The sequence below is a fragment of the Megascapheus bottae genome, chromosome 4, assembly GCF_031878675.1.
Source record: "Megascapheus bottae isolate mThoBot1 chromosome 4, mThoBot2.hap1, whole genome shotgun sequence".
Lineage (NCBI taxonomy): Eukaryota > Metazoa > Chordata > Mammalia > Rodentia > Geomyidae > Megascapheus > Megascapheus bottae.
The window spans coordinates 64983987-65210617 of record NC_143512.1 but is presented as its reverse complement, the minus strand read 5'-3'; the positions used below and the strand labels follow the sequence as shown (position 1 = coordinate 65210617).

At 37.3% G+C, this 226631-nt stretch overlaps 4 protein-coding genes and 1 non-coding gene across 10 annotated transcripts; 2 read left to right on the top strand and 3 right to left on the bottom strand.

The window, feature by feature from the left end:
• Positions 1-2930: 2930 nt before the first annotated feature.
• Positions 2931-41438, bottom strand: Lmbrd2 (LMBR1 domain containing 2). Of its 2 annotated transcripts, XM_090332049.1 has the most exons (18): positions 41183-41438; positions 34934-35169; positions 33024-33121; positions 31395-31490; positions 27925-28092; positions 26025-26235; positions 22787-22861; positions 21470-21583; positions 20778-20961; positions 17797-17978; positions 16658-16791; positions 13874-13979; positions 13428-13525; positions 10284-10387; positions 8863-8909; positions 6988-7093; positions 6150-6276; positions 2931-5262 (listed from the first exon to the last, which is right to left on the bottom strand). In XM_090332049.1, exons 2-18 carry the CDS (start codon positions 35105-35107, stop codon positions 5202-5204), a joined length of 2085 nt encoding a protein of 694 aa, XP_090188175.1. In that variant the 5' UTR covers positions 35108-35169; positions 41183-41438; the 3' UTR covers positions 2931-5201. The 2 variants fall into 2 exon arrangements, with proteins under 2 accessions (XP_090188175.1, XP_090188176.1); XM_090332050.1 differs by lacking the exons at positions 2931-5262; positions 6150-6276; positions 6988-7093; positions 8863-8909; positions 10284-10387 and adding an exon at positions 12931-13076.
• Positions 41439-41596: 158 nt separating this feature from the next.
• Positions 41597-68413, top strand: Skp2 (S-phase kinase associated protein 2). 2 transcript variants are annotated; one of them, XM_090332047.1, is made up of 11 exons: positions 41597-41787; positions 42260-42531; positions 53574-53685; positions 56761-56904; positions 58427-58561; positions 59796-59894; positions 61023-61153; positions 62544-62595; positions 62745-62852; positions 66740-66968; positions 68280-68413. In XM_090332047.1, exons 1-10 carry the CDS (start codon positions 41744-41746, stop codon positions 66951-66953), a joined length of 1311 nt encoding a protein of 436 aa, XP_090188173.1. In that variant the 5' UTR covers positions 41597-41743; the 3' UTR covers positions 66954-66968; positions 68280-68413. The 2 variants fall into 2 exon arrangements, with proteins under 2 accessions (XP_090188173.1, XP_090188172.1); XM_090332046.1 differs by having other exon boundaries at positions 66740-68413.
• Positions 68414-70133: 1720 nt separating this feature from the next.
• Nadk2 (NAD kinase 2, mitochondrial) lies at positions 70134-117150 on the bottom strand. 4 transcript variants are annotated; one of them, XM_090332042.1, is made up of 13 exons: positions 116634-117147; positions 101280-101368; positions 100296-100384; positions 99222-99303; positions 95085-95168; positions 94122-94258; positions 89435-89513; positions 86738-86803; positions 85413-85508; positions 78741-78796; positions 78598-78651; positions 74809-74932; positions 70134-71565 (listed from the first exon to the last, which is right to left on the bottom strand). In XM_090332042.1, the coding sequence occupies exons 1-13, from the start codon at positions 116904-116906 to the stop codon at positions 71427-71429; spliced, it is 1368 nt and encodes a 455-aa protein (XP_090188168.1). In that variant the 5' UTR covers positions 116907-117147; the 3' UTR covers positions 70134-71426. The 4 variants fall into 4 exon arrangements, with proteins under 4 accessions (XP_090188168.1, XP_090188170.1, XP_090188169.1 ...); XM_090332044.1 differs by lacking the exon at positions 74809-74932 and having other exon boundaries at positions 116634-117150; XM_090332043.1 differs by lacking the exon at positions 86738-86803 and having other exon boundaries at positions 116634-117146.
• On the top strand, positions 80649-80755 carry LOC150064579 (U6 spliceosomal RNA). Its single transcript, XR_016535329.1, has one exon. It is a non-coding gene; the product is annotated as a U6 spliceosomal RNA (small nuclear RNA).
• A 3548-nt stretch (positions 117151-120698) lies between the features above and the next one.
• Ranbp3l (RAN binding protein 3 like) lies at positions 120699-163172 on the bottom strand. Its single transcript, XM_090332041.1, has 15 exons — positions 162610-163172; positions 145554-145612; positions 144751-144790; positions 144226-144303; positions 143348-143422; positions 140884-140952; positions 140395-140543; positions 137530-137633; positions 135367-135451; positions 133578-133680; positions 133129-133259; positions 130913-131033; positions 128549-128691; positions 125207-125396; positions 120699-123576 (listed from the first exon to the last, which is right to left on the bottom strand). The coding sequence occupies exons 1-15, from the start codon at positions 162698-162700 to the stop codon at positions 123533-123535; spliced, it is 1482 nt and encodes a 493-aa protein (XP_090188167.1). The 5' UTR covers positions 162701-163172; the 3' UTR covers positions 120699-123532.
• Between the last annotated feature and the right edge of the window lie 63459 nt (positions 163173-226631).

Here is a 226631-nt window from a genome sequence, read left to right as displayed (position 1 = left end):
CCCAAAATTTGGTACAATAAGTAGGGAAGATGCTAGCCAGCATTCATTTAACAAATATAGTTCTAAGTGGGTGGACAAATAATGCTTTTACCAGTATTACCAATTCTAAGCAGTATTGTACAGTTAGATAAATGATGGTTTCACCACTTACATGTCTGCTACAGTAAGCCACTCTTTGTACTCTTGCACCAAGTCCAGAAAACTTCACTGTTTAGAAAATGATGTGAGATAAAGAAAACCACCAAAGAAAGGGTGAACATGATTTCCCAAGGAGTATGTTAAAACTAGTATATATTTAGGACATTAATGAGAATGATAAGGAGTCTTGCCCTAGTTAAACAAAAAAATTAAATATAGCAAGACATAACTAAACTCAATGGATAAAACAAATTTTTTACAGAAAAAAAGCAGACATAAGGACATGTCCCCCCTGAGATGGGAAGAACAGATAGGACTAGAGCATGCCCTGATGGGAGGATGGCTCGTGGGGCTCACCAGCTATCAGGAAAGATGGTATTACTGCTTGGTTTCCCAAGTCTCGGGGCAGGAAAACGTCACCGAGTTGAAAGTAACTCTTCAAAGGAGACTTCATACGTCAAAAAGCTTTCTGTAGCTGCAGCCCTATTACATTGTTCCATCACTCTAAAGGAAAATTTTAATGATGTGTATTGTTTATGAATTCTTCAATGTTTTTAATGTTTGAATTAAAAACATTTCATGCAAAAATTATTACACTAGTATGATTCATTTCACTGAAGTGCCTACTTTTGTGACCTAAAGAGTATACATTGAGCAGCGTATTTCACATTTATATCCAGACGTTGCTTTACTTGTCTATTAAAAACTGCTTCACTATTTCAGTTACAATACTGCTACTTCAAGTAGTGGGATTTGTGGTCAGAAGTAGTTCCTTTTGAGTCCATTGCTCATCAAAAACAAATGTATACACAAAAGAAAAATTCATCAGCACACTGAAAATTAACCAGAGGCTTCAGAAAGAAGGGATGTATTAAAAGAAATGATTTTTTTTAAAGCAGAAAATAACCCTAAGTCTGTTTACTTCATAACATTTAGAATTTAATGTAATATGATCCCTTAAACGTGATATTCAATAATGCTAAGATTTCTTTGAGGCATGTATTATCCCAAATCTGCTTTCATCATTGCAATTTTCAGGAATAGTCCACTAAAATCACAAATACAAAACTTGCCTTACTGAACAGTGTGAATTATAATATAGTATTTTTCTTTTAATACAGTAGTTAACACACCATCAGTCCCTAATCTTTTAAAAAGTATTACACAATGAGTTTTGCTATTGAACATAAAAGAAATTCATCCTTCAACATACTAAAAACACACATGCTGACTTTCTTATCCACAATTAATTCACTTAGAACTTAGACAAACAGTAATGGCCCCAAACTGATTACTTGGCAGCATTTTTTTTTTAATGTTTGGATTTTTAAATTCTCTGAGCTACTGTTTATAAAGAGAAAGCTATTTAAAGCTTTACCACTTTTGGAAATAAGGTCATCATATATGATGAAATTCAGCTAAAGTCATTTTAATTCATTGAGACCCAAATCCAATTATTTGCCTTTTGCTTATTTTACTTTTTGGCTCTATTGATAGCAAATTACATATTTTAAAAGTTAATTAGCTACTTACAGGTGATTAATAAAAATTATAACTATTTTTTTCTGCAATGGTTATTTTTATCTACTGGCTTACCAGTATGCTAACCTAAAAATATTTAGAAAAATAATTTAGAAAATCTAATCAGATACTTATTGTCATGTAAGAAAGGCATAAAAAAGTAGTTGCCAGAAATAATTTTTTAAATGAACTTTGCCTGTAGGGTGTATGAATTAAGTAATTTAATAATAATATTTTGCAACAGATGTCATTACATGTTAATAACCTTCTCAAAATGGAATCATTTTTGTATATACTACAGATTTTTATTAAGCCACCTAAATTGGCTTACCAAATACTTTTTAAGGACAATCTCATTTTAAAATTTGAATATTCTGGATTATTTAAACAACCAAAAATTATTTTGGAACTCAAAAGTCATAAAAATATCTATACTATTTGTGATGTATATGTATAGACATATATGTATTTCCATAATTATACTCATAAATATTTAGTATTAAGGAAAGTAGCAAATTTTCTTCATGTATTCCTATCAATTTATATTAGAGCATTATAAAGTTATTTATATAAGTCATCAAATAATTTCTTCTCTTTTTCTATTTCTGTTTAGTCCATCTGAGTAACACAACAAAATCTGATGAGAAACCCATACACTTAAAAATATTCCAAAGACTGAGGATGTGACTCAAGCAGCAGAGTGACTGCCTAGCAAGCTTGAGCCTGAGTTCAAACCCCACTACAAAAACCAAAAGAACTCACACCTCAAAGTAAATCTAGATGTTAAACAATAAAACATTACTTTCACAGGACTTCTGGTGAATTAGTCCAATAAATGTTTCTGTGTTGGTGACTTGTAAGTATCTCTAGTACTAAGAAACCCAAATTCTGAAATAATCATTTTACCTATCCATCATCTTCAAGTACCATTAGGAAAGACAACATAGCTAATGAACTTGTTTTGTCTTTCAAAACTCCAGCATATAACCATCAACTCACTGCCTCACAATAGTTTTGTGAGATAGTAGGCAAATAGCATTATCATCACTCTGTAAATAAGTAATAGAGGGACTGAAACGATACAAGATATTCCCAAGGCATTCAAGGAGTCAATCACCAAACTATAATCAGTATTAAATTACTGTGACATTCTGATCAAATTATACATTAATGTGTGTGTGTTAAAACAAACAGGCAAAATGACCTTAAATTCAGAGTAAATTTATCAACTGATAATAATTTTAAAGGGACTCTAATTTTATTTTATCTTATTATTTATTTATTTACTTATTTATTTTGCCAGTCCTGGGCTTAGGCTCAGGGCCTAAGCACTCTCCTTGGACTTTCTCAAGGCTAGCACTCTACCACTTGAGCCTCAGCACCACTTCCGGCTTTTTGCTATGTATGTGGTACCGAGGAATCGAACCCGGGTCTTCGTGCATGCTAGGCAAGCACTCTACCACTAGGCCAAACTCCCGGCCTGGGACTCTAATTTTAAAGATTATAAACTCACAGCTCAAAACAATCCGATAATTACAACTATGTATTATTCCTTTCCCCACCTGAACAGAACTATGTCTTCACAATTTTTATATAATATTTATTCAAGAACAAATTAAACATGAAAATTTTATGACTGAGAAAAAGATTACTTTCAAGAAATATAAATCAAGCTGGGCACAGGTGGCTCATGCCTGTAATCCTAGCTACTCAAGAGGCTGATATCTGATGATAGAGGTTGAAGGCCAGCCCAGCAGAAAAGTTAATGAGACTTTTTATCTCCAAGAAAGTACTCAGTAAAAACCTGAAAGTAGCACTGTGGCTCTGATGGTAGAGCACTTGAGCACAAAGGATTAAGGAAACCTCGCAGGCTCTGAGTTGAAGTCCTATGACTGGTCCCCAAAAATAAAATAAATAAAAAGGAAGGAAGAAAAATAAAAAATAAAAAGAAACATAAATCATTTTGTTAGGATGACTATATAATTGAACTTTAATAAAGACATTTGAGTTTAAGTGATCACTAGTCAAAATTATAAGATAATAGATACTAAACTAAGACTATCCTGGGCAAGTTTAAATATGGTCACTCAATATAGAAAGAATTACAGGTATTTCAGGACCATTATAAAAAACTCCCTGCAAGCATATTGTGCTGTCATATTCACCAGTGAGTCAAAAGATAATATTTGTTTAGCTTAAACACAAAGGTTAAAGTACTCCATTTAAAATTACAAGCACGTTTAAAAAGCAAGTTATTATTAGATTTCCATTTTAATAATATTTTTCTTTTTTTATAAGCCTCAGTTCAAGTTATAGTAATAAAAGTAAATGCATTTATTTGGTTTAACCTTACATAGCCAGGTATTTTCTTTTCGAAAGTGTAAACAGGCACCTTTAAATATTAGAGAATATTGGTGGAATTCTTTGGCTGTTAAAACAAACAAACAAAAAACCCTCCTGTTTACCATTAGTGCTTTGACTTTCTCCTTGAATGGATGGAATGATCATATGATAATACCAAAGGTGAGTATTCTTTCAAAAATGAAAATCTTTTCCAAAGCTATAACAAAAACATTTTTAGAAACAAAAGCCATATAAGGAGTGATTGTTGTCCTTAATGTACTGTTATCTCTCATCTCTTTTGCTGTCCCTTGGTTATCTCATATTGTTACAATATTTCACCTTGTTATCTGATATATTGTATATATGCTTATTTGGTTATTTGAAATAGGATAGGGAAGGGGGGAAAACAAGATGAAGGGCAGGGTTGGGGGAGGGAAATGGGGACCAAGACATGAAAAAGGGTATCAATGTATGTGAAGTAATGCACCTTCTATCTGGTGAATATAATGTAACCCTTTTTAATTACAATAAAAAATATATGAAAAAAATCTTTTTTAGAAAAAAAACACTGAAATGAATAATTAGAGAACTCATGCTAAAGACATTATCAGTAGATGTATAATCCTAATTATACATGCAAAAAACCCATTCATTTGCATACAGATTTGAAAAAGCTTTTTACATTCAGGTATGTCCAATAAGACTCATTTTAAGACATTGGTTTTGTGACTACCAATATTATCTGAGGTTTTCTTTCACTTAAGTTTCCGTAGGAAGTACAAGTAGAACCTATATCTTAGGAACGGCAAAACATAAATCATAATTACAAAACTATATTACTTAATGTGACATATGGCTTCCTTGAACCTTTGCCTCCTGAAAAAAAATTAATCTGAAACAAACCTAATTATACACTATAAACATATATTGATCTTCATTATGAGTCAAACCCTTCCACTGCAACTTTACTTCTGAGGCAGACACTTAAGAGAATGGTATGTAACAAATCCTATTAGCAATGATGATACTCAATTCAGTGAACATAACATCCTACTATTACTACAATGTAATTAATTATCAGTGTCATTTTGTTTTCCTGACACTTTTTTACCAAGAGTACAGAGGAACTTTGGGAACACACAAATGTTCATAAAGGCTGAATTGATGTGTTGACTTAGTTCCATAATTCTTTTTCTGATTTAGATATCTTCAAATATTACACTGGAGGACATTGAAAGATATCGACCACCAGGCTGATACCTAAAAGATGAACATAAAGAAATTATCTGAATCATCAAATGTGATAAAGGAAAAAGAAAACAATATATTCTTGCTTTAGTAAAAAATAAATCAATTCAAAAGCTGAAAGTAAAACCTTATTATTTACTCAATTGTAAATCAACCAGCAATGGAGAGAGTCTATAATAGACATATGGCAATGAAGAATTAAAAGAAGAAAACCCTGAAAGATATAAGATATATCCAGGATATTGTTAGTTTAATAAACACTTAATTATCAAATATAAATACAATATTCTAAAGTTTTGGTACTTACAATAATGTATTAAGTATCTTTATGTGTGTAATACTTTGTTTTGTTTATTCATGGGACAGTTAGAAAAGAGACTGACATCCAAGTACTAGAATTTTCTTGAATTGTCATTTATAAACTGTCCTTAAGTAAGTTACTGAACCTCTGGATTTAAATACAATTGGATTTCAACCACAAATAAAATATTGTTAAAGTACTTAGATTGAGTCTGATGTCAATACATAATTATGCAGCTACTGCCATGAGATTGTCATAAATATATATTATTATAATTCTTTGCTCCATATTTATATTCAACTCTTTTTTCCTATTTATAACACTAGTGTTATATGAAGATATCAATTCCAACTCCCACTATTCAAGAACTACACTTTTTCAAATACAAAAGAACCAGAGGGCAAGAAAATATGTCCAAAGTCATTTAATGTATTTTTAATAGTAGTAAAACTGGGGATATAACTAGTCTCTCACATTGGTAAGTATGCTACCACTTGGTTATATCACCAGTTGAACATTTTCTGTATGTTTAATTATCATTTGTTTTCAACCGTGTCAGGTTAATATGTCAATAAATTTTCAGATATTTGGAACTTACCTTCCTGATTCAGATTCAAGAGGATCATCAGTGAAAGTTTCTGCATTAAAATCCAAAGGTTCTGCATCTTGAAGAAGTTCTATACGGTCCCTTTCAGTCCTATTATTAGCCCTGGTATACTTGGATGCTGTCCAAGAGAAGAAAACAAATTTCTATTATTTATCTTTTAATTTGAAGTTATGAATTCAAACAGAGAAAAATCAAGATTAAAAATGATCCAACTTTTTATTTATAACAACAGATAAGAAATGGTAACTAAACTACATGGTTCTTTAAAACCAGGTAGAGTGGCTGAAGCTTGTAATTTTAGCTACTTGCAAGCAGAGATCAGGGAATCTTGGTATCAGGTCAATTGAGTAAAAAGAAATTTGAGAGCCTCTATCTCAAACAGTGGCTGGATAAGGTGGCACATTATTTGGGATAACAGAGATGTTATCCCAGCTACGGGGAAAACACAATGAGTGAAAACAGTGGTGTGTGCCTGTCATTCCCATCACACAAGGAAGCACAAATGGGAGGATGGTGGCAAAGGCCATTCTGGGCATAAAACAAGACTCTAGCCTGAAAATCATCAACACAAAAAAGGACTATCTCGAGTGGGAGAGGGTCTGCCAAGCAAGTATGAAACCCTGAGTTCTCCCCTCAAAACATTAAGATGTAAAAACTAGTATGAATCGAAATCAATACTTAACTATGGCATTACAGTGAAGTTTTTCACAGTGAATTTCATATTTTGTTTGTGATTATAAAAGGCATTTTAAACAGATACCCTCTCAGTGTCTACATAGGTGAGCATAAGAAAATACTTTCTAAGCAAGCTAGAAAACAAAGTACTTACACCAATTGGTATTAATATCTGAGAAATTGGACTCTTTGGGATCAGGATGAACATTTCTATTTCTAGTAGAATCTTCTCTATTGTGTCCATATCGTTCTTTCCATTCCTAGAAGAAACAAATAAACATGTACCAAGAAAACAGAGAATAATTCATCACTGGCAAAACATTCTATATATACAATATAATGTAAAAATTATCAATTACAAAATTCATTAGTAAGCCAGGTGTCCATGGCTCATGCCTATAATCCTATCAACGCAAGAGCCTAAGATCTGAGGATTGTGGTTCAAAGTCAGCTTGGGTAAGAAAACCTGTGAAATTATCATTTGAAGAAAAATGGATATAAAGGGAGACCATCCTGTTAAGCAAGATAAGCCTGAGAAAGACAAATATTATATTTTCCCTTTTATATGTTATCTAAATCTAGAGATAAAAAAGGACAGCATATGGGTGAAATGGTTACGGTTTAGATGGGGAGGGTAAGATACTTAGGAGGAGGTGAATCTCTTCAAAATACTTTATATGCACATATGAAAATAAAATAAATGTTCTTGAAAGGAAGGGAAGATGAGAAAGAGTAACAAGAAGAATTTGGTCAAAGTACACTATGTCCATATATGGAAATCAAATAATGAAACTCCTTTGTACAATTAATTTATTGCTAAAAAAAGAAGAAAAAGGAAGCCAGGTATTGGTGACACACTCATTCCTATAATCCAGGCTACTGAGGAGGCTGAAATGAAGGTTGTAGTTCAAAGCTAGCCCAAGCAGAAAAGTCCATGAGATTCTTATGTCCAATTAACTACTGAAAAGCTAGAAATGGCGATGAAATTCCTGAGGTTAAGCCTCACAACTAGCACAAAATAAACCAATAAATAGAAGGGACAGAAAGAAAAAAATAATCAGAACAACAACAAAAGAATGGTGAAATCTATCTTTAGGAATATCTGCTCTTTGACTACAGTTATGCCTGAAATAAACAGCAAGACTTTAACATGATGATATACAAAGACAACTATCAAGTCTCATTTTAGTCTTTATTTCACCAGTGTAAATATCCCCCAGTGTTAAAAGTCTGTGGTAACTGTGGGTAGTTTTTTTTTGTTTCTTTCTATTTTAACCAACAACGGGGAGGCTAGTCTGCCTCAGGAAATGGAGTACTGGAGAGAAATTAAGGAGGTAAACAAAATGCCATACTATAAAAAAGATGGTTACTTAAAGCAATCAAAACACTTTAACAACAAGACTGTTTTGCCACTTGTTCAATATTTACATCCTTTAAGCTAGAAACTTTTATTTGAAACAAATAAAGTAATTTTTTTTTGTCATGGGACTTGAACTCTGGGCCTGGGTGTTATCCCTGAGCTCTTCAGGATTACAGGTGTAAGCCACCGAGCCCGGCTACAAAGTAATTTTTTACTAGAATCTTTTTAAGCAAATCTGAAAGAACATTTAGCATGTGGATGTGAAAGTATTAAAATTATCTCTTTTTAAAAATCAATTTTATAGCCAGTCGGTGGCTCACGCCTGTAATCCTAGCTACTCAGGAGGCTGAGATCTGAGGATCAAGGTTCAAAGCCAGCCCAGGCACAAAAGGACCTGAGACTCTTCTCTCCAATTAACCTCTAGAAAATGGGAAGTGGGGCTTGGCTCAAGCGGTAGGGAGGTAGCCTTGAGCTGAAGAGCTCAGGGACAGTGCCTGGGATGAGTACAAGCCCAATGACAAAAAAAACAAACAACGTATATATATGTATATATATATATGCCATATTTCTACTGTTTTTCTATCTTTAACCAATTATTCCAAATCATTACTATTCCCATATTTTATACTAATCTCTGGTTACATCAATTTAACAAAATACTGTACTTACTCTTCTTCGATTTTCACCTTCTTCTTGTCTTTGCCTTTTTCTCTTCTCTAAAGACAGAAAAAATGGCCTCAAATTTCAGCTAATAGGACGCAATTATAGGGTAATGAATGAAAAGTTATCAGGGTGGAACCAAAAAGTCTTTTAAGTTACTACAAAATTAAAAGTAATAGGCTCATGTTAGAAAGGTTCTAAGGAAATGTTTTCTCTGTTTTTGTTAGTGGTGGTATTTGTAGTCTTGGCTAAATAAATTTAATAAAGACCTTCCTCTTACTGACCTGAAAGTTGTTTCTGTGTACTCTCGATTTCCTTTGCTTCTAAACTGAGCTCAAGCCTTCTTTGTATGTAGTCTTTTCCCTTATTAGTCTGTATAAGTTAGATACTCAGTGTTTAGTGTATCTCCTCACATCTTAGGCGTGCTTCCAATTTATCATTCTTATTTGTGAGAATGTTGGGTCCTATTATTAGGTCAGGTGAAGTCTAACTAATACAATCATTATACCATTAGAACCATTATATCAACCTTCATTGGTAGACCAATAACTACACATAAGATTTTTTATCACAATCACACTATCACGAGTATAATTACACTCAGTGTATTCAACTTTGTAATTAGATTCTAGAAGAATGTTATATATTCTAATAGCAATCAAATTCTCATATCAATGATCATCTCATTATCATCTAAAGAAAATAGTTCTGGTTTAAATCATTTACCAGGCACTATCAAATTGATGATTCTTTAATTTAATGACTTTATATTTACAGTTGTATAGAAATTGGCAGCTGTTTTGATACAAACATGGAGATAATTCTTTTATACTTTGGATCTTAAATGTCCTCCAAAGAGCTATATGCTAAAGTTTTGGTCATCAGCACATAGCACTATTTGAAGCTGGGGTAGCATGTAGGGGATAGAGCTAGTTGAAGGAAAGAAGGTCACTTTGTCATGTTCCTGAAAGAAATACTTATATCTCCCCTCTTGTTATGTATTTCTTTGCTTCCTGATTTCCATGAGGAGAACTGGTGTCCTCTATCCCAGAGGTCAAAACCAAATTGTATGGACATCCTTTAAAACTGTTTGGCTAAACTGTGTTTCTTTCTTGTAAGTTGTTTATCTCAAATATTTATTAACAGAAACAGAAAGCTGATGAACACAAACTATAAATGGATATTAGTCACAGAACTAAAAATTATGTTACAAAGTTTCTTATAGATGTATTTTTGTTATTTGCATTTTCAAACTCTTTTTTTTCCTAAAAAACTTAAATGTATATTTTGGGCTAAAAGCACAAAGGTATTATAACTTTATAATACCTTAAGATAGATGAAAAGTCATTCATAAATTACTAAAACATTAATTTTGTACTTTGAGTCTTAGCACTTAATATTTTCTCATTACTTTAAAAGACAAATCTTACCTCGTCTGATTAATTCCTTTCCTTCATCAACTAAGTCTGATGTCATATCATTATCTCCCATGAACTGCTGGAAACCAAGCAGATTCAAGCAACGGGTTCCTAAACTAATAAAAGCAGATTTTGGAAATAAAAGCATTATTTCCTAATGTAAATATTTAGAGAAATTGAATATTGCCATCCTCAAAGAAACCTAGGTACATGATTAGTTATCATGGTGTTTATAACTTATCATTCTTCAAGAAGTACTATTTCCCTTTCTAAGAAGCTTTTTCCTAGTATTTTACACACTAGGGTATGGATTACATGAACTTTCCTTATACAAGTAAACAAGGTCAAGCCATCAGTATATCTTCAGAAACAATTATACCAGGATTATGCAATTACAAAATGGCTATATTACAAGAATAATCTGTTCTTTTTATGTTCAAACAATTTATATATTTTTTCAAACAGCAGTTTTAATATTGAAACACACTGTAAAACTAGTATTTCAAGTGCAGGATATTCTGATTTAGATGGTCTTTATTATATGAATTTATTTTCATGTTTTTCTGCTAAGGACTAGTCAGTTCTTAATAACTTTTGATTACATACTATAAAGTAATTGCTATATCTCAACTGGTTATTAATTGATTTGCTATTTACTTTAAATATGATTGTTTAGTTTAATAATTAAAGATCTGAGATTTTAGACCAAGATTTAGAAAAATAACACACAGCTCTTTTTATTGTATTTAGTTCTTAACTTTTCCACTGATGTGCTTATAATGGCAGAAACCTGCATATAAACATGTAGAGAGGAGTAAAGTTAGAATGAAGGAAAAACTGGGTAAAAAAGAGAAAACAGAAAGGCAGCTAAAGTGAAGGTCTCCAATTGCCATTAAAAAATGTGCAAATATTTGATTCAGAACATATGTATGCTTGTTTTATACAAAAAGAATGTTTTACATGAATTACTAGAGTGAATGTGAAGTTTCAGGTAGATAATCATGTTAATTCTATGACTTTAAATATGCCCTTATTATAGTTATATCCTTGTAGGAATACTATGTACCAGGATAAGAAGCTTATAACTTTATCATTGTGTTTGGGACCGTCTTATTTTTCTGCAAGTACCAAGGAACAACCTTACTTTACCTGGGCAGCTAAGACAAAGTATTAGCAGTGGACATTGCTGTGTTGTTTCTAAAGTAGGAATCAGACTAACATTGTAAACGAAATATGACATCATGGCCAATGAAAATGTATACATAAAGCTAACTACCACTGAAATGTTACTAAGATATTGCTTCACATATTTACATGAGGATATTCGATTTGAAAATTGAGGAACACGGCCTTTTTCCATAAAGACAAAATGGTATTCAAAATCTATACTAATTAACATTGAATATTTTTCTTTTCCTTTTTCTCTACTCTCCTTCCTTCTATCCTCTTTTCTCCTCCTTTCATTTCTTCTTTCTTTCTCCCCTTCTCTCCTTTCCTCTCTTCTCCTTTACTCCCTTCTCCTCTCCTCTCCTCTTTTTCTTTCCCCTTCCTTTCTCTCACATCTTAAACCTTCCCTCCTATTTTCTCCCATTTTTCTTTTTCCTTTCTTTACCTTTACCTCCCTTCCCTCCATCTGTCCTGTCCTTACAGTTTCCTTTCTCTTTCCTTTTTACCCCTCCTATCCACTTTTATGTCTTTCTCCTTCCCCTCCCTTCCTCCACCACCCCTTTTTTTTTTACAACTATCCTTTTAGATATAACATTTCTTTACATTTATGATTTTTCTGGATGGCAAAGTACTATTGTAAGCTATTTCATCATAAGTATTAAGATTTCATTCAAAATACTAATATTGTCAACATAACTACTAACATGAAAAGATATGTTATAGTTTATAAGCTGTTAGTGTTCCATAAAACTTTATTTTGATTTTTTTCTTTATTAACATTGATTTTTACATCGTATTTTAAATGACAGGTTTCCATAAAACTTTTATAAATTCTTAAAATGAGTAAGTATATAATCAAAACTTAGTTTTGTATGTACAATGTATGCTTACTCTCTTCTTTTATTACATCATTTTCACAGTACAAGTCTGTTATTATCTTTTCTACCTTAAAGGAAAAATTCAAAATATTAGTTTTGTTATCAGTTTATATTAACAATACTATTTTATTTTTTGGTGACACTAGGGCTCAAAGTCAGAGGGCCATGTACTTGCTTAACTTGCTAGCTTAGCTCATGCTCTATCAACTGAGCCATGACTTCAGTCATGCTGTTTTGCTAGTTATTTTGGAGATAGAATATCATAGATTTTTCTACCTAGGCAGCCTAGGGTCTCAGACTCCTCAGTGATTAGGATTACAGATGTGAACCACGAGTGCCTGTTTAGCAGTATTATTTTATATCATATTCTTCTAACTTTTTATTTATCTGATTGAAAACAAAAATATTTTAAAAGTTGACACAGAGGTTATCTTAAACAATTTGTTTTCTAATTACCCTAATATTAGTATATTTTGCTTGTAATAACATTTAGGTTTTAAATAGAAGTAGTTTGAAAAATTTATTTTCATTGGAAAAGCAGACTGGTTCTAACAGGGTGCTAAGAGCCAAACATACCTATTCTTTAACTAATTTCGAATCTTACCTCTGCCAAAATTCTACTATCTTCTCTAATCCCATAAAAAAGAGCAGTCCATGTACTTCCAACAGTAAGAGGAGGTTTCTTCTCCAGCCCTACATGTACGTCTTGATTATAATTGTTCCCCTTCTGCCCCTTTGTGCTGGCCATGGTCTGAAGCATCTAGAAACCCAGTGATAATTATGGAGAAACCCCAAAGACTGAATTGTTACTTAAGAGAATACAGGAATGAAGGAATTTTATAAGCTACACTACCAATCATTATCATAAAGAACACTTACGAGTTAATTTTGTAATCATATTACTTTGAGGCCTAAATAATGTAAAACAATAACTCTAAAATTTTATTAGAGGAAAAATATGGCCTAATCACTAAAGCACTTCCTTCAAACAGCTCCTTCCCCAAAGCCACAATAAAATAAAACCCAATCAGTAAATACTTAAAAGAGTTTTAAGCAAAAAGAATATCTAGATATAACTAAACCCAAGAAAAGGATAACATGTGTTTCTTACCTAAAGTAAGTAGCAATGCAGAGGATTACCACCAACATAGGATAATATATATAGAATCCATCTGCAATAAAGGATAAAACTTTCATGGAACCCATAATCTGAAGAGCAAGAAAAAAGTAAGTTAAATAAACATAGTTTTATATTTTTCATTCATCAATAGAAAATTTACTTATAACAGAACAATCTTGTTTTCTATCAAGGTTGTCTACTAAGTAAAACAAATGTTTGCTAAACATAATTCAAAAACACACAAAGACTATAGGTACAAACACTAATACTACTATAGATCAAGTATTTGGATATTATCCAGCAAGACAAACTATGTGAGCTAAAAAACTTCTTTATAAGATAAATAAAAACATTTTAATTCAGTCATTAGTAATTACATAATCATTTAAGCTGTAATTATTAAAAATTAAAGAACCTCCTTTTGTGACCATACTTACAGATGTATAAGCAGTTGGCTGAGTATTCTGGTGAGAAATGGATGAGTCCATATGGGTCAAACCCAAGAAATTAAGACATAATGGAGGAGTCAAACGGCAAAACAACCTTCAGTAGATATTAAAAAGACCAAAATATTAAAGATAATGCAGCAAAATATATCTTAAGTTATAGTGAAATGTACTACAATATTTCATATCATCATAGCTATAACTTATGTACACATATATATAATAATTTTAATCTGAATTGCCATTCTCTGGAAAACATTCTGAAAATCCTATTAAACACATTACCCTCAAAAATACTGATATTTACACAGCAAAACTGTAGCCTCAGGCTTCCTGCTTTGCTGGTATATACTACTGCTTTATCACTAAGACTCATGGACAGATCTTAAATATACCTCCTTTGACTTCAGTATCAGTGCGCTTTTGTCTCAGATTATGACAAGGATATAGCATCTTCAAGGGGAACTGTACTCAGGACAAGAAAATTTTGAAGTTACTGCGGCAAAGGGTGTCATTCGGACAGGTACAGCCACAAAAAAGGGTTTAACTTTGTCCAAGTAAAAGGAGTATTTTACAGAGTTGGAGAACTGAAAGTTGGAATAATGTAAGGATACAACCATTAAGAGACAATATGAGGCCGAATGCTAGAAGCTCATGCCTGTAATCCTAGCTACTCAGGAGGCTGAGATCTGAAGATCACAATTCAAAGCCAGCTGGGCATGCAATACTGTGAGACTCTTGCCTCCAATTAACTACCCAAAAACCGGAAGTGGTGCTGTGGCTCAAGTGATAGGGCATGATCCTTGAGCTGAAGAGCTAAGGGACAGTGCCCAGGCCCAGAGTTCAAGACCCATGACTGGGGGGGGGGGAAGTAATATAAGAACATTTTTTCATGCTGACGGAACATATCTATATCTTGATTGTAACACTGGCTGCTGGATTAAAAAATTGTGACAAAGGGCCGGGAGTTTGGCCTAGTGATAGAGTGCTTGCCTAGCATGCACGAAGACCCGGGTTTGATTCCTTGGTACCACATACATAGAAAAAAGCCAGAAATGGGGCTGAGGCTCAAGTGGTAGAGCTCTGGCCTCGAGAAAGTCCAAGGACAGTGCCCAGGCCCTGAGCTCAAGCTCAGGACTGGCAAAAAAAGAAAAAAAATTGTGATAAGGCCTGAATATTACAAATTTTGATAAAGCACACAGGTATAAAAAAATCATTAGCAGCTAAGTACAGTGGCTCACTCCTGTAATACTAGGAGGCAGACACTACAAGGATTGAGCCTTAAGGTCACACCAGGTAAAATGATCCCTAAGACCCAATTTTCACTAATGACAACTTGACATGGTGGCATGCACCTGCCATCCCAACTACCTTGGAAGCATAGATCGATTATGGTCCAGGCCTGCAGAACCTTATTCAAAATAAAAACAAAGCAATAAGAGGGTTACTCAAGGGTTAGAGTACCTGCCTAATGAATATGAGGTCTTGAGTTCAAACTCACAATAGAACAGAAGGAGAAATACGAGATGATATCACTACTAGAAGAGGTTGGCAGGGGCTGGGAATGTGGTTTAGTGGTAGAGTGCTTGCCTAGTATGCATGAAGCCCTGGGTTCAATTCCTCAGTACCACATACATAGAAAAACTGGAAGTACTGCTGTGACTCAAGTGGTAGAGTGCTCACTTTGAGCAAAAAAAGTTCAGGAAAAGTGCCCAGGCCCTGAGTTCAAGCCCCAGGACTGCAAAGGTTATATAGGACTCTAGTGATCTGCAACTTTCTATCAATTCATGTTGTGATTTAACTATGAAACATTCCTCACTAGGCACAGTCTCCATCTAGTCCTGCTATTTTAGGAGGTGGTAGAAATTTTAGTAGGGAGGGCTAAGCTACAAAAAGTAGGTCATAGGGAAGATGCTAGGGAAGATGTGTGTGTGTGTCTGTGTGTGTATTTCCTGACTGCCATGAGGGGATCATCTGTGCTCTGCCATGCCCAAAGCAATGGACAACTATGGACTGAAACTTCTGAAAGTTACAGCAACAAGAAACTATTACAGTCCATAATTATTTGTAAGAGAAAGAAGATGCTTCCAAGCTGGATGCTGGTGGCTTACACCTATAATTCTACACATGAAGGATCACAATTCAAAGGCAGCCTGGAAATGCACAGGAAATTAACGGGGCAGGGGGTGAAACTCAGCTTAGAGTTATGGCTCAAGTGGTAGACAACTGTGAACAAACAAGCTGAGTTCAAGCCTCAGAACTTGCAGACATGGACATGCATGTGTGCACTCGTACACACACACACATACAAACACACACATACATGTTTCTATATCAATATTTCTGTGAACTTATAAATATCTAATTTGACTGATCTAACCAGAAGTTATAATAGATGGGTTAAATTCGCCCAAACCAGAGCCATCTCACTCGACTTTCTCTAAATTCCACAATAAAAATTGCTCCTGTTGGTTTTTTATAGTCCAAACCAGACGAGACTAATGATTTTCAGCACACTCTCTAGGTCTGACTTAGTCTCTAAACTCAATTGCTTATATTCTTTACCTACCTATATTTTCAATTTCTAATTGGTAAGTCCACATTTTGCTTTTTTATTCTTTTCTCATAATTTAGCATACCTAACGTAACCTTAAGCCTAAAGCAAAATCTAGTTGGTAATCAACAAACATTAATATTTAAGCCAAATCAGTGCAACCTTCATGAAGAAGAAATAAAAGAGATATATCTCTTATTTTTAAAGTGAATGCTACTTACATGCCACTGAAAAGAAGACTGTAAGCATCAGTCTGATGATGAGAAGCCAAGTAATAATAGTTAAATACACGAATCCTGAATACAGTAGAATAAACACAGATACTCAGAAAGAAGATGGAAAGAAAGCAAGCAATCTGAAAAGGAACAACAAAAAAATGGACTTCATTATTTTACACAGTAATACAAGCCTTACCTTTCATTTTCAGTTGAATTGGAATGTTTAAGTGTTACCCAATAAAAGTTTGGGCTAACAGGGGTTAGAGATGATTAATGGAAAAATAGTGGGAGAGTTTAGTCATAATAATATGTGACAATGGAACCAGGAAATTTTAGATAGGGCTGGAAAAATGGAAGGAAAATGATGAAGAGGTAACACTGATCAAGATGCATTGCACATATAAATATTCATTTGAAACCTCTTCGTACAACTACTTGAAGAAAATAAATGATAAATAACCTAAGAAAATAAAATTTTGAAAAAATATTTTCAGAATTGAAAAATACATTTTATGCCAGTTCAATAGTCTAGATCCAAATGTGTCAAATCTACTTCTCCAAATAAGTTGCTTTCCACTTCCCTTGGCAACTCTTCATATGAAGACTATAAGTGATGACCTTATTGACATTAGAGGATCAAAGTATTCTCAAAATATATTTTTGCACTACCTTTTGTGTGTGTGTATGTGTGTGTGTGTGTGTGTGTGTGTGGTTCATGGGGCTTAAACTTGGCCTGAGGGCCCTTCCTGAGTTCTTCAGCTCAAGGCTACCTCTCTACTTCTGGGCCTGGGCATCGTCCCTGAGCTCTTCAGCTCAAGACTACCACCCTACCCTTGAGCCAAGCCCCACTTCCCTTTTGTGCCTACGCTGGCCTTGATCCTCAGATCTCAGCCTCCAGAGTAGCTAGGATTATAGGCATGAGCCACCGCCCGGCTTTTGCACTATCTTATACGTTTTCCCCACTGCTCATATATAGTTCTTAATATTTATAGTAAATTAATGAAACTTATTTCTGGAAGTCTGAATAACATTGTTAGAAATATCACTATTTATTCTTACCAGAAGAACTATATGACAAAAGATATAACAGTTAAGTATCATACTCTTAACTAACATATATTTAAGAAAGGAAATAAACTGACCTCAATATAAATATAGTTGTATGTTTTTTCTGCAAGTTGTATGAAGACTGCAAACAGGGATAAGACAGGAGTTGTGCTAAAGAATGTACACTCTGACCATACAACAATCACAGAGAAGATGGACAAAACCACAGCAAGTATCCTGTAAAACCATGGCCTCAAAAGACATTCCCAATACCACTCTGGAAGATTAAAAAAATATATGTACAATTAAGAAAACTAAATGAGTGACAGGGCATTTTCACTCTTTTAAAATAATCAACAGATAATTACAAAGAGAAATTACAATAGCAAAATCAGGCTGACATCATCTTACTAAAGAATCACTATAGTCCATGTGCTTCCTGCCATAATTCACTGAGAATATTATATCACTGCAGTGGTTATTTTTGTAAAAGATGTATAACCTGTATCTAATTATGAGAGTATATTGTACTCAAATCCTGAGGCATTCAACAAAAAACTGGCCTGTACTCTCCAAAAATGTGATATAAAATATATATAAGACTGGGAAACCATTTCAGATCAAGAAGATTGAGATGATCTAGGAATTTTTTCCAAAGATTATCCCTAGGGTAATTGGAAAAAACATAGATAAGGACTGTAAGTAATAGTATAACACCAATACAATTTTCCTAATTTTGATAATCATATATGAAAATATCTTCCATTTTTTAGACAGTATACACTGAAACACTTAAAGGCAAAGTGGCATCATATCTGGACACAGTCCTAAAACATTAAGGGAAAAACTATACATAGACAAAGATAAGTCCTGTGCATATAGGAATGTTTTGTGAGATTTGGATTTTGATAAGTCTGAATTTATATTTGAACATATGTATGATGCTGGTGCTTGAACCCAGGGCCGCAGCATCCTAGGCAAGTTGTTTTTCATTGAGATATAGCCCCAAACAAAGATACAGTTCTATATTTTGAACAATGATTTTAACTCTTCCTGCAGCATAATCCTGGGGGTTTAAATGTTTGTGTAGGTAAATCTTTCAACAAGTTGCTCTTATGCCTTCCCTGTCCATCCTGTCCTCGAATGATCTCATCCTCCACTCTACCGCTACTCATTCTAGATCTTCCCTAAACATTTTATTGCCACCAACTTCAGTCCTTCCATGTAAAGTAAATCCATCATCCTCATCTGACTATACATGTTCCATATATATTCTGACTTTATGTTACTTGGACCAACAAAACATTTATTCTATATCTTTTTAACATCATCAAACAACCTAATGTCTTTATTTCTTCCTTACCCTCCTCAGATTATAGGTTTTGAAGATATATATATATCCTCTCTCCGATATCCCAGGTCCTTTGCCCTTTCTTGCTTCACCATCTTTTCTTATCTAAACTATACTCCGGTTAAATCTAACTTTCTAGCTACTTTGCAGCTACATGCAAGCAGCTGCATACTGGAGAAGAAAAACACACAACTTTAGGGTTTGGGTTCCCTTTAGATTCTTCTTTTTTTCTTCTTGCCAGTACTGGAATTGGAACTCAGGATCTTGGCTCTTCCTGTACTTTCCTTGGTCTGTTTTACTCCTTCAGCTATGTTCTACCACATGAGACATGCCAGCAGCCTAGCTTTTTGCTGGTTATTCTTTTTGCTGTAACAACTATAGTTGCTGTGCAACTATTTTGCCTGGGGAAAACCTCCTTTTCTATACTTTTCCCATTTCCCTGAGGAGGTCAAAATGATCAGAAGAAACTTGGCTTACATTTCCACCACTGTGCCTTTTCAGAACCTAAGATACAGCTATGCCTACTTCTAATGTAATCACCTCTCTTGCCACTCAGACTTTTTCAGAATTCTCTGCTACTGTGTCAACTATCCTTTCTTTTGTAATTCCAGTCCAATATTACCTTCTATACATTTTTTTTTCATTCCTTACCCTCATTCTTTCACCAGTACTCCTTTTCTCTATTTCCTTTTGTAAGAAAAAAAATCCCACTGGCTTTGTTTTCTTTATTTCTTATATATACCAATAAGACTAACCCTTCACCATCTTATGTCTCTGAAATCTAATGGTCAAGTAGTATTCATAATAAAACCAATCTGCAGCATTTGGGCTGGTACTTTATAAACCTTTCTTCTCAGAATACTAGGTTTTCCTCCTATTTCACTGGAAATTTTTGGTCTTTTCTACTGTTCTTCCTAATTAACCTAATCTCTAAGTCAGAATGCCCTACACTTGGACTTTCTCTCTTCTCTACCCTTAACATTCCTTGACCCATGGCTCACTATACTAATGGCTTACTAATTTACATTTGCACCCTAAATTTCTAACACTATCTACTCAACATCCTTATTTATACTATCATACATTTATTGTCTGTTCTACTCTACAGAACAGGGATTTTTGTCCCTCTTAATTTATATGTACTGAGCCCTCAACTGTACTTAACATTTATATATGTTGAATCATTCCTAAATTTAACTAGAAAAATATTTCTTAAAGTTTTCCAACATATTTGTCCTGGCTATTCAGTTTCTACACTGAAAAACCAAGCACATAAAGGCATCGAGTTAATATTCAGCTTAAATAAGTAAGATTATGTGAACTATAGAGTACACGTTTTATAATTAAGACTCATAAGTATAATAACTAAATAGAACACCTTAAAGGAATATTTATTAGTATATGAAGCCTAAAGAAAACTCAGATCTATAATATAAAATTGCTTACATATACAATTATTTTAAGTACATATGCATATCCAAAATAAGATTCATGTACTACATCTATTTTATAGAGAATTTTAGATAAACTAGCAGTAGAAACTGATGAACATGCTCTATGATAAGTAAAACATTATGTGAGGCAAAACTTATCAAATATACAAATATATCATATTGCATAAATCAAATAATACAAGGAAACCTCAGTTTTGTATTGGTGAAAAGATAATACTTATTCCCTGAAAAACAAATGATTAAATGTTGAATTTTATATTAAATCACATACCAACAGTAGGATTATAAAAATACTGGATAAATCGATTTTCTGGCTCTGGGGCTTGAAACGTGTGAACAAACTGATGAGTGGCACTAGTTTCATTTTTTGCTACATCCTCCAGGTAAAATGCTTGTTCCAAAAGAATTTGCCATTGCACTTGAGTTCGACGGTGCCGCTGCACTGAATAAATCACCTACAAAAGAGAAAGGAGGTACATCAGTGTGATCCAACATTGGGTCCTCTTAATGCTAGGGAACATTTTTATATTATCTGTGTTTTTGTCTTCATGGAATGGTACTAGTAGTATTTACTAAGTAAATCAAGTATGTTAATTTATTTAAAAGATATAATCATTATAAAAGATATAATAACTATAATTCCTTGTTCCCAATTGCCGAGAGCAGCCTGATCCAGCAAGTTAAGGTTAATACATTTCAAAGAATTATAATAGGATCAAAAGGTGTTTTAGAAACTAAAGAAGTATAGCTCAAGCAACCAGGTGCTGAATGAAAAAGCTGAATGAAAAAGCTAAGTAAGAATACAAGGCCTTAAATTCAAGTCCCACTACTAACTACAAGGGGGGAAAAAAGCTTAAAACATAGTTTAGGATTCATACAAAATTCCTTTTCATGAGCAATAATAATAAAGCTAAATGAAATCATTTAGGTGTAAGTAAAATAGCTATAATTAACAATGGTTACCTGTTTATGTAGTTTTACTAAACTTTTTTCACTTGGATAGGTATTACGCTTTTCATCAAAATCTTCATAATCATCCATGTTCCTACCCATTTTTTCTTGATATTCTGTAGGACACTAAAAGAAACAACCAGATTTTATGAAAACTTTAAAATATATGATAAAACGATTTTTATTAAAAATCTGTCACTCTAGCATTTCCAATCTTCTCAAAAATATCTTCATCTTGGTGCTCTAAATAGTTTTATTTGTTAATATTTTTATGAAAATGTTTCATAAGATGAATTGAATTTTTCCTCTATTAATATTAGTTTTTATGCTCAGATATTCTATCGTGACATTAGTAAAGGCAGGGAACTTATCTCTAGGAAGCAATTCGTATTTGAGAGGATGATTATTATTAGAAACTTGATGAAACTGTCAATTACTTTCCTAGCTAAATAATAAAGATACAATATTCACAATTTCTGAAAAGCACAATTCAGACAAACACATATACAGTTTGGATTATCTGGCATACTAGTAGTCATTAATTACATGAACTTGAACTTAGTTAATCTCCTGTAACAGGTCTCAAAGAGTAGCACATAAGAAAGAAATGATTAGAAAACTATATTTTAGCCAAAAATCACAGCTAATAATTTAGCTAATGGTCAGTACAACAGATTTAAAACAGTATATATATATATATATATATATATATATATATATATAAGTGGTTCTATAGGTACATCAAAGACAAATGAGAACTCTGCAAGTGTTTTTGGAAGGGTAAGAATATCCTTAATTCAATACCATTATATCAAAATCACAATTGCATGACTATTTATTGAATCATATTACACATCTCATAATGCTATTGATTTTGTGATACATGAAATATATCATTAAATCATTAGGAAGTTGATCACAAGGAATCAGTTTATTTTCTTATAAAGATATGACTAATGATGATGAACAGTGGCATCTAAAAATGTTGATCCTCATCACTGTTATAGCAGTTATTACACATTACTCTATATCACCTCTGCACATATCAGTGGAAAAGACTATCAATAATTACCATCAAACTTGCAGTAACAAAAGAAAAAAATCCAAGTATACTACTGACTTACAGTTAAAATACATTAGGAAACCTACTTGTAAGAGGCTTTTTAAATTACTTTTCTGATTTTCTTTTTCTTTTTTTTTTTTTTGGCCAGTCCTGAGCTTGAGCTTAGGCCAAACTCCCAGACCAATACTTTTCTGATTTTTATGAAATGCTAATTTATGTAATAGATAAGTATAAATTTCAAAAGAATATAAATGTAATTTAGTTACCTTTTTAAGTATGGTGTCAACACATTTTCTCAATGGGTGGTTATATTTGATGCTTTCATTTACTTTACGAACCTCCTATTAAAAACAGTTTGAGGAATAAAAATATTTCTATTTGTGTAGATGAACAATTCAAATGAAAATGCATAAATACTATTTATAGCCACACAAGTTTAGTTTCAATTAAATTATTTAGCATTAAATTAAACTCTTTTCACTGATACAAGTTCTTAGGAAGTAAAAACAAAGTACTTAAATTGCTATACCTATATACTAACACTTTTTTTTTGCCAGTCCTGGGCTTGGGCTCAAGGCCTGAGCTTTGCCCTTGGGTTTTCTCAAGGCTAGAGCTCTACCACTTCAGCCATAGCACCACTTCAGGCATTTTTTTCTATGTATGTGGTACCCAGGAATCGAACCAAGGTCTTCATGCATGCTAGGAAAGCACTCTACCACTAGGCCAAACTCCCGGCCCACTAATAATTTTTTATTACATGCTAAATTTTCTACCTTATCATTTGCTATGTTTATATAAAAAAATAGTTGGGCAATAGAAAAAATTTCAAAACAAATTTAATAAGTTTTGTCTGCTTAAAATAATAAAATTAAGTTGGGCAGGGTGGCTCATGCCTATAATCCTAGCTACTCAGGAGGCTGAGATCTGAGATCCAAGGTCCTAAGACAGCCCAGGCACAAAAGGACCTGTGATTCTTATCTCTAATTAACCTCTAGAAAACAGGGAAGTGGGGCTTGGTTCAAGGCTAGGGCAGTAGCCTTGAGTTGAAGAACTCAAGGACAGCGCCCAGGCTAAGTTCAAGCTCCATGACCCACAAAAAAGAAAAAAAACAAGAATTATAGTAGTCTACTTGCATTTCATTATCAGTGAAAAAACACAAGGAGTCAGACAAACAACATACTTTATAAGGAAGGTAGTCTCTTCTTTCCAAAGAATAGTTGTCACAATTGATTGTTTCATTCACATTTGTTTATGAGACCATAGTACACATGACACTGTGCTCATTACAAAGCAAACATAACCCAACACTGGACAATCGGTTGGAAGATGGTGCTATAAGTCATTAAATGAAACTATTGTCTCATAGGAGGTAATTAATAAGTAATTTAATGAGTATTACGAGTATTACATGGTTAGAGTTAGTATTAAAACTATTATTTCCTAAGGAATTAACTGTTCTATAATATTTTGGAATCAAAATAAAAGGTAACACTACTCTAGACAGAAGAAGCAGCATGTCATGTTCTAATACTCAAGAGAGAAATGACTGAGATATTAAGAACAACATTTTAACTGCAGAAGAGAAAAGCTTCCAGAGAAACAGATCTGTAAGAAAAAAAATCTAACAAAATTTTGAATGGATATTTAATTTACATGACCAAGAACTCAGTTAAAAATGATCTCCCGGGCAGGGAGTTTGGCATAGTGATAGAGTGCTTGTCTAGCAATCATAAAAGACCCAAGTTTGATTCCCCCCACATACACAGGAAAAAAGTTGGAAGTGGTGCTGTGGTTCAAGTGGTAGAGCTCTAGCCTTAAGAAAGCGCAAGGACAGTGTTCAGGTCCTGAATTCAAGCCCAGGACTGGCAAAAAAAATGATTTCCCATATTTCTAGTATATTTTCATTACACACAATATCTATAACATACAAAATACATATTAAGCAACTGTTTATCAGAAGGCCTTTTTAATCTCCAGAATTAGTAATTAAGTTGTTAGGTAGCCAAAAGTTAAATGGGTTTTCCAGATGCAGAAAGTGTTGATACCTCTAAACTCTCCATCATTCAAGTGTCAACTGTATATTGATACATACGACATGCTTAGAAAATATTAGGCAAAGATGTCTATGTATTTATTATTATTATCACCATTAACAAATCTAAAAACCAATGTGGTGTATTGGGTAAATATTAAGTCTATGGACTGAATTACTATCAGCTCTAGCAACTATAGGAATAAACAAAGGGACTAGAGTCAGGTAGATGGAGGCTTGGGATAGGACAGGAGACTTACATATGGGTCAAATTACTACATAAGCCACATCGAAACTCTTTATTTTAACATGAATGAAAGGCTTTTTCATCATGAGGTTTTATGTTAAAAAGTAACATACTCAAAGAAAGAGCAAAAATACAATAAGCTCTTCAAATCTATAACTAAATTATTACTTTATCATGGCAAAATGTTTGTATTTGTGAACAATATTGAAAGTATCAACTTTTGGGTTACACTCTGAACTTGGTGAAGCTGGTTCATATAAACTGCATGTTACAAATGTATAAAAGGAAATGCCTTGTTAAAATTACCAAGACTATTTTTTGATACCAACTCTAATGCAAATAGTTTTCTCAAGAGGCTTCCCAACTTGATGGAATTGCTTTGGGCTAACCTGTCTTAGGAAGAAGTATCTTCTGCTTATCGGTTTTACTTCCATTACTTTTGAGTACCTATATAACTTGCTGTCTAATCTGGGAGGCTTTTGAGAGTGAAAGAAAGCGTTATTAAAAGTTATCAGCTGGTCAGGATGTGGTGGCTCACCCTGTAATCCTAGCTACTCAGAAGGCTGAGATCTGAAGACTGCGGTTCAAAGCCAGCGGGCACTAAAGACCGGAGACTCTTATCTACAATTAACCACTAGGAAAAAACTGGAAGTGGCCCTGTGGCTCCAGGGGTAGGTCAATAGCCTTGAGCTGAAGAGCTCAGAGACAACATCCAGGCCCACAGTTCAAGCCCCACACTGACTACCAGACAGACACCAGTGGCTCACATCTATAATTCTAGCCACTCAGGAGGTTGAGATTTGAGGACTGTGGTTCAAAAAGTCAGCCGAGACGCGAGTCTGTGAGACTCTTATCTCCAATTAACACCAGAAAACTGGAAGTGGTGATGTGGCTCAAGTGGTAGAGCATTAGCCTTGAGCTGAAGAGCTCAGACATTGCACCGAGGCCCAGAGTTCAAGCCCCACAACAGACCAAACAGAAAAACAGTTAACCCCAAATAATAGATATATTCTTGTACTTCTGAATATAGCTTCCTTTTATATTTGCTAGTTAAAAGCTGGAGATAATCCCTCAACAGCTTGAAATTTCAGAAGTCAGCCTGGAGGAGATGATGCCACATTTGTGACTGAAGTCCATCAATGTCTAACAGCAACAAGAAAACAATGATGAAAATAAAACCACTTGGAAACTGGTGCTCTTATAAGATTTATATTTGCTTGATTACCTCCATAACATCTTCTAAATTCTCCTCAGCATCTGCTTTCTCTGTCATCAGTTTGGCTGCCTTAAAGTAAGTCTTCATAAGTAAATAACCCCTTTTAGCTCCATTCCAGTATGACCGAGGAATTTCCACCAACCCATATCCCAATAACAACACGAGAAGAAAAAGACCCCATGTGTTGGCAGCAGCTATCCCAATCGTCTGGAGTTGGTTCCTAAGAAAGAAAAGACATAAGCAGATTGCAATGGTAAATACACTTTCCTATAGAATCTAAAACAACAAAACAAAAACAAAAACAAAAACAAAAAAAATAAAATCTAAAACAACAAAATCTGACAAGTATAAAATGTTTGGGTTTTTTTTCCAGGGAACTGCCTTAAAGGATGGTCAGAATTTTATATGAAAAAAAATGTAGACTTTTATAATCCCAAGTACTTTTTTTTAGTCACAGCAGATAATCTGTGTACAAAATGGGAAGCTTGACTATAATTCCAAAAAAATGAACTTTCACATAAGAAATATTGCTTTTACTTAGATTCTATAACTAGAATCTAAGATAATTCATGATCAAACATGCATATATTCTCCAAAATACTTATGTTCACTTGATTATTCAACATTAGCCTGCATTTAAAAAAATTATTTTCTGTTAATATAGATCTACACAAATCTCAGAATGCAACATGAGGCATATCCCTACTATTCCATTCCTAAATTTTCAAATCTAGCTCTCCTCAAGTACAAAATATCTACTGAAATATCTAAATCTAAATAATACTAAGGACAAACAAAACAAAAGGAAAAATATACACAAATTCCAATCAAATAAAAAAACAGATATTTGTTTTCTTTAGATCTGAAATTTTACCTAAAAGTGTTATTTACTTTAACACCTAGTCACTAGTCAAAGCATTAACCAGTTACCTAACAGTTATATTTAAGGATGTTATTGTCTCATATATTCTTTTTAATAATATGGATTCTGCAAACATTTTCTTCATGCAATCCAGCAAACATACAATTCGGTTATGTTTATCAATGAAATGCCTGTTGACATACATGTGTGTGTAATAAAAATTAATATTAAAAAGTACAAAGCACCTTAAGCCTCTCTAGCCTGTATCGAGCAAGGATATAAGCATTCTAAAACTTTTCTGAGATAACCCACTTATACTTCTAAAAGTACTTTTCTATTTGAATAAACTATTACTCTAAAAAACTGAACTACTGCAGGGCAAGGTGGCTTACACCTATAATCCTAGCTACTCAGGAGGCTGAGATCTGAGGATCAAGCTTCAAAGCCAGCCAGGGCACAAAAGGACCCGAGACTCTTATCTCCAATTAACCTCCAGAAAATGGGAAGTTGGGGCTTGGCTGAAGGGTAGGGCAGCAGCCTTGAGCTGAAGAGCTCAAGGATGATGCCCAGGCCCAGGGGTAGGGTGGCAGCCCTGAGCTGAAGAGCACAGGGACAGCACCCAGGCCCAGGGGTAGGGTAGTATAGCTTTGAGCTAAGGAGCTCAGGGACAGTGGCCAGGCTGAGTGCAGGCCCATATACCAAAAACAAAAAACAAAAAAAAACCCCAAAACTGAACTACTGTATTCATTAAAAATAATAAACTAAGTAAATTAAAATAAAGGTGCAGCTTGGAACTGGTGCCTCATGCCTGCAATCCTAGCTACTCAGGATGCTGAATCTGAGGCTCATAGTTCGAAGTCAGCCTGGGTAGGAAAATCTTATCTCCAAATAACCACCAGAAAATTGGAAGTAACTGTATGAATAGAACATTCACTAATCTTGAGCAAAAGACCTCAGGGACAGTGCCCAGGCCTCATGCTCAAGCCTCAAAACAAACAAACATGTAAACATATTTTTTAAATGTTTTAACGAGAGTACTTTTCTTACCATTCTAAATGCAAACGTGGATTTACAGCTACATATATTAAGAACGCTCCAAAAATCAGCAAATAGGTGCCATAATAGATTGCATTCTCAATCAGTGCAGTTTTTATCTTTCCTGCAATTGAAAATCCTCCAGATCTTGCATATGACTGCATAAAAGGTAACAAAATCCTAGTTGAACAGAAAATACATGATTAAAAAAAGTGCATACCTACATAACTCAAAGCATCAGAAGTACATGAATCTTAATTTTAAGGTGTTTTTCTTACTAATATATATTGCTATGAGTAATTGTATCTTAATAATAAAGACTAATAGATGACTAAATTTTTTTAAATGTTGAATTTTGAGAAACAGATGCCCTAATGCAGGAGACAGCAAGGAACATTTCTGGAACAAAAGAGGCTGCAATACAACCAATACAGAATACAACACTGGGAGTGCCTTCAGATGAGTTTTTAAAATAAGCTAATAGCCAGGTGCCAGTTGATCACCACACTCCTGTAATCCTAGCTCCTCACTTAGAAGGTGAAGATTTGAGGATCCCAGTTCGAAGCCAGCCCTGGCAGGAAAGTCTGTAAGACTCTTATCTCCAATTTACTACTAAAAGAAAGCTACAAGTGGAGCTGTGGCTCAAGTGGTAGAGTACTTGCCTTGAGCAAAAGAGCTCAGGGACAACATTCAGGCCCTGATTTCAGCGCCAGGACTTGTTGGCACGCGCATGCACACTCGCATGCACACACACACACACGCATGCACACACACACACACACACACACGCAAACATACAAAATAGGCCTATAAACTTGTCTGAAGAACTTGGACTACATGATGAGAAATATAATGAGAAAGCTTTTTTTTCCCCTTTTCTTTGAGATAGTATCTTGGTATGTAGCCCAGATTAGCCTCAAACTATCAATCATCTTGCCTCATTCATCTTGTCTCTTAATAACATTTTGATTTTTCTAAGATTTCAGAAAACAAAACAGGAACTAATCAGAATAAAGGTGATAGTGTTAAGAAGCAGGAGGAAAGATGTGTTTTCCATCTGATTTTGAAGTGGTTAGGTAAAAGTGGTTAGGGAAAAATGTATTATAGAAAAATACATGACACAAAGCATGGATGGATCTTGCAAAAATGTGAGCAAGAGAGATGCAAACAAAAGAGATTCAAGAGATTCATATCATACAACTTCATGTTTATAAAGTCTACAAATAGTAAAAAACTAATATATGGTCATTGAAATCAGTTACTAACATGGGTGGGAAAGATTAGCAGGGAGTATGAAGAAGGAGCCTGGGGTTTGTCAATATCCTGTATTATCTGAGTACTGGGATGGTACATTCACTCTGAAAAACATTCAGACTAACACAATTTGCATGATTTTCTAGAGGAATTCATACTTCAATTGAAAAAAGTAGTTTGAGATCAAATGAGGTGGAGGCTAAAAAGGGATTCGAACAGGGAGATTTTTTTGAGAGTTGTCTCTTGTTGTTTCTGTGTTTCAAAAGATGTGAGAAATTCTTGGTCAAAACTGGAAGCTGGAAGTACTACAAGTAGGAGCCATGAGCTAAGGAGATGAATCCATATTTTAGGAAGAGGACAAGAATGATTCTTCCATCTGTGCAGATCGGATGAGCTCATAGGTAGGTTTGTTGGTGAGAAGCTAAAAGAACTGCCATCTGATGACTTCTATTTTCACTGTGAGGAGAAAGTAGTCATAGTCTAACAGTAAAAGTGGATTTGGGGAGGTAGTAGGAAAGCTACAAAAAAGGAACAGAAATTTGGAATGACCAGAAATAATTCATGTAAAGAATGAAGAGCAAATGAAACAAAGAGAAAAAATCTGGCAATGTTGAGGAAATAATAAAGAAAAATAAATGTGAATTTATAGAGGTACTACTCTAGCCTACTATGCTTTTGCCAGTTTGATAGCTTAGTTGTTTGCAGAATCTCTAAGAGATATTCAAAGGGCAGTGAGAAACTGAGTTGGAGCACATCAGAAAGATAAAACTATAAAGGGTAGAATTATAGATTTGGAATATGTTACTGGTGAATGAAAGCATAGCTATGTATAGCTAAAAGCTATACATCATTAATTAAGGCTATGCAAAGAGAGTCAGATAACAAGATGATCAAACATGAGGCTCTAAGGAAGAGCAATACTTGAAAAACTGGGGGGAAAACGAGATGATTGGGAGGGGGTGAGGAGAGGGAAACAGAGACAAAAACCATGAGAAGGTGTATCAATGTATGAGAAGTAATATACCTACTACCTGGAAAATGTAACTGTAACCCCTTTATACATTACCCCGACAATAAAAATAAAGAAAGAAAATGAAATTTTCTATGAAGGAAATTCAGAAGGTTGTGATAAGAAAATATAAAGAAAATCGGGTGAGGAGGTGTTAATGTCCTAAGAAAAAAGTTTTATATAATAAAATTGAGGCTAGAAAAAGACCAGGATGACCTTGGTTATCTCATATTGTTACAATATCTCACTTTGTTACCTGATATATCGGATATAATTGTATTTGGTTATCTGAAATTGGATAGGGAAAGGGGGAAAACAAGATGAGGGGTGGGGGAGGGGGGAAGGGAAATGGGGGCCATGACATGTGAAAGGGTATCAATGTGTGGGAATTAAGGCACCATTTATCTGGCAAATACCATGTAACCCTTCTATTAATTACAATAAAAAATATAAAAAAAAGAAGACCAGGATGAAAGTCAAAAGGGAAAGTAGTGACAAGTAAAATTTTTTGTTTTATGACATACAAACCCTCAACTTAATTTTAATTATGTTCTAAAATCTATGTGCCAATGATTATATATAGATTTCCTTCTTGAATACTTGTTTGTTAAATATTACATTTGAAATATGATGTAAAAATATTAATAAAATCTCTAAAAAATTAAATGTGACAACGACATGGAAATTTTTTTTTGTTTTCTGATTTTTACTGTTTACCTAGTTTTCCTATATGTAGGTACTAGGTTTTGAACTCAGGGTCTCCTGCTTGATAGGCAGCCCTTTTTACTCTAATTATTTTAAGAAGATCTCACTTTCTGCTCAAATCTGGACCACAAAATTCCTATTTTCACATTTCCCATAAGTAGATCAGCCAAGTACACATCAGTACATATAGGTTTTTTGTTGTGATGGGATCTTGCAAACCTTTTTGCCCAGGCTTGCCTAATCTTCCCAATCTCAGCCTTCATGTAGCTCAGCCTTCATGTAGCTGGGATAACAGGTGTACACCACTATGCCAGCTACTGATTGAGCAACAATCTTAGCCACCTGAGGCTAAGATCACTGGTATAAGCCACTAAGCTTGACTTCTTTTTTTGTTGTTGTTAAGGTAGATTTGAGCTCGCAGAAAGGTAAAAATCAAGAGATACGAAATTTCAAAATATGAAGGTCTTCTATTGAATTACATCATTCGAAACTTTTATCCTTCACTGGTACTTACCAAGTTAAAAACTGTGATGTCCAATATACTACTCTCCAGAAAATTGGCATGATTCCATCAGGAATATAACTCCATGGTTTGAAACACGGATGTTGTCTGTTTAATAAGAATTTAAAGTCAATTATCAATTTCTTTATTAAATAAATTATAACTTATTTGTATGTGGTAAAGTTCATTTACATCAGATTAAAAATTACTAACAAAATTTTACAGAAAACTTAACATACAAAGCCAACCTATCAGCTTAAAAAAAAGAGTACAAATGAAACAAAATATTTTATAAAAAAAAAAAAGAAGGATGAGGCAGGCAGGTGCTGGGTGGTTCATGCCTGTAACCTTAACTACTATACATAATTCTCTTTAAATTGTCTGTGAGTTTCTAACTGTCCCATTTAATAACTACCTAGACTATGAGGATAGACCCTTCAATCCCGAACTTCTAAACACTGTAACTGCTGATATATATCCATTTTACTGGCATTTTTAAAAGGAATAACACATACATTTAAAACTTACCTTTACTCAAGTTAAAGATATTTTAAAACTATTACCTAAAACATTGGCAAAAGCTTTATGTCAACACAGATTCATCTTTCATTAGAAATATGATATAAATTCAATAAAACTTTTTAGCAACTAGAATTTTATTAATTCCTGATATAAACTATAATGCTTTTAAAGGATATAAAGTATGAAAGAATAAATTCTTTGCACTTCATAACAACCTTGAAAATTAGGCATGCTTATTTATTTGTTTATGGTACAGAAACTGAGGAATGTTCTCACTCCATTTTTAGACATGAGACAGAGGCTGAGAGGAAAAACAGGTCTGGAGCCTAATATGGGAAAGAGCCAGATCAGAAAATTAGCTTCTTTGAAATATAAATATATGCAGGGTCATATGCATTTATACTCAAACCTATCAACTAAAGTATGGTATATTCAGGGGAAGATCTCAATGGCTTAACTCCTCTGAACAAATAACTTACAGTTTAACAAAATGAATACCAGGAAGTTGGAACGTGCAGCATTGTCAGGGATAGAAGACTGAGGTCAAGGGAAGATGGGACAGAGGAATGTAGAGAAGGGTAGGTGAACACAGTCATAATATTCAATACACATATGTGAAAATGGAACCAAGTAAATTGAAGGAATAGGTTGGGTTGGGAATGATAGGAGGGAATAATTACAGGGGGTCACATTGTTCAGAGTACATTGTACTCACAAACTGACATGTTGAATTAAAACCCCTTTGTACAACTACTTAAAGAAAATAAAATAAATGAGGGGTGGGGGGGAAGGAAATGGGGACCAAGACAGGACAAAGGGTATCAATGTTTGTGAAGTAATGCACCTTCTATCTGGTGAATATAATGTAACCCTTCTATTAATTACAATAAAAAATATATGAAAAAATAAAAATAAAACAATAACAAGTAAATAAATAAGTCAATACATTTCCCACTACCATAACTGGAAAGCCTTTGTGTAACATAATAAAAAGATTACTACTAGCAACAGATGAAAGTGGGAGGATCAAGAATGAAGATAACTTTTATAAATAGTAAAAACCTGACCATTGTTCCTTGTACAATATTTACACTGAAAAGGAAAGGAAAAAGAAAATACCTTGTAGCTGGAATGACAGTTGCATAGGACCCTGTCACATTATTACTCTCAGGAGGGCTTGAGTTTGCAGCAGCATGCCTGCACCGGTTGTATATTGTCTGCAGCAATGAATAAATGGTTAAAAAATGAGAATCAAAAAGTTACTGACTCCCAGTGTGGTGGCTCACTCCTGTAATCCTAGCTACTGAGGAGGCTAGATCTGATGATCAAAGTTCAAAGCCAGCCCAGGCAATACAAAGCTGAGAGACTCTTAATTAATCACTAGAAAATGGGAATGAGGCTTGGCTCAAGGGTAGGACTGTAGCCTAGAGCTGAAGAGCTCAAGGACAGCACCCAGGCCCAGGGGTAGGGAGGTATAGCCTTGAGCTGAAGAGCTCAGAGACAGTGCTCAGGCCAGATTTCAAGCCCTATGACACTCCACTCCCCTTGCAACACACACACACACACACACACACACACACACACACACACACACACACGTTACAGACACCATTTGGGCCACACTTCCACATCTGGCTTTTTTGCTGATCAACTGAAGATGAGAGTCTCTGGGATTTGTCTGCCTAGGCTGGTTCAAGATCTAATCCTAAAATCATCATAAGCTACCAGTGCCCAGCTCAAACTTTGTCATGTGAGTGAGTGTGCAAGCACATGTGTGCACTTGTGTGTGTGTGAGTGCGCGCATGCGCGCGTGTGTGTTGGTACTAGGGCTTGAATTCAGTCTTGTACTTTCACTTCTCTTTTTATTTCCCTCAAGGCTGGCTGGCCCTTTCCATTTGAACTGTATTTCTGCTTCTGACACTCTTCACTGTACACCCTTTGTACTCATTGAAATCTTTTCAAAATTTTTCTAATTAAAAACATGACAAGCAAACTAATAAGTCCCAGAACAATTTGTTCTACCTAAAGCTGACAGAGGCAGGTAGTGGCTGGCCTGGTTAAATGGGAACTGTTTACAAACGTGGAGTATAGAAGAAGCTCAGAATTGTGGAACAGCCTGAGCTCACAACAACATTAATATTACTTACTGGAGTCTATGAGAGAAGCTGTGACCTTCCTCCCAGCTTCATAGCCAGCCGGGGTGACCTCTCTGAAAAGGCATCAGGGGTATGAATGTAGCCTTCCTCTCCTTCATTTGATCTGGATGGCCTGCCCATTGACTAATACTAAAAGGCAGTTAGGGCTCAAGAGTACTTGTCCAGGAAGCCAGAAACTAGATTGCCTGGGTGTGCAGCCAGCTCTACTGCCAAGTGTCTTTCTTAAGCATGGTGATCTATCACAGGATAATAATCACACATATCTGAGAAGGGTAGTCTGAGAATAAAACTCTAATCCATTCAGAGTGCTTAGAAGAGCACTGATGATAAACACAATCCATTTTGTCCTATAAGAGACAGCCTGAGGAAGTCAGGAGTGGGGGTCAGGTCAGGCTGGCCATGGGAATAGATAGGTAGACAGATAGATAGATAGATAGATAGATAGATAGATAGATAGATAGATAGATAGATAGACAGACAGACAGACAGATCGATCCAATCAGCAGGCTGGACTGTGGTGACTCGTGCTGTAATCCTAGCTACACAGGAGGCTAAGATCTGAGCATCATAATTCAAAGCCAGCCTGAGCAAGAAATTCTTATCTCCAACTAATTAATCAACAAAAGGCTGGAAGTAAGCTGTGGCTTAAGTAAGTAGTAGAACACTAGCATTGAGCTAAAACAGTTGAGACAGTGCCCAGGCTTTCATTCCAGCCTCAGCACTGACACAAATAATAAATAATGTGTGCGTGTATGTGTGTGCGTGTATGGGTGTGTGTGTGCGCACGCACGCGTGAGCATACGCCTGTGTGAATCCAACGAACTGTCTAATTACAACTCTCTTTAAGTTGTGAAAATCAGTTTCATCTCTTACCGTACTAACATCCAGAGGCAAGATGAAGACAATGAGGAAGCAGAGATACCAAGCAAGCAGTGTTCCAACGATTACAAGTCTATGCTGTTTCTTAAAGTCTCCATATCGATGCAGTAGGAATAACGCCAGAAAAAAGACAAAAACAATCTCCAGTCCCAATGCCGCACCACTCATTATTGAATGTTTACTCAGTCTGACCCAGGTTATTCAGGTAGAGTCTGGACCATATCTGTTCACTGGAAAAAAAAGGAAAAAGAAAGTGTGTATTGTCAATACAGGAAATGAGCATTTGGGAATGTTCCAAATATTTGTTATTAATAAATTCTTGAAAAACTGACATAACTTTATACTGGACTCTGAATTAGATGAAAAGAATAATCACTTTACATCCAATTTAAAAAATTTTTTCACCACTATATTTTCAGAACATAAAAGCTATTTTTACAAAAGTCATAGTAATTCATAAAATACTAAAATTTAAGAAAGTCATAATGTTGAACAGTTTTAAGACATTTAGTGTTAAGTTTCCTGATGCTATAATCCTAATGGAATATTTCACACAAATAATGCTATCCTAGGAGTTTACATATTTAGGGTAATTTAGGAAATTATGATACTAGAAAATTAAATAATCAGCATAAAGGTTTTATAGCTCATATATACCACATTATTTAAAAAATTCCTGGGAGGAAGAGTTAGAAAAATGGAGTTATTTTAAAGTAACCTTTTCTTTATGTGAAACATTATGCACATGTTATGCTAGTTGAATAATTCAACTTCCATGATTTAAAATTACTTTTCTTTTAATAGTATATACTTACCACTTTCCACTAATCTTATTTGCTTTAAATCACGTTACTTTATATGTAAAAAATTATATCAGTGGCTTTTCTTGCTGTTTTTTTTTTTTTTTTTTTGCCAGTCCTGGGCTTGAGCTCAGGGCCTGAGCACTGTCCTTGGACTTTCTCAAGGCTAGAGCTCTACCACTGGAGTCTCAGCACCACTTCCGGCTTTTTTCTATGTATGTGGTACCGAGGAATCGAACCCGGGTCTTCATACATGCTAGGCAAGCACTTTAACCACTAGGCAAAACTCCCGGTCCCTTGCTGTTGTTTTTGAGACAAGGCATTATTACATAGCCCAAGCTACCTTTGCCTACTAGGCACTCAGAACACAGGGATATGCCACAATGCCCAGCTTGAAAATATTTTTAATATATTTTATTATAATTAATAGAAAGGTTACATTATATTCCCCAGATAGAAGATGCATTACTTAACAAACATTGCTACCCCTTCTCATGTTTTTGTCCCCATTTACCTCTCCCTACCACGCTCCTCATCTTGTTTTCCCCCTTCCCTATTCTATTTCAAATATATAAACATATATATTAATATATCAGATAACAAGGTAAGATACCATAACAATACAAGATAACCAAGGGACAACAAAGAGATGAGAAATAACATAGTACATTAAGAACAACAGTCATACATTATATGGCTCTTGTATCTATATCTTGGAGGTCCTGTCATTTACCTTCATCCTATATGGACTTATGCATCTAGGTTTTGCCCTATTGTAAACCTCTGCTACGACAGTCCAAGGTTTATACTAATTATGACAAATGAGGGAAACCATTGAGCCTGTGTTCCTTTGAGTCTGGCTCACTTCACTTAATATGATTTTTTCTAAGTCTTTCCACTTCCTTACAAATGGGGGTGATGTAATTCTGTCTGACAGCAGCATAGAATTCCATTGTGTATAAATACCACATCTTGTTGATCCAATCAACTGAGGGGCATCTGGGTTGGTTCCATATGTTCACTATGGTAAATAGGGCTGCAATGAACATGGTTGTGCTAGTGGATTTAGTATGTCCTTGTTTCTGGACAATTGGGTAAATGCCAAGTAATGGAATTACTGGGTCATAGGGAAGCTCTTAGTCTTTTGAGGAACTGCCATACTGCTTCCCATAATGGTTGAATGAGTTTGCACTCCCACCAACAGTGTAGTAGTGATCACTCCTGGCCACATCCCCACCAGCATCCATGGTTAATAGATTTCTTGATTATAGCCATTCTAACTGGAGTGAGGTGGAATGTCAGAGTTGTTTTGTTTTGCATTTCTTTTATGGCCAGAGATGTGGAGCATTTCTTCATGTGACAACAGGCCATTCTTATTTCTTCTTCAGAGAAGACTCTCTGTAAGTCTTTGGCCCATCTTTTAATGGGATGGTTCTTTGGAGATTAGTTTTGAAATGATTCAATTTTTTGAGCTGTTGATATATTTTAGATATGAGGCCTTTGTCTGTGGTATGGTTAGTGAAGATCTTCTCCCACTTTGTGGGCTTTCTATTTAGCTTGCTAGCTATGCCCTTTGCCATACAGAAGCTCTGCAGTTTAATGCAGTCCCACTTATCCAAATTGTCTTTGATTTCTTGTATTTCTGGGTCTTTATTAAGAAAGTTTCAGTCTGTGCCAAGGAGACCTAGTGTATCTCCTATTCCTTCTTGGAAAGTTTTCAGTGTATCTGCTTTACCACCAGGTCTTTGATCCATTTGGAGTTAATCCTGGTGCAGAGTAACATAGAAGGATCCAACTTTACTTTTCTGCAGGTGCTTAACCAGTTCTGCCAGCATCACTTGTTGAAGAGGCTATCTTTCTTCCATTCTATTTTTTTTTTCTTTTGGCTCCCTTATGAAAGCTTAGGTGGCCATAGGTCTGTGGGTTGCTTTCTGGATCTTCAGTTCTATTCCATTGGTCCTCAGGCTTGTTCTTGTGCCAGTACCAAGCTGTTTTGGTTCCTATAGCTCTGTAATAGAGTCTAAAGTTTGGTATTGAAATTCCTCCTGCGCTGTTCTTTCTGCTAAGAAGTGTTTTGCTATACGGGGTCTTTCATTATTCCATATAAAATTTTGGATTGCTTCTTCTATTTCTTTAAAGAATGACATTAGGATATTGATGGGTATTGCGCTGAATAGAGAGCCCTTGGCAAGATTGCCATTTTCACGATGTTAATTCTTCCAATCCAGGAGCATGGGAGGTTTTTCTATTTCCTCAGTTCTGCTTTAATTTCCTTTTTCAGAATTCTAAAGTTTTTATCATAAAGGTCCTTTACAGTCTTAGTTAATTCCTAGGTACTTTATTTTCTTTGCTAATGCAAAAGGAGTTGCTTTCCTGATTGCTGCCTCGATCCTCGATCCTCTGATTGTTGGCCCTAAGTTCAAGCCCTACAACTGGCCAAAAAAAAAAAAGAAAGAAAGAAAGGAAAAAAAAAAAAGAGAAAAGCATAGTCTAAGATGTTAGTTGAGAATTAAATGAGGAATGAACTGAAGAAAATTGTTTCCACTTTTAAGGTCCAACTTAAAAAAAATCATTCATTGTGAGTCTAACAAAATTTTTCTTAGAAGACCCTCTTATAGTTTTTTTGTTTGTTGTGGGGCTTGAACTCTGGGCCTGAGCATTGTCCCTCAGCTCAAGGCTAGCATTCTACCCCTCGTAAGTTATTTATCTAAAATTTTCCAGTGCAATGGATAAGAAAATAATAGAAAATAATAAATGTTAGTGATTACCAAAGAAATACTAAATTACAGCAGAGAAAAATGATGACATATTTAAATTAAAGTATTCAAAACGTTAAAACTACATATGATATTAGAAATTCTCCTATTACTGTATTAATCAAAAAGACTCAATTAATATATTTATACCATACGAATAAAAAAGGTAAAATAAGTGAAATATGTGAAAACATTAAATAATAGGTTATAAGATAATGGAAATATATGATAAAATCACATTTTTGTTTTACTGTTTCTCAACTTCTCAGCCAGAATCACAGTACTTTACAATGTTGTAGATGAATAAGTAGAATTATGGATCCTTATAATAATAAAGAAATCATTTTGTTACAGCAATTATCCATTGTAATAGTCACTCATCACTGCTGTAACAAATTACTAACAATTTAGTGATTTATAACCACACCTATTTATTATTTCTGTTTCTGTGGGCTAGCAGTCCCCAGTACAACACGGGTCAACAGTTTTCTGTTGAGGGTCTCAAGGTGTCTACTGTGTTTCCATTACTATATGGATAAGAATCGAAGTTCATTCGTCTGTTGACAAATTTTCATCCTTTGCTGTTATAAGACCAGGATTCCTATTTCCTTCTGACCTGTTTATTGTCAAGGTAATGTATAGAGGGGTTACAGTTACATTCACCAGATTGTCCTAAATTTAAGAGGCCTCCAGTCTTTGCATGTGGCTACATATTTTATTTTTATCTTTCTTTTCTTTTCTTTTTTTTGATTAGTTTTAGGGCTTGAACTCTGGACCTGGCACCTGTCCCTGAACAATTCAGCTTGAGGCTAGCACTCTACTATTAGAGCCACAGCACCACTTCTGGTTTCCTGGTGGTTAATTGGAGATGAGTCTCACAGATGGGGCCGGGAGTTTGGCCTAGTGGTTAAAGTGCTTGCCTAGCATGCACAAAGACCTGGGTTCAATTCCTTGGTACTCCACATACATAGCAAAAACCTGGAAGTGGTGCTGAGGCTCAAGAGGTAGAGTTCTAGCCTTGAGAAAGTCCAAGGACAGTGCTCAAGCCCTGAGCCCAAGCCCAGGACTGGCAAAAAAAAAAAAAAAAAAAGAGTCTCACAGACTTTTGTGCTCTGGCTGGTTTTAAACCATGATCCCCAGATCTCAGCCTCCTGAGTAGCTAGGATTAAGGTGTAAGTCACCGGCACCTGGCTCTGTATATCTTTTTTTCAAAAGTGTACAATGAGTACCGTTGGGACAGATGGGGGAAGAACAACAGAAGGAATGGCCTTGACCAAGATCATAAATTAACAAGTTGAAACCCTTTTGTACAAGAACTTAAGATAATACAAAAATAAAAATGTGTACATTATTTTAAATGTAAATACAACTACACAGAAATGATTATTTTGATCAAGTAAATTACCACGCATTATCTCACAGTTACTTCTGTTTCTGTTTTTCTCTTTCTCTCTCTTTCCCTCGTTTTTTTTTTTTTTTAGAGTGGGAGTTGAGATGGTACTATATATCATTGACGGAGCAATGGCTGGCAAGTTGTTTTTCTGATACAGTATTATCTGTATCATGGTTTCCTATGCTTTCAGCTTGGAGAAAGCTTTGCCATTGGACACAATGGGTCCACCTGGATAATATAAATATTACTGCTTTAAACAATTAAGATAGACATCTGTGTCTACTAGTCTCTTTGAATATATGTTTTCTGGGAATTCCTAGCTAAACACAAGACAAACATATCTTTAAATTTAGATCATCCCAACCTATAACATCTATATCTGAAGTAGTGTATTTCACTTCCTTTGCTTGCAAAACATACCCATTCAAAGGCAGCCGCTTTCTCCAAATAACACAGAGGTAACTTTACATTAAAAAAAATCTTGAAGCTACATTTTAAAAGATTTTTTACATAGTAACATGAGTTTAATTAGGAACAGTGAATCTAGTATTCTGCATTATTGTGATTAAAATCAATTTGCAAAACATCATTTCTTTCATCATCTATCTCACTTTCAAGAATGAACTAAATGTTTATGAATTCCTTCCTGCCAAAAGTAATTCCTTTTCAAGCCAAGGGCCAAAGAAACTCAAGAATCTATCAGAACAAACCGGATATTCTAGTATGTTTGTGATTAAACTGGCCTATTGATTGGTGAACTGTGTAAATCCTCTTCATGTTTCTCAAAATTAGGCTTGGAATTCATCCTCCTCTCCTTTCCCCTGGTTGTCCTGGGGCAAGCAGTGGATTTCGCCGGGTCATCCACCTATTCTAATTGCCCTAACCTCGCCTCGTTCCCTCGCTTGTGGGTGTCGACGCTGAAGTGTGCAGTGGGTTGAGACCGAGTACCTGAACAAGCTTTCCTGGTCGCCGCTGGCTTCGCAAGCACACCGTCATCTTATTTATTCCCTTCCCAGCATCCGTGAGACCTGTCAAGGCTGCCAGGGGATGCGCAGCGTTTTCGCCAATCGTGGGAAGCACCGTGGTCTCTGGGTCCCCTAAAATTAACCATCGCCTCGCTTCCAATTCGCTCTAGGCAGAGCTCCAACCTCCCTCCAGGACAGGGATGCGGGCCCCGCGGTGACGGCCGCGGGCCGCCCGGGGTCTCTGAGGTACCCTCGCTCTCCGCCGGCTCTTGGCCCAGACCCCGGACCCCAGACCCCAACCCGCCTCACGCGCTCCCCCTCAGGCTCACCGTCCGACCTCGCCAGACAGCGTCTGGAAGGGACCGGGAAACCGCTTCCGCTGCAGCTGGCCAGGGTTAGAGACCCAGGATCTAAGGAGACGGCGGTGACAGTCACCCCAAGGCCTACAGGTTCCAGTGAGAAGAGAACCCCTACACAGTCAAGAGGCTGACATTTCCCAGTCAGCCGGAGCTCCGCCCACTTCCGCTTCCCCGCCTTTCTCCCGGCGCAGTCCGGCCCTGCACCTCGAAGCTCCGCCTACTTCCGCTTTCCCGCCCACCCCTAAATACTGTCAAGCCCCGGGGTTTTGTGGGTATCTGGTAGGCGGGCAAAACGGAAGTCGGAGTGAGCCAGTCGGCCTGGGAGGCGGGCCAGGAACTACAATTCCCAGCAGGCTGCGCGCCGGCAGAAGGCGGTCACCGGGCGTGTGAGCGGGCAGAAGTGGTCTGCGCGCGCTGAGAGGATGGAACGTTACTAGAATTCTTGGTTCAGGCAGCCACGGCCGGGGCCGCTTGCTGGGGGCCGCCACGCGAGTTTTGTGGGAATTGGAAAGACGGGCTGCTGTCCCACTAATGAACGAGTTTAAAGCTCTCGAACCAGAGGACGCCATGCACAGGTACGCCGTTTGTAAAAAGGAGCCGAGTATGAATGGACCGTTGTGATCCTTTTAGGCCGCTCGTATTATTATTGCTGAGATTACTGATGTTTACTGGGCCCCTTCCTGGGGAAAGGATGGGTGGATGGTTGGATGCTTTCGTGGGAAGGTCGGCCTGCTGTTTTACTTGCCTTCCTTGGTTGGGCTTTTCCTGCAACCGTTTTCCACCACTATGATTTCCCTCCCCTTTTCCTCCTTCCCTCCAGGGGAAGAAATTCTCCAGGCCTGCGTGACTGTAAATCTAAAAGCCTTTGGGTTCATTTTTCTCTTTGCATTTTTCAAAAACTTGCTGCAGCATTTTTTTAACTGCTACTTTAGTAGCTGTTGTGGATCTTTTCGACAATACATAATTTAATGCTTCTTTCATGCCTACCTTGGAATTATTTAGGGATGTGTTTTGAAAAGAAAATGGGGGTCTTGTGCCCTTCTACAGGAAGCATCTCCAAGAGATTCCAGATCAGAGTACCAATGTTACCACCAGCTTCACGTGGGGATGGGATTCTAGCAAAACTTCGGAATTGCTGTCAGGCATGGGAGTCTCCACACTGGAGAAGGAAGATGTGGACAGTGAGAACATCCCCCAGGAACTACTCCCAATCCTGGGCCAATCCCAAAGCCCTCAAAGGAAAAGGCATAAGAGCAGAGGGAATGACAAAGACTTTGTGATCATCCGTCGGCCTAAACTCAATCGAGAGACCTGTCCAGGTAAGATAGAAGGGTAGCACTGTCAGTTGAGTAGCGAGTAGATTGACCCAACAAGCATTTGATTGGCAACTCCTCTTTGGGAGCTCTTAACAAAATTGCCTAGTTCTAGTTATTTTGCAGAAATGGACCAGTCATTATTGAAGCTTACCAGAATCTTCATGGGAATTTATCTTCTGGCACACAGTTGACTTGAAAGTTTTAACCTATGAGACAACATTCCGGTCTTTTTCCTTAGAAGGGAATCTGCCTGCTCAAAGTCCAACTCAGAGCCACTGATAAATGGAAACATAAACTAGGAATCTATCTGTATGTAATTCCAGTGAGCATTCCTGCTTTAGTCACTTTATTTGCAAATGGACTGCTAAAGCAAATATTAATGTTTATCCCCACGTCCACTCCCAAACAGGCATTTCCTGAGAAGTTCTGTCTCCATTACCATGGTGTTACCCTTTCAGTCACCTAACAGACAAACTTTAAGTAAGCTTTTTCCCACCTCCCATATACAAATCAGCCATTACATCTTTCTTTTTTTCTAGTAAGTATTTCTTAAGTGCTAAAATATAGGAATCATATTATTCCTCTTTTAAAAGGTCCACATTCCTAATGGGTCCCTTCTGGATGGATCAAAATTCTGGAGTAACTGGATGCTGGTGGTGGCTCACGTCCATAATCCTAGCTATTCAAGAGATTTGAAATCTGAGGATTGAGGTTCAAAGCCAGCCTTGGCATTAAAGTCTGTGAGACTCCTATCTCCACTGAATCACCCGAAAGTCACAAGTTGTGACTCAAGTGATAGATTGCTAGCCTTGAGGAGAAAAAAAGGCTTAAAAACAGTGCCTAATCCTTGGGTTCAGGCTCTTTCCTCCTTGCCCTTGGAGTGCTCAAAACTGTAAGGCCAACATTTGACCATTTTTTGTGGGGGGAGGGCAATTCAGCAAATATTTTCTGAGCACATACCACATTCTAGACATGTTTCTAGTTACTGTGGATATGATGGTTAACAGAACAACCATTTCTTCATGTAGCTTCCAGTCTAGTTAGGGAACACAATGAATAATACATACAATGTTTAGTGTGCTGGAAGATGGAAAGTGCTATGACTAAAAACAAAGTAGAGTCCACCAAGAGGAAGAAGAAGCTGTGGACTAAGAAGGTAGATTGTGATTTTAAATAGTATTGAAGGAATGCCTCAATATTCAATTGAACAGTCTCCTTTAAGCAGAGACCTGAAGTAGGCCCAGTATGCCTTGCAAAAGTCTTAGAGAAAAGAGCCTCAGGCAAAAGGTGAGCTATTGCGAGATCATAGAATAAAGGATGAACAACAAGGAAGCTGTATGACAGCTGAATAGGAAAGGGGAAAAGAGAGGCAAGTTAGTCAAGAAGTGGTGTTGAGCAGAGTTGTGGACCAAACCTAATGGAACCATTCAAGAGGACACAAGATATGCTGAGACTGAAATGAAGTGGGTGGTAGGCAGAAGCTTAGAGATTTCTTAAGTGATAGTGGGAGAAGGGAGGAGCAGAAATAAGCAGTAGTGCTTGTCCTGAATATATTCTAATGATAGAGACAACAGAATTACAGGATTTTTTGGTTGGGGGGGGCAGTCCTGGGCTTAGACTCAGGGCTTGAGCACTGCCCTTGGGTTTTTCTCAAGGCTAGCGCTCTACCACTTGAGCCACAGCACCACTTCTGGCTTTTTTCTATGTATGTAATACTGAGGAATCCAACCTGGATCTTCATGCATGCTAGGCAAGCACTCTTACCACTGGGCCAAACTCCCAGCCCCAAATTAGAGGATTTTTGAAGTTATTCATAGAGGGAAATGATCAGCGTCTAAACTGAAATTAATTGTGTGATAGAAAAGACTCATATGAAAATCCTGCAGAGCCAAGATAAATAATTATAGTCCTCAGTTTTCATATTTGACTTGGCAAAATAGTAGATGAGTTTGGATTTCTTGCTTGTTGAAAATAGTTATTTTGTTTCTCAGTCCTTTATTTGGGAAAGGGAGCCTTGTCCAAATTACAGCACCAGAGTCCATATCAAGAATTAGATTAATTCTAGACATGGTAATACAAATCTATAATCTCAGCATTCAGCAAGCAGAGGAATAGGATGTCATGTCATAGGCCAGCCTGTACATAGCAAGGCCTTTTCTTAAAACTGAAAACAAACAAAACAAAACAAAAAATATAGCCTGACAGTCATATCCATTTTAGAAAGTTTTCTATGAGCCTTAGTTTTTTACCTTTGAAATGGAATAATAATTGCCATTTTGTAGGTTTCTGTGAAACTTAAAATGAGACTACATGAAGCCCTTAGTATGCTGTTGGTATATAGGATAATGTAACCCAGTTAACACTGGTCAACAAAATTTTTGACACCCACTAGGCAAGTCAGTTGACTTGTCAATAATGCTGACTTTAGTGCAAAATATTGTTAGTCCAACTCTAGTCTTGTAGAACTTTTTTCTTTAAGAAGTCATTGCTATTTTTAGCATGTGGAATGTGGTGAAAAGTATTTCCGGCTGAAGGTATTTTGACAAAATGGCTCAGTGCTAATAGTTTTTGTGCATGCTATATCTTCTTTACATTCACACATACACATGTGTAAGGACAGTGAGTGTCAGAAAAACAGACACAAGTATTATGGATGGTTCCTGTCTCTGAGGAATTTGCAAGTCAAGTTGAAAAGAAAGGACCCCCCAAAAAACATAACACATAGCAAATGAGTAGCTTATATAGCAAGTACTCCAGGAGGCCAGAGGGAGAGAGGCCCTTGAGCAAAAGTTACTTCATTCCCACTGGGGTAGATGTGAATAATCTTGCCATTCAGCCAAAGTGGAAGTTCCAAAACAGAGGAACTGGAAATGGTGAAGTCATTTTAACTGGGTTATAATATTGGCCCTAAAATTCTATGTTTTAAGTAAGAGGCACAGAAGACAAAGAGGAAACCATAGCATATGTGTGTATGTGCCTGGGCTTAGACAGATGGTGATTGGCTCTTTGCTGTGGATGAAAACTCGGCTCAATGACACAGGATAGACAGCTGTGGAGAACAGTTCTGATGGGCTCCCGGAAGCAAGCCTAGTCTTCCAGTATTGATGAGTCCTTAGTCAAAGACCTTTTGTCTACAGTTGGCAGGACAGTGGCTGGTAGCTTTGGTAGGATTAAGATTTGACAGGCCACACCTGCTGTGCATGGAAATCTGATGACTGGCTCTGGATTTTAAGTTTTGTCAGTTCTGTGCTAAGTAGACTTTCTCTGCAGGCCCCAATATAGCCTCACATCTGGCATGTGAATTCCACTTCACTTCTGCTTGTTTTGGAAATTTAAAGCTGTATGACTAGCCTATCCCAGAACAGGTCTCATTGGCCCTTGGGGTGAGCTTATGGAAGAAGTTGATGGGAAACAACCAGTGAGGAGCAGAAAGAGTACCATCACATTTATGGTCAATCAGTGCTTGTTCTCAGCCCTTTAAAGGTGATGGCGATGAAACTATGGTTGAACTAATTTGTTGATCAGTTCTTGTATGGCTCTTAACCTGCTTAAAATTCCAGTCCAGACAAAGGTTCTCAGATTGGAAACTCTGAGGGTCGTAGTACATCATAAGCCCCAAGTGAACTTGCTCAAAGTGCAAAATTCCCGAGATTCTGATCCTAGAACACTTGAGCCGGGGTAACTTGTCTTAATATCCTCAGAGAAAACATTTTACTTTCAACTTTTTAGTAAGTAAGAAATACGTTTTATGCTGTAATGCTGATATATATCCTATATTTCATAGGATATTTTCTTTTCCAGTTCTGGGGCTTGAACTCAGGGTCTGATCACTGTCTTTGGGCTTTCTCAAGGCTATAGCTCTACCACTTAAGGCACAGCACTACTTTCGGCTTTTTCTGTGTATGTGGCACCAAGGAATCCAACCCGGTCTTTGTGCATGCTAGGCAAGCACTCTACAACTAGGCCAAACTCCCAGCTATTCTTTTATGTAAAATATTAGTGCTGGGCTTGGTGGCTCATGCCTATAAGCCTACATACTTAGGAGGCTGAAATTTGAATGTCACTGTTCAAAGCCAGCCCAGGCCCAGAAGTCTATAGGACTCTTATCACCAGAAAACTGGAAGTGGCTCAAAGTGGTAGAGCACTGGCCTTGAGCTGAAGAGCTGAGGGACAGAGCTCATGCCCAGAGTTCAAGCACCATGACAAACAAAAGAAAAAGAAAAAAATATTAATAAGCTTATTAAATTGATTTCTAACTCATCAGTAAATCTCAGCTAGTAGTTCTATAGGAGCCTTTATGAGACCTTCCCAGTTACTGAACAGTATTGTAGGATTGAGAATAGAGTAATAAGGGTTTAAAAAAAAAGACCATGCTCATGTAGAGCTTATTCCTATACTTTATTTCAATTTCTTTCTTTCTTTGCATTTCTTTACATCCTCCAGAATGGACAAAGTCTTTCATAGAAATAAAAGATGGTGCTGGGGGCAGTGGTTCAAACTTGTAATTATAGCTGTTTGAGTGATAAAGTTCAGAACATTGATTTAGGCTAACCTTGGATATTAATATAAGAGGGAAGGTAGCCTTCTGTTGTCATCTCAGGCTACTGGAGAAGGCAGTGACTAGGTACAGTGGCCTATGCTTTTCATCCCAGGAACAACAGAAGCACAAAGATGAGGATATTGGCAGGTTGAGGACAGGAGACTCTTTATCTCCATCTAACCAGTAAAAAGCCAGAGAGTGAGCTGTGTGGCTCAAGTGGCAGAGCACTAGCCTTGAGTAAAAAAAGCCAAGTAAGAATGTGAGGCCTTGAGTTTAAACCTCATTCTGCCCTACCCCCACCCCTAAGAAAAGTAACCAGTCAGGGGCTAGAGGTTTGCCTCAAGTGGTAGAGCACCTGCGTGGCAAGCACTAAACCCTGATTTCAAATTCAATGTCCCCTCCCCGCCCCAAAGAAAGAAATGAAGGAGAAATAAAAGGCTTATGGGTTGTAGGGCTGAGGATATACTAGGGATCCCTATTTAGTTTTGTTTTGTCTTTTCTGTTTTGACTACCTACCAAAAATGCAAAATAAAGAAATAAAAGTCTGTACAGTCTCTTGTTTTCTCTTTCTTTGTGTGAATAGGAAAGTGAACTCATCTAGGATAGTAATCTGCGTGTTTCACCAGATAGGAAGCATGATGTGTTACAACCTAAAAACAAGCCTGCAAAAGCAATAGTGAGGTGACCCTTCCCCCCTTTAAAAAGTAATGATAAAATAAGACAGTGAGTATGAGTAGCAAGACCTCAGAGCCTGTTTCTCCCGCAAGTGTGATATGATATTTGATACCTAAAAGAATAATTGATTCTATTATTTTTTGAGATAGGCTCTTACTATGTAGTTCACGAAGCCTGCAACTCAGATTTCTCCTGCTTTCATCTCCTAGGTGCTGAGACTACATGCACAGGAGCAATTGTAAAAGTCAAAATTGGGTTATGGTTAGGATTTCTTTAGACTAGCAGTTTGAATCTGAGTGACATAGATGATGTTCTGAGAACATTACCTGAGTAACTCTACTGGGAAGATCAAATAGAAGAACACGTTCCTTTCTATAAGAGGGCGGAAGGCATGGGAGGTGGTGGGTTACCGAGGTAAGCTAGGTTCATATCTCAGGAGGAATTAGAAGCAGTGGTAATTGAGTGTGACTCCCAGCAGGCTCTATATAGCCAGTTTTCCCTTTCCTGCCTCTGAAATGTGTGCAGTTTCAAGTCCTTGCTGTTCCACTCTTGGGCTTAATCATTATTTCTCTTTATGTGTGCTGGTGTGCAGTTTTGTGATTTTCACAGAAGCAAATGGTGGAAAGACCTCTGGATTTTACCTTCTTCTCTACAAACAAACTAGGCATCAGTGTAGTCAAGAATCCAGAAAGTTGCTGGCTGGTGTTTTGAAAATTAAATATGGCAAGTAAAAATTAAGTTTATCCCAGCCTGTATAGCTGTCCCTATCACAGATATTAAAGACAACCTTTTGCCCCTCTGCTGGGACAACAATCAATTCCAAACTGATATAATTTCATTCAGGACCCCTACATTAGGAGTTCTGTGTGGTTGACTAAGTGGAGCTCTGCATAGTTTGCTTGTAACTGAGGCCGTGCATGTCCTGGACCATTGTTCTTCCTATTTGATGCTGAGCCCACCGATAGTTCCTAGTAGCTTTCTTTTACTTACTTTTCCCTCCATCACTCACTTGCCTTCTGCTGATTCCAGAATGTCTGGTTTACTTCTTGGCTTTTTAAAACTTGCACAATACGCATGTACTAACATTTCAGTGGGATAGAAAAGGGATACATATTGAAGTCACACCTGGATTTGAGTTTCTACTCTGCCTCATATTGACAAGACTTGTCCCTTTTGCCATATACTATCTTCTCTTAAGAGTTCCCTTCTCCTTCTCCCAAAGTCTACTGCACCCCTCTCTATGCTGAGTGATCTTCTTGGCCATGTATTCTATTAAGGCAAGTCATTAAACTCACTTCTTGTGTATCTGCAACCTCACCTTGAGGCATGGGAGTTTAGAAACCCAGGTTTGCCTTTGCTACCCAGTTTTAGTTGATGTCACATTGAGAAAGTTGATTAACTCGACTAAGTAAATGTCCTTAGGTATAAAATAGGAATAATAATACTTAGTACTCAGGTTGTAGCAAAGATTAGCATCATTGTGCTTGAATAAATGCCTGATCATTTTTAGGGCACCTAATAGATGGTGTTTTCTATTGTTTGGTTACCAATGAGATGATTGGGCAAGACCTAAGGCTTACACCCAGCTTTTGGTTCTAGCACATTCATCAGGCACCCATGAAGTGTCGCAAGTGGAATAAGTGGCCAGCTTGATAATTTTACAAGTAACAATACTGGTCCTGAGAGGCCAGTAATCTTGCTTCTACTTCAAATAAAGCCAGCATTCTTCTCCAGGGTGTTTATCACTCCTTTTTAAATTGTTCATTGGGCAATTTCTCACATTCAGTGCTAGCTTTTGTTCTAGACACAGATTTGTAGTAGTTAAGTGGTCGGTTATGGTTAGCCATTTACACTAAGGCAAAGTTGCCACATGCAACGTTTGTGAGAAAGTATTTGAAAGGCACAATGCATGTAACAAGTATTTTCTGAAAACTAGTTATGTGTCTGTCAGGAATTACGCATCCCTGATTGTGTAAACCTGGGCATTGGGCTTTATTGGTGACCTAGAAATGCTTCTCAGAGCAAGTGCTCTTAGCTGCAATATGGAGGGCAAGTTGGAGGTGGCCAAATAAAGATATGCTGCTGGGAAGGCTTCTAAACTGGACTCTCCTACATGCCTCTCTTACCTGAGTTTGTTGGCTTCTGCGTTCATCACTGTGGCATTTTTACCTTGTTCTTACCGCTCTTCTATTCTTTGTTTGTTCTCAATAAAATAAAAAGTACTAAGTTCATTAATTTATGTTCATTAATTTATGTCCTGCCCTGCCATTTCTCAGCAAGCTTCTCTGATTTCCTTTTCAAACTATCTTTAAAGGATAGTGTTGGGTCTTTCATCCATGGCCTTTGAAGTGCACCTTTCCCTTAATGCTAGAGGTTGTATTTTGTTTTTGGTTTTTTTGGTTTTTTTTTTTTTTTTTTTTGGTTTTTGGTTTTGATTTTTTTTTTCTGTACACAGATAGGACTGCCTGGGGGCTTTCTCCAGACAGGAATGCTGGAGAGTTAACTTTGTTTGAATTCCCAGTCAGTGACTGACAGCAGCTGATAGATTGAGGCATCAGCAGCCATACCCTTAGGTGGAATGGCTCTGAGGCAGGCTCCAGATGGGTCTCTTGAAGACTTTGGGAGATTTGAGCCCCAGTTACCCAATACAACAATCTGCTAATTAAAAATGACCCAACCTGACTTGTTCCCTTCATGACTCTCTTCACTTTTTTTTTGTTCTTTCTGACTTTCCAGATAAACTAGTTGGAAGTCAGAGCTTCGGGACCTGTTCCTGGGGATGTCAAGCTTAGATGGGGGTAGATGTAGGGCCTGGGTAAATCACACTGCAACCTCTGTCCAGACCCTCTGGAATTTTCCTGTTGGTGAAAATCGAAAGCAGCATTGCAAAGTACAAGTCCTCAGAAAAAGAAAAACATGTAGATTAGAGAAAAGAATAGAGAGTAATAAATGTGAGAAAGTCTGACTCCGCTGCATTGTTTAGTCTTCCCTATATGTATTGTCATTTCTGTAGAGACGCACAAATATTAAGTAACTTATCTAAGTACACGGACTTGGGGGCACCACAGCTGGGATTCTGTTGGGAGTGAGGTTCTTCCTTAGTTCAGTAATTTGCAAGCTTTTGGGGGAAGGCCACATGTCTGGTATTACGATGGTTTTTGTAGATCCTAGTAAAATCTCTACGTTCTAGATTCAAAATTACTTTTTCCAGAATACTAGAATGTGACCTACATAAGAGGTAGCAGAGATGAGAAACTTAAGGGAGAAGAGCTTGAGAAAAGCCTATCTTCTGACTTTTTTTATTTGGGGGACAGACAGGAACCCAGTTTAAAAACCACTGTAATCTATCCACTTTGATTCTATAGACATGAGTGATGGGGCCAGAAAGTGCCATACTGAAAAGCCTTGGCTGTTTCCCCTGGCTGAAGCATGCAAGATCTGTCTCCATCACTGTGCATATAGCTCTCAGAGCCTCAGTTGGTACTTTAATCTTGTCCCCAGTTAGTGGCTGCTTTGGCTCATTTTTAAATAGAGGCTGCTAGCTGCAGATAGGCTTCTACTTTTCCCATGTGTTCTCATAACCCATTGTGGCACTTCATTGAAAGGTCTTGTTGATCTGTCTTTCAGACTCTGAGTAGAGTGAAGATTAGCATGGCCCTGTTTTTCCTTGCATCCTTAGAGTAGACATCAGCATGTTATACACATTGAATAAATAAATGAATGCACTAGATTTTAGTTCCTGAAAACACAACGAATGTTTGTTTTCAATCAAAGTCTTACAAACTTATGGACAAGTAGGGGCCTAGTCGGCAAATAATGGAATCATGGCGCTTAAATGATCTGTCCTAAGAGGGCTATGTAGGAGTAAGGCTTTTAAATAATTTGATTTTAAAAGAATAGCAGCCAGAGGAAGGCATAGTATGCGGAGTATTGAGATGTGAGGCACAATGATTCATTCTAAAAATTACAGCAAGCTCCAGACTACTGGAACACCTTTGTAGAAAAGGAACCCAGAAAAACAAGTTGGGCTGTAGCATGAAAGCTTTAAATGCCATGCTAAACAGTGTGGACTTAGGCTAAATCTTTGGAGGTTTCATTGAAGGGTTTTAATTGAGGGAAGGATACAGTTATCTTAGAAAGATTGCTCAGGGATGCTGCCCAGGAGCATTTCCATGTTCACTTTCTTCCATGTTCTTTACAGTGGCTTCGTTTCCCTTTACACAATTCCTGGCGCAGTGCACCTGCTCTGTAAATGCTAGTACCTTTTAATGGACATGAGTAAGAGGTTATCTACAGATTTCTTTTATAGGACAAAGAAAACTGATTTTCCTTTGTCTACCTTTCTCCTATAAAATTACCTAAACATAGTCGCCAGAGGGAGCCTTTTAAAACATAAATGAAATCTTGTCATCCTTATCAGAATTCTGTAGTAGTTCCTTGTTATGATCAGAACCAAGTCCAAAAGCCTCATTGTAATGTAGAATGCCCCTGTGACACCAACCCCAAATACCATACTGATTTTGTTTTTACCACCACCCTGACTGCCATTCAGTTCCTCAGCTGAGACGTGTCCCCATCTCATGGAATGCATCCAGATGCTCACAGGTCTCCTTCTGCCAGTTGGTTCACTGAGCATGGTCTCATTTAGGGCCCAGCTGCTCACTGTGTGCAAATATAATACCTGTCTCTGACCTAAGTCTCACCCTTACCGAGATGAACAGTTTTTGCATAGCAGTTACACATATCAACATACCATATAATGTATTTATACTTTGTGTCATCATCTATTCCCACTCAGTAGAATCTGTGCTTTATGAATGTGCAGTTTTTGAGTTTTTTGTTTTTTATTTTTTGGTCGATTATGAGGCTTGTACTTAGGGCCTGGGCACTGTCCCTGAGCTTTTTCACTCAAGGCTAGTGCTCTACCACTTTGAGGCACAAAGATAAATGTCTGAAATTTTCCTGCCCCTGCTGGCTTCAAATCACGATCCTCAGGGGCCCATGCATGGCTGAGTGTTAGAGTGTTTGGTTGGCACACTGGGTTCGATTCCACAGTACCACATACACAGAAAACGCTGGAAGTGGTGAAGTGATTCAAGTGGTAGAGCACTAGCTTTGAGAAAACTCAAACTTTGAGTTCAAGCCCTAGGACTGGCATAAGAAAGAAAGAAAAAGCAGGAAGTGAGTCACATCCCCCGATCTCAGCCTCCTGAGTAGTTAGGATTACAGGTGAGAACTACCAGTACCTGGCTTCTATTCATTTTTTATTTTATTTTTATTTTTTTGCCAGTCCTGGGCTTGAGCTCAGGGCCTGCGCACTGTACTTGGACTTTCTCAAGGCTAGCACTCTACCACTTGAGCCTCAGCACCATTTCCGGCTTTTGTCTATGTATGTGGTACCGAGGAATCGAACCCAGGTCTTTGTGCATGCTAGGCAAGCACTTTAACCACTAGGCCAAACTCCCGGCCCTCTATTCATTTTTTTAAAAGTAGATTTTACTGTGTAGCCCAGGCTGGTCTCTAACTTCTGATCTTACTACCTTTTTGTCCTTGCCCACACTTGGCAGTTTGAGCTGAAAGAAAGAATGACAGAAAAAGCTTTCTAAGTTTTTATTTCTCACTGCTGACAAAAATGATGTTCACTTGAGAGTGCAGAGAAAGTGAGTCATGCAAAAAAATAAATGTGAGGATGAGGAATCCAGTTTGTGTTAAGCCCCCTTTAAATGAACTATTAGATGTTCTTCCTATACTTGGAGAGACTCAGTACACCTGACAGGAAAGAGTGATGGTGGGAAACTTTGTGTTCATCTCTTTGTATGTCTCTTCACAGGTGTTTCCTGGGACTGCCTTCCTGATGAACTGCTCCTGGGAATCTTTAATTGTCTGTGCCTTCCTGAGCTGCTCAGAGTCTCTGGGGTTTGTAAGAGATGGTATTGCCTCGCGTGAGTATTTTTACCTGATTTGGAGGTAGAGAAAGGACAGTTGAATATTTATTTTAGTCTGGTGGAACTAAATACCAAGAAAAGTACAATATCTCCAAAGAAACTAGATATCTAACTATTTTTATTAAAGTCCTCATTTCACAGTGGGAGAGAGGGTCCTCTATTAATATAAATTTAGTCTATTCCAGTGACCTGTTTGCCTAGATATTGGCTGTTTTTTTGGCAGCATGTCAAGTGGGTGGTGACCTGAGAAAGCAATAACAAGGCTGAAGCAAGAAGAAATCAATTTTCAGTTTTTCCTCTGTCGTACAGAGGTTCAAACCTACTACCTGCTGCATTCTAGGCACACTCTAGACTGAGTTACATCACCAGTCCCATTTTTCAAATGGAACTTTCTCCCAGTTCTACCCTCCACCCCCACCCAGTCTCTTGTCCTCATCTTTACTTCATGTTTGGAGGCAGTCTGTCATCTCTTCTTTCTCCACACATGTGGAGCTCCCCTGTGAGACAGCAGAAGCTGCCTGCCTTAGAAATAACAGCACAGATATTTACTGTCATAGGTTGTCTAGAATGCAGGGTTATTTGCATGGTGGCTGAGTGTCACTTGGCCACATCTAATAAACCCATTTTGGTTTCTTTTTTCCACTAACTATGCAACGGTCTTAAGTTGGTTAAAAAAGAAATCTTTCGGTTGTATGTATTTACACAGATATAAGTAGTAAAAATGACTACCATATTCAAACACATTACCATGCCCTTCATCTCTTGTGTCTGTGTGTCTGTGTCTGTGTCTCTGTGTGTCTCTGTGTGTCTGTGTATCTGTGTGTCTGTGTCTAAAGTACATAGAAAACACTCATTTACCAAAATTCAGAGCATTGTATTCACTGCTAGTTCTCACATAGTACCTTAGCAGTGCATCCTTTATGGCTGCTGCTTCACATCATTTGACCTTCTGAATCCCTCTATCTTCACCTCAGTTCTCATTAAAGTAGTAGCTTTCACTTAAAAAGCACTTTGTGTCAGTGTTACCAATTTATTCCTTCACGGAGTCCTAAATGCTCATATGTTGTCAGTTTAAGAGATGAAGAAACACCAGGGTCAAGAGAACAACATTGGAAAATGAATGATAAAGCAAGAAATCAAATGTCTGGATAACTCCCCATCTTCAACCATATCTTATTACATTTGGCTTAGATAGTTCCTGAATTTACCTTCTTCCTGTGTATCTTAAAGATATGTTTTTTTAAGAACAAGGTAAATGTTCCAAAACTTGTCCCAGAGAGATGAGATCTGAGATAACTAGAGCATGATATTCTATATTTTCTTCAAAGTAGATCTTAGTCTGGGCAAGAAAAAAATGCAAAGCATGCCAATTCCACTTAAAGTATCTTATCTCCAATCTACCTTTTTAATAATGGGGATAAAATCACATGTTGGCAATTTCTATATAACACAAATTATTTTAAAACACAGCTGCCAATAAAGAGCACTTAGATCGAGCATTGTTAGAACATTTTAGAATACTGTTTTAACATTTAGAATGCTGCATTTAAACCATTTGTCCATGTGCTTATGCTTCTCCTTAATTTTTTTTTTTTTTTTTTTTTTTTTTTTTGCCAGTCCTGGAGATTGAACTCAGGGCCTGAGCACTTGGGCTTTCTCAAGGCTAGAACTCTGCCACTTGAGTCACAGCACCATTTCTGACTTTTTCTATGTGTGTGGTACCGAGGAATCAAACCTGGGTTTTTGTGCATGCTAGGCAAGCACTCTACCACTAGGCACCCCCCCTTCACTTTTTTTAAAATTAAATTAATTTGTGGGTGTTAAAATTCTTTTATGTTGCTTAGTCAATTTTTGGAAACTCCCATTTATTTATTTATTTATTTAAAAAGCACTTGTCCAAAATATACTATTTTTTCTTTTTCCATATATTTTTTATTGTAATTAATAAAAGGGTTACATTATATTCACCAGATAGAGGATGCATTACTTCACATACATTGATACCCTTTCTCATGTCTTAGTCCCCATTTCCCTCTTCCCACCCCCACCCCTCATCTTGTTTTTTCCCCCTTCCCTATTCGATTTCAAATAACCAAATACACATATATCCAGTATATCAGATAACAAGGTGAAATACTATAACAATGTGAGATAACCAAGGGACAGCAAAAGAGATAAGAGATAACATAGTACATTAAAGACAACAATCACTCCTTATATGGCTTTTGTTTCTATATCCTGGAGGTCCTTTCATTTAGTGTCAATATATATGGCTTTATGTATCTAGGTTTTGCTCTGTTGTAAATCTCTGCTAGGAGAGTCCAAGGTATCTACTGATTATGACAGATGAGGGAAACCATTGAGCCTATGTTCCTTTGAGTCTGGCTTACTTCACTTAATATGATTTTTTCTAAGTCTTTCCATTTCCTTACAAATGACAGCAGCATAGAATTCCATTGTGTATAAATACCACATCTTGTTGATCCATTCATCAGCTGAGGGGCATCTACAGAATCTACTATTTTTCTCTCTTCCTTTCACATTATCACAAACACAAAATCATGTAACTGAAACATATCTGGCAGTGGTATTTTTTCCTAGAAAGTACATATGACAGCAGTAGGTCAAATAAAATGCTGCTGTCTTTTCTTTTGTATTTACATTGTGTCACTTTGAGTATTTGAGAATTCTATGTCTAATAGAAATGGCAAGTAGGATCATTGAAGAAGTTTGGCATCTATAATAATAATCAGTTAAGCTATTTGAATGGACATTGTTTAATTTGTGAGTTGAACTGATTACTGTAATTTTATTCTCTGATCATTGGCAGTACTAATTTTAACTTTAGGCTGTCTAACTTAGAAATAGGTAAAGAAAGATGAAAGGTTGTCCATGTAATAATTAAAAAACACAGTAATTCCTTTAAAGTATAGCTAATTGCACAGTCTACTTTGAAACAAAATTCCTGCAAAATTTGCTTCCAGGTGATTTAGTGGCTATACCATTGTTTGATCCAACTTTTGAGAGCCCCAGTACTCACCCTAACCCACCTACTGTCTTCACCTTTCCTAGGTTTGATGAGTCTCTCTGGCAGTCCTTAGACCTCACAGGTAGAAATCTGCACCCAGATGTCACTGCTCGACTGTTGTCTCGAGGGGTGATTGCTTTTCGTTGCCAACGATCATTTATGGAACGACCATTGGTTGAACATTTCAGGTAAAGAAGAAAAATTCCTTAGTAATGATTCTAAATCTTGAGGGAGAATTGAACTTTTTTCTTCTTCAGCCTGCCCCAGGCCATCTTTGCATTATGGGTGTTAGCATTATATAATGCTATATGGCCATTAGATTGAAACATGGCACGGGTTTCAGTGACACTGTTGTGTTCTTCCTGGTGTATTTAAGGATTGGGGATGGAGCTCAGTAGTAGAATGTTTACCTAACATCCTCAAGGCCTTGGGTTGTTGAATCCCCAGTCCCACGGTCGGGTGCTCAGCATTTGAGGCCAGCGACTCTCACAAACAGGAGCCAGCTGACAAATTCTTTTGTTTCTGATAAATCGGTAGGAAAAATGTCTCCAGGTTTGTAGTGTGGATTTTCTGTTCCAGTGTGGACTGATTTACAACCTTGAAATATGCCTTCATTTTGTTTTTATTATTATCTTTAAGGAGTTGTACAAAGGAATTTCAATTCATTATGTCAGTTTATGAATCACTCCTTTCATCATTCTTCCCCCCCAAAAAATATTTCTTTGATGGTGGAAATTACCAAATACTGAGGCACAGTGCTATCTAATCCTTGAGTAGAGTACTAGATAAGGAAGAAAAACACAGGCAGAGAATAACAGAGCTTATGGATAAGCTCTATCTCTTCATTCTAATACTTTTCCCCTTTCCATAGTCAGAACCACAAGTCCCAAGCAAAGAAGAGGTGACATTTTCCCAACAGAAATGTACTCACTACCTGACTTATAAAATGGTAACTCCTGTGTAATCACCTTTATAATAACAATTTAAAAAAAAAAAAACTGGTCCCATCATGCCTTCTGAGTCTTTTTTTTGTATGTGATTTCTTTTGTTCACACCAGGATTTGTTTCTGGCTTTTCCTCTTAATACATATGCTGATCTCAAACACACTATGTCCTATACACACACCTGTGTTCAACCATCTCGAATCTTCATGTGTACATCAGCCCTGTCTTCGATTTCTTTTTTTAAAAAAATGTATTTCATTATCAGGATAATGTATAGAGGAGTTACATTTACATTGGTCAGGTAGTTGAGCACATTACTTTTCAAACATTGATATCCCTTCTCATGTTTTTGTATCCCCTCCCCTTTCCCCCTATCTTTGATTTCTGATTACCTAAAGTCTTCCACATGTGAATTTTTCTATGCACTTCACTGTTAGCATATCTAAAATTAAACTTGGCCTCCCTCATTTCCATTGTCTTCAGTTTTTGGAAAATACCACTACCGCTACCCACTCATCCTGTCAGAAACCAGGAGTTACAGACTTAATCTCCTTGACTCATAATCACTTAGTAATTTTCTAAAGGGGTCTATACTGGAAACAACATCCTCACTTGAATTTTTAAAATGAGTGAGAATGGGAATTCACTTGCAGCAGCTCTGTGTACTTAAGAGTCTTATTAGTGATAAGCTGCTCATTGGGGAGAGGAAGGGATCAGATTGATCTACTTGTTCTTATATGAGCCTTTTTTTCCCTCTCTGTTCAGCTCTTTTCGTGTACAGCACATGGACCTGTCGAACTCAGTTATAAATGTATCAGCCCTTCATGGTATTCTGTCTGAGTGCTTCAAGTTGCAAAATTTAAGCCTGGAAGGCCTGCAGCTTTCGGATCCCATTGTCAAGTGAGTCTTAGCCAGAGTACATCACACAGACAATTGTTGCATATGTTATTTTGCTCCCTACATGTGACTAAGGTATCCTTCCAGATAGACATGGACAATACATGTTGTAGGCCTCCAGCTTTTGCAACTTTCCAGACTCATTCAGGCAATATAGGCCCTGTGCTAGGCTGTGTAGAAGAAAGGCTGAACTGTATGGCCCATACCTCATTCAGGAGCGAGGCAGATAATTAGAATAGAGTATGTTTATAAAATGCATTAGTGATTGTGTGGCAACACACGGGAGGCTTAATTAAATTTAGGGAGGGCAGCTTTCTCAGAGGAAGTGACTAGGAAGCTTGGTATCAAAGATACTCATTTACGAGATCACGCAGTGGAGTATGGGACTTGGCGTGAAGAGAGGTAGGCCACATTGTACTGAGCCTACATGGCAGGCTGGAGAAGTACAGGCTAGGTTGATTCTGAAGAGACCATCCCAAAATAATCCCTCTTAATATCTAATCTTCCATAAAGAGAACTAAGAATATCACAGATAAGAAAGCATCTTTAAGGGACATACAAGTGAAAAAACCTTGTGACTTTAAAGTTATGGGCACAATGGGCTTTGGGATTTTTGTTTGTTTTTTTGGTTTGGGGGGTTTATTTTGTTTTGTTTTTTCAGAAAACTTCCTCTTTTATTTAGGCAAGCAGGGATTTAGGCTGCAAACCATCCCATCCCATCTCAAAGATGTCATAAGTGCACTCATTCTCAGTATTCCCAGGGACTTCCTTCAGAAACTCCTTCCCTAGGATACCAAGACCCATAGATAAAAATCTTGAGTCTCTTACAACACAGTACTCTGCATAGAACCCATTCATTTCCTCCCATGGACTTTAAAGGAAAAAAAATGGGCATTTTTATTACCAATGTCTTTTTTTAATAAAAATTACATAAATCAATCTTTCTTATGCACTTAATTCTGTGCCAAGTACTATACCAAGTCTTCCATTGCACTGGACCATTTAATCTTTTTAACATCCCTCAGTAGGTATGTTGGCATTTCAAAGATGAGTAAACTGAGGTAAGGCACCCTCCTTGGTGTCAGAGATAATGAAATGTAAATTTTAAACTCACTTTTCCTATAAACAACTTGTTAATGCAACTTAATTTTTCATTAGCCTGTTGTTCTCTGAGTAAATCAGTATTGATCAACTAAGAATGCTTTTTCAGTATTCCTCTGGCATTTTTTTTTTCTAGTCAGCTTGCACAGAACTCAAACTTAGTGCGACTAAACCTATGTGGGTGTTGGGGATTTTCTGAATCTGCCCTGAAGACTTTGCTAAGCAGCTGTTCCAGGTAGGAAAAATCTGATACTTGGTTGTAGAGTTCTTGTAGCAAATACTGTAGTGCCTCACATCTGAGTCTTTGGTGAACTTTTTGAGCTGTTCTTAATTCTCCATGTTCTTGAGAGATAATACACTTTCTTTTCTTGTAAATTTCTGATTAAATTCAAGAGCTGAATCCTATTTGGAAGGAAAAGTGATTTGTTCAGTAGTTCCCTTTCTCTGCTTGTTACTATGAAAATAAGGAGTAAGCCAATTATTTAACCCAGTGTGGTTGAAAGAAGTATTGATTTTACCTGTCTATACCAGCAAGTCTTTACTTATAATATCTGTAGAACTCACAGTTTGGATCAAACATGTTCCATTGTAGGTACAAACCATAATAAGTGTGGTAACATTAGCAATCTTTAATAACAGCAAAACCATACTACTGAGAGGATACTTGATTTCCAGAACAGATAATATGATGTATATGTTTGTTTTAACTATTTTTTAGTCTCTGTAGTACAGCTTTTGTACCCAAGAGATCTGTTGAAGCAAATTTCCTTTGGGTTAGAGTGTTATAGGAAAGACAAAATCCAGAGCGCCACATTTAGTCAGCAATGCCGGCAAATTTGGGTTTGTATATTGTCTCTGGAACCCACCCTCTCCCTCCCCACACTAGCTTCAGAAGAGGCAGAATTAGATGGGAAGGGCTTCCTGCAAAGTCTGCATCTCTTTAATCAAGAATCCCGGTTCATTCTGCTGGTTTTATGAGACATCTTGGATGATTGCTCAGTCTCTATGACTGGCAGTTATCTGGTTGGTTTGAGGAAGAAAACAAAGCTAGAATTTCTGTTCCTGACCCTCCAGTGGGGTGCATCTTCCAGAGGAGGAGGAAATAGGACTCCCCTTCATTTCTGGAGAGGACAGGATTTTCTGGGGCTTTTATTCAGATATCCCAGCAATTTTCAGGACAGTTGGGACAGGAGGGTGTTAGGAAGAGAGAATGCAGTTTCAGATAAGCAACAGTAGCTGCTTAGAACAGTGATGCTTTGTATGATCTTTGTAGTCTTTGGGGGGTTTTTGTTTTGTTTTTTTCACCATGAGCCAAACTCCTTGTATGATGGGCTCATGTTTTCCTTCCTATTCCTTTGTGCAGACTGGATGAGCTGAACCTCTCCTGGTGCTTTGAGTTTACTGAAAAGCATGTGCAAATGGCTGTTGCACACTTGTCAAAGACAATCACCCAGCTGAATCTTAGTGGCTACCGCAAGAATCTCCAGAAATCAGGTTAGAACTCCTTGGCCTAAATGGTGTAACTTCAGGTGTAATCACACATTTGATTGAACATAGAAGTTCTCCTCTATAAATGCTGTCTCATTTAGTTCGGTGCATGTGTTAACTTACATTTTAGAGTTGAGGTATTGTTGATCGGCAGAGTAAATGTAAACAGCTTGTGAGCTGGCGTCAAGAGAATAAAATCAAATCAAGCAGATGGGTCATACTTGTATGACTCAGAAAGCGGAGGTTGGGAAGATCATGATTTCAGTCCTGCACAGGCACCATATTAAGGAGACCCTTCCCATCTTGATATGTGTGATGGTGCACATCTATATTACTAACTAACTGAGGCACCACTGGGAGGACTTTTCTCCTGACAAGGAAAGGGAAAGAAAAAGCAGGAGACCCTATCTAAAAAGATAACTACAGTTTGTTGTCATTGTTAGAGAACATAGAGTACCAGCTAGGAAGCACAGGCCATGAGTTCAAACCCTAGTATTACAAAAGAAAAATAATACTAATAAAGGAGAGAGGGAGGGAAAGAAGAAAGGAAGGAAGGAGAGAGAAAATATACTTTAAAATACCTAAAATTTGTAGGTAAAGAATTTATTCATTTTTTGTGTTTATATGGTACCAAGGAATTGAACTCAGGGCCTCCGGTAGGCTAGGCAAGTATTCTACCACTAAGCCACATTCCTTAAGAATTAACTTTAAATCAACAAAATTACTAGGCAAAACTCCAATATAAAAATAGGTTGCAGGGCCGTGAATGTAGCCTAGTGGTAGAGTGTTTGCCTAGCAAGCATGAGTCCTTGGGTTTGATTTTTAGACATATATTGGAATGCATGTTGCATATCCAAGTAGGAATGTCGAGGAGGCACTTGGAAAAGCAAATCTAAGTTAGAGAATATGGCCCAAGGGAGACTGGGGGGTGGATAGACAGACAGACAGACACTCAGACAGACATAGATATCTATGTAGATAGAGATACATGTCAACAATATCAATAAAGCTTGCCTGTTATTTCAAATAAATAACTTATTGATTCATTTTTCTGATTGCAAAGTAGTAGCTTGGGTAGACTTATTTACCTTTTGCTGTTAGGAATGATCTATCCCACTTTCTTTAATCTTTCAGTCACTTACTGATACATAAATCAACTGTAGTTAACCATTTCACACAATTTTTTTTAGCATTTCCAATAGGTTTTCATGTGATCTCTAGAATTTTCTATGTAGATTTTGCATGTCCTAATGACCACTTGGCTTTTTCTGATAATTTGATCTGTCACTGCTCTTGTCCAGACTTCAAGAGCTGTGTTAAAAGATGTTAACGACAGCAGATATTCTTGTCTTCTTCTTCATTTGATAGTGACCGTCACATTTGTTTGCCCTCTTAGATCTCTGTACTTTAATTAGAAGATGCCCCAACCTTGTCCACCTAGACTTAAGGTATGGTTTCTTTATTTAGTTTAAATCAAAAGTTGAAAATTTATCAGTTCATTAAATGGGGAAATGATCTTAATGTTGAACTGGAGGAACTAAAGCACTAGTATTCTCCCATCTAGGGAGGATAAGTGAATCCTTCTGTTCTTTTACAGTGATAGCATCATGCTAAAGACTGACTGCTTCCCAGAATTCTTCCATCTCCACTACCTCCAACACCTCTCACTCAGTCGGTGCTATGATATCATACCTGAAACTCTACTGTGAGTATGTTACATTATCCTACTAATAAGAGCAAAGACCAACAAAGCTACTGCTTAGTCTTGAAAGCCATTGTTATTAATAACAGACATTTGCAATGCAAATGTTAATACTAGTGTATCACAGACTGGATAAGAAAGTAGCAAAATCGAAAACCCATGGCAATGTTTTGCTTGAAATGTTGGGTAAATTGAGCCTGGAACTGTGATGTCACTAAGCATTAATTATTTTTGTCAGCATTAGAGTGTTGTAATATTCTCTGTAAAAGTCGTAAAGAAGTACAAGAGATCTCCTAAGTGTCATTGGGAAAGCAGACCCCATATGAGTGAGTTTGGTTTGGTTTGGTTTTCCAAATTTTTCAACTAATTCTAGGTGATTCCAAAAGCTTTCATCTGGGTTTAGAGGAAAAGTTCTGTAATGGAGTGAGGAATTTCCTGATTGTCAAGGAGTATGGAGAATCAGTGTATGGTTCTGATTCTCTGTGAAGAGATATTTTATATAGGTCCTAAAAAGTAAGGTGATTGATTCATCCGGGATTGATGATGAGGTAATTATCATTTCTTTAGAATAATAAAAGGTTTTCCTTACTTCATCCCAAAGGACCAAAGCATTTTTTCCTAATGTGAAAAGCAGAGAGATTCCATTGAAAACCACAAGAGGTCAGTGTCTTTCAGTAGTCACTGCCCTTTCTATTATGGGCAGGCTGCTCATGGAATCTGCAGTGCTCAGTATTATTAGATGACAGTCATTTAGCTTCAGCTTCTTACCCAAGAAACACGATGGATTCAAACAATGAATGTGTATAATCCTCAAATTCATAACTTGAATCTTATAGTTTTAGCCAATTAGTAAATAAATCAGATACTTTATGTGCACAGAACTAACTAGTGGAATTAGGAATTCTGGTATAATTAATCATAATTAATTTCAGTTAATCTCATGAGACCTAAATTTTAGTGTCTCCTTTGGGAATATATTTTCTATAAAGAATACTACAATTTACTTGTATAGCTCTAAAGTGCAAGGATCTAAGTTCAGATGCATGGAACTCTTAAATTTCCTGCCTCTATTTTCTGGCATGCAGAGCTTCTAGCCTTTACTCAAAAAGGTTTCTCTGTCATCCTTTCTTTCCCCTGCCTAGAATGTAGGCTGTCCCCTAGGAAGTGTGGAAATAATTCTTTTTTGTTTTCTCTTCTCGAGAGCTCTGTCCATATGTCTTGCTTTGTTGCTTGGCTTCAGCAAGAAGCTAAACAGGTGACAGCCCAAATGCTTTTCCTAGCAGAGGCAAAGGGAAGGTTCTGAGCTCTTACATTTTATTTTAGAATCTAGTGCACAACAGAATGCCTACTTAGTAATCCCACTGTCAGTGTAAACTGATGGTGAAGGATGATGAAGACATAGTCCTGGGTGTACTATCTAAATTATCTCTCATTTTCTAAATCTACTTTTAATAAAAACCACTATTAAGGGCTTAAGCATGTCACACCCTCAGAATAGAGAGCAAGAATGCACTCTTTGAGCTTTAAAGAGTGTTTCTTTAGGCACCCTATAAATACTTTCATGATTTATATTTAAACTTCTTACATAAGTTTGTTGGTACCCTGTATCTCAAAACATTTTTTGCATTGTTCTGGAAGTTGATGTATTTGAAATTCATAGTAAAAGTTCCAAAAGATCTTAAAATCTTCTGGCAAGCCAGCTATCTTATGCAAGAAGGCTATTTCTTAATCTCAGAAGTGATAGTAACATGTGAATCTTTTTTTTTCTTTAGTAATGTTGTTTTGAACCCATCATTGTATTTATTGTCTTCTTCCTCAATCTTGTTTCATGTGTCTAAACTTTCTTTAATTATGCCCATTTCTTACTAAAGTGAAAAACCCAAGCTGGAGAGTAAACCGATAGATGTAGGAGACTTAAAAGTTCTTGTTAAGAGAATCTGTAGTTAAGTCCTTTTGTTTGGATTGTGTGTGGGAAAGTAGGTTTATATAGATGAAGTGTGTTTACAAATGTCTCTTGGGCACACAGAGTGTGTTTCATTTGTTTCTTTGAGGCCCAACTGGCCTTAAATTTGGGATTCTCCCATTTCATCCTCTGATATAAATGTGCTTTGTATACTGAACTGGAACAAAGATTCTTAAGGCATTTGTTAGTGTCATAATGTCATAGTTCTTAAGCTAGAAAGGAGTTTGTAAACCCTCCATTCCTTTTTTTTTTTTTTTTTTTGCCAGTCCTGGGCTTGAGCTCAGGGCCTGAGCACTGTCCTTGGACTTTCTCAAGGTTAGAGCTCTACCACTTGAGCCTCAGCACCATTTCTGGCTTTTTTTTTCTATGTATGTGGTACCGAGGAATTGAACCCAGGTCTTCATGCGTGCTAAGCAAGCATTCTACCACTAGGCCAAACTCTCAGCCTCCTCCATTCCTATTTTCTATCCCTTCATCTGATTTTCAGTATCTTCCGTTGTACCTTCAGAGATGTCTGTAAGTTCCTCTGTCATAGTACATACTAAAAGGCAGGGGTTTGGGTTTTGTTTTGTTTTTAATCTTGAAGTCTGAAAACCTTCTCTCTACAGTTCCCTTGTCAGCATGTAACTCATTAGAGCGCCATGTGGTGTCTTTCCTCACCAAATCTTTCCCAAAACTGTTTCAAGAACATTTCCTCCTCTGCCATCTGCCACCCTCCCTCCTTTCCTTCCTCCCACTTAAAGCTTCTTCTTTTCAATATGATCCACTGAAGCATGACTTAACAACTTGGCTGCTTTGGATATCCCAGAACCATGATCTTCCTAGGTATTATACAATTCTCATAACCTCAGATTTCACATAAGAAGACTTGAGATTGGAGCGGGCGTCCTCTCATCTTTTATACTGCTTCTACAGTCCTGAAAGGAACAATTGCAACCTGTTTGGATTAGATTTCTTCCATTTATTTTGCCCTCCCACTCTTATTAACCCCTTCTGAACAAGCACATTTCTTTAAAGGGTGCTTTTCTAAACTGCTCTTCATCATGTAGTCCACTAACATATATTAAACATCTCTGGTGCTAAAGGTTCTGTGGAATGTGGCGTAACATGCTTGAAGGCGTAGTGGGAAAATGGGAGATCAGGCTTCAACATGGAAGGTTCTAGGCCCCCTGAACAGTCTGGGTTCCTTAAATACAGAAAGCATGTGAGGTTTTGGAGGAGAATGATCTTGAGTGAGGCTTTCTTTAGGAAGATACCTTTGGTGTTCATATATAGGACAGACTGGAAGGAAGGCCTGTTGGAGGCTCAGTTTCCTTGAAAAATGATTCACAGTGAAAATAGAAAGGTTGCTTCTGACTCACTGATGTGTTCATTGATCCGCAGCTAGATTTTGTTGAAATTTCAAAATAAATGTTTCCCTTCCTAAGGCTTTGTACTCTATGTTCCCACCTGGAGCAAATAGAGAAGAAACAGAAGAGAAGTTTGTGGACCTACCATTAGCAAAAATCAATTAAGTATTGATTTCAGAGAAACAGGCTACAAGTTTTTAGGGAGGGGGTTATCTGACTGTTTTTTGTTTTCATGAGCCAGAATACAGCTGTTGGCACAGTTGCATTTCACCTAGTATGAAATACCGAAGACGACAGCCAGTTTGTGACAAGGGAAACGGATGGTAGTATGTACAGATGAATGGCGCTCTTGCCTACTCTAAGGCACAGGTGTTTCTAGTTGCATTGGTCTAGCTTCAAGGCTTCTGCCACCATGTTTGATTTTTGCTTTTTCATCAAGTCATATTTATCAGAAGTTATTTTCTCAGGTTACATTTTATAGGTTTGGGAACCAATTATAAGCTTATAAACACTAGACTGAATATCTCTAGTCAGTTTCCTTAGATACTACTGAAAGTCCCTTTTTTATCCTTTTTCAGTGAACTTGGAGAAATTCCCACATTAAAAACACTACAAGTTTTTGGAATTGTGCCAGATGACACCCTTCAATTGTTACGGGAAGCCCTTCCTCACCTGCAGATTAATTGTGCCTATTTCACCACCATCGCCAGGCCAACTGTTGCCAACCAAAAGAACCAGGAGATATGGGGCATCAAGTGCCGACTGGCCCTGACAAAGCCCAGTTGCCTGTGAAGTGCTCATTGCAGGGTAGTACCTCATACTCCTTTGGAATGGGGAACCTATGCAGGAAACCAATTGCTGGACCATTTGGCTAGTTTGGTTACTGGTTTTAAAAGGAGCAACTATAAAGTGTTAACTTTTATGCTTCGCTTCAGTGATATGCCCTTGAAGAGCCTTAAGTTATAGGGCTTTGGAAGTTTTAGGAGAGTGAGCCTTTGATTTCAAAATAACCTTGTAAAAGTGAAATTTGACCTGACTTGTCAAGTATATGGTTAGATTAAGCCTATTTAGGATGAAGCTTAAAATTTCCACCAGCTAATAGTTTTCATAATCTTCACCATATAACTGTTTTTCAGGTTTGTTTAGTAAAACATGGAAAGGAAAAATAATAGCTGAAGAATATAAAAAAAAAAAGAACCATAGGATAGTATAGTATTTGAGGCAAATCCTTTCCAGGAATTTCATTTGAAATTAGTTTCACAGAAAGAGACCCCTATAATTCACTTTAAATTCTAAATGAAAAACAAATAAATAAATAGCTGGAAGTTACACTTGGTAGAGAAATTGAAGGCTCAAGAAGTAATTTAAGCCAGGTCAGTCTAGTACTATCTCTTTATTTTTAAGGTGCTATGTTTCTAGAATTCCAGTTAGGTAAGAAAATATCGTTATGGTTTTCTAATTTTATTATCAAATTACTTTAACATGGGTTAATTTTTAAGATGACTTGCTTTATTTTAGAAAGGTGTTATTATCCTAACTAGTCTTCAAGTTGGACAAAAGATTCTGAATTGATATTGTCTGCTATTTTCTTTTAATGCTGAAGTTCTTTTGTATTATTCTAGAATCAAGTATTTTACATGCATTTTTAATGGTCTTTCACAATAATTGTTTGAAACTGTTCATCGGGTTACTGGACCTAAATTCCTAAGAACATCTTGTTCTTTACGTCAGGAGTGCACACTAGCGGTAGGTACATGTTTTGCCCAGTTTCTGAGCATGCAGCACTACCTGCACCACCCACTAAGATTTTAAGACTCAGGAGTTAAAACCATTTGGTAGCATGATTTTTTTTTTTTAAAGAATCCTGGTATACAGTAACAAAAAGATCAAATTATGTTTTCTGAAAATCATTATAAAGCTTGTTTTCAAGTCATTGATCTCATATGTCCTAATGCCAAAACACATTTCTATAAACTTCTTATAAATTTTTATGTTTCAAACAATAGTATGAAGTGCCTTTATCTGCTCAGATTTAAAGAACATTTAAAAAGTTTTACAAGCAAATACTCATCTTTTAGTAATTAAAAAGTGCTAAATACTTGAAGTTATTGTTTACAGATTAATGACAAGTCCAGGTGGACTCCTAACTTCTGGGTGTTCTGGAACACAGTACCTGTACTACTCTCAAATCCAGCCATAAGCTGTTTGCCAACACATTGGAGTAATCTGTATTTTTATATGGTTATTTCTACTTTTATAGATGTTTTAATAAAATAAAACATGTTTTTATAAAAATAAGTCCATAAGTTTTTTCCTTTTTCCCTTCTCATTGTTTCTTACATAGTGAAAATTAGAAAGCATTTAAGTGGGGGTTGCCATTTGGCCTAAAGGCCTCCAAATAAGACCTTTCAAAATAGAATTCTAAGCACCATTCTGTGTTCTTCATATGCTTGTTGTCAAGTGAAAATGATAGTTTATAATAATACATTTTGAGAAGGCACTAAATGTAATTATCGTTTTTAAAATGCTTCCAAAAATTATATACTAGTTAAGTCCAAGTGATTAATGTGGCAGCCATATTTTAATGTCAGCTAGTAACACTTTAAAATAATACAAACCATGCCGGGAGTTTGCCCTAGTGGTAGAGTACTTGCCTAGCATGCACAGAGACCCAGGTTCAATTCCTCAGTAGCATGTACATAGAAAAAGCTGGACATGGTACTGTGGCTCAAGTGGTAGAGCACTAGCCTCAAGAAAGCCCAAGGACAGTACTCAGGCCCTGAGTTCAAGCTCCAAGACTGGCAAAAACAAAACAAAAAAATAGACGATCAGCTTGTACCATATGTTTGACTGTCACTGGGAAATGAATCCAACAGCTTTTCATGCCTTGGACCTTCAAGGAATTCAATTCCTTTGCACCTTTTGTTTCCTTGATTCATGCATCCTATTAAGTTCCAGAGATGAGATAGACAATAACCAACTGTAATTTATTTTTGATTTCTGGATAAATTCATGGGATTAAGTCTCTTCTATTCCTGTGAGCTGAACTGCAACTCAGTATTTATTGTCAAAGTACTATAGTAGGGAAGATATTAATTAAATAATAATACAGGTCAAGATGCAGATGAGGAAAGCCAGGCAGTCTAGGGACTGGGAAAACAGAAAAGCTGTGGTTACTAGGCACCCTAACCACAGAGAAAGTAGAAAATCAACCTCCTCTTACCTTCTGTACATGCACACACACAATGCTACTGACAGGGAACATCACATACACAACCATGAGGAAAAGGATTTCTGAGACACGTTTTTCTAAAATAAACCTGGACTTTCAAACAAGGACCCCACAAGAGTGAAGGAACTTTTTTTAAATGTAACAAAAAGCAATCGTTTAATTTTATTCACAGTTGTCACTGAAAGGTTAACCCATTCATAAGAGACGTTCTTGCAATTCTAACATCCTTTTTGTCTCATCTCTTACAAAGAAATCCACACCAGGGCACAGAAGTTATGTCACAAGTAAGGATCTGTAAAACCCTTTAAAATATGGCTTATAACGAATTTCACCCAGCAGTCTACATATTAATATGTTATAAATTAACAGATCTATGGTAATAAGTGGTCAGATATCCTTGAGATACTGGACACAGTGTGGAATTCAACTTTTTCACAAAATGATATCATACATCATTTGGGGGAAAAAGCTACAAATTAGATCCAATTCTGGGAAAAAAACTAATTTTTTCCTAATGTATAAAAAGTCTTTGTTCGGTCTACTGTGAATACTCAAAATTCTGAGTATACTTTATATGTATCATTTTACAAAAACTAGAGCAGAAATTAGAGCTAGAAAGTACTAACTTTTATTTCCACCTTATGCATCATGTAAATTATTTCTTTTAAGGGTCTATGCAAATTCTTTTAAGAAAAGCATTCTTGTAGGTATCCATGAAAATCTAGAATACCTTTTCAAAACATGTTAATGACGGAAAAACTAAGAACACTCATTTGACTATCCTGACTTCTGAGTCATTAAGCTCAGATTTTCTTAGGATAGAGTGTCATTCATTGGTGTGTACCCAGCACCTGACACAGTGATGTATGGGACAGGGCAAGTGTTCAATAAATACTTGTCATGAAAACAAAAACATTCACCAGCAAATGAATAAACAACTGAATAAATGGCATAAGAATACCATTTCATTACTCAGAAATAGACACTTTTCCTGAAAACTGGTTACTTATTGTAAGTCAAGAATTAAATAATTTCCTCCAAAATTAAAGGAGTTCTCACAATGGAAAAAAAGAGAAAAAAGCCATGACATTTTATCCTACAAAGCTTTTGTGCAAATTTTGAAATATGACGACCACCACATTACTGAGTAAGTCAATTCCAAAATTAATGTTTCACACGTTTCCAAAGGAATCTATTATTTCTAATAGAAATCTTAAAGATTTTACCAAATTCCTAATAGAAATCATTTCATCAATTCATCCTTTTAGTACCTAAATCCATGTTAACAATTGAAAAGATGGACGAGGCCTATTTAACTCAAATAATTTCTCAAAAACTCGTTCTAAAATAGCTAAAGCATAATACATTTATAAAAGTATCATGATTTGATTCAATAGATATTTCACACAGCATTGTTGAAATTAGCCAAAATTGATGTCTTCATCTATTAATTTCAAAAATGATTAAAAATTTTTAATCAACAGTCATTACTGTGTCATAGAATTAGAAAATTTTAGCACATACAAAAAACTCATTTGCCTACGTTAATTAGGTCAATGTCAGAATTTTATCAAAATTTATGCTAATCAAAAATGTTACAAAAAGCTTTACTTTTAGATATTATAAAAAAAATAATGCACAAATCAAATGATAGTGTGTCCAATTGCATTGTCTAGGAAGACAAAAATGTTTTTATAGTAAAATCTCAAATCCTAAACATTTAATCCTTTATTTAAAACACGCCTCCCTAAATTTAAAGGTATCGATATTCTTGGTTATCAATTACAAATAATACAGAAATTTCTGACATCAATTCTAATCCATTTAGTCCTTCCATGTTCTAAAACAGTGAACACCTTTCACCTATCAGAATCCAACAGAAGAATAATGAAAATCCCACTTTCTTCATCACTGTGAGCCCAGAGGGCAACCAGTCTCCATAATAAACAAAGCAAGGTAGGCCTGAGGACTACTCGTTTGTTTCTGCACAAAAATGTTTCCAATAATCCAAGTTTGTCATTTAGGGAAATCTGTCACTGTTCTAGAAGCACAGTTCGAAGCTCATCTTCTTTGTCGATCATCATGGAAGCTATTGCTCCATCATTGAACTCAAAAGAAGTTCCTCCATCCACAACCATGCAGGCATCCCAACAGCGAGAACGAACACAGACTCTAAAGCACAGGGAAAGACCTCATTAAATATTTGCAGTTTTCACCCCAAATGTCTATCTGAACTAGAAATTGGATGACTTTAAAAGCCAAGTTGCTTTTGTTATGAGACTCACTAACTACATAATATGAGTTAAACTATCAAAAACTCAAAATTTAAGTGTCCAGGTTAACCATTCAGACCTTTGTCAGTGAACAAGTAGACACATGATAGATAGAATTTGATAGATTTCATAGGCTATTTTCATGTGACTAATGATCTTTTAACCACTGTGTCAAGCACTGATCAAAGAGTTGTTTTTAAGTTTTTGCTTAAGAATCACCTGTGTATAGAGTAAGCACAAAGGATCGATATAACCATTCAACAAACACACCTGTATAATTATCCCAAATCAGGTGTCCAGTGTTTTGAGTGAATATTCCTGCTCGCTCTTCCTGAAGCACACCTGCTATCCTAATTTCTATCATCTTAGAAGAGCTGTATCTACTCTTACACTTCACGTAAGTGTTTAGCTTTTCCAGAAGGTTTATATAGTAATATAGTACAGTTTTTATTTTCATTCCCAGATGAAAAATAAGATCAAGCACTTTTGTCCACATGTCTACTGTATATCCCCTTTTGTAAAATGCCTAAGACTTTTAGCTTTTATTATAAGAATTGTCTCTTTTATTATATCAATTGACTTGAAGGTATTTTTTAAATAGTATAGTTCTTTGTAGTCCAGGCTGACCTTGATCTTTCAAGGTCACCTCTTGAGTGCCTCAATTATAGGTATGCACGGCTACAATTGGCTTGCAGGAATTTTTATATACAAGTTAAGAATCCCTCCAAAATGCTTGGTAGCAGTAATGTTTTACACTTGAGATTTCAGAATATTTACATATAAGTAATGAGATAATTTGGGGGACAGAACACAGCCTAAACCCAAAATTAACTTGTTCACATATTGATTATATACATAGCCTGAAAGCAACCTCATACACTCTTTTCCTCTGTACCTTGATATTGATTGTGACCCATCATTTGCAGTCACATGTGGAATTTTAAACTTCTAACATGATCAAATACTTAGGATACTGTAGCATTGCAGATTTCAGCCAACTTCTCACTTATCTTTCACAATATCTCTCTTGCTTTACATCATTTTTGTTGTCTTAATGGAATTTTTTGATTACTGGAAGTTCTCAATTCTATCAATCTTCTGTTCCTGTTTTGGATTTCCCTCCCCCCTTCCCGCCCAGTACTGGGGATTGAACTCAGGGTCTGAGCATTGTTTTTGGGCTTTCTCAAAGCTAGAGCTCTACCACTTGAGCCACAGAACCACTTCCGGCGTTTTCTATGTATGTAGGACTAAGGAATCAAACCTGGGTCTTCATGCATGCTAGGCTAGCATTCTACAACCAGGCCAAATTGCAGGCCCATGTCTTTTCACTTTTTTTTAAAGCCTTTTCAACCACTCAACCATAAAGATATTCTGTTTAAATTAGCAAAAGTTTAAACATAAGATATATGTATCTTGCAAGGAGTCTTTGTAGTCTTACCCAATACATTTGTTAATCAAAATTAACTCTCAAATAAGTAAATTTTAAACATGTCTCTTTAAGTGTCTTACCTGAGAAAATCAAAATGTATATTTTACCAGGCATGGTGGCTCACACCTGTAATCCTAGATACTCAGGAGGCTGAGATCTGAGGACTACAGTTCAAAGCCAGCCCAGGCACTAAAGACCTTGAGACTCTTATCTCCAATTAATTGCTAGAAAACTGAAACTGGCGCTGTAACTCCAGGGGTAGGGCAGTAGTCTTGAGCTGAAGAGCTCAGGGACATCGCCCAAGCCCCATGATCAACCGGAAAAAAAAAGAAAGAAAGAAAAAAAAATCATCCTATAGATATCATTTTGTAAGTGAAGTATTCTTTGCCACAAGATACATGAAATTTTTTCATTATTTTGTAAATTTTCTTCACAGTTTGGAAAGTTGGCCAGCCTTTAAATAAGAAATCTTCTGGGGCTGGGAGTTTAGCCTAGTGCTTTTGCCTAGCATGCGTGAAGACAGGTTCATACCCGGAACCACATACATAGAAAAAGCCTTAAGTGGTGAAGTGATGCTGTGGCTCAAGTGGTAGAGCTCTAGCCTTGAGAAAGTCCAGGGATAGTGCTCAGGCCCCAGGATGGGGGGAAAAAAAGAAGAGGAAAGAAGGAAGGAAGGGAGGGAGGGAGGGAAGAAGGAAGGAGGAAAGAGAGAGAAGTCATCTTTCAAGCAAAAGCTGAAGCAAATTCACTTAAGGAGAGCAGACCAGGCTATTTTCAGAGAAAAGCTGAGAAGTAAATCCTATTCTAACTTAGGTTTCATGTGAACATTTTGTTTCATTCTACATTTATGACAAAGAAATTGCTTTCTAATCAATGATTTGATTTAGCAGTAATTAATCTGCTCTTATTATTCCTTGAATATGTTAAAAATACAATAAATCAATGTCACTCAAATAATTATACACCTTTTCAATGAAATTTTAGTGTCTGTGAAATAAAACAAGATTAAAAGATATTTTGGCCAGCTTGATACTTCATTAGGGTCATAGGTTCTACTGTTGCAACCAGAATCAGTTTAAATGATTGCATTGAAGATGGGTGCTGGTGGCTCATTACTATAATCCTACCTACTCAGGAGGCTGAGATCCAAGATCACAGTTTGAGCACAACCTGGGCAAGGATAGCCATGAGACTCTTACCTCCAATAAACCACTCAAAAAAAGCCAGAAGCTCAAGCAGTAAAGTACTAGCTTTGAGCACAAAGAGGCTCAGGGACAGGGCCTATGCCCTAGGATCAGGAAAAAAAAAAGAAAAAAGCAAAAAAGAATGCATCTAATGAAATAGAGTATAAACCAAATATGTCCCAGCGCTCAGGAGGCTGAGAGAGGAGGGTTATAAGTTTCACATGCCAACCTGGGCTACATAGAGAATTCAACTCAACAAAAAGCAGAGCTACATAGCAAAATTGGGGGGGGTTATATTGATAATTATTTAAAAAATGCTTAAGTAGTAGGCCATACCTGTAATCCCAGCATTCAGGAAGCTGAGGCAGGAGAACCCCAAATTCAAGGCCAGCTTGGGCTACATAGAAAAGTTGAAATGAGCCCAGACTAGAATGAAACCCAGCCACAAAAACCAAGAATGAACGAGATAACAAGTATGTTTTATACTGGGTGAAGGAGATTTAAAACAGCGACCGATCCAAATGCTTACTTGGAAGAGAAACAACGCTGACGACTACTTGAGAAAACTCTGTTTGCTATTGGTTCTCGAATACTGAAAAGTATTTTTGGTTCTTCTGGACTGTAGAGCAGTGATTCATTATATTCATTTGTTACTGTAAAGAAAAATAATAATGGTACATTCAATAAAGGACGATCCTCTCTCAGAAGTACAAATGGAAGCCTAGATTCTACATCCATCATAGAAGCAATTTGTTCCGAAGATCTGCTGGAACTCTCCATACAAATCCCACTAAAAAAGTTTCAAACTATGGCAGGTAAGAATGCTTTATCTCATGAATCCATCATTACTCAAGATATTAGAAATCTTAGGGAACTGCCTTCTCTCAACCAAAGGACATGAAGTTTGGCATACAAATTGTCTTTAACAAAAATTGGTTAAAGACAGCTGTGGAAGCTGGACAGGACATATGCCCTTAAGGCAGAAAATTTGAGCCTAGCCTGGGAAACAAAACACATATGTCTTTTTATAAACAAAACAAGAGCCAGAGCGGTGGCTCACACCTGTAATCCTAGCTACTCAGGAGGCTGAGATCTAAGGATCAAGGTTCAAAGCCAACCCTGGCACAAAAGGACCTGAAACTCTTATCTCTAACCTCTAGAAAAAGGAAGTGGGGCTTCACTCAAGGCTAGGGTGGTAGCCTTGAGCTGAAGAGCTCAGGGACAACACCCCAGCCCAGGGGAAAGGTAGAAGCCTTGAGCTGAAGAGCACTGGGAGAGCACCTAGGCCAAAGTTCAAGCCCCAAGACCCACAAAAAAAAAAAAAAAGAGAGAGACTGTCATGGTGGCACTTACCTGTAATTCCAGATAGTAGATGGCAGCCTGGAAGAATTACATTTTTAAAGCCAATACCACCTCAATCAACAAGCTGAATTGGTGGTAAGTTAACTGATAGTACCTACATAGAAAGCTAAGGAATAGATTGCAGGCCAAGGATGGCCTGGGAAAATTAGCTCAAGTGATAGAGTACTGATCTAGCAAGCACAATGGGCCATGAGTTCAAACCATACTAATAAATGAATGAATAGATGGATAAATGATGAAAAATATTAAAAATTAAATTTAAAAAACAATTACTATTATACAAAGAAATGCAAAAGAAAGTTTGAGTGCCACGTTTTTGAAGAATTACAGATGCTTCATTTTATGAACTCATTACAAACAAAATATTCTAAGCTGAAAATGCTTTTAATTTACCTAAGCTACTGAACATCACAGTGTGTTTACCCTTCTAACCTTGGCTGGCTGAAACTGGCTAGCTTACTGGCCCAGTCATGACAGAACACTGTTATAGCAGGTATTATCCCAGAAAAACATAAGACATTCAAAATCTTACTAGAAGCATATCACTTTTATACCATCATAAAGCTGTCTTTAAAAAAATCTAACTTACTTGCAAATATAAAATGTTGCCTCCTTGGGAATATCTTATTTAAAAAAAATGCCAGCTCTCAAAGACTCCAACAGTTTTTCTAGAAATGTCAATAGTAGTAATTGCGCCATTGGCATGCACTACTGCTTCTGCAAATAGTCAAAGCATCAAGGTAGTATATTCATTCTTGTATGTTTCTTAAAATATAAGCCTATTTGTGTATTATTAAGAGTTTATTATAAATATTATACTGGTTTTTTTTTTGTCAGTCATGGGGCTTGAACTCTGGACCTGCGTACTGCCCCTGAGCTTTTCAGCTCAAGGCTAATGTTCTACCCCTTAAACCACAGTGCCACTTCCAGTACTCTGGTGGTTAATTAGAGATAAGAGTCTCAATGACTTTAGTGCCAAGGCTGGCTTTGAACCATGATCTCAGATATTAGCATCCTGAGTAGCTAGGATTACAGTACACACCTAATTTTATACATTTGTAAAAGTCAATCAGTATTCCTTTTTATTATTATTATTATTGTTTAATGTTTCTTTTTAGTGCCAGTACGGCCCTGAACTCAGAAACTCAGGGCCTTGCACTAACCCTTAGCTTTTTCATTTAAGGTTGGTCTTGGTCTCTACACTTAGGCATACCTCCAGTTCCCAAACAGTATTTTTTTTCTATACCCTTTTCATATATCTCACATTAATTTCAGCTATGTATATCATTTGTTTGCCTTTTTAATTTATATATATATATTCATGAGGCACAATGTAATATTTTTATCATATATATCTTTGACAGTGCTCATGTTGGCATAATAGCATATCTATCACCGTAAACCTTTTCTTTTCCTTTTTTATTGACAGTGGTGTTTGAACCCAAGGCCTCTTGTTTCCTAGGAAGGCCTTCTACCACTTTAGCTATACTGTTGGCCTTTGTTGCTGTGGTTACTTTTTTTGATACCAGCCTGGACTGTAATCCTCCTTCCTACATGATAAGCTTACATGTGGACAGCTTTTTTCTGTTGAGATGAAGGGGAGTCTCATGAATTTTTATCTGTGCTGGCTGGTTTTTGTTTTTTTGTAATGTATAAAGGGATTACATTTACATTTGCCAGATAGTAGGTGCATTACTTTTCACACATTGATACCCCTTCTCGTGTTTTTGTCCCCTTTTCCCCCCTCCCAATCATCTTGTTTTCCCTCCTTCCCTTTCCTATTTCAAATAATCAAATATATATATACAATATATCAGGTAACAAAGTCAGATACAGTACCCATATGAGATTAACCAAAGGGCAACAAAAGAGAAGAGAAATAACATAGTACATTAAGAACAACAATCACACAAGATAAAGCTCCTGTTTCCATATCCTGGAGATCCTTTCATTTAGCCTCATCCTGTATGACCTTATATATCCAGCAAAACACGATCCTTTCAATCTCAGCCTCCTAAGTAACTGTGCCTGACAACTTACCATTTCCTTATGGTTATACTTTAAGTTAAAATTTATATAATAAAGAACTGATTGTTGCTTAGGCCTAATTTCCCCTTTTTTTGATACAATGCAATACTAATACTAATAGCCCAAGACTAACATAACCTTCATCTTAAATTGAAAGAATATTTAGAAAACTCAAATGATAAAAAGTGAAACTCCAGATAAAGGGAGACATACTACAATAGCATGCCTTTAGATAAACATTTCCTCTTCTGCAAGTAGAAATTTCCCACATACTCCTATTCCTACAGTCATGTTTAAAGTTATGGGTAGATTAGAATGTATATTTATTAAAATTTACAAAATTTAGCCAGGTGCCTGGTGGCTCATGCCTGTAATCCCAGCTACTCAGAAAGCTGAGATCTGAGGATTGTGGTTGAAAGCCAACTCGGGCACTAAAGTCCGAGATACTCTTATCTCCAATTAACTATTAGAAAACTGGGAGTGTTTTTGTGTCTCAAGTAGTAGAGCACTAGCCTTGAGCTGAATTGCTCAGGGGACAGCACCCTAGGCCCAGAATTCTCACTCCACGACTGACCAAAAAAAAAAAAAAGGCCAGGAGCAGGGCCTAGTGGTAGAGTGCTTGCAAGCACACGAAACCTGGGTTTGATTCTTTGATAGTACATACACAGAAAAAGCTAGAAGTGGTGCTGTGGCTCAAGTGGTAGGGCACTGCCCAAGGACAGTGCTCAGGCCCTGAGTTCTAGCCCCAGGACTGGCAAGAAAAAAAATTCACAAAATTCAGCTTTGATCTTTATATTGTTTACATTTTAAGCATACTATAGTAAGTCCAAGTAAATATTTTGCTAATTAAACAACTATATTTCATATATTGTCAAATTAATATAGAAATAAATTACGCTGTTAGTGATTAATATCATTAGCCACTAACCTTTCTCTACCAATTCTTTGTTCAATGGAAGATTCAGATTTCCTTGTCGCTTTGCTACCAAAGAGAAAAGGGAGAAATATTTCCATTCAATATTTTTCTCTGTATAAGGGCAAATATATAATAAATTATTTTATATTACTCACCAATATTTAAAACATCTTCCACAGCCTGAGTTGCAACCCTATTGATATTGAAAGACCTAAAAAAGACACATGATTCATTGTTTTAATTCTAAAAAACATGCTAAAAATGAAAAATGAATAATCTACTAAGTAGATAACAATACAAATGAAGAAATTAAGACAGGTACAAATAAATAGTTAAGATCTGATTAATACCACAGTGATATGAGTAAGTGAAAAGCAGTACTTTCTATACTGTTAGGAATACAGAAGCTGTAGTTGGAAAGCAATCATATACTAGCAAACTTTGACATGAACATATTCCTCATCCTAGCAATTTATCCTAAAACACCACTTCCACATATAATGTACAGAGATATGAACAATAACCTTTATGAAAGCATTGCTGAGAATTGCAGAACAATTCAAATATAGCCACAGGTGGCTGGTAAACAAAATATATATATATATATATATATATTATAGCTGGGTGTAGGTGGCTCATGCCTGTAATCCTAGCTATTCAGAAGGCTAAAATCTGAAGATTCAGGTTCAAAGACAGCTCAGGCAGGAAGATCCATGAAACAGTTACCTCCAATAAACTATTCAGAATAAGCCAGAAGTAGCACTGTGACTCAAGAGGTAGCCCTGAACAAAAGAAGCTCAGGGGTAGCAGTTAACCAGGCCTTGAGGTCTAGCCCCCGGAGTGGTAATTAACAAAAACAAACAAACAAATATATGAAATATAACTATGATATATATACTGCAAATATAGCTTACATATGCTATGTATTTGTTATATATAAGTAAATATATATCTGTAACTATTATATATAGCTATTATACATTATATGATATATAACTATATATCATAATATATGTAATTATATAACAGTCATATATAACTAAAATGTTAAGCTAAAAACAAAAAACATAATAATGTTACACATAGAAAATGAAAAGAACAATCCTTTTCACTATATATATCTTTTTAATATATATGGTTCTTTAAATTTAAAAAAAGTTTCCTTCTTGAAGGATGTACATTCAACTACTTACAAACACTATCGAACCCTGGAAAGCTTTTTCAGGAATTTCAGTTCTCACGTCCATGATAATCATTAATAAAATGTGTAAAAAAAAACAAAAACACAGAATGTTTGTTTTCCTCAGAGTTCAGAGTAGGCTAACAAGGAGGTAGCTCTCCTCCATGTCGCATGTTCAGGGAGTTAGGCCCCCTGCCACCTCAAAGGTCTTCTGTCTTCTAAACACCGCTTGTCGGGCTGTTGCACCCATGTGCATCAAGCAGCAGGACAAAGACCCCGGAGAGTGACTAAGGGAGGCTGGTGAGCCAGCCTTGGGAGTAGTGACCGTCATGTCCATGCTGAGCCCTTTGGCCAGAATCAGTCACCCGATTCTAATGTAAGATATACCAGAAAATGAAACCCAACCTGCGACCAGGGAAAAAAATGTGCTTGCCAAGTCCCATCTTTGCCTTTCTAAAAATTGTTCCACGGTAATAGAGTATGGAGTTTTACCACATAGCAAGTGTCTCTGAACTGTCCCATTATTTCAGTCTTCGGCCACTGTAAAAAAGGTTTTGCTCCATAAACTGGGAGATGATAGTACAGAGTACAGTCACCATGTTCCCCTACATTTCTTCTCAAGGCTGCCCCCAGTCCTTCTCCTTCATATACCCTGCCTGGCCAGACTTAATAAGATTCTTTTAATGAGGTGGAATTTTAGTGGCTGATGAAAATAAGATACTCAACTTATTTTCCAATTTAATGGTCTTTAGAGAGGTTTTATCTGATTTCAAATGGAAACTCTGAGTGCTAAAAGTTATACAACTAAGAAACAAGACGTCATGTCTTAGCTCACAACCACATGGACTTCTAGTTTGTCCTGGATTTAAAAATGTAACCTTCTGTGCTTGCCCTGGCAGCACATATACTAAAATTGGAGCAATACAGAAAAGATTAGCATGGCCCCTGCACAAGGATGACACGCAAATTCGTGAAGCGTACCATATTTTTACAAAAAAAATTAAAAGTTGAGCAAATAAAATGTAACCTTCTTTCTTGAAGGTTAAGGGAACTGTCTGAGATCCAGATTACAACTATAAGAATTAAATATTAATTGAACTCCAATTAGAAGTACATTTAGTGTCTGTCATAATAAGTCATAGTTCTAGGACTATATAAGCAAGTTCTTAAAACTCAGCTGATTAGTGAAGACTTGTAAGTTGTAACTATCAAACGTATACACGAACTCCAGAAGTCAAAGCCCACACAGTTTTTAACAAAAGCCCTATTTCACTAAGAACATAAGGTATCTTAATTCCTCAATAAAACTGCTGCTGTTCATTGTTAGAAACCAAATCCCCAGGGGCCAGGAGTGTGACCTACTAATAGAGTGCTTGCCTAACATGCTGGAAGCCACAGTTCAATTCCTCAGTACCACACATACAGAATTGCCAGAAGTGGTGCTGTGGCATAAATGGTAGAGCACTAGCCTTAAGAAACCCCAAGGACAGTGCTCAGGCACTGAGTTCAAGACCCAGGACTGGGGGAGAGGGAAAGAAAAAAAGAAAAGAAACCTATTCCTAATCCTACAGTGTTAAATGGAAACTTTAAGAGGTGACTAGGTTATAATAGTTGTTCTGTCATAAATCTGTTCATAGAATTGGGAACTGGCTTCTGATTTTAAAAAAATGTTTTCAGTACTCTTTTACCCTTTGCCAGTACTAGGGCTTGAACTCAAAGCCTTATACCCTTGCTTGACATTTTTTCCTCATGGCTCCCACTCTACTTCTACCCTAGGCTGGCACAACAGGAAAGGCCCTCACTAGATGCTGGCCCCTTGACACTTGACTTTCCAGTGAAAGTTTGTTATTTAAGTTATGGTATTATGTTAAAGCCATTCAAAAAGAATTAAGACAACAATCTAATGACTTATCTTTCTGCTGTTAAACCTCTAGGCTAGGAACCCTTACTCTCCACTTAAAAGCTGATTTTCCATTATCGCAAAGCACAAAGCAAGAGTGACATGATGAAAAAGACAAGCACATATATGCTGCATACAAGTTCTAATTCTTTCTAGTTGAATGCCTTTGGTCTCAATATATATCCTTGCCTCAAGCCTCAAAGGCCTTTAAAGGAGATCTATTACAGCCTTTCAGGACTTTTATTAGATCAATGGATTAAAGGTATCCAGCATTTTACCAAGTAGCAGGGACTATACAACCAATAACTCCTATTATAATTAAAAGAATAACAAAAGTAGCCAGGCATCAGTGGCTCATGTCTGCAATCCTAGCTACTCAGGTGCATTATTTACCCTTAAGGACTATATGTATGGATTGCAGTTTGAAACCAGCATGAGCAGGAATGCCCCTGAGACTCTTAACACCAATTAATCACCATAAAAAGCAAGAAGTGGAGGTTAGGCTCAAGAAAAAAAGGTAAGGAATAGCACCCCGGCCTTGAGTTCCAGCCCCAGTACCAATATGCATTATGCACACACACAGGCACACAAGGCACATACACATACAAATCACAAAAGTGCAGAGACAAAATAAGATTATATCCACATAGGTGCATGGTATAGCCAACTCAGGAGGGAGAGGTCAAGTATATCACAGTTTTTGAGGCCACGCTGGGCAAAAACTTAGTGAGCCCCCACCTTGACAATGGTGTGTACGGCCCAGGGCTGTCACTCCATGCCTCAGGGGATGAGGATCCAGCAAAAGCAAGACTCTACCTGAAAAGTAACTTAAAATCCACAAAGAGCTGAGGATAGGACCCAAGTGGTAGAGTGTAGCAAGTGTAAGAAAGCCTTTCAAACCTCAATATTTGTATGACAAGTAATGTACCTACAATCTGGCGAATATAACTGTAACCCCTCTATACATAACAATAAAAAAGAGAGGGGATACAGACAAGTGGTAGAGTGCTTGCCTAGAATGTAGATATTCAATCCAGCATTTTTCTAAATAATAATAAATATTATAATTTCTTTTAAAAAACCTCAATATTGCCAAAATATATATAAATAAATTCAATTATGCAAAGATGCCTACTCTTATGGATGAGAATCCTAGGAGAAAAGAGAGAAAGAACCTAAGAAACCATTCCTAATTCAGCATACAATATATGATGCTCAGTAGAAAATATGCTGCCGGGATAGAATAAATGAACATTGCTCAGGGTAATGCTTTTGGTTTTTACCTGTGAGAGTTACAAAGTAATTTAATGCATACACATGTAAATTCACATAATGACTGCAAAAGTCATTTTGGACACCTTCCCCTCACTCTCCATCCAAAACAAATGAGATCTTTTTCCAAAATATTTTATGGAACTAATATTTTTTAAAAGATGTAAAGTAACTTTCTAATTCGAATGAGATGATGTCTGGAAGTCACTTCAAAATAACCTGGGACAAAGGAAGGAGGTAAGGTTCGTACAAAGAGGAAACAAGAAGGGCCTGAGTCCACAGCCACTGCCACACCTGATGAGTGCAGAGAGTTATTACATTACTTCACCTGCTCCTGGAAGTTAAATTTTTTATACTGTAAAAAGTTAAAGAATGTTTTTCTCTCTTCTCTTGTGTTGCCCTTTGGTTAATCTTATATGTTACAGTATCTCACTTTGTTACCTAATATATTATATAGATGTCTACCTGTTTATTTGAAATAGGAGGAGAAAAATGAGGGGGGAGAGGGAGGGAAATAGGGACAAAAACCTAAGAAGGGATATCACTGTGTGTTAAGTAATATACTCTCTATCTGGTGAATATAACTGTAACCCCTCTATACATTGAAATAAAAAAATTATATTAAAATTTTTTTTAAAATTTAAAAAGCAGAAAATTAAACTAACACAGTTAAAAGCAATTTGGGATTTTTTTTAAATTCAGGGTTTCATTACATAGTACAGTCTGGTCTTGAACTTGTCATTTTCCTGCCTCAACCTCTAAAATACTGAAATTACAGGTGTGGCCCACCCTATGCAAATAAAAATACTTTTGTAGGAAAGTTTTTGCTATTTTTTGTAAGCATGCAGTCCTTTTTTAAAAATGTTAGTGGATAGACATTAGGTATTATCCTCTGCACACAAAAAAAAATAAGCTGGAAAAATAAACACTTCTCATAATCTCATGTTGCTCAAATCTAGTAGGTACCAGCATTATTGATAACGAATAACAGGAAATATGTTATAATAATATAATAAAAAGGTTCTGAGGAAAGACAAAAAGAAGATTTGTTTATTGTGTTTATGAAAAACTGAATGCTCATGACTTTCTAAAGAAAAGAACATTTGAGAACTGACTTTTTAGTTTAATGGGTAGAAAGTGTAAAGTGTTCAGACATTCAGTACAGAAAGAAGTTACATTGAAATTTTAAAAAAGCTAGACAAGACCAGGAATGTGCTTAGAATTTCAAGTAGCCTGTGGTGTCGCCCAAGTAATGATGGGTAGGGGAAGGGTAGGGTAGGCATAATGCCAGAAAGATACCCACAGTCATAGTTTACAAGACTGAATGGTAGACAAAGTAAAATGATCACAGTCAGAACCCAATGGAAGTTTTAAAGCAGACAATAGATATCGTCAGACTTATATATACTTTTTAAGTATTACTCTTGGCACAGTTCAGATGACAACGAAAATAAAAGGTGGGGCACAAAAAAATTTCTACTAAATAATTGGGGCCTAGCCCAAAGCAGCAGCAGTAGTAATTCAGAAAGATGGACAAGGAACCGATAACAATACACAGAGTTTAGGGACTAAATTATATGGAGGGAAAATGAAGCATGTGATTGAAAGGTAAGAACAAAGTTTTGAAAAGTTGTGTTTTCCCTTTAAAACTTGGAGTAAACAGTGATGATGTTAAACAGTTTAGGGAACACAGAAAATAAACAACACTGAAAGGAATAAATGGAGTTTTGAATGTTTGAATATGATATGCTGTTAACATCCCACTTTGCAAGTAAGTTTGGAATATGGAGAGCACTCAGGAGAGAAAATGACTACAGATACATCTGGCAGGCCTCTGTATGAGATGTCTGTCCTATGACTCAGAAGAGATTACTGTCAGGAAGGTTAGAATATTTTACACAAGATGCCTGCTTTTTTCCATGTGGATATTTAACATACAAACTTCTAGTCTCTTTTTTTTTTGTAGGATACTCTGTACTTTTCATTTCTTTACTATTTAAAGTTTGCTTTTAGTGTGTGTGTGCGCGCGTGTGTGCGCACGCACACGCATTGTGTGCAGGTACTGGGACTTGCTTGCTCCAAATTGAAGGTCTACAACTTAAATCACAGCTCTACTTCTGCTTTCTACCACTAAATTAGAAATGAGTCTTTTGGCTTTGTCTGCCCAGGCTGGCTTTGAATCCTGAACCTCAGATCTCATTCTCTTGAGTAGCTAGGATTACAAGCATGTGCCACCAACGCCCAATTTAAAGTATTCTTAAATTTTACAAAGTATTATATATAGTCCTCTGAGCCACTTTCCTTTTATTTCTTCACAAATATAATACAGTAGGTTCAATGGTGATGAAATAATGTTGACTGGGGCAGAAGCTAAGCCACCTATGTAACATCAGAGTGGATTCATATTAGTTATCAAATAGACTGTTATCTAAACTACTTCACAAACTTTAATAAGCACCATTCCAAGTTACTCACCAGGCCTTCGATCCTGTTCCAGTACACAAATTGAGCCCAGAACTCTTCTGTTTTTCCCATGGGCCATCATCAACTGAAATTTCATAGTAGGATGCCCTATGAATTGAGATTATAGAACTCTTGTTTGCTAAGAATTTATGGTTCATAGTAAATAAGAACAAAAAGAATACAACACAAAAAGAACAAGTGTTCTTTTTGCAACAGATTAAATCTAAGTAAGTCAACTTCACCAAGAAATATCTGACTTAGTAGGCACATATATTATGGTCATATTATAATACTAATTAAGCAAAAAGATGAGAAAAATATGTTCATGTTTCTGCATGTTTTTTAAAAATCTATATGCTCCTTTCCATTAGTACTGGAGTATTTCAAGTGCTAACTTATATATCCTTTGATAGCACTAATGCTTATTCTAAAGCAATCTAGCACAACTTCAGTTTCATTTCAGATTCAAAAAGAGAAATAACATACTTAGATTAGTTTCATGGTGAATAGTCCTTAATATATCTAAATTTGTATCCTATTCTTTGTTACTAATAGTTTCTTCTAAACTCTTCTGATTTTTTAAAGTGATAAGCCAATATAACTTGTGAACTGATATTGAGATAAAGTTGTAAAGAATACTTCACTAATGAAATTAAATGGGTTTTCTGACACTAGTGAAAAATATACTATTCTTTAACTCGATGCATGTAATAAACTACTCAAAGAAGTCTGAAATATGTAATAATCTCCTTTCTTAAGTGTTACTTTACTTTCTTTGTAAAATGATGTCCTTGATCAAAACTGGATTATTTTTCTCCAGCATATAATAGGTAAGAATAAATTCTTATTGAAATACCAGTTTTCAAAACAATGAAAATTACTTAACATGCTCGTAAACCCTAAGGGTTTATAGATAATTAATCCCTTATTCTGCCCCCTTTATCTCTTGAAAGCTCTTAATTTATAAAAGTTTTTTACATGAAAAACTCCTTTTCACGTTCTTACAAAAGTTAAAGAGAGCAGGCCTGATATTCACATTTAATCTATTTCATAGCTTCCTGAGAAATGCATGTGGAGAACCTAGCATACATACACAAAGAAATGGCTACTCCTCTGCCAAAATCAAGCAAAAAGAAAAAATAGATTAGAGGTTGTGAGGGCGGAGAGAAAACAAGCAGAGTAGAAAAAGAAGAAAAGTATAATCAAGTGAAAGATATTGAGCCCAGAACTATGAGAAAATTTAGTGTTAATCTCACATGCAGGTTTATTGAGATTAGTCAATTCACAGAATTTTTTATTTGGGGGAAATTATTTTTTAAGGCAGCAATAAAACTCACAGTCCCTTTAGAGTGGGTATACTTCTTCTTAAATTGTCCACTGCTACAGCCCAAGAATAAGACATTCTAGGTTAGAATAAGAGAAAACAAAAAAAATGGGCTTTTAAAAATGTTCTTTAATCTAAGAACACTGTAAGTGAGGTAGGAATAATATTGCTGCGCTTCGTGTTTTCTTGAGGAAAGCATTCAAGTTTTTGGAGCAGTGAAGCCTCACTACAAGATTTAGAAGCAGAGATAATAAGCTTATATACAGTTCTGGTGCTACCTAATCATAAGACCTTAGGGAAGTTATTTGAACCTTCCAAATATCATCATTTCACTAATAAATACAACTACTTTTCTCACAGGTTTATTATGAGCATTAAATAATTTGCAATAACCTGATACACAGCAGGAAAGCAACAAATCTTCCCTTTCCTTTCTGCCTAGGATTTTATATCACAAAGTCTTTAAAAAAAATACTTCCTACATCATTAAGTCATGTTCAATAGCACCAGAAGCTAACCTATTACTTGCTGAAGGGTAGTAAAGATACACTGTGACGTCATCGAACAAAAAAAGAAACAGTATCAGCTATCACTCTCCAGGACTTCAATGGCTCCCCCAAAGCTATCACCAAGCCCTATTTTCTCTTTTTTTATAAGTTGCTTAATTTTTTAGTATATACAAAGTATAAAGCAATGATAGTAGAAGCTCTCAGTCACCACACAGCCCTTGTGATATGCAGAGTCAAAGAAACTATAAAATAGCTTGCCTAGAAGAATGTGAACTCACAGGAACATTTTACCTTTGTTATCTCTTAATGAGCCCTCTCCAAACTCATTTAAAGTTACTGCATTCTTATCTGTCTTATGTCATTGGCAATAATGATTAGACTCTATCTCTAATCAATTACATTTTCTCCTCTTCTATTACTCAATAGAACCAATTATTGTTTCAAATGATATGCGGCAAAAAAGTCTTACTATGTTAAATCTATGTTTAAACAGTAGTGTACTTTTGAATTGCCTTTAAATATTTTATTTCTTTAAAACAGTTTTAACACATTTATTTATTTATTTATTACTCTCCAGAATATTAAGATACTACTACACATCTCAAATCTTATTCATCTTTGCGTCTCCAATGACCCATATACTGTGCATAGGTACCCAATATATTTTATTGAATGAATTTAGTATTACTTACAAAAAATAATTATATAAAAGATAGCTTAAATCATTCTTTTTAATACTACCCAAGTTGATAATAAAGCAATTTATTTACTATTAGCCAGAATGAGAATTATCACTGTTATGACAATTTTTTCTCATATAAAGTCCTTATAAAAAGATTTAAGTTGGGGCCAGGAACATGGCCTAGAGGTAGAGTGCTTGCCTAGCATGCACAAAGCCCTGGGTTCGATTCCTCCGTATCATATACACAGAAAAAACTGGAAGTAGTGCTGTGGTAGAATATTAGCCTTGAGTGAAGTGTCCAAAGACAGTGACCAGGCCCTGAATACAAGTCACAGGACTGACCAAAAAAAAATGTAAGTTGCAGTCAGGCACTGGTGGCTCACACCTATAATCCTAGCTACTCAAGAGGATGATCTGAGGATCGTGGTTAAAAGCTAGACTGGTCAGGAAAGTCCAAAAGACTCTTATCTCCAATTAACCACCAGAAAACAGAAAGTGGTGTTTTCTGTCTGTAGCTCTAAATGTTAAAGCATTAGCCATGAACAAAAGAGCTCGGGAACAGCACCCAGGTCACAATTTCAAGAAAAAGAAAAAGAAAAAGATGAAACAAACAGAATTATAAAAGTTCCCACAAATTCAAAAAGCCTGGGGAATCAACTACATGGCTTACAAAGGGCTACAGAGTTCTAGTAGTAGCATGAAAATGGGACATAAAACGTATCTCCAATCTTCTGTCTCTAATTATGATCTATATAAAAGTAGAGGTTCTAAAGTACTACAAAGATTTAAATTAACTTTACCTTATTGTAGTCATTTCATAGCTAGTAACTACATCACAAAAAGTTTGGGGCCTGGAGTTTGGCCTAGTGGTAAAGTGCTTGCCTAGCATGCACAAAGCCCTGGGCTCAATTCCTCAGTACCGTACACAGAAAAAGCTATAAGTAATGCTGTGGCAAAATGTTAGCCTTGAGTGATTCCTTGGTACCACATACATAGAAAAAAAAAACAAAAGACAAAAAAATACAAAAATTTTAAAAAGAAGTGGTGCTGAGGCTCAAGTGGTAGAGCTCTACCCTTGAGACAGCCCAAGGCCCTGAGCTCAAGCCCAGGCAAACAAAAAAAAAGTTTTATAAGACAGGCAGCACTAACTCATGCTTGTAAGAGGCTAAGATCTAAAGGACTGTGGTGCGAGGCCAGCCAGGGCAGAAAAGTTCACTAGACTCCATCCCCAACATAACCAGCATAAGGATTGTTGTGTGGCTCAAGTGGTAGAATGCCATCCAAGCAGGCACATGCCCCTAATATCAAATTCCCTTAAAAAACATCATAGGCTTTCAAAGTGTTTTTGTTACAGAACATTCTTTTCCCTTAATAAGTATTAGCAGATATGATGGCTTGGAAAATACTTCATTAAATAATATCTAAGTATATATTATTGGGCATTTAGCAGATGTGTAGAAATTAAATAACTTAAAATTACTAAATCCCGTACCCTAGACTGCAGACTTAAAAAAATTACCTGGATGATAAACTCTCGCCAATGAAGACTTCATTTAGTGCTCTCACTGGTAAAAGTTGGGGTCCTGAAGCCTCAGACCCTGCAGTAATATGGAGAGGGGAAAATTCAAGACAGCTCCTTGAATTTTGGAAACATTACAATAAAAACCTATGTGATATTAAAGCTTTCGTTTAATCCTATCCCCCAATATACAAATATGGCCTAACATATCAACAATATACCCTTAAAGTCATCTAGCCTTACCCCAACATGACACTTCAGTCTCTACCAAATAAAATTTAATTCTTCAATTTTTCAATAGTGATATAACAAATGTAACCAATTCATATATCCTTATGGACTTAGTTTCTCTATAAAAGACTCAGAGGTAGATCAGATTATCTCACTATACTGTTTTCTTTTTTCTTTTTCTCTTTCTTCTTTTGCAGAGGTGGCGGCGGTGCCAGCGTTATAGCTTGACCCAACGCCTCATACCCTTATTCAGAGCTCTTGTCCATCGTTAGTGATCTACATTTGAACCACATCTCCAGTCTGGCATTTTATTGGTTAACTAGTGAATGAAGAAAAACAAAAGGCTATGTAGCTCAAGCTATCCTGGAACTTGAAATACTCCTGCTGCAGCCTCCAGAGGGCTAGGAACACACCACCACCACGATGCCTAATCTGACTTTCTCCCCTTCCTCACTCCTGTCTTTCCTTTCCTCTCCTTTCCTGCTCTTCCTCTCCCTTCCCTCCTTTTCTGTTTTCTTCATTTGTTTGCTGTTGTATATCTTTCAAATTCAAAGAACAGACATTTGGAGGGGCTGTATATACAGAACACTAACATCAACTAGGAAAATTGACCATAATTCTAATAAAAATACTTATATTAGCATTAATTACAAACTGTGTACATGAGGAAGGGAAGGGAGGAGGAAATTACCAACTAAACTTCTTCTAGATTTCCATTCCCACATATTTTAAACAAATGTTCCACTAACAGTGGGCATGCACTAATTATTACTAATAAATTAAACTCTTACCATCACATTCTTTTTTTAATTTTATATTTTATTGTTGATGTAATGTATAGAGGGGTTATGGTTACATTCTCCAGATAGTAGGTGCATTACTTCTCACACATTGATACCCCTTCTCATGTTTTTGTCCCCATTTCCTTCCCCCATCTCCTCCCAATCATCTTGTTTTCCCCCCATTTCCCTTTCCTGTTTCAAATAAACAAATAAATGTATATATACAATATACCAGGTAACAAAGTCAGATACTGTAACAATGAGATTAACCAAAGAGCAAAAAAAGAGAAGAGAAATAACATAGTACATTAAGAACAACAATCACACAAGACAAAGCTCTTACTTCCATATCCTAGAGATCATTTCATTTGGCCTCATCTTTTGTATCCTTATCTATCTAGGTTTTGCACCATTGTAATTCTCTGCTAGAAGAGGCATAGAAGTGTACTAATTATTACAAATGAGGGAAACCATTGAGCCTATGTTCCTTTGGGTCTGGCTTACTTCACTTAATATTATTTTTTCCAAGTTTTTCCATTTCCTTATGAATGGGGTCATGTCATTCTTTCTGATGGCAGCATAGAATTCTGTTGTGTGTAAGTACCACATCTTCTTGATCCAATCATCTACTAAGCGGCATATGGGTTGGTCCCATATCTTTGCTATTTACCATCACATTCTAACCACGTATTTTTATAAGATTTTGATTTTCTGTCTCTACATCTTATTTTACCTAATTTTCCTCTCCATATTATATTTTCTATATATTTGCTAAATTTCACCTCAAAACTTCAGTCATACAAGGGAGAGATCTGCTTTAAATTTCATTAATAATCGCAATCCTATCTTTTCTTTCATATTATCAAGCCTTACCTAGTCACTTTTGTTCATTTATAATTTGTTTCATTGAATAGGCTATGAAATGACAGACTCAATATCAGTTAACAGTTTTCTATTTAAGAGAGTGGGTTATACAATTGTTTATAGCTTTAGATACAGAATTCATAAGAGTAGTAGCACACTGCTACATTATAAAATTCTCTCACATCTTCACATTGCTAGGCACTTTCAGGTCAACTTGCACTGGAAGAACCATGTGACTGGGAATGGCCAATGTGAAGCAGGCAAAAGTAATGAAAAGGCCTGGCTGCCAGAACATCATTATGAACCTCCACGTTCTCTGTATTCTCTCCCAGCAAGGTGCAGGGATCAAGACTCAGAGGCATTAAAATACAGCAGGAGCCACTAATCAGAAGAAATCCAGCTGGTTGACTATCCCTTGAACAGTAAGATAATTTTAAAAATAAAGATTTTTAATGTTTAAAAGAAAACAAAATAAACCTACCATGCCCTTTTGAGAGACACTGTGACACATCTATGTAACTTTTTTGTACACAAATACAACCTAGGTTAAGTATAGGTTAAACTACATAAGAAATATAATTTCACTTGTTTCAAGTTATATGATTTCTTTTTTAAGTGGGAAAGTTTTTAATTTTTTTTCTCTTTCTTCTTTATTCTAAATTGAAAGTTAGGCCAGGAAACAAATTCAGTAGTTTATTTATGATATGTACTTATATTTTTAACTTTTGAAACTATTTTTGGAAGCTTCCTAGGAAATGTTTCCTGCCAATTTGAAGAGAATTTAAATAGAAAATTTGAGTTGTATCTTATGCAGCTGTAGTCACAACAGCTTCACTGGGAATCAGTCACAGCATAGCCAACAACTGAAGAATGATGGATAGAGAAGATCTGGTACTATATTTACAGGTTTACTACCTTCCCTGTGTTTAAACTCTGCATCCTAAGCATTCAGTGTCCTCAGTGGTGGACTCCCTAAAATCACAAACTAATGGATACCATAGGTATATTGTACCCTGCAATGTCTACAATTTTTTTTCTACAATTTTTTTCTAAGAAAATAAAACTATCAAACCTAGTTAGGGAAAGTGAACTGGTTTGATAACTTTCTAATTTAAAAAATCCCTTCTAGAAACGGTAAATTCGAGAAATAGTAAACACTATACAATTAATTTAGCATCAATTATAATATAATAATTATAACAATTGCAATGATTAGTGTTGCTATTATGATCTAAAACAACTCTAATTCCAGATCCTGTTACCTATACTCCCTTCTTTCTTAACATTTCATTTGAATATACCTGACATACTTTGTTTTGGAACCTTTTACCACTAATTATACTAAACATGTTCATTCAGATTGTTGCCTAAATTTTGAGAAAATTCTTACATTATTTTTGCTTTAATTTGAACATTTTTTCCTAGAACTACCATTAATCAGACTGAACATCCTGCATGTAGTGCCAAGATTTAGTAAGTACATGTTTTGTTCATTTATGGCTCTCTATATATCAAACTCTTCTTCCAAAAATTATATGACAGTTGATAAAAACAACGACTTGGGTTTTTCTGACACAAGGTCTTGCTACATAATTCTTGATCCTCCAGGTCAGCCTCCCAAATGCTGGGATTATAGGTACCTCTCTACCTAGCAAGTCACCATTTTTTGAAGGTAGCATTGGTCCTTCCAAGTTAGGGAGAAAATAAAATTTCTAACTATGATGTTTAATCTAACATAATATTTACTTCCCAAAACAATAATATAAATTAATATGTATATGTAATTTCTTTGGTTGTATAAGTTAAATTACCCTTAAGTGGAAGAAAATCTTTAAAACATGATATAAAGACATATTTTAGCTATATTCTATCTAAAACTATATATTATCATTTAAAAAGTCCTGGAAAATGCACCTTCTATCTGACAAATATCATGTAACCCTTTTATTAATTACAATAAAAAATTTAAAAAAAAAAGTCCTGGAAAATGAATATAAACATCAGGTACCATAGCAAAGCAGTGACAAGGCAGATACATAAAACAAGCTATTCCTAATAAGTTTACTCAGAAAAATGAAGTATTAGGGGAAAATAAATCTTTTCAAATAGTCCACAAATACATGGAAAGTTCTTGCACCATGAGAGTCTTACACTTACTGAAAAAAGTGAGAAAATATAACTAAATAATAACCTCATAAATCATCTTAGTGCTCACGTTTAATAGTAACTGCAAATTGCCATTTGCTAATATGGGGGGTGGGAGGAAGGGGGCAATGTCAGTGTTATGGCTTCATGCTCTTCAAGGCCTCATGCTCTTTTCAGATCTCTTGTCCATGGTTAGTGATCTACCACTTGAACCACATCTCCAGTCTGGCATTTTATTCGTTAATTAGTGGATGAAGATGGAGAACTACAGACTTTCCTACCCATGTTGGCTTCAAATCATGATCTTTAGGACTTCGGCTCATTAGCTAAGATTACAGCTGTGAGCTACTAGTACCCAGTGTTTTGGGTTTTTTTTTTTTTTGACATTTCTAACGTTAGACCCAAGAATCTTAACCATCAAATATCCTTTATAGTCCCTTGCTAATCAACTATTTTTAAAATTCATCCTAGAAAACAGTTCTTCTAGAAATATGCACTAATTTCTTACTTTGAATTCTAATTATAACAAATTTTACCGAAAAATAAAAGTGGTATACTACACTTTCTTAATTGTTGCTAGTGGTATTACAAATAAATTAACTATTAATTACTGTCTCGAAAATTCAGAGGTCAAAGAAACTAGTTCTAATTCCCAGTCCACCTACTTTCATCATGAACTCTTTCAATGTTGAAGGCTCTACTCTGCTGATTCAAACTTAGCTGCTGTTCATGAAGGTCCACAGGTACAGGGTTTATGCCAGTCCCTTCAAGATATAGCCTGATACGCTGCCTCCATAACCACCTTAGAAAAGTGAAGGGAAAGGTTATGTTAAAACAATACACTAAAGATGAGACATTACAATAACTCTAGCAAGTAAAAGGCACATTTATAAAATGCTAGTTGCTCCACAAAGAATTATAACCGAAAAACTGAAAATCCCCAAGTTCTTGTTATAATGGATATATTTGGTGTTTGTATAAAATTTCCAAAAAAAAAAAAAACCTGAACCTAAGTTAAATTTTTCATCAAGAACCCCTCAAAATCCAAGCTATTGATCTAAGCTTATATTTTGCTCACCAAAAAAGTATTACACAAAAAGGAGCCGGGCACGGTGGGTGATGTCTGTAATCCTAGCTATTCAGGAGACTAAGATCTGAGAATCATAGTTCAAAGCCATCCAAGGCAAGAAACTCTATGAGATTCTTATCTCCAATAAACTACTCACAAAAAGCCAGAAGTGGTGCAGTGCTCACGTGGTAGAACACTAGCCTTGAGCAGAGAGAGGCTCAGGAACAGGACCCAAGCCCTGAGTTCAAGCCCCAGAAATGGACACACACACACACACACACACACACACACACACACACACACACATACACACAGATAAAATCTCTTCAACTTTCCAATAGTAGCATAGCCTCTAACTTGCTGAGGAAAAAACTATTTGAAACTGTAACTCAAATCATATGTGTCCAGATTTCACCTAATTCCAACTCTATCAGGAAAAGGTGAGACAGATGAGTCTGGGTCTCAACTAATATACCAAGTTTTATTGCTTCTGGGTGACCTAATGTCCAATTCATTCTGGTTTTAGCAGCAGTAGTGATAAATTGTAAGAAATTCCTACCTGAACTCACCACGATAGAACTTCTGTAAGGCTTCTGGGAAGGAATGTGTATATCGAACAGGCAGACACAAATGACCTTCAGACCTTTATTGTAAAAGAAATTTTTTGGATGAAGAAAGAAGGAAAAAAGGGAGGGGGAAAAACAGAATTAAAAACTTATCTCTAAATTATAAAACTCAAATGGATTTCAAAATTTCTATTCTCTATTTCATTTCTTTGCCATAAACTTTTCTGTTTTTTTCAATAAGAACAGAACACAACCAAACAGAAATAGTTTTCATCCAGCTATAATAATCAATACAAAATAATACTTAGGTTTCCACATTATGGTAAAACTAAAAAATAGCAATAAGCTGATTCTTAATTATTCTGTATATTTTTAATAATGAGATAAATTATCTAGTTATAAATTAATTAGCTATTACCTTTGGACAAGTTACTTCAGTATCAATTTTCTTATTTCCAATTAAATCACTAACAATGAAAGGTTATTCTAAGGAATTAAAACTATGTGAAAGTATGAGCACTTTTTAAAAGCTCTTTAAGATATCCTTAAGGGCCAGAATGTAGCCTAGGGGATAGAGTGCTTGCCTAGCATTCAAGAAGCCCTAGGTTCGATTCCTTGGTACCATACATATAGGAAAAGCTAGAAGTGGTACTGTGGCTCAAATGGTAGAGCGCTAGTCTTGAGAAAGGCAAGGACAATGCCAAGGCCCTGAGTTCAAGCCCCAGGACCGGCAAAAAAAAAAAATGCACGAATGCATGCGCGTACACACAGACACATGATTAATCCAATATAATTCTTCATTTATTTATATCACAGATCACAGTTTCATGTAGAGGATAAATTAGAACAAATCATTGCAAATTATACGATGATAAGGTTCCCTCCTTCTATGGGAAGATAAAAAACACTACTTAATGACATCAAGACAAGTTAATTTATATAACAGTCTGCTAGTAAAGGAAACGATGAGCATAGATTAAAGGAATGGCTGACAGTAGGCTTGGCAGAATCACACTTTAAAAGCATGCAACAAACATGGGCCTTCTAGCAAACACTCTCTCCTTCAAATCATGCACTATCTTAGATGTCAAGAAAAGTTCTCATCAGACAAAAAACATCCCTCCAGAGAGTCTCCAACCAATGTATTAGTAGCCACCAGCTACTCATTCAGTGCAATTCTGCACAAGCCATTAGGAAGGATTCTAGGCAGTTCCTAAAAGAGTGTGTGTGTGTGTGTGTTCGTGTATGAGTGCACCGATGATCTTTAGGATACATATATGTATGTATGTGTTTGTATACTAGTGCAAGAGTTATTTTGCCTGAAGAATGTACAAGGTCTGTAAGTACATGAGAAGGGATAAAAACTAGAAGACTATATAAGCAATAGACAGTGAAAGATCACATATATTAACTAAGGATTTATAATGTATCCTAAGGATCATAGATGAACTATAAAAGATTGTGTAGTACAAATACTTTCTAGAGTATAGATCTATACTATAGAAAGATACCAAAGCAGTGGGCCATGTTGGCTCACACCTGTAATCCTAGCTACTCAAAAGGCTGAGATCTGAGGATCGAGGATCAAGGATCAAAGCCAGCCCTGGCACAAAAGGACCTGAGACTCTTATCTCCAGTTAACCTCTAGAAAATGGGAAGTAGGGTTTGGCTCAAGGGTAGGGTAGTAGCCTTGAGCTGAAGAGCTCAGGGACAGCACCCAGGCTGAGTTCAAGTCCCATGACCCACAAAAAAAAAAAAAAAAAAAAAAAAAAGATACCAAAGTAAGATGAGATATTGGGAGATACAGAAGTACTTCAACCCACAAACATTTGTAAAAGCCTTAGATACATTTAGTGACAACAAAGGTGGCAAGCAGAGTACTCCAAGGTAGAATTCCTGGAACACAGAACTAGTTGGGTAACAGGGTGAGGAAAAGAAAGTCACAGCAGCAGAATGATATGAAAGAAAAAAGATCATTTACAGGTATGTTGTACTTTCAAAACATCTAAATAAAGGTCACTGTGTTAGGAAAATATGGAATGAAAAACTAGAGATAAGAGAAAATAGCCAGGGGCCAGATAGCCTAAAGCCTTGTAAATAAGAATGAAGATGACCTACTGTCCCCCAATTTTTTCATGTAGAAGATTTTTTGCACTAAAACCAGAAAAGCCCCAGGAAAAGCAGTTTGTCACCCTAGTCATATGAAAGATTTGTTTCATTATGAGCCTAAGATCCAAGGACAAGTGAAACATTACTATTCCAGGCTATACTGAGAAGATATTAAGAATAAAAGCATGAAGATGGCACAGAAAATGAGGGGGAAAAAAGATGGCCTAGAATACAATATATCAAACTACCAACATTAAAGCAGTTATTAAAAAGTAAGATTCTTAAGCTGCAAGCAATGGCTCAGACCTATAATCCTAGTTACTCAGGAGGCTGAGATCTGAATATCGAGGTTCAAAGCCAGCCCAGACACAAAAGGACCAGAGACTCTTACGGGAGATGACGCTTGGCTCAAGGGTAGGGTGGTAGCCTTGAGCTGAAGAGTTCACAGACAGAGCCCAGGTCCAGGGGTAGAGCAGTAGCCTTGAGCTGAAGAACTCAGAGACAGCACTCAGGTCAAGTTCAAGGTCCATGACCCACAAAAAAAAGAGTAAGATTCTTTAAAAGAGATGAAGTAGCAGTCATGAAGAGAGGAGGGAAAAGATGTCATAAATAGGGGCCGGGAGTTTGGCCTAGTGGTTAAAGTGCTTGCCTAGCATGCATGAAGACCCAGGTTCGATTCCTTGGTACCACATATAGAAAAAAGCCGGAAGTGGTGCTGAGGCTCAAGTGGTAGAGCTCTAGCCTTGAGAAAGTGCAAGGACAGTGCTCAGGCCCTGAGCTCAAGCCCAGGACTGGCAAAAAAAAAAAAAAAAAAAGATGTCATAAATACCAATGCAGTACAGATGTAATAAGGGAAAAATTATCATAAGTTGGTAGTAAATGTAAAAAGAGAAAACAGAAACACCAAGTTTGGAGTCAAAGGAAAGGAAAAGAGACAGTAACAGACAAATTAACAGATAAATTAAAAAAATATTCTTGAAAAACTGTAGTCTTGAAAAGTTTAGTCTAAAAGGAACCACATTAAAGAAGAGGGGAAGAGGTAACAAAAGATGGAAGAAGAGTTTGCTAAAGTAGGAAGAGTTAAAGCAAGATCTAATCATTTGACTTTCATTTCCTCTGAGAGAAGCAAGAAGGCCTTATTGAAGGAAGAAGGATAAGGAGCTAGCAGTATTCAAAAGTTGAACAGACATACTTGAAGCAGCAACCACAGGGAATGGAAGAGAGAGATAATCAGGGCTACAAAGTATATGAACAACTCAAACTGTTCCAACTGCTGGAGACTATAAATTCAAGCCAGAGTTCCTGCTATATTATTTTCTCAGATGACCTTTTTCAATGCTAATAACAGAAATCATGATAGACTGATCTAGGATTGACCACAGGATATAATTTTGAATATTTAAGAGTCAAAGAAGGATTAAGTGAATGCACTCACTCAACAGGCAGACCCAGTGGAATGAAAGAAGTAAGACTGATATTAAAGTAGGAGGATGTCAGTAAAATTAAGATTGTAGAGATAAAAAAAAAAACAAAAAAAACAATCCCAGGTGACTATTCAGTCCAGACAGAATGATGGCTGTGAATGACTGGGAATAAAAGAGAAATTATCAACAAGCCAAGAAAAAAAAATAGTATTTCAGTAAGTCTACTCATTAAGCCAATGATATGCTGAAAAAACAATACACATAGGACCAGGCTGTCATTCTTATGAGAGAAGTAAAAATGATCATTATCTCTTCATCTTCAACAACACCAACACGTGTGGATAAGCACACCTGTAATCCTAGCTACTCAGGAGGCTGAGATCTAAGGATTGCAGTTTGAAGCCAACCAGGATAGGAAAATCCATGAGACTCATCTCTAATTAACCACAAAAAATGTGGAAGTACAGCTATCCTGAAGTGGTAGAGCATTAGCCTTGCACAAAAAAGCTCACCGATAGTCCGTGAGTTCAAGCCCCAAGATGTGCTTCATTTTAGCACACAGACTCCACAAATAAAGGACAAGAGCACACTTCTTACCGATCTGGATCTGTATTTACTCCGATAACTGGTTTAAGTCTGTCCAAGACTTTACTTGCTGCCAGAAGCATTGTGCCATCACCTACAGGATATAAGACAAAGAACAACACATAATCAGACTTTCATTATAAAACCAGATAAAACTTGTTTTCATTTTGAAAACTAGTCCTTTTATTTCAACAATCACATTACTTCCTGCTGGCTGCCATAGATCCTGCCCATCATCTTTTCTATTAATGTCATTATTTCTGATCATCTAATCAAATAATGTTAAGGTTGACAAGTATCTTTGTTATAGGGGCTGTTCTAATCATCTCTAGTCTCTACCAGTGAGATGTTAGTAATGCCAACTAATTTAAATCTGATTTTGTAAGGGTGGGAGCTAATGTGTTAATCCCAAAACCTGTCTTCCCTTTTTCTCTAACATCAGTCCAAATTCATAAGTAAGAACATATCCAACCACGTGCAGCTTCAGACTGTTCTCTCCAAAAATTGTTGTCAATTTAATGTTTTAGAAAGAAGAGTAGGTGGTGCTGGTGGCTCATGCCTGTAATCCTAGCTACTCAGGAGGCTGAGATATGAGGATCAAAGTTCAAAGTCTACAAGACTCTCATCTCTAATTATTCACTACAAAATCAAGTGGTACAGCGCTAGCCTTGAGCTAAATAGCTTAGGGAATGCACCTAAACTCAAAGTTCAAGCCCCAGAACCAACAGAAAAAAAAAAAAAAAGGAGAGAGAAAGAAATAAGAGCAACAAAAAGTCAAAAAAGAAAAAGATATTGGGGACAGATTATGGATTCACCTAATCTTACTAAACTATCTAAACTACCATCCTCAGTTTTTTAAATTCTTATGTAATTACAACTAATCTTTTGAAATATTTGAATTTAAAAGCACAGCTTAAATAAATACACATGGAACCTTACCATCTCATTCATTATCAACAAAATAGATCTGTTTGAAAACTAATCCTACTTGAGAGCTTCAAAATAGACACCAGCATATTTGGAAATACCATGTACAGAAAATCAAACTTCAATATTCCAACATCTTTATCTCTATAAAACAATTACCTCCTGCAGCTATGACAGCATCTGCCCATTGAACAGTCTCTTCATCATAGTCGCCCCTTTTTACTAGACGAACCTCAATTCCTTCATTCCTAAAATAAGAGTTTATATGAAATTTCCACTGAAGGCATATATACTAAGGTTATGTTTACTGAAAGACAGATTATTACAACAAAGATATAAAACAGATTTATGTCATATAAACAAATTTAAGTCTAGTTTTGTAAAGTTAGTTTCATTTTCATTTAATTGCAACAACCAATTAACTGTGACAGATCAGGAAGCATAGGAACAAAACTAAAAGTAAATATGCAAATTTCCATGTGACTTTAAGCAATTTTATAACCACTAATAAATAGCAATATTGCTTGGCTAGAATTTAATTTTTTTCTACATCTTCCAATCATAAAATGCATTAATATAAAATAGTTCAGAAGATTAGCATTATATAATTTGTTATAAAATCAAATAGTTATTTCTAACTCAACAAATATTGAGTAGCAAACAATAAAACAGTGAGCACAATACTTTGCAATTTACATGTTCTTTTATTATCTTGAATACACAGGTATTTATCTGATGACTACACTTAGTCACAATTGAACCAAAGTTTCTATAATGACAATTTGTATACACACAAAGAATATTATAATGGAAATATAATTTTTATCCTGTTTTTAAAAATAAGCAAAACAAAAAATTAAAAGTTAAAAAAATAAGCCTAACACATACAGCTGGAGCTGTGTACTGAATTAACTTTTTGTAGAAAGGCACTTCTGTAGCAGACAAAAAACTGAAAAATATCATAAAGTTTTCCAAATACAGTAAAAATTTCTTTAGAAAGTTATAAAACTAGTCGATCCTGATATTCTGAAAATGATGTAGTAATAACAATCTTTAAATATTAGCTACTAAATTTAAATAAAATGAAAAGTCTTGAATATAAAAGCCCACTCAAAACACTAACCCCCTAGCCCATAGACTTACCGCAAGCTATCTATAATATGTTCCACATTTTTGGTGTGAATATGATGTCGTTCCAGTAGTCCACTGTAGCTAGAGCCTTTTAATGCAAGCTAAGTAAAAAAAAAAAAAGAAAGAAAAAAAAAAAGAAAAGGAACATTGTTTTACCATGTGAAATAACCTGTTATACTATGTTATTTTAAAAGCTTTATGTATAATAGAATTTTTTCAGTAAATTTTAGTGACTACCAGTGAAGCCCCAAAGTTCATTTTGAACTATAAAGTCTTACTTTAGAAAATCATAACTTAGTTACAACATCAAATAGGGTATTAAGTCTCAGTCATGTAGTCAGTAGGTTATGACTGAATGGTTTAAAGCTTAATGTTTTAAAACTTTTTCTATTTTTAATGAGTTTCTTACATGTGGCTACTTCAAAGCCAAAGATAAACTCATATGGGGCCGGGAGTTTGGCCTAGTGGTTAAAGTGCCTGCCTAGCATGCATAAAGACCCAGGTGCGATTCCTCGGTACCACATACATAGAAAAAAACCGGAAATGGTGCTGAGGCTCAAGTGGTAGAGCTCTAGCCTTGAGAAAGTCCAAGGACAGTGCTCAGGACCTGAGCTAAAGCCCAGAACTGGCAAAAAAAAAAAAAAAAAAAACCGATAAACTCATATGTAATATCATCAGAGGCAGTTAAATAACCTTTGTTCCACTTGGATTTGCTATTATCTTGTGTTTAGATTTATGGACTCTGCTTGGAATTTACCTATGCAATCTAAACAAAGTACTGATGAGCTCTCTGGGAAAGAATAATTTTAAATATATATTTCTTTTAAAAATGAGTTTACCCTATTTTTAGAGTTTGTAACTATCTTACCAGGAATACTCTCCTTTTATAAACTATATGTCCTCTAAATTACCCATAAAGTAAAATGTTGAGAGTGAAAATCTGTTGCAGTATCAGTGAACATCACCAAGTAGGAAATTCATACACTAGAAGGTATGCTAGTAGAATTCAAAATGTTATTTCTTTTCTTTTCCAAAATCTTTTATGATGCTAATCAATTTTTCAAAGTACTTGTCCAATATAAAATATTAAATGCATTTTTATTTTTAATCATTATTTCTTGAAGTAAAATTAACTTCTAATTCAAACTTTAATATGAATTTTGCTCCTTACAGATTAGAAAGATAACAAGATAAAAATGTAAAGAAAATTAAAATCAAATATAACCAATGTGAGATAGTATCAATATTTAAAACCTGCCTTTCTAGCCTTTTTTCCCTATGAATAACAGTATAGAAAATAGATTTAGCCTCATCCCAGTCTATAAGTGTATATTCATCAGAAGAGCTGAGAAAATATTGAACTACTATAAAAACTAGTAGAGATGTAAAAGTAGTTTAGATGATCCATATAATTTCTTCCTTAAGCCTCACTATATTTACAGTAGGTGTCAAGAATTTTTTAAAAGGAAAGCAGTGACTGCTGGATAATCCTTCATTTACTTTAATCAACTAAACACTAATTTGAAAAACTATTCTTATAGCAGTTTTTTGTTTGTTTTTGCCAGTCCTGGGCTTGAGCTCAGGGCCTGAGCACTGTCCTTAGACTTTTTCAAGGCCAGAGCTCTACCTCTTGAGCCTCAGCACCACTTCTGGCTTTTATCTATGTATGTGGTACTGAGGAATTGAACCCAGGTCTTCATGCATGCTAGGCAAGCACTCTACCACTAGGCCACACTCCCGGCCCCTTGTAGTGGAATTTCTGACTATGGATGAAAACACCATTAACATTCAAGTTATTACTATCACTGCTCAGGGTGATAGTAACTGAGGTGGCACTAACGACCACTCAAAGAAGGTGGCCCATAGGACTTCTCTGCTCCTCCCCTCTATGTCTGGCTTCCAAGATTTAAGCAAAGGCTGATAACTGCCCTACTGCACCCCAGCCTCATCAGGGCTCAGACTGAACTTACCCAACTACCTATTGGACATCTTCCTTTGGATGTCGAGTAAGCATCTCCAATTAATATCTGAAATATCAAGGTCTTCATCTGCTATTCCAGGACTTCCCATCATCTATTGCTTAAGCCACCAATCTGGACTTAATGCCACTTAAATGCTTACTTTTCCCTCATTCCCACATCCAGTCACGGAATCCTGGATGGGGTCCTACATTGTTTTTCCACTTCGGACCACACACACTATCTTGTGTTGGACCATTGCACAAGGTTCTAGTCAGGGATCCCTATTTCTGATCTTGCTCCCTACAGCAGAACCCCACATGGAGACCAAGAGTATGTTTCTCTCTCACTTTAACACAGTAGCCATGAAGTAAGACTTCCCCACCAGCTCTACAGAGGTCTGACCAGCTCCTTTGTGCTACAATTCGTTTTTTGCCTCAGTCCTTATATTCTGCTCTCAAAAGTCCTATTCTCACCTAGCTTCTTCCTGTGCCCTTGGCTGGCATGCATCCTCTCTCTCCGCACAACCCTGCCTCTTCTCAGATTTGGGGCATAATTACCTGATCATGGTAACGGTGCCAGTGACGGACTGAGGCTGTTAAAGATCATCAGGACCAACTCCCCTACCCCAAAAGCTGTTCACTTTCTTCACTGCATTTACCATGCCTGAAACTACTCATTTCACTTTTTTTTTTTTTTTTTTGCCAGTCCTGGGCTTGAGCTCAGGGCCTGAGCACTGTCCTTGGACTTTCTCAAGGCTAGAGCTCTACCACTTGAGCCTCAGTACCACTTCCGGCTTTTTTCTATATGTGGTACTGAGGAATTGAACCTGGGTCTTCATGCATGCTAGGCAGGCACTCTACCACTGGGCCAAACTCCCAGCCCCTCATTTCACTTTTTTTTAGTGCCTTTTTTTCATATATTTTTATTGTAATTAATAAAAGGGTTACATTATATTTGCCAGATAGAAGGCGCATTACTTCACATACATTGATACCCTTTCTCATGTCTTGGTCCCCATTTCCCTCCCCCCCACTCCCACCCCTCATCTTGTTTTCCCCCCCTTCCCTATCCAATTTCAAATAACCAAATACGAATATATCCAATATATCTGATAACAAAGTGAAATACTGTAACAATATGAGATAACCAAGGGACAGCAAAAGATATGAGAGATAACATAGTACATAAAGGGCAATGATCCCTCTTGATTCACCTAGTAGCCTCAAGGCCTAGATACTAGATAACTATTTATTCAATGAATTCATTCACACACACAGTTGCTGTGTTTCAAAAAAAAAATAACTGTATAAGCAGATATCAGAGAAGATAACCCAGCTAAGTGACAACAGCATGTAAAGTAAGCCATTTCTGCCTCATCAAAACTGATTACTTAGTATATAATTTTGTTACAGTAACTACTTTTCATGATTTCACTTTCAGAATGCAAACATTACAAAGAGATTACGACTTGAAAAATTAAAATATCAACTTTTGAGAACTTTAAATATTTAAAATATGAGAATACCTGACAATTGTATTTATATAAATATTGAACTGTGCTCAAGCAAATGAGTTAGAAAGGCACTAAAAATTGCCAATGATTATAAGAACTAATTCAAAGGTACAGTTTTCTCAAATGTACTGGTTCTAAATTACTATTTAAAAAAAAATAGAGTACCTGGCCCTCAGGCCTCAATATCATGTTCAAAATTCTGGTCTTACATTCCTATTTTTTATTTGGACTATCTATTCATAAAGCTTAGTAGATAAGTCTTATAGCTTATATTTGGTGATTAAAAGAGCAATCAATACTTGATTCTGAACAAGCTCTAGAAACTTATGACACTCAACAGTTAATATTAGAAAATTTTAGTTCTATAATATGGTAACAGGGTTTGAATTTCTGGGGGAATAAATTTTTAAAATGTCATTTCCTATGATGGTTAGCAACACTGAAGTTCCTAAAATTCCCAATCTAAACATAAAGTTCACATAGTATCTGAAAATACTTATCAAAGAAGAAGAAAGGAAACTTCATAAATTCTTATTCCCACTCCAATTTTTTCTAATAACTTATGGCTAACATTCATTTAGAGAATATAGATTTTGTGTTACTTTCTCTGAAGCTCTAGCTTACTGGATGATTGGACTTCATTAACAACGACTCACTAAACTGGGCAGATAAGAGATTAAGTATGTAGGAAAACCACTTAAATGGCATCAGTTTAGGAAGTCTTATATCATTATTTAACTTGTCCTCATGTTTGTCTCATGTATAGTCCATAAAAACCAGTAAAAATCTGTAGTCATGTCACTGAAAATAACATGACATTAAAAAATCCAAAAGCATACCTTAATAAAAAAACTTACACACATTATATATGTGCATATATCACGTATATATTCATGTACGTATGTATATGTATGTATACACACATACTTTTTTGGTTTGAATTACAGAATCTACCATTTGAGCTACTCCTACAGCAGACACACATGAATATTTTACATATAAAATATTTTACATTTAGAAAGTTAGAGAAATTAAAAGAATTTTAGAAGGCATTTCCAATGTACAGTGTTCTACATTAGATAATCTATTTTTCAAAAACTTGTTCTCTCTATGACAGAATAAAAAGATTATTCAATAGAACACTGAGAGAAAACAGGTAAATCTAAAAACAAAATCACCCACAGTATAAGCAAAGATTTCACTTATAAATACTGCCAAAAGCTAACATCTCTTCTTACTGAAGTGGAAACACAATGCAGTATGAAAGGAAGAATATAAGGTAACAGACTCACATTTTTAAGACCAGGTAATAATAGTCAATTCTCTAAAATGGTCTACTATGTTTATTACATTATCCCAGAGACTTTTACTTGGCCTACATTGCATTTATCATTACAAATTTTTAAAACTTGTTTTACCAGTTAGTTAACTGTTCCTAGTTCGTACTTGATGTAATTTTCATGAAAGCTTATTAATAAGGGATGAACCTGTCTTCTGAAAACTCAACACACAAGAAATGCACAAACATCTGAGATTATGACAATCTGGTATGGAAACTTACTAAGCACAGTTTAAGCACACTTAACTAAATGGAATAAATAACGTAGTTAGCAATCTTTGCTTTAAAAAGGGTTAGTGGTACTGAAATGACAGCTAGAGAGCCAACTATTCACTAGTCATCTATTCACATCTCACGATCAGAACAGAGCACCGGCTCATACAGATTCCTTCAGATATATGACTTAGAGCTTTACCCTTTCTCCATCCTTCCATTTCTTTCTGTATTCATTGTTGTTGTTGTTGTTGGCATTGCTCCAAGTTCCATCAAGGCCAATCTTACCTACCAAGTGTGAGTAAGTGACTCTGAACCCTGTGCTGGCCCTCAAGATGCTCTGTGCTTCCGCTCAAACATTCAAGTGCCTTCCTTTCAATTATCCACAGGTCAGCATGGTGCCTCTCACCAAAAGATCTAAACTTGACTATACTTTCCTCTTTCAAATATGCTCATCTGATGTTTGTATTTATGCATATAACATACGCATAAGTATTCATTTTTGCCTGTTAATACTAGCACTAGGGTCTTGTTCAACAGAATACAGGTGTCATCTTTAATGTTTGTTTCATTTCCTGGGGCGTGAACTCAGGGCCTGAGAGCTGTCCCTGAGCTTGTGTGCTCAAAGATAACAAGCTACCACTTTGAGCCCCAGCACCACTTCTAGTTTTTTGTGGTTAGTTGGAAATAAGAGTCTCAGGACTTTCCTGCCCTGGCTAGCCTCAAACTGTGAATGTCAGACCTCAGCCTAAGGATTACGGGTGTGAGCCACCAGCACCGGCTTTCATCTTTAATTCTTCCCTAACAATGTAGCTTCACAGAAAACTGAACTGTTCCCATGTACAATTATGTTGTCCCAGCCCAAGTTCTTGACCATGGCAACTCTTACCTGGTCTAATAAAATACTTGTGTCCAGATTTTCTAAGCTAATTTCTTTAAGACTGACTAATTCCCATTTCTCAAAATCTATCACTAGAAGCTTTCTTCATGCTCTTCCCAAAATACTGAAGTTTCAGAAAAATTGGCCGGTATCACCGTACTCCTGTGGGGAAAGATATGACAGCTGATACTTTATACCACCTGTCTGGCCTCACAGTATTTACTCATGAGTAATGTTTTTCAAAGTGGCCTTACAATGCCTTGTAAGTTGGTCACAAGTACAGCCAGCACTTCTATTAACCATTATACATATTAAAGCTAAAATGGTTCCAGTTATCTTTTATTTCGAATGTTAAGTACTGAGTCTCGATGTAAAGTATTTCTGATTGTAGATCACAGAGAAAAGTCTGACCTGTTGTTGACTGTAAGATAATCTTCACTGTCTCCCAAGTATTGTTTCAGATCTCAGGCTTCTGAGTAGCTAGGATAACAGGCATGTGATATCAACACCAGGCAAAATTCTTACGTATACTTAAACACTCCAAATATCCTAAAATTAAAGATCTAACTTCACTTCTATTTTTTGTTGGCAAAAATGGTAAAATTTACCAACTGCTGACAAAAATATGGAGTTCAAGCATTCTCACCTGATGCTTATAGAAAATACTTTTTTTCCCTCATGGGGTTTAAACTCTGGACCTGGGCGCTGTTCCTGAGCTCTTCAGCTCCATGCTACTACTATACCACTTGAGCCACAGCACTACTTCCTGTTTTCTGGTGGTTAACTGGAGATACAGCTTTCACAAACTCTAATGCCTGGGCTTGCTTTGAACCACGATCCACAGATCTCAGCCTCCTGAATAATGAGCATGGGCCAGCGGATCTCAGTTGAAAATACTTTGTTTTATAATTGCTTTTTCCTTAAAACTAGGAAAACTACAATCTAGTTATCCAAACAGCGGAATACTACATACCAGTAAAATGTACTAATACATATGAATAGAAAATTTCAAAACCAAAAACAGTAAAGCAAAACTTTCCATGAAAAGCCATATTCTAAAGGATATATCAGCACTATAATGCCCTTGAAGCAAATATTTTTTTAAGATTACAGAGTTAAACACAATAAATACTAATTGCCCTCAAAGCAATTAATTTTAAAAACTGGACAAGTTAAATATGCTAAATATTTACTGTTCCTAATTTTAGTAAAACAACCTTCTTTTGCCTGACCAAATGAATGCTGTTTCAAGTATATAATGAAATGGAAATATTTTACAAAGGTTTATTGAATTCCTGGCATGATACACATCTAGTGGTTTATTTTTGTTCTAGTGTTTTGTTATAAAGAAAAAGCATACATGTAATGGTTTTCCTTAAGGTATGAAATAACTGACACATTTGAAAGTTTTTTGAAACCACACATTTCTATTACACATTACAAAGTTCATTGGCAATAAAGTGACATACACCTTACTAGCTTACAACTCGTTTACATCAACAAACTCTTGCACTTATGTACTTAAAAATACAAAAAGTAATTACTATGAAAAATATTCTATTTATAATTTCATAATTGGACACATATTTAGTTTTCTAAACCCTCCTTCAGGTAAACTATACACAGAAGAGGGTGCAAAAAAACAGAACTCTCCCCTAATAGTCAATGATTCTCCAATGGTGGCATTTTAGCTGCTATGATAATCTCTTCTTTGTAAATCCACTTGTGTAAGCCTTTGTGGAAGAGAATCCACCATAAGCCTCTATCCAAGTTGTATTCTACAGAATTTTGAATGTTTTCTCTCCCCCTTCTGACCCACTAAAAGTAAAAGGCATGGTCAAACAATAATCATCTTTTGCTTGCATTCATGTTCCTCAAACATTTAAACTGAAACTCCTATAATGAAACCAGGTTAGTGGCAAGATTAATCAAAAATAGGAGAGAGGAGACTCCAACAAGATTAGAGATGCCACATAACAATCACAACCGATATATAAAAAATCCAGACCATCATGAATAAGTATTTCCAGAGCTTATACTCAATGGAATAGGAAAGTTTAGTAGAAATGGATGATTTTTTAAAACAAAAATAAGCTGCCCACATTGAACCAAGAAGAGATAAATAAACTGAACAAACCAATTTCATACAGTGAGATAGAGGAAGCAATCAGAAACATGCCAACTAAGAAGTGCCCAGGCCCAGATGGTTTCACTGTGGAATTCTCTAAGACTTTTAAAAATGAGTTAATACCTACACTCTTGAAGCTCTTTCAAGAAACAGAAGCAGAGGGAGCCATCCCAAACTCATTCTATGAAGCCACTATCACACTCATCTCCAAACCAGGGAACGACCCAACAAAAAAATTGAACTACAGACTAATCTGATGAACACAGATGCAAAGCTCCTCAATAAAATATTTGCCAACAGAATCTAGAGACAAATTTTTTTAAATTATACACTATGATCAAGTAGGCTTCATCCCACAGATGCAAGACTGGTTTAACATTTGCAAATCAATTAATATCATGTAGATCATTAACAGAGCGAAGGTTAAGAATCATATGATAATTTCTCTGGACACTGAGAAGCCATTTGACAAAATACAGCACCCATTCATGTTGAAAGCACTAGAGAAAATAGGAATAGGAGGTACATTCTTTAAAATATTTAAAACCATATATGACAGACCTACAGCTAGTATCATATGAAATGGAGAAAAACTAGAATCATTTATCTTAAAATCAGGAATACTCACTACACTTCTCTTCAATATAATGCTGGAACACTTAGCCAGAGAAATAAGGCAAGAGAAGGACATCAAAGGGATCCACATGGGGAAAGAAGAAATTAAGCTATCCCTATTCACAGATGACATAATCTTACACCTGAACAACCCAATAAATTCCACTCCCAAACTCCTAGAACTAATAAAGCACTTTAGCAAAGTGGCAGGATAAAAAATTAACTTTCAAAAGTCAGCCTTACTGTACGCCAACAATATACAAACAGAAGGAGAAATCAAGAAAATGATCTCTTTTGCAATAGCCCCCAAAAGAATAAAATATTTAGGAATTAATCTAATCAAGGATATAAGGAAATTATTTAATGAAAACTACAAAAGCCTAAAGAAAGAAACCAAAGAGGATACCAGAAAATGGAAAGACATCCTATGTTCATGGATAGGGAGAATCAACATGGTGAAAATGGCCATACTGCCAAAATAGATATACAATTCCAATGCAATCCCCATCAAAATCCCAAGGACATACTTCACCGAAAAAGAGGGTGTAATCCAAAGGTTCATATGGACTAACAAAAGACCTAGAACAGCCAAAGTAATTCTAGACAAAAAGAGCAATGCAGGTGGTGTTATAATACCAGACTTCAAACTCTACTATAGAGCCATAATAACAAAAACAGCATGGTATTGGCACAAAAACAGACCAGAAGATCAATGGAACAGAAGATTCAGAAATGAAACTACATATTTATAATCAACTTACATTTGACAAAGGAGCCAGAGATATACAGTGGAATAAACACCACGTCTTCCATTACTGGTGCTGGAAAAACGGGCAGCCATGTGCAAAAAACTAAAAATTCATCCCACCCTGTCACCATCCATGAATATTAACTCAAAATGGATCAAAGACCTCAATATCAGACCTGAAACTCTGAAACTGCTACATGACAGAGTAGGAGAGACACTGGAACTCATGGGCACAGCCAAAAACTTCTTGAACAGAGTCCCAGGGTCACTACAGATTAGAGAGAGATTTGACAAATGAGACTACCTAAAAAGTTTCTGCACAAAGACAGCCAACCAACTGGGAAAAGATATTTACCAATAATACATCAGACAAATGCTTAATATCCAATATCTACCGGGAACTTAAGAAACTAATTCCCCCCAAATGCAACAAAACAATCACTAAAAGGACAAGGGAACTAAAGAGAGACTTATCAGAGGGAGAGGTAATAATGTAAAGAAACATAGAAGAAAATGCTCATCATGCATGGTCAAAAAGAAAACTCAAATAAAAACAACCCTAAAATACCACCATACCCCAATTAGAATGGCCAATATTCTGAACTCAGACAACAAATGCTGGCGGGGTTGTGGATGGAGAAAGAGGAACCCTGCTGCACTGCTGGTGGGAATGTAAACTAGTATAACCACTCTGGAAGGCAGTTTGGACATTCCTTAAAAAACTTAAAAGAGACCCAGCCATACCATTCCTAGGCATCTACCCTGAGCATCATAACCCAGGATATGATAAAGACACCTGCTCAGTCATGTTCGTCTCTGCACATTCACAATAGCCAAGTGATGGAAACAACCCAGATGCCCTACCGCAGATGAATACAAAAATGTGGTATACAATGGAATATATAGAATGGAATTCTACATAGACAACAGACAAGATAAAATAATGGCATTCACTGGGAAGTGCATGGAACTCGAACAAACCATGTTGAGTGAATAAACCAAGACCAAAGGAATAAAAGGCGCATGGTCTCCTTTATATGTGGATATTACATCCAAATAGTACAAGAGTGATGACTCAACACTCAGGTACTTAAGGTCATTGACATGAACTTGGAGATATAACTATACAGACATATAAATCTATGATGGGATATATAGTCTATGGACATATTAATAGGTAAGTCGATATATATCTATTGCAAACTTTCAGCTTAATTTTAATTTTGTTCTTAAATTTATGTGCCAATGATTGCATATGGAGATTCCATTCTTGAATACTTGTTTTGTTAAACTTGACATTTGAAATATGATGTAAAAAAAAATCAGTGTTAATGAAATCTTTCAAAAAAAAAAAAGCAGGATGGTAACTTGATTAATCAAATCCTTCAGCTTTGCACAGCTAGATTTTCTAGATCTTCACCTGGAAAAAAACTAGTCCTTAGGCTAGGTGAGAAAAAGAACTAAATATCATCTTAAACAACATGGAAACATCTCACCACCTTGTTAAGTAAAGTGTTGAATGTATAAGTATGGGGAGAATGACAAGGTAGGTAAAATATTTGCTTCCAAATCTCTAGTTTACAGTCCACGGAAGACATAATTGTAAGTATTATGGAATATATGGAGACTGTAACACAACCTTGACCAGCACAGGAAGTCAGGGCCACAAGGTTACCAGGCAGTCTTAACAGACAGCTGAGCATGACCTCTAAGGAGGAACACAAACAAGACTGCACTCAAAGCAAGAGGACTGCAACTATCAAGACCCTAAGAGATGTGAATTAAATTGCTTTGAAATATTATTTCAAATTGTCAAGTTGTCCAACACTTAAAATTTTGAAGTATTTTGTAAAACTAGGAAGTCTCATGCAAAATGGTAAAAGCAAACAATCTCTAAAAGACAATTTGACAATTATCTATTCAAATATGTGGGTCTTTTAGGTCATTTGTCTTGTAGATTAATTCACACACATGAATAAAATTAGTGAACAACTTAAGTGTCACAACACACATAATAATAGAAATATATACTCTTTAAAAAGAATGACAATCTGCACCAGCACTGTAAGTGGAAAGAAAAATGCACAAAACAGTAATGTTATCAATGCACAACAACAAAAAAAGGATGTGATGAAAGACAAAGAATATTTCACTGTAATAAAAAGACTATTTCACTGTTTTGATTTATACATATAGACAGCTATTTGTAAGGACAAAAAAATAACCAGTGAGAAGAAAAATAGATGTTTTTGTTGTACAGATTTTTATTAACTGAATTTCTGTATTTACATTTTTAAACTATTTTAATGTACCATGGAAGATTATGAGGATTATCTAGAAAGTTCTAAGCAGAGGAATCAAAAGGCTTTTAGATAGATCTGGTGGCTACATCTGGAAGATCTGAGAGGAGCAAAGTTCAGTTAGAAGGGCCCCATAGGCTCTATATCACAGTCTTTAATTTGATAAATATCCACACTGCATACAATAAACTTACTGCTCAAACCAGGAGGCAAAAAAGTATTACTTACAGTCTATGCCATATCATCTTCATTAGGAAACTGAAGAAAAACAAAAGCAAGAGATAACACCTCCCAAATCACTTATGATGGCACTAAATAAGGGATAATGTAAGCCAGTAATAGAGGTGTTGTTAAATAAAATTTTTTATCTCATTTTGTTTTTTTTAACCCTAAGACATAAAAAGAGGACCATTACAAAGGGTAGCTAATGAGGTTAGCAGACTTAGATGGAGTAGAAGAGGGTGGAAACTGCCTGTTTTGTATCTGATACATACCAAAAGACTCTAAAAGACTATAAAACTCTTCTGAGACAAATGCATTTCTCTTGTGTCAAAATCCATTTCAAATCCAGTTTGGTTTTACATAAAGCTCTGATTTGTGACTGTTATGGATAATGATTAAAATTCTACCTCTGCCAACAGCTATATCTCCTTTGATAAAGTAAGCTGTAATAATAGCTTTATTAATCTTGCAAGGTCATGAAAGATGCAGGTAAACTCCTTAGCTAAAAATTTACTAAAGAAGAATCACTGAACAAAGGGGAAAAAAAGGTAAGGCTTAAAAAATAAAGCAATGTAATTAGTTGAAAGAATAACTGACAGTCAAAACTTTGACCTAGACTGAAGGATGTAATTCTATTCTGCACATGCTTTGTCCATTAAAAGGATATTTTCTCTACTCCATTACACTTCTACGAAGTTAGAAAACCAAATGTTTCAGAATATAAAATTATACTGGAACTCTGATGAAGATGAAGCTATGTTATTGGTACCTTAAGTAGTATCTTAAAAGAGATGTACTTGGGCTGTGTGGCCTAGTGGTAGAGGGCTTGCCTAGCTTGCACAAAGCCCTGGGTTTGATTCCTTCATAGCACATACACAGAAAAAGTCAGAAGTGGTGCTGTGGCTCAAGTGGTAGAACTCTAGCTATGAGAAAGCTAAAGGAGAGTGTCAGAGCAACACTTGGCCATTAAGTGTGTGGGGGCAAGGGGAAGGAACACAGAGACAGAGAGAGAGTACCCTGGGACTTGAACTTAGAGTCTTTATGCTCAAAACTAATGCTCCAGCACTTCAACCACAGCTCCACTTTGGGTTGATGGTTTACTGGAGATAAGGATCTCATGAATTTCCCTGACTTCAAACAGAGATCCTCAGATCTCAGCCTGCTCAGTAGCCAGGATTCCTGGCAAGAGCCACTGGCTTCTGGATTTAGTTATTTACTTTCATTTCAACACACATGGTTCACATACTTCAGTGCAATATAACAAACAACATTAATGTTCATACCATTTCTATGCATTACAAGGCCCAGTATTCTTTGGGGTGTACCTGATCACTGGTCTAGGCTGTATCTAGTACTCCATATTTCATTGCAAGTACTGGCTTAACATAATCATAAAACAAAGGCTGGATTTGGTGGTTCACACTGTAATCACAGCTACTCAGAAAAGGCAAAGATCAGAAGACTTAATAATTCTTTTGCAGCACAACTAGTGAGACTGGATCCCAAAAATAGCCTGAGGCAAATAGCCAAAGGTCCTATCTGTAAAACAACTAAAGCAAGAGTGCTAGGATGCAACTCAAATGAATTTTTTTTTATCTGCCTAAAAATTTCAAGGCCCTGAGTTCAAATCCCAATACTGTCTGATAACAAGACTAACAATGATAACAATATAATTCTTCTCAATAGACAACTTATTTAATAAAACTGCAATGTTATCCCCAACAAAGCCTATTCCACCATCTACTATCATGCAATTGCAAAACTGCCTTCACAGTCTTATAATGAAACTTCAAAGTTTTCTTATTCTAACAACATCAGGGACAAATATTTACCTGTTAAGAGATTTCTCCACTCTGGGTACACTAGGTAGTTTGACTTTTAAAGAATTATTGACTTTCCCTACATTTTAAGTTTGTATTGGTGGCGGTGTAGTTCAGAGGTCCAAGAGTTAATCCCCATACTAATACCACCCATTTTCCTGAGGCCTTCAAAAAATTTCAAAATGCCAGCACTGAAAAGGACTTTGGGGACAATCTAATCCAATCCTAACATCCACAAACTGAACTAACTGAAAAGCTGAAGGTACTGTACAAAAAGTATTGCCTTGACACTAAGAAAAGTTGAAAAATCACACAGGAAATTAACAACACAGAGCCACAGCCTAGAGTTCTCCTGACCTCTGCTCCCCACACTGTGCCAAATTGAATATACTGTTCTCTTCTCTCTCTCCCTCTCTCTCTTTCTTCTGTCCCTGATGTACTACTTGAAATGGGGAGGCATCGGTGAAACTGTATACAGAACATTGTTTTTAAATGGCAGCTGACAATTTCTAAAAGGTGGATCTTTGAAAAAATTAGAGGAATATAAACCAAAGGACACACCCCTTTCCCAAAATAGAAACAAGTACTTTCATCTGACCTTAACATTCCCTCACTACCAATTTCACAGTCTAACACAACTGCAACTTCCCCTGCTCTGTCCAAACTGTTGATTTTCTCTAAATTCGATAAATGTTTTACAAACACTCAGGAAAAGAAAAGGAAAAAGCAAATGGGCGCCTATGCTTCTAGTTGGGCTCCCTTCAAGAAAAGACATATAATTTCAGTTTGACATGTCTACAAAACTGTGGTGAAGATTGCACAGAATTCGAAAGTAGTGGTTACATGCAACTAATTCCAAACCCTGTTGAGTACAGGGACAACAATGAAGTGTCCAGTGCTGGTTTTCCTAGATAATACTGTCCCTGGTAGCATGGATTACTCTCCATTTCTTAATGACGATTAGGGATATGACATCAGGAAATTTCAATAAAGGGGGAGAGGGATGATCAGATCTGGCCTCCGATTTATGTGCTTCTCCAAACAAGGAATGAATACATCTAGTCCAGGGTGGAGCCGCTAGAACATGTCCATGAGGGGACCTTTCTACCTAACCAGATGCAAATCGCATTTCCTCCCTTGCTCTTCCTGGCACCAAATCCACGTGTACTTTTGACACAAATTGCAAGACCCTCATCTGCCTCCCACAAGGCAACAAGGCAACGAGGGGTTCCGAAGGGCTTCCCAGGGTGGCCCAGGCCACAGAGTGAAAGGAGGGGGGGGGGGTCCGTGGCACCGACGCCCCGCTTTCAGCAGCCGGGGCCCCCCGCGGGGCGCAGTTCCCGGGCCTGCAGACCCCCCAACTCCCCCCCCCCCCCCCCCCCCCGCCAACCACCACTGGCGGGGCTGGAGATGCCCTACCCGAGCAAGGGGCGAGGCTCGGGGGATCCTGTGAGGTCGGCAAGTGGGGCCCAGGGGTGCCCTGAGGACTGGGGTCGCCCCCAGAGGTCTGGCTTGAGGGGGGAAGTACAGGAACCAGCGCCTTCCCTCCGTCACCCCTAAACCCCAGTCGGGTGGGGGAGCGAACGCGGGCCGAGCCCGGCCCCGGGGCGCCCCCGCCGGGACCCACCAGCTGCTTGAGGTCCTCCTCCGAGAGCTCCGCGTAGCGGTAGCGCTGCTGCTCGAACTCGTAGCGGGTGGTCTTGGCCACCACCACCACGCGCGAGGGGCGGAAGCCGCCGTCCGCGCGGCTGCCACAGCCCGCCAGCTCGCGCGGCTGCCCGTGCGCCAGGCGCCGCCGGCTGCCGTCACCACCCAGCCGCGGCCCCGCGCCCCGCAGCACCGCCCGGCCGCCTGCCACTCGCCGACAGCTGCCCAGGAGCAAGCCCCGGTAGCAAGTCATGCTCGGCCGGGCAGCGGCCGCAGGCTGCAGCGCTGGCCTGGGCTCCGCGCCGCCGGGAGTGGGCGCCGCCCGGGCCGCCCGGGCCGCCCCGGCCTTTAACTTCGCGCCGGGCGCTGGGAGGTGAGGTGCGGGGAAGTGCGTGGTCCGCGCCGAGAAGGGGACGTGCCCAGACGTGGACGCGGCCGGGGATAGCGGGGCGCTGGGGAGGCGGGGAGCCCCACGCGAGGGGCAGGTGGGCGGGGAAGAGCGGGAGGCCTCGGGGTGTTGGGGTTGGTTTGTTTGTTTATGCGTTTCCATTGGCGCTTGCGCAGTAGCCGCTTCACCGGGGCCCAATCACTCCTTCCACCCGCGACACCGTGGACGCTCTTCGCCCGCCCCCGGGCTAACTCAGTCAGCCAATCAGAGGCCGTTGCGGTTTCGGAGCCCCAGCAGCTGCGGGGATTGGCTGTCGCCGGGGCGAGAGCTGGAATGCTATTTGGCATTCGAGCTGCCTCCAGAAAACCAGCTGGAACCGGTCTGAGTTGGCCCAGGGACTGTGGGCGGGGCTTTGAGCGCCTGGCGGGAAAGCTGGTGTCCGTAGCTTCTTGCTCAGTGGGCTTCTTCCACTATTTCCCCGGGAACAATCGCTTGCACCTTGTTCGTGCATTTTAACCAGGGCTTGGAGAGCGACTCGGGACCAACTTGTGTAGTTTGCTGGGCCACGTCTACGTTACAGAAGGCATTAGGAATATCCAGACAACTGGTTAAACGCGGCTCAGCTTGGGACCTCCCACCTGCCTCTGAGTACCAAAGAGCCATCGTCCCAGAGGGAGAGACAGTCGCTGCCTTTAAGACCTGGAAAGATAATGGGTGTCCGAACGGGGAAATAAGTTTGCCAAACTAGATGGGGCAGGACAGGGTTAAGAATGTCAGCGTTTTGGACTTTATCCTATAGACAGGCCAGAAAGCAGAGTATTGAAGGCAGTGTTTGGCAACTATTGATCGGGCCTTGGAGTGTTGGTAGACCAGGAGGGAAGAGGAGATTGTCTGGGGCTGTTGAATAACTGCAGAAATAAGGACCCAGGCCAGGAAAAGAGTAATGTGACTAGAAAGATAAGTAGGCAGGAGGAGAAAATCAAATGGCAGTTCACATCCTAGGGGTTAATTCCATCTATTCCTAGATCCTACCTACTCTTGGCACCTCTTTTTATCCTTTCCACTCCTGGCATTACTAGCAAGCAGCTTTTGGACTTGGCGTAGAGTATTTCATCATGCTCAGGTGCCTCCTCTGCAAAGCAAAGTTGAACTAGAGGGGTAGCAAGGTTCTACTAAGCTCAGTTTATTCAGTTAACCTGAATATGATATATGATGGTGCACACACAATTTTATGTGATAATGTTTTGCTTTTGATTAGGACTTACCCACTCCCTCCTGTGGGAGGTAATGTGGACATTCCACAGCACCACTTCCAGCTTTTTCTATGTATGTGGTACCAAGGAATCGAACCTGGGTCTTTGTGTATGCTAGACAAGCACTCTACCACTAGGCCAAACTTCCAGCCCAACATGTCATCTTTAAGTAACTTGTTTGTTTATTGCCAGTCCTAGGGTTTGACGTCAGGGCCTGAGTACTGTCCTTGGTCTTTCACAAGGCTAGCACTTTACCACTTGAGCCACAGCATGACTTCCAGATTTTTTTTCTATGTATATGGCACCAAGGAATCCAACAATAGCAGGTCTTCGTGCATGCTAGGCAAGCACTCTACCACAAGGCCAAACTCGTTGGTCTCATTCATATTCTTTTATTCTTCACATTTCATGATTCATTACATATTAAGAAGGGAGACATCACAAATGACACAGATTTGAAGCTAAATGGGAGAATGTTGGCCCATTTGATAGAAAAATAAATGGAGAAAACTTAATTGGAACCTAAACTCTTATCTTGATATATATATATATGTATATATATGAAACTTTATGCCTCTTTTCTTCCTACTTCACAGATAATAACTCACATTTTTGGCTCCTTATGGTTTCTAGATAGAAATGAAAGACACAACATATATAATAATATGTATCTCCCTGTCTGGAAGGGTTATACCTTTTCCCACCCTTATAATTGATCCTTTCTCCACCCATTTACAAATATTGCTTCATAAAGTATTCTCTCATGTGTTCCTTGAATTCTATTTCCAAGTTTATCAAATGATCTGATTGAAACTTTGAAGACATTGCTCAGTCCTTCAATGCTTTAAGCTGTCTTTAGCACTTGAAATTGCTGTCATTCCTTTCTGAAATTTTTACTGTTTCCCAGCACTCCAATTCTCAGTACTGTTATTTATAGCTCTTCATCCTCATTTTGACTTCTTTCTAGGCTTATCTGCAGGATCTAACTCCTGTCTTTTCTGTCTCTCTATCTCTCACTTGCTATAACCTTCCCTTCATTCTTCTGCATGATCTCATCCACGTTACGTAATGAAAAGAATTTGGGCCTTGAAATGAGAAAAACCTTGATTCAAATCCCAGCTTTAGAACTGATTAGCTTTGTGAACCTTGAACAGTTGCTTAATATTTCTGCACCTACTTCATCTATGAAACACAATTGCTACCTAAAATATTAGCCCTTTCTCTTTTCATGACTTCAGCAATCAAGAGCTCTACCCCTATCTTTCTCCTAAACTTAAAATTACTTTTTCTAGCTTTCTATTATATAATGGCTCTTGATTTTTGTACATACAACACATCAGTGAATATCAAGTTGTATTTGGGCCAGGCAACCTGCCAGGTGCTAGAGGTTAAGTGATAGCCTTTTCATTAGTTCTCTGGTCCTTGAAGAACCTAATTTCTGTATGTTTTTATACAGCTTTGAAGAGCAGGTCTTAATTTAGCCTCAGAAGAGTTAAGGAGCTTTCAACAAATGTCCTAAGACAAGAATTGGCTTCATAATTAGTATCACCAAAACTGAGAAAAATTATGCAGAAGAAAATATCAAAAGGAAGATCACAATGGCAATAAAATAACAATTCAGATTTCCTAGATAATGTAGAGAGAAGTGGGCAATGGAAAGTAAGACAAGAAAGATAGATGAGAAAATCCCAAGGAAACTGTTTTGTCCATATATAAGAATTTGCCATTTATCCTTTATATGCTAGGAGTTAATAAAAGGAAAAAATGGTATAGTTGTCTTTGCAAGAATCATAAAGAAGAATTTCTTAAAAGAAAACAGTAAATAAGTATCTGAAAACAATCTTCTTGAACTTCAGAAAAAACACAAATTAAGGTAATAATAAAGATCATAATATTTTATGTCTACTAAATTGATAGAAATTAAGAAATTTTAGTAATGCTGTACTTACTAGAAAATTATATCAAATCTATTAGCTTAAATATTCAACAGTCAGTTCACAAATTCCTCCAGTCACAATTTGCACATATCATTTTAGAAATTTAAACATGTTGATGTATTTCATTGCTCCAGGTCTGATGTCAAAAAGTTTACTTGTGTGGTAGTGTGGTCAGTATAACTTGACTCGTGCAAAAAAGAAGAAGGAGGAGGAGGAGCAGGAAAAGGAAATAACAAGCAAGCAGAAGGAAGGGAGGGAGGGAGGAAAGAGGGAGGGAGGAAAGAGGGAAGGAAAGCAAGCAAGCAAGCAAAATAGACGGACTTTCATTCCTGGCCTTCATGTACTTAAACTCTCAACTGAAAACAAAAAGCAATGGTTTTGAATTTCAAACTTTAACCCATCTATGGTTTAAAAAAAAACTAGTCATTATGATCACTGCACATAAACAAACTTAATTTTATCAACATTTTATTGGAAATAGTACATAATACTATAATAGTCACAATTTGTAGATTTACAAAGGCCTTAAGATGCATTCTTCAAATTTGTAAACCCATGCCTTCCACCCTTTTTATGACATTCATATATTCTAAGATTTGTATATATTTTCCCATGGGAACAAAGGCTTTACTAGTAGTGAATGTAAGTAAACATTTTAATGGATATAAGAAAACATTTTTTTGCCAGTCCTGGGCCTTGAGCTCAGGGCTGGAGCACTGTCCTTGGGCTTTCTCAAGGCTAGAACTCTACCACTTGAGCATCTAATGTATTTGGAGATTATTAAGTAAACATTGATTTTAAAAACTACTATGAAAAGCTAAAATACAGGGTTTGACGTCACATAATTCAGTAACTTAGGAAAATGAACGTACTTGTACAATTGATCTCATGAAAGAGAACATATGAAATATGAATGTGGAATATGTTCACATGAAAGAGAAGGGAATAAGGCAAAGGACATTTAAAAAAATCCAAAAGGAAGACTAGATGAAAACATACAAGGAAAACTATACATTTCAAATATCAGAATGATTGAAAGAATAATGAGCTACATATCATGTATATTCTTCAAAATCCAGACATTTTTACTACATTCCTGATATTCCAACCCTATTTCAAATTTGTTATCATAGGCAGATCGCAACTTAGATAATATATTTTATCCTTTGATTTATAAAAGTGAGGTCAAAGAAAGTCTTAGAATTAATTCAACTTTGATTTTTTTTAATTGCTTATTTCCTAGTGGACAAAGAATGAAAAGAAGAATGACATGTCAGGAAGATAAAGATCCCTGTTCTTTGACAGTACTTTCACAACCTTCCCACACTGCTAAGGTCTCATAGGAAAATCAGTACTATCATATCTTCTTTAAATGTCTCCCTGTCTGTATTATCTTTCTAGTGAAAATTTTCCACTGAGAAATATCAGTCTTGTGGATCAGTTGCATGGGCGAAGAAGGGAGAGAAAGAGAAGGAAAACTTTAAATTTAGGACAAAATTGCTTGCATCCTTCCCCTTCATGCTAAAGTTTCCCCTTGCCCCCCCTTTTCTCTCTGCTGTTTCTTCCTTCCTTTCTCACATTAAGTTTCCTTCTACCATTATTGTCCGACCTAGTGTTTAATGTGTATGTAAAGGATTTTTATGCACTATGTGGTTTTTGTGAAGACTGATTAGACCTTTACAGGTAGCTAACTTACAGTAAATTTTAACTATTCAGTTATGTGGAAGAGCAAAACTTTGAATAGACATACTCAATAAATCAGTTTCAAAGAATTCATTTAAGATTAATAAGATTTTCAGGTAGCAGGTGATGGTTAACTTAAAAACTGCATGCATATATACTTGCTTTTATTACTAGTAAACTTTACAAAAGAAGGTATCTTTTAAAATATATACTTACATATAAGCTCCCAAATTAACATTTTCTGCAAAGTAGCACTTTGTGAGGTGATAGCCTTAGTCTAGCTAAGTTGTCATTGTTCAAAACATTTTCAGAAATCATTTTGGAATTGTGAATCTCTATCCTAATTGGGGAATTCTTTATGGATGCAACAAAAGGCATTTTGGCTAGGCATTAGTGGCTCATGCCTGTAATACTAGCTACTTAGCAGGCTGAGATCTGAGGAATGAGGTTCAAAACCTGCCCAGGAAGGGAAGTCTATGAGACTCTTACCTCCAGTTAACTACCAAAAGGCAGGAAATAGCACTGTTGCTCAAAATAAGAGCATTAGCCTTGAGCACAAAAGCTCAGGGATAGCATCAAGGCCCTGAGTTCAATTCTCAGGACACACACACACGCACACACACACACACACACACACACACACAAACGCACGCACGCATCATTTGGAAGTGATGAAGTGATTGATCAGATTGAAAGAAAAATTTGTTCATAAGTACAGAGGATGAATTTTCACATAACTCATAAAGTATCTCTGAAGCAGATCTCAAAAGAACATCAAAATCTGTTCCAAAATTCTGTTGTAAAACTTATTGTATATATTACAATGTAGAATTTAAGAAAAAGACTCTTTTGGTAACATATTATAAACTTGTTTTCAAACGGTTCTTAGATAATCACACCTATTAGAATATTAATGACAAATTAAATACATAAAGCAAAGGACAAGTTAACATATTTGGCCTTTATATACTTAATTTTTGATACATAGATAATGTCATATTTTGTTTATTTATTCAACAATTACTATGTATTAATCAACCATCATGAGTATATACAATGCAATGGATACAAGTCCAAGAACAGATAATTTTGTAAAGGCATTCACAACTTGAATATGTAAGTACATTTTATAGTATTTGGAAATCAAAAAGCTAAGTGAATATGTATAAATTTCTAGATGATAAACATGATTTAATGAAATTATGCAATTAAAGTTTAAACAAATGACTGAATATTAACTAAATTACTTGTTTTGACCCATGTATGACTGAAAAAATATTTAGGTATTTATCAGAAATTTATAATTTTAAGTATTACATCCATCAATGTGCAAGTCCAAATTAGTTATCAAATTCTAGTCTAAGGGTATTTTTTTTCAAGAAAATGATGAATTTTTTAACTTCTGAGGTCCATTTCTTAAATTCTGTCATTTTCCCACCATAATTAAGATGTAGCACATAAGAGAAAAAATTTTATTGCAGCAAATTATATTCCTTAAGTTTTACTCTAAAAATTCTCCAAGAAATGAATAGGATCATTTCAATTAGTTAGGAGGGGTTGGTGCTTCTGTAGAGTAGCCAGTCTGTGTGTATATTGTCACATGTACAGTAGGTTGTGTTCATGAACAGGCAACTGACTGTCTATGGCTCCACCCGGAAGGATCTGTGACATAAATTCAAAATATTTCATTACACAATAGTATATTTAGAGTAGATTTAATATCAAATACAATTGAACATGATTGGCTTACTGGCTAGGAAATGATATAAGATGTGCATGCAAATACTGCTAATTATTTTAAATCTGGTATTTTCAGATAATTAAAATATTCCTTAGTTCATGGACAACAAAGTCCAGTCAATAGACTTTTATAGCTCCCATATCATCATGACATTTGTTTGCAAATGGAAAAAGATACTATCTTGAAAGGGGGGAAAGGGTAGGGAAAGAACTCATACAATTGGACTTTGCTTATGTCACCTCCATTGCTTTAAGTTAAGATTGTTTCATATCAACCCTCATCTACTTCCAACAACAGAACAGAACAGAATATAAATCTTGAAAGCACGTCTCATTAAGAGTATTTTATCTAGGCGTGGTGACTCACACCTGTAATCCTAGCTACTCAGGAGGCTGAGACCTGAGGATCAAAGTTCAAAGCCAGCCAGGGCTCAAAAGGACCTGAGACTCTTATCTCCAGTTAACCTCTAGAAAACGGGAAGTGGACCTTGGCTCAGGGCAGGCCTTGAGCTGAAGAGCTCAGAGACAGCATCCAGGCAGAGTTCAAGCACCATGACCCACAAAAAATGTATATATATTTTTTTACATGTAATTGCTATACTAAACTGATAACTTTTAATAAGTACCAACTCATTTTCTATCAGACTCTATTTTATTATCAGCAATATAAACATAATAATATAAAAGATAATTTTTTATTTTCAGTTCATGTTTCAGGGAACAATAAACTATTTGCTGAATAGATTTGTTAAAGGTAGCAAAACAATCATACTTCCTTAGTTCTCTAGCTCTCTGAATCGACCATGGTAATGATTGCAATTTGCAGATACTGCAGAATATATTTGCATATATTACAAAGCAGGAAATATTTCATGCAGTTTTTTTTTCCTGTGGGTATTGAGATTTGAACTTACCTGATCAGATTCTCTACCGTTTGAGCCACAACACCAGCCATTTAATACAATTTTATACATGTTCTTTGATAAATTCTTAAATTATATATAATTAAAAATTTAAAATAATAGCTGGGCAGCTGAATAGTATACATCTATAATCATATTTACTCAGGAGGCTGAGACTCAGAGGATTACAGTTCAAAGTGAGCCTGAGTAGAAATATAAAGACTCCATCTCAAATTAAACAGTAAAAAGCTAGATTAGGGAGGTGGCTCAAAAGGCAAGATATCAGCCATGAGAAAAAAATTCAACTAAGAGCTCAAGGCCCTGGAGGTCCCATTATATCTATTTCCAATTCTTCTTGTTTTAGCCAATAAAAGAACAAGAACAAGTGAAGAGAAATGTGAACAAGTGGTTATTTTCAGAATAGCAACATCATACTTTGACTTGTCCTCAGTGTAATGTATAGGCAAATGTCATGTAGGCAACACCACAGTGAGGTTGAGCTAGTAAAATCCTAATGAAGACCAGTGATTCCAACCCACTCTTCAGAGCCACATTTCCAGGGCTCTAACCACAACACACTTTGAAGAGATCAGTTTCAGGCTTTTTTAAAAATCATTTTAACATATATATATATATATATATATATTTACCTGACTTGTTTTCAGTAACTTGAATGAAATCATCCTCTTCCTCATCATAACTCTCGCAGTTGAGCTGTTGGAGAGCTGTTTCTGATGAGCTGTCAGCTTGATTGACATCCTTGTGCTTATGGAAGCTTCGAAGGGTTACCAGACGATGATGTATTGCTGCATACAGACGTCCTGTATCTTTGGCACTGGCCTTCATGAGGCAAGTTAAATTATTAAGAATATAAATCACTTATAGGCATTAGCCACATTTTACAGATTTGGGGGGAGGGTAATGGGGCTTGAACCCAGAGCCTACACTTGCTAGACAACCACATTTTACAGATTTTAATCTACCACTATTAATAAGGAAAGAGTTATATGGTATAGTATATAATTGTACATAATTACAATACAATGTAATTATAAGTGTTAAGAGTCTTATCAATTCGTTCATTTTTGGAATAAATTCCATCCAACAGTGAATAAATTGTAAGAAGCCTCAATGTGTATGTACATTTAAGTTTTGCAATTTAATATATTCATTTGACTTAAAATAACTTTAGCATTAAGGCATTTCTTCTTCCACTATTTTACCCCATAGACAATTGGAAGAGTAGAGAATATGTCTTCAATTTCCTTTCCATCATTCTGCTCAAACATTTCTCCAAGTCACATAACAAACTTCATTAAAGCAATCTATGAGATTGACCATGAAAACACATAAGATGCTTGTGCTTTACAGTATTTTCTGTGGTATTTTTCTGATTATTATTAATATAAAAATGATGGTAGCAATAATCAAAATTGGTATGACATTTAACTGTTATATTTTTATTCTATCCTTACAACACTGCTGCAATATAATTATTTCATTTATATTAGCAAAAGCGGATAACACAGGTATTTAATATAGACTCATCCTTCCCTTTCCTTTGTAAATGAGAAAATTATGGCCAAAAAGAGAAAAGGAAACCCAATTCTTTGACACATGTGTCTGATGCCAGCCTAAGCAAAAATATTAGCAAGACTTTATCTCAATAAACGAGATATGATGACTCTTGCCTGTAATCTCAACTATTCAAATGGCATAAATATGGGATCTCGGTCCAAAGCTGAACCTGGGCAAAAAAATAAAGCAACAAAGCAACAAAGAGCCATGTATATTGCTCAAGTGGTAGAGCACTTGCCTACCAAGAGTGAGCTCTTGAGTTTAAACTCTAATACAGAAAGAAGGAAAGAAAGAAAGGAAGGAAGGAAGGAAGGAAGGAAGGAAGGAAGGAAGGAAGGAAAGGAAAGGAAAGGAAAGGAAAGGAAAGGAAAGGAAAGGAAAGGAAAGGAAAGGAAAGGAAAGGAAAGGAAAGGAAAGGAAAGGAAAGGAAAGGAAAGGAGGGGAGTGAAAAATAGAAAGGAAGGGAGGGAGGGAGGGAGAGGAGAAGGGAGGGAAGGAAGAAAGGAAAGAAGGAAGGAAGGAAGGAAGGAAGGAAGGAAGGAAGGAAGGAAGGAAGGAAGGAAGGAAGGAAGGAAGAGAAAAGTAGAGAAAGAAAGGTAAAAATAACTTGTCTATGAGTTACAGCTACTCAGCAAATTGCTGGTACTTGAGTCCAGAATTTTGCCCTTCAACTCAGTAGGATTCATTCATTAAATTATAATGCATAATAAAATAGAACTCTTATCTATTAAAAGAACTTTTGAGGAATACACAATTTTGATGACTTGAAAGCACTCATTCACATTAAGTGTTTCACAATCATTGTAGTCACTTAATTTTAAATTAAAGCTGGAGGCCTGTGTTATCATCACTTTCCTTTTTGCCCATGTGTAAATTAAAGAATAGCCAGGTAATTTGCCTGAAGCTTATACATGCGATATGCCACAAATGTACAAAAACGCATTTACATTTTTCCAATTTTGGAATATTTGAGTATACATAATGAAGTGTCTTTGGGGGATGGAATCTGTGTCTAAACATAAAATTCACTTCTGTTTTACATATGCCTTTCATATGTACCCTGAAAATAATGTTCTATGTTTGCCTTTATTTATGCCACCTTTAGATTTATGCTTGTAGTTTGTGATTCATCACATAAGGTCAGGTGTAAATTTTCCACTTATGGTTACCTGTTGAGACTCACAAAGTTTTGAAGTTTGGAGCATTTTGTTGTTGTTGTTGTTTTTAATCAGGGATGTTCAATTTATATAGTAGTATAATATAATATGTCGAAAGTAAGCATATCTGAGGGGTGGACTTTGGAATCAAATACAGTATCACACTTGGTAATACACTTACATTTATATAATAAAACATTTGTTTTGTCTTGTTTTATCACTGGCCACACACCAACAGCTTTCTCCATTACTCTGTAGAAGCCTATTTACTTGTGTGGTCACCTTCTGTCTGAATCACTTGGGTACTCTGTTTCCTCCATTCTTCTGGATCTCAGCCCATGGGGAAAATCCAGCTTTCATGGGGAGGGGAGCTTTGTTGTTGGAAGCTCTCTTGTGTTGTTAGGATCCTGTATTTGAGGTCAAGCATTCCTATTTCTGGGAACAGCTACACTGCTCCCATCCTGTTACCTTGGAGATTTACTCATGTTCAGAATTGGAATTTGCTATTGGACCGGTTGTTAGAACTTGCTAGCTCTGGGTTTTTCCATTCCTTGCTGATTCCTTTCCAGTGATCCGAAAGCCTTTTCTGTCTCAGTCAGATTCTGCTGACTTCCTCTTAGGAGTTCTTCCTGACAATATATAGTCACTTGGGTAACTTAGTAAGGTTGTTAACAGAATTTCAACAGTAAAGAAAAGGGTAGACGGCATATAGCATATGCATGTACTGGAATGGGTAAGAATTGCCTAGTCTGACTTTGGTATTGATTTAGGAATTCCATATGTATTTAGGTCTTTGAGGATAAGCAACCACACTGAGTGTCTAATTCCTTTTCCAATGATACAGATTAGGATCAGAAAATAAAAACAGGCACCAGGTGGCTCATACCTATAATCCTAGCTACTTAGGAGGATGAGATCTCAGGATTGTGGTTCAAAGCCACCCCCAGCACAGAAGTCCATGAGACTCTTATTTCCAATTAACCACAAGAAAACCAGAAGTGGAGCTGTGACTCAAGTAGTAGAGCGCTAGCCTTGAGCTGAAGAGCTCAGGGACAGTGCCCAGGCCCCAGAGTTCAATCACCATAACCCACCAAAAAAAAGAAAGGAAAAAAAAGAAAGAAAGAAAGAAAGAAAGAAAGAAAGAAAGAAAGAAAGAAAGAAAGAAAGAAAGAATAAAAACAAAAATCAAACCAGGAATCATGAGTTCTATTAGTGCATTTGTAAGATAATCTTGCATCACTGCAATTTTTCACTTACTTGAATTAAAAATACTTTGATGTTATAGTCTTCTAAATCTGTAGCAGTTATTTGCAAATTTCTGTGGTTTGCTCTTTGAATCTTCATTTCAGCCCAGAGTTTGCTATTAAGGATCAGCCGTAGACTGCCTTGATTGCGCATAACTGTAATAGGAAAGTAAATTTGTTAGATTAGAGCTCCTGATTCCTTGGCCTGCCAAAAATAAAGATGTACTATTTTTAAAAGTAAATTTGGTAGCTTTCGAGACTGGATTTCCATTACTAAGTATATTTTGACTAAATTATAACTTGCTTTTCAAATTGTATTTGGGCTTTATAAAGGAGAGATTTTTTTATTCAGCTTAAATACTAGAACTAAATTTTTATAACATTTCTCAATAATTTCAAATTCCTTTTAAGTTCTAGTGGCTTGAAAAATATATATCCAAGAATTGCTTACAGTAGAAAAAATGGAAGACCTCAAATGCCTAAAAAATTGAATTAAATAAAGCACAGCTTTCAAAAAATTATTATGAACCCATTAAGAATATTGAAGAAGGCCAGGCGTGGTAGTTTACACATGTAATCCTAGCTACTTAGGAGCTAAAGATGAAGAAGATCACAGTTTGAAGCCAGCCTGAGCAAAAATATCATTTATGAGACCCCATCTGAACAGAAAAAAAGAAAGAAAGAAAGAAGCTAAGCATGGTATTACATGATACTCATCTCAGCTACAGTGGAAAGCATGAAAGAGGAGGATCACAGTCCAGATCTGCAAAAACTAAAAAAGACCATATTTCATAAATACCACAGCAAATAGAGCTAGAGGAGTAACTGAAGCAGTAGAATAGCTTCTTAAAAAATACAAACCCTAAGCCGGGTGCAGTGGCTCATACCTGTAATCCTAGCTACTCAGGACACTGAAATCTGAGGATCATGGTTCAAAGCCAGCCCAGGCACTAATCTTATCTCCAGTTACTCACTAGAAAATGGAAAGTGGGGCTGTGGCTCAAGAGGTAGGGCAGTAGCCTTGAACTGAAGAGCTCAGCTACAGTGTCCAGGCCCAGAGTTCAAGCCCCATGACCCACAAAAAATAAGAAGAAAATACAAACCCTAATAAACACAGAAGAAGAAGAAGAAGAAGAAGAAGAAGAAGAAGAAGAAGAAGAAGAAGAAGAAGAAGAAGAAGAAGAAGAAGAGGAGGAGGAGGAGGAGGAGGAGGAAGAAGAAGAAGAAGAAGATAAAGTAAAGAAACATATATTGGTGTGGATACAGGATCATTATGATATCCAGTAAAAATAAACATGTCAGATTCTAATGCAGTATAACACTATGAATCACAAACTTGTGGTTCATGTATACACATGTGCAGAGAGCAAGGTCCACCTGAATAATTGTGTTAACAGACAATATCTTAGGCCTTGAAATGCTTTTATTTTTCCTTTCCAATGACCTATATTTTCTGATTTCAACAGTGAACATAATAAGACCTGTTCTGAAGTTTTATTTTGCATTTTTTGTTTTAAATTTTAGCAGGCAATGGAGTTAAACTCAGAGTACAGAATGACTCTTACTTTGTTGATAATACTTAGAAACCTGATTGTCAGTTATACCACTAAAAATACTGTTCCTGTTCTTTTGGTCTACATATATTCCATTCCCATTTCTTGAGCTTACTCTCAACAGATACTCATGCAATTGAATTCCTCTTCTGCTTGTACTGTCCTCGAAAGAAAATCAAAACTGACTGGCAAAACCAGTTCTGCACCCACCTCTCTACCCAGCCTCAGTCTCAGTTTGGACCCCTGGACAAAGTACAGCAACTTTTTGGATGCCAAACTATAGAATCTGCTACCTCCAGCTTCTGATTGTCCTGCTTGCAGGATTCAATAATCCCACACTTATTTCCTTAGAAACTGGCCTTCCATCTCAACCCCAATACCATGTTTGAAAAACTAAGGATAAATTATGGGAAAGCTATTTTGTTTTCCAAGGACTTTACATTTTACAGTGATTTGCTTCAGTAATGATGGGATTCCTCTACAGGTATGTGCTGTGCTCTAGAATCTTACTGGGTTCTCATAACCATTCAGAAAGCTATAAACAGAAACTTTCCCCCCTTAAAACTGCGGCCATTATTGCTGAGAGAGGGCAAGTTCCCATCCCAGGTTACCAAACAGTGATGGAATCAGAACTGGACTGTAGTCTGACAAGTAGGCTACCTTGAAGTGGGAGGAGTCCTACAGCATGTTAGGAACAACAGTTTTCACTAATCAGATTTATTGGTGAATCTCTTACCCCAACTTCAAGAAGTGGGTAAGTGTATATCCTGCTTCAGGTTTTACCCTGACAAATGATGGCTTGCTTTTACAAAAGGATTTCTTACTCAGTCTTGAGTGAAAAGTTCCACAATCACTGCTTGCTGTGTCATTCAGTCTCAGAGTTCCTCTTCCCCTTTCCGTCCATGAGTGTGTTGTTTTGTTGAAGATAAAAATCTTGCAGTTGATCTAAATGATAAGTTTTTAAATGTCAAACATACATAATCTTTGTTCAGAATAAACTTTCTTGTGTTCTAATATCTGATCTAGTATATGATCATTTATCAGAATGATCTAGAAACCAGTTTTTGAAATTTCACTTTTCAAAATAGGCCATGTTTGAGTAGATCAAACATATATAATGTGGACAGGTTTCCCATCTGTCAGTTTCTACCTGTAATAACCGTATTGTAATATTTTGTTTCTTCTTCCACAGACATTAGAAGGCATGTGCATACTGATACCAGTATGTGCTCCTTTTCTTTGTTTCTAAATTGGTGTGATACCATGCATACATGCTAGGTGGTTGGTTGGTTCGTTTGTTTGTTTCAAATTCTATATCTCTACATTCACCAACTTTCACATTAAACTTCATACTATTTGAGAGGTATGATGGTATTTAAAAGTAGAGGAATCAGGAAATATTTGCTTACTTTAAAATTTGCAATGACATGCAGCACTATTCACCATAGCAAAGATATGGAACCAACCTAGATGTCCCTCAGTTGATGAGTGGATCAACAAGTTGTGGTATTTGTACACAATGGAATTCTATGCTGCTGTCAGAAAGAATGACATCGCCCCATTTGTTAGGAAATGGAAAGACTTAGAAAAAATCATATTAAGTGAAATAAGCCAGACTCAAAGGAACTTAGGCTCAATGGTTTCCCTCATTTGTCATAATCAGTAGAAACCTTGGGCTCTACTAGCAGAGATTTGCAATAGAGCAAAATCTTGATACATAAGGACATATAATGCGAAGCTAATTGAAAGGACCTCCAGGATAGTGAAACAAAAGCCATATAATGAATGATTGTTGTCCTTAATGTACTATGTTGTCTCTCATCTCCTTTGCTGTCCCTTGGTTATCTCATATTGGTATAGTATCTCACTTTGTTATCTGATATATTGAATTTATTTGTATTTGGATATTTGAAATTTGATAGGGAAGGGGGAAAACCAAGACGGGTGGGAGGCGTGGGGGGGAGGGAAACGGGTACCAAGACATGTGAAAGGGTATCAATGTATGTGAATTAATGCACCTTCTATCTGGCAAATATCATGTAACCCTTTTACTAATTACAACAACAACAAAAAAATTTGCAATGACAACATGAAAACTTGGAGAACTGGGAAGTGAGGTCTTAGGAGTTCAACCTGCATCTAGCAATGAATGACCAGTGGTTCTTAAATACTCCTGCACGTAAGAATCACTAGTATTCTTTCCTTACTCAGAATAAAAGTATCCTTCTTAGAGAAAATGAGGGGACATGGACAGGGTCTGGGAGAAATGCAGCTGGAGAAAAGAGCAGGTACAATTCCCACCTTACTGAAGCATGACAAACATAAAAGACCTGATCCCACTCAGCCCTCAGATATGGTGCTGTGGAATAGATCCATGAAGTTCTTGAGTTAGACACTTACATTTTGAAAGTATTTTTAAAAGGAAATGAATCTGAAACTTTAAATTCTTGTCTTAAACTCAACTTAAGACATGAACATTTAAACTCTTTCAGTACAAAAAGAATTAGTCACCCTATATCAATAACACTGATTCTAAAAGCAGGCATGAGTAATATAGAGTGCAGGTCTGCAGATGGGATCCTAGTTATCTCAATACTGGGGGGACTGAGACAGAGGATTAAGAGTTCAATGGCAGGCTAGGCCACGTAGTTGAGAACCTGCTTTGTAAAAGAGGAGAAAACAGAAAAAAAGGGAAAGAAGAGAAGAAAGGAAGAAAGAAAGGAGGGAGGAGAAGGGAAAAAATAAAAGAAAAGCTATGAAAACAAAACAAAATAGAAAACAAAGAAGAAGAAAAATAGAAAAAAATTTAAAAATCTAATGTTAATGACTATACCCAGCAGCCTGGGTACACACACACACACACACACACACACACACACACACACACACACAAAATAAAATGTTTGAGCTTTGGGAGTTAACAACATTTTTTATTAAAACAATATAATCTTCATGAAAACAATAATATTTTATGATATCCCTGCTAATGATAATTATTCTTTGTGTGTATTACCTGAAAAGCTACTGGTGATATACAAACCTTTAACACATTATGTTCTGCTTCTTCTCCTGTTATGACATTAACTTTCTCCAGCAAGTATTTTCGTGATAGTTGGGAAGAGAAAGCAGCAGCAGACTCGATTAGGGATGTATTTTTCATAGAATCTGTTCCTAAAAGGAAATGGAGGTAACTAAAAGGCCCCATTTTCTCTAATGTGAAAGTTCTTTTTTGCCCCTATAAACACACATATCCTTATCTATTAACAATAAAACTACCTGAGTGTAGGTTGAATTTCCTGATCACTTCCCACAGCATTAAGAAGGCAAAGGTCTAGAGAATATCAAGTTTTATCATATAATAAAAGTCTTATAATATCAAGTATGTTTAAATCTTTACAAAAAAGAACAGCCCACAGCACTTTATAATTTTTTTTATTTTATAGGAGTAACAAGTAACTAAATCAAATGTACAAATGAAACAATTCTTACTTGAACTGGGGGAGTTAATAGGAAATTTCAGAATGGATTTGAATGTTTTTCCCTTGGTATATGAATCACTTTCAACTTCAGGCTGGGTGAGTTTTTGAGAAGCCTGGGTGAGGAAAAGCATATATTACTTAATATCATCCCTACATATTTATAGTGAATCACAAGATACTTTTTGTTCTTTTATAACTCAGAACACAAACCTAGATGCTATGTTCTTGTTTGGGCTCCCATTATACTAAACACATTTGCTAAAGGGCTTTGATTCTCATCTCACTCAAAAACATAATCTTCTTACTGCCAGCTTATTTCAGAAAGGGTCTAGTCCCAGAAACAATGTGAAAAGTTCTAGTGGCACAGAAAATATAGAGATTTCATGTTCCCAGGAGACTAGCTTATTATCTACAAAGTGAAATTATCATCTCAGCTTCAAGGTGTTTCAGTAAGCCCAGGAATTCACTCTTGCTATATTTTCATGGTGGGAGGAGATTATCCAGAAGCCTCCCTCCCACCCCGCCTTCCTCCCCCCTCCCCTCAGGAATGTCAGGTCTTCAAGAACATATTTATACAAGGCCCGGAGTTTGGCCTAGTGGTAGAGTGCTTGCCTAGCATGCAGGAAGTCCCAAGTTCTATTTTTCAGTACCACGTACACAGCAAAAGCTGGAAATAGTGATATGGCTTAAGTGGTAGAGCACTAACCTTGAGGAAGCCTGAGGACAGTGCTCAGGCCCTGAGTTCTAGCCCCAGGACTGGAAACAAAATTAAAGTATACACAATAACATCCCCCCCAGAACATATTTATGGAAAAAAAATCCTAGTTTTTTCCCCAAGGAAAAATTTGCCAGTGATTCTGTTAAGACTGCCATATATATATCTGATATCAAAGCCTCTATGAAGAAAGCAAGCTACCATGCTATTTAACCTCCAGTAGACAGGAGGGATTAGAGTACTGATACTTAATTTTTTTTCACATTATTTAGACATCAGTGTATTTCCTGAAAACTTGTAGGGATTTATGTAATTATTTTCACATTAAAAAAAAAAATTCTCCGGCTCAGAAAGTTTAATGACTCACTCTAAAAGTTCATGGTTGGCCACCCAGCCAGGAATGCACACTGGCTCTCAGATTTCAAGGCCACATGATTACAAGATCAGAGGAAAAATACAAATTATCTCGGTTATTTCTGCCATCCATAGAGATTCCTAAGTGAAAGAGACAGCAAGCTCATGTTTTCTTGTACGCCAGATTTTAAGTGCCCTCTGGAAATATGCACAAGCGGTTGCTATCTCAGATGAAACCTCTCTGACCTAGACTGAAGTTAATTTGAACACGTATCTCAGTCTCTACTTATAAAGTAGAAGACCTTCTAGGGTACTGTCTTTAAGTGAGCATAAGTACTTGGGTAGCTTTCAAACCTAGCTTTCAAACCATTTAACATTTGGCCTGACTCATAGAGATCCTGACATTAGCAGTTGAGCTTATGTAAAATATAATGTTTATTTTCCTTTAATACTTTTGGTTTAGCACAAATCAAAAGACTATTTAATACTTTCTATCAGTAATAATGTTATAATCAGGCAGTTTCCTCCCTCAGTGGGTCCCATCTATTAGTGTAACAACTAGAATTGTCTTCCCACAAGATTCTTTCCAGTTAAAGAAAGAAAATGTGACTTTGAAACCAGGAGATTAAAAGTATGCTCCAACTTAGCAAAGCTTTCTGATTAATTTACTTTTAGAAATAGAAAGTGCTTGTCCTCTCTAGGATCATACAAACTATTACCAAAATCTTACCAAAACTCTTTCTACCATATTTTCTCCAAAAACAAAGTCAGAATTGCAGCTCTTAAAAGAGGGTTTATCTTCATTCAGTTGACATCTAAGAAAAAGAATTATGCATTTGCTATTTTAAATGTATAAAGTCATTTTAAATCATAGGAGGTAAACACATGTTCCAAGAGTTTATGTAACCTGTAAACATCTGATAGCAATTGTTTATCTGAAGTCAATGAGAGATGAAGGAAGCCAAAGATGACCTTTAAAGTACTTTCCAAGTGTTACGATACTGGCATTAGCTCCTCCCAAAAATCTTGTGCCTATTCCTGTGCTGGCACTGTGTAATCAGTCACAAGATCTACCCAGGGCTTTCCCTTTCTGCCACAGCCTCATCCATCTCTACTCATCACTCTTCTCTGCTAATGATGCTATTTTTTTAAGCAATCAGAGACCTCGAGAGCAAAAGCAAAATCTATTTTTCTTGTCAGTTATACTTCAGCAAGAATTCTTGAAATTTTTTTTCCTTCTAGGATATTAAAGGTGTTTTGCATGAATTAAAATTCAAGAGCCTCTTTGTAGGCCAAGGTACTCAGAGGTCTCTGTTGATTCCCCACAGTGTTGAATAAGCAAATGCTGCTATATCTCAACAGGCATACTCAGGTAAGTAAATGTTTGTCCACAGATAGGTTTGGTTTGTTGCTACTAGTGCTAAAAAATATCCATTTTTAATTTTGCAGATTTATTCTGCTTTCCCTTTTCTCTATACCAATTATGCCAACAAGTAACAGACAATACCAACATTAATTAAAAAGAAGAGGAAATGTCAAAAAAGAGAAAAAAGGAATAATGAACCAGATGATCATTCTTAGCAAAATAAAAACTTAATCAGCCAGGAACCAAGGCTGAAATCAGGAAGGCTGTGGTTCCAGGTAAGCCCAGGACAACAGATCATAAGATTCCATCTCAAGAGATGTGAGAGTTACTGTGTACGGATTCTTTGGGCTACTGTAGAAGCATCATTAAGGGTATAGTCCAGGCCCAACTAAGTCAAAATCAAGACCAGGATCTCAAAAATAACCATAAGAAAAGGACTGGAGAAATAAACTATGGAGCACGGCTTAGCAAGCACAAAGCTCTGAATTCACCCCAATACAGACACACACACACACACACACACACACACACACACACACACAGGGAGCAGGCGACAGTGGCTCATGCCTGTAATCCTAGCTACTCAAGAGTCTGAGATGTGAAGATCATGGTTTGAAGCTAGCCTAGGCAGGAAAATCTATGAGACTCTTATCTCCAGTTAATCACAGAAAAGCCAGAAATGGCACTGTGGCTTAAGTGGTAGAATGCTAGCCTTGAGCAAAAAAAGCTCAGGGACAGTGTCTAGGCCCTGAGTTCAAGAACCAAGAGTAGAAAAAAAAATGTTTAAAATCTTTTTTTAGGGCCAGGAGTTTAGTCTAGTGGTAGAGTGCTTGCCTAGCATGCATGAAGACAGGAGTTCAATTACTGGATACCACATATATGGGGAAAAAAAGCCAGAAGGGGTGTTGTGGTAAAATGCTAGCCTTGAGAAAGCCCAAGGACAGTCCTCAGGCCCTGAGCTCAAGCCCAGGTCTGGCAAAATAAATAAACAAATAAATTAAATAACAATAACAAAAATTTCTTTTTAAATAACAGGGATATTTTGAAAAGCACTTTAAGCTTTTGTTCTTATAAAATTTCCTCTGAAATGGGAGTCTTGGCAATTGATTCACACAAAGTGATTATTCTTTATCAGTGATTATAATGATAAGAGAAGGAAAAATGAAAAGAAAATACTTCTGTTATCTCATAATATCGAGTATCTCTAATCCCCAAAATCTGAAATTTTAAATTCTCTAAAATCTGAAGATTCTGAGCACTGAAGTAATATTGCAAGTAAAAGACTTCTGACTTCATGTAATGGGTCACAGTTAAAAAGAACACAATTATTTAAAATATTATATTAAATTGCTTTTGGACGATGTGTTTGATATGTATATAAAATATGGATGAATTTTGTGCTTAGGCTGGGGAATCAAGACATGTCATGTATATGAAAAATATTCCAAAATCTGAAAAAAAACACATAACAAGCTGTTCTAGCCTCAAAGTTTCCCAATAAGAGATATTCAGTCTATATTAACTTACCTTATTGAGGTTGTACCTAAAAAATGCTGGCCAGTAGACAACTGGACTGAAAGTCTGGCATTTGGTAAATGTTCACTCAATAAATTGGAATTCCCCTCAGAGTTCTGAAAAAAAAAATGTCATGCATTACAAGGTTCATTAGAGTTGTCTTACTATAGGAGACAAGGAGACAGTTGTAGATAAATACATTGAAAACCTACTATGTTAAAGTATTGCCATGAGCCATTTAAGTACATCCATAATGGAAATGAAAATCAAAACAGCCTGGAGATTCCAATTCCATCTCATTCCAGTCAGAATAGCCACCATCAATGGTATGTTGTTTAAAATAATTTAGGCATATATTACGTAATTGATACATAGTAATGAACAGCAAATTTTTCCTGATTTTCACATCCAAGCTAATAAGAAATATAAATTTGTTCTACAAAGTTTTCCTACAGATAATTTTAATCAAATTTCTACATTTTATTCATTTGGTCAAAACTTTTACATGATATTTTATAGTTTGTCTTTAAACATCCTAAAATAGAAAATTCAATAATGGCCAGGCATATCTAATTAGGCTTTTTAGTAACTGGGGGAAATATCTACTGTTATAAATTACTTAAGAAGAAAAGTTATAAAGCACATAAGAAACAAATGGTTTCTGACTAGAGCTTGACGTTTTCTTCTTTGCTTTATAATTTATGTAGGAAATTTGAGGATAGGTTTGCCACAGAAAAGGGCCCCTTTTCTCTGTGCCAGTCTGCAGATGGTCTTCCTCCCCTCCAATCCCGCCCTATGTATCCTACTTTATAGAAGTCTCCACCCAGTGTTGCTCAGGTGACTGGCACACCTGGGGGGCAGTTAGTCACCTCCCCTTTCTCTGAGGTCACATCCTGGTCACACCTCCTTGGGGGCCGTGGGAGGTTCCCAGACTCAAGTCACATCTGCATCTGCTGTGGCCACATATTCTCTTCCCTCCCCCAGCCCCACCGCACTTAACCCCGATCCCCTCCAGGTCTATCCTTTGATCTATCCTTTGATCTATCTTTCGAATACATACCGTTCCCAAACCAAATATCACATAATATTTAGAAACCAGCTTATTCAGCACTATTCACCAAAGCCATAAATCAGCCCAGATGCCCCTCAATGGACAAATGGATCGAGAAAATGTGGTATATATACACAATGGAATTCCACTCGTCCAATAGAAAGACTGATATTTCATCATTTGCAAAGAAATGGAAAGACCTGGGGAAAAAATGTATGGTAAGTGAGATAAGTCAGGCCCAGAGAAACAAAAGTTGCATATTTGCCTCATATGTGGAAACTAGAATTGGTCTATAAATATGTAAGTAAATACTTCCAATGGTATGCAAGTGTACATAAATGTATTAATTGAAATATAGTAGAGTCAGAGGAGAATGCAAAGAAGATGAAGTCATAGTTCAACAAAAACAAAAAAGAAGAGGCATGTAGACAAATGAAGAGAAGAAAGGGGGTGAGCCAGTACTAAATTCAATGTGGAACCTACAAAATGAAGAAAGGTGAGGGCCGTGTAGTTTGGGAGGGACAGGTGAGTATGATGAACGGGGTAACGTTCAATTAACATACTGATGATTACTAGACTGCAATTTAATGGCAACCTTGATCTGTTTTAGTTCAAACCATATTTTCTCAGAGGCCATGCATAATTGATAGAATTATTTTCAGAATTCATAACAGCTCCTACAAAATTACCTTACATTTCAAGAAAAGGGCCTGCAAAAAATGAAAACCTTGGCAAATGGTGACCAAATTTAACTCTCATTTCACTGCGGAAGAAAATGTTCGGTCCTTTTTTGATAAACAAAATGGATTTGTTTTCCTTTAAATTATGATTTGTTTTCCTTTAAATCAAACTGGCTGCTATATTTTTCTCTTCCTATGTTGCTGGCCTTCTATTAATGGGCATACAAAACAGAGCAAACCCAAGTTACCAACCCTTATTAGTTTAGTTGGGAACAAATGGCTAATAGAGTGTCAAATTCCACCTACTTACCTATGCCCCATTCTCCTATGCCTACATCTGCTCGTTCTATGGCTATAGATGTAGCCATATCTGTGTAACCTGAGCAAAATGGGCGACTCTCCAACAAAGGTTACAGTGACTGACTCAGACACTGCAGTAGTTGGAAGAAGATTCTTACCTGTCTCTGGAGGCTGCTTAACCTCTCCAATTACACTGACTGGAGAATTTCTTCCTTCTGATACCCAGGAAGATAGGTCTGGAATGGACCCCTGGTGTGACCTAAGCTGGCAAAGCCACATTATGATGTTCGTCATTTAGGGACATGGAAATCCCCAGCCTAATCCTGGCCTGCACCTATTTCATGGCCTCCTTCATTCAGTATGGGGTCAGGGTGCCGGAATATGACCTTAAGAGTTGCTCTGGGATACAGAGCTTTCCCATCGGGAGCAACCAGAAGATATATTCTAGGGCACAGCTTCCCAATTTAAGAGGAGAAGTTTAATAAAATTACCAAGCACTTTCTGCTGTCTACCTTAGAGGTCCCTCAAGCCTAGCTGCGTCTTCAGCAAAATTACATAAGATCACCCTTATTACTAACCTCAAATAACCTCCAAAAGTCCTACAATAGGGGGTTTTCTTTCTTTTTTTTTTTTTTTGCCAGTCCTGGGCTTGAGCTCAGAGCCTGAGCACTGTCCTTGGACTTTCTCAAGGCTAGCACTCTACCACTTGAGCCTCAGCACCACTTCCAGCTTTTTTTTTTTTCTGTGTATGTGGTACCGAGGAATCGAACCCAGGTCTTCATGCATGCTAGGCAAGCAATTTAACCACTAGGCCAACTCCCGGCCCGGAATAGGGGGTTTTCTTACCTTTGTGTTTTGTTTTGTTTTTCCTTTAATTTTGCCAGATTCTGACACATTATTATGCTCAAAGGTTTGTTTTATTTTCTCACAGCTTTGAGCTTGAGGTGGCTGCAGAATAGCAGGCCTTAGAATGTGTTCAGAATGTTTCACAGGACCTTTAAAAATAGAATTAAAAGATAAAAGTACTTTAATGAAATATTTCTTTTATCCCACTTCTCAATTGATTTATTTTCTAGGTTCTCCAATCATAATTAAATGAAGGACTAATGTAAACCAAAATAGCCAGCGAACATGTTTTACTACTCACATCCTGCCTATCTTTTGCCTAGTAAGCATTCATTTTGTCAGTGAGATATGACTTGCCAAATATTTTTATTCTTTATGTTTTGTCATCCTGTTCTACCTCTACATGCACCCCAACCCCTAATAGGCATATTAAAGATCTACCTGGTTAAATGTAAATTTCCTGCAATTCTTGAAATACAAGATACCTACCTTGTGCACTCCTCATGCCAACATTTCTTTGCACAAGAGTTGATGTCATGAAGACATTGTTTTTTCTCACTGCAAGAGAAAATATATTTTTAAAAATATAAATCTTATGTAAAGTTCTTCATGGGTTTTTTAAAAGTCCTGTTCTGGATAAACCAGTAAGTCCTGTTTTGGATAAACCAGTAGATGTCACTATTGTCACTAACAGTAATACTCTGTGCTCATTAGAAGATAGGAAATGTGATTGCTAAGTGGATTTTGCTACATTATTTTGTTTACCCTCAGAAATGAAAACTAGGGTACTGACAGAAAAGGTAGTCTTCTTTGCAATCATGAAATAGTTTGCTATAAGATCATAAAATCTGGACTGATAATAAAGCCTGTGTGTGCTTTACAAGTATAACTTACAGGATGGTCTAAAACTGTTAGTAAAGTCTGCCCTCAATCCCTAATCTTTCCTTAATATATCGGACAGGAGAACTAAATGTGCCCACTGTGCGAGGATACTTTCTATAAGTGCACTGAAGGTTTAAGACCTCAGTCGCCACAAATGAAGAATTTCTATCTATTTCAAAGATTGGGAATCTCTTCATTGACTAATAGGGATGATATGAGAATAAGAATTGCTTTTTTAAAATATTCTGCAAAGCAGTATAATTTAAAAAGCGGCTTCTTAACTCAAACTTAGTGATTTTTATGATCTTTATTCTTGAAAATTAGCAATGAATCAGGTACATTTTACTATTTTTTTCATTTCCTATACCCTTAACGTTTCGTACAACATAAAATGGAATAGAGCATATTGATACCAGTATTCTTTCTTAGCATGTGTTTGGTTTTTTAAATGAATTGAAATAATGTTTTATTTATACCTATATGCCAGTAAAGGTATCACTTTGCTTTATGTACAATATAATAAGTCAGAGCCCTTTGCCTTTGGCATTAGGCCATCTATTTTTCTTTTTTTCTTTACCTTGATATATGTTTTTGTTTTTTAATTTTTTATTGTTGGGGTAATGTATAAAGGGGTTACAGTTACATTTTCCAGTTAGTAGGTGCGTTAGTTCTCACACATTGATACCCCTTTCTCATGATTTTGTCCCCTTTCCCTTTGCCCATTCCTTCCCAATCACCTTGTTTTCCTCCCTTCCCTTTTCTATTTCAAATAATCAAATAGATATATATATATATATATATGATATACCAGGTAACAAAGTCATTTACAGTAACAATATGAGATTAACCAAAGGGCAAAAAAAAGAGAAGAGAAATAACAATGCATTAAGAACAACAATCACACAAGATAAAGCTCTTTTTTCCATATCCTAGAGATCCTTTCATTTAGTCTCATCCTAATGACCTTCTGTACCAAGGTTTTAAGCGATTGTAATCCTCTACTAGGAGTCCTAGATGTGTACTATTACAAATGAGGGAAACCATTCAGCCTAAGTTCCTTTGGGTCTGGCTTACTTCACTTAATATGCTTTTTTCCAAGTCTTTCCATTTCCTTATGAATGGGGTCATGTCATTCTTTCTGATGGCAGCATAGAATTCCATTGTGTATAAATACCACATCTTCCTGATCCAGTCATCTACTGAGGGGCATCTGGGTTGGTTCCATATCTTTACTATGGTAAATAGTGCTGCAATGAACATTGTTGTGCTAGTGGCTTTAGTATGTCCTTGTTTCTGGACATTTGGATAAATGCCAAGACATAGAAGTGCTGGGTCATAGGGAAGCTCTATGTTTAGTCTTTTGAGGAAAATAAGCCATCTATTTTTCTTAATATCTACAACTTGTCAGTTGGGTTTACAAGGGCTCTGTTGACCTAGGAACTATCTCTTCTGTGTCTTAAGGATGCTCAGTTATGTCAAGATTATTATAAGAACACTGGTTCATTCATTTGAAAACTTTAATTCTTGCATACAAGGAGACTAGTTAAAAAGAAGAAAATGCTTTTTAATTTTTATTAGTTTAGCAGCAAACTAGACACTAGAACTAAAAATTGCACAAGAATAGAAATCATCATTTTGATGTAGAAAAAAGCACAAATCTTTTCAAATTATCTTATGATGCAGTAGTTTTACTTAACAAAGCATTTCAAATTTTAAGTAAAGAGAAGTAATGTTTTCATTATTGAAAATCTCTCATGGAATGATGTTCACAATGTTAGAATATGAGTCTAACTGTTTGAGTACTCTAGGGATGTGAATAATATTGAAGAAAACAGAGGAAGTTGCTTTTATTTTATAAATTATATTTTATATAATGCTGTCATAAACATGAAGCCCTAAAGAATAAACCATCAAAGTCAAATTCTCTACCAAAACTAAATATGCATAATGCGGTCTGAATTCATGAAGTTAGTGTTCATACAGTTCACACAATGTAATTCTTGCATAATTTGCTAAGGCCTGTATTTGATTTGTTGCTGAAATACTGTCATTAGTAAGTGTTCTTCCTTACCTGGCCCAGAAGGGGGAAAGATGGGGAGGTCAGTGAAGGACGAAGATCTCAGGCGCTTCTGAGTCAAGGCTGACACTAAAAGCATATTGCAAACTTGGGTCATTAAGGTTTTGTTTTAGTTGGGATTTTTGCTGTTTTGGAAAAAACCTCAAGATCACCAATTTAGAAAAACTTTTCTATTTTTATCAAATCAAATATACATTTTTTTAAAAAAAGAGAATAACTCCAGTGAAGGATTAGAAATTAATTTCCTTTCCATTCAATTAAGTAAATATTTTTTGAGGTCAGACCATGTGTAAGACTCTTTCAGTCTGGAAGAAGACCTTAGCGAGCTCCTAGCGGTCAGCTCAGGATGTGGGGTATGACACAGTCCCTCTAAAATAGCTGCTTAATTTTTTTTGTCAATCCTGAAGCTTGAACTCAGTGCCTGGGTACTGTCTTTGAGCTTTCTTATGGCTAGTGCTCAACCACTAGAGCCACAGCACTACTTCTGACTCTTTCTGTGTATGTGGTACTAAGGAATCGAACTCAGAGCTTCATGTCATGCTAGGCAAGCACTCTACCACTAGGCCACACTCCCGGCTCCAGAGATGGTTAATTATTATTTTTTTTTTGCCAGTCCTGGGCTTGAGCTCAGGGCCTGAGCACTGTCCTTGGACTTTCTCAAGGCTAGAGCTCTACCACTTGAGCCTCAGCACCATTTCTGGCTTTTATCTATGTATGTGGTACCAAGGAATGGAACCCGGGTCTTCATGCATGCTAGGCAAGCACTTTAACCACTAGGCCAAACTCCCGGCCTGAGATGGTTAATTTTTAAATGACCACTTTGACCATATCTCAGAACTTTTATGTTCAGAATAATCATAGGCCAAACTTACCTCCTTGGGATTGAGAATCTGCAGTATACAGAGTAAAAGATGAAGACCTTACACGCTTTCTTGAGTAACCACTCTGTTCTACAAGAAATGTAATAGGACGGGTTTTTTTGTTATTGTTTGCAATAGCAAATTGTCCTCAAGCCATGATATGGAATGATAAACATAGGACCTCATTTGATACCATGTTAATTCATGAAGCCCAGTTTTAAACCTATTCATAATTATCAACCTATAGGCATATCATGTTATATGAAATAAGTACAAGTGAGAGACCTCAGCAGAAACTGTACATGCATCCTGAGGTTCTACAGAGCACTTCTGAGGAGACTAATGAGAGTCAGTGGTGAATCACTCACATCAGTGTGACAGGATCTACATGTCGTCTTTCAAAACAAATGCCCATTTACATGTTTTGTTTTAAGGAAAACATCATGTTTTACAGTCTATGCACATGTTCAAATGCTTACACCTGCTTGTTTTCTTTGTGTAAAGACTGCTTTTGCAGTACAGATTGCGAATCATTACCATGTTCTGTCGTTTCATGGAGGGTGTCTTCAGCAGGTCTCTGAAAGGACACAAAGCTGCCAATGAGAGCTGAGTATTTACCTTGCTTCAGAGTTCCACTCTGCCACTATTTAAAGGAATTCTGAGAAGTCAAGACGGTTTGCCCCCCGCACCTAGACAAAGCAATTCACCAGGGTCCACAGAAAGTCAAATCTAGCTCAGCCATTTCATATTTCAAAGACTACAGAATCACTTATAGGAAAACAGTTTTGAGGCACCCACTCTAAAGACTGTCAAGTAGTTGATCTGTTGTAAGAATCTACTTTTCAAAAAAAAGTGCTTGGAGGTTGAATTTTTCTTTAATTTTATTTGTAGAAGATCTCTATAATGAGGATAAACATCAAAGAAGTGTAATAATTTAAAGCAGCAATGCCAGTCATCTTGTCTTTCAAAGTAAATGGTCTCAGGGTGAGGCTCAAAAAATGGAATGTCTATCAGTCCCACTTAAAGGAACATTATTTTAGATTCACTTCTTGGTCAACCAGTGATAGGGAGCTCAGGAGAAATCAGCCTGCTTAATCTTTTCCCTTTTCAGATCACTCCATACAAGCACATTCTTTTAGTAAAACCAGTGCATTATCATTCTATTTCAGCCAAACTGCTGTCTACATATCTTATCTACATGAGTTTCTAGCAGTACCACTCTTAATTAACATTAAAGGAAAAATCTCTGCAGATGAAATGTTTTGGAATCGCTAGCTAGCTTCTTGAAATACCATTTTCTTTGTCAGAATAAAACCAAAGACACAGGGATTTGTTCTTACCTTAAAAGTTTGTTCTCCCTTTTCAAAAACAAATGTTGGTTGAGCAATCACAGATTTTTCTGTAAAGGAAATGAGCAGGCAAGAAATCAGAGCATATGTTGGCATTTCTGACATCACCTTAAAATATTTGAGGTAATTGGAGGAAAGCAAAGGAAGGGGTGACACTGTCTAAAAAAAGAAATATATCCATGACCTGACTTATGAAATGGTAACTCCCCTCTGTTTTTTATATTGAAAAAGAAAAACAAATGTCTCTACTATACAAAGGAGTAGAAGTAAAGTTATAAGTGATTACATTAGTTACTTAAATTCATTTGGAATAAGAGTTACAAACAAGAGATAGCAGATTCTTAGCAAGAGATCATTGAGATGATACTTGCCTGGTTCCTGGGAGAGGCGATTTTTAAGACTTGTAAGGTTAGTACAGTTAGGCAAATGGGCAGAGATATTTCAGAGAGTGAAGCAAAGTCAGAGTCTATAACTTGGACAATTCCAATAATGGTAGGAACCAGTGTGGCAGAACCCTGAGAGGAGGGAGGATGAATGGAACAAAAAATAGGATTGGAGATGAGACTGGAGTCTTCCAAGGACTTGGTTTCTTCCAAGGAGTTTGTTTTTACCCACAAGAAATGGGAAGCCATTTGTTGTTTTAATATGGTGAGTGTGTGTGTGTGTGTGTGCGTGTGTTTAGACACCACTCTGCCTGCTGCATGGAAAATGGTTCTGAGTGGGAGAAAGTAATTTAATTAAAAAGGCTTATCCTAAGTTCTAGATGAGAACTGGTGAGGTCAAATTTTTTTCTTTTTCTTTTTCTTCTTTTTCTATTTGTAAGCCTAGCTACTCAGGAGGCTGAGATCTGAGGATCACAGATCACAGTGTGAAACCAGCCTGAGCAGAAAAGTCTATGAGACTCTTATTTCTAATCAACTACTCAGAAAAAGCCAGAAGTGGCACTTTGGCTCAAGTGATAGAGAGCTAAGCTTGAGTAAGAGAAACTTAGGGATAGTGCCCAGGCTCTGAGTTCTACCCACAGGACTAGCAAAAAGAAAAAGAGAAAGAAAAGAAAAAGTCTTCTGTTGCTGTAATGAAATAAAAGCATGAGAAGGAAATATGTGAAAACACAATTTTGATGTTTCTCCTGCTTTAATTTTTTTTCTTTTTTTTTTTTTTCTTTTGCCTGTCCTGGTGCTTGAAATCGGGACCTGGGCACTGTCCTTGGGCTTTTTCAAGGCTTGAGCCACAGCACCACTTCCAGCTTTCTCTGTGTATGTATTACCAAGGAATGGAGCCCAGAGCTTCATGCATGCTAGGCGAGCACTCTTCCACTAGGCCATGCTCCCAGCCCCTGTTTTAATTTTCATGAAATATTGATTAAATGCTTATATGTCTTACTGTTTTCTGAGTATTTTATTAAATAAAGATATTCATTCACTCAACAAATATTTTATTGAGTACGAAGTATAAGAAAGGGTGCAAATCACTACCAATGTAACTCAGTTTAGGTTCATGCATAATTCTGCTTCTTAATAGGGGTGCATTGTATGTCAAGTGATTTTTATTCATCAACTTGTATAACTTAATTATTTTGCATATTAAATATGTTATTTGCCACTGACAGACACAAAAACAGAGGTGCAATTGAATTTCTTGCTCAAGATTATAGCTCTAGTAAGCAGAAAAGCCTTTAATTAAATCCAATTCTCCCTCCTCCAAAAGCACTGAGCTCTCACATGTCACCCTTTTGTCAATCAGATTTCTGTTACTATTAAAAACAAAACAAAAAAAAGACCCTCAAAACTCAGATAATTAACTTCTGAGGAGAAAGAAGTTCCAGGGCCTTGAGCTCGGGGCCTGGGCACTGTCTTTGGGCTTTCTCAAGGCTAGAGCTCTACCACTTGAGCCACAGCACCATTTCTGGCTCTTTTCTATGTATGTGGTACCAAGGAATCAAACCCAGGTCTTCATGCATGCTAGGCAAGCCTCTACCACTAGGCTAAACTCTTTTGTCTTGTGTGTTAACCTGTTTTTGAGAGGGTAAGCGGGAGACACAGAAATGTATGGACACAGAACAAATGCAGCAATGATACTCAATAGACACTATGTTGAAAATGAACTATGTAACTTGTGGGTGGGGATGGGAGGGAAAAGTGGGAGAGAGTGAGGGAAGGGTTTATATTGTCCAAAAAGAAATGGACCCTTTACCTGATTTATGTAACTATAACCCCTCTGTACATCACCTTTCTAACAAGAATGAAAACAATTTTACTGTATATTTAGAAGATTGGTGAAAAGTTTAGGGATTAGCTAATAATATGCAATTATTTAAAAAACTAAGAAGAACAGTTTTACAAATATGACTCAGAGAAAATACAATTTTGCACAAGAAGCAAACTAATGTATTGAATGAGTTAGTTGCAATACCATTCACTTAGTCATGATAATATCAACAAGAAGTACCCATCTTGCACACACTGGTGGCTCACACCTGTGATCCTAGCTGAATTTACTCAGGAGGCTAATATCTGAGAATTACAGTTCAATGCCAGTTAGGGCAGGAAAATATCTCCAACAAACAACCAAATTCTGGAAGTAGAGCTTTGGCTGGAGTAGTAGAGTTTCAGCTTTGAGAAAAAAAAAAAAAAGAAGTGAGGGACAGTGTTGAAACCTGAGTTCAAGCCCCAGGACCAGCCTTACACACACACACACACACACACACACACACACACACACACACACACACAAGTATTGATCTTATTAAACTTTAAAAACAATTTGGAGAAGATAGAACAGGATGTATTTGCTTAGAGATCCTGTCCATTGGGATCAGGGAAATCTGTGAAAGTGAACTACATTCTTTAATAGCTTGTAGTATATCATGATATATAGAGATGTGAAGTAAACATCAAAAGATGTACTTGTGAGGGTTGGATAGTATTGTCTTTAGGGATCAAGAAAACTAAGGACAAAGAAAGAGACCAAGAGCATAATTGCTGATTTTCCAGAAAAAATCTTCATTTCATTTCTTAAACCACATGCATGTCATGGGTGTGAAACAATAAAATAAAATAGGAAAAGAATTTCTTTTCTACAGTTATGTCGGGTACCATAATTAAAGAAAAAAAATCTCATAGACTTTGCCAAAGATAGACCTCTTATTGAGTTATGTTACTTGGCAAGGACACAAAATTTCATTTCTTGGGTTTAACTGTTCTTTACACTAAAATTTATGGAACCATGTGGTAGGGGCCTAAGTAGAAGGATCAAGGCCTGTGGTTGGCACTAGGCCCGAACATGAGACTCTGTCTGGTAATATCTAAAGCATGAAGGGGCCAGGGATGTGGCACAAATGGCCATGCTCCTTCCTAGCAATTGCAAGGCCTTGAGTTCAAATCCTTGGTACCTTTGTATGTACAAATATAAGTATACATTTACTAATATAAAATGTGACCAGATAGAATCACTGAGTTCAGAGCCTAATTGCTGAACCGGCATAATTGCACATCTGTTCTTTATAATGAAATCTAAACTCTTGCGAGGCATTTGATATTCTTAGGCTTCATCTTTATTTGCTCAACACAGGCATCCAAGTCACCAAACTGAAATTCCACTCAGTATTATGCACATAAGTAATAGCTCTGTTCTTGGAGATTTCCAAAGTGCCATCACAGTCAGTGTATACACCAAATCTGAATGTCCTTTTCTCCTTTTTAACATGTAGCATATCCCTACTCCCTCTGTCAACTCTGGGTGAGTTGTAAGGGGGTCATCTCTAACCTTTAATTTCCATGTACTTAACTGACACCTAACCTCTGAAAAACTTACTTGAGCTAGACTATTAACTGAGGAATTTTGCTGATGAATCATCTGACAGGAGGGTTTTTGAAAAGATCTACTTAGCTAACAGAGCACCCTGGAAGCAGAGGAAGAGACTGAAAGTGGAATGCCTGGGCTGGGAATTGCAGTGTGCACTGCGAACAGGCAACTTCTCTAGTCCTCCATGCTTTTGCTAGTTAGTCTCTCTCACCTGGAGCATGACAAATTCTTCTTGCTGTTTTGTAGTTCCAGGAAGGTGAAATCATTCCCTGAACTTGAGAGAATCAGGCTGTCTTAGTAATGGCCAGAAAAGGTGGTAGAAAACAAGCCATGCAGAGAAGAGTGTGGCAACAAAATCCTCTTCTGAGGGGTAGAAGGACTGCCAAATAGGTCACTTCTAATTGTTACCAGGCCTGGGATTATCTACTTGGACTGTAGCCCTGGCAGGCTCTGCAAGTTCCTTTCCCTTTCTTCCTAGCCTTTCCACATGTCTCTGCCACATCTTCTCTAATTTCTTCTCCCTGGATACAATTCTCTAATACTTTTTTCGTTTCCTTGTCCTCTTTAACTTCTGTCACTTCCGTCGGATTAACTCGGTGATCAAAGCATGGATTTTGGAGCTTTGAGGTCAGATAGTCCTAGAGCTTTACTGGTTAAAAAAAAATTACTACACATGTAGATTTCTTATTTTTTCTTTCTGTGTACATCTATTTTAAGGGATTATTGTGAGGACTGAAGCAATGGAAGCATGTGGAAGAACATCACCTTCAAACCTTTGGGGAAGATACAGAATATTTCTCTGTCCGTCCATTCTACCTACATACCTAATGTAAACAAGAAACATTCCTGCCAAACACAGACATTGCTACCCTTTTAGAAGAAGAACCGAAGCCTTGAACACTCTGCATTAATTGCATGTGCTCACATCTGCTGGCTTGTTTATAATCCAGTCATGCATGGGAGTAGGCTGTAGCCAGAGATTAAATTTCATTTGCATTTTAGGATCTAGAGACTTGAAGCAACAATAATTCAACCGAAGACAAATTGTTTTCATTTCTTAACATTTAGTTCACCAATGTCTCTAGAGAAGTTTGTAAATCCTTGAAATCAGGGAATTTGAATTAAATCATTTCACACAGCACATCTGGCAACATGTCTCTATCATCAAACACAGTGATGACTAAAGAAATTGGATTTCTGTTTTTCAAGAAGGTTCTGTAATTGAACCCTCAATATATGATCATCATTTACACATGTTAAGGACTGGGAATGGTCAGGGACTAGAACTGATTCATGAAGAGCTTTTTATTTATTTATTTTGCTTTCAATAGGTAATTTTCAATATATATATACATATATATATACATCTTATAACATGCTTCATTAAATTTCACGGTTGTTGTAGTATCAAAACTGTTTCTCCTGGGATAGTTCTGTCTCCTCCTCTTCCTCCTCCTTCTTTTCCTCCTCCTCCTCCTCCTCTTCCTCCTCCTTCTCCTCTGCCTCCTCCTCTTCCTTTTTTTCCTTCAAAGCAGCAGCAGTTACCACATGCAAGTTATGCAAATCATAAGCCTTTATCCTTTTGCCTTTTGGAATATCTACTTTCACATGAACTTAATAAGTCCTTTGAAAAGTCAGGCCAAATTGGGAGTTCAGGTATGAAGAAAAATTAGGCAGAAAAGTTATGACATATTCAGTATAACTTTAGTGATATCATAGTCGTGTCAGATAATTATCTTTTTTTATTCTTTTTTGTTCAATCTCCTGGGTAGGATTTAACTAGGAAGTTTTCTTAGAAATAGGAGTCAGAGTACATGTAATTGGAAAGTTGACTAGAGTTCACTGTGTTACCTGCAAAGAAAATTGTGATGATCTTTCACCAACCAAACAACAGACAAAGGCCTCATATCTAAAATATATCAACAACTCAAAAAATTGAATCACTCCAAAACTAACCTCCAAAGTAACAACCATCCCATTAAAATATGGGCCAAAGACTTAAAGAGAGTCTTCTCTGAAGAAGAAACAAAAATGGCCTATAGACACATGAAGAAATGCTCAACATCTCTGGTCATAAAAGAAATGCAAATCAAAACAACTCTAAGATTCCACCTCACTCCAGTTAGAATGGCCAGGATCAGGAAAACGAATAACAACAGATGCTGGAGGGGATGTGGCCAGGAGGGATCACTACTACATTGTTGGTGGGAGTGCAAACTCATTCAACCACTATGGAAAGCAGTGTTGCAGTGCCTCAAAAGGCTAAACATAGAGCTCCCCTTTGACCCAGCAATTCCACTACTTGGCATTTACCCAACCATCCAGAAACAAGGACATACTAAACCCACTAGCACAACAATGTTCATTGCAGCACTATTCACCATAGCAAAGATATGGAACCAACCTAGATGTCCCTCAGTTGATGAGTGGATCAACAAGTTGTGGTATTTGTACACAATGGAATTCTATGCTGCTGTCAGAAAGAATGACATCACCCCATTTGTTAGGAAATGGAAAGACTTAGAAAAAGTCATATTAAGTGAAGTAAGCCAGACTCAAAGGAACTTAGGCTCAATGGTTTCCCTCATTCGTCATAATCAGTAGAAACCTTGGGCTCTACTAGCAGAGATCTGCAATAGAGCAAAATCTTGATACATAAGGCCATATAATGTGAAGCTAATTGAAAGGACCTCCAGGATATTGAAACAAAAGCCATATAATGAATATTTGTTGTCCTTAATGTACTATGTTGTCTCTCATCTCCTTTGCTATCCCTTGGTTATCTCATATTGGTATAGTATGTCACTTTGTTGTCTGATATATTGAATTTATTTGTATTTGGATATTTGAAATTTGATAGGGAAGGGGGGAAAACTAAGACGGGAGGGGGGTGTGGGGGGGGGAGGGAAATGGGTACCAAGACATGTGAAAGGGTATCAATGTACGTGAATTAATGCACCTTCTATCTGGCAAATATCATGTAACCCTTTTACTAATTACAATAAAAAAAATTTAAAAAAAAGAAAATTGTGAAGATCTATGCTAATGATCAGATTTGTAGTCCAGAAAAGGAATGGCAGCAATGAGTGGTTACAGTTCCATTTGAAACTCAATCACTCATTGAAACCAGCATCATGTGCACAAAAATCTTTTCAAGAGACATTGTATAAACAAGGCTGCAGATTATACAAAGACAATATAAAATCGTTTTTAAAAAAAGTCAGACCTAGCTCATCTCCCAGAATGTTTCTTATATACACTCACTGCAAATATAAAACTTAAATTTTGTCATACTTTTACCTATTATAAAATATGCAGATATAGTAATATTTGGTGTATAGATGAGTGACTAGTAGAAGCCACGAATATGTGAATTTTAAAAACCCATGCTTTGTAAAAAAAAACAAAAACAAAAAAACAGACCTGGGTTCAAGTTCTCCTTCCTTAATTTGCTGTGTAGTTCAGAGCTTAGGTTTCCACATCTGTGAAATGGGATTCATAGGACCTACCTCAAATTCTTGTAATGATAAACCAAGTCACATATATTAAACAGTGCACAGGACATGGCTTGTAAGAAATACAGAGTCAACTGTTCTTTATTACATGACTTAGGATTTGCAGAAGATAAATTATTTAACACTTTTACTCATAAGAGAACTGAAGGTCTATGAAGGTCTAAAATTATTAGTTTCACACGGGAATCTGGGACTAAAGTACATGAGAGCTGTAAGCCCGTCTCCATCTGGACTTCCGCTCACAGCCTCTTTACTGAAGGCTGTCAGGGTGTCTCCTGCTTCCCTGGTTGTCTGCAGACATGATACAGATGTGATCCTGTATCAAGTCTTGCTTTAATTCTTGCCAGTATTTGTTCGCCTTCTGATTCGAAAGACTTTTATTCAAGAATGTCCACAGGTAAATGACATATAGGTAATAGCAATTTTAAGTCATTTTCTAATATTTCTGTTTAGCTCCTGGCAAAAATAACAGAAAAAATATATTTAGCTATGATAGAGTACATCCATTTCTCTATAATTTTCAGGTGTTATCTTTGTCTAGGAATAAGTCAATTGTATGCTTTTCTAGGAGGATGCTTGCAATCTTTACTTGCAGTGTTTATCGGAACAAATGGGGAGAGCGTGAAGAGGTGCCTCTGGATTGGGAATGCCAGAAGGAGCTGCCAGCTCTTTGTCTACATCATTTCCTCATTGGGCTCAAAGGCTAATAAAAATGCAGAATGTGTCCTAGGACATGCTTGGTCAACTGGCTCCATGTGGAAATACATATTTCATATGATAGGACTTGTAAACTACATATTTTCCCCTCAGAATAACTCATGGTGTGAAAATGCTTCCATTTGTCAGAAATGGGTCTCTCCACTTTGGGGAAGGGGGAGGATATTATGAATGCAGTCTAGATTTCAAGAGATGTTGAAGATATATATTCTGTAGGCACATATACAGGTATTTCAACATATAATCATTACAGTCCATTTTAAACAACTCTCCAGTAACAATTATATATTCATAAGAATATATTCATAAAAATTAAATGATTATTCAAAAGAACTACAGATGATTTACTATATCTTCATATGTTAAATTGAAAAACTCCTTACTGAGGAAAAATTAAAGTTAAAAAATAGGGGCTGGGAGTTTGGCCTAGTGGTAAAGTGCTTGCCTGCTATGCACGAAGACCGGGTTCGATCCCTTGGTACCATATCCATAAAAAAAAAGATGGAAGTGGTACTGAGGCTCAAGTGGTAGAGATCTAGCCTTGAGAAAGTCCAGGGACAGTGTTCAGGCCCTAAGCCCAAGCACACACACACACACACACACACACACACACACACACACACACACACACACAACCTCCATTGTGAATTCTCAAAGCTCAGGCAAGACAGTGACTTCTTCCAGTTTTAAAACTCTTTTCCTTAAAGTTATTTATGTTTATCTTGAGCCTTTTAGCAAATAAGGGATATGCAGAGGAAAATCCTATGACTTCATTCTGTAGGAATAAATGAATGTTTTCCCAGTGAGAACAAAGTCTTTGTAAACTTACACAGCAAGACAAGTCAAGCTGCCAGCCTAGGCCTCAGACCCACAAAGCCTGTGTGGTGTGAAGGCTCTTCTGCTCTGCTCGTCCTTAGGGACAAGAACAGAACAGGAATAACTTGATGCCTACCACAAATAGTTTGGCACAGACATCTTCCTGTGCTTACCAGAATTGTACCCCTTACCAGAAAATAGTGTGCTTATGACACTAAATAAAAATTACCACTAAAATTTTTCACTCAGGAAATGTATGTGACTTGAAAAATCCTCAGGAAAACTGAAAGCAATTCTTTCAAGGTATCAGTTCTAGTTTTCATGATCATTGTAAATATATAGTACAATTTTAATTCATTTGTTCATTGATGGATTTTTAAATTAACATTTTCCCATTTTCCTTCAATTGCTTCCCTTTGGCTCCATGTACCCAACTCCCCATATTCACTTACTCTTTGCCTCATTTCATTTCATCATTTTCTCTTCATATTTAGTGCTAGAATTATAAATCATGGAAGAGTTGTCTTTTTTTAGTTTAGGGGATTGGATCCATGGCCTAACTCATGCCAGGAAAACCTTCCACCAGAGTCACACCCCAGCCCCTAAATTCTTTTATAAGTTATTTTAAATGACATAAAACTCAAGATATCTCTTCTTAATTTTCCATCTATTTTAGCCACATTTTGTTATATGTAATTCTGTCATGTAAATAGAAGTATGGACTCAACTCTTGCGTTAGCTAGTTAAGTTTGAGCACTACTTCTTCCTTCTAATTTCTTATCTGTGATCAGGAAGGCAACTGGATTTACATGATCTTTGAAGCCCTAACTTTCAATAATTGATGACTATCAGCCATTTGGATGAACTATTTGTGAATAAACAATAATTGCTTGTTTTTGAGCAATTAAAAGAAGATTATAAACTTAAGTCTGAAATACCAACATTGTAGATTCAACAGTACAAATGAGAGTTCAGATCACTCAAATAGCAAAAAGTTGGACAAATTTATTATAATGCTTGTTTTAAGATTCTTCTCATCTTTGTGTCTGAAATTATTTTCTAAAAATACACCCCTCCCAAAACTTATTTTGCTTCATCCCACTATCAAAGCAATCCATTTCATTAATGAATTTGAGTCTATCCTGTTTTTAAAAAGAAAGATGGTAAAAAATTAAAACCACCTAAACTTTAATCCATGAAACTCTTTATAGTTGGTCTTGTTAAATAAACAGAACCTCATAATCTCTAGCACTACTACATGTGCCCAGCCTTTGTTTATAAAAGTAGGCATATTCACATATACAAATCTTTATCTGCCACTTCAATGCTCTGCAGATGACAAAAATTTAACACAACTAGTCCAAGACCAAAACATTTTGATTTTAATATTCTCAGAGTTTTATCTTATTATCCTTTCTTACAATTGTATCAAAAACAAGCAAAAAGATTGTACAGATACCGTTAGACTATCATCCTTTAAAATTTAGATCACATTCCTTTGATCTTTTGCTTATTTATTACCATCCATGGTGGGTGGAATATCTTAGAAGGAATGAATTTCTAACTGCAATCAGGTATTGGCTGCATTTTACATCCTAACTTTTGAATATTTTGCAAGATTTGCCAGCAGACTTCATTAAAAAGCAACTCAGATGTAAAACTTACTTTGTTAAAATGTTTATTAAAATTTCAAGTCAGGTTAATGATTTCATATAATAGTTGAGCTAATGTTTGAGATGGAGTCCCCAGTATAAGTTTTTCAAGTATATCAGAGACTGGAAATCTTGCTCAGGGATAAAACCCTTGCCAAGCATGCATGAGGACCTTGGTCTCAAACCCCAGAACTGTACCCCCAAAATAACTTATCATATTGATTATTATTTAGCCATCTTTAAAGTTTTGAATATTGCTCAAAAGTTTTAAAGTTTTGGATATCAAAAACTCAGTCCATCTCTCCAAGGTCATATCAGCCCAAATGTTAAAATTGTACACTGCTATCTTTTGTGCTTCATGCAGAATGAGCAAAACACATCTTCTCAGTATCAGGCAAACTCTTATTAGCCTACTCAGCAAGCCACTTTCTCTTGACTGATAGGTTATGTAAGTGCACTTGTTTCTTTATAAGCCAAACTACTTCTGAGAGTCATCTGGATGCAATTTATAATTCATACCGACTGTAACTGGTGATTTACTAATAATCTATTTCAAACAGCCAAACTAAACCACAAACTGAGTTCTAGGGTCAGCTACCACTCTCTTCACAGGTGCTTAGTTGAATATTTATTTTGTGATAACCTAAGAAATAATGAGCAGGGGCTAAAGTACTGGCTCCTGAATAAATGCTTTCCAATTTGGAGCCTGTCAAAGATCCCAGCCCTAAGGTACTGATATGACCTACCTCCTAAGGGCTTTCATCAAGAAAGAAATTTGCTAAGTAAAAAATAATGCTTTAAATAGCATTTGGCATATAACAAACACTCCTAAGCATGTGTGTGTGTGTGTGTGTGTGTGTGTGTGTGTGTGTGTGTGTGTGTTTAAATGACATGTCAGCTCAGATACAGCTTTAGTCTAAATCCCATTTTTCTCTGTGAAAATATTTGTACAACAAAACATTTCATTCATGTTTTCTTAGTTCTGAAAGGTAATTTATATGTCTCCTACTGGAAATTATCCTCTCAGGTGCCAGGGCAATGCAGTAGACTGTCATCCATCACAGAATAACAATAAGGGTTAAAATTCTGCTGTTGCCAGCACTTACTGGCAACACAGTGGTGTAAAGGCTGTCTGTTTGCCAAGATCTTGACCTTCCATTACATTAGGTCAGCCTCCTGACTTCATTTCAGAGGGCTATGCACATTTTCATCATTTTTACATGTACCTTATTGGAGAAAATGTACTGCTTCTTGTTGTTACCATTATAATTCACTTTAGATGATATCAGCAAGGATGAGTTTTATATGGACACCATACCATCTTTGGTTATATTTGTTTCTCTACCATTCCAAAGTTGGTTGTCAACTCAAAAAAAAAAAAAAGAAACTGCTTTCAAGAGATTCATTACTAACTTGCCATTTTCAGCCTCACTTAGACCTAGAGGCTGTGAGAATTAGTACAGTAAGTATCAGAGAGAAATTTTCTTTGGTGAAGTGGTTGGGATGCAAGGCCCTTGATTGTCTAAAATCCTTTAGAAATGCTTCCTAGTCTTGGAGGAACTAGGCTGTAGAATTTGACATGGTTAAGTATGACACCCAAAAGTTTATATTGAAAAGACCAGTATCCATTAATAAGCAAGAGAATTCCTGGGTACTGACTGACTACACAGACTATTGCCTATTTTATTTTACTTTGAGCAAATCTTGAAAGCAAGATGTAATCAGATTACCTAAAGAACATGAAATAAGTTAACATCAAATTGTTTCCTAGTTTGTTTACAAATGTTTGCTTTAAAAGTATCTATCTCTCCCAAAAAGGTAACTTCAGATTTGCTTTAAGAAGATTATGAAGTTGTGGAGGAAGAGCTTAGTTGTAACCCATCTTCCCTAAAGAATTAGGAGTCTGAAAAAACCAAATTACCTCAGAATAGTGTACAATAATAACAATTTCTCTCTCTTTCATAATCCAAGCCAAAGAGTTTACCATAGCTGCTAAGACATTCTGTAAGTGTCCCATTTCTCCCTCCTCCCTGTTACATCTCAACTGTATTCCTCACACTCGTTTAAGATAACTCAGCCATCTATGGAAAGCAGTGTGGTTCCTCAAAAGACTAAACATAGAGCTCCCCTATGACTCAACAATTTCACTCCAAATGTCCATAAACAAGGACATACTAAAGCTACTAGCACAACTATGTTCATTGCAGTATTATTTAGCATAGCTAAGATATGGAATCAACCCAGATGTCCTTCATTAGATGAATGGACCAAGAAGATGTGCTATTTATACACAATGGAATTCTATGCTGCCATCAGAAAGAATGACATCACCCTATTCATAAGGAAATGAAAAGACTTGGAAAAAATCATATTAAGTGAAATAAGTAGACCCAAAGAAACATAGGCTCCATGGCTTCTCTCATTTGTAATATTTAGTATATGTCCAGGATTCTCCTACAAGAGAACAATAGTTCAAAAGCTATGTACATACAGTTATATAAGAGGCTTGGAATTTGGCCTACTGGTAGAGTGCTTTTCTAGCATGCTTGAAGACCCAGGTTCGATTCCTCAGTACCACATATATAGAAAAAAGCTGGAAATGGTGATGTGGCTCAAATGGTAGAGCTCTAGCCTTGAGAAAGCCCAAGGACAGTGCTTAAGCCCTGAGTTCAAGCCCCAAAACTGGCAAAAAAAATGGAGACATCTTAAAAAAATGATGAGATTAAGCAAAATGAACACCAGGATATGGAAACAAGAGGCTTATCTTGTGATTGTTGTTCTTAATGTGCTAGATGAAGTTATTTCTTTTCTCTTTTTCCCCCCTTACAGTTTATCTCATGCGGTTGCTGTATCTGACTTTGGTGCCTGGTATACTGTTTGTTTGTTTATTTGAAATAGGGAAGGAGGAAAACGAGATAATTTGGAGGGGGTGAGGGGGAAGGAAAATGGGAGAAAAACATGGGAAGGGGTGCCAATGTTCAAGAACTAATGTACCTACTACCTGATGAATGTAATTATAATCCCTTTATACATCACCCTGACAATAAAATACAATTAAAAAAGAAAGATCACTCAACTATACTAGCTCTTTTTGCCCCCCCAAACAACAATTCCTATATGATTTCTACTGAGGCAGCAGCATTAGCAACCAAGAACCTCTCAGAACTTCTTTCTGTGGGTCTTGAGACCCATAGAGAGAGTTTTAGACAGTTGTCTGTTTACTATATGTAATATGTCATGAGCCTTGCTTATAAGCATATACACGATCATTTACAAATAGTGTCATAGGTGAATATTATAGATGAATGAACCAAATATATCATGGAAAAAGCTACAAGGGGGTCCAGGAGCATGGCCTGGTGGTAGAGTGCTTGCCTAACATGCACAGAGACCTGGGTTCGATTCCTTGTCACCACATACACAGAAACAGCCAGAGTGAAGCTGTGGCCCAAGTATAAAGTGCCAGCCTTGAGAAAAAGAAGCTTAGGCACAGTGCCCAGGGCCTGAGTTCATGTCCCAGGACTGGAAAAAAATTAATTAAATAAAAACCTTGCTTTAGAAAAAAAAGAGGGCCGGGAGTTTGGCCTAGTGGTAGAGTGCTTGCCTAGCATACACGAAGACCCAGGTTCGATTCCTCGGTACCCCACATACATAGCAAAAAGCTGGAAGTGGTGCTGAGCTCAAGTGGTAGAGTGCTAGCCTTGAGAAAGTCCAAGGACAGTGCTCAAGCCCTGAGCCCAAGTCCAGGACTGGCAAAAAAAAAAAAAGCTACAAGGCAGCAGCAAGTAGGACAAAGATTATAGTGGACTTTTTGTATATATATATATATATATATATTATTGTAATTAATAGAAAGGTTATATTATATTCACCAGATAGAAGGTGCATTACTTCACAAACATTGCTACCCTTTCTCATATTTTTGTCCCCATTCCCCTCCCCCCATGTCCTCCACTCATCTTGTTTTCACCCCTTTGGACTTTGTTTTGGAGAAATAATAGCATCTGTGGTCAAAGAATAAAAACTCCATATAGACAGGAAACCACAACTAAATTGGCTCAGTTCAAGTGATATTCCCACAATACTTTGTACATAGCTGTTGCCCAAATAATTGCCAAATGATAAATGCTTCATCCTTGTGATCAACTCAAGCTACATTTTTGAGTACCTACGTAGAAAGAGTCCAATAGTTCAGAGGTAAAGCACCTTAGCATTTAGAATTAAGAATTAGAAAACAGGGGGGTCGGGGCTTGGCTCAGCGGAAGCACCCTTGCCTGGCAAGCACAAGGCCCTGGGTTCGGGCCCCGGCTCTGGGAAAAAAAAAATAAAAGAGTTAGAAAACAGGCCTGTATGCCAAAGCTAGTCATATTCTCAGAAGAGGTTAATGCAAATTTATTAGTCCGTGGTAAATAAGAGAGTTCAAAGACTTGTCTGGCTGGGGTGAGGCCAAAACCATGAACTCAGCCTACTTTGGTGAACAGACAGACTAATGGCTTTGCCTCTTCTTTGCTGAACTTTACATACTAGCAAGGAACAAATATAGCTTTGAGAAAAATCAAAACCACTATATTGAATGAATTCTTTTAAATTCCAGGACTGGAGCAAGTGTAAACTTTTAGATTACAGTAACTGGGATGCAATTAACTAGCCTAGTAAACACTACCCAGTATCATTTGTCAACTGAAACCTCTAGATGACATTTCTTGCGGTAATCAATGACCAATTTGGACTGCATTCCCAGGCTTCACAGCTCTGAGGCCTGTGGTTTATGTGGGCAAATGTTTTGAGATTCAGCCATGAAAAAATCTGGTTGCTTTCAAAATATAGTAGGCAAAAGGCTAAAGTCTGAGTAAAAGACCAGACTTCTAGTCTTGTTGGTATTTTCAGAAGTATGCCATCATAATGATATTCCCAGACCTCTCTGAAGAGACCATTAAGACAGCCTGCCTTAAATTAAAACAACAGTGGCACATTAGTTTTCACTTACAGAATTAGAAAAGAATTTTTAAAAAATGCTCCAGTATTGCTGAGAGTATGTCGTTTGGTTGTTTGAGAGCCAATAGACAAGAGAAAGAAGGTTTTTTGTTTTTTTTTTAAGCAAAAATAAACCCCACTCATTTAAACATAAAAATCTACCTCTAAGAATTTTTCTAAGGAAATAGTCCTATATCTGTGCTTCAATCTATCCATTCATTTAAATTTAACACAGCATGAATGAAAAAGATAAGAAATTCGAAAGATAAAAAATATCTAACATAGGGCAGGACCTGAGGGAATTTTGCTATAGCCACATTGAAAGAAAAACATACAACCACTAAAAATAATGTCATTGAAGAAAACATATAATGACATGGGAATTTGGTCATCATGTGTCATATGTTATTAAATTCAAGAGCAGTTCACAAAACGCTATGTACATAATTAGAATTTTGATTATCAAAATCAAGAAGAAAAGCTATATATGAACATAGAAGGAAAGGCTAGACTATATATTAAGAAGTTAATTGCAATGATGTTTGGGTAGTGAAATACTGAGGACATTTTTAACCCATATTGTTTCCCTCACTATGTTTTCTATAAGGAATATTACCTTAGCAATTGTACACTAAGTATTTTCTACCCACATATTGCACACTTAGTATGTTCTAAGTATTTTCTTGCAGAACTCAACCCAGGACTCATTCACAGTGATATGGCTTTATACATACAGGAAAACATTAACATGCCTTTGTTGCCTTCGAAATGGGAAGCGTTAGCCCATTTGCTCCAACTCTCTTACCACTGGGTCTACAGAAAATTAAGGAAGGTCTCATAGTCTCAGACCTATATTGAAAGTTATCCATGGCAGGTTCCACAAGAGAAATTAGAAATATCTGGCAGATTCTTAACTTCTGAGAGGTGATGATGTCATTCATAGGGATACCCAGGCCTTCCCACAGTGTCTTTCGCTGTTCCTGACAACTACTTGCCCCTACTTAACACAGCTGACTGGGAAAAGGCTGTAATATGAAAAACCATCATCAAGTGAAATGCTCATCTAGCAAAATACAACACTTCTCAAGTATCAAGAATACATACATACATACACACACACACATACATATATCCTATAAATAAATGTGCCAGATATCTAGACAAAACAAAGCCCCAAAGTGTCCTGCCTATGGTAGGACATGAGAACAAGTCCCAGACAAACTGAACCTACTCCCAGCTAAATTCCTCCAGTAGCTGAGTCAGCTAGCCTGAATGTGTTTTGAATTACTTATGATCTAGCATACTCTAAGCAGCTGATAGTAGCTAGAACTTTAAACACAAATGTTTCCCAGGAATCTGCATTCTTGATAGACTTTTAATGCTTGCTAATCCTTGAAAGATAAACTGCTGTGACAAATGAATCCACCCTTAGTACCTATTCTTTGATTTTAAAAACTAGGAGATTTCAAAGGATTTCACTCCGTGTAATTTACCAGCCCACAGTGCTTCTGGAAATCCCAACAGACAGAAAATCACAGAGCATGGGAGTCCTTCACCCATCCGACTCACCTTGCTGTTGCTGGTCTTGTTGCAGCTTTGGCTGACACATGTTCAAACAGGTGAACAGGTAGCTGTTGTCTTTCTCTGATGTGGCAGACATGATACTACAAGTCTAGCAATGACCGGAAAATCACTAAGGCATTTTATTCCCTTGGTCAGTCACCCAAAAGGCACCCAGAAAGAACCAGGAAAGTATACCCTGGTCCTGCCATGCATGTAAAACACTCTACTAATACTACCAAATATCCCTTGGTTATGATTCCTGAAAAAAAATATTCCCCAGTATGACTTCTCCTGCACATCAAGATGCCAATTTATTTGGCTAAAATCAAGATAATTCTCATAACCACCCTGAAACTTTCTCCTCTTTTCCTATAAAAACCTAAAAACGTAACTATTTCTAACAAATTTAGATTTTTAGTATTTTGGGGGAGGGAAAAGGGGGGGGTGTTCCTTTTGCTGATGAAATCCAGTTGCTCCAGTATTTAGCAAGGACTGCTAGAGTAAAACACACACAACGGAAAAAAGAAAATGCTGCTGCCTGGGCAGTAAGTGGAAAGATTTCTTCTGCCTGGACTGAATAAACCACAGTGACAGCTGATTGTGCACAGTTTTTAAGGGAAGCTGGAAGAAGGAGGAGCCAGTGAGCTGTCTGATTAGCATGAAGGGGCAGGCTAGAAAATGACACTGGGGTTGCTTTAAACAACAAAGCAGTGATTCTAGGGAGACGCTGTTACAGTAATCAACTATCTGACTTCTTTACCATTGTTTGTAATTAAAATACAAGCTGAAAGCCTAAAGGTTGTTCTGCCTGCCTCTGATAAATGTTAGAGCTAAAAGGTATGAAGGGAGCTGGTAATGAGCTCATGGAAATGTACTGTTCGAACTTCTTGATTTTCGTAAACACTGTCAAGGCTTCAGGAGAAAGCAGCTACAGGGCAGCTTTCTTGCCAAAGCAACTATTTGGAGTTTTGGAAGAAAAATAATGCATAAGCCACTATCATTTCCAGAAACTTAACTCTGTTCCTCCACAGATTGTCTACTGCTGCTTCCACATTCAAAGACAAGGTTATTTTTCAAGTGTTTTCTTGGGCTTGTTGATTCATTACTGTTAAAAAATAGAGACCCTTCCTTCAATAAAATACCTTTAATTTAACTGAAGTCATAGTATGGGCTGGTGGAAACTGCTATTGCAGCTTCACAGTTCTCTGTAGTCCAAGCGAGACAGAAATAGGAAGAGCTGTTTAACCTCAGAGTCTGGACTTTGGAAACTGACTTGACAACCTAATGGCAGTTCTCTCCTAATCCTACCTGAGTGGATGAGTTCATTTTTGTTTTTAATTTAATTTTACTTTTTATTGTTGAGGTAATGTATAGAGGGGTTACAGTTACATTCGCCAGGTAGTAGGTGCATTACTTCTCATACATTGATACCCATTCTCATGTTTTGTCCCCATTTCCCTCCTCCCACCCCCTCCCAATCATGGTGTTTTCCCCCCTTCCATTTCCTGTTTCAAATAAACAAATCAATATATATACAATACACAAGGTAACAAAGTCAGATACAGTAACAATATGAAATTGACCAAAGGGCAACAAAAAACAACATAGTACATTAAAAACAACAATCACATATGTTTTCATATCCAGAGATCCTTTCAAAATGCCTTCATTTTATTTTGAGACATTACCAATTCTTCAGGCATGCTCCAATTTCTGGGTATTGATGAAATATGTGATTGCTCTTCACTAATGTCCTCTTAAAAACCTATTGTTGTTTTCATAGTCAATCTATTTCTGCTTTGCATCATTGCAGTATGCTAGAATTGTTTTTCTACATTGAAAGAGTCCAGTTGTTCAAGAAGCATACTTTTGTTTTACCTGACTGATATTCATCTCATTTTATACAAAAGCTATTGCTGGAATAATACAAAGCTGTGAATATGCCATATAGTTGTGGAATTCAGCATTAAGCATATATTACAGATTATATATTGTAGACATAATATATAGATACTATCGATATTATATATATCTATATAAATTCAATAACTCAAGCCTCTAAACCAGCCTTGAAATAAATGGATCTTTAAAGCAATGTGTTTGATAAAATCAAAGTCAAACATACAAAGAAGTAGAGACACTAGTACAAAAAGCCCAGTGCAACCATTAAGCTGATTTGATAATTACCAGCTCCCAGTCCCCTCAAACCTGTTCTTCAGCCCAGTTACTCTCCCTGGACCATGGATTGGAAGTATCCCCAACATCGATAAGTATTTCTAAAGTGCAAACACTTTAAAATGTAATTATAATAATAGCCCTATATTCATAACAGTTAAATGTAATTCCTTCATGTAAATAAATATTCAAGCAATGTGTTTTACTTCCTGATTTATGATTGTCTCATAAACTTTATTTCTACATTTGGGGCTGAAATACCCAGACAATACATCTAATTGATATTGTTCTTGGATTCGTTCTTTCTTTCTTTCTTTCTTTCTTTCTTTCTTTCTTTCTTTCTTTCTTTCTTCATTCTTTCTTCTTACTAAAGCAGGGAAAGAAAGTTTATTTGAAAGCGAAAGAAAAAGGACCAAGTTAAGAAAGGGCCCCTAAGAGGAGTCCTAACTCTTTTTAAATTTAAGATCTGCTTTAAAGACAATGTTCTAAGGAAGTGCTGGTGGCTTATGCCTATAATCCTGAGTACAGGAGGCTTAGGATTCAGCACAGGAGAATCCCAGTTCATAGCCAGCCAAGGCAGGTGATTCTGTGAGTCTCTTACCTCCAATTAACCACCAGAAAATCAGAAGCCGTGAACAAAAGAGCTCAGGAACTGCCCAGGCTCTGAGTTCAAGCCCCATGACCAACAGGGAAAAAAAAAAAAAGGAAGGAAGGAATGAAAAAGTGAAAAAGATGGAAGGGAGGAAAGAAGGAAGGAAGGAAGGAAGGAAGGGAAGGAAGGAAGAAAGGAAGGAAGAAAGAAAGAAGGAAAGAAGGAAAGAAAGAAACTGTTCTTGGAGACTAATCCACATGTGATTTAGATCTGTCATTTCAAGGAAGCTCCTAGATGCCTGCAGTTTTCTCAGTGGTAAGTGAATGGGAATCTGAAGAGGAAAACTAGAAAGAGGAAAAAGAATGGTCAGTTCCCTTGCCTGGCTCTCCATTAACTGTGCAAACTTGAGTCAGGCACTTAACATCTCTGAGTTCTGCATTCCTTTGTGAAAAGGATTGAAAAAAAATTAGTCAACCCTCATTCTATAAATAGAAAGGCCCAAGAAAGGAAAGACAGGAAAGACCTGTTCTGTCTTTGTCTAGGGCCTGAGAATTAAAAACAGAATGAAACATAAGATCTCAGTAGAATATGGGCTTGTGCTTTAACGATGAACTCCCTCAATCCTCAAGGTGAATTACCCCAGAATTCTTGTGCAGATATGAATTACTGAGTCCCAACCATTAGAGTGTGAGGTCTGGGGTAGAATCTAGAATCTACATGTATTTCAAATCCTGAGCTCCAGGTAAAGAAATATAATCTACTTGTATAGAGCTGCTTTGCTCTATTCAATTGCAGTTTGCCTGCAGGCTGATGAAACCAAGCATGTACTCCTCAAATATAATGGCAAGAGGATAGTGTAAGAGGATAGTTCTTCTTGGTCTGTACATCATTGGGCAGGTGTGGACAATGGCTTGATCACCTGGGTCCAGGTGACTCCTAGATTCTAGAGATACATTCTAGAAGAACAGGGGTTAATTGCAGACTCCATTGGAATTGATCCAGTATAATGGAATTCAGTGTTACAGTAGTAAAGCAACATCAAACATGTCTGCTATAGGGGATGGCTGGTCACTCTGCATCTCCTTTTCCATTATTCGCTATATGAAAGACTACTAAGTTTATTTCCAATGAGCAGACCATGCTGGACTTCTTGCTTGTGAAAAAAAGTAAGAAGTTGCCAGGCACTGGTGGCTTACACCTGTAATCCTAGCTACTCAGGAGGCTCGGATCTTAGGATCACGGTTCACAGCCAGCTGGGGCATGACAGTTTGTGTAACTCTTTTCTCCACTTAACCACCAGAAAATCAGAAGTGGGCTGTGGCTCAAGTGGTAGAGTGCTAGCCTTGAGCTGAAGAGCTCAGGGACAGCATCCAGGCCCAGAGTTCAAGCCCCATAACAACAACAACAACAAAGAAAAGTAAGGAGTTGGAGCCAGGCATAGTGATTTGTGCTGAGAACAGGAAGATTGCAATTCTAGGCCATCCCAGACAGAAAAGTGCATGACAGCCCTTCACAATGGAGAGTTGCATGCAGTGGTATACACCTGTAATCCTAGCTACAACCAAAAGTCTCACATAGCACTTAGGCAGCTCACACCCAGGGGTGTATCTGGGCAGATAGCAAGACTTCATTTTTAAAATGGCAATCAATAATAGCACTCAGTGGTAAGAGCACTTGCTTAGCAAGTGTAAGATCCAGAACTCAAGATCTCAAAACTGCCAAAAGAGAGAAAGATAGAGATAGAGAGGAGAGGGGGAGGGAGGGAGGGACGGATGGGAGAACAAGAAAGGAAAGAAAGAGAAAAGAAAAAGAACTCTAATTAGGCCAAGAAACAGGTGAAGGCCAGGCAGAGTGCCCATGCCTCTAATCCTAGAAGTAAGCCTTAGAAAAGTGTGAGACCCTACCTGAAACATAAACTAAAAACAAATAGGTCTGGGAGCATAGCTTGCAAGTGACAAGGCCCTGTTCAAAAATCAGTAGTACAAGGAGAAGAGAGGGGTGGGGATTTACTTGGGATATAATTTAAAAATTATGCAGAATTCTTTCAAGGCAAGCTGCTCTCTGATCAGCTCTGTGACACACACACCACTTCCCCATGGGTACCACTAGTTTCCTTTGTCTGGGGTCTTCCCTCTTTATCATATCATAATGACCGGCATGGTCAGGACTCAACTTATTCACTATTTACTACTCAATTACTGACATTGGCTGTTGGAATCAGCAGCAAAGTGATTGAAACCAGCTTCTTTTCTTCCTTCTAACCACTGGCCCACCACAGTCTCCTTCTTTCTGATTTTCCCCTCCCTGACTTTTACAAAAGTCAAGTAAAAAAAATTCCATTTTCTACACATTCAAAGTTGAAAGAGACAGAGCTTTGAACTGGATAGTGATTGAAATGATACTTGAATTTGACTACAGATAACATTAAATTACATCAGTGCCTACCAATTTTATTTTTGCATTTGTTAATTAGAGAACAGGAATAGGACTTGGAAAAGGGAAATGGCACTGATACAAAATAAAGATATATAACAATATATAATTTTTAAAGTACACACTTTATTCATAGTACTGTCGCAGAGCAAGAAAACAGAGAAGCCACATTTTGAAAGATCAAATCAGGAATCTTTATTAAAAGGCGACTACAGGTGGACTCTTTTCACAAAGACCTGAAGCCTCAAGAATACACTTAGCACTGTCTGAAAACTAAGCCACGAGAGCAGAAGAGTAACAATGCCAACAAACCAAATCAGCTCCAATGGAGACCTGAAATGGAAGACCATGTTGACCAGAGTCAGGAGACAGGAGGACAAGAGACACAATGTATTGAGCACTTGAGCTGGTCTGGGCCTAAATAGGATCAGGTCAGGGGCAAGGTCACAGGGAACCTAAGAGTTCATGATCCAAGACTGGCAGGTCCAGCAACCTATTGTCCAAATCCCTAGCCCTGCCTCTAGGAATTCAGGCACGCCCATTACATGGGAGGTGTAAATTCCCTGCTTCCACGACGAAGACAAATGGCACCCATTAGACTCAACTGTCTACCATCCACGTGGCCAAGATGGTGCCAGTCAGATCCAAGTGTCCTTACTTCAGTACCTTACTGGAAAACAGGGCACCTTTTGAATCAGAAAGATCAGGAAAAGAGAAAGACAGATTATTATTTTGTTGGGTTAGTATGGTGGTGTGTAATTTCTGTACAACAGAATTACAATAGAAATAGTAGTTTCCTTGAACTAATTCATCTGAAGTAATTGAGCCTGAAACTCTCTAGGTATGATTTAGCATCCATATGTTTTAAAAGCAACTCAGGTGAGTCTAATGAGCAGCTAAGAAGTAACACAGAACACATGTCCACACTGAAATACAGATTCAATATAATCTCAATTAAACTGTCAGCAGGCAGATTAATAGTAGTAGGTAAATAGACTCTAAAACCATGTGGAAATGGATAGCCAGGATAGCCACAATAGTTTTGAGAAAGAACAAAATTAGGGACAAACATTCTTTGTATCAGTATTCATTAAGGAAGAAGAGGATGAAAAGATGTCTCTTGCTCACACACACAGACACACATAAACGCATGCATACACACAGCATAATAAAATCCATCAAATAATGTTTGAAAAAGTACTTCTTCAACAACAACAACAAAAACTTAGATAGATTGCTCTTTGGATTCTTTAACATTTGGGAATATGGTGTCTGGTCTGTCCAAATTTTGTACCTGCTCAGTCAACTGCAGGCACCTAGAGGGTTTAGTTATTACATGCTGATGCCATGGAAAGTACATTCAGAAATTATTGTTAGGTGCAAATTTATAATACTTTGTCCCAAACCTCTAAAGCCAATGAATATATTCTTAAAATATCTTCCTAATAGTTCAAAAGTGTCTTCCTAAACTCAGAAATAAAAAGAAATAAAATATAAAGCCGCACTGGTTGTTCTCTGTATGTGTGTGTATGTCTCTCTCTCTTACACACACACACACACACACACACACACACACACACAATATCAATCACAAGATGGAAAGGAGGAAGATGTGTTCACTATTCCTAATAAATCCCCAAGATACTAAAACATGAGCAATAGATCCAAAGAGAATATTTTCTGGCAATATGTCTTAGTCACTCATACCCTGGCAGTTGCATATTACGTTGCCATAATCAAAAACAGTAAGAAGAAAAACTCTAAAGCAATGGAAACCTATGGTGAACTAAGGAGGCTAGATCTTTTCCTACTCCAGTCACATAAAGTATTTTCAATGAGTAGTAATCTTCAATGGATAAATGAGGTCATCTTGGTCCTGTTCCTCCTATAAATCTCATGATGCAACACTTAATTTTTTTATACCTAACATTTAATAGACAAAGCTTCTGGGGATTTATATACATTATACTTAAGGATCTTATCAGGAATCACATGAGTCTTATTTTCTCTTGGATGTATATTTAAAGAATTATTGACTAATCCCAGCCAATAAATTCTTCTATAAATGGAAATTTTCAGTGGTTCAGTAGCAACATCTATGACAACTTTTAATAGCTATCTTGCATGAAAAAATGTTAGTAAACTCATGAAAGTAGGGTACCATATTGTTGATTCTACTGTAAAGAATATTTTGAAAAAAACAGTTACAGCCTTTAACTTTCAGAAAAATAAAACCCACCAATAGTATGTGTCCACCTTGTAATGTTACCTGTGAAATTCTGCTAACCAAATGTTTTTATTTAATGTTTTATTACTCTCTGGTTTCTCCTTAGATTGTATAAATCTTTCACCTTTTAATATTTTTTTACACCTTTTAGCTCATTGAATATACTTTCACTAGAGACTTTCTTTTCCTGGAAAAACAAGTACATCGTTGTCCTTGGTCTCATTTTAAGTGCTATAACCCTAACTAAAATGCTAGAGATGCTGTTCAGTAGGAAAAAATGCAATGAAATATGCTCTAAATAAAAAATTAAGACTACAAGGTAGAGTATGAATTTTTCAGCTTCAAATACTCATTGTTCTCTGACTGGGCTGAGAACAGGATATTTCTCCATCATTTTTTATCTACTCATCAGAACCAGGAAATACAAAGAGACACAAAAATCATTTGATAATAATGGTTAAGGGAAAGTCTACACCAAAAGACATCATAGGACCTTAAAAATATTTTAACAAAAGAAACTCTCAGTTCATGTGAAAAGAGCTCTCACACATCTTCTCAAAGAAGCCTCAAAGACAGATTCTAAAGAGGTGAAGAGAGTATTACTCAATTATAAATAATTTCTAAGGATGAAGTTTTTGGGTGAATCCTTGTTTCTGATGTGTGTTTTATGAAGTTCACTTTTTTTGTTTTGTTTTGTTTTTGTGGGTCATGGGGCTTGAACTCGGCCTGGGTGCTGTCCCTGAGCTCTTCAGCTCAAGGCTACCTCTCTATCCCTGGGCCTGGGTGTTGTCCCTGAGCTCTTCAGCTCAAGGCTGCCGCCCTACCCTGGAGCCAAGCCCCACTTCTCATTTTCTAGAGGTTAATTGGAGATAAGAGTCTCAGGTCCTTTTTGCCCAACCTGGCTTTGAACCTTGATCTTCAGATCTCAGCCTGCTGAGTAGCTAGGATTATAGGCGTGAGCCACTGCACCCAGCTTGAAGTTCACTTTTTCAAAGCCATAATTACTTTCATGTTCACCTTATCCAAAGTCAAGGTTATCATGACTTTCTAATTAAGCTATTTGTTAGTTTCCTTTGTACTTGCCATATGTTCCAATAACTTTTCTGTTAAAACACAAATGTATTCATGTTAACTATCATTATGAGAATTTTTTATCAAATGTAGTGATGCATATTCTAGAAATGAGAAAATAAGGCCTACCAGAAGAACATGATCTTCTAAATATTTTTCCAGCTGTCTCTCAGAACTTGCCTCCTATTGCTTAGAACAACATCTGTTTTATTTTTTTCCTGGCAAGGAGATGCTAAGTTGTTTGAATTGGTGTTTGTTATATAATCTTCTATTCCAAAGACTGTGAAATACATTTTTGAGCAATTGGGAAAACAGAACCTATCAAGTGAGTAGAACAAAGGACAGCTTTGCTCTTTGGAGGCTATCAAGGATAATGAGTGTGAGGTGACAAAACAAATAATGAATTAGTAGTTTGTATGGATTCCATCTATCTTATGGAACGTATTAGTCGGGGTTAGTTTCTATAACAAACATACCATGGAGAAGATGCATGAAACCACTTATTTCTTACTCTTCTGGAGGCTGGAAAGCTGATATCAATGTGCTAGCAGATCTGATATAAGGCTATTCCTTTGATTTGCACATAGCTGTTTTCTTACTGAATCTTCACAAAATATGCAGAGACAGAGACACAGACAGAGAGACAGCCACACATATGGGGGGGAGAGAGAGGGGGGGGAGAGAGAGAGAGAAGAGAGAGAGAGAGAGAGAGAGAGAGAGAGAGAGAGAGAGAGAGAGAGAGAGAGAGAGAGAGAGAGAGAAAGAACAATCTCTGTAAAGTCTCTTCTTGTAAGAGCACTAGTGTTATTTAATCAAGGATCCACTTTCATGTCCAAGGTCTTTATTTTCAAATGTCATCCAATGGAGATTAGATTTCAGCATATGAATTCTGCAGGGATGTATCCTTTCAATCCATAGCTAGAAGACTTTAAAGTGACAGCATCTGTATTTCTTAGGAATTTCACAGATACACTCTCAGTGAACTGGACTTTGGTTGGTGTCAAAGTCAACCACATTTCTACAATGTGTGGTGGAAATTAGCACGTGCACAGTCTGGGATTGTGCTCTCACAAAATATCATAGGTAGACTCTCTTTAGAACGGTTCCACTTTTCTTTGTTTGTATCAGTCTTTGCCTTGGGGAAAAAACAACCAGAGAAGAGGCAGCTTCCATAAACATAGCGGCAAACCTGAACTGAGAAATGTCCAGTAATAACCAAGTTGCTGGTTTAAAACAAATCATAGGAATGTCTAATAACGTGGTAAATTTCAAACTTTTTCCTATTTTGTGCTGAAGTGAAATTTCTTTTTAAATTTTTTAGTCCATGAAAATTTCATTGCATAACAAAAATGGAATTGGATTCTCTCCAGCCTTGTATTCTCTCCTTCTGGTGAAACTATTTAGTGGCCATAATGAAATGAACAAAGGTCCAATGCCCTGTGCATTGTGGGCAGGACCTCGAGATCACCAGAGGAGCCTATTTTACTTACGTGGGTTAGTTAAATGAGGATTCAAGGCATGCTCTCCTTTCCCCAAACTCCATCCGAAAGCAATCATTGTGGGAGAGGAGGTAGGTAAACCAACGGAACAACCAATGGCATTAAATTGTGTCTCACTGGAGTCAAAGAAGGACCACCAGCACTCATTAGTTCAGATGCCCCGGGGCAGTCCCTTTGCTTTCTGACTCCAAACCGCCCCCAATGATCCAAGTAAGAGTACCCAGGAATTAAGGGTCAGACAAGAAGCATGAACAGAAGCCCGGAAAGAGTACTGAACTGGATTAAAACTGATATGTAGTAATAACTACACTTAACATCTGCTGGGAAATTACTGTTTCAGTTAAAAGGGTCTAAAATATTAGTGTGGATGTGTGCTTTCTAAATTACCCTGAATTCAGTTTTCTTATTCTGGGTAGATATAGGGGCTATATTAAAATAGAATGAGATTCATAGAGTAACTTCCTTCTTCATATAGTCTACATGCTTTCTGCAAGGTGTCCTCTGAAATCACTGAGCTGAGCACCCACTCAGCTGAGAGATTGAACTGTTCACACTTTTGCCTTTCTCATTTCTGAAGCATGGATGCAGAAAGCATGAAGGGGGACTTGTTCTCTGAATGTGCCAGGAGCATCTCAGAAACTGCTCTGGACTTATTCTCACCTTAGGTCCTTCACACTGATGTCTTTGCCCCCACTACCAATGCACTCTCCAGTCCTGCACTGAACTTCTCCAACCAACTTCATTTCTTTTCAAAGAGAATACCTGATCACCTTATTTAAAATTCAGCCTTTGTCACCCCTGCCAGAGTCCCAATTCCTCTACTTTAACCTCCCATTTTCACTTTTAACACCACTTCCACTACTGTGCAAAGTAATTTTAATGTATTCATTGTTTATTGAATCTCTTCTTCTCTGAGCTCCATGGGGTCAATGGTTCTGTGGGGGTATTTTTTCTTATGCATCTTAGCTTCTAGAATACATTCTGACATACTGTAAGGATCAAAAAATACTTACTGCCAGACTGATGGAACAGAGTTGGACAGTCTGAGCTCAGAGCCTACAGATACCCAGGTAAGCAACTTGAGCAAACTACTTCAGTGTTCTCATGTTCGTCTCTGGGTCTCTAATGTCTAAAAAGAAAAACAGTTGTATGATTTAAAAATTGTTTTTATGGCTTTTTATTTTTTGCCAGTCCTGGGGCTTGAACTCAGGTCCTGAGCGCTGTTCTTGGACTTTCTCAAGGCTAGTGCTCTACCACTTGAGCCACAGCACCACTTCTGGCTTTTTCTATGTATGTGGTACTGAGGAATCGGACCTGGGTCTTCATGTGTGGTAGGCAAACACTCTACCACTAGGCCAAACTCCCAGCCTAACATTGTTTTTAAATCAATGACAAACCATTTGTCATTTGTCTCTTTAAAGCATGCCAAGTCATTCACACAGAGAACAAAGGAGGATATTCTTAGGAGAGGATCACAAAGGCACAAAAGCTATGTGCATCTCATATAGTATTTATCAAAATGAACCCCAGGAAATGGAAATTAGAGGGGGTTTTTCCTTTGTTGCTCTTTTTATTTTCTTTTCCTTTTGTCTTGTCTGTTCATTTACCTGTTTGGGGGAGTGTAAGGAGAGGCCAGAAATGGAGAGACAGAGGGTGAACAAATGCAGCAGTGGTACTTACTAAACACTATGTTGAAAATGAACTGTACAACTTGTAGGTGGAGATGGGAGGGAAAAATTGAGAGTGAGGGAAAGGGTAGCATTGCTCAAAAAGAAATGTACTCTTTATCTGATTTATATAATTAACTCTTCTGTACATCACCACCTTTACAACAATTAAAAATGCAAAAAATATACAAAGTAATTTCACATAAACATTAATATAAGAAAAAAACACCAATTATTTCTTTTGAAGCATACTTCATTCTTTATATAGCTAGTTTGCTAACTTGGATCTTTTCACAGTTAGTTTCTTCACAGTCCTGGGAGACATTTATTACTATAAAGACATCATGAAAGATAAATCTGGTGATCAGCACATGTTTACCACACTTCATGCTAGGAATTTTCCACTGCTTTGTTACTGCTTAGGGGAAAATTTTAGAGCAGCAGGAAAAAAATGATTGATGATTTTCTTGTGTAAATCAGGCTGATTGGGATCTCAGTACACTAGGCAAATGTCAGCTAGGATGATAGCATGATATTTTTAATGGACACACATTTTATAAGTTTTATTATCATTATCAAATGTACTCAAATGGTTTCTCATGACCATGGTGGAAACTGTATTATATATGCTATGTGAAAGTACATAGTTATTAGATAATCAGTTATTAATAAGATTTCAGTTAATATCTAATATATGCAACATACTGAAACACAAACTTAATCAACAAATAGAATTTTCTTTGAAGAAAACACTTCAAGAAACTGTAAAGATATTTCTAAAACAAGCAGAATGAAAAAATAAGCTAAGAATAGAATCAATAAGATTGAAAGCAGATAAACAATAGAGAAAACATATCAGAATCAAAAATCTGAGGTTAAAAAAAAGAGTAATGAACCACTACTTGACAAATGTAACTGTAACCCTCTCTATATACATCACCCCGACAATAAATTTAAAACAAAATTTAAAAGCCGGGCACAGTGGCTACTCATGAGGCTGAGAACTGAGGATCAAGGTTCAAAGCCAGCCTAGGCACAAAAGGATTTGAGACTCTTGTCTCTAATTAAACTCTAAGAAACAGGAAGTGGGGCTTGGCTCAAGGGTAGGGTAGTAGCCTTGAGTTGAAGAGCTCAGGGACAGCCCCCAGGCCAAGTTGAAGCCCCAGGACCCACAAAAAAATAAAATAAAATTTAAAGGTCAAGTTTCTGAAATGAGTAATGAAATTAACAAACAATGGCAGTACTTAAAAAAAATACTAGACACCATTTAAGAAATTGGGAGGGGGGGAGGGAAAGCCATTGCTACAGACCTGGTAGATGTTAAAAGTAAAATATGGTACTACTGTAAACAACTCCAATCACAAAATCTGTGATTAGATGACATGAGCCAATTCTTTGAATAGCAAAAGTGACAGTAACTATTTAACATGAATGAAATAATCAGAACTATTAGGGAAGTTGACTTCATAATTTCAAAATTCATGAGAAAGAAATTTCCATGGCCAGATGGCTTCAGTGGAGAATTCTACCAGATGTTTTTAAATTGCATAGCATTCCTATGCAATCTCTTCCAGTAAATAGAAGAGAAGGAATATTTCCCTGATGTTTAGAGCTAAATATTCTCTGAAGCTGGTTATTATGAAATTATAAAGGGGATTAAAGTCCAATCATTTTTTCAGAAACTGGTAAAAGATCCTGCCACCCTTATGTCACCCTGACACCACCACAGGCACTTTATAAATACTGATGAGTACATTTCTCCAGTCTATTTCTAATCTGGCCATAATTACAAAATAAGTGGAACCACGGTCTAGTCTCTAGACTCCACTACTCTCCAATTTTGGGGATATTTCAATACCAGGAATTGAACCTAAAGCCTCATGCTTACTAGCAAGCACACTATCACTTGAGCTACTCTCTCAGCCTTTTTGTTCTTGCTCACTTTGCCTGGATGGTTTTGCAATTCTCCTGCCTCCACCTCACAAGTGAGAGGGATTGTAAGTGTGGATCGCTACATGTACGGCTTCTCTCATTTGTATACACTCAAAAATTCTGGGATTCTTTTTGTTAATGTTGTCTTAAGATGTAGAGAGGAAAAACAAAACGCAAGAATCTAAGAAAGCTAGATAAAATGGCCCCTGAGCTAAGATTCTGGTTGGGAATCTTCTGTAAATCTGAAATACCTGTTACCCATTGCTATAAAACCAAACTTCCTTAAGCCTTAATGATTTAAAACAACAATAATTATTTCCCGTAACTTTATGACAATTTTTTTTTCTGGGACCAGCCCCATAATTGCATTCACTTGGCAGCCAGTCTGAAACCCTAACCTACAATGGACTGCTGGCTCTCAGTGTGACCAGTTCGAGTCTCCTTCTAGCAGGAAGATCCAAGTGCAATGCTCCAAGATGATATAATCATATCCTGCACTTCAGGAAGCTGGCTGAGCCGGGCACCATGGCTCGCGCCTGTAATCCTAGTTCCTCGAGAGGCTGAGGTCTGAGGATCAAGGTTCAAAGCAGGTCTGGGCACTAAAAGTTTTATCTCCAATTAACTCTTATCTCCAATTAACCACTAGAAAACCGGAAATGGAGCTGTGGCTCAAGTAGTCAAGTGCTAGCCTTGAGCTGAAGACCTCAGAGACAGCACCCAGGCCCAGAGTTCAAGCACCATGACTGACAAAAGAGAGAGAGAGAGAGAGAGAGAGAGAGAGAGAGAGAGAGAGAGAGAGAGAGAGAGAGAGAGAGAGAGAGAGAGAGAGAGAGAGAGAGAGAGAGAGCAAGCAAGCTGGGCTGCACCCTCCCTCCAGCAAAATAGATGAATTTCCGTAGACTCCGGTTAAGCAAAGGCTACCTGTTTAGCCTAAACTACCTCGTCTAGCATCTGGATTCATCTGGCAGCTCGTGTCAGTCCTTCCATCAAGATTAATGAAACCAGAATCTCTAAATATAGTAGAATTTTTCCTTAGATGATTCTAATGCATACATCAGGTCTTGACTCACTTTTCTATTCCACATGACCACTTTAAATTATCTTTTCTATCACAACTTTTTATTTGACCCTCCTTTGTCTAGCTTTAAACACAGCAACCCACTTTCGTTTTATAAATTTGAACTATCAATCTTATTGTCTATGATAGCTGTAGACAACGTAGTTGGCAAAAAGATTTACTGCTAAGAAACTGTTTTAAAGCAGTAGGATATTCTATCATCTAAGACTCTTGGTTAAAATACTTTTCTTGGCATTTTTATAGCTGACATGCACAAACAACTTTAAGTTTGAGATTGTTTAACCCTGCCTTTCAGGGTGTTTTCTGTTCGTGTAAAGCCTTCTGACCACCTTGCAGATTTGAAACTTGTTGATTATCTTCTCTATTTATACAACGTCCAATAGTGTTGGTGTTTGGCAGATCCAAAGGCCCCCTGCCTTTATGATAGATAACTGCAAGGCTCAATATCTAGCCTCCAAAGCTAGATTCCAAAGGAAGAGATGCCAGGTAATATTTTTTGAACTATATGGAGCTAATTAAAAAACAGACGGTAGTTCAGGGAGGCCTTCGCATCACGTAAGGACTTCTGTGTGAATTCTGAAGGAAATGGAAAGCTGTGGAAAGGGTGTATTCCAGAAGTAAAGATTCATCTTTAGCACTGATTATCGTTAAAGCACTATTCTAGTTGCTGAGAATACAGCATTGGATAACACCTACAAACACCCTTGATTTTAAGGAGATGAGAATGACCATATAAAGCAAGTTTTCAGGGAGTTCATTGAGGATTAAATGGTGTCCCTGAGATGGCTGAAGACACTCCTCAGGCAGAAGGAGTCAGATAGAATATTGCTCTATCTGCAAGCCTGATGTCTATCCATCCGCCCAGAATGAGCCTCCACTCTACTTTGTCCAAATGGTTCTGTGCACATTGTTTACTTGTATCCTGGAGCATGGTGTTCCTTCCAGGTAAATCAGTTACCTTGTTTTTAGGCACTGTCACTCATTTACAGCCCAGTTCAGATTAGCACAGGCTGAGAATTTCAAGCCAGCAAGCCTCAAATGTCTAGAGTTAGGTTAAGTCATGGGTACATCCAGAAGGAATGTCACCTGCTTAAGTTGCCAGAGAAACACCGCCAAAATTCAACAAGTCTGAAATTTGCTTCCATTGAATTTCTTGTAGACAAGCTTCAGCAATTCACTGCATCTGTTCCCAGCCCAGACATAGACAAGCAACTCATTCTCCTTCTCATGCCAGCTATTACCACGGCAGAAAACACAGGCCTTAACATGATCTTCCAAGAAGTTACTTTATTTTCCTTGTTAGATGAAATTCCTAGATGGGCAAATGGATTGAATGTCCTTATTTTTAACTTCCCTTATCATTTGGCAGTGATCTAGAGGATAAAATATAAGTGTGCAAAAGACATCCTCAGGAAACAACATAAATACTACCTTATATAATAAATACTACCTTATACAATACAGGCTCATGCCTGTAATCCTAGCTACTCGGGAGAGTAAAAACTGACAATCATAGTTCAAAGCCAGTCCAGGCCGCAAAGTCTGTGAGACTCTTATCTCCAATTAACCACCAGAAAATTGGAGGAGGAGCTGTGGGTTGAAGTGGTAGAGAACTAGCCTTGAGTGAAAGCACCCAGGCCCTGAGTTCAAGCCTCAAGATGTTGTTGAGAAATAGAGAAGCACATATGCTGGACATGGATAGTTTTAAAACTTTTGTTAAGCAATTCTCATGTGTGACTTGGTTAGAAAGAAATAATGCTAGAAAAGAAGGATCTGTGTCCTAGATAAAGTGTAATGGCTAGATTCAGTGGCATTTAGAATAAAATATAGTGGCTGCGAGTGTCTCAGCATGTTCTCAACATGAGGAAAGAATTACTGTTTTGATTAAGGACAATACAATACTAGAACAGAGTTATAGGAAAGGATGAAAGTGTGTTTATTGAACTCCTTTTTCCACACTGTGATCACACTAGCGGTGTTTCATTGGATTGATTCCCATCTTCTTCAGAGGAGGTCAATATCAATAGATCTATTAAAGAGAGGAAGATGCTATTAGAGAGGCCTCTGACCAAATGAAGCATTGACCTGCCCTCTATCTTCTCTATACTTAGCATGTTTTGAGTTTTAACTCTATGGCAAGCACTGAATGTCCTTTGTATATTACATTATATTATTTTTAATATTCCTGCTCCTATGCGGTAACTATTTATTGCACTCACTTTATTGATGAACCCACATCTCAATGGTGCCAGGTCATTACTGACTTCTTACAAGCTGCAAATTAGAAGAGCTGTGATTCAAATTCAGTTATTCTGACACCAATGCTTGTACTCGAAAGCATCATCTACACTGTTCATCTTAAAACCATTCCAACCGGAGCAACTATTGGAAAAAATGGTGGACAAAACAACCTTCGTAGTCACAAAGTGAGACCAGGAATGACAGCTTCTGGTTGTTAAACAACATAAAATTTCCACCATCTGAGTACTTTTCCACTTAAGGAGACCACAGATTTTACCTAGGTCAAATGGTAGTTTGCTCATAGCCTAGGGAAATGCTAGAAATGAATTCTGTACAGGCTATCTGACCTTAGCCCATAATTATGGAAGCTTATTTCTAAGCACATCAGTAACTTTCCACTATGGTCTGGATTGGAAATATCCCGCTCCCCACCTCCCCAAATTAAGTACATATTATTTTTGCAGCATCCATCAGAGGATGCAAAACGATAACAATGCAGCACTTAGAGTTTTGCCTCACTCCTCATATTAACCCCAAATATATCCTTTATTTTGACCTTCATTTTCCAAATAATTTGGGACTCAGAGAAGATGCTTGAGCCTACGAAATGCCTTAATCCATCTTTGTTTCCCCAGCACCCTAATACAGTGACTGACAACTAGAGGCACCCAGAAAATATTTAGTAGCTGAATGAATTAACGAATAGGCGAATGAATGAAGTGTGGATTGGGGGATGCAGAAAAGATTCTGCAGCATCACCACTAACAAGACATACACAGAGTAATGTTTTCCAGAAGTGCAGACAGTCCAAACCAAAAGGCTCATCATCAAGGTCATGGCTTTCCTGACTCTCTTATACATTTTAAGTATATTCCTTAGGAATTATTTGAAAGGAAATAAAGAAGTAAAGAGTGACAGTATTTCTGATGTGTGGAAGAAGAAACTTAAGGTGGTAGCAGAATAAAGTAGAAACATGGAAACTATGCAGTCGGGGCGGGGGTAATAAATTATAGAAGAGGACATGGTAAACTTTGATTTTTTCCAAATGCCATAAAGCAAGGTTCTAACACATGGAACCAGAAGTTGCAATCAGAAGTGAATGGGTAGCTAGCCCTTTCCATATTCAGACTGAGCATTTGTTCTCTGAGACAGTGGTAATTCTTCCCAACAGAGTTATCTGGTGCCCTGTGTCCATCACCAAGGGCTTTTGGAAATCAAACAAGCAAACATCTTCCTGGATAATAGAAGAGTATGAACAGGAATCCTAGCAGTCATTCTTCCAAGGCCTCGGGCTGATGTTAAAAAGTCACAGGCACAGGGAGCTACAGAAAGCCTTGACTGTGCTCTTCAGAAAGAGAAACTCAAAGTTTAGGTCTCCTCTCTTCCTGGACCCCAGCATGCAGTTAGCCTCAACAGGAAATAGAAGAATATGAAGAGAATGTTGTCCAGCGTGTGCTTAAAACCATATAGCTGTGATGTGGGCAGGAGAACAAGCAGAGGAGAGGAAAAGGTAGGTCTCTGGAAGATCCTGAGGAGCTTGGAGAGAAGAGGCACATGGGAAGAACTTCAGTTCTTCCCCATCTTCTCATGATGATATCCTGTCACATTCCTTCCAGTTGGAGTCTCTGGAGATGTTTCCACTTTTGGCTCTAGCTCTAGTTTCTAAGGTACTAAATTGGCAGATCACTGTAAATATTATTCAGAGACATTAAAAAGTAACCCTTATCCCACAGGTAAGTTCCTAATAAAGGACTCTTTTGTACTGATGAATTGTTCAAAAGACATCACATGAAAATATTTTGCAATAGAAGCACCTGGTCTAGACTATCCATCTGTCAGGAATGTTCTCTGGCTTTCCTGTTAATTTTTCACTTATATTTCAATACCTTTTTCAAATCTATGCCTCTTTTCTGAATATTCTCCATATATATTCATATATATAGATATATAAATATATGCATCTGCCTGAGCTGTTTTCATTCTGTAGTGGCATTTTATGTTCACAGATTGGTTTCCTTTGAGGGTGACTGTAACACTATAACTCTCTGAGGCAATACTTAGCACAAAGTAGGCATTGAGCAAATGTTAGCATCTCTCTTCTCTTGCTTTCTTTAGGCTCTTCAACCGCACTCACTACTTGTTGATTTTCCTTCTGCTCTCCTAACACCACCCTAAATGATTCTCCAGTTACTCTAAAAGCTTCATAACTGCTCTCCACACCTCCAGTATCTTTAATTTTAATATGACCTACAGGTTACTGGCTAATAAAATTCCCTAAACCATTCCAGTCTTCGTGATCTTGAACTATTTGAGAACCACACTAACTCATGATGGTTTATTGTACTGGGCCAAGCCGGCAACAATATATTCAGCAACACTCCTCCCAGGCTAAGTTGCCTTATTTATCACTGCTTTTCAAGTGATTCAGTCCCTGTATACAAAGCATGTTGAGCTCACACCTTGCTGCAGAAAATCTGCTTTTGTCTCTTCTCCTAAACCACAATGTTCTCCTAATTACACACATCCTTTCAAATATTTTCTTCTGGGAGTATCTAGTTAGCTATTTTCCTAAAATATTCTATTGTGTCAGTTAAAACATGTCCCATGGAAGATGATTATTAAGTAGGGTCTCTTGAGTTCTCAGGAGTTGAAGTCCAGATGGAAATTTGATACTCACATCTCATACCATGAACCTATCAAGACAGCTCGTAAATGTAAGCCATGTTTGGTTGGTTAGCTTTCTCCATGAGTCTCCTAAGGATCCTGATTTACTAAGAAAGTTTCTCAAAACATTTCTGAAAGTCAGTAAGTTCTGTGGTTTTTGTGAATGTAGACCCTGGCAACTTTTTAATCAGTTTGATGTTTTTGCTTGTAATCGAGCATTTGTCTTATGCGACAAGTGCACAGAATGAAGAAAACTGGGATAGTTTAGGGTGGCTTCAGACTATGACTGAAGCATGGCAAGGTTGACCACCTTTTGGATCCTTAAATTCTTCCTGACTACTCTTCAGTGGCTGAAAGCAGGCATGTATATGAGGAAAATATGGAAACTAAATGGATTTAGTGGCCCAATATAAGACTTGTGTTTTACTGTCTGAGTGCATTTTTTTAAGCCATCTCTAGAGATACTTTTCCTGAAGACTCAGCCATGAATTCTGGTAGTGGAGTTGGCCCAGAAAACAAACGTGTACGAGACACACAGACCTACCCACCTCTCACCAAAGACACATGAATAAATGCTACATTACCTTTGTGATAGAGAAAATACTTAAAAAGACTGCACTGCTTTGAGGCGGTAACACTAGAATTTACCTTGGTTCTCTGAGGAAGGGCCCGAACAGATCAGCAGGCAAGAAGATTAAATGGAAATAGATGTGTTTTCAGAAGACAGGGAACCAAGGCTAAAGGGAAAAATGCTTCGTTTGTGATTATGGGAAACGAGTTAGAAAATTCAGTCCAGGTAAAGGAAGACACTGATTGCAAAGAACAGTAGTTCGAGTTCATGGGAGATAAAGTCCAGTTAAATGTGACTAGAAAGAAATATTTCACATCTTCAACTGAGGCTCATTTCTACATTTTCCCCTCATTATTCCCTAGTGTGAAAGCCAAGTCACTTAATGAAAAAATCAGTGCATTTAACTAAAGGTAAACCCTCTCCTACAAGTTCATAAGTCTGACTCATTTTTTAAAAATTCACTATTCCTACACAACTATCTCATTCCTGAAGTAATGATGAGATTGTGAGATTGATTGTGATCTGAGTGAAGGCTCCTATTTTATTCCTTGATACTCAACTCAGATGACTTTGAATCATATCAAATTCTCTGGTAGTCACTCTCTTCCTCATAGGCTAGGAATTGGTTTTCAGGAAAGGTGGGGTGAGTAACCTTCCACCCCATCCAATCTGTCAATAGCATAGCTCAGGCTTTGACTCCATAACTTCTCAGAGCACACAGGGTTATCTTGCCCTATTGCTCAAAGAATTGGCTGCTTTCTAGTTACACAGTTCTGAGAATAGTACAACTGATCTACCCCAGGTAAATCTCCTTTTTTGTACTTTGACAGGGTGCCTTCCCTACCCAGGCCCTTCCATCCTGCTTTAAACCCAATCTGTAAAGCATCTGGTCAACTTTCACTGTCAGCCTGTGAAATGCTGGGACCAAGGAAATTTAGCATCTATACCTGTTCTACCCACCTCACTAATGGGTAGTATTTGTAGACAACTATAGCTTTTGATGGGAAGACAGAATTTTTTCCTTGACCCCTACCATTTCTGAAGTCACTTTTATTTAGGAAGTTCCCTGATGCTTCCTAAGCTCCAGTAGCCTGGATTATCTATAATTGTTGCATTTTCTCTGCTGAATGGGTATGCCAGCCTCCTACATGTTCTTTGTAACTTCTGGCTTACCTGGTAGGAAAGCCATTCTAGAGGAGAATAATTGCATTGTACTATCTCCAGCTGTGTCCCGGCTATATTTGTTCCTCTTATTTTCCTTCTCCATTCACTATCCTCTGTGCAATCTGAAATTTCACAATTCCAGTCATCTCTTAAAACCCAGATGAAATACTCCCTGAAAACAGATCATATCTTTAATTTTAATCTATTTCTGGAACCACTTATTGCTGTTCTGTGATGCTATCACATTCTGTTTACAGTTCAGTTTTATCTATGACAATAAATATACTTTTCCCTACCTAAGATAATAATTTGTAGCCTTGGCTATTTCTCTCTTTACTTCTAGGGTATAGCTTAGCAATCTACCAAGCATGTAGTAGGATCTCAATAAATATGGAGAGGGCCAGGAGTTTGGCCTAGTAGTAGAGTGCCTGCCTAGCATGCACGAAGACCCAGGTTCGATTCCTCGGTACCACATACATAGAAAAAGGCTGGAAGTGGTGCTGTGGCTCAAGTGGCAAAGTGCTAGCCTTGAGAAAAGCCCAAGAACTGTGCTCAGGCCCTGAGCTCAAGCCCAGGACTGGCAAAAAATAAATAAAAATAAATAGAAATAAATATGGAGAGAGTTGATCATTTGGCCCTGTCCTCATCCTTAGCCCAACTGGGTCATATGGGTTTAGGAGAAGAGTAATTTAACATTATTTCTTACTTGCTAGGTCCCTCCTCCCCTTAAGCTTTCCATACAGACAGTGTATCTGGCTAAGGCTTGGCATGACCAAATCTATTTTCTATGCACCTATATTACTTTGATTTTAGGCATACTATATGACCTCTCCTAATTCCAGTTAGTGCCTACCTTAAGAAGAACTTAGAGTGGCTGATAGTAAAATGCAATCATTATTGTTTTATAGAATGATTGTCACTATCATCCATGTGGTCAGAAAGCTGAACAAACAACAGCAGCTGAAACCAGAGATCAGTGAATCAAAGTTCAGATCACTTTCCATTCCTAAACTGCGGAAACTACTTGAAAGGAAGGGAATAAAAGATAGCCATTAATGAAACCTCCATGAGCCTTCATTTCTCACCAGGGAAACTATCTGAATAATAATTGCGAGGTTTTGTTCAAGTCGTCTTATTGGTTCAAAAATAAACTGCTTTGTTTCCTAGATTAGCACCAATACTGAGAGCCATAGGACACAGTTTTTGTTTTGTTATTTGGTACCACATATTAATGTTTTTTAAATGCAACTTTTAAAATCTATCTGCTTATCTAAGTTGTCAATAAGACAACTGAGCTTAAATATTAAGAAGGAAAGTTTTTTTCCAGCATGAAGCAAGTAGAAAGTAATACTCAGAGAACAGAAAGACATGGAAAATTCACAATTTCTACAGCAAAGTTTGTAAGTAGGCTGCAAATACCGCAAAGCCTTGACAAAGTTCAGACAGCAGAGAGTTAACAACTGGAAATTGCTTGTCAGCAGTGCTGGAAATTTCCACTGCTTACTCTACTGTGGAAGGAGTGATACAGTGACGAAGCATTGGCTTCATGTGCCTGCATGTGCGCGTGCGTATGCCCTGACTCCACATCGACCTTTGCAGTGTTGGGTCATGTTCTGTTTCCCTCCATTCTCTGAAGTCACCAGAGGGCCCTCTTCTGGCTTGTACACTGTATAATCAATTCCTTGCTGTACAGAACCCTATTTCTATTATCTGACCTATTAATATCCCCATTGCAAAAGCATTGTTAGTGATAATTGCTAAGGAAATTACTGTTTAGAAAAGACTAATAAAATACATATTGACTTATGGAAATAAAAGAAATATTAATCCATATCATTAGACAGTTTATGAGGAAAGATGAAAATTCAAACCCTGAAGGATTCAAGGGAGAAGTTGAACCAACCTCCCTTTTTTCATTATGAATGATGGAATTGAGGCAAAAGGAAGACATAGCACTCCCAAAGTCACGAAGTTAATCAGAAAGTTTGGCTTTTGGACTGAAAATGTGTGGTAAACCACATAAAGAACAGAAACAGTGGTTACTCGCTGTCGTTATGGCCTGTAAAACTGGAAGTAGCAGGCCTTTTTCCTGACAGAATCATGTTTGGGAAACAAAGCGAATAACATGGTGTGCTTAAATTCTATCTGTAAACAGCATCCCTGAAACAAATCTTGCTGCATTTAAATATCAGCACAGGGCCGGGAGTTTGGCCTAGTGGTTAAAGTGCTTGCCTAGCATGCATGAAGACCCGGGTTCCATTCCTCGGTACCACATACATAGAAAAAAAGCCGGAAGTGGTGCTGAGGCTCAAGTGGTAGAGCTCTAGCCTTGAGAAAGTCCAAGGACAGTGCTCAGGCCCTGAGCTCAAGCCCAGGACTGGCAAACAAACAAACAAACAAACAAATAAATAAATATCAGCACATACGTGGATAAAAAAAGTGAACAGGATTCCCAATGTAGGGTACTTGCAGCCAGTGGAAGACTCTCAGTTGCATCCCAAGTTTATAGGTATGGATAAGGGTGGGTCCCACACCCGGAAGGGGTGGGGCTATCCAAGACCAATGCCAGAGACAGTGGGAGACAAAACCAGGAAAGGGGTATGTTTAGTTAACAAGAAAGGATAATGCAGGAAAACGAGCTAAGAAGATGGACACCAGCTCGTTCCACTGGGGCTGCCGTTTTGGTCTTTGATGAATGTCTGGAGAGTTTCTGTGTTGCTCTCTAGGAAGTTATATGAACCCTTTTGTGAAGCTTCCCATGTTACTCTGGTATCAAGGTTCCCTGCAGTTAGAAAAGAAACCTGAAGTTTGCATAAGGAACACATGGGAGGCTTCCCAGAGTCCATCTGTGGTGCACTCAAGACAGTCCTTTCAGCATGAGAGGCCTGCAGCCAGTGATGAGCTGCCTCTGCAGCGCAATGGCCCAGAGGGAATAGTCTGGATCAGACTCTTTCTGCAGTGATTAGTTCTCATGCTTCCCTCCAAATTAAGTCACGATTCCGTTGCATGGCCAAAATTCTTATTATGATTTGTATAAGGATTGCTGCCCTCCAAAGCAAAGGTTCATGTATTGAAAGCTTTGGTCCCCAACAAGCATCACTACTGAGCGGTAATTACACCACGAAGATGCTAGGATCAGTGGATTTGCCCACGGATAAGTTCATAGCCCAATAGGAGGTAGGTTCTGGTAAGAGGGCGTAGATTGGGAGTTTACTTTATGGGATTTGCTTTTGAACAGGCCATCACAGGAAAGCTCACTGCGGTCCTGAAGAGAACAGCTTTCCTCTAGGATGCCTTTCCTCCATGAAGTTTCTACCTCAACACAGGCACACAGCAGTGGGAGCTAACTTAGTTCATCTGGAATTATAAGCGGGTCATTTCAAGACCTTCCCAGATCTCTTTATCATAGAAGGATAAAGAACAGTCTACTATCTCCACCAGCACCTGCAAAATACCTTAAACTTCTCCATCATTTCCTAGGACTACATTTATCTCAAGCATCCAGAAGAAAAATCTGAAGTTTAGACACACAGTGAAACAATTTGTATTTGAATATGGATTTCCAATCTACCTGCCAATTGTGTTTGTTTGTTTGTTTTATTGTTTCTGCTCACCAAGGCAGCTCCAATCACTCCCTGTGTGAAAGTCTGTAGACTTAGCTCTTCTGGATGGGGGAAGGAGAAAAGAGGGACAAGTGATGGATGAGAAGAAAGGGGCACTTTTGTCATAGAGAAGGGAGCTTTGAAGGCAATACTTCACTCAGTTTGTCACAGCAAAATAATTTTTTGCTTGTGTCCTGATGTCCCATTTTCCATGGAAGGATCAGGTTCTTTTTCCTTGATGATAGTTCATGAAGCAAGTTAGACAGTTTGGCTTTGAGAATATCTCTAAAGAGAGTTTCTTTACCATTAATGGCTTAGTGAAGATCTTACAAAGGCCACACTTAACATTGAGGTAGAGCAAGATATTGTTCTGTCAGTGATAAGTATTCATATCAATCCAAAATAAGCAAAAAGAAATCTATTGGTCCATTCAACTGCAGTGGAAGGGGACCACCTTAGTGACTGAATGAGGAATTAAAATGACATTCTCCACATCTCTGCTTTATTTCAGTCTAGATTTGCCTTGTTCTCTCCTACTAAACATAGGCCTCTTCTATGGGTGGAAGAAGAGACAATATCCACAGATCACTGCAAATGTGTATCTCTCTGGTTAATGCCTATGAAAGGAAAGAGAGAATTGTCATTTCCCACAGTCTTTCTCAAAGCCACAGGGAAGGTTTCCTCAGAAACATGTTGACCTGGGAGAACAAGCTACTATAATCAGAGCGCTGATTATAGTAGGATCTAGAACTCACATGTGTGCATGTGGGTAGGTTTCTGTGCTAGCAAAATTCCCAGTAGTAAGTAGATGGTGTACTCAGACTGGGGGACTTTCAGATCATGTGCTAATGATGTTAGAGTTCTTACCATCCTGAAGTTCAAAAGGAAGTTCCTAGGAAGAGGAAAGGTATTCACATTACGAAGTCTTCCTCATTCAGGTTTGTGTATAAGAGCACAAATAACTATCCCCAGGTTGGCAGAGAAGTCTTCAGGGGAAAAACATCCCAACATCACTCTTCTTTCGACTATCCTCTGGCCTCTAAATAGTCAAAGTGAGGCAAAAGCCAGATGGAATGTGTCCCATGAATTGATTCATACCGGCCAGACAGATGGAGAAATCTTGAAGTCTCTGGTATCTCCAACATGATCAGTTAGAATCAGTAAGAGGACAGGGAAAGGTAAGTTGCGCCTACAACCAAAATGGAGATAAATCATATTGAATAGCTCAGCCTAATACATACATGTCTAAGGCATAAGTTCCTGGACTGGAATACCTACCTGTAACCAATACTGTCCTTGTCAGACAGTTCTCTTTCTTTTTCACATTCACATGCAATTCCCCTCTGGATATTGTCATTTGCTCCATCATATCTCTTGTCCTCCCTTTTTGTACATATCTTAATTCTTCAGGATTAAAATGGCAGCCAGTCTAGAAATGTAAGTAAAAATCAATGATTAATAAAAATCTGGTGATAAAACAATGTTAACCCTAGATAAGTTTTCGAGTCATTTAAGCTTCATGCATCTTTATTTTTATCATATTTTTGTTAAGTAAGTATGGAAGTTAAACAATGAAGTAATATAGTTTGAATGCATGTGGATTGGTACAGTTAAAATAATAGTAATAATGACCTAGCCTGGGCATCAACTCTACCCCCAATCACCTGCTCTCAAGAACCAACAGGTGGCTCTTAATTTCTCTGGGTTTTGATTTTCTTCATGGCTTACTAGCCTAGGTGCCATTGATATTCTGGGCAGCATATTCTTCATTATGGGTAAGAGGGTTCTAATGATCCACTCATTGCGAGGAGTTCAGTAGTATTCCTGACCCACAAGATGCCAGTGGCATTTTCCACCCATTCTCCCCCAAAGGTGACAACTAGAATTATCTGTACCATTGCCACATATATTCCCTGGGGTCAGAAATCACACCTTTTCTATTTGTTGAGTATAGCAGTAAGGCAGATGTTTTCTGTCCCAGTTGAGATGTAGTAGACTTAGCTCCATATTTCAAAGACTAAAAAGAACAGGACTAAATGAAGAAAGACATGCATTTTTATCTTAGACCAAAGTCAAGACTTATAAGGCAGTTTTTCTCTGTCAAGCTGTTAAGGTCGAAGACTGCTTTTATCTTGTTTTGTCATCCATGGAGTATTTCCTTTGTTGTTTTGCCACTTTATCCACAATCTAATCAGCAAAATAGAAGAAAGGAGAGTGATGAGGAGGCCATGTTACTTCCTTTTAAGAGTATGACCTGCAGCTTGCATTTGTAACTACTCTTATCTCCATGGCCAGAGGTTTGTCTCCTAGACATAAAAGGAGAGCCTGGGAAATACAGCTTTTCCTATGGGTTGCCAAGGATGCGACAGAATTTACTTAAAATTGCATGTCTGATTATTGCCTTCCTCTTTTTACACACAGTTGTTTTTGTTGGTAGGAAAAAGAGCTTGGGAACTGTGTGCTTGGCTGATTTGGGTTGGGGGTGGGAGGGGGAATTCAGTTTCCTCTCCTTCCTTGCTTCTGACCAATTCCACAACTTTGCAGACTTCAAAAAAATTAAGAGATAATGTTGAGTTTATGTTGAGAAAAAACTAAGAGTCAGCTACCATTTTCTAAGTATTTACAGAAAAACATCTCACTGCTGTTGGCTAAGCTTGAAGCTGTACTTAAAAGGGCTCCTGTGAAGATGAAAGGAAGCCCTGAGGGTCAGATTTTACCGACAAACTAAGACAATTTCTGAGAGCAATGGTAGGTAAGTTTAAGGCAAGGGGATAGTCCAAAACTTCGTTTTGTACTTTATTGTGGCATAATTGGTTTTCCTCCTGGAATTGCTCACTGGTTAATCTAGTTAATAAGTTTATTAGAAAATTAATTTGATTGCTTTTCTCTTTAAGATTGGAGAGTTTCCCTGGTAGACTGTTGTCTCTGTGAGTGATGATAGTTTAATAATCCTATACTCAACCTCAGAGTACTTACAGAGCTGCAGCTCTTTGTATACTTGCCAGACCATGTAATGTACAATTACTTCTATTGTAATGTGTAATTGCATATTTATATAATTACCAAGATAATGCCATTTTCCAGGTAAGCTGTATATGTAATGATTAAAAATAAAATGGGGAGAAATAAAAGCTGCACTTTGTCTCTACCTCAAAAATATTGGAAGAAGGATGAGGTAGCATTTCTCTGCTAAATAGTATGGATGTTCTAAATGAAATTCTCTTAGTTCTCAAGCTGTTCATTTTGTCTGAGTATATTATGGTTATAGTGAGCATTAGCTTTGAAAACCCCTTTCTTATTTGAAAATATCATATATAGAAAGAGAAACACACAAGTATATAAATGTAAAATATGAATAGATTATTATAAAGTGAATATCCACCTGTATTTCCAGGAAAGGAAATAGACACCAGCATTATTTACTACGCTCTGGTGTTTCTATTGGTCATCACAAATGTGTCCTTCAGTAGAGAAAATACTGGGCTGACTAGGCAGTATAGTTTTGTCTATCATCAAACTTTATATAAGTAGAGGCATCCTTATTCATCAGATGACTGTTTAGAAGCAATAAATCAGTAGTTGAGTATAGCATTCAGTCAATAATACAGACTACATGGGAAAAAAGGACTATCTCAAAATCCAACCCGTAAAGAGCAAACCTGATCAAAGACATGCCAATTTAAAAAGAAACACATTTAAAGTATTTTAAAATGTGTTAGTTTTACTCATTTATACATAAGCAATCAGAGAGCTGGTATTCAATGAACTGTTAGCAGTCCATACAGAAGGTTTGTTTGGTTTGGTTTTGTTTTTGCCAGTCCTGAGGCTCGAATTTAGGGCCTAGACACTGTCCTTGGGCTTTCTCAAGGCAAGCATCCTATCACTTGAGCCACAACACCAATTCCAGCTTTTTCTGTGTACGTGGTACCAAGGAATTAAACCCAGGGCTTCATGCATGCTAGGCAAGCACTCTACCACTAAGCCACACTCCTGGCCCCCATAACAAAAGTTTTATGCATTAAATTTTAAGTAATACAATTTCATTATAACTTTATATTCTAGAAGTCAGACTGTAAGATTCGTATGTCCTTCATGTAAAAATCTATGAATTTATTTTGCTGCAACCTCACTAAAGCACCTGTATTCAAATGATAAATATTTTTTTATGTAAGTTAAATAAATGCTCTGGGAAAAGAGGCTAGTGCTTATAATCCTAACTACTCATGAGGATCAGAGGGCATATAGTTCAAGATCGGCCCAAGTAAAAAACAAACAAAAAGTATTCTCAATAAAACCAGCCAAGGATAGTGGTGTACTGTGTAATTACAGCCATGTGGGAAACAGGAGGATTACAATCTGATGCCAGCAATAGCAAAAAACATGAGACCTTATTAGGAAAAAAAAGTCTACTAGCACAACGATGTTCATTGCAGCACTATTTACCATAGCAAAGATATGGAACCAACCCAGATATCCCTCAGTTGATGAGTGGATCAACAAGTTGTGGTATTTGTACACAATGGAATTCTATGCTGCTGTCAGAAAGAATGACATTGCCCCATTTGTAAGGAAATGGAAAGAGTTAGAAAAAATCATATTAAGTGAAGTAAGCCAGACTCAAAGGAACTTAGGCTCAATGTAATAACCTCATTTGTAATAACCAGTAGAAACCTTGGGCTCTCCTAGCAGAGATTTGCAATAGAGCAAAACCTAGATACAAAAGGCCATATAGTAGGACGCTAAATGAAAGGACTTCCAGGATATAGAAACAAAAGCCATATAACAATTGTTGTCCTTAATGTACTATGTTATCTCTCATCTCTTTTGCTGTCCCTTGGTTATCTCATATTGTTACAGTATCTCACTTTGTTATCTGATATATTGGCTATATTTGTATTTGGTTATTTGAAATTGGATAGGGAAGTGGGGAAAACAAGATGAGGGGTGGAGGTGGGGGTCGGGAAATGGTAACCAAGACATGAGAAAGGGTATCAATGTATGTGAATTAATGCACCTACTATCTGGTAAATATAATGTAACCCTTCTTTTAATTACAATAAAAATATATGAAAAAAAGTCCACTAAATGAGCACAAAAGATGAGATGTGGCTCAAGTGCTTGGGCACCTGCCCAGCAATCTCAGGTCTATAAAAATAATTAAGTATGGTATTTTTATAAGACATTGCATTCATAAAGCAGAGGAAAGAAGAAAAAGAAGATAATAGAACCACTCAGTGGTTAGTAAACTTTCTGCTTGTACTGGATACTTTACATGCTACAAGTAAAATCAGTGTCTTAGCCAAGGTTGAGTTTAGTTCTTCCTAAGGAAGAACAATAATGAAACTTTCACAGGAATCCTTTTTAAATGAAGATCACTTGAAATTAAAAGAGGAATATTACGAGGAAAGAGAAGTAATTCTGTAAAGTGCAATACACACCATGAGGATCTATTTTACTTGTAAATTGATCAGTCGTAAAAAAAATTCAGCTGAGAGCAAACATATATGACTTAGATTAGGTAAATATATGATCCACATAAGAACAATGACTTCTATAGGAAATATCTTTTACTCAGTGCCAATATATTCTTTACTGGGAAAGTTTAAGAAATTCTAAGGGTACAGCTGAGATGAAAGGAAGGACCATAGTTAAATCACTGCTTTTCACTAGGAGCCTCTGCTTATAGCCTGAATTTTCCCCTATCTCCTGCACTCTCTAATTCTCTTTATGTGAGGATAGAAATTATCCACCCCCCACTGCACATAAATTATCTGTGATGCCATTTCTGAAACTTCATGATGTCTGATCCCTACTGACAATCTAAGACTGCTTTCAACCTAAGAAGACAAAATAACAATTTCATTCTCTATGTGTTTCTTGGATATAACATGTCTTCATATTTATGCTGCACTTTCTGGATCCTTGTATAGATGGCTTCACTGAAGTACGTATTTCCTGTTGTAAGAATTTCCCCCTTGTAATTTCCAGTAGCTCAGCCTTCTTGGAGCAAACCCATAGCAATGGATTTGAATCTTGAGAAATGCAAGGCTGACACCTCCTGGAAATTCTGTAAGCAGTACACTCACTAAATACTTTGTGGTGCTAAATACATCAAGGGCTAGAGACTTGCTGGAGAAGTGGGAGCTGAGAGGTGGGAGGGTCTTAGGAATCTCATTCCAAAAGAAAAGTTCCTGAGTAGAATTCAGAAGTCAGATGAAAACGAAGTTACATTTTTATTTATAGAATTGCTATCAAGATCTTCAATTATGAATATAGACAATGTCTATTCAGTGGTGTGGGTGATGTCATCAGCAGAAGAAATTACAGGTTTTGTTTTGTTTTGTTTTTTGTCAGTCATGGGACTTGAACTCTGGACCTGGGCATTGTCCCTGAGCTCTTCAGCTCAAGGCTACTGCCCTATCCCTGAAGCCACAGCCCCACTTCCAATTTTCTAGTGCTTAATTGGAGATTAAAAGTGCCCGGGCTGAGGATCAAGAAAACTAATAACAACAGATGCTGGAGGGGATGTGGCCAGGAGGGATCACTACTACACTGCTGGTGGGAGTGCAACCACTATGGAAAGCAGTGTGGCAGTTCCTCAAAAGACTAAACATAGAGCTCCTCTATGACCCAGCAATTCCACTACTTGGCATTTACCCAATCATCCAGAAACAAAGACATACTAAATCCACCAGCACAACAATGTTCATTGCAGCACTATTTACCATAGCAAAGATATGGAACCAACCTAGATGTCCCTCAGTTGATGAGTGGATCAACAAGATGTGGTATTTGTACACAATGGAATTCTATGCTGCTGTCAGAAAGAAGGACATGGCCCCATTTGTTAGGAAATGGAAAGAATTAGAAAAGATCATATTAAGTGAAGTAAGCCAGACTCAAAGGAACTTAGACTCTATGGTTTCCCTCATTTGTAATAACCAGTGGAAACCTTGGGCTCTCCTAGAAAAGATTTGCAATAGAGCAGAACCTTGATACAAAAGGCCATATAGTAGGACGCTAAATGAAAGGATCTCTAGGATATAAAAACATAAGCCATATAATGAATGATTGTTGTCCTTAATGTACTATGTTATCTCTCATCTCTTTTGCTGTCCCTTGGTTATCTCATATTGTTACAGTATCTCACTTTGTTACCTGATATATCAGATATATTTGTATTTGGTTATTTGAAATTGGATAGGGAAGGGAGGAAAACAAGATGAGGGATGGGGGTGGGGGTGAGGGAAATGGGGACCAAGACATGTGAAAGGGTATCAATGTATGGGAATTAATGCACCATCTATCTGGCAAATATCATGTAACCCTTCTATTAATTACAATAAAAAATATATGAAAAAAAAGAATGAATAGATTCTAAAAAAAAAAAGTGCCCAGCTGGCTTTGAACTGCTATCCTCAGATCTCAGTCTCCTGAGTAGCTTAGGGTTATAGGCGTGAGCCAACACACCTAGCTGAAATTACAGATTTTTAAGTCACCTTACAGTTATACAGGTATTGCAAAGTATTTTGACACTTGTAGCTGCTTCCATATTCTGATAGACCAGCCACTGGTTAATAAATAAGCACTTTTAGTCCTCATTCGTACATTTACTGCTTCAGTATTTTATTTCCAATGCAATTAATCTCCTTTAATGTTTGATGCTCATCATTTTACAAGTAATTTAGAAGCTATTTCAGGAAGATATTTACAGTTTTCAACAAAACAGCAAAAGGTTCATAGTACAAAGTGTAAGAATACCTATAACGAGTTCAAGAAGAGATAGAAGAAAAGGATATATAAAATCACTGCCCTGCTAAACTCATGATTTTTGGTTCTTGTGTTTAGAACTAAATGACAAGGATGTCAGAGTTTTTATTGAATTTATTTTGTTGTCTTTAAAATTGTACATAAGGGTTTCAATTCATTGCCTTTATAAATCTTTCAGATTTTAAATAAAACGAATCCCGTGATTCATTAATTATTGTTATACAAAGTTTATCATTTTTTATTGCCAGTCCTGGGGCTTGAACTCAGGGCCTACGTACTGTCCTTGGGCTTCTTTAAGGCTAATGCTCCACCATTTGAGACACAGCCCCACTTCTGGCTTTTGCTGTGTACGTGGCATTGAGAAATTAAACCCAGGGCTTGGAGCCTGGAGGTAAGCACTGTACCCTAAGACATGCTCCTGGCCCTGTCCTTTCCTATTCTATGCCTGAAACTGGATCCTAAAAGGAAGTTGAAGAAGCTATTCTCTTCCTCTCTTCCCTGACCTCCACGTGAGTTTCGCCCATACAAAGTGTGCTGAGATCATGAAAAGTGTGTTCTGAGCTATGAAGTTTGATTTCAAGTTTTATATCAGGTAGCAGTTTCTGGACACATGATTACAATTGAAAAGAGAGCAAAAAGAGGAACATATGGTACATTTCTACATTCATTAAGACACTCCTATGATCAGAATGTTAGAACACTCTGAGCTTGTGAGCAAGCAATGAAGCAACCACGCGTGTATAGTTATTTATTTTAACAGAAAGGCCTGGACCATTGGCCTGTGGTATACATTTCAAAGCACAAGCTCTTCCAATGGGAAGCAGAAATAAAATATTGAAGCTTTTGTTGGAGTTTATCTAAAAGTCAAAAGCAGCTCCCTCAGTCTGTCTACATGTTGGAAGGGCAGGTTCATGTGAAGGTCATGTAGCATCTTGTGAGAGGTGAAAGTTCACAGAGCAGTGGAATTGACAATCACCTCTTCTCTTTTCTCTGCTTTAGGGTTTCTGAGGCATTTGAAACTTTTACCTTCTAGGCACTTTGTGTGTTTGTTTTCATTATACTGGAGACCTAACCCAGGGCTTCAAAATGCTTAGGTAAGTACTCTACCACTTGAGTCACACCTCTAACTCAAGTTTTCAGATTTCCTGTGACTAGTAAGTGGTTGCAAAAATGACATTGTCCAGTTTTTAATTAGATTACTCTTCACAAAAAGAAGTTCTACACAGTGCTGTGGGTTGAAAATAATAATTGCAATAATACAATTTCCTGAGCATTCAAAAATACATTGGCAGAGACCTAATATGATGCTTCAGAAATTTTTTTAAAAAGCTGACAATTCAGTTATAGATGTGTGCCCAGGCTGGGTATAAACGGTGATCCTAAGATCTCAGCCTCCTGAGTAGCTAAGATTATAGGTGTGAGCCACCGGTGCCTGGCACATTTCTAAGAATAAAATTATTGAACTAATATGTATAAGGGAGTCTCCATTGTGAATCCAGAATCATTAGAAGAGGAAGTACCAGGGTGGCTAAAGTAAGTTTTAGGAGCCAAGGCAAACATAACAATAATGTGAAAATTAAAATTCATTGTTGGTTGAAATGAATACTGGGGTCTTGTGAATTAATGTACTTCCCTATATCTGCTTGTCTCCATAGACATTGCTGCTTTTGAATTTTAGATAAACAGTATCAAAAATTACAGTATTTTCTTTCTGCTTCCCAATGGATGACAAGAACTATGCCTAAAAACTCTACACACTAAGGTTTCCTCACTACAATCCAGAAGCACTAAAAATTTATTGCTGGATTAATAAGTTCAAAGAAACAAAGACCCTTTGACTTATTAACTTATGCTATACCATATTTTCTCTTTATCCCTTATCATTCCCCAGGTCAAGTAATGATTCCCAATAAGAAAAAGTCCAAAGAAGTTCATAAAGTATTAAATGACAGCACCAAGAGTGTGAGTTGATAGAAGACATTTAACCTCCGGAAAAAGTTAGACATCTTTCTTTTGCCTCTCTGTGTTTCATAAGCAAATACAATTTTGGACTCCATTTTTATTTCTGTTTATATTTCTGTTGGGGAGCTTTTTGAGGACACACACCAAGTCTCATCCATCCTCCTTTCCCTGATGCTAAAACAATGACAGCCAGAAAAGAAGCAAGAGACAAATATACATGAGCCCTCCCCCCCCCCGCCAGCAGTACCAGGTATTTGACATGTGTTTATTGCAATAGTCTCAGGAAGGTTAAGTTATACTCCCAAGCTCTCACAGTTAGTGAGGCACCCAGGATTCAAGTCCAGGTTTAATTTCAAACCCAGGACTTTCCCCATGATCACACAGTATATCAATTTATGCGAGATAGAGATTTGATTAGTTATTATAGCCTCTTTATGATGCTCTGACAAGATAGCACTCACTCTCAAATAATGACACACTTCTTTCTCAAGAGACTTAGTTATTAATTTCCTCATATTGAACTATGTTCTTTTCCTAGTTTGGAGGCTCATAGAATAACTAGTCTCTCTGACAAAAATCAGCCTTAGTTTATGAACATAATCACTGCCTTGACTACACTTCACTAAGTAGCTCTTTTTCCATGCTGTTAAGATCAAATAACTTACAGGATGCAGAAAGCCTGATTTTAATAGTAAATGGTGGATCTTTTGCTGTGAAGTATGTCCTTTGTATTGCCAGAAGACTCCTGGACTGTATCCAAATGGGATGCCTTTGTACCATTCTTTTATGCATCAAAACATGGCAATGCAATCCCCTGGGCCCTATTTAATTCCTTATGGGTGAACAGGTCACAGGCCTAAAGGGGTTGGTGAGTCCTAAGATTTGCTTTATGTAAAGCACTTCCATCAATTTTTTTCACAGAGTAGTTAGAAACTACCTGCATCAGAATCATTGGAATTAGAAGTTAAAATGCAATTTTTGGATTAGATTTCTAGGGTAAAAGCCAGAATCTTTATTTATTTATTTATTTGTCTATTTATTTGTTTATTGTAATGTACAGAGGGGTTATGATTACATAAATAAGGTAATGAGTGCATTTCTTTTTGAGCAATGTTACTCTCTTCCCATTTCTCTCCTCCGCCCCCCCCGCCCCAGCTCCTCTCCTCCCAAGTTGTAAACCTCATTTCCAATACACACTGTTGTATTAGTTCATCCTTTGTCCCATTTCTGTGATTCTTCCCTTCCCCAAGAGAGATAAATTTATATATATATATATATATATAAGACAAAATCAGTAACAATGACCACTGGGAATAAACCAGGGGAGAAAAAAAGAGACAAAAGTAATAACTGAAAACAGTAAACTTAAAAAAGAAAGGAAAAACAAAACAACCACACATACACATACTCAAAACCCCTTTTGTTTCCATATCATGGAGATCATTTCAATTACCATCATTTTATGGAGTCACCTGTACAATGTACATAGCTATTGGGCCATTGTGAACCTCTGGGCATCTATCCTAGGCAAATCCTAATGGTTCCAAATGAGAGAAACCAGGCAGCCTATGTTTCTTTGGGTCTGGCTTACTTCACTTACTATGATTTTTCCAAGTGTTTCCATTTTCTTACAAATCAGGCAATGTCATTCTTTCTGCTAGAAGCATAAAAGTCCATTGGTATATATACACATTCATCTATTGAGGGGTGTTTGGGCTGACTCCATATCTTAGCAATGGTAAATAATGATGCAATGAACAGTTAGTTGTGCTGGTAGCTTTAGTGTGGCCTTGTTTGGGTAAATGCCCAGCAGTGGGATTTCTGGGTCATGTGGGAGCTCTATGTTTAGTCTTTTGAGGAAACTCCATACTGCTTTCCAGAGTGGTTGAACCAGTTTACATTCCCACCAATAGTGTAGTACACTATTTGTTTTTGTTTTTTGGACTTTTTTTGTCAGTCATGAGGCTTGAACTCTAGGTCTGGGTGCTTTCCCTGAGCTCTTCAGCTCAAGGCTAGCACTCTACCACTTAGCTACAATGCTACTTTTGGTTTTCTGATGGTTAATTTGAGATAAGAATCTCATGGATCTTTATGCCCAATCTGACTTTGGATTGTGATCCTCAGATCTCTGCCTCATTAGTAGCTAGGATTACAGGTGTGAGTCACCAGCATCTGGCTCAGTGTGGTTTTGATTTTCATTTTTTTTTATGGCCAGAGATGTTGAATATTTTTTCATGTGCACATTGGCTATTTTTATTGCTTCTCCAGAGAAGTCTCTTTTTAATTCTTTAGCCTGCTTATTAATGGGGTAATTGTTCCCTTGAGGATTTGTTTTGGGGGGTTTAAGTTTTTGAGTTCTAAGTATATTTTAGATATGAAGCCTTTGTCTGTTGTATGGCTAGTGAAGATCTCCCAATGGACTTTCTATTTATCTTGCTAGCTATGTCATTTGCCATGCAGAAGCTTTGCAGTTTACTGCAATCCCATTTATCTGCCCTTTCTTTGATTTGTTGTGTTTCTGGATCTTTATTTAGAAAGTTTTGACCTGTGCCAAGGAGACCTAGTGTATCCCCTATTCCTTCATGTAGTATTTTCAAGGTATTTGCTTTTATTCCAAGGTCTTTGATACATTTGGAATTGATTCTGATGCAGGGTGATTTATAAGGATCTAATTTTAGTTTTCTGCTGGCACCATTTGTTGAAGAGGCTATCTTTCTTCCATTTGATGATTTTGGCTCCCTTATCAAGGATTAGATGGTCCTAGGTCCATGGGATCATTTCTGGGTCTTCAATTCTACTCCATTGGTCCTCAGGTCTATTCATATACTAGTACCAAGCTGTTTTTATAACTAGGTTTTTAATAACTGTTTTTATAATAGTTTGAAGTTTGGTATTAATATTCTAGCACTGTTTTTCCTGCTAAGGATTGTTTTTGCTACTCTGGGTCTTCTATTATTCCATATGGATTTGGGGCTTGCTTCTTCCATTTCGCTAGGGAATGTTGGGAAATGGATGAGTATTGTTTTGAATTTGTAGATTGCTTTTTTTTTATTATTCAGTTTTGTTTGTTTGTTATTCAGGTTGGTTTTCCTTTATAGGTGATTGATTTTTTTCCCTTTGACAGTTTTTTTGTTTTTGTTTTTGTTTTGTCAGTCATGAGGCTTGAATTCTGGGCCTGGGCACTGTCCCTGAGCTCTTCAGCTCAAGCGATTGCTATACCATTTGAGCTACAATGTCACTTCTGATTTTCTGATGGTTAATTGGAGATAAGAGTCTCAGGGACTTAAGTGCCCAGGCTGGCTTTGAACCATGATCCTCAGATCTCAGCCTCCTGAGCAGCTAGGATTACAGGCCTGAGCCATGAGTATATGGGATCCCTGACAGCTTTAAGGATCCATTCCTTGGTCTCTGGTTTCAGATTACAATATGGTGGTGGTATGTTCTGTTCTGGTCTGGTCTGTTTGGGGTTCAAAGGCTTTTTGTATCTGAATGGGCCTATCCTTCTGGATGTTTGGGGAAGTTCTCTGCTAGGGTTCTGTTAAATATATTTCCTATTCCTTTAACTCCCTTCTCTAGACACTCTTTATTACCTATTAGCCTTAGCTTTCTGATTGTGTCTTGTATCTCGTGTATGGATATATCTTGTTTCTTCTAATTCTTTTGAATATTTGCATGTTCTTTTCCTATAAAGTCTAGACTATATTCAATTCCAGAGATTCTAACTTCTGCATTGTCTAATTTGCTGTCAAGACTTTCTTCATGTGGATGGTGACTGGAGTTGATCCACATGAATAAAAATTCCTTCTAAAAGAAGTGAACTCATGCATGGTGGCTCATGCCTGTAATCCTTGCTACTCAAGAGGCTGAGATCTGAGGATCAAGGTTCAAAGCCAGCCCAGGTAAAAAGGACCTGATACTCTTATCTCCGATTAACCTCTAGAAAATGGGAAGGGGGGCTAGGCTCAAGGGTAGGGCAGTAGTAGCCTTGAACTAAAGAGCTCAGGGACAACACTCAGGCCCAGGGGTAGGGCAGTAGCCTTGAGCTGAATTGCTCAGGGACAATGCCCTGGCTGAGTCCAAGCCCCAGGACCCACCAAAAAAAAAAAAGTGAACTGTAAGATAAGAAAATCCAAAGGATCTGCTAAGGGAGCTTGACACTAATGACTTATGAAGTCACCAGGAAAACATGGAATCCCTAGCTAGTAGAGCTGACCTGGCTAACATTAGCAGTTTCTATACCATCTCTTTGAAAGATTATGAAAATTCATCCAAGTGAGCCTCCCAGAGGCCATTTGTAAAGGAATGTGGTGATGGTTTAGGGAATTTTGTCTGTTTGTTTGCAGCCAGTAGGATTTATTTGATTTGGAAGACATACGCATGAGATAGAAGATGGGATTGTTGCATCAGCCAGGGCTTATCTGGAGTTATGTTAACAAGGGACTGAGTCTCAAGCTCAGTCTCTTCTCTGGAGCTTGCACTATGACTGTTGGATTGGTTGTACTTTAGATGGATTTCTAAAATAGGACAACTTTCCACTCCCAATTTCTTTGCCAAAAGGAAGAATATTTTTTTTCTATAAATAGAATGAACACAGAAATCCTTCTTGGCTCAGGTAATACTTAGTTTATGTCAGAAAACAAATCTGAGAATCAAAAGTAATGATAAGTAATGACATTTGCACTAGTGTATTAGTTTTATGAAGAAATTAAGCCTCAGTGCTACTTAAAATCCTTTCCTATTAATCTTTCTGTCTCAGCTCTCTTCAATGTCCAAGGACTCTTTCTCCAAATCCTGCTGCTCATTCTGTCTCCAGAATTTCTATATTTAGGGAGTTTGAAGGTTTGAATGTATTAGAAGGAAGTAGAAGACAAAAGCCTTTATGAAAATTATGATTTGAATTCTTGGAACTTCTGCTCTGAGAACAGTTGTGAGATAAATCCAGGCCACTTTCTGCTTCTTTACAATGCATCTTCATTGTTATTGAGATCATTTTTGTCTCTCTCTCTGTGTCTCTCTGTGTCTCTCTCTGTGTCTCTGTGTCTCTCTGTCTCTGTCTCTCTGTCTCTGTCTCTCTCTCTCTCTGTCTCTCTCTCTCTCTGTCTCTCTCTCTCTCTCTGTCTCTCTCTCTGTCTCTCTCTCTCTCTCTGTCTCTCTCTCTCTCTCTGTCTCTCTCTCTGTCTCTCTCTCTGTCTCTCTCTCTCTCTCTCTCTCTCTCTCTCTCTCTCTTGTGTGTCAAGGGGCTTGAACTCTGGACCTGGGTGCTGTCCCTGAGCTCTTCAGCTCAAGGCTACTTCCCTACCCCTTGAGTTCACAATAGGAATGGCAGCAAACTTGCCAATTTCATTAGATTGTACAAGCTCTCAAACTCTTGGATCATCTAATCCCATTTACATTTTTGCTTTTTGTCAGTCCTAGGCATTGTCCTGAGCTCTTCAGCTCAAGTCTACCATTCCACCCCTTGGGCCACAACACCACTTCTGGTTTTCTAGTGGTTAATTGGAGATAAGAGTCTCAAGGACTTCAGTGCCTGGGCTGACTTTGAACTGCAATCCTCAGATCTCAGCCTCCTGAGTATCTAGGATTACAGGTGTGAGCCACTGCGTCAGGTTGTCTTTTCTTCTTAACTAGTGTGTTTCACCCATTGACAATATATACCAGTCCCTAGACAGTTCACCTAGAAGGTGAAAGTAATGAATAGAACTATTTGTGTATTTGATTCAGATTATAAGTAAATAGTTTATTCTTCAACTAAGTGAATAAAACTAGAACCCTTACCTACTGAAGTGCAAGTAGAAAGAGCAGACAGAATATGAATTGGTAAGTAGATTATTTATGACAGTCTCATTTACAAAAGGGACAAAAGGGACTGTACTCACCTGACATGGTGAGTGCTCATGCGTGTAGCTCCTCTATCAGCTGAGATCTGAGAATGGCCATTGGAAACCAACCCAGCCAGAAAAATCCAATTAAACACCAAAAAGCCACAAGTGGAGCTGTTGGTCAAGTGGTAGATCATTAGCCTTGAGTAAAAACCGTGGGACTGGGTTCAAGTCCCAGAACTGGTACACACACACACACACACACACACACACACACACACACACGCCTGGACTCTAAGTCAGCCTAAAATATTCACATGGTATTTTCCTGTTAAAAACATTGACAACTTGGAGAAAAATATTAAAAGGTAGAAGACAAGAAATATTATTGAATGATGGATTAGTTCATCCAATTTTGATTTCTTCCCCCCCACCCCGCCCCAGTCCTAGGGCTTGAACTCAGGGCCTGGGAGCTGTCTTTGAACCTCTTTGTGCTCAGGGCTATCCTCCTACCACTTGAGTAACATCACCACTTCCAGCTTTTGCTGAGTAGTTTAATGGAGATAAGAGTCTCCAGGATTTTTCTGCCATGGCAGATCTGAATTTCCATCCTCAGATCCCAATCTCCTGAATAGCTAGGATTACAGGCATGAGCCACCAGCGCCTGGCTCCAACTTTCATTTCTTAAGGAGCCATTGCTATGAGATATTGAATGAATTCTCAGCAGGACAATCCAGTCTCTGATCCCAGGACGCAGAAATAGCCCATCTCTTGCATACAGTTCTCCAGCATCACAGTCCAAAAATATAGATGATGTTTCAATGCACTGCAATTTCTTTTCATTGCCACAACTCTAGGTGGAGTCTGCATTAGAAATTTAGGCTTAAAAATGGCATTAAAATGAGAAGTTTTTCACTTTAGAGGAAGAATTATAGGGCATCACTACAGGATTATTCATGAGTCCATTTCCAGGTAGAAGACTTTGATTTACCTATTCCTTTTCCAGAATACATCTCTTGCATTAAATAAACATTGTGCAATAAGAAAAAGTCCACAAGGGCTTAAGCAGTTCCAGCAGCTGGGCAGCCCATCTGGGAAACAGCTCCGGAACCCCTTCAGACACACTCACCATGGCAGGGTGAGCCAGCAGTCCCTGAGCCTTTGCCAGCTCATTTGCGGCCAGTATTTTTCACAGATGCTCCCTGGTGAGTAGCAATTTCCGGATATTTTTCGAATGGTTTTCATCCTGCCAGCTGGGCACAGTGAAGGAAATGCAGTTTAGAGAACTCAGCCGGATGGACCAATCAAAGACAGCCTGCTGGCCTGATTTGGATTACACTGGATTGTTAGAGCTTTGTTCTAGGGCTGGCACTCTCACTCTTTTCTTTCCTGTTCTGTTGATTTCTATCCTCCCTCCTTCCACTTCCCTAATCCTCTCTATTCCTGTTGTGAAATCAATGTCCTGTCTTCTTAGCCTTTCCCAATGCCTTCACCCCAGGTTGGAGCTATTAATACAAAGGTCATATGATGAGAAATGTAATTCTTAATCTGGTTTTGTTACTAGATCATGGCATTACTCAAACTTCCTAACTTTTCTGACCCTCTCTGTTTTGTAAAATGACAGATTTCGTCTTCAATGTCAGGTAAGGCCTTTGCCTTTGCATATCTGATATCAGACACCCCTACCCACTTCTAAGTATACAGGTATTTCAGAACATGGGACCTTGGAAGGAAAATTGAATTAGTTACATGTCTTCCTTAGTTACAGGCAGGAGCTGAAAAAAATTTTAGAAGAAAAGATGAATTCTATTACTAATCTTGCTGCATTGGTGAAAGGAAGTGGCTGAAAAAGTACTGTAGAATCTCTGTAAGCCCAGACCTCAGGAGGCCAAGGTAGAAGCACCTTGATTCTGAGACCAACTTGGAATATATTATGAAACTTTGTTTCAAAAAAGAAAACTAAAAAAATTCCAGGAAGTTCAACTTCATTCTATTGCTCTAAGTTAAAAGTAATTTTTCCTCAGGTTATAAAAGTTACACAGAAATTGGGATACTATAAAATGATGTAAATTATAAAATAAAATATGTTAAATTAGAGATAACAGCTGTCAGTATTTGGGAAAATTTCCCTCTACCTTAACTAGACACTATAAAAAATGTATCTTCAAGAGTTTGAAATGTCTTTCAGTCTAATGCTGACTCACACATGCAAACTTCTAATCACCAGGAAATGCTCAACTAAAACCCAGCAAGACCCAGTTACTCATATTCAGCACAGCTGACATTTTTCATGGTCATCAATTCTCTTCACAATATTGGAAAGGGTACATGTTCTCTGTAATCATACCTTGTCTTCAGAGAAAGATGAATGAAACAATGGCAGCTAGTCGCTATATGGGACTTGGGATCCCATGTGTCCTATATCCTACCAACGCTGCAGCAGCTCCCAGTGCCAGCTAGGCCAATTCCCTCACAAAGGAAAGGGAGAAAGGGCATCTCCGTATCTTTAGGTGAAGATTTTAATCATTGTTATATTTCTGAAAATTGTAATTACTTGTAATGAGCTATGTGAAGTACAACATGAGCTCATGCTTCTATCTGCTGTATAAGTATGAAAGAAATACCCTTCTTTAACACTATAGCAAAGAAAGCCACAAATAACCACACCGCAAGGATAGATGAGGTTTTCCATCTGAGCCCTATGGACATTATTTTCATTTTCTGATTATTCCCACTTTTAGATATTTCTCATTCTGACTATGCCTCGAATAAACCTCTTCTTTTTTCATTTATCACCTGCTGGTCCAACCTCTTTTAAAAAGAATCAGCTTCCTTATTGCCTTCTTTCTAATACCTCCCCCCAACACCTCCAACCCGCACTCGTAGGAGCCACTTTTTTGTTAGACCTCCTTCCACTTACAGTTGCTTATTTAAATGAGTAATCATTTGCTTTCAATTTTTTCTAATGTCTCCTGTCTATTTCTAATGTCTCTCTTCACTTGCTAGTAGATCTTCAAGTTCTCAAAAGAAGGAAACTCGGTGTGTGTGTGTGTGTGTGTGTGTGTGTGTGTGTGTGTGTGTGTGTGTGTGCTCCACAAGGAAGAATGGAAAAATTATGTCTTTTGCAGGGAAATGGATGGATCTGGAGATCATATATTAAGCCAAATAAACTAGGTTCAGAAAGACTAAATCTGGATACAAGATTTAAAAAATAAACATATACAAGCCAGGTGCAGTGGCTCACCTCTGTAATCTTTCAAGAGGCTGAGATCTGAGGATTAAGGTTCCAAGCCAGTCTGGGCACAAAAGGACCTGAGACTATTATCTCCAATTAACCTCTAGAAAATGGGAAATGGGGCTTGGGTCAAGGGTAGGGCAGTAGCCTTGAGGTGAAGAGCTCAGGGACAGCACCCAGGCCAAGTTCAAGCCACACAAGATCACATATATATATATATATATATATATGTATATATATATATATTTCTATCTTCATATCTTTAATCACAGGAATGTTTGAAGGCAGGGAAAAAGAGAAATTTATGGGGGTAAACAATGCTGAGATACACCACATCTGTGCATGAAGATAGCAAAAAGAAACTCATTGGTAGTTGCTGAATAATAGGGGAAAGGAGGAAATAGAGGAATGAGAAATTGAGTGTAGAGGATGGGGGTTAATCTGAGTAAAGGATGGAATATGTATGGGAAGAATACTATGATGAAACTCCTTTGAGCAATTAGTATGCAATTTAACAAAAATGGATGTTAGGAAGGCGAAACGTGCTGTCAGGAATGTGGACACTGCACGAGTGGTGAAGGACAGTGAATATGGCCCAAATTTCATGTTTATTTATAAAAATGAAACAATGTTTGTTGACATAGATTTGGGAAGGAGTGGGAATTAGGGACAATGATGAAAGGAGTGTGTCTGACCAAATTACATTATGTACACATATGGCATGGCAAAATGTAACCACCTTTTCCAGCTAATTGATACTAATATAAAGAATTCTGAAGCTACTATCATACTTAATAATATAAAATAGAAGTTTGCCTAGTAAGATTAGGAAGAAGATAAGGATATTCCCTGTCACCAGTCCTTTTCAACAACATGCTACATACGCTACCTAATTTTGTAAAACCAGAAAAAAAAAAACCCAAAGATACACCCACTGGAGAAACAAAACTGTCATTTTACACAGCCTGTCTGTATAGAAAACTATAAAAAATTAATGAAATTTGTAACAAGTGATTATAGATGTGCCACAGGATATAAAGTTAAGATATGATGATCCTTTTTATATACTAGTAATTAACAAATAGAATTTGAATTAAAAACATAATCACACATTAGCATATACCCTAAATACTGGAATAGTTAGATGTAACTTTAATAAAGTATCTTTAAGATCTATATAAGGGGGGGGTGGGGGGGAGGGAAATGGGTACCAAGACATGTGAAAGGGTATCAATGTATGTGAATTAATGCACCTTCTATCTGGCAAATATCATGTAACCCTTTTACTAATTACAATTTAAAAAAAAGATCTATATAAGGAAAACTATAAAACTCTAATGGAAAGTTTATAAAGAACTAAGTAAATCAAGATAACCTCTATTGAATAGGAAAAAAATGTCAAACATCCCAATTTGATCCATAGATTCAAAGCAATTGTTATGACATAAAGCTATTTCTGAAACATTAAAATGAAATCGTTTTTTTTTTTTTTTTGTCGGTCATGGAGCCTGAACTCTGGGCCTGGACATTGTCCCTGAGCTCTTCAGCTCAAGGCTACTGCTCTACCCCTTGAGCCACAGACCCACTTACTTCCTTAAAATGAATTCTTAAACTTATTCAAAAGACTCAGAAAAAGGCTGAGCGCTGGTGGCTCATACCTGTAATCCTAGCTACTCAGGAGACTGAGATTTGAGGATCACAGTTCAAGGCCAGCTCAGGTATGGAAGTCTATGAGACCCATATCTCCAATGAACTACCAGAAAACCAGAAGTTGTGTTGTGCTTAACAGAGTGCTAGCCTTGAACTGAAGAACTAGTGAGGCCCAGAGTTCAAGCCCCATGACCGACCCCCCCCCCACAAAAAAAGACCCAGAAGAGGTAACATTGAAGAAGAACAAATCAGAACTAATGCTATCCACCTTGGATGATGCTAAATGTCTACTCATTTATTTAGTAAAATAAATTGGATGGTTTTAGACTAAATGCCCATTTCTTAAAAATAACATAGAATAAGTTTTTAAAAATTACATTTTATTGTCTTTAAATAATTGTACAAAGGAATTACCATTCAACAAATCAGTTTATAAGAACAATGCACCTTGGTCAATGTCACCCTTCCATCAAGTTCCTTAACTACATAGGATGTGCATTGGATGCTATGAATACTTTCTACTACCCTTTCCTCTTTTCATTGATGCCAGTTTCCTGATATCAATTTTATTCGACTGTGAGCTAGTTTTTTCCAAGGAATTACACCATTTGAATTTTCCCTTGTAAATATTAGGACACATAGATCAAGCAAATGTGGTATATACACTAAAATGGAATTTAACTTATCCATTTTGAAAAAATTACATTATTTTCAAAAAAAGGGATAAAACTGGAAAAATTATGTTAAGTAAGTCAGACTCAGAGGAGCAAAAGATAGACATTTTTCTCTCCTACGTGAAAGTTAGAACTAATTTATAAGTGCTGCTGTCTTGAAAGTTATAAAAAAAAAAAAACAGAAAAACAAACAAACAAAAAAAAACCCAACATTTAATGTGGTCTAGTAGGAACATTATATTTCCTTCCTGGAGGTGGCGTTTGTGTACTGTAGGGGAGGAATACTTAACTCATTTGTTAAAAAAAGGAAACCTAAGCATAGGGGGAAAAAGTAAGTAGGAAAGAAAGAAATCTTTACCAGACAGTAAAACAACTCATAAAACTGTCACAAGTAACTCCAGAGGCTGGGTTGACATGGAAGTCTGTTCCAATCACCTGTGCTTTTCCATGGCAGGGGTGAGCATACAAAGATGAAAATTATAGACTTACCTATGAACACTGGGACCCACAACTCAGAGTTTAGAAAATTAGAGCTGAGAAAATATTTGCAAAGCTGACTCTCTGAAATTTGTTACAGCAATCAGGAACTTCATAGACTAAGAAAGGCCACAGATCTTGTTGAGATAGTGGACTGAAATGAGATTTCTCCATCTGCACACAACTTGTCACCAACTAAGTTACTCTGAGCCACCCATTATTACATTGGAATATGAGAGTAATATCCAGTTACACTCAATTTCATATAAGAATGCTCTCTAAACATATTAAGCTCACCGATTTAGAAATTCTAATATCAAGAGCAGACAAAGAACAGCCCTATGATTCAGCAATGTGATTCTTAGGTATTTATCCAAGAAATTACAGGCATGATGCAGTAAGAACACTTAAATAACCAGTTCATTTCTACACTATTCACCACAGCCCTTCAATGGACAAATGGACTGAGAAAATGTGAATATATATATATATATATATTTATACTCATCCAAAAGAAGAATGGTATTATATGACTTATGGGGAAGTGAACAAACCTGAAAAAATATGTTAACTGAAATAAATCTGGCTCAGAGAAGCAAAGAGTACATGTTCTCTCTCACATGTGAAAGTTAGATCTAAATTATAAATACATTTGTGAACATATACAAGATCATATGTATATATATATGCACATTAACTAAAGTATGTATAGTATATTTTATGACTTGATTGGGGCCAGGAGCGTGGCCTAGTGGTAGAGTGCTTTCCTAGCATGCACGAAGCCCTGGGTTGGATTCCTTGATACCACATACACAGAAAAAGCCAGAAGTGAAGCTGTGGCTCAAGTGGCAAAGCACTGCCATTGAGCAAAAGAAGCTCAGAGACAGTGCTAAGGCCCTGAGTTCAAGCCACAGGACAGGCAAAAAAAACAAAAAGACTGGTTTGATGAATATTACTGCATTGAACGTGGTTGTACTGGCAGCTTTATTGTGAACTTGTTTGTGTTCCATTGGATAAATGTCAAGAACTGAGATTACTAGCTCATTGTTCATTGTAGCACTATTTATCCTAGCCAAGATATAGATTCATCCCAGATGCCCCTCACTGGATGAATGGATCAAGAAAATGTGGTATATATACACAATGAAAATCTGCTAATCCATCAGAAAGAATGATACCTTACCATTTGCAAGGAAATGGAAAGACTTTGAAATACTTACACTGAGTGAAATAAGTTAGACCCAGAAAAGCACAGTTACCTTCATCTGTGGTAGCTAAAATGTACCTATAAATCCATAAACATGTTGGGTGGCATGTAAGTGGTTACAAATGAATAAAATGAAGCATAATAGACTTTATGAAGAGTTCACAGACTGCAATCTTTTTAGAAAAATGAGGTCAAACACCAACAAAATCAACATCAGGAAATGGGTACACCCAAAAGGGAGTGTGGGCCCAAGGGCAGAAAGCTAGATAAATGAAAGGGGGAAAATTGTAGGGCCAGGAGCATGGCCTAGAGGTAGAGTGCTTGCCTAGCATCCATGACACCCTGGGTTCCATTCCTTGGTACCACATACACAGAAAAAGCTGGAAGTGGAGCTGTGAACCAAGTGGTAGAGCACTAGCCTTGAGAATGCCCAAGGACAGTGTCCAGGCCCTGAGTTCAAGCCTCATGACTGGGAAAGACAAAAAAAAAAGTATTCATTGAATATACCACAAAATTAAGAAAAGTAAGGGAAAGGGTGTGTTGAATGGAGGTGAGAATGTTGAAGTGAGTGGCTCTGATCAAGGTGCAGTATATTCATAAACTGCTATGTTATATGACACTCCATTTGTACAACTACAGCATGATAGGACAACAAAATCTAGCTGTGATCACCAATAGAACACAAACAAGCTTACGCTAACAAAATCAGCACAGCCATCTTTATTGCAGCACTGTGTGAAATCAGCCCAGATGCCCCTCCATGAATGAATGGATCAAGAAAACATGAGGCATATACACAATGGAATTCTATTCATTAAAAAGAATAACATTGTGCAATTCATAAGAAATGGAAAAGCTTGGAAATAATTATATTAAGTGAAATAAGCCAAACCAGAGAAACAAAGATCATAAACTTTCCTTCATTTGTGATAGGATGTACCCATAAATCTATGAATAAGTATATTAAATTGTGTACAGTGTGTTTACAAATGAATTAGCTGAAGTATAATAGACTCTGTGGAGACCTTGAACATTTAAATACTGTAATCTTTTAGAAAGACTGGGTCAAAACCCAATAAACTCAACACCAGGAAATAGCTACATCCAAGGTAGGAGGGACAAAGGGAGAGAGGGATGAATTAAGGGAGAAAAGGGCTGCAGAAAGCTGATGAAAAAAATTATTAAGAGAAGAATTCACTAAAAACAGAAAGGGAAAGGCTGAAAGGGGTAAGAACACTGAAATGAGTGATGATGGTGCATTGTATTCAGAAGCTTCTTTGCTATAAGGCATCTCCTATGTACAGCTACCTAAACATAATAAAAGCCAAAAAATAATTGATTGAAAAACATACATATGTGGAAAAGGAAGAGGTTGGGGGCATTGGGAGAGGTTGGGAGAATGATGAAAAGGGGGACATTGATGAAGATGCCTTATACTCAAAACTGACATGTTGAATTGAAACCCCTTTGTACAAGCACTTAAAGAGAATAAAAAATAATAAGTAAGTAAATAAATAAGTGTAAGACTCTTTTCAAGTTTGTTCACTTATTCATCCAACTAATAATTAACTACTCTTAGTACTATCTGTCTAGAGTTTTAGAGGCAAAGAGAGTTATAAAGATATAATTGCCCTCAGAAAACTTTATTTTTGGTTAATAATCAGGAAATGAGAAGTAATCAGAAATGAAGCACAAAGCAATTGTAGAGTGTGAAAAGGGCTTGGAGGAAAACAAAGGGTGATGAGCATAACTGGAATAGCAGTCTTACTCGGTGGGAGTCATGGGGCTGCAGGGAGGCAGTGATACTGAGGAGCACGAAAGAAGGCCAAGGAAAGAGCTCAGCGTTTCCAGCCCTGCTGGAAAGGGAGTCCATTCAGTCCATCTCTGCTCCAAAGGTAAACGTAGGACAGGTAGGAGCAGAAGCGACAGGCTGAATTTAGGTCACGTTACGGAAGAACTTTGTACCTGATGGTTGTATACAGCAGGGCATACTGTGTTCTAGATCACTTCTTTGTAGTGTTGTGTTTACTTCTTACTAACATTCTGGGCAGTGTGTAGGACAATGACCACAGGAAAGAACAGTTGCTTCGTCCTCAAAGCTATCATTACTCAACTGGAAACTGCGTCTTGACCAATGTCATCAGTTTCAACATTCTTACCCACCCCTCACCTCACTCCTTCCCTCACTTTCTGCAATTTTTAGGTTCTGTATTTATTTTTTTGCCATTTAACAAAGCAATTCATGTGCATAGTGCATCTTGATTTGTGTCACCCATTCAATATCTTCATCTTCCTTGGCCACCCCTTCCTTTATTTTCTAAATTCTGTAGTATATACAATGAATTCTTGCTTGCATTCTCTCCACTTACCCCTTCAATCTTCTACACACCCCTCTCCTTATCCCCATCCTCTCCTCTTGCAAGTACCCATTTCCTGGTACTTATTTTGTTAGGCTTTGACCTAGTCTTTCTCAATAATTATAGACTTCCAGCATTTTTGTTTTATGCATTGCTGTCGTGATTCCACAGTAGGAGTTTAGCTAGAAGACAGGTTTTTGCTTTGCTAAGATACATTTGCCTACAACAAGAACCTTGCACAAGGTGCCATTCTGAGGAATTAAAGAAAAGCTGTGTGTGGGGAGAAAAGGCAACTTGTTTGCCAACTATTTTGTCATCAGGGCCACCAAAACTAGGAAGCTGACACTTGCACTAACAAGGTGCGATATTTATAGGCTCGTGTCTGACCATAACACTAAAAGGTTTTCCAGCAAAGCAAGCTGAAAACTGCTCTGAACTGCATCAACATTAACTGCATTTCCCCCCACCAAATATTGTTCCAATTTTCAGGGAAGTGTTTTTTCCCCTCTCTAAAAAGAAACACCCACAGGAAATAAGAGAAACTCTTGTGAACAAACCTAAAACAAAACAAAACAAAAAAATCCTGCTGCTGAGAGAACTGAGAAGAAAATACAACTGTTCTGAAAGTTCAACTATGCACCAGTGTTTGGAATGGAAAGCACATTTTCTTTTTCATAGCAGCCTTGTTATAAATGGTGATTGGGTTCCCAGATGCTTAATTGACAATGTTCCTGGGAAATCAATCATGGAGTCTTAGCATTGCATATTTTCATACCATTTGACATTTTTCCCCGCTGTGTGCATTCACTTTCCACATACATATTTACTAGAAAATAAAACTTGAAATATACCTCACCAAAATATACCAGTTAAAGGTAATCATTTGAATGTAGTTTTTCCAGATGTCTAAACTAAGTTTAATTAACACGTGGTGAACTGTAGTGTTTAAAATGTATAACTTGGTAAGCGTGACATAGCACACAACAGTGAAACTGTTATATCATAATAATCAAGATTATTAGAAAATCTACCCACCCAGTAGAAAGCCTGGCTTTGGCTTCCATTTTTGGGTAACTTATCTGCCTTCTGCTACTATAGATTAAATTTACATTTCCCATAATTAAAAATAGATTCTTAAAATACTCTCTTCTGTCTGACTTCTTTATATATTAATTCTTATTTTGATTGCTCAGTAGTAGTCTGTTGAATTTCTTTACAACAATTTTCTTCTCTATATTGATATATAAGTAGATATTTGGTGTTAGGATTCAGAGAATAATATTCAAAAGTGAAGAGCTCAAGATCAACCTGAGATGAAAAGTTTTCGGGCCTTCTCCTGCTGCCCTGATAGCTTTTATCACTCACTCTTCTCCAGAGTAAGCCAAGAAATTAAAATTCCTCCTCCTTTGACAATTTATAGAAACTAAAATCTCCTTTACCCAAAAGCCAATCATAAAACTTAAAAGTATTATTTTTAGGGGCTAGAAAGGTGGCTTTGAGGTAGAGTGCTTGCCTAGCATGCATAAAGCTTTGGGTTTGATTTCTCAGCACCACATGCACACACAAAAAAAGCCAGAAGTGGCACTGTGGCTCATGTGGTAGAGTGCTAGCCTTGAGAAAAAGAAACTTAAAATGCCCAGACTCTGAGTTCAAGCCTCTCAGGACTGGCAAAAAAGATGTGTATCTATATATATGTAACTATATATATATAATATTCCTCTGCCTTTCTATGCAAGATTTGGCCATAAAGAAATTAAGACCTTCATTTCAGAGACATGATGCCCTAATGGAAGAAATACTCCAACAGAGGATCTAGGAAGAAACTGAGCAGCCAAGTCTAGAAGAGTTTTCCTTGCATTTGTCAGTATTAGGTCATGCCTTTTGTCCAATCATGTGTCTACATGCTATCTATGCTTCATTGAACATAGACATATATTATTATATATAATAATATGTATATTACTTGTTAAAAAAAGATGAATAGTGACCCTGGATCTGTCTTTTTTTCCTAAAGCTCCTATACCATCTAAAACTGTGAAGGATAAACTTCTTACAGGTTTCTCTTGTTAATGTGTCTTTTTATAGGAGTATCAGCAATGACCCTTCGTGATGGGCAAGAAAGAGATTAGCCATTGCTTTCCTCCTACATTTGTTCTGTGGTGTCTTTTTCCAATGTCAACAAATAATTCTCTGCTGAGACAACATCTACTGGTATCCAGTAATTTAACTCAATTCTGATACTAAATACATAAACTTAGCACAGATCCTGAAGGTTGAAGTCACAGACCTACAAGACTGCTTATTTCAGGCATGTACCACAAATGAGTGCAATGTGCATTTCTCTAGGGCTGACAAAAAATTCTAGGATTTCAACAATTTCCTTCTCAGGGCCCATAGTTCACATCAAAAAGTCACAGAACTCAAGAGAGACTTTGGATTGATTACTAGTTTAGTATCAAAATACTTCTCTGTAACACTTAATAGAAGAAATGTATAGGTGAAGGATAAGACACATACCCACCTCTGCGTTCACTAACTTGGAAGTTTCCCAAACGCTACCCATATGTTAGTTAGGCCACTTCTGTCACCATAATGAAATGCTGAAGATAAGTAACTTACAAAAACAGCAGGCTTACTTTTGTTTAGGGATTTCCAGTCTACTATTTGGCAAACCCATTTCTTTCAATTACCCTTGGTCTTGCCCCATAGCAATGACAGGAAATGGCAAAGCAAAGGGCTCATCTCATAGTCAGGAAATAAAAGAGGAAGATACAAGATTCCCCTAATCCCCTTCCAGGACACACTTCTAGTGATCTAAAGATCTCCCACTAGGCTCTCTCTCCCAAAGAGTTCAACATCTTCCAATAGGACCATCCTGTGGAGCAAGTCCATAACACACAGGCTTTGGGGGAGTGCTCAATATTGAAACTAGAGCAATGCCATGTAATAGCTTGTTTTAAATGGAGGTTTTGTTTTGTAGCTATGATTGATGGAATCATTGCCCACTGGGAACTGATCTCAATATCCCATCCTCTCTTGTCTCCATAAGTGAGGTTGGTGGATGGAAAGCTTTGACTTCTTTAATCATCTGATGGTCTTTCTAGTGAACAGCCCTAGCCTGAGGATATATAGGGAGCTCATCATGAGTCATTTAACTGCATAAACTCAGATGAAGTAGGGTCCAAATAGACAGCACAGCAAAATACAAACAACAAAGACACAGTTATCACTCAGATATTCCAAAGATTTTAGAAGCCCTTTACCAGAAACTACCCAGGCATTAATGCTGAATGTGTACCTGTGTATGTGTTTTATTGTATTACTGGGTTGCTTCTTATTTAAGATGATTATAAACAAAAATATTATGAACATTCACATACTGGTTGGGATATGGCTGTATCCTTTTTTGTTTCCTTTGGATAAATACCTGAATGGGGCTCCTGGATCATATGGCAGATGTGTGTTTAATTTCTTAAGAAATTGATAAGCTTTTTTCCCAAAGTGGTTATGCCATCAAACATTCATATCAACAGCATGTGAGTTCTACATAGCTATAGCAATGTTTTAAATTTATATATTCTATTAGGTATACAATGTTCCTGGAGTGTGATTTTGATTTGTGATCTTTTAATGATTAATAATAAAAAAACACACCTTTCCAAGTGTTCATTTGATATTTATAGAGCTTTCCCATGAACATAACTGTTGAAATCTTTCCCACACTTTTCAGTTGGATTATTTGTTTTCAAATGATCAAGTTTTTAGTGCTTGTTATGTATTCTGAATATATGTCCTTTTTCATACATGTGATTTTTCAATTTCATCATATTACAGATTGACTATGACTTTAATAGTATATTCTTTTTTATTAAAGAATTTATTAGCATTGATTTTTATATCATATTTCAAATGTCATGTTTAACAAACAAGTATTCAATAATAGTATATTCTTAAGAGTGGGAATTCTTAATTTTGGCAAAGCTCAATTTTAAAAATAGTTTCTTTAATGAATGATATCTAACCTTCTATGACAAACATTTCTTTTCTATTCCTTTTACAAGTAGTGCTGTTGTTTTCATTTTTCTTGTAAAGAATATTGTCCATTTGCAAATGAGAGAGTGAGTGTGCTATGGCCTGGATATAGTCAAAGTGGAAAAGTTTTGCTTACTTATTTGGTTGCTGTATTGGGACTTGAACTCTAGTCCTCACAGTTTAGGCAGACTCTCTTCACCAACTGAGCCACCTCTCCATCTGGATATAGCTCAGTTTATATCTGAAGGGTTCATGAGTTGAAATTCAGTATCCATTCTGAGCTATGAGAGAGTAGAATCTAACTCTGGGAAACATTGAAGATTAGATATAATCATCTGGGTCAGTATTTATGATAGCATTTCTGAAAAGAAAGTATCTACACACACACACACACACACACACACACACACACACACACAGATTACAGTCTATGATGCCTTGTACCACCTCAGAACTCTTTCAACCAAAACTCTTTTCTTTATATGTGAATTGCCTCTAGTATTTTATTATAGCAATGAATGGACTAAAAAAGTTACCTTATTTATTTATTTACTTACTTATTTTTATTGTCAGATTAATGTATATAGAGAGGGGTTACAGTTACATTCACCAGGTAGTAGGTGCATTACTTCTCACATATTGATACCTCTTGTCATGTTTTTGTCCCCATTTCCCTCCTTCCGCCTCCTCCCTATCATCTTGTTTTCCCCCCTTCCTTTCCCTATTTAAATAAAAAATAAAAATGTATATACAATATACCAGGTAACAAAGTCAGATACAGTAACAATATGAGATTAACCAAAGGGCAACAAAAAAGAAGAGAAATAACATAGTATTTTTAAGAACAAAAATCACACAAGATAAAGCTCTTATTTCCATATCCTGGAGATTCTTTCATTTGGCCTCATCCTATATGACCTTACATACCTAAGCTTTGAGCTATTGTAATCCTCTGCTAGGAGAGTCCAAGTTTTGTACTAATTATTACAAATGAGGGAAACCATTGAGCCTGTGTTCCTTTGAGTCTGGCTTACTTTACTTAATATGATTTCTTTCCAAGTCTTTCCATTTCCTTACAAATGGGCGATGTCATTCTTTCTGATGGCTGCATAGAATTCCATTGTGGGTAAGTACCACATCTTGATCTAATCATCTACCGAGAGGCATCTGGGTTGGTTCCATATCTTTCTCATGGTAAATAGTGCTGCAATGAACATTGTTGTGCTAGTGGCTTTAGTATGTCCTTGTTTCTGGACGAGTGGGTAAATGCCAAGTAGTGGAATTGCTGGGTCATAGGGAAGCTCTATGTTTAGTCTTTTGAGGAATTGCCATACTGCTTCCCATAGTGGTTGAACCAGTTTACACACCTACCAACAGTGTAATAGTGATCCTCCTGGCCATATCCCCTCCAGCATCTGTTGTTATTAGATTTCTTGATCCTGGCCATTCTAAATGGAGTGAGGTGGAATCTCAGAGCTGTTTTGATTTGTATTTCTTTTATGGTCAGAGATGTCGAGCATTTTTTCATGTGTCTATAGGCCATTCTTATTTCTCCTTCAGAGAAGTCTCTAAGTCTTTAGCCCATCTTCTAATGGGGTGGTTGTTTCTTTGAAGATTTGTTTTGGAGAGATTAAGTTGTTTTTAGCTGTAGATATATTAAAACAGTTACATTTTCCAAATGGTTATAGCAAGTATCAACTCCATAGCCTCCAGACAACAAATAGGTACATTCTTCTCCCAAAACAGATTTCAGGGATCTGGAGACCAAAACAGATTTCTTTTCTTCAACTATTGATATACACGTGTATGCACACACGCATATGCACTAGAAAAGTGTTTGTCAGTTAGGAGAAATGTGAGGAATGGGGTAACAGGAGGAAGGAGGAGACTAGAGCTGAAAAATTGGCATGTCAACAAAGGATGGAGAAGGGAACATTAACAAGAAAAAGGATGGGAGCTGGACCATCCCCAAGCACAGAAGCTGGGGAAATGAAGGGACAAATTCAGGAAGGAATGTTATTTAAAATGTGTGCACATCTGAAGAACACAAAGACCAAAGGACAGCACAAAAGGCTACACAAGAGCGGGAAGCCTGGGAGTAGGAGTTGGGGGTTGGGGGGGGGGGTAGGAGGACTCTTTCAGGCCAAAAGTAAAATGGTATTAGAGCTTCAATTACAACAACTCAAGTGCCAAGTTTATTTTTCCTTAATGTGAAATCTCTGCTGCTCTAAAATTACATGACCAAACTCCCCAATTTCCACTAGTCAGGAAGAAGGCCTGGGGAGAAATCCAATCAAGCGATGCTTGAAGCCAGAGATGCACAGACATCCACGTGAACAGCTCCTGATGGGGGGTCATGGGGTAGCTGGGCTGCCAAGCTCAGTGTCTGGCAGACTTGTTAATATTCACATGCCCAGACTTTGAGGTGCTCCTTTGGCAATGGTTCCTGGGGGCCCTGACCTTGCTTTTGGTGTCCCATGGTGCTAAAGCCAGGGCAAAGGCCCAATCTGACTGTCTGCTGGCTGGAAAATTGTGGGCTCTGGACTTTCTTTAATCTCAGGTTAGACTTAGGTAGCTTAATTAAATGTATACCTACTGAAGTACACATTTAATTAATCCAGAAAGAGGGGCAAAACCCTCAGTCCTTCTGAATAATGATGCTGTGAAAATAAGGAGAATGAGGAGAATTTATTAGAAGTATTATTGGAGAAAGCATGGTCTTTGTTCTAAAGAAATATTTTAATATTGAAGTCACTGAAGATAATTGATAGCACATATCCTCATGCATGAGGAAGTTATTCTATAGGAGATGATAGAGGCTGCCCTCTGTGGCACAGCCCTCTTCCCATCTCCATGTTTAATAAATATCTACTAAAATTAACAAAATATGTTTGACAGGAGTAAATCCCCCCTAAAAAGAAAAAGAAACTGAAGCCAAGGTTGCATCTTGTTCCTGAGATAAAAGAAGGGTAAGCAATCTACCTGTGGATACTAGAGTTAAGGATACCTTCGTGGAATCCCACAGCAAAATTCTCTCTGACACTGAGTAGATAGAGTCCTATGAACCAAATTAATCAAGTGCCCAATAAAACCAGTCAATGGCTGTTTGTGAAGGTCTCTTCTATAGGACAGAAATGAAAGCAGACACCAGCTATGGAAATGGGCATGATTCCCCAGGAGATTCTTATCTATCTGGCACCAGACATAAGCCATGAAATGGGGTTTATGATGTGTGTTCAGGACGGTGATAAGGAGAGATTGCACACCAGGGACACCAATAGAACTCAAAGCAGTAAATTCTACAAAAAAAAAGGAAAGCTTGAAAGCAGGGAGGTAGGATCTACCACACAGGAAAGATAAGGGGGATAGGGAGGAGTTCTAGGATAGCACAGGGACAGGAACTAGAAGCCAGGACAGAGCATGGAGAGCATAAAGTGAAGATTTGTTCCTGCTGCCATGAGACTGGGCAATTCCTTGACCTGGATATTAAGAGAAGAGAAAGGGAATTTCAGGACCAAAGTGTGTGGCCTGTATAGCTGGACTCTATAGTGGACTTTCACTTCTGCAGAGATGCTCATAATCAAGACTGGATGAAATGTGAGAGAACCAGGGCTGAGGAGAAACCTTGATGACTCTGTGTGGCCCTGACAATAACTACTCCTCAGCCCCAAATGCCAAATCAAAGATCAGACATGTGTTTAGTCATAAAAATGTTACCCAATCTTAATGCAAAATTCAGGAAAACAATTAGTTTGTACCCAAAGGGCAACCTTGCATCATGACCTCTGATTTTCCCCCACAAATGATCCCTGAGCGCTCCTAGGCCTGGAGATTTTTGGGGTGCCCTGCCTGCTAGTACACTCAGCCTGTTGGTATTCAGCCTCTGCCTGAAGGAGGAAATTGCCCATTCCGGTCTCATACAAGGAATTAAGGTTGGAACAATACAGGATTTTACAATCCAGTACAAGCTTCATTTATCCAGGGCTTTTCATGCGTGGCATCTTAAAGCTCTTTATGACTTTAAAAAAAAGGAAAAAAGAAAAAAAAAGAATTTAAAAAAGAAAACCTTCTAAAAACCCAATCCCCCACCAAACTAAATGAGCCACTGCAAGTGAATAGAACTTAACAGTGGCCTTCAGAATGTGAACAGAAGTCCCACTTGGATGTAACAAGAACTGCAGAATCAAAGGAAATCCCAGCTCCCAGAGGGCCGCTAAAGGATTGAAATGTACTCTCTGCCCTTGGGGCACCAGTGGGCTCTGTGATCTGCTACAGGCACGAGTTTTGGAAAAGGGTCAGGAAAGCTGGTTCTGCCTTCCATTTCTCGTGATTCCTGTGAATGAAGAGAGGATCAAAAGCCATCTTTGGGCCCCAAAGGTCTCAGCATCAGCCTCAGTATTTGCTCCATCACCCTTAAAACCTTGTGGCCCCTGCAGTGAGGAGGAAGTGGTTCTGCTCTGGCATTTGGGTTCCAGTTCTTATTCTAGCTCCTAATCCTAGCCCCAGTTCCTATTCCTAATTCCAACTCCCCTCCCACACACCTGCTACTCCTGGCTCTCCTTTTAAATAGCCTTTGCATATTCCCCTCCTGTGTTTCATACCCTCTTCCCAGGTCCCTGGCCTGTTTGTTGTAGAAAGCCAGCTCTTTGATTGACCTAGTGCCTAGGTACTGTCAAGCACACACACATGCACACACGCACACACGCACACATGTGTGCGCATGAGTCCCTTCTCTCTGGCCACACATCACCACAATGGATTGCAAATGCCCCTACTGATTGTCTACCAGAGACTAAAGCAAACCAGTGGACAAATTCCTATACACTGCAGTCCTCTGTTCAGATAAGAGTGACTCAGATTGTGTTCTTCATGGTTCAAAGAACTTTCCAGCAAGCTTATGGCCCCACTGCCATAAGCAATGGGGCCAGTGGTTACAATACTGATATTTCCTGCATAGGCATTCTGTATTGGCTGCAGTCCCTCATTCTCTTATTTGTATTTCCTGGGATCCTTTCCCAAATACACTCTATTCAAGATATGCAAACTAAAATAAACGACTCAGCTTCTACACATTATAACTTTGTTCTAGAGTTGACTTAAGGGTTCAGTCAGTAGCTCCATCATTCATTCAACAAATGCTTGTTGGACTCATTCAACAAATACATGTCGTGATCCTACAGGAGCAGATACTGTCCTCGAAAAGATCCACATGTGAGAATTTTCTATGGCAAGCAGTTAGTTGTAACAAGTGAAGGGCATTCTGGGACCACCACCGCGCCAATCTTTGCTGGACATAGATAGCCCAGTCCAGTTGTACTGGGTGGCTGAGTATCTGCAGATGAAAGACAGAGCTCCGAGAAGCCTCTCATCTGACACCCATTGACTTCCTCAACTCCCAGCAATACAAAAGCCTCTTTATGATGCGTTGTATGAGACAGCAGTCCTGGCAAATTCTTCTGAGGAAAACTAGACGCCAGAAAATAAAAGGCCAGGCTGCCTTCTTTGTGTTTGTCCAGGTGTCTGTTCACATCAGATATGCTTCCAGGGTCTGACCTGCTTCAGGGGCTCATTTAGGCCTTTGAAGCCTGTGGCCTTTTTGGCCATTAATCCTATCCAGCCCCCTGGGAAGTGGATGTTGCTCAAGGTTGGGGCCCTGCATGTCACAGACAGACAGCACTGTATTCCTGAGGGACAAAGAGAAGCATGCAGACCTCACTGTGTCATTTGGGATCCTAAGGAGAGCCCATACGCGTTACAAAGAAACATCACATTTAAGTGACAAGACTTCTGAACTTAAAAATCAACCAGGATTGACATGACTGAGTAAATCACCCTCCCAGTGGCCCCCAAGGTGGCAGGGATTCTTACCATGTCTGTGTCCATGGCACAGATGCCACCCTGCCTTTTCCTCCGCACCACAAGTGCTTTCTAAGGACTCATTTGTACTTTTTGTATGACAGCTTGTCCCAACTCAGGTCTGGTATGTCTTCTTTGTGTCTACACAAGCTCAAATACACACAAATGCTCCCAAACCTCAGTTTTAATAGGTGTCTGCTACCAGGATCATGATTCGGTGTAAAAGCTGATGAAGTACAATTTTTGGCTTAAATAACAGAAATGCCTAATTTGAGTACATTAAACAAATTATCATGTAGAACACTTTGTAAAATCATTATTATTGTAAAATAATTATAAAACCATCTTTCTTGCTTAGAAACTTGGCGTTATTTGGTTTCTCTATTTTCAAATCAAAATGGAAAGTTTAGCCAATAACTTTATTTTACCACAATCAAACCTGAATGCAGTCATAATGTTCAAGACACATGTATAAGCAAGGAACCAGGCAAACTGAGGGGACAGGTGAATTGGGAAGAGATAGATGACGTTGATCCATATGCATTATACTCATAAACCAGCATTGAATTGAAATCCCTCTGGACAACTACTTAAAAGATAATAAATTATTTAAAGCCCCATACAGGATTCCGAGAGCAGAAGAGTGATATATGCATATACATACATACATATACATATACATATACATACAGCTGTTCTGGGTGTCTTGGGGCACTGTGAGTATTATGATAAGTGGTCACATAACCATCATGCAACACAGGTAGGGGGATGAGGAAACTGAGACAAACTTCTCCGTGCTGAAGATACCCATTTTAATTTGCCAAAATGAGTACACAATTTCCCAGGAAAACACTAACATGATATGGACTGGGTTAAGATGATTACCCCATCTTCTAATTGTATAGTTAAATATCTTAAAGGAGAAAAACAAAAGGGAAATTTAAGGCACATTTGAATTTCAGTCTCTGGAAACACAAGGACTAGGCATGGCTTGATGGCTTGGTTTCAAATTTGACTTTAATAACTCTTATCCTACATTCCAATCTTATGACAGGCAGCTGCAGAAGAACTTACAATCCCAGATGTGCCTAAAAGAGCTAGGGAGGATTAAATAATGCATAAAGGATTTCCTGACAAGTCTGTCAGATTTAAGTTTTTGGAATCTATCGAACATGGCTCAGAGTCTCAGCAGCATTCGGAGCAGTGAGTGATATCACTGATTTTTCTGAATGTAATATTTTTTAATTTAAATTTTATTGAAAAGGTGATGTACAGAGGGGTTACAAAGTCATCCCCTCCCTCATTCTCTCCCAGTTTTCCCCTGCCACATTGGACAGTTCCTTTCCGGCATGGTGTCCAGTGAGTATCACTGGAATTGGTTCACCCTTTGTCCCACCCTTTCTGTACAGATGTAAGATTTTTGGTTTTTTTTTTTTTTTGTGGGTCATGGGGTCTGAACTAGGTCTGGGCGCTGTCTCTGAGCTCTTCAGCTCAAGGCTACCACGCTACCCCTAGGCCTGGGCATTGTCCCTGAGCTCTTAGCTCAAGGCTACCACCCTACCCTTGAGCCAAGCCCCACTTCCCGTTTTCTAGAGGTTCATTGGAGTTAAGAGTCTCAGGTCCCTTAGCTTGGTAGAGTTTATTCCAATCTCTCATTTTCAAAAGGTGTTTGTTTTTTGGAGTAAGATGTGTCTCTTGAAGACAGCAGAATGATGGATCTTGTTTTTTAATCCAACTAGATAATCTATGTCGTTTAATTGGAGAGTTAAGTCCATTGATATTTAGAGTCAGGATTGAGAAATATTTATTAGTTCCTGCCATTCTCAAAAGACTAAATATAGAGCTCCCCTATGACCCAGCAATTCCACTACTTGGCATTTACCCAATCATCCAGAAACAAGGACATACTAAATCCACCAGCACAACAATGTTCACTGCAGCACTATTTACCATAGCAAAGATATGGAACCATCCTAGATGTCCCTCAGTTGATGAGTGGATCAACAAGATGTGGTATATGTACACAATGGAATTCTATGCTGCTGACAGAAAGAATGACATTGCCCCATTTGTTAGGAAATGGAAAGAATTAGAAAAAAATCATATTAAGTGAAGTAAGCCAGACTCAAAGGAACTTAGGCTCTATGGTTTCCTTCATTTGTCATAATCTCCTAGCAGAGATTTGCAATAGAGCAAAACCTTGATACAAAAGGCCATATAGTAGGACGCTAAATGAAAGGATCTCTAGGATATTGAAACATAAGCCATATAATGAATGATTGTTGTTCTTTAGGTACTATGTTATCTCTTATCTCTTTTGCTGTCCCTTGGTTATCTCATATTGTTACAGTATCTCACTTTGTTACCTGATATATCAGATATATTTGTATTTGGTTATTTGAAATTGGACAGACAAGGGGGGAAACAAGATGAGGGGTGGGGGTGGTGGGGAGGGAAATGGGGATCAAGACATGTGAAAGGGAATTAATGTATGGGAATTAATGCACCATCTATCGGGCAAATATCATGTAACTCTTCTATCAATTACAATAATAAATATATGAAAAAAAAGAGTCTCAGGTCATTTTGTGCCCAGGCTGGCTCTGAACCTTGATCCTCAGATCTCAGCCTCCTATGTAGCTAGGATTACAGGTGTGAGCCACTGTGCCCAGCAGATGTACGTTTTTAAAGGAAAATTGATTTCAAGTTTAAAACTTTTCAGTTTTCTGGTAAAATAGAAGCAAGGAAATGGGGAAGAATGCAATCATAATATTCAGTGCATATCCTATGAAACAAGGAAAATTGTGGGGATGGGTTAGGCTGGGAGGGTTGGAAAGAATGACAAAAGAGATGATATTGATCACAATGCATTGTCCTTATAAACTATTTGTTGAATTGTAACCCATTTGCACAACCACTTAAAGATAATAAAACTATTTAAAAACTAATTTAAAAAGTCTTTCACTTTCATCTTACTATTTTTTTACAGAATAGAGCTCCACCACTGAGGGTTTGAGATGGAGCTAGTCTGAATTGAGCTGTGCAGAGTGTGTAAGAAAAATTGGACTATTTCATCCTAAGGAAAAGAATATAAATTGCTCATTACCTTTTATATAGACTATCGCGATGGTGATAATTTGCCTATACTCAACCAAGGACAATATACTATAAAGCTAAATTTCCTGTATTTTTTAAAATTCTTGACATAGCTACATCTATAATACTTAAAATTCTGAATGGGGTTTACATGATCATGTGTGTTATGTTTCACAACTCTTCAGAACCAGGTGTTTGAGAATTTAACTCCACTGGCAAGCTAAGAAATCACTTGCCTGAGTATTGCAGGGATACCAGGGGAGGAGGTGAGAATGCAGAGTTTTAAAATATGGAGAGGTGGTCAATGACCCTGAGCAATAGCAGTAGCTTCATATCCATGTATTTTCCCCCGTTCACCAGCCTCATCCACTACAGGACCAGTGACAGCTGCACTTGTCAAGCATTGCATTACAGGAGTGGAACTCTGAACTTACAGAAACCGGTTACAAGGCATGGAAGACTCACCTGCCTTTTTCTGAAAAAAGACATCTATCTTCCAAGACTGTTACCTGTATAAACATAGGTGAAAAAATAATCTAGGAGGAAGGACAGTCCGTACGTACAAGAAGTGAGAGAATCTGAAAGAGACATGTTGGATTGTCTATCAACACTCATTTTCACAAGTCTTTTTGGATTCGGTAGAACAGACTTTTTTTCAAGATATTTTATTTTGATATACTAGTTTAATGAAAATTATTCAAAACTCAACCTTGGTCCCTAATGCACAATGTCTTGAGAGCTTATGATTTCCTAATTGAGTTATATACCATAACATGTCTTAAACCTTGCTCTCTTCTCTGAAAAGAGTTTCTGAAAATCATGACATTTACATTTTACTGACTGTACCTTTAGCATTGTTGAAGACAGTGAGAGAGGGATGATAAAAAGTACAAGTAAAAATTCCTATACACATGCATTTATGCAGTTTTCAGAAGCACTGGCACTTTAAAAATTTGTATTTAAACAGTGATTAGAGA

Bases quoted from the DNA above. Each gene is read 5' to 3' on its own strand.
- Lmbrd2 (XM_090332049.1), bottom strand. From the start codon at position 35,107: ATGAGTGGTGCGGCATTGGGACTGGAGATTGTTTTTGTCTTTTTTCTG. The intron at 28,093-31,394 runs GTAAGTACCAGT...CTGTTCAACTAG, and splicing joins ACATCACAGTTTTTAACTTG to GATTTTGTTACCTTTTATGC. The intron at 13,526-13,873 runs GTAAGTATGGTC...CTTGCTCTTCAG, and splicing joins AGCCAACTGCTTATACATCT to ATTATGGGTTCCATGAAAGT.
- Ranbp3l (XM_090332041.1), bottom strand. From the start codon at position 162,700: ATGTCTGCCACATCAGAGAAAGACAACAGCTACCTGTTCACCTGTTTG. The intron at 128,692-130,912 runs GTAAGAAATCCT...TTCCTATTACAG, and splicing joins AACTTTTCACTCAAGACTGA to TTATGCGCAATCAAGGCAGT. The intron at 123,577-125,206 runs GTAAATATATAT...TTTATGTCACAG, and splicing joins AGTTACTGAAAACAAGTCAG to ATCCTTCCGGGTGGAGCCAT.
- Skp2 (XM_090332047.1), top strand. From the start codon at position 41,744: ATGAACGAGTTTAAAGCTCTCGAACCAGAGGACGCCATGCACAG. The intron at 58,562-59,795 runs GTGAGTCTTAGC...TTTTTTTTCTAG, and splicing joins CTTTCGGATCCCATTGTCAA to TCAGCTTGCACAGAACTCAA. The intron at 62,853-66,739 runs GTGAGTATGTTA...ATCCTTTTTCAG, and splicing joins ATCATACCTGAAACTCTACT to TGAACTTGGAGAAATTCCCA.
- Nadk2 (XM_090332042.1), bottom strand. From the start codon at position 116,906: ATGACTTGCTACCGGGGCTTGCTCCTGGGCAGCTGTCGGCGAGTGGCA. The intron at 94,259-95,084 runs GTAGGAATTTCT...CACTTTTCTAAG, and splicing joins TTCTATCGTGGTGAGTTCAG to GTGGTTATGGAGGCAGCGTA. The intron at 85,509-86,737 runs GTGAGTTTTATT...CTCAATTCATAG, and splicing joins ATACCCACTCTAAAGGGACT to GGCATCCTACTATGAAATTT.